The 288,358-nt window shown below is 42.5% G+C and overlaps 4 protein-coding genes, 1 non-coding gene and 4 pseudogenes across 6 annotated transcripts; 1 reads left to right on the top strand and 8 right to left on the bottom strand.

Annotated features, from left to right (window-relative positions):
- The first annotated feature begins 6,012 nt into the window (after window positions 1–6,012).
- On the top strand, window positions 6,013–40,385 carry TM4SF4 (transmembrane 4 L six family member 4). The gene is made up of 5 exons (XM_053599674.1): window positions 6,013–6,833; window positions 7,586–7,675; window positions 25,609–25,745; window positions 34,588–34,777; window positions 39,910–40,385. Exons 1-5 carry the CDS (start codon window positions 6,660–6,662, stop codon window positions 39,925–39,927), a joined length of 609 nt encoding a protein of 202 aa, XP_053455649.1. The 5' UTR covers window positions 6,013–6,659; the 3' UTR covers window positions 39,928–40,385.
- A 19,823-nt stretch (window positions 40,386–60,208) lies between these two features.
- Window positions 60,209–60,508, bottom strand: LOC128591894 (elongin-C-like). The gene has a single exon (XM_053599677.1). The coding sequence runs from the start codon at window positions 60,506–60,508 to the stop codon at window positions 60,209–60,211; it is 300 nt and encodes a 99-aa protein (XP_053455652.1).
- A 6,250-nt stretch (window positions 60,509–66,758) lies between these two features.
- WWTR1 (WW domain containing transcription regulator 1) lies at window positions 66,759–218,169 on the bottom strand. 2 transcript variants are annotated; one of them, XM_053599671.1, is made up of 7 exons: window positions 216,863–218,169; window positions 215,849–216,282; window positions 118,468–118,604; window positions 89,629–89,831; window positions 75,225–75,358; window positions 72,632–72,744; window positions 66,759–67,502 (listed from the first exon to the last, which is right to left on the bottom strand). In XM_053599671.1, exons 2-7 carry the CDS (start codon window positions 216,277–216,279, stop codon window positions 67,318–67,320), a joined length of 1,203 nt encoding a protein of 400 aa, XP_053455646.1. In that variant the 5' UTR covers window positions 216,280–216,282; window positions 216,863–218,169; the 3' UTR covers window positions 66,759–67,317. The 2 variants fall into 2 exon arrangements, with proteins under 2 accessions (XP_053455646.1, XP_053455645.1); XM_053599670.1 differs by having other exon boundaries at window positions 216,744–218,167.
- LOC128591896 (selenoprotein K-like) lies at window positions 156,966–157,859 on the bottom strand (annotated as a pseudogene).
- LOC128592363 (3-beta-hydroxysteroid-Delta(8),Delta(7)-isomerase-like) lies at window positions 187,881–192,719 on the bottom strand (annotated as a pseudogene).
- Window positions 193,864–194,822, bottom strand: LOC128591886 (40S ribosomal protein SA-like; annotated as a pseudogene).
- An 8,961-nt stretch (window positions 218,170–227,130) lies between the features above and the next one.
- On the bottom strand, window positions 227,131–227,234 carry LOC128592912 (U6 spliceosomal RNA). Its single transcript, XR_008382122.1, has one exon. It is a non-coding gene; the product is annotated as a U6 spliceosomal RNA (small nuclear RNA).
- A 16,289-nt stretch (window positions 227,235–243,523) lies between these two features.
- LOC128591888 (PRELI domain-containing protein 1, mitochondrial-like) lies at window positions 243,524–244,449 on the bottom strand. Its single transcript, XM_053599672.1, has one exon. The coding sequence runs from the start codon at window positions 244,271–244,273 to the stop codon at window positions 243,614–243,616; it is 660 nt and encodes a 219-aa protein (XP_053455647.1). The 5' UTR covers window positions 244,274–244,449; the 3' UTR covers window positions 243,524–243,613.
- Window positions 244,450–286,229: 41,780 nt separating this feature from the next.
- On the bottom strand, window positions 286,230–287,126 carry LOC128592274 (serine/threonine-protein phosphatase 6 catalytic subunit-like; annotated as a pseudogene).
- Window positions 287,127–288,358: the final 1,232 nt, after the last annotated feature.

Consider the following 288,358-nt stretch of genomic DNA (forward strand, 5'->3'; position numbering starts at 1 on the left):
CTTCCTACTGATTATGAGATCTTAGCCAAGTTACTTAACCTCTCTGTGCCTCCGTCTCTTTATTAGTAAAATTTGGATTGAAATAGAACCTACATCACACAGTTGCTATGAGAATTAAAGTATATTGCTTGGCATCTAATAAGTATGAGAAATGTTTCCTATTATTTGTATTATTAATATCTATCTTCCTTTTCTTATAAACTCTGTTCGTTTAACAGGTCTCCAGTGGCTGACGCAGAAAGAGTCAATGTGTTTTGCTAAAAGACTAAATGTACAAAAGCTAAAATTGACCCCTGTGAAAGTTCATTGACATGAAACTTTAAGCCATTTGCTTTTGATACCATTTTTTCCAAATTTTGCTTGTGCTCTTTTGGCGTTGTTATTGTTTTCTAATATGTTTCTGAAAATTTTTTAAGGCAAACATGATTGGGAGAAATTACTGTTAAAGAATTGGGGAGATACCTATGCAAAGACACAGACCAAAAAAATAATACATAGTTACATAAAGTCACATTTACAGACACATGTGGAGCTAAAACTTTCTCTGCATTTTACACCCATACTGTGAATTTCTAAACTTAGTTTACTTTGGAATCCAAGTGTGAATTTAATTTGTAAAAGGTGAGGAATTTCAGCTAGCTGGCATTGTGCTTTATAGAAAGTGGGTAAGGGGTGAGTTCCTGTTGAAAGTTAACTTTTCACCTGTAACGATGACAACATGAAACAGCACTAAAATAAATCGATATTTGGGCACGTCACTAGAGACAGGTTTACCAGACCAGGTTTGGACCTCTCTGTGCCCTTTTGTACTGAGCCTGTGTTAGAGAGGGCCGGACAACACCCCTTTGAGTCATGAGGCAAGACTAGACTTGCATTTACTCATTGCGATTTTGAAACCAGCTGGAGAGAGATTTTAGGCTGTAGATTGTGGCAGCTAGATCCTCAAGTCCAAATCCTGACTCAGGCTGTGTCCACCCACAAAAAGTGGAGAAAACTATCCAAAGAATTCAGCCCAGGTCTGAGAAAGGATCGATTTGTGAACCTAGGTGCATTCAGGGAGCCCTCTTTGTGTTGATCAAACAGTGGGTGCCAGCTTTTGCTTTTTGAAGCATTATGTTGTGGAGGTTAAAAACATGGTCTCTAGAGCCAGGCCCACTGGCTTCAAATCTTCTACCCCTGCTGTGTATTAAAGATGAGCACAAATTCTCTGACTCTCCTGTCATGGAGAGGGGAAGTCTATGTCTCTTCCCTTAAATCTGAGGTCACACTCTGACTATATTGAACAATGGAATATGGCTAACATGGTCCTGTCCCAGCTTCTATCCCAAGCCTTAAAAAAATGGCAGCTTTTTATCTCTTAGAGCCATAAGCCACCATGTAAAAGTCCCCAAGACTACAGGAAGAGAAGGGGGTCCCAGCTAATAGCTATTCCTATGAAGGCATCTGGCATGTGAGTGAAACCACCTTGGACCCTGCTAACCAATGTGGCCACTAGCTGAATAAGAGCAAATAACTCTAAGCAAAGCTGTCTGGGACAGAAGAGTCACCCAATTCATCTCTACCCATATTCCTGACCCACAAAATCAGAAGATGTAATTAAATGGTTACTTTCTATACACGAGGCCTTGAGGTTGTCTATTACACATCAGTAGATAACCAAAATGGAATTTACCAGTATTTTGGTTTAAAGGATTTCTGAGAGTTAAATGAGTTAATAGCATGGAGCCGTTAGACTAGTGCTTGGCAGACAGCAAATGGTATGTAAATGGCCCTTTAGTATGCTTAGATATCTGGCAACTCTAGATTTGGAGATACAGTGGTCTGAGAGGGGTCTGTGTGTATTCTTATAGTCCAGCCTCTCCCAGGACAGTGGCCCTTTAGGAAACATTCATGTTGAAATGACCCAGGCACAGAGGGGCCAAACAGGAAGCATCAGAGCTCTTAAAAAGTGTCCAGTGCCTTCCCTCAGGCCAGATATTTCCCATTCTGCTGGTCCATGGAAGCACATTGACTCCTGGCCTTCTTCCCAGCTCCCCCCACCCAAGTGTTCATCCAGCACCTCACAATCTCCCCAAATTGTGCTTTCTCCCGTCTTTCACCTTCACTCTGTAACACTTCTTCCCCTCAAATGACTACTCGCCTTCCCTCCAACGACACAGATTCAGCACAAAGAATATGCAAAATGAGTGAGCTCCAAGTTTCTCAAAGGATGTTCTGGGGAATCCCGGTCCTGCCAGCTGTGCTACAACAGAAGGGTTCTCCTGGCATCAAAGTTTGGAAAATGCTCGACACTGTGCTTCTCAGCTCTCCTTTGTTAATTACAGGTGCATTCGCAAATTAAAAACCCTAAAAAGTTCTACCATTCAGAATTCTAGTTAGCTTTGTTTTATCCAGATGTTCCAAACATATCCTGACTGTAAAATACTTTTCTTATAAAACAAGGCTTCTCAGAAGACATGACCACTGGCTGAATCTTGGAGGAGCGTCCGAGGGAGGCACAAAAGCCAATCCAAGAGGGCCGTGTTGAAGGTCTCAGGGCCGTGCAAGCCATCTGAGTGCTTCCAGCAAAAGGCCACTTTTGCATTTATGAAGATCATGAACTTTCACTTCTTGCTTTTGATCTTGTTTTTTTTTTTGGACACCTATAGTAAGCAAAACGTGTTGCATTATTTTTTTTATTAACATGTTGCATTATTACCTAATAGCTGCACACATGTAACAAGTGTCATAAAATGGCTCTTATTACCCAACACCCACTGATACTTTCTATTCTTCTTTCCTCCTTTGGGAAGCCCCATTGAACAATCTGTTCCAGTAATCTAGGCAAACAAAGACGGGGGGGGGGGGCTTGAATTTTATTCACTTGTAAGTATGTGAAGATGTCCCCATCTTCTTCCTGACTTGTTGGATGAATAAATAGGGGATCTACTTTAAAACAAGCAAAGAGGCTATTCTTTTTTTTTTTTTTTTTGTAGAGACAGAGTCTCACTTTATGGCCCTCGGTAGAGTGCCGTGGCCTCACACAGCTCACAGCAACCTCCAACTCCTGGGCTTAAGCGATTCTCTTGCCTCAGCCTCCCGAGTAGCTGGGACTACAGGCACCCGCCACAACGCCCGGCCATTTTTTTTTGGTTGCAGTTTGGCCGGGGCCGGGTTTGAACCCATCACCCTCAGTATATGGGGCCGGCGCCCTACCGACTGAGCCACAGGCGCCGCCCAAAGAGGCTATTCTTTATTCTGCTGCTAAAGGGAAGTTGATGCATTTAACCTCTGCACAAGAGTCTCTTGTCTGTCATCACAGACAGGAGGACAGAAAGCAAGTCTTAGATTTATTTTGTTCACTGGGACAGTACTGAACACATTAGGAGATGTACCACAGGTGCTGACTCCATCACCTTGCACTAAATTGACAGCTCTTCACCTGTGTCAGGGTGAAGACGTGTAGCAAGCTAAGAAACAGTAGGAAGCTTCACCTCAGTATTCTCCATGCCCCCAGCAGGTAATCAGAATCCCAGAAAAAGGGGCTCTAGCACCTGTGCTTGTTGGCTCAAGGACTGCGTGCCTGCCTCACTGAAGGTACCGCTGCTTGATCCCCTGTGGTCAAACCTCCCAGAGCTGTGGTCCATGAAGGCAGTGACCGAGATTGCATTCTTCCCCCAAGGACCCCTAGTGTCTTCCTATCCCTCTCAGGGGGTCTTGCTACTGTGGCCTTTTTCCTACAGGACTGACTACACAGTTGGGTTCCTTCTGGGCCCCTCACCCTTGCTGTCTCTAAAATTAAGGACTCCAGCCTTTTTGGTTTACAGGTTTACTATTAAGCACCCACAGGAACAGAGGGCAAGACACAAGCCATCAAGCAGGGGCGTGACAAGGACAATTTTCTAGCACCCCTAGCAGTCTGCTGGTGACTCCTGTGGGCAAATCTCACCAGGGCTCTTTTCCCTCCACCACCCGAGTCTTCAGATTAGGTATTTTACTTCCTGCTGGAGGGTCTGAAGGCATAATTAATAGTTGAACAATTGAGTTAGTCACCATCCAAGTGTTTGAAGCCTCAAGTGGTCAGGGCATTCCATAAAGGTGACTATCTTTCTGTGTTTGCCTTTGTGTACACAGGAAATAAATCACCTCAGGCTCTCTATCAAAGTCAATCAGTGTCACTCTTCCTAAAAATCCTGAAAGGCAACTGAAGCAAGGTCCACAACACGTCTTACTGTCAACAGCTCACTCCGTGCAGATAGGCAACTCCAGCTGCTGGTCTGCAAAGTCTAGAACATCGAGGCTTTGTCCACCGGTGTTGATCAGATACCATGATGGTACCTTCTAAAGCCAAAAGGCACAGTCCACGGAGAAAGACAAAAGCTACCCAATCCCAAAAGGGGAGCTCCCTCGCCCCAACGTACCATCTACCTTTGATTAACCCAACTCTCATCTTTGGTGATATCATTTCCAAGATTCCCTGTCAAAAGCTGGGAGTTATAAATAACGCTTATTTGCGCCTGTTTGGGGAGTTGGGAAACAACTGCGGGCATAGTGAGGCTGTTCTTATCTGCTACTGGTGGGAACACAGCTGGTTTCCCTTTTCTTCCTTCTGCTTGTCTACTTATCTGATTTTTCTACAAAAAAAAAAAACAAAAACACCTCACATATTATTATGTAATAAGAAATAAAAATCACAATTTTTGTTATTGTTCAGAAAGATCTCCTACTGTGCATGTGGACCTCACACTCCTGTGCTTCTCACATAGTGAAAAGAATCATCTTGTTTGTTCCTAAAAGTGAAAGCCTGGTTTTGGCAGCACGGAGTATTGATTTAAACACTTTTTATGCCGTAGAAAATTAACTTAGCCTCTTGGAGCCACGTGTCTGTCTGTACAGGGGGCACACTGCCTTCACAGAAGGGTGAGAGGGATTTAAGAGCCCATTTGGCAGATGGTGCATGCTCAGTAAACTTTTGTTGCTTTTCTTCTTTCTTTTTCACCCTGACCCTGGGATTTCCAAGTATCTTTATGGAACAACCAAACACATTTCTGAGAATCTTTAGAAGGAACCAAAACTTCTGGACTCTTCCAACAGTCTCCATGGCCGAGGGTCCAGGGCCTCTTTAAGGCACTGTCCCCTGCTTCCCAGGGAGCTGGGCTGGTGGCCAATTCCTTCCAAGGACAGGTCTCACCATGGTAATAATGTTGTCTGCTCTTTATTTAGCGGTGATTTGACTCTCTAAAAATTTCTCCCTGAATTTTAACCTCTAGACCCTTACTGAAGAGCTAGCAAAACTTCCCCTGCCACTCCTTAATCCTCTAGCTGTTATGCAACACCGGTACCAAGCAGGGTCGTCGCATAATGTAGAGTTTGGTCCAGGCGTGGCAGGGACCTTTTTAAGTGACACAAAGCAAGTTAATAATGAATCATGCCCCCGGCAGTTGGGAAAATTTCCAGTAGGGGTGCATTTCCCTGCCTCCCACGCTCTCTAACTGTGCTTCCAACCTTGTGCTCTCCACCTCCAGTCCACTCATCTGGCTCTTTCCTCTCCTTTTCTGCACCAGGTCGGCCTTTCGTCCCCTCAGCGTTTGTGAATGTAGAGCATTTTTATTCGTATATGAAAGACACAGATGAACAAGTGATTAGGAAAACGGTTCTGGCTGATTCTTTCACATCTTATAGGGAAGAAAATAGAATGTATTACTCAAGTAATCGGTATAGAAATACAGCAACCAGGCTTAACATGAATAGTTACTCTGATTTTATTTTAAAAATCCTATAGAGAGGTTAGGGTGGAGGAAGGGTAATGGGTGGGGCCACACCTACGGTGCATCTTAGAATGGGTACAGGTGAAACTTACTAAAGGCAGAATACAAATGTCTACATACAATAACTAAGAAAATGCCATGAAGGCTACGTTGAACAGTTTGATGAGAATATTTCAGATTATATATGAAACCAGCACATTGCACCCCTTGATTGCACTAATGTACACAGCTATGTTTAACAATAAAAAAAAATAAAGTTAAATAAAAAAAAATCCTATAGGCCTGAGCTCAGTGATACATTACTGGACCATCAAATTATTTCCCTATTGAGGAAAACAGAAGCTGTCTTAGATAATTCTGTGTTCCAGGCTTTCAGCAGAGAAGACAAAGACACTCACTGTACATCGTCAAGTTCTTGGGAGACATGATTTTAACCAGGGTATAACTTAATTATGCAAAGGATTTATAGAAAGCCTGGCAGAAATATTTCTTTATTTGGGTAGGGGCACTGTCAGATTAAAGGCGCAGCAGGCCTGAGTGCTGTCTGTTGCAGCCCTGTCTTTCATCGCAACGATGCAAGTGTCTTCTCTGTGCTGGTGGATTATTAACAGAGGTTATTGGTCTCCATGGCAAAGCGATTGAGCGATTGCTCCAAAAGTAATCTCATTTATGGGGGTGCATAAAAAAAAAAGGACGTCAGGTCAGACAGAATGTATAAATGTCCATCGCTGCTAGATTTGGAAGGCTGAAGCAAGTCCAAGGACACAGCTCATAGACATTTCATTCTCAGCCTCAAAATACTGATTGAATTGGGGACGGTTCCTAGAACACTCGGCCAAAAGACTCGAAGAGACTCCACGAAGGAGGCAGCGAGGAGCCTTTGTTCGCTGCCCTGTACTGACCTCCCCCAGCATGTGTACGGGGGGCTGCGCCAAGTGCCTGGGGGGCACCCTCATTCCCCTGGCTCTGTTTGGTTTTCTGGCTAACATCCTGTTATTTTTCCCTGGAGGAAAAGTGATAGATGACAACAACCACCTTTCTGATGAGATCTGGTTTTTCGGAGGAATATTAGGAAGCGGGGTCTTGGTAAGTAGGGAAGCTTTTAAATCCCCCTAAAGGCGATCCTCCCAACCTTTTAAATCTGATACTTATTAAACAAAGAGCAAGATCTTTAGCAGGTAACAGAAGCCCAAGCATTGCACAATGAGAAGTCAGTGCCTTAATTTATTTCCTTGCTCTGTTAAGATCTGACACGTTCATGTTAACTAAGTTTACCAAGTAATTAATCCCCCAGCTTGAGCTGGTGTGGTGATTCTCACGGGTCACTGCGTCCCATGAACCAAACTGAAGGCTATGTAAGATCTTTATACCAATAAGATAATGATAAAAGAAAAATGTTAAAATAAAAAAAAACAGTGCCTCCTAGCAAATTGATAGACCAAAGGCCACCTAGAGAAGCAGATGTCAGTGGAGTCCTCTTCCATTCACACATGAATCAGTTCTTTATCTGTTTCCAAGAGTGTGGAACTTCCGTGTGAGAGAAATTAAGAGAGAGAGAGAAACGAACTTGCTTTTTAAGACAACTGAGGACAAGTTTCTTATCCTTGCCCTAACCCACTATCAAAATGGAAAGTCAGGGAGCCAGATCTTAAATTCCTGCCTCATGGAGGCTGAGGATAATCAGGACCTAAGTACTCAGCAACAGTCTGCCACCCCAGCAGCCGGGCTCTGTTACTGTTTGCCATCCCCTTTGAGCCTCCAAGTCCCGTGTGTAGAGGGGCCCCAGACAGGCCCAGCCCTCCTCCTCCCGGGCCCACCCGCGCCTCTCTTGCTGACAGATGATCTTCCCGGCGCTGGTGTTCTTGGGCCTGAAGAACAATGACTGCTGTGGGTGCTGCGGCAACGAGAGCTGTGGGAAGCGGTTTGCGGTAAGTTCCCAAGAGGGGCAGCCCCAGAATTACTACTGCAGGGAGGGCTGTCTCCTGTTGGGCGGCGTGAGAGTGGGGGTGAGCGGGGATGAGTTACCAGCTGGTACAGGGATAAAGCTGTGATTCTTCCTGCTAGTGCAAAATAACAATAATTACAAGCTTTAGAAATACCGCAGTCCTCATACTTGTAGGATATGAATACGAAGAGGCAGGGATGTTGGAACTGGAAAGCCTGAACGGTACCATACACAGAACGCAGCCTCAGGGGCCAAGACCGGGCTGACCCTTTCCCTTTACCACTGAGAGACCATGAGAGGTTGGACAAGTGATTTCCATTCTCTGATCCTGCATTGCCTCATCTGTAAGGAGGACTCCAGTCAGGAGAAAAGACAGTAACTTCCCCTTCCCAAAAGCACCCCAAATTCCTCGCCTACTCCACTGTCCTGTTCACTGTCCTGAGGCCCAGCATCCCTGCTGTCACCTGGATTCTGCCTCAGGCTTTTTGTTTCCTCTCTTGTTGGCTGTAGCCATCCATCTTTCAGTAGCTGAGCTAGAAAGACTAGGCATCAACACTCCAGGGTGACATGGTAAGAATGCTGGGTCACAGGCTGGGTCCCCCTCCTGCAACTGGCTGTTCTGCCTCACTTTGCTCTTCTGTAAATAAGGAAGTTGGACTAGATCTGAATTTTTCAAGTATGGAGCGAATTCTGGTGTTCCACAGATAGGCCCTATCTTCCAACAATGCACTCCTGCTGAATTCTCCTTCCGTCCTTTCAGTTCTATAAAGACAAAGATCTTATTTTGATGGAAATAAGTCTTTACTATTTCTAACACTTCATAATCTCCCTTTTTAAGGGAGAACACGATTCAGGCTCTAGGAATGCAAGCAACATTAACTAAAACTCAATAATATTGCGTTTATGTCTGCTAATGATTTTAGTTTTTCATTCACAATAGTGGTAAAAGTAATAGAGAGTTAACAAAGGAAAAACATGAAGAGTTCAGGTGTATTGATGGGGCAAAAATTGAAGCACGGTAGAACTGGAATTACTGGTCTGGATGTTGAGTAAGGCCAGCTCCTGTTCTCACCTTCCATGGTTCAATTGTCCATCTAAGACACTCATGAATTCCGATAATGAACTAAACATGCTTCCTTTAACTTCTTAAAGGGAAAGGGGCATCTATCCATTCTGAAACAGAATCATTTTAACATTTCTTTCTCGCCATTATTAATTTGTTTAATGAAAAAACATTTACTGAACACAGGTGAAGGGCTGAGGCCAGGACACTGCATTACAGTTTTCCATGTGGGTTCCAACATCATTCAAAGAAAATACATTAGGGCAGTGCCTGTGGCTCAAAGGAGTGGGGCGCCAGCCCCATATGCCGGAGATGGCAGTTCAAACCCAGCCCCGGCCAAAAACTGCAAAAAAAAAAAAAAAAAAAAAAAGAAAGAAAAGAAAAGAAAATACAGTAATACCACATGAGTCCCATATAAGCATTGGTAATTGTTATTTTAGCATTTTTAGCATTTTAAATCATCACTTATAAAAAGATATAAAAATACCAACAATTTATTGAATGCAATTATACAATATATGTATGATATTTTATATAACTAATTATTAAGGAAAGGAAGACATTTGTTACATATATATTTCCCCTTGAAATATAATCTCATCATGCCTTGTGAACTTTCCCCTTGAAATATAATCTCATTATACCCCTTTTGAGAGACAAATTGGAGAAGAGAGTTTCAGGAAAAAATTAGCAAGAAACTTGGATAAAAAGAAAGAAGAATCGTCTCTTAGAAATCTAGCATTCCTAACTTTGAATAGAAGGCTAAAGGCTGGGCAGTATAAAATCTTTGGTTTTAGGTTTATATATAACTACAGCGAGAAGTAAAATGCCATTTAAAGTATTGCACAAAACTTTGCTTTTTAAAATTAGATTTAAATGAAGTCTAAGATGAAGGCAGAAAGGTCACAGTTTTACAAGCACAGTTAAGTCAACAAGGTATGCATTATTTAATGTGCCTGATACAAGTTTTCTATTCCAGTTCCCACCCTCTGAGTAGGATCTGCCCTCAGCAAGAGTTGAGGATAACTCCTTCAAATGACCAACTGACCATCCAAATGACCAAGCAGCGTCCATCAAAGTGCCAGCTGTGCCAGACTGTAAATCAAGGCACCCAGCCAGCCACGGCAGCCTTGGACGAGGGTCGAACACGAGCAGTGCAGCCAGTAGGAGGATTTCTTGGTTTTCATATGTTTAATTTTTAATCAGCTGCCAATTTTTTGTTGGTTTTTTTTTTTTTATTTCTTTTTAAGAGACTAGAGTCTCACTATGTTGCCCTTAGTAGAGTGCCATGGTGTCACAGTTCACAGCAACCTCCAACTCCGGGCTTAGGCAATTCTCTTGCCTCAGCCTCCCGAGCTATTTTTTGTTGCAGTTTGGCCGGGGACAGGTCCGAACCTACCACTCTTGCCAACCTCGGTAGGTGCCCTACCCACTGAGCCACAGGCACCGCAGCTTCAGCTGCCAAAAAGATAGCACATAAAGTGTCTAGATGTCGGGCGACGCCTGTGGCTCAGTGAGTAGGGCGCCAGGCCCATACGCCGAGGGTGGCGGGTTCAAACCCAGCTCCGGCCAAACTGCAACAAAAAAATAGCCGGGCATTGTGGCAGGTGCCTGTAGTCCCAGCTGCTTGGGAGGCTGAGGCAAGAGAATCGCGTAAGCCCAAGAGTTAGAGGTTGCTGTGAGCCATGTGAAGTCATGGCACTCTACCCAAGGGCGGTACAGTGAGACTCTGTCTCTACAAAAAAAAAAAAGTGTCTAGATGTCTGACTTCTTTTTCAAAAAAAAAAAAAACTTAACCTAGCATCTCTGGGCCTGCATTTTGGCACAACAGCAGCCTGCACTGGGCCAGGCTGAGCTCTGTGGGGGCCACACTGGTCCCTCTGCTCACTTGGGTCCCTGCCCCACTCCTAAGCCCGTTGAGTTCATGTGCCCTGCTTCAGGCTCACATTTTCTTAATGTTTTGAGGCTTTGGATCACCAAGAAATAATCTTTCTTTTTTGTTTTTCTGAAGTGAGGTATTTCCATTTTGTCAGACAAGAAGAAAAAGCTATAGTATAATTCAGTAGGAATTGTAACATTGAAGATCTGAATTATTTTTCCAAATGCCCGTGACATTCCCCTCCAGGTATTTCAGGGCAATGGGCTTCTCTGGAGAATTGCTAAGGGAGCCCTGCTGGTTGAAAGGACAGTGAGGAAGACACAGCTGAGCTGTGGCTGCTGGGCTGAATCCTGGGGCCTCCCTACAGCTTCATTCTGTCCTTTGTTTTCTGGCCTCTTTCTCTCTTCTTTGCTGGGTATTTCTGGAATATTCCCCAGAAGCCAACTACTCCATTCTCTTCCCTTTCCTTGGTAGTAAACCCAGGAAGTAAGAGACAGGAGAAGCAGGATGCAGTGGCTACGGAGATAAAGTGAGACAATGAGCTGGAAAGCTGGGGTCACTTGACTCATAGTTTCATGGTGAGGCTGAGAAAATGGAAACAAGCTTAGCCTCAGGGATCTGCACTCCTAAATAAACTAGGTTAAACGAGCCAGGAAAAGTGAGCCCTGGGGCAGAAACAGGAGAGCAGGGCGACTTTCAGGGTGGGCTTTAAAAACCCAGACCTGGATTTGTTTTCAGGTCACAAACCCTTCCTCCCAAGCCTCTTGGCTGCTCACTTGTGACTGATCACATCTCCTTCCTTCTGATCCTTTTTCAAAAATGGATCTCTCTGGGTTCAAGAGGGACTGCTCATTAAACTTACCAATTCATTAATGTTAAGTATGTGCTTTAATAAGAGCCTCTTGGAGACTTTGGATTTGACTCAAAGGAGTGTCTTTAATGATGAGGTGAAAGGTTACACTAATGAGATATTTGGTGGCAGGCAGGTGCGTCAGCATCCTTAAAGCTATCAAGTAGATGATGACCAAGTAGATGATGACCCACCCCAACCACAGGCAAGGCCAGGTGACTGACCTTCTTGTTTTGAAGAACGATATTGGTCCCCTCCTAAATATTCTGTGCTATACAGTCAGCGCTTCTTCCCGTGCCCGGCTCACTGGTGCCCCCTAGGGGTGTCTGCTGAGTGCGCACTTCCGAGGACCACTCCGGATCTTCATGGTCCTGGAAGCCAAAAGCATCCCTAACTCTTCATTCCTCGGAATGACAGCCAGTTTGAGCAGAATCTAAGAAAGGCAGTTCTTTGGAAGGAATGGATTATCTTGAAAAAAGAAACTGAAGTATGCAATTATATTTCTCCACTAAGTATTTGCTATGCTTCAACATCCTCTGCTATCAAACGGATCATAGCAGTTGTTACGTCTCATAAGGATACTGCAAGGACTCAGGGAATATTTTTCAAGCATTCATGTGTTGGGGGGGGAGGGAATTACCAATTAAGTGCTTGGGTTATTGAGGACACATCAGTCCTTGGTAAATACTGTGGGAGGCATGAAGTAAATCGACACATAAGAGGAATTATAGGGGATTTCTGTACTTTACCAGACCCGGTCCCCACAATAACCCTTGAGTTAAGCATTAAACTCCTCTCATTTTATAAATGAGGAAACTGAGGCTCATGCAAGTTAAGTTCCTGATTGCCATTCCTCCTCCCCCCACTTCCCAGGCCTAGCCGAGGCAGAAAATGCAGAATATTAATGTTTCAGGAGAAAAAAAGACTTCAGGTAATCTCTATGCATGTCTGAGAATGTTTGTTGAGGAAGAATGTCCATGCCAACATAAGCACTTATGTGACCCAGGACACATGGGAGGTGGTGACAGAGCTGGGATGTGATGCCGCCTGTCTGCCTTGTAGAGGATGAGGTCTTCAAGGTGGCAAATAGTGAATGAAGGGGTATCTGATTACAGGCCTGTCTTATCTTCCCTTTTAAGGGAAGCACTCACAGCATACGCTACAAACATATTTGTTCTACAACGTGAACAGAATATGTGTGCAGAGCAGCCATGAGAGAATTTGTCTGTTTACCTTTTTCCTCCCAGAGTTATGGTCTTCATATTTGTGGGAAATAAAAGTGTGTGAGGATAGGCTAACAAAAATATTATAATATAATAATGACATTTATCAAGTGCTTGTTAATGTCAGGGGAAATTCTAGGTATCCTATCAGTGAAGTACTTGACATTATCTAGCAGCCTATGGATTATCTGATTTTCTAGAGTTGTGTACCTCGGGTTCCCCATTTACCTTTGATTACACTTTCTTACATATTATGAGCTTCGTGAGGCAGGTGCTTACTATTGAGCCTTATTTTACAAAAGCAAAAAGATTAACTTGCTAAGATCATGAACAAGGAATCAGGGCTCAGACTGAGATCCCTAGGCCTGTAACCATGCCTTTGACCACAACAGTAGCATCCTTCTTTGCTATTTATTCACTCAGGCTAAGTAGAGCACACCCATAGGACAAAAACTACAGAAGGCTCCCATCTCCAACTACAAAGTCTGCCAGTTCCTTTCCTCAGAGATCACTAGTATTTCCAATCACTACCTCCTTCCAGAGATACCTCAGGCCTTTTACCTATTTACTTTCAATAGCATCAGTTAAGGAGTGTCTATTTTCTACTGTATTCAGCTTGAGCTCAACAACTTTTATTTTAACATAAGAAATTTTTGTCATGAAACTCATGATAAATTGAAGTTATTACATCCTGGTTGTAAGATGGATCATATAGCTTGGCGCCTGTAGCTCAAGCAGCTAAAGGCACCAGCCACATACACCAGAGCTGGCAGGTTTGAATCCAGCCCAGGCCTGCCAAACAACAATGACAACTGCAATTAAAAATTAGCTGGGCATTGTGGTGGGCACCTGTAGTCCGAGCTACTTGGGAGGCTGAGGCAAGAGAATCGCTTAAGCCAGAAGTCGGAGGTTGCTGTGAGCTTGAGGCGCTGTCTCAGAAAAAAAGAAAAGATGGATCATATCTCTTTTTAAATTTTTTTATTTTTAATTATTATGGCTACATTATAGCTATATATCTCTATAGGGTACAGGTGATGTTCTGATAAGGGCATATAATATGAATTAGTCAAGGTAATTGGGATATCCACCTCAGGCATTTAAGATTTGTTTGTGTTAGGAACATTCAAATGCCACTCTTAGTTATTTTAAACTATACTGTAACTTACTGTCAATTATAGTCATTTTGCTGTGCTATCAAATATTGTTCATTCTAACTAACTATATTTTTGCACCCGTTAACCATTGTCACTTTATTCCCCCTTCCCATAACCCTTTGCAGCCTCTGAGAGTCATCAGTCTACTCTCTGTCTCCATGAGATCAATTGTTTTTAATATTCAGATCCTACGTTTGAGTGAGAACATGAGAGATTTGTCTTTGTATGCTTGGCTTATTTCACTTAACATAAATGTTCTCCAGTTCCATCCATATTGTTTCATACGGCAGGGTTTCATTCTTTGTATGGGTATGTAATGTTCCATTGTGTATGTGTACCACGGTTTCTGTACCCCTTCATCCACTGATGGACACTTAGGATGATTCTATACCTTCGTTATCGCCGCAGTAAGCATGGGAGCACAGATAACTCTTCAATATACTAATTCTCATCCTTTGTGTATATACCCAGAAGTGGGATTTCTGGGTCATATGATAGTTCTATTTTTATTTTTTTGAGGAAACTTTACACTATTTTCCATAGTGGTTGGGCTAATTTACATCCCTACCAATAGTGTACAAAGGTTCCCCTTTTTCCACCCTCTCCAGCGTTCATTACTGACTGGTTTTTTGATAAGAGCCGTTTTAATTGAGACAAGATGATGTTTCATTGTAGTTTTGATTTGCATTTGTCTGATAGCTAATGATGTTGAGCATTTTTTTATGTGCCTGTGGGCCATGTGTATGTCTTCTTTAGAAAAATGTCTATTTGGTTTCTTTGCCCATTTTTTAATTAGGTTATTTAATTTTTTTCTATTGAGTTGTTGGAGCTCCTCATACATTCAAGTTTTAATCCCTTGTCAGATGGGTAGTTTGTGAATATTTTCTCCCATTCTATGCGTTGTCTCTTCCCCTTGATAGTTTCCTTTGCTGTACAGAAGCTTTTTAGCTTGACGTGATCCCATTTGACCAATTTTGCTTTGATTGCCTGTAATTTGGGAGTATTAATCAAGAAGTCCTTGCCCAGACCAATATCCTTAAGTGTTTCTCCACATTTTCTTTTAGGAGTTTTATGGTTTTAGATCTTACACTTAAGTATGTAATTCATTTTTATTTGACTTTGGTATAAGGTGAGATATAAGGGTGTACCTTCTTTCTTCTGCATATGGACATCCAATTGTCCTAGAACTACTTATTGAAGAGACGTCTTTTCCTCACTGTGTGCTCTTGGCAACTTTGTCAAAGATAAGTTCACTATAGGTGTGTGGATTTATTTCTGGGATCTCAATGGTGTTTGTTCCACGGGTGTGTGTGTCTGTATTTATGCCAGTACTATGCTGTTCAGATTACTATAGCTCTGTAGTATAATTTGAAGTAAGGTAATGTGATTCCTACAGTTTTTCTCTTTTTACTTAGGATAGTTTTAGGGTTCATACAAATTTTAGGATTTTTTTCCCTTTCTATGAAGAATGTCATTGGGGTTTTGATGAAGACTATAGTGAGTCTATAGATTCCTTTGGGTAGTATAGATATTTTAACAATAATTCTTACAACCCCTGAGCAAGGAATATTTCACCATTTTTTTGTGTGTGTCATCTTCTTTCATCAATAGTTTGTAGTTTGCATTGTAGACACCTTTCACTTCTTTGGTTAAGATCATTCCTGGTTATTTTATTTTATTTGTAGCTATGGTAAATGAGATTACTTTCTTGGTATCTTTTTCAGGTTGTTTACTGTTGGCATCAATGCTATTGATCTTTGTATGTTAATTTTCTATCCTGCAACTTTACTAAATTAGGTTATCCTTTCTAATAATTTTATTATTTTTTTTTTTTGTAGAGTCCTTGGGTGTCTATACACGTAAGATCCTATCATCTAAAAACAAGGATAATTTGACTTCTTCCTTTCTGATTTGAATTCCCTTTACTTTTTTCTCTTGTCTTATTGCTCTACCTAGACCTTTCAGTACTACGTTGAATAACAGTGGTGAGAGTGGACATGCTTGTCTTATTCCAGATCTCAGAGGCAAGGTTTTCAGTTGTTCCCTGTTCAGTATGATATTATCTGTGGGTCTGTCATCTGTAGCTTTTATCATGTTAAGCTTGCTCTATAGTCAGTTTTTTAATCATTAATAGATGTTGAATTTTATTGAATGCTTTTTCAGCATCAATTGAAATGATCATAGACTTTTAGTCCTTCATTCTGTTGACATGATGTATCCCATTGATTGACTTGCACATGTTGGCTCATCATCCTTGCATCCCTGGGGTGAAACTTACTTGACCACAATGAATAATCTTTTTGCTGAATTCAGTTTGCTACTATTTTTTCAAGGGTTTTTGCATCTATGTTCATCAGAGATATTGGCCCATGAGTTTCTTCTTTTTGTTGTTGTCTCTGTCTGGGTTTGGTATCAGGGTGGTACAAGCCTTGTAGAATGAGTTTGGAGTTTTTTGTAATGGTTTCGGATTGGCATAAGTTCTTTGAATGCTTGGTGGAATTCAGCAGTGAAGCCATTGGGTCCCATGCTTTTTGTTTGTTGGGGGGTTTTGTTTTTGTTGTTGTTGCTGTTTTTTGGGACAGCATCTCACTATGTTGCCCTCAGTAGAATGCCATGGTGTCACAGCTCACAGCAACCTCAAACTCTTGGGCTTAAGTGATTCTCCTGCCTCAGCCTCCCGAGTAGCTGCGACTACAGGTGCCCACCACAACACCTGGCTATTTTCTGGTTGCAGTTGTCACTATTGTTTAGCAGGCCAGGATCAGGCTCAAATCCACCAGCCTCAGTGTATGTGGCCAGCACCCTACTCACTGAGCTACGAGTGCCAAGCTCCCATGCTTTTTTTTGGATGGAAAACGTTTTATTACTGCTTTCTATCTTGTTACTTGTTACTGGTTTATTCAAATTTTAGATTTCTTCTTGGTTCAATCTTGGTAGGTTGTACATGTCTAGGAATTTATCCATTTCTTCTAGGTTTTCCAATTTATTGAAATATAGTTGTTCATAGTAGTCTGTAATGATCCTTTGGATTTCTACAGTATCAGTTGTAATGTCTCCTTTTTCATATCTGATTTTATTTATTTGGGTCTTCTATCTTTTTTTCTGTAGTCTACCTAAAGGTTTGTCAATTATGTTTATATTTTCAAAAAAAACAACTTTTGTTTCATTAATCTTTTGTGGTTTTGTTGTTGTTGTTGTTGTTTCAATTTCATTTATTTCCACTGTGGTCTTTATTATTTCTTCTACTAATTTGGGGTTTGATTTATTTTTCTAGTTCTTTGCAATGCATCATTAGGTTTTTTATTTAAAGCTTTTCTACTTTTTTTGATGTAAGCTCTTATTGCTATAAACTTACCTCTTATTACTGCTCTTTTTGTACCCTAGAGGTTTTGATAGACTGTTTTCATTTTCATTTGTTTTGAGAAAATTTTTAATTTTCTTCTTAATCTCTTTATTGACCTACTGGTCAAGAGCCTCTTATTTGATTTCCATGTGTTATATTTCTATATTTTCTAATGTTCTTCTTGTTAATGATTTCTAGTTTTATTTAATTATGGTCAGAGAAATTATTTGATATGATTTCAATACTTTTGAATTTTTTAAAACCTGTTTTTTTCATCTATCCTTGAGGATGACACATGAGAAGGGAAGTGTATTCTGCCACTGTTGGATGAAATGTTTCATAAATATCTATTTAGTTTCATTTTGTCTAGCGTGCAGATTTAAGTCCAATGTTTCTTTGTTGATTTTCTGTCTGGATGCACTTTCCAATACTGAAAGTGTAGTGTTGAGATCTCCAATAATTATCGTATGGGTCTCTCTCTCTTTACCTCTGATAATATTCGTTTATTAACTGGGTGCTCTAGTGTTGGGTGCATATATATTTAGAAGTGTTATATTCTTTTGCTGAATTTACCCCTTCATTTTTAAATAATGACCTTCTTTCTCTTTCTTTGCAGTTGTTGTCTTGAAATCCATTTTAACTGATAAGAAGTATAGCTACCTCTGCTTTTTGGGGGTTTCCATTTGCATGGAATACTACATATCTTTTTCTATGTCTTTATTTTCAGTCTATGTGTGTCTTTATAGGTGAAGTATGTTTCTTGCAGGCAATACATAGTTGGGTCTTTTTATCCACTTAACTACACTGTGTCTTTTAATTGGAGAGTTTAGTCCATTCATATTCAATGTTACCATTGATAAGTAAAGAATTCTACTACTATGTTGTTATTTGATTTCTGATTTTTTTGTGATCTTCTCTTTCTTACTTACTTCCTGCCTTCCTTTGTTAAAAGTGATTTTTTTCTAGTAGTGTGTTTTAATTTTTGTTAATTTTTTTATTAAATCATAGCTGTATACATTAATGCCTTTATAGGGTACAATGTGCTGATTTTATATACATGTTTTAATTTCTTGCTTTTTATTTTTTGTGTACCTATTGTAGATTTTTGGATTTGAGGTCATCATGAGGCTTGCAAAAAATATTTTATAAATAATTATTTTAAACATTTAACAACTATACTTACAAATAAACAGGAAAAGAGAAATTTAACAGAAATTCTACTATTTAACTCCATTCTGCCAATCTGTTTTTAACTTTTTGTTATTTCCATCCATATCTTTTTATACTATGTACCTTTCAAAGTGTTGCTGTTAATATATTTTGTGTGTGTGTGTGTGTGTGTGTGTGTGTGATTTTTGGCCAGGGCTGGGTTTGAACCTGCCACCTCTGGCATATGGGACCGGCGCCCTACTCCTTGAGCCACAGGCGCCGCCCTGCTGTTAATATTTTTGATAGGTTTTCTTTTAGTCTTCCTACTTTAGATATAAGTGGTCTGTACACCTTAGTTACAGCAGTATTCTGTGTTTGTGCACTTACTGCTACCAGTGAGTTGTACACTTTCAGATGATTTCTTATTATTCATTAAAGTCATTTTCGTTCAGATTGAAAAGCCCCTTTTAGCATTTCTTATGGGACAGGCTTGGAGTTGATGAAATCCCTCAGATTTTATTTGTCTGGGAAAGTCTTTCTTTCTCCTTCATATTTGAAGGATATTTTTGCAGGATATAATATTCTAGAGCTAAGGTTTTTTTCCTTCAGCACTTTAAATACGTCATGCCACTCTCTCCTGATCTGTAAGGTTTCCACTGAGAAGTCTGCTGCCAGATATATTGGAGCTCTTTTATATTTTTTATAATTTTTTTTCCTTTTTCTTAATTCCCTTAAGACTTTTTCTTTATCCAGGACCTTTGAGAGCTTGATTATTAAATGCCTTAAGGTAGTCTTGTTTGAGTTAAATCTACTTGGTTTTCTATGACCCTCTTGTAGCTCAATATTGATATCTTTCTCTAGCTTTGGAAAGTTCACAGTTATTATTTCTTCTTTTCCCCTCTGTTATTACTTCTTTGAATAAATTTCCTACCCCAATCTCTCTATCTCCTGTTTAAGGCAAACAACTCTTAGATTTGCTCTTTTGAGGCTATTTTCTAGGTCTTCTAGGCATGCATCGTTCTTGTTTATTTAGTTCTCTTTTTTACTTCTGATTGTATTTTCAAATAGTCTGTCTTCAGGTTCACTAATTCTTTCTTCTGCTTGGTCCATTCTGCTGTTTTGAGACATGTGTTTCTCCCTTTGTCATTTGAATTCTTAAGCTCTAGAATTTCTGCTTGTTTTTCGTTTTATTATTTCAATCTCTCTGTTGAATTTCTTTGATAGGCTTCTGAATTCTTTCTTTGTGTTGTCTTGAAGTTCACTGAGCTTCTTCAGGACAGCTATTTGGAATTCTTTGTCTGAAAAGTCATCTATCTCCATCACTGCAGGATTGGTCACTGGTATCTTATTTAGTTTGTTTGGTGAGGTCATATGTTCCTGGATATTCTTGATGCTTTGAATGTTTGTCTATGTCTGGGCATTGAAGAGTTAGGTATTTATTTTAATCTTTACAGTCTGTATTTGTTTAAACCTGTCCTTCTTGAGAAAGCTTTCAAGATATTAAAACGGAATTGAGTGTTGTGACCTGAGTCTTTGACCACTGCAGCCATATCAGTACCGGGGGTGCCCCAAATCCAGTAATGCTATGACTCTTGCATACTCCTAGTTGTACTGCCTTGGTGGACTTGGGAAAATTCCCCAGATTACCAGGCAAAATCTCTCACTCACTTCCCTTACTCTTTGTGCTGGGCTGCTGGAGTCGGAGGAGGAATATTATAGGTACTCCCTTGTGGCCACTAACACCTGAAGCCATCCCAGACTCATCCACAGAGGTTGCCTGGCTACGTCTGATATTTATTTAAAGCCCAAGGACACTTTATTCAGCAAGTGGTGAATCCTGCCAGGACTGGGTCCTTCCCTTCAGGACAATATTTTTCCTTCTGGCTCCACTGAGTTCAGAAATACCATCCAGGAACCAAGGTCTGGACTCAGGGGCTTCAGGAGTCTGCTTAGCACTTTTACTGTGGCTGAGTTGGTGCCCAAGTTGCACAACAAAGTCATCTGAACTCTTCTCTTTCCTTTCCTCAAGTAGAATAAGGCTGTCCCTGAACCAGGGTGCCTACAGGTGGGGAAAGGGTGACACAAGCACTGACTTGCTTGTGTTTCACTGGGTCATATGCATCCCATGTCTACCAGGTCTGAGTTAGCATAGCTTCAAAAATTACCCTAGACTGCAGCCTTTGTGGCCTGACCACCTTATAATTTACTCTTGGCTCCAGGAAACTTTTGTCAGCCATGGTGGGGTTAGCTGAAACTCAGGTTTCATGGCAGAGGTTTTCTTTCTGGCTGAGCTGGTCTAAATGCTCCTTCTGTGGACACTGGCAAAATCCTGCACTGTGTCATGTTCCCCTGTACCAAAGCACCCCTGCGTTTCAATGCAAGCCCCACAATTACCCCATTCTCCTTCCCTAAGGCACACAGACTGTCTCTTTACTGGGTGTGCTGCTGGAGTACTGCTGGGGAATGGGGGATGGGGTGGCATAGGTGATGCAAGATGGTTATCCTTTCTGGCCTCTTCAGTACCTCTTTTCTTAATGCAATGTTAAAATCAAGTAGTCTGATCACTCAGCTGATTTTTGGTTCTTCTGAAAGTGCTGGCATGTGTGGGTAGTTGTTAAATTTAGTGTTGTGCAGAGGGATGATGGCTGGAGGCTTCTATTCAGCCATCTTCCTCTACCCCCCTCACGTGGCTCATATCTCTGAGCAATTTTTAAAGACTTTCCAATGTGAAATAACTTAAAGCAATATGTTGTAAAGTGTACGTTGCTGTGTGTATTCTGGAAAAGTTCTGAAAAATCACTTTTTAAAAAAAAATTTACTTTCAAATTCAAAAACAGAACTTAACATTTGAAATCAAAATCCAAGTCAAATTCTGTTTAGATATGTCTTATAGGGGGGTGCCTGTGGCTCAAGGAGTAGGGCACCAGCCCCATATACCAGGGGTGGCGGGTTTGAATCCGGCCTTGGCCAAAAACTGCAAAAAAAAAAAAAAAAGATATGTCTGATGAAGACATAGAACATCATAGTTTCAATTGAGAGTCATTGTTCTTCTCCCCGTCACCTCTGCTTCTCTCCTGAGAGTAAGTCTAATCATAAATTCAATGAACACCATATTCAAACATTTTCATTATTCTTACTTCCAAAAATAAACTTTCAGCCGTTCTAGATTATGCTGTTCAACACAGTAGCCACTACCACATGTGCCTATCAAGTACATGAAATGTGGCCAGTCTAAATTGAGACATGCCACAAGTGCAAAATACACACCAGATTTTGAAGAATACAAAAGAAATTTGTAAAATATCTCAGTAATGTTTTATGTTGATTACATGTTGAAATGATAGCTTTTTAGATATGTTGAGTTGAGCAAAGCATATAGTTAAAATTAATCTCACCTTTTTTATTTTACTTTTTAATGGTGATTACTAGAAAATTTTAAATTGCATATGTGGCTTGCAGTGCTGGTCTAGAGATGCTTACAATGGTGACTCTTTGGTGCAGGAAAAAAATGAGCTCCTCATTTATATTTTATGTTAACCCAACTTTTCATTTACTTAGACTTGCCTAAAATGAAAAATGTCTGCGTCTGTACTCATTTTTTGTGTGTCTAAACTTGTGTCTGCCAAAAGCATTCCAGAAGTCGTATCTAAAATCCTTTACTGAGTTTACACAGCAGGGATAGCTCAAGTCAAATTTCTCCTCTCACAACCGGAGAGTGGGTATGGAAACCCTGCATTATTTTAGCCAAAGGCACCTTTTCTTTCTTTCTACCTCTCTCCCTTCCTCCCTCTCTCCTTTCTCTCCTTCCTCCCTCCCTCCCTTCCTTCCTTTCTTCCTTCCTCCTTTCCTTCCTTTTTCCTTTCTTCCAAGACAGAGTCTCACTCTGTTGCCCCAGGCTAGAGTGCTCTGGCCTCCCAGCTCACAGCAACCTCCAACCTCTTGGCTCAAGCAATTCCCTTGCTTCAGCCTCCCAGTAGCTGGGACTACAGGCGGCCACCACAAAGCCTGGCTAGTTTTTCTGTTTTTAATAGAGACAGGGTTGCTCTTGCTTAGGTTGATCTCGGACTCCTGAGCTCAAGGGATCCTCCTGCCTCAACCTCCCAGAGTGCTAGAATTACAGGCATGAGCCACCAGCCAGACCTTTTAGAACCACTACCTCCTTTTGTCAGTATAGCATAGGGATAATGAGAGGGCTAGAAACCAGAGCTCCTTCCAAACTTGAGAAAGTCACAAATTAAGAGCTTGGGGTGGGCGGCGCCTGTGGCTCAGCGGGTAGGGCACCGGTCCCATATGCCGGAGGTGGCGGGTTCAAACCCAGCCCCGGCCAAAAAAAAAAAAAAAAAGGAAGCAAAAAAAAAAAAAAAAAAAAGAGCTTGGGGTTTGGGAAGCAAGTGGATTGATCCTAGTATTATCACATTAGTATTTGTTTGACTTAGAGCAATGTTCTTAATTTTTAGTAGTTTCCTCTTCAGAAAATATAGAAAATAATACCCTCACAGGTTTGTTGAGAGGAGTAAATAAGAAAATGCACAGAAGATTGTCATTAAATGGAGCTATTTTTTTATTAGTTAGAAAATGAGATGATTGTACTAGATGGGTTTTTGAGGTCTTCTCTATTATTAAAATATAATTTTAAGACTATTTAACTATTTAGTAGAAATTCTACATGTGAAGACTTTAAGCCAGTTTCAAGATGTATGGGACCCCCTCATTCATAGAATTTATTTTTCTCTACAACAACACAGGCTATCATGAAGACAACTCAACCTACCAATATGTGAACAAATGTTTCCAGGCCAGGCAGGGTGGTTCATGCCTGTAATGCTAGCACTTTGGGAGGACAAAGTGGGAAGATTGCGAAAGGCCATGACTTCTAGACCAACTTAGACAACATAGCAAGACTCTGTTTCCACAAAAAAATAGAAATATTAGCCAAACAAGATGAAGCATGCCTATGGTACCAGCTACTCAGCTTATTCATTTCAGGAGGCTGAAACAGGAGGATTTCCTGAGCCCAGGAGTTTGAGATTGCAGTGAGCTATGGTGATGCCACTGCACTCCACCTTGGGTGACACAGCAATACCCTGTCTCAAACAGACAGACCATATTAATGTTCCCAGGGTTGTAAACACTAAGTGTGCTCATTTTTGGAGGCTCTTTAAAAAGGAATTGTGGGGTCAGCCTTTTTAGAATACTTGATAAATTTATGTTAAGAAAAAATTTCTAACAAATCTATAATCTAACATGAATTGGGCTGTTTCTGACTGTCTTCTCAATGCATTACTAAGATTAAATTATTTGAGAAAATACTCTATTTTCTGGTAGATGAAATAAAAACTCAACTCTAAGACAATCACCTCACTTCTGAAGAATAATTTGAGAGCTAATAATTCTTTTATATTTCAGTATACATAGTAAATTCCCTTCTCAGAAGTTCACACACATCAGCACATCATGACTACTGTGTTCTTAGAAGCACATCAGGAATGAAGCCTATTCGCACAATCATTCCACTGCACATTCTTTGGAAAAAAAGATTACCTGTTCTAACACAAGAAACTGACTGAAATTTTCATTTACTTCTGACCTAGGTTAAATTCACGAGTGTTTTTCTGGTGGTAAGAGTGAATTTAAGATACACTAAAGACATTCAAAAAATAGGGGAAAATCTAAAAAGCGACTAATATGAAACCTTATATGTTGAAAACGTCCAACAAGTCACTATCCAGTGCCTTTGATAAGATAGAAAGAAGGGAAGTCATCAGACTGTGGTAGGCCTGGGACAATCTCCCAGCTACGAAGCATCATCATATAACTCATTGTCCATGGCTCAAAGGAGCTTGTGCTCTGTTTGGGGGAGCCAGCCACAGAAAGCTATGCATCTATGTGTTAAAGCCACTGTGCTGTGATAGAAGCACATACGATCCAGACAACAGGGTGGGAGATAGGAAGTACAGAACTGTCAGTTTTGCAAGAGTGTCAGACAAGCCTTCATAAAGCACTTGAAGCTAGAGCTCAGTATTAAAAGGTTGCTTCAAAAATACATTTATATATGATATGAAAATGAATACCAGCTGAAATAAAACTCTCTTATTAAATATATTACAATCACTCAGGCAAATCAGGTCCTTTCCACTCCTACACTCCACTCCACCCCAGATATGTATATATTGTGATAATATTGTTAATAAAACACAAAAGCAGAAAAGAAAAGTAGCTGACAGTTAAGTTATTGTGTCTAATTTTCACCACAGACCTTTAAGGGAGCCTATGTGATACCCATTTTATAGATGAGAAAACTAAGACTGAGGACACATACATTATGTAGAGTCATGGTAAGATGAGGTTTGACCCTGGGTCTGCTGACTTTGAAACCCCTGTGTTTTTTTTTAATCAAAGTAATAGAGGTGATTATTTTCCACCTCCACTTCCAAAATTATAAATTTTTCCATACTCATGTCTAATTATTGTTTAGAATGTATATTGCAAAAGTTCTTAACATCTCTGGGCCCAAGTTTTTAGCTTAAGCAAGACTTAAGACTTTAAGCAAGAGTCAGCCTGGATGGGCTCCAGGATTCTTAAGCCTTTCACACTCTATAATTATTTTTCAAATTTATAATTGAAAAAAGATACTAGTTTAATCATTTGCTAATTAATCTCACCATGTAAAGATATTTAGAACTGAAATTGTTGGGATTGTTTATGCAAAAGAAGAGAAAAGGCTCAAAGGGCAGAAGTGCAGAGAGGTGTCAAAGTGACCTTCAGATATTTTAAAGGCTGTTGACAACATAGAACAGAGGTTGGACTTAATCTTTTTGGTCTCAAGGAATGGAACGAGGATCAATGAGCAGACATTCTAGACTTCTGCTTTCTCATAAACAAAACCGCCGGCCACATGAGACCCCGCAGGGATAGCTTCACCAGAATAACTGGACCAGAAACTTTTAAGATTATTACCAATAATGTAATAATTGATTGGATTATAGACAGGCCTTACATGTTAGCCCTGTGAAGGATATTTTAAGCACCTTAGTCATCAATGAGTAAGTGAAAAAGATAAGGAAATGGGGGTGCAAAAGGGAACATGAAACTGGAAAATTTATTATAGAAGACCCCATGGCCCCATCTACTATAGACCCTGCCTCCTAACCCGGAACTTCCCTGCAGTCTCCATGTTCATGGAGCTGGGTAGGTTTGCTGAGTGCCGCCTCTGCACCACCTGGGGAACTTGGCTGTCTCTCCCCTTCTCTTTCAGATGTTCACCTCCACTATATTTGCCGTGATCGGATTCTTGGGTGCTGGATACTCCTTTGTCATCTCAGCCGTGTCAATCAACAGGGGTCCTAAATGTCTCATGGTCAACAGCACATGGGGATACCCCTTCCACGATGGGTAAGGCTTTTTTTTTTTTTTTTAAGCAATTCTCTTGCCTCAGCCTCCCGAGTAGCTGGGACTACAGGCCCCCGCCACAACGCCCGGCTATTTTTTTTTTTTTTTTTTGGTTGCAGTTTGGCCAGGGCCGGGTTTGAACCTGCCACCCTTGGTATATGGGGCCGGCGCCTTACCGACTGAGCCACAGGCGCGGCACTCACGATGGGTAAGGCTATCCCCTTGCAGTGCTTGTGTGTCACCATCAGGGTGTGGGCAGGTAAACCACCCAACAGGAGACGCTGCAAATTGTCATGTCATCTTCCTTACATGGGTCTCAGGCTTGTCACTCCCCTGAGGCAGAGCTGGAGCTGTGGAGTGGAGCAGGGTTGCACAGGACCTCACCTACAATTGCTCTTCTGACAGACACCAGAGAAAACAATGGGAAAAGGACGCCCCAGTTGGCCTAAGAGAAGGAGATTTGTGGTGTCACCACTCACATGTAAATCTTTATTAAAGGCAATAGTGATATTGCCTTTAATTGATAAACAGAACAGTGGTTTCGTTACAAATCTTATAATAGAAAACAAGAATGGTTACTCACTAACTGGGCTCATAGGCTTTGATTAACACCTTGAATTGCCTATATATAAACAATCTTTTAAGGTGCAAATTTACAGAAAATGACATTGAAAACATTCAGGGTTCTTCGTGTTAATGTTAATGAACTCGTTAAAATAACATTTCATATTTTCGTGGTACTTTGTAGATCATAAAGAACTATTTTCCCCCCATGAATTTATAATTTCCTCTCCTTAGCATCCCCAAGAGGTAGTTACTCTCTGCCAATGCAGGCTTAATATGTTTAATTTGCTCAAAGTCACACACAGCTGAAGGCAGAGGCCGGGCTTGAAATCAGCTGTTCTGACTTCGAACCTTCCCCTTCCCTCCTGCACAGCCTCCTGCCTTGCACAGGACCTCATTGCTAGTACAATAGCCAGGAGCCACTTAAACTCATTCAAATGGAATAAAGTTAAAAATTCAAATTCCTGGCTTGGTGCCTGTGGCTCAAGCAGCTAAGGGGCCAGCCACATACACCTGCTGGTGGGTTCGAATCCAGCCCAGGCCCACCAAAGAACAATGATGGCTGCAACCAAAAAATAGCTGGGCATTGTGGCAGGTGTCTGTAGTCCCACCTACTTGGGAGGCTGAGGCAGGAGAATCGTTTGAGCCCAGGAGTTAGAGGTTGCTGTGAGCTGTGATGCCACAGCACTCTACCCAGGGTGACAGCTTGAGGCTCTGTCTCAAAAAAAAAAAAAATTCAAATTCCTCAGTCACACTAGTCATATTTCAAGTAGTCAGTGAGCCATGTTAGGGCTTATAGCCACTGTATTAAATCGTGCAGTTATAGAACATTTCTACCCTCGTGAACATGTCTGTTCAACAATGACTTGGAAGACTACTATTCCGCTCACTCTCTGACCCTCTGCCTAGTGCCGTGACTGACACATCCTCAGGAATCAGGAAATATGATTGTTAGGTCTTCCTGCACGGGAAGGCTGGGTCCATACCCCTCAAATCTGTAGAATACCAATACGTTAACTGGAATCCCTATGTACTAATTTACCATGAGATTCTAAAGACCCTCAAGAACCAGCTTCATGCTGGGGAGGGAGAGCAACCTGGTTTTGTTGTGATGTGGGTCTCGATTTGTTCAGAGGCATCTCATGAAATATCCCCACCTTGTACTCAGAATTAAGCAGTAGGGAGATCCGCCATCCTCACCGCACATGCCTCAGTTTGGTGTGTAAGGCCTTCTTTGGGGTATCTTCTTTGGTAGGCCTTCTTTGGAGTGCATCTTGTTCCACTCTCTTGGCCACCTGCCAGACTTTCCACAGCATTCCACTGTCTCCTGGCACCCCGTTTCCCATCTTCTGAGACAAAAGCTCACATTCCTTTTTAATCTCATCTCCCACTGCAAACCCCCCTCTGCCTGCAAAAGCTCATCTCGATTGAGCTTCAATCTTGGTTTGTGTTTTCCAATTAACAAAGTGCTGCCACCCACCATATTTCATTTGATTCTTGCAAAAACAGTTGTACGATTCTTAACACTCCCTCAGACGTAAGAGAGCCAGACAGGACAAGTGACTTGCCCAAAGGAGAATAGTTTCCTAATGACTGAAGCCCGAATCCAAGTTGTCTGACTCTGAGTCACAGTGGTCATGGCCTGGCCACTGTGGGATTCTAGAACAATGATGCTGGAGATGTGGAGGGTGACTGGCAGGGCTCAGTAACTGAAGAGAGAGAAAAGAGGAAGGTTGGAGCCATAATCCAGGAAAGATAAGAAGCATCTCCAAGGTAGTGGAATTGGGACTCTCTGAAAGAGACAAATTCTAGAGACTGTCTAAGATGGGATCATGGGGATCAGGTGTGAGAAGAAAAGAGGAAGGTGGACTCTGAGATTTCCAACACGAGATACAAAACCCAGGGCTCTTCAAGGCTGTAGGATTTAGCACAGTTTTCCCCAGAAATGTATTTTGGGATAATATCAAAGAAGCAAAGGCAGGTCACTTTTTCTGTCATGAGACCCACATTAAAGAAGCATCCTAGAAGGAAAAAGAAAGCTGGGGTATTTTGAGATACGTCCTCTCGGCTTGCTTTGAGGTAGGACCTCCTCCCACCCAAGGTCTTCCTTTCTGAGACAATTGGCCACCATGACCCTGAGCTGCTGAGAGGGAAGTAGCTGGCACAGGCCGTGGGGACAGCCAAGGGAGGGAAGGCCGGAGGAAGAGCCAAGGACGTTCAGCAGTGGGAGAGGAAGCTGCCAAGCCTGGCCACCCCCCCCCCCCGCCCTGCCCGGGTCAGGCTGCAACCCTCCCTGTTTCCTGGGAAAGAGTTGAGTACAAGGAGAGGGCTCTCAAAACAGCAACTCAGACCCCCAGATGCTGAACTGAACATAATTAAATATTCCGTGTAGACTTCCGAGCTTTAAGACTTATAAAGCTTGCTGATCAGCAGGGATCCCCAGAGCTGCTTGTGCACATGTTCCCAAGAGGTAAAGACCATGTGGATGGGATGCCGTTCAATTGCACCACATGGTCTCAGCTCTTATGGAGCAGAAACAAATCACAAATGTTAAGAACTGGCTTTGCCTTTGGCTAACTTAGGGTCCAGTCACACCTTTGCCACCCACTTGGGTAAAGCCTTCATCTCTCAGGCTCCTCCTCTGTGAAAGGTGACTAATAGCCTCATCTTCCCCCAGGTTTAGGTGAGAATAACCCACTATGATATACGTGCGGCACTCAGAACAATTCCCCCCTCACACTATTTGATAAACATTCAACCTTATTTTCATTTTATGGCCTGTAGCTAATTATTATGAACCAAATTCATTATTATGCATTAGAACTTTCTAAAATGTCATGCTTTTCTAATAATAATTTGTGACTTAATTTCAATCCTTTCAACCAGGCACAAATGAGATCAAAGAAAATAATCTCTTTATTGTCATATAGATCAACCTCGATTGACATACTTTTGTAGCTGTACTATGTAAATCAAATTTTATAAATAAATCGTAGTTCAAATATGCTAAGGGAGTAGAACTACTCTGATGGAGAGTGTTTATGAAAAGGGGTAAGAGCACAGGCTTTGGAGTCAGACAGACCTAAGATCAAATCCAGGCACTTCCATGTTCCAGGCTTAACTTCTTGATCTGTGAAATGGGTATATGCTCATTCATTCAGTGAATGTTTACTGTGTGCAAGTAAAGTAACACCTCTTTGTAGCATTAGGGAAGGTGACGTGAAGCTACTAGACCAGTGCCTGACACACCATCAGGGTGACAGGGCTGCTATTGATGGAACAATTCTGCTGCTGGAACTGGGGATAGAGATGGGGTCCTAGAGGCTCTGTACCAGAGGGAAACCAGACTTCTAGGAAGCACAGGAGGGTATTAAACCCAAACGTAGGGCCAGAGGAGTACCTTGGAGCTTCTTTTGCAGTACGGGGCATCTGAATTAGCCACAAAAAGTGGGCCAGACAAAGCATTTGGGCTTCCCCTGCTCCCTTCTCAGCTGCCTTTGCTGCTGGACAGAAGGCTGTGAGATCCAGGCCTTTCTACCCCCTTTGGTGATGGGATTAGCCCAAGTCAGATAGAAATGGCCTTCATAATAATTGGACACTTTAAAACAATCAGTTAAGTGGGTGTAAACTGCCTCTGCTCTCCCTACCTCATAGAATATGGAAACATGGCTAGCTACCAGGTCCATGAAAAACGTAGGTCCCCTCTCACCCGGACAGGTTGGAAGCTGGAGAGTTGGACACAACAATCAGACTTATGTGCATGCAGCCTTCCTTTGCCAGGATCCCTGAGACTGGCAGAACCTGAGAGTTAGAGAGATAAAAGAAAGGCCCGATTGAGGTTGTTGTGAGCTGTGACTCCACGGCAATCTATCAAGTGCAACATAGTGAGACTCTGTCAAAAAACAAAAATCCTGAGCACAGCTATCTGTGGTGGTTTGTGAGGGGTGAGGCTGTGGCAGGAATGGGACAGAGAGGATTTGTCCAACCACCCAAATTCAACCCTCGCTACCAAGTCTCCCCCAATAAGTGTTTCAACAATCTCACCACCAGGAGGAACTGTCGTCCCACCGCCATACGAACTCTCAGGAAGAGGGCTGAACTCGAGATTGACAAGTACTTCACCTTGGGATCTTTCCCTTATAAACTGTGTCTGGGAAATGCTGCATTGTTGTAACCTCTTCTAATCAAGTTTTAAAATCGTGAAGACTGAAAGAACTACATGGGAAAATGCATAACAGAGAGATGTGTTCGATGTACAAGAATTAAAAATGTTTTAATTTTTTTCTTAGTGGGACAGGTTTGCCACAAGAACAGTTACCATGAAAATCAACCTTAAATCAAAGGCAGAATGGGAAAGGAAAAGGCTCGTATCAACGTCACTGTCACTGGACATGTAGATTCTGGCAAGGTCACCACTGCTGGCCATCTAATCTACACATGTGGTAGGATCAACAAAATAGCCACTGAAAACTTTGAGAGGGAGGCTGCTGGGATGGGAAAGGGCTCCTTCCGGGATGCCTGGGTGTTGGATCAACTGAACATGAGCGTGGCCTCACCATTGACCTCTCCCTGTGATAGCTGGAGGCCAGACAGTATCACAAAACCATTGGTGATGCCCAGGACACAGGGACTGCATCCAAAACACGATTACAGGCACATCTCAGGCTGACCGTGTTGTCCTGATTGCTCTTGGTGAATTTGACGCTGGCATCTCCAAGGATGGGCAGACCTGTGTGTGTGCCTTTCTGGCTTACACACCGTGTAGGGAAAAACTAACTGTTGGTGTTAACAAAACAGATTCCTCTGAGCCACCCTATTGTCAGAAGAGATATAAGAAATCATTAAGGGAGCCGGCACCTTACATTAAGAAAATTGGCTACAGCCCTGACTCTGTTACATTGGTTGGTATGGTGGTAACATACTAGAGCCAAGTGCTAATAAGCCTTGGCTCAGGGATGGAAAATCACCTGAACAGATGGCAATGTCAGTGGAATCACAGTGCTTGAAGCTCTGGATTGCCTCCTACTACCAACTCCTCCAACTGACGAGCCCTCCTGTCAGCCCTCCCGATGTCTACAATATTGGTGGTATTGGTACTCTCCCTGTGGGCCCCGGTGGAGACTGGCCTTCTCAAACCCAGCACAGAGCCACCTTCATTCCAGTCCAAGTTACAAATGAAGTCAAGTCTGTTGAAATGCACTATGAAGCTTTGTGTGAAGCTCTTCCTGGTCCCCGTCTGGGCTTCAGTGTCAAGACTGTGTTATCTGTCAAAGGTATTTGTTATGACAGTATTACTGGTGACAGCAAAAATGGCCTGCCAATGGAAACAGCTGTCCTCACTATTCAGGTGATTGTCCTGAGCCATCCAGGCCAAATTAGTGCTTGTTATGCCCCTGTACTGGACTGTCGCACAGCAAGTTTGCAGAGCCACAGGAAAAGATTGTTGTTCAGGTAAAAAGCGAGAAGATGGCCCGAAGTTCTTAAAATGTGGTGACGCTGCCAATGTTGATATGGTTCCTGGCAAGCACACGTGTGTTGAGAGCTCCTGGGAGTATCCTCCTCTGAGCCATCTTTCAGTTCGTAATACGAGGCAATCGTGGAAAGTGTCATCAAAGCATTGCATGAGAAGGCTGCCAGAGCTGGCAAGGCCACCGATTCTTTCCAGAAAACTTGGAAGGTGGAATGAATGCTGCCCCTAACACCTGCCACCCCAGTCTTAATCAGTGGGAGAAGAGTCTCTTTTCTCAATTGGCCATTCAAGTTTAACAGTAAAAGACTGGACAATGAATCAGAAAGCCTTCAGGAAGAAAGGAGACTCCCTTGTGGACAATGTGAGCTTTATTCATGGGGGAAGTTTTAAGTTACTAGGTTTTAAGAACAGTATTTTTTAATAGAAAGAACTTGACCAAAAATCTGTGGCAGAACTTTGAGACCCATTAAAACAAAATTTTATGAGGAAAAAAATGTACTGAAAAATAAAAACAGTCTTATGCAACTATACATAAGGTGTATTATCTCAGGGAATTGTCACAATTGTAGACGCCCATTTTATAGACGAAGAACCTAATGTAAGCGGGGGTGGTAACTTGTATGAAGACTACGTCACTGATAAGAGGAGAGCTGAGGTTCAAACCCAGGTTCATCTGAATCCAAAATACCAGGCTCTTTCTTTTGGACCAGATTTCTTAGATTAAGTAAAATAATGACAATGCTAACATTTACTGAGTGCTTGCTGTATGCTAGGCACTTTAATCATATTAATTCACAATGATCCTGTGATGTGGTAGGTAATGTTACTCCCAGTTTACAGATAAGTACACAAGTCACACAGCTAAGAAGCTGCTCGCATCTGTGCTCTTGTAGAAAGATGAATCAATGCCACACACACTTTTTGTTGTTGTTGTTGTTGTTAATCAGGTCCAGGCAAGATTCAAACCCGCTGCCCCTGGTGTGGTGGGCCAGCACACTAACCACTGAGCAATGGCATGCAGCTTACTGTTTTATTTTTATTTATTTATTTATTTTTTATTGTTGGGGAATCATTGAGGGTACAAAGAGCCAGGCTGAATAGTATATTGCAGTTCAATTTATAATTGCCAAATTGTGGAAACAGCCTAATGCCCACCAATCCAGGAATGGATTAATAATCTGTGGTATATGTATACTATGGAATACTATTCAGCTACTGTTTTATTCTTAAATCAAGAGCAAAATGCTCCTTGCTTCCTTTATCATGAAGGCCATCACGAGGACCCCAAAGCAGTAAGATGAATGTTAATTCAGTAACCAGATGGAAAGATTCCCATCAAGGCTCTGAAAGGATGGAGGAAGCATAACGGAAAAGAGACCAGTTTGAGGCTTTAAGAATGTGTTAAGAGGGCAGTGCCCACATACATCCAGGCTGGCAGGTTCGAACCCAGCCCCGGCCTGCTAAAATAGCAGTGGCGACTGCAACAAAAAATATCTGGGCTCCTGTTGTGGCAGGAGCCTGTAGTCCCAGCTACTTGGGAGGCTGGGCCAAGAGAATCACTTAAGCCCAAGAGTTAGAGGTTGCTGTGAGCTGTGACAGCACAGCACTCTACTGAGGCTGATGTAGTGATACTTTGTCTCAAAAAAAAAAGAATGTGATAAGAAGTTTATAATAACCCAGAAGATTTACCCTCTTTACTCTCATTTTTGTCTCAAAGATAGCAGACCTCACATGTCTCTTCAAAGCATAAAGCCCTTCATATTGTGCTGAACTCTCTTTATATGTCAGAAAATATAACTATGTTACAGTTTCTCCTAATTTAAAGTTCATATAAAATATTAAGGCATATTTTTGAAAAAAATTTAATTACATATTTTATGTGTGAAATTCTTGCATGTTAACAAAAATATAGTAGAATCAAATTCACAGTTTTGTTAAAATTAGGCCTTAAAAAAATCAGGCTCTTCCCTGTAGCTGTATAACACAACTGTACTCCACAAGGTTTCATGTAGACTTAACCGATAATTTGTCAAAAGTTGAAACCATCTCTAATGACGGCCAGGCAAGGTGGTGCATACCTGTAATTCTAGCACGCTGGGAGGTTGAAGCGGGTAGATTGCTTGAGTTCAAGTGTTCGACACCAGCCTGAGCAAGAGTAGACCCTGTCTCTAAAAATTAGCCAGGCATTGTGGTGGGCACCTGGAGTCCCTGCTACGCAGGAGGCTGAGGCAAGAGGATTGCTCAAGCCCATGAGTTTGAGGTTACTGTGAGCACTCTACCCAGGGTGACAGAGTGAAAGTCTGTTTCCCAAAAAAAAAAAAAAAAATTAAAATATTAAAATTAAAGAAATTTAAAAATCTCTAATGATGATAGTTGGTATAAAAGCCGTGAACATTTGTGAAATTCTACTCCCGCCATATTGTCATTATTCTGGTCCCCTGATGGATAGTGAATTTACCCATCCTCTTGGTCAGTTCATAAAAATTGCTCTACCACTTAGACCTGGGAGCAAGCCGTTTACTCTCTGGGCATGAATTTCCCATTTGTGAAGTGGAAAAAAAAAGATCATAGCTTTCTATGAGGAAGAAATGAGTGACTATGTGCAAAGCGATTAGAACAGCGTCTGGCATCTAGGATGTGTTTAGTAAAAAATGGTAGATTTTCTTTTTGTTTTGTCATTACAGGGTATTTTCTCGTGCAGCTTGTTTGGGATGGAAGATATTACACAAGAAAATTGTTGTGGTACCTTCTCAGTCTCCATGATCACATGTTCCTTACAAATGTCTCCTTTCTCCTCTGTGTCACCCACAGGGACTATCTCAATGACCAAGCCTTATGGAGCAAGTGCCAAGATCCTGCTGATGTGGTTCCTTGGAATCTGACCCTCTTTTCCATCCTGCTGGTCGTAGGAGGGATCCAGATGGTTCTTTGTGCCATCCAGGTGATCAATGGCCTCCTGGGGACCCTCTGCGGAGACTGCCAGTGCTGTGGCTGCTGTGGGGTGAGTAAAGATCTCTGTGGCTTCTTCTCAGCATGAGGCCAAGTCAGGCCACCAGCCTAACAGGACGAGGGGGTGGTGAGTGTGGCCACCAGCTCGTGGAGACAGGGATGTGGCACTGCTGGACCTGGAAGTTCTGTTCCCTGTACGTGTTAACATGGCCTGGCTGAAGCTGGCCACAGTATTCAGTCTCTCCTCCTGTTGACCATAGTCCTGGAAACACTGGACTCCATCCACATATAAAAGCTTACAATGATATTTATATGAAGATCCACAGAAAGCGAGCATTTGTCACACGGGCCTCTTGTCAGCAACAACCACCATGGTCTGGCCCACAGTATTCTCACTTCCCCAGGTGAATGGAACATACCAGTGAAAAACTGAGACTTACATATGATTTCTGATATGGGAAAAAAGAGAAGTGGTTCTCATATGAGAAGAAAGAAAAGGAAATCACTCAGGCTTTAATCTCCAAATAATTTTGTAAAATACCAGCAACAAAATAGAAAAAATAAAACCTGCAGATAGGGCAGCGCCTGTGGCTGAGTGAGCAGGGCGCCGGCCCCATATACCGAGGGTGGCGGGTTCAAACCCAGCCCCGGCCAAACTGCAACAAAAAAATAGCCGGGCGTTGTGGCGGGTGCCTGTAGTCCCAGCTACTTACGGGAGGCTGAGGCAGGAGAATCGCCTAAGCCCAGGAGTTGGAGGTTGCTGTGAGCTGTGTGATGCCACAGCACTCTACCAAGGGCAATAAAGTGAAACTCTGTCTCTACAAAAAAAAAAACAAAAAACCCTGCAGATAGTGAGACAGTCTGATTATTTCAGGGAATGACCAAATCACATCAGGCAATCATTAACACATAGTTATTAAAAGCATAGACTAATCTATAAGGAAAAAACTAAACTCGAGAGTTCTTTAATTGGGGAATTTATGTAAATATATGTAAATAAAGGTCTATCCACTTAATGTTAATATCAGGGTGAAAGTTTAAATGATTCCAATCATTTTATTTAAATTTTTAATAAGCATTATACATACACAGCTCAACAATTAACTGTGTCCTTATGTGTACACACAGAGACTTAAAGATATCCAGTCAGAAAGCCTCCAAACCTCTGACTCCTGTGTACCTAGTTCCCTCCAGCCTCCTCGACTATAAAGTCACATAAATTTTTATACTTATATTCTCCCAGAGTTTCTCTTTTTATTATTTCATTTCCCCCTATTTTAAAAGAATGTTTCCCTCAAACTGTCATGGTATTGAAAATCCTTATGAGATGGTGTTCTTTAAAAAGATCAGGATACAAAAACTGAACATAATATACAATTATATCAATAAATAATTTTTAGGGCAGCACCTGTGGCTCAGTGGGTAGGGCACCAGCCCATATACCGAGGGTGGCGGGTGCAAACCCAGCCCCGACCAGCTAAAACAGCAGTGGCAACTGCAACAAAAAATAGCCGGGTGTTGTGGCGGGCGCCTGTAGTCCCATCTACTTGGGAGGCTGAGGCAAGAGAATTGCTTAAGCCCAAGAGTTGGAGGATGCTGTGAGCTGTGAAGCCACGGCACTCCAATGAAGATGACAGAGTGAGACTCTGTCTCAAAAATAAATAAATAAATAAATAATTTTTAAACAACACTGTGACTAGAAACAAAAACCCTAAAGTAAATCCAACCAAAATGTTGATTGCTACTTGTTTCTGCATAAGAAAACTGACTTTTTCCCTCCATCTAGCGTACAGTATTCAAAAAATTTTAATAATCACAGATTATTTTTAAAAATAAAAGTCCCTCTAATTAGAAGTGAAATGCATGTACTGCAAATAAATGTCACTGCGTGTTGAATTTTTGTTCTATACATTTTCAATTCTCTTATATTGCGTTTACATCTCTGGGTCTTTAAACATAATGAGGGCTGTCCAGATTCTTCCTGGCCTATCTGTTCAGTGTCCTTTCCTTCTGGATTTGGGGCAGGACCCTCTATGGGTTGGGGATCTCATGACCTACAGTCAAGCGAGACATTACCCTTCACTGGCAAGGGCTGACAACTACAGATGCTGCCTTCATGAGAACTTGATTACTGATTAAATAATCTTATCTCACAATCCCTGAGGTCATGCAGTGGAAGAAGGGGCTTCTGGTCTACCCATGCTTAGACTTCCTCACTGTAGTTGCTTGGCCTGAACTGTTTACATGATCCAAAACAAATAATATCCTCCAGTAGAGTTTTCATATATGAAACTGAAGTTTAAAAAAAAAAAAAGTAAATAAAACTACAGCCTACTACCACTACATACATACACACATAAAATAAACATCATTAGGGGGTCAAGAAAACTACTGATTAATAATCCACCAAAATTATTTTTATAATAGCAGTTGAGAATGTTGAGCATTTAAATCTTGTAATTCATCCACAATAAATTTATGTTTACTAGACCATAAAGTGAAGCTTCAATTCCTATATATTTAAGTTGCATGGTAAACTTACTATGCAGGAGTTATTGAAAACATAATTACTTTTCAAATTCATGATAATATCATCTGTGAATTGAAAAGACATATCTGACTGGGCTCAGTGGCTCATGCCTGTAATCCTAGCACTCTGGGACGCTGAGGCGGGTGGATTGCCCGAGCTCAGGCGTTCAAGAGACCAGCCTGAGCCGGGTGCGGTGGCTCATGCCTGTAATCCCAGCACTGTGGGAGGCTGAGGAGGGAGAATTGCTTGAGCTCAGGAGTTTGAGACTCACCTGAGCGACGGTGAGACCCGACTCATGAAAAAAATGGAAAAACCCAGCCGGGCGCCGCAGATCGCCTGTAATCCCCACTCCCCGGCTTCCGGAGGCTGAGGCAGCCCGAGTCTGAGGTTGCAGGGAGCTACCACGCCCACTGCACTCTGCTCAGAGGCATAGGATGGGGCCCTGTCTCAACAACAACAACAACAACAACAAAACAAAACAACAAAAGTAAAGAAATAAAAAATAAGCAACGAAATAAAATTAAAAAGCCAAAAATAATAATAAAATAAAATAAAATAAACCAAAAAAAAAGAGAGAGAGAGAGAGACCAGCCTGAGCAAAGCAAGACCCTGTCTCTAAAAATAGCTGGGGCATTGTGGCGGGTACCTGTAGTCCCAGCTACTTGGGAGACTGAGACAAAAGGATGGGTAGAGCCCAAGAGTTTGAGGTTGCTGTGAGCTATGACACCACAACACTGTACCCAGGGCAACAGAATGAGACCCTGTCTAAAATAAAAAATAAAATAGGCTCTGCACCCATAGCACAGTGGCTACTGTGCCAGTCACGTACACCAAGGCTGGCCTGAGCCAGCTAAACAACAATAAAACTGCAACAGAAAATAGCCGGGCATGTGAAAATAACAACTGCAACAAAAAATAGCCAGGCGTGTGATAGTCCCAGCTACTCAGGAGGCTGAGGCAAGAGAAAAGCTTAAGCCCAAGAATTTGAGGTTGCTGTGAGCTGTGATGCAACAGCACTCTACCGACTGCAACATAGTGACATTTTGTCTCAAATAAATAAATAAATAAAATAAACCCATAGGTTCCAAAACATTGACTCTTTCCAGTGGGAACAGTGAGTTCCTTTTATTCTGACACCATACCTGATGACCTTAACTACTGAATCACTTGATAATCAAAAGGCAATCCACGGCTGTCAGCGCGTGGGCACTGAGAACCACGGAGGCTGAATGTACCCCCTGCCGTTCTCTTTTTCTTTCCTTCCTTCTTGCCTCCCTTCCTTCATCTCCCCTTTCTGTCCTTCTCTTTTCTCCTCCTCCAACTTTTTATGTTGAAAACTTCAAACCTACATAAAAGTTGAAGGAATAGTACAATGACCACCCCAAAACTTTCACCTGTGTTCACAAACTTGAACTTACCCTCTGTCTCTTTCTGAACTCTTGGAAAGTTAATTTTCCCTTTTTTTTTTCTTTTGAGACAGAGTCTCAAGCTGTCGCCCTGGGTAGAGTACCGTGGCGTCACAGCTCACAGCAACCTCAAACTCTTGGGCTTAAGCGATTCTCTTGCCTCAGCCTCCCAAGTAGCTGGGACTACAGGCGCCCGCCACAACGCCTGGCTATTTTTTGGTTGTAGTTACCATTGTTGTTTGGCAGGCCTGGGCTGGGTTCGAACCCGCCAGCTCCTTGTTGTACGTGGCTGGCACTCTAGCTACTGAGCTACAGGTGCCCCACTGAAAAGTTAATTTTCAAAGTCATGAAATCTCACTACTAAGTATTTCCATGCACGGAAACAGCAGTTTGTCAAATCAACTGGCTGAGGATTTCTCTCTTGCTCGCCGCTTGCTTCTCATTCATCTGACCAGCATTACCCCCCACACAGTACCCAGCTTCCTAGTTGAGTGACCTCAGCAAGCTAATTTCTCAGTCTGTCACTCTAATCCCCTCTGGCCTAAATGGAGAGAGTGTGTCAATCAATATCTATCAGTGCAGGTGGAAAGCACTCACTGCGACTCCTGAACCTGGCCCAGTCCTTAAATGAAGTGATAGAGGGAAACAGGCCTTAAATACCAACCGGGAGACCTGGTTCGAACGCCAACTGTGTGGTCTCAGCCAAGTCATCTGCTCTCAATTGTTCCTGATCTGCAAAACGTGCTTCTTACAACCTACCTCCTAAAGTTGCTGCTGGAGTGCCTAACACAGGGGGATACATACGCATTCATTTCCACATTTAGAAGGTGCAGTCAATGGGGCTGATTGCTATTTATTAGTGGTATGAAAATCAGTGAGGTAGCATAGCTCCAAGGAAAGTTACACCATCTCTGGGTTCAGCCTCATTGGTTCAAATCCCAGTTCTTCTACTTACTAGCTGTGACTTCACACACAGCACTTGATCTCCCAGCACCACTTACCAAAATAATTTTCAATAATAAATGATGCAAACTAAACGAAGCTTCAACTCCTATAAACTCAGGTAAGTGACAAATTAAAGCTCTGAAACAAAGTCAGCAAAGTATAGAAAACATTCCCTAGGCAATCAGTACAGGCCGGGAGGAAGACAGGTGAGGGTGGGGAAGCAGGAGGGAAGAAGAGTCTGTGTAAACAAACAAACAACAAAAAAATGAACATCATAACTAATTCACTTTTTCTACCTTCTAGGGTGATGGACCAGTTTAAACCCCTGTGATGAGCTGCTCTAACCTACTCCATGAGGGAAGATACGTTAAACTTATTTTTCTCTTCCGGAGCTTGTTATTCCTGTTTGCCTCCTAACCAGCGAAGCAGAGGGTGGGCAGAGTTACTCCTTACAAGCCAGCTTTACTTGAGTTAGAGTCTTGTCATCTTCAAATAAAAAACAGGCCACTTAACAAATTTGATTTATAAATCTTCCAAATTAGCTTCTTTTTACAATTTAAGATGTTCAAAACACATTGTTCATTTTTTTCTTAAAAGTGTAAAATGTATAAAGTCACACGTGTTCTCACACTGCTTCTTTGTATATAAAGGTGTTTAAATACATAAAACATAATTTAAAGTAGGAAAGCTTATTACAATGAGAAGCTAAGACCAATTTTTGTCTTCACAATTTATGGGGGGAAAGAATGATCAATATATCATAAATATGTTTTATTTGATGACTTGTTTGCTAATTTGTTTGAGTTACTTGTGACTCGTCCTTTGAGACTGTGATCATTGGCTAAGGTTCCTTGATGTATACTAGGTTAAAATCTGAACTCAGAGGTAGTACAACAAAGATTCTGTTTTAGGAGGGAGGGGGTAAGGGTTGAATGAGTAACACCGACCTTCTCATCTTTTCCAGAAATGCTTCCTTTGACCAAACAAAAAACTTTTTTAAAAAGTTGATTTGGGTAATAATTTTGTTAGCCTATTGCACAGGATTAAAGTAATTCTATGTGTTATATTAAAACATCACGTTGGGTTTATGAGCCAGACATTAATATGAAGCCAAATTCATTTTGTTGACTTAGACTCAAATTCCAACTCTACCATGTACCAGCCTACAGATATTTTCTAACTCTGAATTTCCCCATCTATAAAAGGACTATTGAAAAATAATCATCTGGGAAATTTTGAAGTCATCCTGGGGTGAAACAAAGGCCTATGGAATTATCAATAGACTGACATGCAGTAAGAAGGTTCTCAGAGAACTTTACAAGCCAGGAAGTCCCTTCTGTATCTGCTGAGCTGACAGGCTGCACTGTGTAGGTCGGGGACATTAAAAACTGGGTTCTCATACTCTCAGTAAAGTGACTAGTGATGGCCAGCCGTGTACCACTGGGGGCTAGGTACCGAACATGCAGAGAGTTACAAGCTATGATTTTGCCTTCACTGCAAGGAAAACTCAGATCAGAGATTGCATATGGCGCCTGAAACCTTATAGGCAGAAAGGCACTAAAGATCTTGAGGGGGATTATAAACACGCACAGACACATACACAGAGAGGGTTTCAATAAGCTTCAGACTATTTGCTCTCAAACGCAGCTGTTGATCAAAATCACCTAGGAGATGTTAAAAAATTGCAGATTCCTGAGCCATGGCTTAGACCTGCAGCATCTGAACATCTGGGCAGGAGGCGTGGAAGTCTTTCTCTCTGTGTGTGCCATTTATTTTATTTTCAAAGCTCATCAAGTGATGCTGAAAACCATCTGTTTTGAGCAGCCACCACCTTAGATCACAGCCTGGCAGAATGAAAATGTGGCCCTACTGCTGCCCACCAGGAGCTCAACACAAGGCAGCGCATGCTGAATATGAGGCAATGATGGTCCAGAGTGCAGAGATGTCAGGCTGTCAGTACTGATTCACCTACCTCCATTCTTTTTTTTTTTTTTTTTAAATTTGGACACCATTAATTGGATTAACTAAAATCTGTGATGAGGAAATTTGAATGAGCATAAGAGGCATCAATTCTTTATTTAGGGGTTTTCAATGATTCGGGATTTTAGAATAACATGAAATTGTAGTCATCGCCACATCTTGTCTCATTATTTTATAGATGAAAAACTGAAACAAGCCTTTGACAAGTTTTCACACAAAAGGCCATTTTTCAAATTCAGCTACCATAAAATTAGGGGAATAGCTTACCATGGAGAAGAAGGCTTAAAAGGAAGAGACAGGAAACAAAAGATAAAGATGAAGGGGCCTCTCCCTTGGGAGATGCCCCTGTACACACACACACACACACACACACACACACACACACACACCACAAGGTTGGTCTTCAGACTGTCCAGAAACTTCTCTTGGGGGAGCCACCAGCTTCCTGTTGCTCACTTGAGTGTGTGAATTATTTCTCTACACTTTGGATTATACTAGCACACAGTAGGTAATTAACAAATTTGTATGAATGGATATGCACAGAGCCCCTAATTTCCTTCTATACCCTTTCACTGAGTGAGGAAGTGTCATTAGCCCCCAAAAAATTGTAGAAAGCTTTCAAAAATGAGTAGGTAAGAAAAATATGCAGCAGGTATCTATGTTAAAATTGAACCTGAGGCTGCAGTGATCTCAGTACACAAACCCATCAGAATAATAATTTTAATTGCATTTTCTATAACTGCATTTGGTTTCTAGCTCTGAATGCCATTGCACCAGGCTTTAACTTGCCATCATTCGTGGGTTTTTCTGCCCTGCCTTGGAATTTTACTCAGCCCACATGCACAGGACCAAAGTTCAGTTGGAAGGGAAAAGGGAAAGGAGAAATGTTAGCAAGAAAAAATAAAACCTAAATTATTATCTCAAAGTATTATACAGATACCTTAAAGATATTGAAAAAAAAAGATATTGAAAAAATAATACTTCATTTTATATGGAATCAGAAAAAAACTCAAATAGCCAAGACATTACTCAGAAATAAAAACAAAGCAGGAGGAATCACACTACTAGATCTCAGACTATACTATTAACAGATAGTGATCAAAACAGCATGGTACTGGCACAAAAACAGAGAAGTAGATATCTGGAACAGAATAGAGAACCAAGAGATGAATCCAGCTACTTACTGTTACTTGATCTTTGACAAGCCAATTAAAAACATTCAGTGGGGAAAAGATTCCCTATTTAACAAATGATGCTGGGTGAACTGGCTGGCAACCTGTAGAAGACTGAAACTGGACCCATACCTTTCACCATTAACTAAGATAGACTCTCACTGGATTAAAGATTTAAACTTAAGACATGAAACTATAAAAATACTAGAAGAGAGTGCAGGGAAAACCCTTGAAGAAATCGGTCTGGACGAGTATTTTATGAGGAGGACCCCCCCGGGCAATTAAAGCAGCTTCAAAAATACACTACTGGGACCTGATCAAACTAAAAAGCTTCTGCACAGCCAAGAACACAGTAAGTAAAGCAAGAAAACAGCCCTCAGAATGGAAGAAGATATTTGCAGGTTATGTTTCCAACCAAAGGATTAATAACCAGAATCCACAGAGAACTCAAGAAAAGAACAAGTGATCTCGAAGATGGCGGCCGAGTAACAGCTTCCTTGCATCTGGGCACTGTGAGTCTGGGGAGATAAGACTCCAGGCATCTGGGTGGCACCTGTGGCTCAGTCGGTAAGGTGCCGGCCCCATATACCGAGGGTGACGGGTTCAAACCCAGCCCCGGCTGAACTGCAACCAAAAAAAAATAGCCGAGCATTGTGGCGGGCGCCTGTAGTCCCAGCTACTCAGGAGGCTGAGGCAAGAGAATTGCTTAAGCCCAGGAATTGGAAGTTGCTGTGAGCTGTGTGACGCCACGGCACTCTACCGAGGGCAATAAAGTGAAACTCTGTCTCTACAAAAAAAAAAAAAAAAGACTCCAGGCATCTCTGGCTGTCAGGATCTGCCTATAATCATCCCTTTGAGGATACAGGGAGTCAGCGAGAGACTTCTGGACCCCAAGAGGTGGAAAAAAAACAGTGGAAAACTGGCATGGGAACTTAAAGAGCAAGAGGAAGTGAAAGGAAAATTAGGGCAAGGAAACGGATAAAAAAAAATCATTCATGAGGAAGAATCAGCAGTAAACTCCAGGCAACATGAAGAACCAGTCCAGAACAACCCCTCCAAGGGACCATGAGGTAGCTACTGCAGAGAATTCCACCAATAAAGAAATGTTAGGAATGACAGAAAGGGAATTTAGAATACACATGATGAAAACAATGAAGGAAATGGTGGAAACAATGAAGGAAACTGCTAATAAAGTGGAAAATAACCAAAAGGAAATCCAAAAACAGAATTAAATAAGAGATGAACAATATGAAGAATATAGAAAGGATATAGCAGAGCTGAAGGAACTGAAGCAGTCAATTAGGGAACTTAAAGATGCAATGGAAAGTATCAGCAACAGGTTAGACCATGCAGAAGAAAGAATTTCAGAGGTAGAAGACAAAGTTCTTGAGATAACTCAGATAGTAAAAGAGGCAGAAAAGAAGAGAGAGAAAGCAGAACGTTCACTGTCAGAATTATGGGACCTTATGAAGCATTCCAACATAGGAGTTATAGGAATCCCAGAGGGGGAAGAAGAATGCCCCAGAGGAATGGAAGCCATACTAGAGAATATTATAAAAGAAAAATTTCCCAAATATCACCAAAGATTCTGACACACTGCTTTCAGAGGGATATCGGACCCCAGGTCACCTCAACTCTAACCGAGCTTCTCCAAGGCACATTGTGATGAACCTGTCCAAAGTCAAGACAAAAGAAAAGATTCTGCAAGCTGCCAGAAGTAAGCGCCAGTTGACCTACAGGGGAAAATCCATCAGAATGACCTCAGACTTCTCTAATGAAACTTTCCAAGCAAGAAGACAATGGTCATCTACCTTTAATCTACTTAAACAGAACAATTTCCAGCCCAGAATTCTGTACCCTGCTAAGCTAAGCTTTAAAATTGACGGAAAAATCAAATCATTTACGGATATACAAATATTGAGGAAATTCGCGACAACAAGACCAGCTCTACAGGAAATACTTCAACCTGTTCTACACACTCACCATCACAATGGATCAACAGCAAAGTAAACACTCAGAAATTAAAGGACAGAACCTAACTTCCCACACTGATGCAAAAGATAAAACTAAGCAATGGACTCTCACAAAATAAGATGAATAGAACACTACCACACTTATCAATTATCTCAATAAATGTTAATGGCTTGAATTCCCCACTGAAGAGACATAGATTGGCTGACTGGATTAAAAAACACAAGCCATCCATCTGCTGTCTGCAAGAAACACACTGGGCTTCAAAAGGCAAATTAAAGCTCCCAGTCAAGGGTTGGAAGACAATTTTTCAGGCAAATGGAATTCAGAAGAAAAGAGGAGTTGCAATCTTATTTTTAGATACATGTGGACTTAAAGCAACTAAAGTCAAAAAAGACAAAGATGATCACTTTATATTGGTCAAGGGAAAAATACAACAAGAAGACATTTCAATTCTAAATATTTATGTACCCAATTTAAATGCTCCCAGATTCTTGAAACAGACCTTACTCAGTCTGAGCAATATGATATCCGATAATACCATAATAACAGGGAACTTTAACACTCTTCTTACAGAGCTGGACGGATCCTCTAAACAGAAATTAAACAAAGATATAAGAGATTTAAATGAGACCCTAGAACAACTATGCTTGATAGACGCATATAGAACACTCCACCCCAAAGATAAAGAATACACATTCTTCTCATCACCCCATGGAACATTCTCCAAAATTGATCATATCCTGGGACACAAAACAAATATCAACAGAATCAAAAGAATTGAAATTTTACCTTGTATCTTCTCAGACCATAAGGTACTAAGGGTGGAACTCAACTCTAACAAAAACATTCGACCCCACACAAAGACATGGAAATTAAACAATCTTCTGTTGAATAACAGATGGGTGCAGGAAGAAATAAAACAGGAAATTATTAACTTCCTTGAGCATAACAACAATGAAGACACAAGCTACCAAAACCTGTGGGATACTGCAAAAGCAGTTTTGAGAGGAAAATGTATTGCTTTAGATGCCTATATTCGAAAAACAGAAAGAGAGCGCATCAACAAACTCACAAGCCATCTTATGGAGTTGGAAAAAGAAGAACAATTTAAGCTAATGTCAGTAGAAGAAAAGAAATCTCCAAAATCAAATCAGAGATCAATGAAATTGAAAACAAAAGAATCATTCAGAAAATTAATGACACAAGGAGTTGGTTTTCTGAAAAAATTAATAAAATAGATAAACCATTGGCCAGACTAACAAGAAATAGAAAAGTAAAATCTCTAGTAACCTCAATCAGAAATGATAAAGGGGAAATAACAACTGATACCACAGAGATACAAGAGATCATCTCTGAATACTACCAGAAACTCTATGCCCAGAAATTTGACAATGTGAAGGAAATAGATCAATATTTGGAATCACACCCTCTCCCTAGACGTAGCAAGGAAGAAATAGAGCTCCTAAACAGACCAATCTCAAGCACTGAGATTAAAGAAACAATAAAAAAGCTTCCAACTAAAAAATGCCCTGGTCCAGATGGCTTCACGCCTGAATTCTATCAAACCTTCAAGGAAGAGCCTATTCCTGTACTGCAGAAATTATTCTAAAAAATCAAGGAAAAAGGAATCTTCCCCAACACATTCTATGAAGCAAACATCACCCTGATACCAAAACCAGGAAAAGACCCAACCAAAAAGGAGAATTTCAGACCAATCTCGTTCATGAATATAGATGCAAAAATTCTCAACAAAATCCTAGCCAATAGATTACAGCTTATCATCAAAAAAGTCATACATCATGATCAAGTAGGTTTCATCTCAGGGATGCAAGGCTGGTTTAACATACGCAGGTCCATAAACATTATCCACCATATTAACAGAGGCAAAAAGAAAGATCACATGATCCTCTCAATAGATGCAGAAAAAGCATTTGATAAAATCCAGCATCCTTTTCTAATTAGAACACTGAAGAGTATAGGCATAGGTGGCACATTTCTAATACTGATTGAAGCTATCTATGACAAACCCACAGCTAATATTTTACTGAATGGAGTAAAACTGAAAGCTTTTCCTCTTAGAACTGGAATGAGACAAGGTTGTCCTCTGTCACCTTAACTATTCAACATAGTGCTGGAAGTTCTAGCCAATACAATTAGGCAAGACAAGGAAATAAAGGGAATCCAAATGGGAGCAGAGGAGGTCAAACTCTCTCTCTTTGCTGACAACATGATCTTATACTTAGAGAATCCCAAAGACTCAACCACAAGACTCCTAGAAGTCATCAAAAAATACAGTAATGTTTCAGGATATAAAATCAATGTCCACAAGTCAGTAGCCTTTGTATATGCCAATAACAGTGAAAATGAGAAGCTAATTAAGGACACAACTCCCTTCACCATAGTTTCAAAGAAAATGAAATACCTAGGAATATACCTAACGAAGTAGGTGAAGGACCTCTATAAAGAAAATTATGAAACCCTCCGAAAGGAAATAGCAGAGGATTTTAACAAATGGAAGACCATACCATGCTCATGGATGGGCAGAATCAACATTGTTAAAATGTCTATACCTCCCAAAGCAATCTACCTATTCAATGCCATTCCTATCAAAATACCAACATCGTACTTTCAATATTTGGAAAAAATGATTCTGCGTTTTGTATGGAACCAGAAAAAAACCCGTATAGCTAAGGCAGTTCTTAGTAATAAAAATAAAGCTGGGGGCATCAGCATACCAGATTTTAGGCTGTACTACAAAGCCATGGTGGTCAAGACAGCATGGTACTGGCACAAAAATAGAGACCTAGACACTTGGAATCAAATAGAAAACCAAGAAATGAAACTAACATCTTACAACCACCGCCTTACAACAAGAACATACCTTGGGGGAAAGACTCCCTATTTAAGAAATGGTGTTGGGAGAACTTGATATCCACATGTAAAAGACTGACACTGGACCCACACCTTTCTCCACTCACAAAAATTGATTCAAGATGGATAAAAGACTTAAATTTAAGGCATGAAACAATAAAAATCCTCAAAGAAAGCATAGAAAAAACACTGGAAGATATTGGCCTGGGGAAAGACTTCATGAAGAAGACTGCCATGGCAATTGCAACAACAACAAAAATAAACAAATGGGACTTCATTAAACTGAAAAGCTTCTGTACAGCTAAGGAGACAACAACCAAAGCAAAGAGACAACCTACACAATGGGAAAGGATATTTGCATATTTTGAATCAGACAAAAGCTTGATACCTAGGATCTATAGAGAACTCAAATTAATCCACATGAAAAAAGCCAACAATCCCATATATCAATGGGCAAGAGACATGAATAGAACCTTCTGTAAAGAAGACAGATGAATGGCTAACAAACGTATGAAAAATTGTTCATCATCCCTATATAGTAGAGAAATGCAAATCAAAACCACCCTGAGATACCATCTAACCCCAGTGAGAATGGCCCACATCACAAAATCTCAAAACTGCAGATGCTGGCGTGGATGTGGAGAGAAGGGAACACTTTTACACTGCTGGTGGGACTGCAAACTAGTACAACCTTTCTGGAAGGAAGTATGGAGAAACCTCAAAGCACTCAAGCTAGACCTCCCATTTGATCCTGCAATCCCATTACTGGGCATCTACCCAGAAGGAAAGAAATCCTTTTATCATAAGGACACTTGTACTAGACTGTTTATTGCAGCTCAATTTACAATCGCCAAAATGTGGAAACAGCCTAAATGCCCACCAACCCAGGAATGGATTAACAAGCTGTGGTATATGTATACCATGGAATACTATTCAGCTATTTAAAAAAATGGAGACTTTACATCCTTTGTATTAACCTGGATGAAAGTGGAAGACATTATTCTTAGTCTTCTAAGAGAAGACTAAGCATGAATCTTCTGTACTCAATTTTGATATGAGGACAATTAATGACAATTAAGGTCATGGGGGGGAAGGAAAAGCAGAGAGAGGGAAGGAGGGAGAGGGGTGGGGCCTTGGTGTGTCCCACACCTTCTGGGGGCAAAACATGATTGCAAGAGGGACTTTGCCTAACAAATGCAGTCAGTGTAACCTGGCTTACTGTACCCTCAATGAATCCCCAACAATTAAAAAAAAAAAGAAAGACAAAAACAAGTGATCCCATCACAGGCTGGGCAAGGGACTTGAAGAGAAAATTCTTTGAAGAAGACAGGCGCATGGCCTACAGACATATGAAAAAATGCTCATCATCTTTAATCATTAGATAAATGCAAATCAAAACTACTTTTGATCTAACTCCAGTAAGATTAGCCCATATCACAAAATCCCAAGACCAGAGATGTTGGCATGGATGTGGAGAAAAGAGAACACTTCTACACTGCTGGTGGGAATGCAAATTAATACATTTCTTTTGGAAAGATGTTTGGAGAACACTTAGAGATCTAAAAATCGATCTGCCATTCAATCCTATAATTCCTCTACTAGGTATATACCCACAAAACCAAAAATCACATTATAACAAAGATATTTGTAGCAGAATGTTTATTGCAGCCCAATTCTTAATTGCTAAATCATGGAGAAAGCCCAAGTGCCCATCGATCCACAAATGGATTAATAAATTGTGATATATGTACACCATGGAATATTATGCAGCCTTAAAGAAAGATGGAGACTTTACCTCTTTCATGTTTACATGGATGGAGCTGGAACATATTCTTCTTAGTAAAGTATCTCAAGAATGGAAGAAAAAGTATCCAATGTACTCAGCCCTACTATGAAACTAATTTATGGCTTTCACATGAAAGCTATAACCCAGTTATAACCCAAGAATAGGGGGAAGTGGGAGAGGGAGGGGAGGAAGGTAAGAGGTGGGTGGAGGGATTACACCTGCAGTGCATCTTACAAGGGTATATGTGAAACTTAGTAAATGTAGAATGTAAATGTCTTAACACAATAACTAAGAAAATGCCAGGAAGTCTATGTTAACCAGTGTGATGAAAATGTGTCAAATGGTCTATAAAACCAGTGTATGGTGCCCCATGATCACATTAATGTACACAGCTATGATTTAATAAAAAAAAATTTGATAAAGCAATAAAAAATATATATATTATACAGCTGCATATACATAGTGTGCTGAGGGACCTGCGCTATTAGCGATGATGGAGGAAAAGGAATGAAACACAGTTGTAAATTTTTTTTAAACAAATGCACCAACCTCATGTACAGTTGTTGGCAAGAAGACATGATGACAAAGTGCTGAGCAAAGTTAACATAAACAACACCCTGTTACTCCTCCCACTGCTCCAGTGCTGGTGGTGTCTGCCCAGGGATAGAGGGCAGCTCTGCCCCGAGCAGTTAAGGAAGAGACAGGGCTCCAGGTAATCTCCAAGTGGGGCCAAACAAGTGATCAAATGGAACATTCTGAGATGGACATTGTAATTCTTCCATCTACGAAGACCCAGCTGGTAGCAGGACATGACTGAAGGCTCTGGGTTGGTGCTCAGAAAAAGACAGGAAGTGCATTCAAATTTCTCTCTATTGCAGTAGTTCTCTTGAATAGTGTTTGTCTTGGCATACAAACTTCAAAATGCAGGAGAGAGAATTCCAGGACAGACCATCATGTATGGGAGCTAATCATTTAAAAAGTAGGACAGACACAGGACACACATACACACACAAAAGAGAGAGGGGGAGGAGAGGAGAGGAGGGCAGGGGAGAGGAGAGGAAAGAAAGAAGAAAAGTTCTATGGTGGTGGCGCCTGTGGCTCAAGAGTAGGGTGCCAGCCCCATATACCGGAGGTGGCGGGTTCAAACCCAGCCCCAGCCAAAAAAAAAAAAAAACCCAAGGAAAAGTTCTATGGCTTAGAACAATTAATGGGAAAGAACTGTTGAGATTGGCCCTGGTTGGGAAAGATCTATCTTTCTACAAAATTATTTTGTCCTGTTTTAGAAACATTAACCTTAACCCAACATATTATATCCCTCAGGGTTCAATCGGAGATCAAAGACCTATTGTACACAACATACACACACACACACACACACACACACACACACACACACACACGCTGCAGGGATTTGACCTTTAGCAACTCTTGGGACTGGTTAAGAGGTCTCTGTAAGACTGCTGTTTTCATGTCCCACTCTGGAGTTTGAAGTCCACAGGGCAGGCAGTCAGCAAGGTGTTCAGACTCCGGTGTAAAGTCTGGGAGTAGAACAAACCATAAGCCACGAGGCAGGAGCTGGAGCCCCTCAGGATGAACTGAAACCCGGTCGGCTCTTGTTGCCTCTGACTTGGATAGTATAGAGCCTTCTGTCAGGGAGCTGGAGGCACAGGACCTGGCCCAGGAGTAAGGACCCTGCAGGAGAATCCTAGGGCAAGTGCACAGGTGCAGGCCCCCTTTTTCCCATGTCAGCAAGGACAGGCAGCAGTCCCCAGGGGTGTAGTGGGCTGGGCCTGGCTGCTGCTTCTCTTCCATGGTCAAAGTGATCAAGAATCCCTTCTGCGGTGCCCCTCACAGGAAACACAGCAAACACTGCGACGGAGGCAAATTGCCACCCCAGACACACCTGTATTCCTGACCCCTTGCCTGCCCAACTTCCTCTTTCTGCCAAGCTCTGCTTCCCCTTACCCTTATAAAAGAAAAGCCCTTTCTGGTTCTTTCTGGGACATTTGCAGATTCCTGAGATAGAATTCTCTCTATTGCAGTAGTTCTCTTAAATAGTGTTATTCCTAAATCTAGATGTGTTACTATTTGACACAGGCCTATGATGTGGAAACTGTGATTAGCTCCATTTTGTACCAGAGTAAGGTGAGGTTTAGAAAAAATAACTTTCCTAGGGTCCCATGAGCAGCAAACAGAAAATCCAATATCCAAACTTAAGAAGGTCGGGCTGTCTGAGGATGAGAGTTCACCCAACCCACACTGAGCTATACACCTCACTAATTCTTCCAAATGCGTCTGGAAAGGATGCTCTGTTGGGCTAATTTCAATTCTCTATATAGAAATATTCAAATGTGTTATTTTCTTTAAATGGCATTATTTATACTCTTTATCATCCATACTAACATAAATTGGTAGAAACTATCAATTAAAACATAATCAAAATCAGTATTTCCATATGATCATTCAAAGTCCCATCATAAAGAGAATCACATGCGGCCCCTCCTCCCTACACTGCTCATTCCTGTGCTGTTTGTGTCCCAAGCAACTGTTGAATGATTTTACCCCTTCTGTGGGGAAGACGCCAGACTTCAAAACAGATGTCTATAATCCTCAGAGTTAAAAAAGAAAAAAAGGCATGACCCCAAGCTCTCTGCCCTCTGTGACATGCCAACTCTGTCCCTACCTGACATTTGCAGCGTTTACTCAGTACAGACAACATCCTGCACATGGGCCCAACCCATCTCATGGTCACAGCACTCTGGGGTAGCTATGCTCTTGTAACCCTCATTTCAGAACTGCAGAAACTGAAGGAAGAAGAAATCGAGCAACAAACCAAGAAACAGTGAGCTAGTTGGAGGCAGTGCAACATTAAACCTGGACGCCTGGGTCTAGAGTCTTGGCTCCCACCACCAGGCTCTCCTGCCCTGATCTCCCAGTGTCAATGCAAAGGCATCCTGTGCTAAACTGAAGCTCTCCTGCTCTCCACTGGTCAGGCAAAAGCTGCAATCATTCTCAGGAAATCTCAGTGAATTGTGCTGGATGACAATGAGGAGCAAGTACTACAGACATTGGGCCCAAAAGGAAAACCCACTGGGAGCTGATGTCAAAGATCGGCAGCCAAAACTCCCAGATGATTTTTAGACATGTGTATCCTAACTTTCCAGGCTTGGTCAGGAGCACTGATTTCACTATTTCCACGTGTGACCCCGGAACAGGTGCTCACTGTGACACTCAGCCACGTTGCAACCTCAGGAAAACCTCTCCATCTCTCTGGGCCTCATTTCCTCCTCAGTAAATGAGGAGGACTCAGTGAGCCAGGCTGATGCCATGTTCCTCTCCAGTGGCTATTAAGCTCTGGTTTTGGAGTTGTCAGAAGTAGCCTGGATTGTGAAAACTTGGGTCTGCAGAACTGAGCTCCTTTTCAGAGCTTTTGAAAAACCCCAATGTCTAGTCCAGGCCCCATGTCCAAAGATACTAATTTAATTAGAGGTCAGAGATCGGAGCTCAGACCTTAGTTCTTTTTTTTTTTTTTTTTAAATCACTAGGTGATTCTAACCGGGAGGTAGTCTCAGAAACTGCTATAGAATGTTCTCAAACTTGAGTCCTAAAGGGCTTGAAGCACAGAGTGTAAGTTCCATCTCCAAAGTTTCTGGTTCAGTAGGGTCCAGGGTGTGTGTGGGATTTCTGTTAAGTTCCTTAATGAGTGATACTAATGCTTCTGCCCCCAGTCCACACTTCAAGAACTCCAGAAGTTTTTATAGCCTCTGAAATGCCTTGGAGATAAAATTCATAGATTTCATTAGATTGTTAGAGATACATGACCCCAGACAAAGTAAAAGCCTGATAAGAGTCTGATTGTGCATTTAAATCTCTTTCTAGGCAGATGATTATGCAAATGGTTCAGTCTTGGAATGGTCCCAAGAGTGTGCGTGTGTGTATTTATGTGTGTGTATGTACGTATGTATTTGCTCAAGTACCTGGGCATTGCCAACACACCAGTTGTTACTTGATTTCCCACCCAGAAGTTGTACTACTCAGAGTATCAGGTTGGCGATGAGGGTAAACATGACAACTTTTCAGAGCATCAAAGGTGAATATTGTGGGGAGGTAGAAAAACAGCGAGAGAGAGAATTCTCAATGACCTCGCCGAAACAGAAATAAACCTCTATAGATAATCACGAGCCTCATCACACCTGTTGATGCTGGGGCCACAAACTTGGGAAATAAGTGTTGTGCCATCGCAGTCGCCCCAAGGATCAGTTAAATAACATTTAATCAGCATCAATTATATTCGTTCTCTCATCCAAAATGTGGATGGGAAGTTCCCATATAAACTCAAATTTATGTTTTTCATCTTTTAAAATTCCTATTTTGTGAATGTTTCATTGTATACACAATGCTTCAGAACAGTCATGTCCATAAACAATTTATAAATTAAAAAATAAACAAGCAGGCTGGGCATGGTGGCTTACACCTGTAATCTTAGCACTCTGGGAGGCCAAAGAGGGAGATTCCCTTGAGCTCAGGAGTTCAAGAGCAGCCTGAATGAGAGAAAGACCATGTCTATACTAAAAATAGAAAACCTAGCTGGGCATTGTGGTGGGCGCCTGCAGTCCCAGCTACTTTGGAGGCTGAGGCAGGAGCATCACTTGCACCCAGGAGTTTGAGGTTGCTGTGAGCAAGGCTGAGGCCACTGCACACTAGCCTGGACAACAGAGTGAGACTCTGTCTCTAAATAAATAAATAACATAAAGAATGATACCCACGTCAGAACTCCATAGTCCTCCAACTTGAGCATGCACTAGAATCACTGGGAAGCTCACTCAATAAACTCAGATTCCCAGCCCTCAGCCACATTCAGATCCAGCAGGTCTGAGAAATTCACACTTTACACCAACAACTTAGAGGTCAGCCATTGACTTTATATGAATCCCACTCTGAGAATTTATATTTTTCTCCTATCCCCTTGTACCTAATAACTTTATTCTCACTCAAAAGTCTCTCCAAAGGATCTCTCCATCAAAAGATATCTAGGTCAGTGCAAATAAGGAAACAAACATGTCCATATTCTATATGTCTTTTTCTTTCCCCTTCTAGGATGTCACATTCCCTCCCCTGAGCCCGGCACTGTGACTACACCAGGACAAAATCACTGAGTGACTTGGCTCAGTCAGTAGAGGGCAGCAGATAACAGGTCACAAGGCAAATAATTTCTCTTCAGACAGATTTGGCCATCTTTCAGAAGAATCCATTTTTTTCTCCAATATCTTCCTAGCAAGGTAACATTTTCCTAACACCCCTTAAATGCGAGTCACAGAAGTGACAGCACATAGGTCAATCAAAGATGGCGCTGTTCAAAGGAGGGTTTCAGTGTGGGTATCCCTCAGGTACGAAACAAATGAGGAGCTTTGCTCTAACACTGGCAAAGTAAATTATCTCTCATCGTTAGGTGGTGGTGAAGGGTTGCAGAGAAGAACATAGACTGGGACGAAAAGGGGAAAGGTCACAAGAGAAGAGACTGAAATTTGCTGATCACCTATGATCAGCAAATCATTACCGGGGTTTTACGTAATTCACTTCTCTTACTCTTCACCACTCTCACATTGTGCCGCCTGCATGTTTTGATTATGCCAATTTTACATGTAAAGAAACGGAAGTTCCAAGACTTTAAGAAACTTGGCTGAGGTCACAATGTTAATGAATAGCTGCACAGCACTGAACTTCTTAACTGATTGGAGGAATGAAGCCCAGGGCAACCCATAAGGAGACTGCCCACACAGGCCTTTTGTTAGCGCCCACACACCCTGCCTTCTCCAGGACCCAGTGTGCTGCCTGGAACATACCAGGCCTTTTTTTTCCTATTAAGATTCCACCCTAGTTCTGATTCTGGGACTCTTATTTCACTCTATGCTAACCCCATAAGTGGATTCTCTTTTTAGCACAGGGGGTAGTTAATGACTATTCATTTCTGCTAATTCCATAGATTAATTTTCTCTATTCATAACCCAGTTAGTTACATCATCATTCCTCAGGTAAGCTATTCAAGTAGTGCCTTTTTTCTGGAAATAATTCCCTAATCCTAATGGTGGAAATGTCAGGCCCTCCGGTTGAGTAGCAAGGAACATGCTTTGCAAATTGGCTTGCTGAAATTATACCATTTATGAAGATTGGAAACCATAGTTAAAATGCCAGTTTCTCAACTTCTAATCTGCTCCGGCTGTTAGACTTTCGAAAGTGCCATAAGAAAAGGAGTGCGTGTTGGCATGCATGACATAAATCCATCCAGCTCCTAAATGCTGAAAATCTGTTCGAACGCTAAGGAAGCTGGTGGAATGGAAGCATTTTTATGCCATGAGAAAGGGAGCATTTTATAGGTAAGGAGAATAAGGCATGAGACTCAAAAATAGGAAGTTGATTTCTGGAGAGTAGAATTGTATCTATTATTTTTGATAGAGCTGGCATTAGTACCTGACTTCCAAGGTGGAGGTTTGGGGGGGGGGGTTTGTCTGTTTGTCTACTCATCTTCAAATCTCATTCTTTGAGAATGCTAAGAAAACAGATTGAATGGAGTGGAAACATTTAGAATTATAAAGTTGTCAATTCTGCCTAAAAGACTCTAAAAATGCAATGCCATGCCAATGTACGCACACACGTGTACACAGAAAGTCACGGAGCCTAGTTTCTGGAGCACGGTAGGTTGTCAGTACACACCCGTAGTTCCTCTTCTGTTTCTGCTCTGTGACTTTGTTTACCAGTTCCCCAGTCCCCAGGCCTTACCTCACCACAAGCCCCCAAATGATTTCTCTTTCCTGAACTTGATTAGCATCGACTTGGAGCTAAGTACATAGTAATACAGAGGGTGCCAAAAATGTATGTGCACAATTTAAGAAAAGAAAAAACTGTCTTTAAATTGTAATACTTACACTGTTTGATATGAGTATAAAACCAACACAATTTGATATCCTGTATATTGTCTCTTATATCTCTTGTAATTGCAGAAGTCGAGGATGATTTGAGTATTACAATTTTAAGGCCTTTTTTTTTTCCTTCCTTAAAATGTGTGTACTTTTTTTTTTTGGCACCTTCTGTATGTGAGCTCCTTGGAGGCAGAGGCCATGATTTCAATTTCTTTCTATGTTCATGGTACCAAATAGGTCCTTGTACATGGAGAGGGTCACCAATTTTGGTTCATTTTGGCTCATCTTCACTTTTTTTGACATTTTTTCTATAAGTCATTCTACAGTGCAAAACCTCCCTGTGACTTCTATTGTATAGGACAAACTCCAGCTCTGGAGCAAAGCGTGTAAACACCTTCATGGGTAACTCTCCATCGACTTTATTTGGTCTCACCTCCCACTTCATTGCCCCCGCACACTGTCCTTCCAGAGCCACGGACCTTTTTGTCACTCTTCTTTCAAAATTCTGTGCTTTTGTATATACAGTTCCCTTTACTTGAAATGCCTGGGAAACTCCTTAAAGAATATAGCTCAGACACCATGACCTATTTGAAGCTGTTCACACCTCTTCTTCCTTCACTTTTCTGAGCTCTCAAAATTCTTTGTCCCATAATGTATGACTTTCATTAAACTATGGGATTGAGTTTTTTGTTTTGGGGTTTTTTTTTTTTTTGCAGTTTTGGCCAGGGCCAGGCTTGAACCCACCACTCCCAGTATATGGGGCCAGCGCCCTACTCCTTAAGCCACAGGCACCGCCAGGATTGAGTTTTCTTTATGCTTGTATTTCTCATGCTTACAAAGTTCCTTTTACATAAAAGAAGCTCAGCGAGTACTCACTAGTGAGTGAATGAGCTAGTGATAGATAGATAGATAGATAGATAATAGATAGATGAAATTTGCTCATTGGTTAATATTTGAGAATGTTGGGGGATGTCAAAGAAAGTCCTAAGAGTTCTATATTATTTGGTTTAAGAGAAATCAAACTTAGCTTAGGACCAGGTCCTCAAATGCACCTACCTCTCTCCAACTATCAAAAACACAGCCAGCTACCCAGAAAATTTGATGAGAGGTTATCTTAGGAGAAAATATTAATAATTCCCCATATCAATGTTTATAACTCTTTCTTTTTTAATAAAACCCTTGATATCATTTTATATCACTCATAATTATGATATTTTGGGGATAAAATGTAGCATAATAGGGTCGGTGCCCATAGCTCAGTGGTTAGGGCACCGGCCACATACACCGGGGTTGGCGGTTTTTGAACCTGGCCTGGACCTGCTAAACAACAACAACTGCAACAAAAAAAAAAATAGCCAGGCATTGTGGTGGGTGCCTGTAGTCCCAGCTACTTGGGAGGCTGAAGCAAGAGGATCACTTAAGTCCAAGAGTTTGAAGTGCTGTGAGCTGTGATGACACAGCACTCTACCGAGGGCGACATAGTGAGACTATCTAAAAAAAAAAAAAAAAAAGTAGCATTATACACTTGAACATATATTAGTTAATATAAAATGTACACAAACAAGGGAAAGCATCGATTTTATTTTGCAAGTGTGTATCAGCTAAAAGTGTTTAAATTTTTGTATTTCTTGGTTTTATGACTATAAAAACAGAATTAGAATTTATTAATACGCTAAGTGGTAGGACAGGTATCAGAGCTTCTCCATGTTTGAACCCACCATCTGTAATACTTGTGTTCCCAATGGAAAGCAAGCAAATTATACATCCAGAAACTATGATGTCCATGCAATATTTACTCATATTTTTTAAAATCTAGTGCCCTAATAAAAAAAAAAAATCTAAAAAACAGTGGTTTTGATTTTTTGATGGGAAATACCAATACATGAATTTTCAATACACTGCAATTCTAAAAAAAAAGGAAATTTGAATACCCTCTAAATACATAGGTACGATTCCCAGCTCTGAATTGATTTGGTTTCAATTCCTGTCACAGATTTGTTTGCTCAATTACATTGATAAAGCAGACAAGTGTGATTGGTTGCACTCCCTATCACACAATTGATTGGTAATAGTTTTGTTTAATCAACTAAGTTGTTTTGGAGGTTACTTCCCTGCCATCTTGCAACTGCATTTCTCTATGTGTCCCCTCTCATATGACTTGCTTCCTTAGGGAATACAATGTGCCCCCCCAAAATAATTAATTTTTTCAACAAATACTTATTGGGCATCTACTATATGTGAACCATTGCATGCCACAGGGACCAAGTCGTCAGCCACATGGAGGTCACAAAGTGTCTGTATTGTTTCCCCACATCCTAGCCAATACTTTGTGTTATTAGTCTTTTCAATGTTGAAGTTTACCAGAAGTGAAATGGTATGTCATTATTTATCTAAATTTCTGACTAGTAAAGAAATTGGTGAGTTAATTGTCACCTACTTTCATCTTCTATAAATTTTTATTCATAGAATTTGCCATATTTCTATAGAGCTGTTTATTTTTCCATTGATTTATAAGAGTTGGTTCTATTCTGGGATCCTAGGTCTGGTTCTTAGCAGCAGACCCTGATACAAGGACTCAAGTACAAGGGAATTAATAAAAAATAATTATTTAAGAAAAAGATTTACCAAAGAAATGGATATTTATAGGGGAAACTGGTTAAGAGTAAAATTGACATGATCCACTAAAGACAATAGTATTATGAAAAAATAATTCAATTTCACTATTAATGCAAGAAATGCAATCTATAGGTGTCAGATACTTTCCACCTACCACATTTGCAAAGATTTAAGAGTCAACATCTGGCTCTGGATTGGCAGTGGTGAAAGAAGCTTTTATTTATTTTTTATTTTTTTATTTTTTTTGCCGTCTTCTGATGTCACCTCAGACTTCCTTTTTATTAAACTTTTTTTTTTATTAAATCATAACTGTATACATTGATATGATCATGGGGCATCATACACTCGCTTCATAGACCATTTGACACATTTTTATCACAATGGTTAACATAGCCTTTCCGGCGTTATCTCAGTTACTGTGCCAAAACATTTACGTTCTACATTTACCAAGTTTCGCAAATACCCCTGTAAGATGCACCAGAAAGAAGCTTTTAAATACCTCATTATTAGGGCTATGAATTGGTGCAATCCTTTTTGGAAAAAAACATTTAGTAGGGGCGGTGCCTGTGGCTCAACGGGTAGGGCGCCTGTCCCATATGCCAGAGGTGGCGGGTTCAAGCCCAGCCCAGGCCAAAAACCACACACACACAAAAAAAACATTTAGTAGAATCTATCAAAATTTAAAATCACGTGCATTTTAATGTAGTGATTCCTTTCCTAGGAATTTATCCTCTAGCCATATTCACACAAAGACAGGCTGTCTGCCGCAACACTATTTGCAGAGGCAGAAACTAAAAACAACCAATAAGGGCCACCTATTCAAACTAATATTATTTTCTGTTTAAAATGAGATACATTATACAACAATACATATTGGCATGGGGAGATACCTGTGGGACAGGGGATATATCTGTTGCTTATTGTGTGACCTTGTGCAAGTTATTTAACTTCTCTGTGTCTCACTTTCTTCATCTGTAAAGTGCATATCTAATACTATTTAAATACATTTAATGGCCGGCACCTGTGGCTCAAAGGATAGGGACCGGCCCCATATGCCAGAGGTGGCGGGTTCAAACCCAGCCCTGGCCAAAAAGTGCAAAAAAATAAATAAATACATTTAAATAGTATTAAAATGATAGGGCTGCTGCAAAGATTGAATTAGATGGTATGTATGAAGTATTTTGCATAATGCCCGGCACATAGTAAGTACTCAGTAAGTTATTAGTTATAGCATTGTTTTTTGTTATTAATTTATTTAATTTAACAATCTAGGAAGTTCACAGCCATCAGCATCCCAGTGCAATTGGGAATTCAGGAATGTCCATGGAGCTGTTAGTGGAGTGAACCTTGTAGGTAAAATACATACATACTTTTGGTAGCAGATGTGAAGGGAACTCTCTAAAAGTGACCTCATTGGTTTCATTCTCAGCAAACTGACCTAGGCCACTCAACATGGGTTTTATTGTTCCGGATGTTAGTGCATGTTCTCTTTTTAGAATAAATTCATGACCATCAGGAGATATCAATTTGACAGACATGGCATCAGGGCCTTCACAGCCACCATAGGTTTTCTCCTTTACATCCATTATGTTCTCAGGAAATTCTACTTTGCTACCCTGGGAACATCAGCCCCGCAGCCACTGCAGCCATCACACCCGGGTCCCAGCTTACCGCCACAGCCTCTACTCCAGGGCTGCCTCCTACGCCCGACCCCAGCTGTCTTAGTTATAGCATTGTTAAGAAAAAAAAAAAATGAATGCATCAAAAATAGCATGTATTCGTCAGTCATGGTGGCTTAGGCATCTCGTCGTAGCCCTCTAAGAGGCAGAAGGATTGCTTGAAGTCGGGAGTTCAAGATCAGCTTGAGCAAGAGTAAGACCCTGTCTCTCCTAAAAACAGAAAAAGTTAGCTAGGAGTGATGGCATATGCCTGTAGTCTTAGCTACTCGGGAAGCAGGAGGAGCCCTTGAAACACAGGAATTAGAGGTTTCAGTGAGCTACAGTGACGCCACTACACTCTACCCAGGGCAACAGAGTGAGTCAGTCTCAAAAACAAACCAAACAAACAAACCCACCACCACCACAACAAACCAACATGTACAATTGCTTGTATAAAAAAATCCAACTTTTAGGGAAAAAATACATTTATACAATTTTTTTTTTTGGCCAGGGTTGGGTTTGAACCCGCCACCTCTGGCATATGGGACCGGCACCCTACTCCTTAAGCCACAGGTGCCACCCCACTTATACTATTTTTATAAAGTGTGAGATTTGAGGGATACAGAAATTTCAATGTTTACTTTGCACATGTATTTATAATATTTGCAACAATAAGCACACATTACCTTAAAAATGATGATGAAATAAGGTTTTGTTGTTGTTGTTACAGTTGTCATTGTTCAGCTGGCCTGGGCCAGGTTTGAACTCGCTAGCCTCGAGGTATGTGGCTGGTGTCGTAACCAAAGGTTTTTAAAAAGATGCATGACACTTAGACTTTGATATGCTGGTAAATTCCCAACATCATCTCTTTCTGAGTTTAGCTGAATGCTTCTGTGAAACTGTATTCTCGCTGCATGCTTTAATTGAGTGGACAGGGATCACAAAGGTGGTAGGTGAGGGCTATGATGAGGGCCTAGCTTCAGGGAACAATCAAGGTAGGACAGGCCAAGGGATGAAGAGGGTTCAAGGACCTTGGCTGAGGACTAGAGTTAGAACTTGGCTTCCGGTGACTATTAGAATAGGGTGGACACAAGGGTTGAAAAGAGTTCCAGGGCCTTGGGGGAGGGCTAGGGTTAGGGTCCTGCTTAGGGTGATGGTTGGGGTCAGGCAGGCCTGGGGTATAAAGAATGTTTGGCGCCCTTGGCTGAAGGCTATGGTTAGGGCTGGCTTCAGGTGGTAATTAGCATCAGGAGGGTGTCGGAGATGAAGAGGGTTCAGGGCCCTTAAGTGTGAACTAATGTTAGAGCCCAGCTTTGGGTGATGGTTGGGGTCAGGTGCCCCTAGGAAGATGGTTTGGGGTCCTTGATTGAAGGGTAGGGGTAGGACCCAGTTTTAGGTGATGGTAAAAGACAGGTGTGCCTGAGGGTGAAAAGGGTTTGAAGCCTTTGGGTGAGGTCTGGCCTGCCTTAGGGTGGTGGTTGAGATCAGACAGGCTTAGGAGGTGAAGAGGGCTGGGAGCCCCTGAGTGAGGGCTCGGGTTAGGGCCTAGCTTCTGGTGACAATTAAGATCAGGTGGGCCTGGGGCATGAGGAGAGTTTGGGGCCCAGGGTGAGAGCTAGGGTTAGGGCTCACCTTTCAGTGGTGGTTAGGGTCAGGCAGCCCTGAGGGTTGAAGAGGGATTGGGCCCCTTAGGTGAGGGCTAGGGTTAGGGCATGGCTTCAGGTAACTGTTGGGGTCAGGCAGCTCTGGGGGATGAAGAGGGTTAGTGGCCCTTGGGTGAGGGCTAGGGTTAGAACCTGGCTTTGGGTGATGGTTGGGTTCAGGTATCCCTGTGGAATGAAGAGTGTTCAGGTCCCATGGGTGAGGGCCCAGCTTCAGTTGATAATTAGCGTCAGGTGGTCCTATGGGTTGAAGAGGGTTTGGGGCCCTTGCATGAGGGCTAGGGTTGGGGTCCAGCTTCAGGTGATAATTAGGGTCAGGCAGTCCTGGGGGACAAAAAGGGATGGGGGCCCTAGGGTAATGGCTACAGTTAGGGGTTCCTGTGATGGTTAGGGTCAGGTGGGCCTTGGGGAAAAAGACAGTTTGGGACTCTATGGTGAGGGCTAGAGTTGGGGCCCAGCTTTGGGTGATAGTTAGGTTCAGGCAGGCCTGGGGGAATAAAAATGGGGTTCTTGGCTCTTGGTTGAGGGCTAGGGTTAGGTCCTGGCTTTGGGTGATAATTATGGTCATTTGGACCTGTGGGTTGAAGAGGGCTCAGGGCCCTAGTGTGAGGGCTAAGTTTAGGGCCCAAATTCTGATCATTTGGGTCAGGAGGTCCTGAGGAGGATGAGTGTTCAGGAACCTTAGGTGAGGCCTATTGTTAGGTTCCAGCTTTGGGTGATAACCATTGCTGGCAGGCAGGAGGATGAAGAGGGTTCAGGGCCCTTAGTTAAGGGCGATGGTTAGTGCACAGATTCAGTTGATAAATCGTGCCAGGCAGCCCTGGGGGTTGAAGAAGATTGGGGGCCTTTGGGTGAGGGCTAGGATTAGGGCCCAACTTTGGGTGATGGTTGCAGTCAGTTAGGCCTGAGGGATGAGAAGTGTTTGGAGCCCTCCAGTGAGGGCCAGTGTTAGGGCCCAGCTTCAGGTTGGTTGGGGTCAAGCAGGCCTGGAAAATAAAGAAGTTTCAAGGTCTTTGGGGTAGGGTTAGGGTCATGGTCCAGCTTCAGGTTATGGTTTAGGCAGGCCCGGGGGATGAAGAGGGTTCAATGCCCGTGAGTGTGGACTAGGGTTAGGGCCCAGCTTTAGGTGATAATTAGGATCAGGTGGGTCAGGGTTTGCAGAACGTTTGAGGCCATTGGGTGAGGGCTAGGTTTAGGGCTCAGCTTTGGGTGATGGTTAGGGTAATTCTGAGGGATGAAGAGCAATCAGGCCCTTGGGTGAGGGTTAGGGTTAGGGCCTGGCTTCAGGTGATAGTTGGGTACACGTGGGCCTAGAGCATGAAGAGGGTTCAGAGCCCTTGGGGGAGGGCTAGGGTTAGGGCCTGGCTTTGGGTAGTTGATAATTAGGGTCTGGTGGCCTTGGGCATCAAAGAGGTTTTGGGGTCCTTGGGTTAGAGCCTGACTTGAGGGTAAGGTGGGTATGAGTGATGAACTGTTGTTTTGTTTTAGTTTTGACAACAGAAGATGCCACTTTGTATTTTTAAAAAGAGGCAACAATGAGAATCCTGTGTGTTGGCAGGACAGTGTGCAATTAAAAAACAATACATACCTTTAAAAATTTCAGTGGGCTACTTCTAATAAAGTAGAAAACAGAATTCTGAGGACATTTAGAATGCTGAAGGCCAGACATGTGAGCCAAGACATTGTTTGCCCACAGAATTTTCTTCCTTTTATTGTCTGCCAGAAGGGTTACATAAGCCTCTCTTCAGTACCACCCAAAACCCTCTGTAAAAGGAACCAGACAAGTAATAAAAAGACAAAGGCTCCAAGTGGAAATTCAATTGTATTTATTTTTCTTATACAGAATCAGAGAAATAAAAACCAGTACCAAACTCCAGGTAAAATGGTTTGATCTGATTGATTTGGTTGCATACTTTCTGTATGCGTAACATTCTAGATTAAAAATAAACAGACATATTTCATATTACAAAATGTAGAAGTAAGTTTTTTAAAAAAGTTAAAGTTCTAGCACATAAATGATGTAGTGTGTTAGGGAAACGGTCTCCATCAATCATCCATTTTCCCAATTAAATTAATCTACAATTTCTTTTTTTTTTTGCCAGCTTATTGTTTTTTTTTCCATACAAATTATATTTTCAGGATTTACTTTGTAATTATGTCATAAGAACACAACTTGAGATCTTTTTCTCACTCCTTATCATCATCTTCTATGGAGAGCTCGTCTATCAAGTTGGGGTCTACAGCACACTAAATTTTTTACTCTGTCTTACCTGCTTCCCATATATTATATAGTGAAAGAAATGGCATTTCATATCCTAAATACTATGGTGAAACACTGTCTAACAATTACTTAGATTTAACAGAATTACAATTAGGTTTTGATGATGTATTTACTCGAAGAAAATGTGTTTTATGAGGAAAAGACACTTTGAAAGAAAGATCTCCGAAATTATTTTTCAATTTCACTCTTTAAAATGTCATTCTTTAAAATTTGGGGTTGAAATGATGAAATTTATTGATTAAGGACTAAAAAGGCCAGATACTCTGGCATTTGTTTTATAATAAGAAATATAGTATAAATAGCACCTTATCATGAATTCGGCAGGGATTTTAACACTTACAATACTAGGAAATAGCCATTAAAGAGTTGTCTAACCTTTGATCTCTAGCTGTAGTGTTGTTTTTTTTTTTTTTTAATAAAGGCTATATTTTATGGCCTTAAAAACAATAACAACCACAAAATTATATCTGGCTTTATCTATTAGTAAACACATAGTCAGGGTCTATATTTTTTTCTGGAAAAATATTTTATTTATTAATAAATGTTCCAACTAATTTCACTAAAAAAATTTCTCTAATATTCTCTAATGCCACAAGCTTACTAGAAAATCGCTTCTAAAAACTGGCAATATAAACCATGAATGATTTAACTATTAAAAGAAAAAGAAGGGGGTATCTGTTTCTTTTACATGTAATAACCTGAAAATGAGTCTATAAAAATATTTTCAAAAAATACAGTAACACTGCTGAGTTTTGTTAGGTCCCTTGTTTATTTTTCTTAGCAAGAATGTACAACTCTTTCTGCATTTTTTTTGCTAACAAAAGAGAAAAAGAAATAGTGCTCCCTTCAATTTAGTGGCAATAAAAACATCTACCCTTATCTCTCTGAGAATGTATAGAGAGAGTGAAATGAATTAGGGGAACATAAACCAGGGGTCCTTCAGGAGAAAGAAATAACTTCATATGTTGGAAGCAACAGCAGGTTTATGCTCTTGTTTGCCTATATGCTTAGCACAAGTGTGGACAGGCCACCACCAGGCCTGACCTCCCCTTTCTATGTAAAGTGCTCCAAAGCCACCTTTTCTTCTACAACAAATTCAACCTGGTATGAAGGTTGTAGGAGAAAATTGTTGCTTTGTACTTTCAGGGCACCTCTCACATCTTCTGCTCATCTTGCTTTGGGGGTACAATAACCAGTCTAGTTCCACTTCACAACTTGTACCCTTTCCACTCTATTCCCTAACTTTACTACTTCACCTCTGACCTTGTCACTTGCCTTCTTTCCAACATGATCACGTGTATTCTGTACACATGTATTACGACAGATCTAAAGGAATCATAGTTAAAATCCTCAACAGATAAGCACCCCCCCAGAGAAATCGAAAGTTTCTTCTCAGAGACCTGAATTATTAATGTTTTTCAAAAAAGAGATTAAATTCATAGAATATAAATAATATCAGTTCAAAATATTAAACAGCTGAGGACTTCATTGGCAATGCACTCAGACTGCACGCCATGTGAACATAATGCTCTCTCAGTCCTTAGAAGCTAATAAAAAAAAAATGTTTTTGGTTACCTAAGAGGTATTGAATACATATTTCATGCCTTTTAATGCCAACTGTAGCAAACAGGGTTAGGATAATACACTTAGGAATCAATTTTACTGAATTCAGAAACATATGTCTCCACTATATGTCCCCAGAGGGTATTTTTTTTTACATGTCAGTCAGAGATCTGCTTCATCCTGCAAACAGTTTCATAGATAGAATCATTTGAACACAGAAATCTTAAAAGCAAAACTGACAAGGCTGCAGAATTTAAAAAGCAACAGCTTACTGCGTGTGCCATCAGGCTGAAATCTCTGTTGTCCTGATATTTTCATAGCATAGTTTCAAAAAACAAAAATACAATTGCCACTGATTTATCAAAAACATCTGGCTGCCCTTTGGCATCAGCTACAAAACTGCAGTGCTTTATAAAACAAACGTCAGATTCCAAGCTACAATTTTTTTTAACTGCGAGTTTCAATTGGTTTGAACAGAACGCTCATAATTAGTATCAAACTGGTCTCTGTCACAAGATCCGTAGTGTGAAAACTTAGGCTGATTCTGCCGCACCCCTCCTGCTGGAAGGACCCAGTTGTCTGGATGCTATGCAGTCAAATGACGAAGGATAAGCTACTTAGGACTGTGTGTGCCTTTGTCGATGTGGAGTAACAAGAGCCATCACAGCCAGCATGGATTCAAAACTACATTGTATTCCAATACAGCAGAATTTTACTATCCATAAAATGATTTTTAAAGCTGAAGTTAAATAATTTTTAAAGCATTTTTACTACTGTCATCAACACAGTTTTTGAAACTGTAAATCAGGTTTTGCTTTGTACACATTTCCTGGACCAACCCACCTGTCAGAATTCACTGCCTGTGATCAACTTTTTATGGCTTATAATCAATTGATGTATAAATTTCTACTAACACCCATACAGCGTGGCCGTGGGCGGCAAAGGATAAAGAAGGAGAAAAGAATTCTGCATCGTCAATCCTGCAGACAAAATTCTGCATAATCTGTCACAAGAATGCAGGGTTGCAGAAAATGAAAGCAGAATATTTATTTACACTGAAGTTACTGTCGATCCAAACCAGGCAATGATTAAACTGGCAACATGAAAAGGAGGGAGCACGGGTCATGGGGGCAGAGAGGGGCGCACCTGCAGGTCTGCTCTGCTCCATTGCTTTTTCCAAGAGGCCCAGGAAATGTAAGCTCATGGCTGCATCCAAGTTACAACGGCAGTGATCACAGCCAGGTTAGAAAGGGCTCGCTTTTGTTCAGGGCAGACTCCACATCATTGAAGAGTGGGATCAGATCTTCAGATTCCAAAGTTCCTAGGTCAACGTTAGTTCCCGGAAGACAGTCAAGGAAATCAGGGAAGCGGGTCTGCTGGGGGTTGATGTTCATGGGTGTTTGTCCTGTGCTTTCTCCTACAACAGAATGAAAAGAAATCATTTTAATTCCTACTGTTAAGGTCTTGAAAGAGCGACAGTTCAAGGGCTAACATTCCCTCATCTTCATGTCTTCAACTACTACCTTACTGACCTCATTCGGAAGAGATGCGGCGATGCCAGGGCATCTTAAATTGCTTCTAGGTGGATGTGGCCCAGGGAGGTAATAAGGAGCACGTGAAAGGCACTGTGGACCTGACCTAAGATCTGTGCCTTCCCAGGACAGAGGGAGGAAGAGCCGCTTTGCACCATAGAGGGGTCCTGCCTGTGATAAACACCTAATTACAAAGATGTAATCGACGGATTTCTTTGTACGCTTACATTTATGCATGTCATCCTTCCTAATGTTCAAAGACTGCAGTTTCTGTCATCACGGATGGCTATAGGCATCATTTATAAAGTAGGTCTGTAGACCTTCCCCCTCCTTCCATAATACCTACACTCCACATCCATCTACCTATGTGTTAGTCACTATGCACGTTCATATATTAAGGTTTTAAGTCTAGTGGTAAAGAAATCTGTTTTATTTTGTTCAACCACTCATTCCTAAGCCATTTAAGCACCCAATCCTGTTTTGGCAGAATGTGTTTCCTAACAGCACTGGAGTTCTGCAGAACACTGTTGATAAAATGCCGCACTAAAGGAAAGCTGAGAGTCTGGAATATGATACAAATTAAAGAATATATGTCCTTTGTGGGCAACAGCATAAAAATAAACGCACTACTGACTTTTTTAGGTTGTTTAAAGCTATTTGGCCATTCAAAGGAATGAACTCATGTCTTCTGCAGCAACATGGATGGAACTGGAGGCCATTATCTTAATACAACAACTCAGACACATAAAGACAAATATGGCACATTCTCAGTTACAAGTGGGAGCTAAATAATGGGTACAGACATAGGACCAGAGCATGGAATGACAGACGATGACTAGGAGAGGTCGGGGTGCTGGGGGGACGCTTGGTGGGTACAATGTCCATTGTTTCAGTGATGGATGGACTGATTTCACCACAATGCAGTAAGTCAATATAGCAAAACTGCACTTGTACTCCATGAATATATACAAATAAAAAAATTTAAATTACAAACCGGCTAATTCAAACAGCCCAAACAATTTTCTAAAGAGATAAAATCTAACTTAAAGACTTAAAAGCATTGATAACTACAGTCAGCTTCCATCATAGTGACATTTAAAAAAATCTTTTTATATTAGCTTTTGTGTCTTCTATGTGCAGTGGCTCTCCTGAAAAGTGTGCACAGAAGTTTCACTGTTCTGAGAAAATGTTACAGAAAATTCACTTTAACCATCTGTGTTTCCTAAGATGAAAAATTACAAACATTCTAAGTGGTGAAGAAAAACATAAGCAAACTTGCATTTGGTGATGGCAAAGCATCATGGTTTTTCTAGAAGTCGTAAAATATCAAAGACTCTTAGGCAATATTTTATAGGGTTTTCATTGCAAAGGGCAGTAATTTGAAAAATAAAATGAAGTTCAACAACATGGCCTCAAGACAGTGTCACTGGCTCAGCGCCTGTAGCTCAAGTGGCTAGGGCGCCAGCCATGTATGCTGGAGCTAGTGGGTTCAAATCCAGCCCTGGCCTGCCAAACAACAAGGGCAACTGCAACAAAAAATAGCCGGGCGTTGTGGCGGGTGCCTGTAGTCTCAGTTACTTGGGAGGCTTAGGCAAGACAATCACTTAAGCCTAAGAGTTTGAGGTTGCTGTGAGCTGTGAAGCCACAACACTCTACTGAGGGTGACAAAGTGAGAGTCTGTCTCAAAATAAGGGGGATGGGAGGGGTGGGGGAGAATAGGTGGAGGGAGGGTAATGGGTTGGACCACACCTATGGTGCATTTTACAAGGGTACATGTCAAATCTACTAAGGGTAGAATATTAATGTCTTAACACAATAATTAAGAAAGTGTGGTGAAGGCTATGTTAACCAGTTTGATGTATTTCAAATTGTATATAAAACCAGCACATTGTAGCCCATAAATGCATTAATGTACACAGCTATAATTTAATTAAAAAAAAAAAAGAATTATTTTCTTAAAGTCTCAAAAACTACACAATCTAAAGTGTGAGACCTCTTCTTTTTTCATCTTCAGTTGAATCATCCATCTGTACTGGGTCCCCAGTCTAACTTCCTGATACTCAAGAATTGAGTCTCTCTATTTTACAAAATCTCTATTTTAAAGAACTCCTCTCTTCTTTCTCCTTGGGCATGGAAAGCATAAAGAGACTAGTTTAGCTTCTTCATTAAGGTTAATATCTTAACATATCTCTGTTTGGAGCAACCCTGCAATGTTAGAGTCATCCTTTTGGTCTTAAAAAGTGGAGGAGACAAAAACCAGGCAATTCTTCAAAGGGTGTGATTATTGCAGAATATTCTGGAAGGATGGATAACTTCCCAGCTTTTGCTCATGCTATTCCCTTTACTCTCCCCTCGAAGCGAGTCCAGCTGTTGTTCCCAAGTGTGTTTTGTAAAGGGAGTGCTCGGCTGGCGCATTCCCATGCAGCATGTGGTCAGCAAGCCTCACAGATCTTTTCCAGCCACACTTGAGCTCTGTCCACCTCCCAGCTTCTCTTAATTGTGTTACTGTGGAAGGACATTTCTCCCCTTGAGAGAGTTTATGCCCACTTCCTGTTAAGTCTGCATAGAGATGATCCCACACTTGAGGTGACACTCACTTAATCAGGTTAAATTGGCAAAGTTAATGTTTCTCAAATCCATGTGCTGCATAATATCAGCTTTCTTAGAAGGAGGAGAGAACTTTGTGTCAGGCTCTGTGATATCACGACTTGTCACAATTCTTTGATGTGAGCCTATTAGTCCCACTTTACGGATGAGAAATCTGAGGCCCACAGAGGTTACATAACTTACCCAACGTCACTGCCAAGAGTGGAGAAGCAAGGATTCCACTCAGCCTGCCCGTCTGCAAAGATTATGTTCTTTTTAGGCGACCACTTAATTCCACATTATGCCTTCCAAAAACACTCCCTATTTACCCATTTGAGGTCATTTAAAAAAGATGTAGAATAAAATCCATCCTTGTGTGTGTGTGTTTTTTTTTTTTTGTAGAGACAGAGTCTCACTTTATTGCCCTCGGTAGAGTGCCGTGGCGTCACACAGCTCACAGCAACCTCCAACTCCTGGGCTTAGGCGATTCTCTTGCCTCAGCCTCCCAAGTAGCTGGGACTACAGGCGCCCGCCACAACGCCTGGCTATTTTTTTGTTGCAGTTTGGCCGGGGCTGGGTTTGAACCCACTACCCTTGGTATATGGGGCCGGCGCCCTGCTCACCGAGCTACAGGCGCCACCCGTGTGTGTGTGTGTGTGTGTGTGTGTGTGTGTGTGTGTGTTAAGTCAATCTTAGATTTAGCTCTCCTGAGGTTTTTTTCTTATTTAACTTTGCTTTTTATTCCTCCTGGATTCCCAGTATTTAAAAGATGAAAAGTAAACAAGTATTAAACATAGGAAGAAGCCACTTCACGAGACTGTTCCATGAGAGCAAAATAAATCTCGCACCAAAAAACAGAGATGTTGTACACAGCTATGATTTAATAAAAAAAAAAAAAAACAGAGATGAAAGGGGGAGGAGGGTCAGGGAGAAAACTGAAGCAATAACTTGAAGAAAGGCAAAACAAACTGTTCAAACTATTCTTGTGTGACTCCGCACAAGACAGTCTGTGCAATCCTCTCACGGCAAAGATGATGGGTTAAACTAAGCCCTGGGGGAAACCACCCCTACACAGCCCTCATCAGCAGCCTGGCCACTCTCATAACTAAGTCGATAGAACCCTAATAAGATGAAATTCAACTTGGTCCTACCAACAATTTAGATTCCCAGTACGAAGAGGAGTTATTTAGGAACAGAGAGTCCATGAGCTCTATGGACAAAAATGTCGGGAAAGCAATTCTTTAGTTTTTATTTCTGAGATAGGGTCTTGCTGTGTCTCTCAATCTAATGTACAGGGGTATCATCACAGCTCTCCGTAAGCTCTAACTCCTGTACTCAACTGATCCTCCTGCCCCAGCCTCCTGCACAGCTAGGACTACAAATACATACTATCACACCTGGCTAACTTTACTATTTTTTGTAGAGAAGGGGTCTCACTCTTGCTCAGGCTGGTCTTGAACTTTGGTTTCAAGTGATCTTTCTGCCTTGGCCTCCCCAAAGTGTTAGGATTACAGGCATGAGTTACTGTGCCCAGCCAGAAAGACATTTTTTAATTTTCATCACGGAACAAAAAATTTTCTATTGTTAGTGATGATGGAGGAGAAACTTGTATTAATAAGCCCAAATAGTAGACACCTAGGCTGTCACTTATTTTAGAAACAGAATGGCTTCTCGGAGTTTAGGACTCTCATAATTAAGTCTATGTAACTCTAAAATAAGAGTAAATTCGGTTTTTGCAATTGGAAGTCTTTCTCCTTGAGAGCAGGATAAAAAAGAGAAGCAAAGGAGTAAGGCTGCTGAGTTCTGGCCTGAAGGCTGCACCAGCTGAGGACCGATGGTCTCCAGACTCCCTGGCTCTCTCTCCTCTTTTTCACAAGTAAGAGAGGACCGGTTACCATGATTGGACTTGGTGCTGACAATTTAGAATCCTTGAAGTTCTTCAACTTTCCAAACGCCCACTGCCAACTGCATCCCCAATGCAGTAAATGACATGAAAGTATTTCCATGCCGGTAAAACTATAAACCAGCATCACTTCTTAGGAGAAAAAGTAGCCCATATGTTACAAATGAAAACCAGAAGAGTTCAAATATCCCTCTGTGGGAGAGAGAGTGGCAAGGCGGATACTGGTACCTTAATGCAATTGTGAGGAAAGGGCTACTCAAAGCAAGAATGAGTAATAAAATTAAAAAAAAAAAAGACCAAAAACAGATTTTAAAATCTTGTGCCCTGATGTAAAACTCTCTTTTGTATAATCTACAGGGAAGGAGCTTCAGTATATTCATGGTGCTTGGGGGTTGGTTGGGTGGCTTTTGAGTTGTCATTTTATGTTGCTGTTGAGACTGTTTCTGGTTGGATTTTAAAATTGAGATGGTCAAAGAGACAATTTACAAATGTAAACTTGCCAGTACTTGCAGGCTTTGCTCCTACCTGTGTCCATCTCATCCACATTGCTGAGGAAGTCCTCCGGAGTTGTGGGGACACTGTAGCACCCCAGCCCCAGGCCGCTGTCAGTGCTCTGCTCCCTCGAATGGTACGGTCCCCTGGAGAGCAAAAGATGAAGGGATTTTGATGTGAGCCCGTTTCAAAATTTCAATCTAGGCATGGAACTCTGAACTAGTCCTGCCTTTCCGCCCAGCATGCTAGGCAAGCAAGGAAAAGTGGCCTTTTATAGTCAGTTGACACTGATTTCCTTTCCATCTCAAAATAACCACTTGGGACACTTCTATAATACCATTTCTGTAACACTGTAGAAAACAGAAAACAATGTCGAATAGTGTTTATTGATATACCTACTAATAGGCAGTAAGTAAGAAGTATAAAAATCTATCCTCTCCCCTGGTGGATTTCCACTGAGCCCCTCTGTGTGCCCGTGTGCCCATCAGTTAGCTCCAGTTCAACAGTGAGGACATGTGGTGTTTGCTTCTTCATTCTTGAGATACTTCACTTAGGAGAATGGTATCCAGTTCCACCCAGATTACTGTAAAAACACTATTTGGGACTCGGTGCCTGTGGCTCAAGCGGCTAAGGCACCAGCCACATACACCTGAGCTGGCGGGTTCGAATCCAGACCAGGCCTGCCAAACAACAATGACGGCTACAACCAAAAAATAGCCGGGCATTGTGGCAGTTGCCTGTAGTCCCAGCTACTTGGGAGGCTGAGGCAGGAGAATCACTTGAGCCCAGGAGTTGGATGGAGGTTGCTGTGAGCTGTGATGCTACAGCACTCTACCCAGGGTGACAGCTTGAGGCCCTGTCTCAAAAAACAAAACAAAACAAAAAACACTATTTGGGTGATGGACACACCTACAGCTGCAACTCAAGCATTACACATACAATCCGGGTAACCTAAAACATTTGTACCCACTTAATATTTTGAAACAAAAAAAAAATTTTTTTCTTTTAGTATAAAAATCTGTCACTGGATACACATCAGTTTCTCAATAGTGGCTATCACTGGGGACAGAAGAAGAGAAATGAAATGAGACTTCAGTGGTGGTAAGGATGGGTTCAAATAGTAATTGTAATATTTTATTTTAAAAATATGATCAGATGGAAATATGCCAATCTGGGTTACCACCCCACAGTTCCCTGATAAAACACTTACATTATTCTTTATACTTTTCTGTAATTTAAATATAGACTTAAAATCCACAACTTAAAACTCTGTTCATTATTATACTATATATTTCCACCTACTTTATGAAGCCTTATAATTGTGTTTTTTTTGCTTACCAGAAGCCTCTGCAAGGGCAGAAAAACAGGAAATATGGCATTGCCCTTTATTTAGTTTTAAAAAGCTAGAATTATGGTGGACTACTTCTACTTATGAAGATATTTCTGGGTCAATTCTCTTTCCCTTCTGCTCCTTAGGTTTTTTTTTTTAACATCACCTCTTTGTTTTAATTAATTTTTTAATTGTGAAATAATTTTAGATTCATATAAGATTCAAAAAGAGCAAAGAGAGTTTTACGTACCTGTCACCCAATAATACCTCACATAACTATAATGCAATTACTGTAACCAGGAAACTGACGATGTAGAATAACGATTAACTAAACTTGAGACCTTAGTCACACTTCACTGTAAACTTCATCATTTCTTTCTTTTTTTTTTTCTTTGAGACAAAGTCTCACTATGTTGCCCTGGGTAGAGTGCCGTGGTGTTCCACAGCTCACAGCAACCTCAAACTCTTGGGCTCAAGCGGTTCTCTTGCCTCAGCCTCCTGAGTAGCTGGGACTACAGGCGCCCGCCACAATGCTCGGCTAGTTTTTGGTTGTAGTTAACATTGTTGTTTGGCAGGCCCAGGCTGGGCTCAAACCCACCAGCTCTAGTGTATGTGGCTGGCACCCTGGCCACTGGGCTACAGGTGCCAAGCCGTGTAAACATCATTTCTTAATTGTTTTGTTCTTGATTTGCTATATGACATGCTTTTATTCCCCTGTTGGCTACAGAAAAACATAAAATTCTTCTAACTACTAACAATGCCATTATGTTCAAATTATAAGCTCATCTCCATTTTCAAATTATTGACTAGGGGTTTACTCCATGTCATGTCACCAACTTTTTTTTTTTTTTTTTTGTAGAGACAGAGTCTCACTGTACCGCCCTCGGTAGAGTGCCGTGGCCTCACACAGCTCACAGCAACCTCTAACTCTTGGGCTTACGCGATTCTCTTGCCTCAGCCTCCCGAGCAGCTGGGACTCCAGGCGCCCGCCACAACGCCCGGCTATTTTTTTGTTGCAGTTTGGCCGGGGCCGGGTTTGAACCCGCCACCCTCGGCATATGGGGCCGGCGTCCTACTCACTGAGCCACAGGCATGTCACCAACTTTTAAATTTGGGGATTTTTTAAAAAGGAGGTGACTTCCTCTGCCTTTCTTTTTTTCTTGCTCCTCCCACTTCCTCCCTCTACCCTTGCCTCTAAAGCTCCCCAACATTTCCCAGTGTCAACAAAGACCCCATTATAGTTTAGACCATATAATAAAGAGAATAGAAACAAGTGCCCCACAAACATTAACTCACCCATTGAGGAAAGGATCTGAGCTATTATTGCTGATGGATCTCATGTCTGGGGTCATGGTGGGCGGGTTGACAGCAGCTTGAACTGGGGCCAGAGCCTCAGCTTCCATGGGGAGCTGTCGACAGAGGGCAGCTTCCTGCAGAAGTACAGTCAGAAGGGGAGGCCAGAGTCACTCACTCACGGTCAGGAGGCTTGGAGGGAAGTGTATGTACATACTTCACATGCAAACTTTTCACCACATACAATGTGCTCGTATTTATTCTCAGTAAGTCAGAGTCACCCATGTTCTTTCTCTGAAGAAAGCTTACAGACATAGTCACTTTCTTACATTCAAAGTTAAGAAGAAGCCTAGCTATTATGTGACCTCAGGGCGCATAATGTTGCAACCCTCCCACTCATGCAATTATTTAAACTCCAAATCATACAAAGATCTCAAGACACTTTCTCAGAGACAAAGCTATTGCTATTTCTATTCAGGTTCTCAGAGCAAATCTAAATCTGTCAAAGTAACCAGACTCTGTACTAGCAGGTACATTCTAGTCTTTGCTACTTCCAGGCCAGGAAAGCTATGGGTTTACAGAGTTCAGACTCTGCACTAAATTATATCTGGCAGTTTTATGTCAATAGCCATGAGAACAAAATAACCAGTTTAAAAGTTTGTTTTTAGGTGGCGCCTGTGGCTCAGTCGGTAAGGCGCCGGCCCCATATACCGAGGGTGGCGGGTTCAAACCCGGCCCCGGCCAAACTGCAACCAAAAAATAGCCGGGCATTGTGGCGGGCGCCTGTAGTCCCAGCTACTCGGGAGGCTGAGGCAAGAGAATCGCTTAAGCCCAGGAGTTGGAGGTTGCTGTGAGCTGTGTGAGGCCACGGCACTCTACCCGAGGGCCGTACAGTGAGACTCTGTCTCTACAAAAAAAAAAAAAAAAGTTTGTTTTTAAAAGTCAGTTTTTCTATTTGACTAATTATTTTGTTGACTACAATGCTGAAGGTTGGGGAGCCGTACAGATCCCAATCCAAATCCCATAGACAAGTAACTCTTTAAAAGCATATGGATTTCATTAGCAAAAATACATATATAACGTAAGCAGTTTTTTTAGGTTAGTGTTACTTTGCCATGGAGAGCCAATCCAAAAGATTACAAATTTATTGACTATAATTGTTTGCTCTGGGTATAGCCTCTAGAAGTCTCTTCCATTTTGACTAAACATGAGCAGACATCAAATTCCTTTCCAATTTGCTGCTGTTTATACTTGCATCCAAAACCCAGGATGGGCCCTCTCTCTTATTTATGCCTATCCACTTCCCACTTTCCATGCTGAAGCTGTTGGTCTCACCATCCCTCAAACCCCCAAAACATGGCTACAACAGCAAAAAGAACATTTGGGCCATCTAGTAACAGTATCTTTGTTAGATCTCTTCCAGCCCTAATGTGCTAGGACTTCAGAGAGTAACTGCTGTCTAGACAAGTCCCAGTGAAGTCATCGGCTATAAAAACTTGAGGTTACTAGAGTTCATTGTGCTGTTACTGGGAGTTATACTCGCATGACTCTTACAAAGTGTGAGAATCCTGATTGATGAGAAACTGCATTGTTAACTTATACTGAAATAAATATTCTAGCTAGAAAGGGCCTCTGGTTCACTTCTGTTCATACAGATTGCAAATAATCGTAACACTTAACTAATAAATTTTATTCAAGTGATCCACAAAAAGAAAACCAAAAAACAGAGATCATTTTGAAAGGTAATTTGTATCCATCATCCAAATCTTGGAAGTACCATCTGAATAAGCCTAGAAAAAGTGAAGTATTTTCCAATAGTTGCTTTTACACGGCAGGCAATGTGCATTAGAAAACTTATTATCTGACAAAAGCTTTCCAGGAAGCCTCAGACAGAAGGACTTCAAGCATAAGGAGCCTACAACCTACCAGCCTCAATCCCTCATACACACTCCGACACGTTAAACCACAGGTTAAAAACATTTGATTGATGATAAAATTTTTAGTTCTTTATAAACTGTAAATGCAAGGGTCCTTTGACTAATAACCTTCATTATCCAAAAAAAAAAAAAAAACTTTACTTAGAATATTCCATTCTTTAACCATTCTGAATATGTGTGAGATTACCTCTAAACAGATACCCTTTTAGACATAAAAGTTGATGAGATGGCTGCATTTCTTTTTCTTTTTTTCTTTTTTTGAGTCACAGACTCAAGCTGTCGCTCTGGATGGAGTTCCGTGGTATCATAGCTCACATCAACCTCCAACTCTTGGGCTCAAGTGATCCTCTTGCTTTAGTTTTTCCATTTTTAGTGGAGATGGGTCTTACTTTTGCTTGGGCTGGTCTCTCTCGTGAGCTTAAGCTATCCACCCACCTCGGCCTCCCAGAGTGCTAGGATTATGGGTGTGAGCCACTGTATCCGGCCCATTTCTTTATATTAGACAAAATTTTGTCACCATATTTCTTAAAAATACAGGTTGAATTTTTAATTTCCAGAAGATCTGAATTTATATACTATAAGACCTTTATGGGACTAAAAAAAAACCATATTATATATGTAATGTATATGAGAATCACTTGCCATCTGGAATGATAGAATGTGATAATATAAGAACAAATACCAGGGTGGCACCTGTGGCTCAAAGGAGTAGGGCACCGGCCCCATATGCCCCATATGCCAGAGGTGGCGGGTTCAAACCCAGCCCTGACCAAAAACCGCAAAAAAAAAAAAAAAAAGAAAAAAAAAAAAAGAAAAAGAACAAATACCAGAAACTATATTTAAAAAAAACAGTTCTAAATTTTCCTCTTCATTTAAGTGACTCTTAATATATTTCTGTTAGATACAAAATAATCCTTATTATTTAATAACCAAAGCTGAAAGAACCCACACCACATTGGGGAAAATGTTTCACTGTGCCATGTTTCATTTGTTCCCTTTATTTTAAACTAAAGAAAACGGATGTTCTATTTTTCAGTATTGAAATTGTTTTCCTTACCAGCGGGTCATCAAAAGAGCAAATGCTCTGTTCTGCCTGTAGGGGGCTCACAGTATCATTTCCACCTATCACTGACTAACAAATCAGACAATACATGGTGAATGTCCCTTAATAGTAACTTTGACATATAAACTAGGGTAGTCTGAGGCAGAAAATTATTATTTACAAATGCAACATTTCCCAGATTATGTTAAGATCCTTCTTGGGTCACAAGTCATTCAACACAGTAGCTGAAAGGAAGATCCTATGGTCCCCTGCTCAAACCTAACTGTCCTGCCCCACCTGCGTGGTGACTGGCAGCAGGTCCTCACTGTAGCCCACCAAGCCCCAGTGACAGTCCCGGCCACCCCTCCTTCCTTGTCTCTGACCCACTCCTCTTGCTCACTCCCTTCCAGCCTCCCGGTCTCTCTGCTGCTCCTCCCACCTCCAGCATCTGCACCAACATTCCCTCAGTGGGTTTCTATGTGCTCCCCAGGCTTGCCCAAGTTCACTTCCTCACTTACTGCTTTACCCCACAAATGTCATCTTTTCAGAGATGTTTCTCCCTGACCCCTGTTCTAAAATAACCTCAGTCTACCATTCAAAGGAATTTAGGTCTTTGTTCTCCATTTGTTCTGTTGGAATATAAGCTCCATAAGGGAAAAGACCTTATTTGTCATGTTACTCCTATATTGCTACCACCTTAACAGTGCGTGGCACATAGCCGGTACTCAATAAACACTTGTTCAATGAAACAAGACAAAAATTACTGGAATTTTAATGGAAATATTTCAAATTGTGATTAGTAATAAAAGAAAAAACTAAGAACCTCCACTCTCACCTTCCATGACAAATGTGAGTGAAATAATAATAGCTTACTGTATACATTTCAACTAGCCAGGTATGAGCTCAATACAACCTCAGGGAATATTCCCACTGCACACTCCCTGACCCTAACATAAGACGAGCAGGGGGAAAGAGTGGTCAAAAGCAAGAACTCTGGGGCAAGATGCTTACATGTAAACCCTGGCCAAGTTATTTGACTCTCTGCTCCTCATTTGTAGAGTGGGGATAATAAGAATGCCCGCCCAGTAGGGCTGCTGTAATGACAAAGTGAGGTAACACATGAAAGGAGCTTAGAACAGTGCCCAGAACTTGTGATTTCATAATAAATGCTAACCAATTAATATTATTACTATTATCTCTGTTCTGTATTCCATCTCAAAACAATAAAAAGCAAAACCAAAACCAAATGATTTATTAATAAATAAATCACTTCCACTTCCACTTGGAGTAGGAAGACACTTCTTGGAGGAATTAAACCAAAGCATGAAATTCATCATGATGGTCAGTAACTAAGAAAATAATCACTTTTAAAAGAAGGAGAGGTTTATAAACCTTTCTATACAACATAAGATTCATTTTGAATATAAATGGAGAATGGTAAGAAGTTTTCATTTTCACTTGAATTTTCTAATATAATAGTTCTCTATTCGGAACTTAAAAAAAAATTTTTTTTAAATGAAAATATTTCCCTCTTTCTGCTCATGAATTTTTAAGAGGAAAGAAAAACTACAAAACTCAAGATTTGAAAATAAAAGGGCAAACTTCACCGTGTCCTCATCCAAATAGGGAAAGATTTTGTTTTAAACTACATTTAGCTATAAAATTTAAGCCAAGACCCAGGATGATTTTGACTTCCAAAGGCATCCCCGGCCCTTGCACAGGCAGACATCCAGTCAAAACCAGTGAATTGAAACAGGTTAGGCAAAGGCAAAAGATGGGCACCGGGCAAAGTAAGCGTCCATGGAAACAGAGGGTCACTGCTGGCCACAGCTGGCCTGGAGCATCACCCGGGCCCCCGGACTCTCTGTGCCTCATCCCAGCACCCGGTCTTCTGCTCCCTCCAGCCTAGATGGGCTAGTAAGGCTAAGCTGGGCTGCTGCTCACATGTCATGGCACTCCAGGTAAACAGGTCTATTCACAGATGTCCCCTCCACCTCCACCCTCCCTGTCCTCCAAAACAAGTCTTCATTCCTAGACTCCTAAGCGATATCTTACCCAGCCTTAGAGGTTTCATTACATCACCTCCTCTAGGGTCCCTCCCCAGACCACCACAGCCACAGAAAATTACTACCACGCCCCCTCCAATCCCTGGATTCCTAAATGAACGTGCCCAGCTGGTGTCTGAAACTCCACTTGTCCCATGCCGGGCTCCTCTACTGGGCCACAGCTGCTCTTCCTCCTAACTTCAAGCTTTTTCTTATGCCACCACCCATCCAAGTTCAGAACGCAAGCTAACTAGGTCTCTCTAAGTCCCCACAATAATTCATTGGTTTGGACCTGTATTTATTTTTTTTTAAATACTATCGAGACTACCAGGCACCAGGGACTGTTCTTGGCAGTCGGAATACAGCAACTTGACAATGTACACAGTGCTCTGTCCTCACAGAGGATTCTAGAGGGGAGATAGACCATAACAAAGAAGGATGGGCAAGGGCCAAGCCTCCTGGATTCCATCTCTGCAGTATCTCCAAGCTCGAAACCTGCTCTCCATCTCACGCAGCAGGCCATCACTGCTTCTCCAGATATTCCAACTGATCTGTCTTCCTCTCATCAACCCTCATGCACACAGCTGCCTGGCCAGATCTCTGTTTAACACTTTACCAAAGTCTTTACGAAGAGTAACCAGAGGAGAACATCAGGACGGAGTGGGGTGGGGTATCACGTTCTCTGAACTGCAGGAGAAAACTAGAAGCCACACCTCAGTCACTAACTACTCATGGACATGAAAGGAAGAAGATCCCTTCTCTCCTGGATTTGAGGCAGATGTGACGAAGCACTTTGCAGTCAGCAGTCAGTTCAGTGGGAAACTGGCTGCTTTTTGTTTCTCTGAGCTATCGACTACTGGAATTACCAAGTAAGATTTGAGAGGTCGATCCTATTGGATGTGTCCAGGGCTTGGCCCAGAAAACGCAGCATGGCACAGTAAAAAAACTGTCTTTGGAATTGGAAAGATTGGAGATCAAGTTCCAGTTTAGCTATTATCAAGCTGTGGCATCTTGGACTAAATTTTTAACCTTTCCTGATCATTTGTTCATCTGAAAAAAGGTGGTTTATATGGTCTATTATAAAGTTTAGAAAGCGTATTTATAAAGAACCTGGAAGAGTGAGGCAGCCAACAGAATGAACTGCTGACAGTGTTAAATAAAAGGTTTGGAGGGCTGAGATATTAGCTAATGTTAATACTTGCTCATGGCCTACTGTGTGAGAAACATTGTTCTAAGCACTTTAACACACTGTTTCATCTCACCTCATGACCTGATTGCCTCCATTTTACAAATGGGGAAACTGAGGCACAGGGAGTTTTTTTTTGTTGTTGTTGTTGTTTGTTTGTTTTTTAAAGCAACTTTCCAGGGCAGTGCCTGTGGCTCAAAGGAGTAGTGCGCCGGCCCCATATGCCGGAGGTGGCAGGTTCAAACCCAGCCCCAGCTAAAAACTGCAAAAGAAAAAAAGCAACTTCCCTAAGGATCCCACGGCTAATAACTGGTAGAGGATCTAAATCCAGGCATTCTGGCTCCTGAGTCTAAGCTCATAACCGCCGCAGACAGTGTGGCAGAGGAAGGAAAGCCAAGGGTTGAGGTCGGCAGACCTCAAATTGCCGGCCCTTTCGCCTACTGGCTATGAGACGTGGGTAGTTTTCTTCATTTCTCTGAGCTTGTTTTCTCAGCTTTAAAATGGAAAGACCAGCCCCTTTACCTCAGACAGTTTACAGGCGAATTTAATGAAACGGCCTATTTAACTGTCCTCAACACAGTTTTTCTTCCTGAATTGGAACACAGATTAAACTGGATGTATTCAATGACAGTTTTCAGTGTGTATGGGTGGAGCCAGTGTTCTGGGAATTTACAACATTATCAAGCAAAGTTTTAAGTTCAGATTTTAAGGGCCAGTTTCAGAAAGATCTGGAGAGCTGCCCCTGGTAGCCCTGACCCAACCCTCCCCCACTCACTTTATTTTTTCTTTGTGTCCAAGCTTGGAGTGGAAAGACTGTTGGAAAACAAGAGCTTAAAAGTCTCTCTGTAAGTCTGCGGTCATCCTCCAGCTCTCTGAAGCGAATAATTATATCTGGGTTAAAAAAACACCCTCTCCTAGCAGCGGGAGGACAGGACAGTGGATAGAGTCTCTGGAGGGATGAGGATGTGGAAGACAAATGGTGATTTGTGAGCTGAAGGTGTCCCTGGAAGCAAAGCTCAAACTTCCCCTCCCCACTGGCCTGCTGCTTGTCTGTGGAATAAATCAAGAGGAGGTGAGAAGTAAATAGCAGCTGAAGGCATCCTGCAGCCCTGTCCGTCCTGGGGTGAGGAAGCCTCCGCTAGCCAGCTCCTGCCCTCACCCAATGTACTTCAAAGGGAAATGAATGACAACAACCTCTTCTGAGAGTTCTCTGCTTAATTTAAGTATGTGCGGCCAGGGACTCTGAAAAAGGAAGATTGGATTGTTTTAATTATAAAGGGTGGGGTGAGTAGAAACGAATGAAAAAAAAAAATAAAGACAATATTTTGAAATCCTAACATTAAAATAGTTATTCTGGTGTAGAGAAGTTGTTCTCTCTGCCAAAACTCTAAGGGACTTCAGAGGCAGAACGCTGAATTATTTACCTTCTTTATAGAAAAAAAAAAAAATCCTGATGTAAATCTCTTTTTAACTCTGTGCCAATGGATTCTAGAAATTCATTATCACATTTCCTGGAGCCTCCCTTTGTAAAATACCTCATCACACACACTCAGGTGCCAGACTGTCGCTATTAAAGAACATAGGAGAAACTCTGATATTTTGGGGAAGACATTTGCTGAGTCCATAATTATTATCTACGGACAATTTGCCGCTCTTTCAATTCAGGATGTATATAACAGTCTGGTTTTATGCCACAACCTGTTTCTGTTGTGCCTTCGAATTACATTAAGGAAAACACGATAATTTATATACTCTTCTCTCTTCAGTTAAAAAATAAGACTTGAGGGTGGTGCCTGTGGCTCAAGGAGTAGGGCACCAGTCCCATATGCCGGAGGTGGCGGGTTCAAACCCAGCCCCGGCCAAAAACCACAAAATAATAATAATAATAATAATAAGACTTGAATGGATTTTGAGATGGAATGTTTCTTCACACCTCAGCAATCATATTATGATCAGCAATAAGAAGCTGCTTAAACCTTGTACAAACTTGGCGAACCTTCATTTTAAAACTATGTTCAGGGCAGCACCTGTGGCTCAAGGAGTAGGGCGCTGGCCCCATATGCCGAGGTGGCGGGTTCAAGCCCAGCCCCAGCTAAAAACTGCAATAACAACAACAATAAATAAATAAAACTATGTTCAACTTACAACATTTTTCAAAGGGATCCTTTTATTTTACTGCATATTTATTTATTTTAATTGAAAAATAAAAATGATATGTATGTCATGTATAACATGTTGTTTTGGAAAAAGGGTCCTTTTAAAAAGACTTGACCTAGCCTGGGCAACATAGGAGACCCTGTCTCTACAAAACCTTTAAAAAGTTCTATGATGGTCCCCTGTTCAGAAAGACTATAAAATAGACACCATTTATGTTTCATTATCTGCTAGAATATGATACTTTCCAAGCTCTCTAAATAGCTATTCTTCTTTTTGAGACAGAGTCTCACTCTGTCACCCTGGGTAGAGTGTGGTGGCGTCATAGCTCACAGCAACCTCAGACTCTTGGGCTCGAGTGATTGGGTAGCTATTCTTCACATGACAAAAAACTGACCTGAAACTCTTCCTTCCTCTACACCAGTGCTGGGCATGTCCCCCTCTATGGAGCCCTAGGTGAGAAAAAATGGCTGTGCAAGGCCAGCCAGCTGGCCAGCCCAACCTCGTGGTGGCCTTCAAGCCCAGCAGAAATCTGAGAGACCTGCCAAAAGAATTCTGCAGGCTCCCCCTTGCCTTGTCCCTGTTGCCCTGGCGACTGGAGGCCAGGCTGAGTCAGCATTTTTGTTTGACAACTGCATTCTCCTGTCCCCCAAGCCTCAATTAAGAAAAAGACAGAGGTAAAAACAGCTCTGAATATGCTCGAGAACAATAAGGGTTTCTCAACAAGACAGCCCCTGCTGAAAGGGTAAGGGGAGCAGCCTCAGCCACTGAAGAGTCTTCCAGGCTCTGGGGTTAACGGGAAGTCCTCCAGGTTACTCTCCAAAGGCCTCAAAGCTTATTAACACCATGAAAAGACATACTGTCTTCAGATAAAACCAAAAGCCTGTTTTCATGTCCAGGAATTGTTCTTTTAGATGAGTAACAGGCACGGAGAGGGCTGTTTCTCAATGTCTTTCCGGTGATTAAAATTTTCCGTTTCTTTTGGTAAAGTTGCAATCGTGCCCTTTAAGATCCTGAGCACACACTGCATTGAATTTTTAAGTTGTAACAAAATATTCTGTAGTCCTGGAGGGCTACCTTATAGCAGCTCATGGTATCTGAAATCTGTGTGCAGCCTGGTATAGTCAGGATTCCGGGCACTGAGAATGGGCATGCACAAGGTCACAGTACAACTTCCCACAACTGATACAGACAGAGTAAATAAAAGACTTCCCCATATATTAAGGAAAAAGAAGTAGCAAAACAGTATTAAAATATGCAGCCATTTTGTGTTTAAAAACAAAGTAGACACACGGATACCTACAAAAAGAATGAAAAGTCTAGGTCATCAACATCTTTATAGCTACTCTCCGTAAGTATATGGGAGATCATAAGTTCCTTTTCTTTGTTTTTTGAGTATTTTACACATTTTGTACCATAAAAATGTGTTTTGTATTTTCTGTGTGGTAATTCATTTATAATTACTATTTTTACAAACACATAACACAGTGAAATTCTCTCTGTGGGGTACACAGTTCTGAGTTTTGACAAATGGATACATACCGTGTAACAGCCACCACAAGCAAGGTATAGAACTGTGTGATCAGCCCCCAGCATTCCCGAGCATTGCCCCTTTGGGCTCAATCCCTCCTCCATCTCCACCCCAGCAATCGCCCCAACTCCTTTATGTCACATAAATGGAATAAAACAGTATATAGTTTTTTAGGGTTCTAACGCCTTTCACTTACAAAAAATGCTTCCTTTTAATCAGAAAAAAATAACTCAGTTAATTATATTTTTAAATAATTCAAAATTTTGCTACATAACAAGAACTCAAACAAAATTTTAATTTCCTTTAAAGAAATGAAGACAACAGCAAGCAAACCTTTAACTAGGAAACGGTTTTCTTTTCTAGGGTTGCCGTTTCTTTGATGAACCTGAAGCTGCCTCACACCCTTTATGAAATTTAATAAAAATAAAACGACCATGGACACTGGAGAATGTCTTTCACAAAAATTCCCTTGCTGTGTTACCCGCAGTAGAGGCCTGTTAAGAGCAGGGAGATCCACTTTCCTAATAAGGCTGCATACTCCAGACCTGGCTGGGATCCCCGAGTGCTCCATGGCACCCCTCCACCTAGAGTACTGGCCACATTCTGAGATAATTCATCAATTATCAGACATAAGTAGCTCAACTCTATTGCTATAGCAGCCAGTACTAAACTGGATGGGCTGATGTTTAAAGAAATTCTCCTACTTCAGAAGATTCCTAATGAGTAGAGACACCCAGCCTTGCTGGCTCTTTTGATTCTAATTCTGCAGCTGTTCAACAGCTTGTTGGCCTGAGGGGTCACTGAAAAGAAATTAAGGAGCATCTATAGAACTCTGCTCTGGGGTGTCCGATCTCAACTCCAGCAATGAAAGTCAGAGAGTAGCCACTGGGCCCCCATCAAGTAGGGAATGTTTTTAATCTCTCCTCTGGAAACCAATTTAATTATTTTGCCTCTTCTGCTAAAATATAAATCATCTCAGGGCAGCCACGTTCCATTTATCTGTCTGTTATTTTCTATTACATAAAAGTGGATTGAATGAATGAGGAGGAGATGGTTCATATTACAGAAATGCCAACCAAATTCCTTTAGAAAGGAAAGGAAGGAAGGAAGAAAGGAAAGAAGGAAAAAAGTATGTGTTTCCATCCTGAAATAACAAAAATGAAGGTCCACTTTAGATTTGTAATCCAAGTTTTCTCGGATCAATTTTGTTAATATCCTGGCATGATTTCAGTGCTAAGGAGCTATAGGTGACCTAGGAAGGCTATGTCAGATTGTGCAATGAGGAATGAGTTGTTTTCTCCCGGCTACAGTATCATTAATCTATATGCCCGGGGGAATAATGAGTAGCAGAAGGAAGAGGAAAAGAAATAAAACTGAATGTTTACATAGCATATAATTTATAAGGACTTTTCGTATTCATTGCAATATTCAAGAATGATAAAAACATGCAGAGCAGTGATAACTTCTCAAGAATGAGGGGATAAATTCATCTACTTATTAAATGTTGTCAACCTTCCTCCCTACTATAGAGAGCGAGCATGGCATGGGGCCTTGATCCTAGAGATCCTCCCCTGGGAAAACTGCAGGTAGATCTAGGCCCTGCCCATAGGGCACAAGCCTTGAGAAGACAAGCTGTACAGTTAAAGACCTCCTGTGAGCCAGAGGAGAGCCAGAGTAATTACAAGCTGCCCAGTGAGCAAGGGATGTTCAGTTAGTTGATTACTGCCCCGGACATGGGGGGCACAGACTGAATAAAGGGATGTCTACAGAGAACCTTTACGTATCACCAGGACTACCATACCCCCATTCCTACAAGTTCCTTCCTGGGGCTGGAAGGCAACTAAACAGGTGAGCCAAGGATCATTTTTACCCTCAGTTCAGTTCCCTGCCCCTGCCCTGGCTTAGGTACAAACAGTGAAGCAGAAAATCACAAAAAGAAAGAAGTCAAAAAAACTCCCCAAGACAGTACTCATAATCCACACCTGAATAATCAATCAGGCTTCCGGGCACTGCCCAAAAAGACTATTATGGAACACTTTGATACCATTTATTATATGGCCTTAAATAATATCTCTGACATAATGAAGGCAGCATGCTGCTTCTGGATGGGGAAATCAATCTGACATGATTAAAAAGTCTATTTAGACCTTTTTTCCTGTACTCCATAACAGAATAGAAAGACATCCAAACCATCCATTCCATCATTCCATCTCTCCCTCCTCAACACACGAACGCATGCACACACACGACGAGAGTTAAGCCTGAACTTGTGAACCTCCGTGAGCAAATCTGGACAGCCTTTCCCCTCTCTGTTCTATCCTCTACAGTTGCTCACTATGATGCAGCAAAATGCTCCAAGTTCCACGGCCTCTAAGGATCAGCATTTAAGGAACTTGGTTGGCATTTCTGTAATATGAACCATCAATACTACATTCTGGTTCAAAGGCACCTACAGCTGGAATAAAGGAAACAATTTGGGGCACTTTTCCCCACCCCTCTTCAGAAATACCTTCTGTGGGAAAGGAGGAGGAAGGCCGAGAGAAAGAGAAACTAAGAGGCAGAGAAACGAGTCATTCTTTGCAGAACAGTCACAGCTTTGTGTGAAAAAAAAATACTCATTAAATCTTAACATAAAACTGAATGAACATATAAATGCTACTTTAATGCTATTACTATAAAATAGAAAAAATTTTTTGAACAGAATTAGTATTCAAAGACAGAAAACAATAATACATGTATTTCCTACCAAGAAACATGACACTACATTTCTAAAAACAGTATAAACAACTGTGAGTCTGAAATAACCATGAAAGTTCAAACATAAAACCTCAAGGTAAAAGGCACAACTGTAGTTACCTTATAAAGTTATATTCCTCAAATTTGGAGGAAAGTTCAGCTGAACAACAAAGCACAATTTATATTCATTTCCTTTATTTTCGAAGGCTATATCTAAGAATTTATTTTAATTTACCATGTACTTTATATATATATATAATGTATTGCTTATCAAATGAATTCTAAGATATATAATATATATCTAGATATATAAGATATATCTAAGATAAAGAAATTCTAAGAATTGCTTATCAAATGAATTTTTAGAATTCATTTGATAAGCAATATATTATTCACTTGTGGAAATCAATGTATATTTTTAAAAGTATCAGATATAACTAAAAAAAAATAGTGTTTATCCTAACACTCCTAATCCTCTCCTCCAAGAAAGTTCTCTGGAACAGTTAAAACTATTTATTTCTTTAAAGGAGCAAGAGGAAGCTACCCAGGTGTCCTGCTTTATGTGAGTCATAAGGCAAAGTCTGAAAAACTAGAACAATAATAAACTAAAGCTTTTCTCCCCAAAAATGTGGCAGAAATGGGTTACATTAGTTTAGAAACACAGAAGAATTCTATGGAAGAATTCTGCTCTTCCATAGACCAAGCCACTGAGGCAGGAAGAATACTATGGGCTCCTTTGGGGATTTTTCTCTTACTCATTTTTGAAGTAGACCACTGAGCCTGACCCGCAGGAGACGAGACACACAGCAAAATTCTACCAACTGACTCAATTGAAAAACGAGTGACTGGAGTACGGCACAAAAGAGCACAGCACCCCATACACACGTCACTTTGCTTTCTCATTCTCCCCTCAATTATTCCTCTTTTCCATGCTCTGTAGTGGACCAGATATGGCTGCAGATTCTTTGTGATTTCTTCCGTTGACTATCCCCTTTACTCCCTTCTTTAATCTGGAGGCTGCTCTATAACCGCTTGGACCAGAAAAATATGGCAAAAGTGACTCCATGACAGTTTCCAGAGCTAGGCCCTAAGACATTGGCAGCTTCCACTTCCAGTCTCTCAGAATATTTTTCTCCTGGAAACTCAAGCTGCCATGTAATAAATACTATCACTTCGAGATTGCCACACCATAGATACCACCTGTAGATGGTCCCGGCTTTAAGTTGAGCCTAGCCTTCAGTAATCCTCACCATGGTGCTTCACACATAAGTAAAGCCATCCTGTACTCTCCAGACCAGCCCACCCACCTGAGGACTATCACTCAGTCACCTCCATCAATGCCAGGTAGAGCGGAAGAACAGCCCAGCTGAGCCCTTTCCAAATTCTGAGTCACAGAATTGTTTGATATGAAGAAACGGCTATTGCTTTAAGTGACTAACTTTTGGGGAAATTTGTTACACAGCAATAGGTAATTAGAACATGCTCTTTCTCTCTACTTTCTCTTTTCTCTCCTTCTAAAAACCAGCAGAAGCCAAAAGAAGCCATGCCATTTGAGTATATCAGTCATTATTAGTCCTTGTACTCCTAAGTTTGGCTCTGACGACAGTGTAGGCACAATGTTGGGAGAAGAAACTGTAATATGAAGCCTGGAGTAGGGCTTTGAGCCTCTTATGCTTCTAGAAAAGGAGATGAACCTTGAAGGCAAGCAACTACCTACCCATCAGCCTTGGCACCAAAGGCCAAGGAGCCTCCACCAGGCATCCTGGAAGGCCATACCTGCCTCATGAGCTCCTCTTGACGCATTCTAATCCTCTCTCTCTCCATCTGGATCCTCTGAAGACGCAGTTTCTGTTGCTGCTGCTGCTGAGTGGTCAGTGCATTGGGCATACTCATGAGCCCTGCTGGTGGGTTCTGAGTAGGGTGGTTCTGCTGGGCAAGGGAACTGGGTGCCATCTGCTGCTGGTGTTGGTGATTCATCACTACAGAAAAGGAGAAAATACAGGAAGATTAATGACCATGGCCAACAATACTCTATCAAAAGAGACCATCAGAATGGTTTGTGCTTTGGAGTATAGATTCCTGAGGTTCCTTCCAAAGTACTTTCCTGTTAATCATTACTATTCAAATAATTATTACCTTAATTCAATTCATGGAGGCTCAGATACTGGCCCCACTCCTGACTCACCTAGTCTCAGCTTTTGTGCTCTGTTAAAAATCTTTATGTCATTTCTTCCCTGTGTCTAGAGTACATTTTAAGCCTTATATAGAACACAGTGGTCAAAAGTAAATCCTGCAAAGGTTATCACAACTTGTGAGATAATTTCAATAGAACAAATATTTAGGTATCTGTATGTGTGCACTTTCTTGGATAATTTGTATGTTTGTGGCAAAGCTAAGGAAAGCATGTGATCATCCATATACAGTGGGCATGCAATATTTAGGACGAATTAGCAAATTGATAAATACATGTAAAACACAGCACCTAGATCAGGAACCTATACAAAAACAAAAGCAAGACCCTATTAAAGCTTTGTGGTTTTGTTGTTTTTTTTTGAGACAGAGTCTTAAGCTGTGTGTGAGTGGAGTGCCATGCTGTCACAGCTCACAGCAACTTCCAACTCTTGGGCTCAAGTGATCCTCTCACCTCAGTTTTTCAATTTTTTTTTTTTTGTTGTTGTTGTTGTTTGTTTGTTTTAATGGCGATGGAGTGTTGCTTTTGCTCCGGCTGTTCTGGAACTCATAAGCTCAAGCAATCCACCTGGACCTCCCAGAGTGTTAGGATTACAGGTGTGAGCCACCGCACCTGGCCAATGCTTTGTTTTAAAACAAAGTTTATTCCTGGCTGGGCACAGTGGCTCACGCCTATAATCCTAGCACTCTGAGAGGCCAAGGTGGGTGGATTGCCCGAGCTCAGGAGTTCCATACTAGCCTAAGCAAGAGTGACACTCTTGTCTCTACTAAATGAGAAAAACTAGCCAGGTGTAGTGGCAAGGGGATGTATTCCCAGCTACTCGGGGGTGCTGAGCAAGAGGAGCTCAAGCCCAGGAGGTTTGAGATTGCTGTGAGGTATGATGCCATAGCACTATACCCAGGGGGACAGAGGGAGAGTCTGTCTCAAAAAAATAAAATAAAATAAAGTTTATTCCTAAACTCCAGAATAAATATCTGATTGAAAAACAATGTTTGTTTTTGCAATGGGAAAAATTAGTAAGGAAGAAATTACACAAAAATACTAAATACGTGTGACTGGATAAAGGCACCAGAAATCTTTAAAAAGTTTTAAAGACTTCTCTGTTTATTTGCATTTACCAGCAATTGAAATTTCAGCATGTAGAACTCCACTTTAGAAAGAATTTTAAAAACCTTCAATAAATTTTATAATTAGCATTCCCAGAAAAATTTATTTTAAAAGTGATAGTTTTTCTCAAAACAGTTTACTAATCAAGTTTGCTTAACTTCTGCCTGGGCAATATCAGATAATAAAACATACTTCAGTCTATTTGCTCCTAGGTCAAGGCTAAAGACAACAAAGTATAATTTTACATACTCAGCTCATTTCTGAGGAAAAAACCCCTCAATTTTGCTATATTTGGTCTTACTAACTTAAATGGTTAAAAAATATTGACATATTTTAATTAAAGTCCAAAAGTGACATGTTTTTAATCTTCAGCCTTCTGTGGATACATTTTATAACTAAATTATATTAAATGAATTTTAAAGTGGCCCAATAATCTATTCATTAAACTACACGATTTTGTGTGTGTGTGTGTGTGTGTGTATTCAAAAGGCAGAACCAACACTGAAGAGTTCCTATGGAAGGATGTTTCTTTGAGGAAGAATTCTGGGGCAGAGAATTCCCCAGAAAGGAGGTGAGGATGGGATAAAAATGTTCACTTTTTAATACACACACTCACTCAGACCTTTATTGCGGTCCCTCTTTGCAGGCCCTGGGCTTGAGGCTAGATCCTGCCTTCATAGAAGCTAACAGGCTGGTGGAAGGGCTGTTTGATGAAATGACATGGATTTTTGAGTATGGCTTAAGGAATTTGGGGGATCATCTAGTCCACCTTTATTTTTACAGAGGAGGCATTATAACCATTGTAACCCAGAAAAGCTAAGAGATGTGCCCTGGTTAGTAGCAGGCAGAGCCAGGGCCCATCCACCTGTTCTTTAAACTGTCTCAACTGCCTTCTGCCGTACCTTACACCAGTGTTTTCAACCTTTTTTTATCTCATAGCACACTTGAACCTATAGTTAAACTTCCATGACACACTTAAATTATGTTGATCAAAAAAAAAAAAAAGCGTAAAAATAAGAATATACTTGGCTTTGAACTTCTTTTGAAAATAATTTAATTAAGGATCTTTAAAAATCTGTGCAGCACACTCTAAGATCCTCTCATGGCACACCAGTTGAAAATCAGTGCCTTAGACTGAAGGAAAGGAAAACTGCAGAAACTGAGAGCAACTTAGCACAGTCCGCCCTCAACCCATCGCAGGGATGCACCATGGATGTAACAGGTCATCAGAACAGACACCTGGGCCCAAAGGTTGCTCAGGTGACCAACAGGAAGGTTCAAAGAGGGTTTGGGAAGATTTGCCACACTCTGTTCTGTAAGGTGCTGCTAAAGGAGAAGGAACGTACTACTAGGAGGGAAGAATATTCAGAGTATGTCCCCCAAATAGTCTAAGTTTCCCTTTCCAGCCCAACACAAAGATTCTCGCCTCCTGTCACCACACCTGACACACAGCGACAGCTCAGCAAACAATTTGAATAAAACCAGTGGAGCATTTCTTATCCTCTTAGTTTGAGAATAGAAAAAAAAGAAAGAAAAAAAAAAAAGGCATAGTCATGGCTGATGCCAGAATAACCGAAACGAGGCTTTCACTTCTAGAGCTTGTTAGAGCATCATCACAACTCCTACTTGAAGGTCGAGTGGAAGGTTAAGGGCTGCACACATGACATCACAGGGGAAAAGTTCTCTTAATGCAGGTGCAAGGCAGATGAAATCCAGACATCCAGAAGGGGTTTAATTCACAAAACCTATTTCAAGCCAGGGGAGGGAGGCAGAGATGTCAGAATGGTAATTATTTTAAGAGACAGCCATTTCTGAACATTCTGAAAAAGTATGCTCCTAATTTTCTGATGTAAATACTATAGACCAAAAAAAAGGTGCCCAATATTTCTAATATCAGAAATCCCCAGGTTAAGAGGGGGAAAAAAGCTTATAAAGCACAGGGTGTTAATTCTAGGTTAAGTTTTATAACTCAGCTACTTTGAAAAATTTTTTAAATTGCATCAAGCCTGGCAACTTGCTAACATGACAATTTTGAGTAGGACAATGGTCAGTGTCTTGGGTGACCTGCTTTTATTAGTGTAAAAAAATAATAAAACCCAATGCCAGCACTGGGTTTGCTCACAGCAATGAACTCTGTCACCCAGTTCCACACGGCAACCAACCAGATACTGCTCAGCAGATTTTATTAACATCTGAATCCTTATCTGGAGGAGTTTAAGACTTGGAGGAATGCTCTTTCCAAACAACACCCTGTGAGTCTTTAAACCATCAAGCCCAACAGTGGAGATGTAGGTTTCTCCTACTTAATTTAAATTTGACCATTCAGACTAAACTTCTCTGGTTAGAAAGAGTGGCACTTAAGACAGTGGCTTTGTTTCCAAAGTAAAGTACACACCAACAGAGAAGCTTGTGCAATGGATAGTCGCCACAGTACTGTCTATAATAGCAAGACTAACAAAGATCTTAATGCCCACCAATGAGAGACTCTGCTCCATCTATTTACAGAAATTCTATGTAACAATTCCAGAGAATGAGATCACTCTATAGGTAGTTATATGAAACAGTCTCTAAGAAACATCGTCCAGAAGGGAAGAAGTCCAAGAGGCAGGCTGTATTTATAATCATGCTACTGTCTGTGGTTAGAAAAGGTGTGGTGTACTACGCACATACAGCAAATCTCTCCATAAGGATATACCCGAAACTGGTCAACAGCGGTACCTCTGGAGAAGAAACTGAGTGTGGGGGCAGGGGGACAGGATCTTCCTTTTCCACTTCTGTACTATTTGAAGGTTTCCTATGAGCATTTATTAATTATGTAAATCATAAATGAAAAGTTAAAAAAAAAATCAAGAAACAAAAACATGGCCGTGTAGGAATCAAATTCGGTATTTTCCTGGTAGAGTGATGGAAGGTAGCTCTGAAATTATTTTAAAAACACCAAAAACAGTTTGGAATATAATCAAGATGATGAAAGCTGAAAGTTCTTTTGGTATAACTCATTCTTATGGAGATGAAGAAAAACAAAACCCAGAGAAAGAATGAATTTTATCAAGGTCATAAAGCTGGTCGGTGTCCTTCCTACAAGCCATATGATGGGATTCAATCCAGTACCCAAGATTCAACTTGCCACTTGGCTCCCTCTAGTTAAATTTCCAACTGTTACCCAACCACCACTGCGACTGGAGCTCATGAACTTCTACGATGGTCGAGGTTCTTTAAAATCACTGCTCTTCATAGTGGAGGTATAGGAAGCCAGAGACAGGGATAAACGCAAACAGGGTCCTCAGGAGAGCATGGAAAAGTGAAACTTGAAATTTTCTATGAACAAAATACTCCGGGGGATAATATTCCAGAACATTTTAGGGAGAGAACAATAGTTCCGTTAAGAAAAGGGGGGGAAAAAAAAAGGAGACTATTCTAAATGCAGCATCTGAGGCCAAACTGGATGAAGAGCAAACTGCCATGAACTGCCTCAAAAAGGCTAAAGACTGTGTCGGTTCTAGACCTTTGCCAGTCCCCACAGAAAGGAATAACCCAAACAGAAGATTTCTCCACTGAAGCAGGAATGCATCGAAACCAAAGCAGAGACATCTTTTTTGTTTCTCCTTCCAAGAGAGTATTTAAATTTAGATCCCCATTTATCTTTTTCTCTTTCGTTGTTTTCATCTCCTTTCTCCCTTTTTTTGGCCAGGACTGGGTTTGAACCACGCCACCTTCTTTTTTTTGTTGTTGTTGTTGGCTTTCTCTCCTATGTTTGGAAATTGATAAAACCATGCTCCGCAGATGTAACCCAAAACATTTTGTTAGTATTATTCAACACATATAAATGAAAACACCCAGAAGAACAAACTGCACAGCACCTGGGATTAGGATCCCCCCGTTTGATTCAATGACTGTGTCCCTGGTGAAGCAAACAGCATCATAGGAATGGGGTGGGGGCCGGGATTCTTCTTGTCAGACAAGACCATCTGCTTATTGGGGCCCAGGACAACAGACACCGAGGCACCTGCTGACCCACTCCAGCAAACATCGTTGTCACTTCTTCTACAAAGCTCTAAGAGTATGCTCGAGGCCAGGAAGTCCTTGGACTCAGTGCTAGGCCCGTGCAGCATTTGCTATATAAGCAGCAAATGGGGAAAAGGTAAAGGCTTTGCTCCTCAACTGGTGCCTTCTGCAGCACCAGGAAGTAGAGACGGACAGAGAAAAGTGCTTTGGCAGCTCGTCTGAGCCAGGAGCTGCAGACGATCAGAGAGGCTGCCCAGAGCCTCCTGGAATGTTTAACAAGCGTCTTTTTGGCCTTGGAGAGGTTCGGTGGCTTGTCCGAGGCTTGTTTCCCTCATTTTTAAAATAGATTTTAGTTACACACATACACACTGCCAAGTGAAGAAAATAAAACCATAAGGTTAGGCTCAAATACAAAAACCATCATGGACTGGCTTGCATGGAGCTGGATCTGAGTAGATTATGGAAAGGCAGCCGGCGCCCCATGGCTAGAAGTTTCAGACCTAAGCCCTAGAAAGACACAGAAATTACTTTGCTTTCTTCAAATCCTCCCCAGTTCACATGTGAGGGGGTGAGGAAGACCTGTGGCAGGTTATGCTTTGCTGACTGCATTCTCAGCCCCTCTCTCCTTTGACCACAGACTTCTCAGCTGAGGCATCTCTGCTCCTGGCACTTTGAGATGAACTTTTGAAAATGTGTGGTTTTATCACATATCAGAGGTACAATTCCATTGAAGTGAATCGGTCAGGGCTGTCTCCCTGAGCCCTTGGGACTTTTCCACTCCCAGTGCCTATTTCCTACAGTACCTCTGTTCCATTCGTAACAGAGAATTTGACATGTTGTTGACGATGGTTCATTAGTTTAATAAAAATAGGATATCCATGAGTCTCTACTCGTGTGAGCAAATAATTGAATAAATAGGGGAAGAAGAGACTAATCTCCTATACAGCAGAATTCCAAATAACTTATGTAGACACACCATCCTCAAAGAGGGGCTAGGGGAAGGAGGAAAAAGGGCAAATAGTGATTTGATTCCAAAACACTGACTGGGTGGGGGACAACTTGCTTGTGGAGAAATCTGAAAAATACTACCTTGGCCTGTGGCCAGGTAATAAACATTCACAGGGACAGTCATGATGAAAGTACACACGTCCCCTTGATATGATGTGATGAGAAAGGCACTTTACCTTGGTGGTCTTCTCCCCCAAAGCCCATAACCCCAGTCCAAAAGTGAGAAAAACACCAAATTCCAATAAAAAAGAATCTTATAAAATACCCAAGTATCACTCCTTATAACTATCAAGGTTATCAAAAACAAAGAAAGGTCAGGGGTGGTGACCCACACCTCTAATCCTACTCTGGAGGCTGAGGCAGGTGGATTGCTTGAGCTCAGGAGTTCAAGACCAGCCAGAGCAAGAGTGAGATTCCATCTCTACTAAAAAACAAAAAAACTAGCGAAGCATGGTGGCACATGTCTGTAGTTCCAGCTACTCGGGAGGCTGAGGATTGCTTCAACCGAGAAGTATGAGGTTGCTGTGAGCTATGACACCACAGCACTCTACTCAAGGCGACAGAGTGAGACTCTGTCTAAAAAAAAGTCTAAGAAACCGTCACAGTCAAAAGGCATCTACGGAAACAGGACACAGATAATGATAATGTGGTATTCTGTATGAGACCTTAGGACAGAAAAAGACATTAGGTAAGAACTAAAGAAATCTGAATAATGTGTGGATTTTAACAATAATGTACCAACATTGGCTCACTAATCACAACAAAGGTAGCATACCAACTTAAGATGTTAACGACAGGGAAATTTGGATGAGGGGTACAGGCAGTCTCTGAGGTATAAACATCAGACTCATGTACAACTTGCACTTAAGAACGGGGCTATTACAGGTGATAGATAAATGTACCTGTTACAACTTACATACAAATTCAACTTAGTGGGGCAGCGCCTGTGGCTCAGTCAGTAAGGCGCCGGCCCCATATACGGAGGGTGGTGGGTTCAAACCCGACCCCGGCTGAACTGCAACCAAAAAATAGCCGGGTGTTGTGGCGGGCGCCTGTAGTCCCAGCTACTCGGGAGGCTGAGGCAAGAGAATCGCTTAAGCCCAGGGGTTGGAGGTTGCTGTGAGCTGTGTGATGCCATAGCACTCTACCAAGGGCCATAAAGTGAGACTCTGTCTCTACAAAAAAAAAAAAAAAAAAAATTCAACTTAGGAACAAACCTACGGAGCCTATCTCATTTGTAACCCAGGGATTCCCTGTGTTTAGGAACTCTTCTCCATTTTTCTATAAAACTAAAACTGTTCCCAAAAACAGAGTATATTATAACATGCCCAATCAATATCAGGAACTGTGCTTGGCACTGTCTATGACAGCAAATATTAATTAATTTGTATAGGTTATATATGGACTTAATATTTTAAAAAACTAAGGTCTATAATGTGTTCCATGAGAGTAAATAGACGTTAAGCCAAAACTTAAAAAAAAAATTGCTTCCAGACTGTTCCATGGTCAAATGAGATGAGGAAATGTTGAGCTGAGTTAAAAGAACTTATTTTATTGGAAGATTTCTTAAAGCCTTTACTATACTAAGGGGTCTCAAGACTCGCTGAGAGGGAGCTATAAATCCAGCACTTCTCAAATTTGCATACTTCTCCTGAGTAATAGAATTCAGAAATGCTGGTCCACTGCAACTTAGCAAATGTTCTGGCAGAGTCCTAAATTATAAATTGAATAAAATATAAATTAATATTTATTAAGCTGCTATGATGTGCTTGGCTCTTGAAAATTAATTAAGCAGCTGCTTAGGATATAAAGCCAGAGAAGGGAAAACAGCAACCAGCAGATGTCAAACCAAGTGATTTTGTGTGTTTAGAATTAGGGACTGCTATTCAAGATACAAAGTAACAGAAAAACAAAGCAAAGCAAAATTCAGGGAAAACAAGCATTCTAAAAAAGATTGCTGGAATACTGCTGAAATTCTCCATAAGCAAATGTCGATTTAATGGGATAATGTCAAAGATGGTTTGACTTGCATATCAGTTTTCATAGGGAGTGATCTTGCATATCAGTTTTCATAGGGAGTGATCGAAACCTTGCTAAAGTAACTTCAGTTCCATATATTCAAAATAATCTATCTTTTATGTGTTTTTTTACTTACTTCTATGAGAAAACAACATTCACTACTTGAAATAACCCTTCTAACATCATACTGGAGAGTAGGAACAGGAAGAGGCTGACATCATTTTGAAAACCTGAATGCAATTTCCTCAAAATAGGTAAATACGCAAATTCAAATATACACACTGGGTCATATACTTGGTTTGGGATCTGGGAAACTCCCCCTCAGAAGTGGGGCGATTTAGGCTAATAAGTTTATATTCATCACATCAGAAACCCTTTCTAGGAGTCTAAACACAACATGAGAGGGGAGTATAAGGGCTCCCGATCCTCACCTCATTCCCTGTCCTCTCTCCACAAAAGCTAAAAACGGGGTCTGTCACAGAGGGTGAGCAGTTGTCCTGGTTTGTTCTGGGTGGGGCTGGGGGTTTCTCAGGACACAGGACTTTCAGTGCCAAATCTGGGAAAGTCCCAGTGAACGGGTGAGTTTTTCACCCTAGGCCCCTGACTGCCACAGCCCCAGGGCTAACTTGGGGTAGCAACACCCAGGTTTCCCATCTCCATCCTAAGGCACTCTCTTAAAAAAAGAACTAGGTCCCAGGACAAAATAACCATTCACTATCTTGAACTAAAATCAGACTACCCAGATTAGCTGCTGGTATGTACTCCTGGATTATAAATTAAGTGGCTGTCCACCTCCTAAACATGTATCCACATTACTTGATAATCAGAGTGGAAATATTACATATCCACTTTGTAATATTTTAAGGAAATCAAAGACTACTTATGACACTTTGTTTATCACCCATAAACGTACACTTGATTAAGGGTTAAAGTCAGGAAAACCTTCCCTGTTGGATTCCTGGTTAAGCCACTCACCTGAAGCCAAGTTCTTTTAAGAAACACTATGATTTGAATTCATCTTCCTGACGGCTGGATGTGTGCTCTCCACAAACCAGACCTGGGAAGAAACCAAGTCTCCTCCCTCCACCCCTTGGAATCAACCACAATAATATGCATATTCTTCCCTTATAAAAACAGAACAAAAAATAATTTTAGTGCATTTCAAATCTGACTAACACACAAAAGGCACTAATAAACGTGTTCTCCCAGAGCGTCAGGGTTAGAACCGGGTAACTAACTACTGGTTTCATTTATGGGAAGATGATCGCCACATACTTTCCTCATTTAAAAAAGAACTATAATAAAGAAGAAAACTCATGAAAAACTGGAAATGTCCCTCCAATGTGTAATTTTTTCTCTTGAGGATGCATTTTAACCGTGACCCCCAGAGTTTTATAAGTGATTATTTAACAAGTATTAGATTCCAGTTGCTTCCTCTTTACTTCCAGAGCAAAATCCCCTGCTTAGCCCCACTTCAGTTTGCCCTGTTTCATCACTAATGGCGACAAACCCATTGTTTTCCCCACAACACCGAGTATAGGTGGGGGCCTGTATTTACCATACCCTGTATCAGCACCACAGAAGCTCAGGCCGCAAGGGATCTTGGTTCCTTTCGACTAGTGGCACTCAAATGTTTCTTTAGTAGTGTGGGAGCTTTCTCCAGAGCCCAATGCACAGCTTGAAGCAGAGGCTACCCCTCCATCCAGAGGTTCATTCAACAGCTGGCCTGAGCCCTCTGCTGCTGCCAGTGGGGAGTCAGTGCTTACGTGCTGGCCCTCTGACTGTCTTCTCTCAACTCTGTGGGTCTTGCACTCACTCTGCCTTCCCTCCAGGCATTTTGCAATTGTCATGGTGAAATTGTTTAAATATTTTGAAAGGCACCACTTTTGGAGACTGAACAATAAAGTTGAGCTTCTGCACACATCCCCCTGAGATTCTGTAACAAGACCTCAGGACACACTTTAAAACCAATCACTTGCAGTAGTTCGCCTATTTTAGAGATGAAGAATTTGGGAAGGTGAAATGACTCAGCACAAATTGCAGGCAGAGACAGTGACAAACCCCGGAAGCCGAGAGGGTGCGAGCACTGCACCAGTCACCCGTCCCCATTGTGCCCTGCCCAGCCTCTGTAACCAGAAAATATCTGCTAAGGAAAATTGGGTGGCAAGGATAAGCAGTATTTCCTTTCCCCTGCTTTAGGAAAAAGCCTAGTGCAGCCTAATTTAACTAATGTATTTATTTTACAATGATGGAATCAACATGAACTCCATGTTTTGAGGACGCCCTGTTTGTGTGATCTGGTTTGACAGAAAATGCCTTAGCACTTTGTTCATCAATCCTCTGAAAAAAAGACAAAATCGAATTAACTTTGAAAACTTAGGAAAGTCTAAACTGAAAAGTGAGTCGGTGCCGAGAAGTGACACTAGACCTTTTGGCCATGGAAGTTTGGGAGAGTTACGGTACACAACCTGACGAGGCCAGAGCATACGGGCGTAAATCGTTTCTGACTTATGTGCAGACACAGCCACACCAAGCTTAAAAAAAGAATTCAACAGTCAGAGTGTCTGAGTGCAGCTGTGGGTCTTTTCCTCTCTGTTTATGGGCCGTCCGTGGCTTAACTCATAGAACCGGCCAACGTCAGGTGTCACGCAGCCTGTCTGATGGGAAACATATGTCTACAGAGGTAGGGAGAAAAATCCAGCCACAGCCCAGCCTTGACTCAGTCACAATACAATGAAGGGGAAAAAGGCCTGCAGACGCGTCTCTCGCCCTTCTGTGTCTCTCTCTGCTCCTGCCAACAATGAGCCGCTTGTTTCTTTTATTTCCCAGAAACTGTATTAGCCGTCCAACAAGGTCAGCAAAAAAAAAAAAAAAAAGGAAAAAAAAAAAGCAGCTTTTCACTTCAGGGTGCATTTGGTTCCAAAAATCTGTAAAGTATTAAACTGAGAAGCTGCACTATCCCAACTCCACACTGAGCCCTTTATTCCAATTCTGGGTGAGAATAACTATAAGGAAATTTCTCATCCAGCTCAGTCGATAGGGCACAGCACTCTGGGGTATAGGGACATTCAGCCACACTTTCCCAGCTTCACTGTTGCAAGTCTTAAAACCACTCCCAGGTGCCCCAAAGCTTCACAGACGAGCCTTCAACTCTCCAGATGCCCCACGCCCTTCTAGTTTTAGACTTGTAACCCACTGCTGCATTTATTTCACAGGCAACCCCGAATTTTTAGCACCAGGAAATGATTTTGTTATTCTGTCTGCCCATACAAAAAGTAATCCAGTCCACAAATCAATGTTCAAGCATCCAGGCAATTCTGTTCTCCTAGGTGTAAATAAATATCAAAACGCCTGTAACACTGACTTTTATAATGTCCCAGTAAATCCATTACCCTACACCCATATTTTCTTGGCATTTAAAAGATGTAGACATTAGCTCTCACCGTTATAATGTATCCAGAAAAGTCTGGAGAAAAAAAAAATCGCATCTTTCTGGTATTTTTTTTTCTTCTAGAGCCTGCTATAAAAGAAATCATCTTTCTTTCACTGAAGGAGCATCACAAGGTGCTACTCAGACTCCATCAGATTGCTGGGATTTATCAAAAGTGGCTGGTGGTAGGAAGAACATCTATGGAGGTAGTGAATTTAGACAAACAATAACCTAGCTTGCAAAAAAAGGAAATTGGGTGTTCACTTTGCTGCTTCACAAAGTTATCCTGTGACTTTGAATTTAATTCTGTGGCTGGGCAATAGCAACATAACCAAAACTATTTTCTTATCCTCAGACAATAGGTATACTTGTATCCAGCAGGAAATGGAAACTCTGATGCGTACATTTATTTTCATTAGCCAGGAGAGAGTTTATAGCAGCTTTTTATTGGTTAGCTTTCCTGAATGATTTTAAAACTACTCCAGGTGCAAAGTATGACAACCCAAACTAACAGACAGAGAATGAATTTACAGCTGTGTTCCACATAGAGTGGAGAAAAAGTAAGTGTAAGCCGCTAGTATTAAATCTCTTTTCCTTTTTCATAATGTGTCATTTTAGTAAATATCTTTATTATTTAAAGAGGTCATACAACAGACACTAAGGGCTTCAAGAGATAGTTTTCAAAAGATGGAAAGGATTTATAAAAAAGAACATGCAATTAATAATCAATCATGGAAAATTAATAGCTCACAAGGAATCACAGAAATACAAATTAAAGAGCCATTTTTCAGCAATCCAATTAGCTAAGATAATAATCTGATGCAGGTATTTGCATTGTGCCCATACTACTCAGGAAACAAAACAAGAATTTAACCAGGGGTAGCAGGATTAGGAAATCTGGTAAAATCAGACCCCAAATTTTGGAAATTTGTACATATATGCATTTCATTGAGAGCTGAACCTCTAGATCTTGTAAGATTTCTGGTGACCTCAAACGAGTTACTTACCTTTGAAATGAAAAAGTATTAGAATATTAATAATAGTGGCGGTGTTTGCATTTTTTTTTCTTACCAGTGTTCTACTGTTCACTTAACAATTCATTCCCACGGTTTCTTGCTCCTAGACTGAGCAATGAGCAAGATGGCAAGGTCTCTGCCCTTCACGAGCTGACAGTCTAGTACTGGGGCAAGTGACACCAAACACATAGCATAATTTTAGTGATAAGGGCTTTGAACAAACCAATGTGGAGCTACTTCAGGCAGGGAAGTTAAGGCAGGCCTCTGAGAAGAGGTGATACGAGATCTAAAAGAAAAATCTGAATGCAGTGTGGAAATTAGGGTAGGGGACATATTAGGCCAGTGACAGCAAGGCAAAGGTCCTAAGGTGGGAACTGTGAGCTTGGAACTTGTGCAGAAACGGGGCAGTCCACCTGGATGAGGGGCCGAGGGTGAGGGCAGGGGCCAGTCCTCTGGTGAGCACTGGCACTGGCCTCTTTTCCAGAGCAACAGAAATCTCCTCCCAAGTTCACAGCTTGAACTATGTGGGAGAGTGCCAGATCATTTCACACCCTAAGATAAAATTAAAAATTCTGACGAAACCCAGACATGGTGAAGTTCTGGGGATATGAAGGAAAGGGCCCTTCAGGATCAGCGTCCCGGCCTCTGTCACTGGTTGTCTCTCAGCCCTGTGAGGTGGTTCAGGGTCATCCCTGGGGAAGAAATGATAAGGTGTGGGGCAAGGATGGGGGAAACCACAGTGGCTCTGCTCTTAAACATTTACCAAAGGAGATTCCGGTCCTGAGCAAAATAGGACAAAAGCCTGTAGTTCCAAATTTTATTTGGGAGGGTATGTCAAAAGGGGTTCTTTCTTAAAAATGAATACAAAAAAATACACAACAAAAACCCTACAACTCCACATTTCCTAGCTTTATTCTGGAATCACACTGGGACACAGTGCACACTAGTTCTGGTCTTTAGTGATCACTGGCAGGTGCTCTGAGATCATGGCCTCCCCAGCATTTAGGGAGGTGATAGAATACCACTCCCTAAAATTTCTAGTCTTCACTCATTGTTGGGATATTTTTTGAGGACACTATCCCCTGGATCAGTGTCTAGAAGACTTGTGGGGAATTAGAACAGAACTCCCTGAGAAAAAAAAAAGATGTTTCTCCTACACCACAGAAGCATTTACCTTACGAATACTGTGATTCCTATCACTGAACATACTACCTCTTTGCAAGCGCCCCCAGGAATCTCAGAGCCAAACCTTCAGGCCCTCCAGCAACCACAGGGCCCCGTGGTACACATTTTGCTCCTTGGCTTTATTATTTCTCAGCCCCAGTCTCTCTTTACCCTAACTTGACTTGATAATCTATTTTTATCCTTTTGAATGATATGTTTTGTAAGACAAATAGGAAATGGATGGAAGCAACAGAGTTTCATTTTGAAACTTCTTGCCTGTGTTCCAGCCCCATATGCTGGGGATGGCGGGTTCAAACCCAGCCCTGGCCAAAAACTGCACAAAAAAAAAGAAAGAAAGAAGGAAAGAAAACTTCTTGCCTGTGTATGTAGCCCATATGTATTATGTGTCAAATACATGATGTTCTGTAAAGCTAAACTGCGCAGGTTGGAAATGATCATTAGTCATCCCAAGTGCGAGGCTTTACATGAAGGTATGCCACACCTTATAGAGGTCTGATAGCCCAAAAAGCCTTTCCCAATGTCTCATTAGCTTACTTAACATATTCTCTAGAGCAACAGTTTGCGACCCACAGGAACTGCGGGCATTAGAAAGGTTGAGAACCACTGCTCTAGAGGAACCATCTGGCCCAAACTGTGCTCCCACCCACCTTCCACAGACACCATCTTAGCCAAGGGATCAGAACTAATATCGCCAACACTGGCACCAATAAGCACCGTGGCCTCCTGATAGCATGCCCTGGGCACTGGGGGAGCACAGCCTCTCTCCTGGGGTATCCTGCCCAAAATGTATATTATAACCTACATCTAAATCAAAAGGAAACACGAGACACATCCAAATTTCTTAAAAGTCCACAAAATAACTGGCCCATACTCTTAAAAAAAAAAAAAAAAAGTCAAGGTCCACAAACACCAGGGCTAAGGAATCCTTTTAAGCTAAAGGAGATTAAGGAAACAGGACAACTAAATGTGTGATTCTCTGTTAGATCTTAGATCAGAAACAAAAATTGCCACAGTGGGGCTGGCTCGTACTTATAATCCTAGAACTCTAGGGGCAGAGGTGGGTGGATTGCTTGAACTCAGGAGTTCAAGAACAGCCTAAGCCATAGTGAGACCCTGTCTCTAGTAAAAATAGAAAAAAAACAAAAACAAAAAAACAAAATAGCCGGCATGCTGGTGGATGCCTGAGGTCCTGGCTACTTGGAAGGCTGAGACAAGAAGATCACTTGAACCCAGGAGTTCAAGGTTGCTGTGAGGTATGACATCACAACACTCTACCCAGAGTGACAGAGTGAAACTCAGTCTCAAAAAAAAAAAAAAAAATCGCCACAATGCATATTATTGGGACAACTGAACACTTGTCAAATAATAGTACCATATTGATGTTGAATTTCCTGATTTTGATACCTATACTGTGCTTATGTAAGAATATGTCCTTCAATGGGTGGCGCCTGTGGCTCAGTGGGTAGGATGACGGCCCCATATACCAAAGGTGGCAGGTTCAAACTCAGCCCCGACCAAACTGCAACAAAAAATAGCCAGGCGTTGTGGTGAGGGCCTGTAGTTCCAACTACTTGGGAGGCTGAAGCAAGAGAATCACCTAAGCCCAGGAGTCGGAGGCTGCTGTGAGCTATGACGCCACAGCACTCTACCGAGGGTGATAAAGTGAGACTGTGTCTCTTAAAAAAAAAAAAAAAAAAAGCTTGGCTCAGCACCTGTGGCTCAAGAGGCTAAGGTGCCAGCCACATACACCTGAGTGGGTGGGTTTGAATCCAGCCCGGGCCCACCAAACAACGACGGCTGCAACAAAAAAATAGCCGGGCGTTGTGGCGGGCGCCTATAGTCGCAGCTACTTGGGAGGTGGAGGCAGGAGAATCGCTTAAGCCCAGGAGTTGGAGGTTGATGTGAGCTATGATGCTACAGCACTCTACCCAAGGCGACAGCTTGAGGCTCTGTCTCAAAAAAAAAAAAAAAGGAATATGTCCTTTGGGAAAATTCAGTCTGAGGTATTTAGGGATAAAGAAGCATAATTTCTTCAACTTGTCTCAAATGGTTCAGGAGTAAAAAAAAAAAGAAAAAAATACATATATACACACATTCAGAGATAGGTAAGCAAATATGGCTTTGTTTACAAGCAAATTATAAATATTTTACAAAGGCAGATCTGGGTGAGGGTATTCCTTTTTAAAACTATAGCTGATGTATGCATAAGATTATTTCAAAATAACAAATTCAAAAACAGAACCTCTCTACACAGAGCCCAAACTCCCTAGGGACTGAGAATTCTCAGTCTGGCAGGGTCCAGAGAAAGTGTTCTGGGCCATTGTTCTGTGGCATTGCTGATCTTTGAGGAAAACCTTATTAAACAATGGTTTTGGTAACTGATTGGAGCAATGATGGGACCATTTCCTCCCAGCCTCCCCACCTCTAACCCTGTCCCCAACTATTATTTAAATAATTTTCATTTTCAAAACATAGAGAAGCCAAGAAGGCAGGACAAAGCATTTCTATCTACAGAACTACCCTGTTTCCCTGAAAATAAGGCAGTGTCTTATTTTAAGGTGTGCTCCCAAAGACGCGCTAGGTCTTATTTTCAGGGGACGTCTTATCTTTCTTGTGAGTAGGTCTTATTTTCGGAGGATGTCTTCTTTTCGGGGAAACAGGGTAGCTGGGAAAGTCTTTCAGAAGAGACACTTCTAGACAGCTGCCCCCGAGGACGAGACACCCAGAAAAGGAAATTACAGGTTTGCTTAGAGAAATCTGGGATGCCAAGAGAGGTGACTGTAAACTTCAGACCCTGCTGTGAGAACTCCTCACTTCCCAAGGTCAAAGCTGAGAGCATGGCTCCACCCTGGCCTCCCTCGGAGGCGAAGTGAATGAAAGGATGAAAGGAACAAAGAAGAAACCGGCAACTGTGAACATGGAGTGAGGGCTTTCTCAGACCAAAGCCTCCCTATTTTAATATACTGTAGTTTGGACTCTGAGATTCCCTCAAATTGGGGAAAAAAAAAAATATATCGCATGCACTTAAAACCAGGAGTCACAGAGGAGTAGCAGCCCATTAACCAGAGAAACAATCCAGGAAGGGGCGTCTCAGGAGTGTCCCTTGTCTGAGAGCCCCAGGCACAGACGAGGTCGGGAAGAGATATCCAGAAACCTTCAGTCTAGAGCTGCTTCGAGTTTTTATTTTGTTAGGATGGGATGATCCAATTCCATTTGGCAAGAAATTATAGTTCTGTTCTAATGAATTCGGGCATTATAGTAGTTGATAAGGGTGGAAATAAAAGAGTATTTTCTTGATATTTGACATGTGAGCTCTGAAGCAACTAGATGAGGGCCTGGTGAGCCAGGACTAAACCCGCCACGTTAATTTTTTTTTTTTTAAATCTGCAAATATTTAAATCTTGGCAAAATTCAAAACTCACAAATCATCCTTCACTGGTGTCTGAGAAATATAATACTGAAAAGGAAGAGGACGAAAATATCTGGAATGAAATGTATGACATGTACTAGGAAGCAAAACAGCTTCCAAGGAAACGTCCATTTATGGCTCAGTCAAGAAACGTATGGATATACAAGCTGAAGACCAGAGCTGGTGGCAAAGTGGGGTATCTGGTTAAAAATACACTCTCGGTGGCGATCTCAGATGTTGTTAAAAGAAAGTAGCCAAACCCCACCCTAAACACAGTGGACCTTTAGACAATTCCTTGTTTCATTTGATGAAAACAAACGATGCTAAAATGGTACTGTTAAAGGAATGTTTATATATTATTCACAACATTCCAAAGAAATTGGAAAAAATGAGGAAATTAGAGGTAGGCGCAAAAACATGTGTACGAGAATATGTATTGTAACGGCATTTATAATGATAAAAAAAATCAAACTATATGCCTCTCAAAAGAAGAACTGGTTAACTAAATTGTGGCATTGTTAGTTAAATAAATTCACACAAGGAATACTGTACAGCCGTCAACAGGATGTGATGGTTTATAAGCAAAGGAGACACGCCCAAGTCTTCTCACTTGTTAACTTAAAAAAAATTAATTTTTTAACTTAAAAAAATAAAACGAGAATCTAGTTTGTATCTATCAGAATTTGTGAAGACTATAAAGTTTGATAATAAACATTATTGGGCAAGGTACAGGAGAAAAGCGCTTTATTGATTTGGAAAGAAATCGAACAATATTTATGAAAACATGAAATGCACACACTCTTTGATGGAGGAATTTCTACCTCTACAAAATCATCTTTCATGTGCATGACGCATGGCCCGAGGATTTATGTACAAGGGTGCATAATATAGCACTGTTTAATAATGAACAATCATTTAAAAAAACATTTTAAAGATCTAGAACAGGGGACTGGTTAAATAAAATATGGTACATTAATAGAATAGAATATTATATATTACTGACAAATAATAAATAAGTCTGTAAGTACAGTTTAGAAAGCTCGCAGAGATTTGTTCAGATTTAAAGAGACACACTGTATCTACCCAGGCATGTGTGTGTACATAGAACATCTCTGTAAGAACACTCAGGAAGCTGGTTTCCCTGGGGTCAGGGTGGGAAGGAGACTTGCATTTCATGAATACCATTTGGACTTGTGCTACTTTTCTAATAAAAACAACTCATCAAAAAATATTGTAGGGCGGCCCCTGTGGCTCAGCGGGTAGGGCGCCGGCCCCATATGCCGAGGGTGGCGGGTTCGAACCCAGCCCCGGCCAAACTGCAACAAAAAAAAAATAGCTGGGCGTTGTGGCAGACGCCTGTAGTCCCAGCTCCTTGGGAGGCTGAGGCAAGAGAATCACCTAAGCCCAGGGATCTGGAGGTTGCTGTGAGCTGTGTGACGCCACGGCACTCTACCGAGGGCGATAAGGTGAGACTCTGTCTCTACAAAAAAAAAAAAAAAAAAAAAAAAAATATTGTATTATAGAAAAAGATTTACTGATAAAGAAAGACTCTCTTGGTCTACTAAGTTTTAAAAGTAGGCGACAGCCAGATATTATGACTCATGTCTGTAATCCCAGCAACTTCGGGAGGCTAAGGCAGGAGGATTGGTTGAGATCAGAAGGTTAAGGAGCAGCCTAAGCAACATAGCAAGACCCTGTCTCTCCTAGCTGGATGGCACAAGCCTGTAGACCCAACTACTCAGGAAGCTGAGGCAGGAGGATAGCTTGCTCGAGGGCAGAAATTAAAGACTATAATGAGCTGTGATCACACCTTGGCACTCTAGCTGGGGAGACAGAGCAAGAGCCATCTCTTTAAAACAAACAAACAAACAAAAAAAGCAGTCTAAAAAAATTGTATAGAGGAGTTTCCATCTTTTTGTGTTTATTTTTGTATTGAAAAAAGACAAAACAAATATAGAGGAAAATGCTAGTGTGATTCTGAATGATAGTACAATGGCTTTTTATTTTTTTACTTTTTGCTGATCAGCATTTCCCACAATGTCTCAATAGCAATTTCCAATTATAATATGGAAAAAAATTCTTAAATCTTATTGCCTCCTATAGGTTTAGGATCTTATTTTTCTTTCCTGCCCTTAAAAAAAGAAAAAAGTCAGGGAAGGGAGTGAGCACATAAGGAGAAAAAGACTGTCACGGCTTTTGTTTTCCTGGCTCCTCTTACCGTATTATTTTGCTGACTTCATCTGCAGAGAATTATTCAGAGTAAAACATGGAAGAACAGCTGTTCCTGACCACCAGCAACTGCAGAACACCCAGGGAATAAATTTAGACTTCCAGAAAGGAAGAAGAAATCAATCAGTTGATTCCTGGGAGTGGGGGGGTGACGATCACACACAGGAAGGGGCAACAGTACAGGGGCCCCCAAAGAGGAAATCAGAGAGAAGTGTCCAAATGTCACTCAGCACTTATCAATTTGGAACAACTGGCTAATGACAAACCATGCCGGAATCCCACTGCCTACATAGGGCGTCAAACTTTTAATTGGGTGAAATTCTTCACAGCAAGGAAGTTCCCAAAGGAAAACCACTGGAAGTCTGACAGCAGACAGCACTAAAACTGTCAAAATGATTTTTAAATCCTTCAACAGAGGCCTGCAGTTTGGTGAAGAGATTAGATCCCACTAAAAATTAATTAATGAATTAATTAATGTGGTGCAAACAAAGAAAGTAATAAAAAAGTTTGCCCTAGCCTTGACCTCCTTCCCTAGACGCTTCCCTCTTCTCCGGGTACAGGGGGCATCTTTGGAAGTTTCCAGAGGTTTAGGCTTACAGAGGCCGGACGCTCAGTCCCACTCTCAGAAAGTAAAACGGAAAGTGGGCTTATCCATTTACCCGTGAAATTAAACAGTACAATTCAAGAATCCAGATCCCGAGCTGTAACTTTTCTTCTCATTTTTAAAGTTTACTTCGTGTATCTGAGATCAGAACTCTCTGGAAACTGGCTCTGTGTTTCCTCGCCCAAAGCTCATGTGTGCAGTGCGTGCCAAAATGACAAAAGCCAATGCCACAATAAATATCAACTTTAGACAAAAAACTCCGTCAAAAAGTCAGCAAAACTACTTCAAGTACTTTTCAGGTAAGTCAAAGACTCCATGTTTGAATGGGTTTTGTATTTTTATTATATTTTATTTATTTATTTATTTGCAGTTTTTGGCCAGGACTGGGTTTGAACCCGCCACCTCCGGCATAGGGGGCCAGCGCCCTACCCCTTTGAGACACAGGTGCCGCCCTTGTATTTTTATTATAATGAATTTCCAATCATTGTACAATTCTGCTGTGGTTCCTGCACCTGAAAGACTCGTCTGGGCACTTTAAAATGCCTGACGTCTCCAGATGCCACCCTGGATCTACAGACAGAATTTCCAGGGCGAGGCCCAGCAGTATCCTGCCCAGCAGCAGCAGCAACAGCCCAGGATGGTTCTTTTGGGAACAAAAGACCAGATTCTGAAGATGCTTGTTTAACAAACATGCCAAGGACACAGGCGGTGGCAGACCTGGACTGCACCAGGAGAAACATCAGTCCCGGGGACTAGTGAGTAATCCGTTCACCACAGGCAGACTCAGTCAACTGCAAGCTGGCACATTCCTGGTTTTGTCTGTATCACATGCAGGGCCCGGAGCCTTCTTTCCCACACCACATCCTCCTCTTCCACCCTAAAAAGCTCAAAGGTACCAAGTGGTTCTCCTCTTGGCTATCATACAAGTAATATAACCCACATTACAGAGAAAAAAGGGAAAATCACCCATAACCTCATGGCCTAACTATAATTTCTATTAACATTTTAAAAATACCTAATTTATTCACAAAAATATTCTATAAAATCGTGCATCTATGATGCATATTGCATGTTGCTAGGGCCTAAAAATACACAGATGAAGAGCAAGGTCCCAGTCTTCAAGAAGTTTAGTCTTCTGGGAAAAGGGAATCTAAGCAAAGTCATTTCTAAAAAGTAAAATTATAATCACAGCATCAATAATTTTTCCTGTTGTATTAATATTAGAATGCTGTAATAAACAGTTTTCCAGATGTCTACATAGTCTATAACTATTTCACTGGTTACAGATATATTTATTTTCATATTATAGACATTTATTTACTTACAAGCTTTTGTAACTAACACATCTTGTGTACACAGCATTCCAAAAGGTCTATCTAGCATACTGTTTTGGAATTTTATCTTGGAGACTATTTTTTTAAGAAAATTTATGATATCAAACATTTTTGATGGCTCAGTATTTCTTATCAAAGATGGTATTTTCTACTTAATTTCTGAATTTCTTATGGTAAAATCTGCAAGTCATCATCACCTGATGTTAATACATCAAGGTAAAGGAATACTAGTCTAGATGAAGATTCACCCACACTAAGATAAATGTTAACACAGCCATGGAAACGCAAGGCTTATTTCTTTTATGCACTATCATGTCCTACTTTCTTAGACAAAAGAAATTGAAGCAACTGACTTAGCAAATTTTTTTCAGCCCCCATGTCACATATTTCTTAAAAACCTTAAAAGAAAGAGTTATAATGAATCTCCTTCTGGGAACCCCAAAGAAGAGCAGTCTTCGGTAATGCTGATTAACTAGAGAGAATTTTGACAGCTTCCTCAAAATCTAAGAAAAGAAAATTGATTTTCTACGGTGTAAAGAAAATGTGTCCTTCCTTTTTCAATCAGGGAAAAAATCCTTTTAAATAGGAATATCTTCCCCTTTTCCTGTGCCCACCAGTGCTCATTTTCTTCCATAAATACACACTTTCCGCCACAGCAATCCTAGCAGGACCCCACCACCTCCACTCCCACCTCATTTGTCTTTGGGAGTGTGTGTGCGCACGCCTGCCTGTGCACTTTAATTTATGCTGCTTAAAGCCACAAAGCTCAACACTGCAAAGAGCAGATCTGGAAAAATCACAGTAGCCAGATGCGCCTGCCATGAACTCACCACATAAATGCAATAAGGGAAAAAAACACTGGAATGAAGAAAAACAAAAGATGCCAAAGTATAATTCTCACTTCTCATGAACTCTCAGGATACCTTTCTACGTGCTTTAAGCAATGCTTAGCTGCAGTCTTCCTTAGCTCTTTTATTTGCAGTTATAAAACGTTTTTTAAGTGTCTTTGCACACTTCCTAGAGGGAAGAATGAGCCAACTTAGCAAATTGAGCACAGACAGGATTTTCCATCTTGTCTTGAAAAGTAAGCTCCAAAAGAAAAAAAAACCCCACACATGTGTTTATAATTTGAAGTTCAGCTCAAGACACAGACCTGGAGCACTCAGACTCTGGACTGGTAGATGGCACATCTTCAAAGAGGGAAGTGTGTGTATGTGTAATTTCTTTTTTTGTGCCTATAGTATTGAAAATACACTTTGGCTGCACTTTACCCAAAGTTTCTGAACTGGCTACAGCTGACAGTCTGGAGAGGTTATTATAAAGTCTTTATTTTTCCTGTACTGTCTGGAAGGGTTTTGGCACTCTGGGTCGGGTCCTTCATTCCAACAAAGAGCTCCGTTAATGTGTGATGGGAGCCCAGCACACCATGGTTTACGATTGCTAGGATTACCACCGAAAAGGCAAAAAACTTGCATGTCACTTTCTTTTTGTTTTAAAAAAAAAAAAAATCTTTTTTTAATATATTGTTCTTTAAGTTGTTGCATGATTTCAGTATTTGTGTGGCAAGAAATGGGAAAACCTGACACTGTCCCCACTTGTAAAGGTAAAAAGTGCCCTTCACAAAGAACTCCAAAGTCTGACTGCTCTTCATAAACTCCCTCTGTTAATGACCTGACCGGTGACATGGCCGGGTCATGAGCTTGCTCCTCTTCATCTCTCACAACTGTTGTCTGAGTTAAATGTCATTTTTTGGTACAACATCAGCTAGTTTCACAATTTGTAAGCAAAAGTGCTGAAATGATATAAGTTACCGTAACCATGTTTGGATTTCCTGAAGGAGAAACTGTCTTTAGAGCATAACAAAAGGTCTTCCTCTGAGTACTCAGGGGCCAGAAAAGTGAGGAAAAAACGAGGGCACCAGCTAATAATAATAGTAATAACAATACAGGTCTTTGGAGGCTTACCAAATGCTGAGGCACAGACTCCCTAAATACTCAAAACAACTTACCAGGCGGCGCCCGTAGATCAGTGGGTAGGGCGTTGGCCACATACACCAAGGGTGGCGGATTCAAACCCAGCTTGGGCTTGCTAAACAACAATGACAACTGGAACAAAAATAGCCGGGTGTTGTGGCAGGTGCCTGCAGTCCCAGCTACTTGGGAGGCTGAGGCAAGAGAACCGCTTAAGCCCAAGAGATGGAGGTTGCTGTGAGGTGTGATGCCACAACACTCTACCTAGGACAACATAGTGAGACTGTGTCTCAAAAAAAAAAAAAAAAAAAAAACTTACCTAATGGTAAGCCATTATCACCGTTTTACAGGTAAGGAAAATGAGACTCAGGTTAAATAATCCAACTAATACATGTCTACCCAAGAGAAACCCAATTCTACCTCCAAATTCTTCCTATCAACCACCCTCCTGCCCAATCCACGCCCACTTCACCATCACCCTAACGAAGGATGAAGTTTCCCAGCAGGCTCCGTTCTCCAGGGTCCACTGTTCTATATATGCTATAACAGGGCCTACATAGACAGTCTATTTTGTTTGTTTGTTTCATTTTTTTGTTCCTTTAAAAATTTTTAGTAGGTATTAAAGTAATTAAGTCTAGTAATCTACTTAAAACATACAAAAGTCTTTCTGGTTTGTGTTATGAAAAATAAAACTTCCCAACCCCACCATGTGACTTAAAAGTCAGGATTCTAAACTAGTTAGAAGTGACAACAGTGGCAGGGCTTCCATCAAGAGGGAATGTCTCCTCTTCACTATCAAAGTCCTCCAAGCTCTTCTTTTCTTCCTCCACCCACTGGGTACATCTGGGCATTAGACTTAAAGGACACTAATCTGCTCAGACAGAATCAAACTGGGTAAACCTCAGGGCCAACCTGATTTGGCAAATACAAAAACTAAACTTCAGTTAAAAACTACACCAAGCTGGAGACAGTTATTTGAATTAAAGTATAAAAAAAATTATTTTTGCCATTTTCCCCTTCAGAGCCTATTTCATTTGACTTAGGTGTTTGACAATTCAGGGAGAGTTAAAGAAACCTGCCAACCCGGCAGAAAGAACTGCTGTTTTTACAATGTTACTCGATCCAAGATGACTTTAAGTGATGGGTCTCTCTTCTCACAAATAAAATATGGCTTTATGGGCGGCGCCTGTGGCTCAGTGAGTAGAGCGCCGGCCCCACATACCAAGGGTGGCGGGTTCAAACCCGGCCCTGGCCAAACTGCAACAACAAAAAAATAGCCGGGTTTTATGGTGAGCGCCTGTCGTCCCAGCTACTTGGGAGGCTGAGGCAAAAGAATCACCTAAAGCCCAGGAGTTGGAGGTTGCTGTGAGCTATGATGCCACAGCACTCTACCGAGGGCAATAAAGCGAGACTCTGTCTCTACGAAAAAAAAGAAAAAAATATATATGGCTTTATTTGTAAACTATTTCAGGGATACATCTTTATCAAGAGTGACATAGTGAGACTCTGTCTCAAAAATAAATAAAGTTCTTAGAAGAAATAAAATATCTACCAGTAAGAAGCTTCTCAGGGGACGAGGAACAGAAGCATTTACACCAGGAAGCTTTCTCTTCACTAAAAGTAATGAAATTCAACGCCCCTAACTTAAAGCACTTTGCACTCTAACCAGCTCAAAAAACATCTTTTTTTTTCCCTTGAAAACCTTAGAGTGAGCAATGAAATTATCTTCAAACATAACATGCTATAGTTATATAAAACATAAAAAATTTTTCCACAAAGAATAATGATGGTAAGAATAGACATTCATTTTAGCAAGTACAGTTCTAAGTACTTCACATATATAAACCCGCATGCATGGTGGCCATAAAGTTCGTATGCAGTTTTAAATTGCACACTATTTTAAATGACATGTGAACTTTATGGCCACCCTGTATTTCCTTATATCATTAATTATCCCCATTCTACATATGGGCAGAGTGAGGTACAATTAAGTAACTAAACAGGGTCACCAAAGTAGGAACTGCAGAGCTGAGACTCAAATCTGGCATTCTGATTCCCACATCCATGTACTTAACCTACAAAGAAATACAGAGCTCTCAAAAAAGGAGATGTATTACTTAATTTACTTAACTATGTCACTGATCATATCACAGCTCCAGAGACACATAAAATTAGCAGATAGTAATCTTATTAACCATACTTTGGCATCCTTTTCACATGTAACAGGCACATAAATATCTCCCATTGAAGGGGACATATCACTTAAGTTCACTTATTAGTTAGTCAGCTGTATTCTACTGCAAAGTATCAAAGTTCTAGAGTTTAAAAAAAAGAAGAGAGGATCTGCTCTTTTTTATTTTTAAAGATTGATAAATATCATGAACTGCAGGCAGGGTTATGGCTTGAAATGAAATATTCTGAATAAATCCTTTCTTATTAGGACGGCTTTGTGGCTGTAAATTATCTCATAGTCTTTGGAACTTACTCAGCATTCCCAATTGTATTTCCATCCTTTGGACACATCTGTGATTCTCTATAAGATAGCAACTCAATTTTGCAATGGGCAAATACTCAAATGTTGTTGGAAAAAGCCAAGATCATGTGTCCTGAGAAATTCATTGTGCTGATTTATTAGAAATCTGAAAACTAAGGTATTTTATTCAGTCATAGGTGACTTTGTTTCAGAATGCTCAGATTGTAACTTCTTTAGATACACTTTACTGGTGCAATTATGTGTGTGTGTGTGTGTGTGTGTGTGTGTGTGTAGGCAGACTCGTGTGCCTTCAATATTAAGTTTCAATCATTTAAGATTCTTCTAATTTAGTCAACTTCCTACTTATTGTGCAATTATTTATATTTATTTTGAGACAGAGTCTCACTATGTCACCCTCGATAGAGTGCTGTGGCATCACAGTTCATAGCAACCTCAAACTCTTGGGCTCAAAGTGATTCTCTTGCCTCTGCCTCCCAAGTAGCTGGGACTACAAGTGCCCACTACAGCGTGTACATTTTTGTTGTTATTGCAGTTGTCATTGTTGGTTAACTGGCCAGAGCTGGGCTCAAACTCTCCAGCCTTGGTGCATGTGGCTGGCACTGTAACCACTGTGCTATGGGCACCGAGCCTGTGCAATTTTTTTTTAACTAAGAAGAGGCCAGGTGCAGTGGCTCACACCTATAATCCCAGCCAGTGCGGGAGGATCACTGGAAGTCAGGGGTTCGAGATCAGCCTAAGCAAGAATGAGACTCTCCATCTTAATAAAATAGAAAAATGAGTTGAGTATCATGGCTCGAGCCTGTAGTCCCTGCTACTTGGGAGGCTGAGGCAGGAGGATCATTTTCAGTGAGTTATGATGATGACACTATACTCTAGACTGGGCAACAGAGCAAGACCTTGTATTAAAAAAAAGAAGGGGGGGACCCTAAGGAGAAGCATCAAAGCACATGACCAAGGATAGTCACCCCAGTACTGGGTGTACGGCCAGCACTGGTAACAAATACTCAACAGATGGGAACTAGTTAAATAAACTATAGTATATCCATATGTTAACCTATTAGGCAGGTTTTTTTTAAAGAATGAGGCAGCTCCGTACGGAGGTGAAAAGGGCCAGGCACAGGCAGCTTCCCACTACGCTCGCACTAGTGTGAGGAAGCCCATGCAGACACCACTGAAAGCACTGGCTGGCTCCAGGAAACAAACTAGGGGCTAGGAAATGGGGATTCCAGAAAGACCGACTTTTTCAATGCCTCTTTGAAGGGCTTCAATTTTTTTTTTAATAGGTCCATGAAAAATCTTTTTCAATTATAATTGATTATAAGCTTAAAGTTAAAACCTTGTAAGTTTTCAGAATTTTAAATGAACATTAAATGGCTAAAGAAACCACGAAACTAGTCTAATGCCACCAAATTTGGGGTTTCTTTACTACACTGATGTCTGCTTTCTACACAAGCTCCTTCCTATATGTTTGGAACAAATGACTCGCAGGAGCTTGCATTTCCCACCACTGGTACAAGGCCTGGTGCCATTTTCTTTCAGAAGGTTTAGACTTCCTGGAAGAACAGACACTTGGAGCTGACTCGGGTCTGCTTGAGTTCATACTGACTGTGGCTAAGCCACAGTGTGAGGGAAGGGTGTCCAGGAATAACGCTTCCATTTTTATCCTGTTCATTCCTGAAAATCCAACAGGAGATTCTTCTCACTCCCTAAAATTAACTGTGCTGTGTATAAGACAGTATCTGGATATCTAATCTTAAATGAAAATGTTATCTGAAAAAAACAGCACCATCTTTTACATAATAAAACTTTAAAATTGGCCTATTTTTAGCCCTGAAGTGGGAGGAAGGGAATGACTACCAAGAAAGCTGGCCAGTTCTGTTGCTATCCTGTATTGATTTACTGGTGATTATCTCTAGTGTACATATTGTTAGCAGAAAATATCCTCAAGTCTAAAATCACACTTAATTGCTTTGCTGTAAATAAAGTGAAAAGTGATCCCTATCATCCGACAGCACGTATGGGGAGAATTATGCAATGGTTAACTGCGTTCTAAAATCAGACTGATCTGCTCTGCTCTTCACCTCTGCAGTCCACAAACTGTGTGACTTCTGGAAAGTTTCATCATCTATGAACTGTAGAGTCTGTTACTTGGCGTAGGGTTACTTGGAGGATTTCATAAGATTAAGCACAAAAGTACCTAGCCCACTGTCAGACATGTAGTTTGCAGTGATTATGCCAAAAAAAAATAAAAAAGGAAAAAGAGTAAAGGGATTTGAGAGCAGAGTTAACAACTGTAGGTAGTTTTCAGGGACCAAATCACAGAAAGGGGCATGTGCCCTGCTGGCCTTAGTCTAGATGAAGACAGGGAGTGTAAGTGACTTTTCAGAGGACGCTGATGAAGGCAACCGGAGCGGGTGCTGGAAATGTAGTGTAAACCTATGGTAACAGCATAGTGACCTGGTGGCAAGGTGGCCAAGGAAAGGCAGCAAAGGCAGCAGAAGGTAATATGGCAATTTAGCCAAGAGGAAGTAAAAACCACAGTGAAGGACAGAGACAGCCAGGGCCACTTCTGAGCCCCACAGTCCCTTGGTTGGAGTCACAGCTTGGGGCTTACCGAGATTTGGCTGGGACACTGCCATGGACCTCTGAGGCACTGGCGTGGAACTGACGGCAGGGTGGAGGTTCATATGATTCAGGGGCTGATTCATCGCCTTCCTAGGGTCTTGCCATGTGGTGATTTTTTCTATGTGACTAAAAGAAGGAAAACAATTAATTATCTCTTTAATTGTCAGCATCAGTATCTTCATCACCATCACCAACAATGGCACGACAGTTAAGTGACACTGGCTCTTTCCTTGGGATCAGCTTCTAAGTGGCTGACAAGTTGTGTTTGGTTTCATCCAAGGACACGTTTGCCAGTTTAACGCTCCATCCTGATGGGGCCACACTGGGGATTCTGCAGGAAGCTCTCAGAACACAAGCCTAAGACTTCACTGTCCAGGCTGCCCCTGAGTGCAGTGAGCCCCAGCAAACTCCCCTCTCCCCAGAGAGCCCGTGTCCCACCAGCACCCCACACTCTCCCAGCTTGGACAATTGCCATAATGAGGATCCCTCTTCCTGCACAAGGGAGCTCTGACAGTATCAGTGCAAGGCACTGTGAGCTCCATCAAGGTCACACATAAACCCTCACGCAGCTCACCTTCACCAAGCCAGGTGACCACAATGTGGTTGGAGGCCAGGGAATGAGCATAGCAAGGTAGGAACTTAGATATTGAGGCAGAAAGGTTTCTGAGGAAGAAGACATGTCTAGACAACTAGAATCCCACACCACTTCCAACATTCGTTATTAGGACGCAATCTCAGAGAAACCAGCCCAACATGGCTTCTGCCCCAGGTTTCCAATATGTCCTAAGAAAGGCAGACTGGGCCTTCAGCTTTGCCTACTGCCCCCCAGACCACATCAAGAGTCCCTCCTAGTGCCTTACAGGCAGGCCCCGGTCGACTCCATCAAGTTCTTCCTTTAGTGTTTATGATATGGCTCTATCGATATCACACACGCACACGTACATATATACATACACATATATGTGGATGCAAAATAGATTTTAAAGATGAGCAGATACATCTGGTACCTTCTCCTTTATTTTATAAACAAACTGTATCAGAGATCTTTCTATTCCCCTAGATAGAAGAAACTCACTGTTAGCCCTTTATTCTGAACCTCGCAACCAGGCTTGCCTGTTCGCATCAAGCCGCACACACAGGTGACTCTTCCTTAGGCACACAAGAAAAGGAACAATTGCACTTTCTGTTAAACACATTAACCATGGCCTCATTTACACCCTTACTACCATTTCATCCCAGGGCTAGAAACCTCCTTGCATTGAAGTTACAGTTACATTTGTCTTATTTTCTTTTGCTTCTGTTTCCTCATATTTAAATGTTGCCATTGCTAAACTTCTTATGCAGATTTCTTTATCCAAGATTTGAAGATACTGCCATGGGAAATTCATCCATCGCCCTTGAAAGAAAACTTGGATGTTTTGCTAAGAAGATCTTTAAATGAGGAGGGAGTGGAGGGGGAGAGGAAGGGGAGGAAGAAGATAAAAGAAGAGGAAGACAGCCTTGGAAAAGAAAGCAGAGTTAAGAGTAACTATAGAGTTTTAATACTATAGGTGCCTTCTGCAGTCTTCAAAAAAATAATAAAAAATAAACTGGGAGGAATAAAAATAAAAGAACCAAGACTATCTTATTAAAAAAAAAAAAAATAGATGGGGAAAACTAAAGAGAGGAAAATCATTTCCCTAAGCATAAAAAAAAAGACAAGAGTCTTAGTTACACACCTTTAGTTTAACAAGTGTAATTCTCTTTAAAGCTTTCATAAAATCCTTCTGTCAATTTTAGGCAGGCATAAACTCACAGCTAACCTCAGGAGATTTGTCAAAGGCTTTCAGAGTGAGGAAGCAATTAATGACATTGTCAGTGTTAAGTCAACTCCCGCTAGCAAAATAATTAGAGTTAAGAAACCCTTTGGTTATTCCTTCAGAACCCATGCTATGAAAAACTGTTTTCCAAGATAAGCATGTCCTGTATAAATATCCACCACTTTGGTGCCAGAAGGAAAAGAATCCTTCTGTCTTTCATGAACCTTCCTAAGCCTCTCTGACACCACAGACATGGATGCTGCGGGAAAACTAGTATCACACAGGCCCCCCAGTGAAGAGTGCAATGTATATCATCTGGTGGAAGATGTGCAAAGACACCACTGTGGTCAGAAAGTCAACTTCTAGCTGCAGGAGTGGAAGGATGCATTCCCAATCCCTGGTCCCCCACTCTGCCGTCTCCTCCTGAACAAGTGGGCTCTGGCTCCTGAAAGGGGTGAGAGCAGGTACAGCCAATGGGGGACCACCCTGGCTTGCCAGCCTCCATCCCCAGAGCCAGAGTGTGAGCTCTGGGTAGATACTCCTGCCCTCATCCTGATGGTTCTGAGCCCAGAGATGTACAACTCAGCCCTGGCTTGCGGCGTCGGCACCCCCTCAGTGCCGTGGGAGCCTCCGCGGCCCAGCCTTCAAACTCCACACCCAGCCAACACATTTAAAGTAGTTTTGTTTCTAGCAGATGTATTCATTAAAAGTGTCACTCTCTGCATTCCCCCAAGACTGGAGTACAAGAGGGAGCCTTTCTTAAGTGACCAGTTCTCACTGCTTTGAAACAACGCTGAGAAAAAAGCCACTCAAATTCCCAGCCCTGCAGACCAGTCCGCCCAACAGGGGCTTTAGCGCTAAGGCTCAGGGAATAAGACCTCAAGAGTCCTCCCAGGCAAGGGACAGCTATTGCTCACAAGAGGCATTTACTTAATGCAGCCCAGATGATTTGATTTGAAAACTCAATTCCCTCTTGTTCTAATCAGTTAGTGCCCGGGGCTCTAGTTCCCCACGCCCCTTCCCAAACCCAGGACGTCTGCTCTCTCTTACATTCCGCTGTCTCATCTCTGCTCCCTCTCTCAACCTTACTGAGTCATTTCCTTTCTCGTCTTTCTCGGTGTGGCCTTACTGTTTGCCAGGACCCACAATTTAGCTGGCTTAATCCCCACTTCCCCGCGACTCCCACCTCATTGGCTTCACTCCCTCACTGAATCTACCTCAACAAAAAGTCTCTCTGCTCTTTTAAAAGTAGAATTTCCCTTGGAAATCAATACACACACACATACACACACACACACGTGTAGATTCATTCTGCCTGCATATGTGCGTTCTTTAGATACAAATATAGTCGGTATGGTTTTCAGATTTGAAAATGGGACCAAAAGGGGAAAAATGATACCAAACTATGTTGATATATGCAAGTAACAGGCTCCTTCGTGATTTTTTTTTTTCTCATCTAAACTCCTTTGTACTTTCCAGGCTTTTAGCAGTGATTGTGTATTGTTTTCCTATTCAATAAAAACAAAAATATTCATGAAAGTACAAAAAGACAAAAAAGAAAAGTGGTGCAGGGCTATGCAGGCCATGTGGCTTGTATCTTTATGGGGCCCAAATCCAAAGAGAAAGGGAATCAGAGACCTGGACCCATGCTGTCCTATCACACGAGGAAGAAACATTTTTAACACTAGTAAAGTGTTAAAAGTCTTTTTTTCCTTAAAAAGAAAAAAAAAATCCCCTGAAAGTATTTCACATGGAAAGACCTGGGTGGTGTGTGGTGTCAAAGGTATCTGTGATAAATATAATATCATGGGGGGTGGGCTTTCCCCCTTCCTTGGAGAGCCCCTCTGACCACTACACTTCCTCTGCAGTTTCCTTTCACAATCCTGGAAAGGCCAAACCAACTCCTCACTCCAACTACATTTTGAAAGCCTTTGCTTAGAGAACTGCCCGGGTTGGAAAAGAGTTTCAGCTCCCGATTGCAAGAGGGACTTTACCTAACAATTGCAATCAGTGTAACCTGGCTTATTGTACCCTCAATGAATCCCCAACAATAAAAAAAAAAAAAAAAAAAAAGTTTCAGCTCCCAGGACCTGGCCTTAGCCAAGGCAAGAAGGGTCAGTACTTCTCTGAGAAGATACTGACTGAAAATTGTAGCTTATGGAAAACTGTGTTGTGTGAAATTAATTTTCCCTCATGGATTAATATGTTCTTCAATGAAGACTCAAATTTACAAAGTCATTTTACTTTTTAGGTTAATTCTGTGTTTGGGTTAAAATGTCATTGAAATCAGCTAAGACAGCACTCCCACCCTCCTAGGCATCTTCACTGCCCGCCCGCCCCCCCAACACAGGCCCCTCAGAGGGGCGGGGGTGTCAACTTTGCCAATTTCCTCCCTCTAATCACTGCAACCTCCCTTATTAGCTTTTACCCTAAGGCACAATGAGCAAGCACACTGGCCTGGGGGGCGAGGGGGCCCTCTGTCAGTCTTTCTGGTTTCCTCCCCCATCCTCTCTACCAGACAATCCATTCTTCATTTCACCTCCATATATCAAAGACATCTCTAACCTGTGTCACCCCTGGATTCCAGGTCCCCACTGCCCATAAAATACAAGCACAAGTCACATAGGCATCTCCCAGTCAGAGCAGCCTGCTGCCAGACCCTGAGGGCTGTGCAAAAAGTCTTGGAGTCACACATCCCTGGATGCTGGGGTTTTAACAGTAGCTTTGGCCCTGTGTGACCTAATTGTACATCCTGATAGTCTCACTACCCACATCCATGAGACAGGGGGTTGAAAAGCGAACAAAACCACTGGTTACTGGTTCCCTGGTGTGAGGATAAGATAGGTCTGTTCTGGGACTCTTACGACCACCAAAGTCACTTGCAGATTTTGTGGCCAGTTCACTGGGCTTTCAAGCTCACTTCTCAGCAGTGGGTGCAGAGAAAGTAGCTCCAACCTCCAGCCCAACATTTGGTTTAAGTTTACTTAATAACCATGGATTGTATACACGTATTATGCACAATGTGTGTGATATACCAGGTAGGTATAAAAATGAAAAAAGTAATTTGGCTCGGTGCCTGTGGCTCAAGCGGCTAAGGCACCAGCCACATACACCTGAGCTAGTGGATTCAAATCCAGCCTGGGCCCGCCAAACAATAATGACAGCTACAACCAAAAAAATAGCCGGGCGTTGTGGTGGGCGCCTGTAGTCCCAGCTGCTTGGGAGGTAGAGGCGAGAGAATTGCTTGAGCCCAGGAGTTGGAGGTTGCTGTGAGCTGTGATGCCACAGCACTCTATCCAGGGTGACAGCATAAGGCTCTGTCTCAATAAATAAATAAATAAATAAATAAAGCTAATTTTAAAAAACAATGAAAAGTAATTTGCAAATACATAACATAGGAAAAGCAAAGATGAAATCCTATTTGTAAAAATAGAATCCACTGGCTTCTTACCACCCAGGAAAAGGCCTGGTCTTTTTGGGATGAATTTACCCAGCGGTTCCTGACCTGTTACACTCACTGTATGGAAGGAAGCCACACAACAAAGACTTTCTGCCGTGGGGAAGGCCAATGTAATACATTTTGTATTGCTGGAAGCATATAAAGATACAAAAATAGAAATGATTACAAGTACTTCATTTTGAAAGAATTTAAAATTCTTAGCAGTACATTATTTCTTATGGGCAAAGATTTCCTCTTCAAATTCTTTTCTCTTTCCTTCTTCTCTGCTCCCTTCTTTAATATATGATATGACAAGTTCACATCAGTGTCAGATATGAGGGCTCCCCTCCCTTGACAGAGCTGTTAGGGAAGGACATGGAAGCAGCCTCCAACCTGCCTTTTGCTTTTTTTTTTTTACAGTTTTTGGCCGGGCTGGGTTTGAATCCACCACCTCCGGCATATGAGGCCGGGCCGTACTCCTTTGAGCCACAGGCGCCGCCCGTAACCTGCCTCTTTTTTTTGCTACAACCTAGCTAGGCAGTTACAGAGAACCACTCCAAAGCAGCCTAGGGTCATAAAACTAAGACAGGTTCAAAACTCAATCCCATTCAGAGCTACCTGTGACCTTTACTACCTAATTTTTTTTTTAGGTGTTCCTATTTCTCTTCCAGTAGAATCTGATAGAAACGTCCCTGTAAAATACAGCAATGGGTTCTGCATGCAGTAGGCATGTGAAAACAACAGTCCTACAACTCAAGATATTTACAAGTCCAATTTAGTATACAAGTAAATTGCCTTATTTTAGAAAATCAGATTTGAAAAACTTGTTTGGGGCTGGGTGCAGTGGCTCATGCCTGTAATCCTAGCACTCTGGGAGGCCGAGGTGAGTGGATTGCCTGAGCTCACGGGTTCGAGACCAGCCTGAGCAAGAGACCCCCGGTCTCTAAAAAAAAAAAATACCCAGGTGTTGTGGTGGGCACCTGTAGTCTCAGCTACTTGGGAGGGTGAGGCAAGATAATCACTTGAGTCCAAGAGTTTGAGGTTGCTGTGAGCTATGATGCTGCCACGGCACTCTACCAAGGGTGACAAAAAAAAAAAAAAAAACTTGTTCGAGTTACTAGGCTAATTCACCACCCTCTTAATGTTGTAACAAATGTACATCCTAAAGACAATTAGCTTAAAAACTGCTAAGTCACGTGGCTTTACAACTTGCCTTTTGTAAACCAGTCCAGTTAGACCCACTGTTTAAAAATAAAAATGCAAACCTATTTGAACAAGGCCTAAAAGTTCCCAGATAGGACTTGCCAAGTAAATTTAACCCATTGTCAGCCGATAACAAACGCTATGCCAAGATTTGCTGAAGAAATGCACCAAAGTTTTGAAATTTTCCTCACTTAGAATTATAATGCAAATATGCAAAAGTGGTTTACTTTTCTGGGCGGCGCCTGTGGCTCAGTCGGTGGGGCGCCGGCCCCATATACTGAGGGTGGCGGGTTCGAACCCGGCCCCAGCCAAACTGCAACCAAAAAATAGCCAGGCGTTGTGGCGGGCGCCTGTAGTCCCAGCTACTTGGGAGGCTGAGGCAAGAGAATCGCGTAAGCCCAGGAGTTGGAGGTTGCTGTGAGCTGTGTGAGGCCACGGCACTCTACTGAGGGCCATAAAGTGAGACTCTGTCTGTACAAAAAAAAAAAAAAAAAAAAGTGGTTTACTTTTCTGTTGTAAATCAGGGGATAAACGATGCCTGTATGTCAATCAAATTAAATGCTGATCACTGTGCTCTCATTTAAATTTCATTGCCTACAAGATGACACATCGTGTCTTACTCATACCTTGCATTTCTTTGAGTGGTACCTTTTATTTTGTTTTGACTTTTTGCCAATGGACCAGAAATGAATCTTAATCACGAGAACAAAGAGAGCTGGTACGCACACTCACTAATTCTCTCAGACTCAGAAGGACACTCTTTCTCCAGATAGTACCTCAGTTGTCTAAAACCAGAAACCAATGGGAGCTGAGCACGGGGGAGCTGACTGTATGAGGAGCCCCAGGGATCAAATCACGACCCCTATCTAAACTGGCAATCCAACCTGCCCCTGTTTGTGTAACAGTAAGCTTAGTAGCCACAAACAAGTAAATTCTTCCCCTCTGCTTAACCCTAACTAACATTCCATTTGGATAATGGGGAGTTGACTGTTGAACTTTAATACACTGTCCATCGGAAATAAAGTACTGGCTCTTGACAAGGCTGAAAAGATAACACAGCTTAAGTGTTCTTATATTTCAAAAGTGATCAATCTCCCTCCCAAGTTGTCATTCTTCTTACAGTCACCCCCACCAGATGATTCTTTGTCCTAAAGCAGCTTTCATAAATAACACTATATTAGTTATAATTCTTCTTCCATTCTGCCCAAATCCTAAAAGGCACCATCTCCTGCTATTCTAATGTATTAGAATAAAAGATACAAAGAGGTAAAAATTAGCCTGCAAATGTACCTAGCTGACACATCCATTAGAAAAACACTCAAGAGTTTAAACCCCAAAGCTATAAAAACTGACTCTTGTCCCATACAATAAAGGTGACTGTTCACACAACAGAAACGTGTAGGATGGGAAGGCTCATCTTTCTTCAAAACCACAGGAATTTATTCTGTGGTTAAAAGTTAAAAGTTTCCGGTCAGATTTTCACTTAGGCTCATCAAACAGAAATGGCTGCAGGACACAGGAATAATAATGCACGTCTAAACAGGGGGCTTTTAAAGATCCTCAATAAAAGATGATAGGAGACCAGAAACATTATTTTGGTGCACGCTTCCGGTCCCTACCATTCATTTGCCAATTCAAAAAATTTCAGACTTCTCTGGAATGCCGAATGAATGGCAGAGATTGTATTTTTAACTATCAGGCTCTAATCCTCAACTTCCCTCACAGCCTTTGCCAAGAAGCCTCCGCTTGTTTAAATTAGCAGCAGCAGTCCGAGCAGCAGCAGTGTAAAAAGGTCCCTGGTACTTCCGCGCTGGCCAGCTGTGGTAATCTATCCACCACCAGTCCTGTCCCCTGAGTACCACTGACTTTTCTGCAGACTCATTCTCTCAGCCTACTCAGTCAGGGCAGAAGCTGAGTCAGGCAAAGCTGCTGTGAGCTCTCAAGCAGCTTACCAAGCCAACTTGGAGACTGTAATAGCCGTGGGTTCCTGCAGGACTTTATTTACCAGAGTTGTGTCCCTGGGGTGGGAAAAAGGGGGACACTATAAATGTACCGCCACTTCCCGGAGAAAACCCTATGGGGAAGCTGGGGTCTCATCTGCACTGCCCCCCCCGGTGTGACTCATGAACCTCATTCAGAGGGTGAGCAGTCCAGCCATTGTGTTGGGGGTGCCTGTCACCTGCTCCCAGCTTCCCACATCACCCAGCACTGGCTAATCTTACTTCCCTTTTGCAAACTGAGCCGGATTCCTGAATTCTAGCTTAATCTTATTTTTCCTATTCCCTGAAAAAACAAGAAGAAAAAGGAAAGGACTGGAAGGCTTTTTGTTTTTGTTTTTTTTCCTGACTTAGGCCTACTGAAGAGTTTGGGCTGTATCATGGATAATTTTATTACCAACACTCAGCATTTTCCTTTCCCCTCTCATATCAGGATCAATAATGCTGTTAAAAAAAGTGATTCATAAATCACTGTAAGTTTCTTGTGTTGGAACTGAACAACAACGTGTTTGTTTCACTACATTACTTCTGATGTCAAGTATAAAATATGAACTTGGTACAGTCTTTCTTCCACTTTTCTCTTTTCTCACAAAAAAAAAAAAGAAGAGGTGGAGAAAAGATGAGACTCTTTGTGAATGGTGAATTCTAGAATCATCAATAGGAATGGAATGTATTCATCTATTTATTCACTGGACAAGCATTTACAGTGAAGTACATCCATACAGATTTGGTTCCAAAATCGGTTGTGTTTTAAGTGACAGGATCTTGCTATGTTGCCCAGGCTGACTCCAAACACATGGGTTTCAAGCAATCCTCCCACCTCAACCTCCCAAGCAACTGGGACTACAGGTGCATGTTACCACACCTGGTTCCCCAAAATCAGTTCTGGCAAATAGAGTGTGGTGAAATTGCCACTGAAAATCCTTTAAATGTAGTACATTTAAGGCTTTGTATATATTAACATCATCTTTTAGGAAACCCAATGTAGTCAGTTTCTTCCAAGATTAGAATACTGTGCTGTTTCCATTGCCAAGTTCCAGATGAAGTGATGCTCTACCCACACCCATATGTTGGGATGTGCTAGCCACGCAGTTTTCCATTTAGGACACTTTAACGTGCACATGGTGGCCAGTGCCATGAACGTGTAGGCCCTGGAGGGGCTGGCAGTCATCAGAGTGGCAGGGAGACGATGACAGTAAAACAGTGAATGGTGTGATGCTTAAAAGCACAGAGTTTGGAGTTTTTGCAACTGCAAATGATCAGAGTCTGCATATGAGATATGCTCCCCACATCAGCTGCATCTGACATGTGGGAATCAGATTTAATCTCACCATCAGTTTTTTTTTTTTTTTTTAAGAGACAGAGTCTTACTTCATCACCCTCAGTAGAGTGCTGTGGCGTCACAGCTCACAGCAACCTCCAACTCCTGGGCTTAGGCGATTCTCTTGACTCAGCCTCCCAAGTAGCTGGGACTATAGGCACCCGCCATAACGCCTGGCTATTTTTTGTTGCAGTTTGGCAGGGTCAAGGTTCGAACCCACCACCCTTGATATGTGGGGCCGGCGCCCTACCCACTGAGCCATAGGCACTGCCCTCACAATCAGTTTTACAAAGAAGTTGTTTCTGGGCGGTGCCTGTGGCTCAGTGAGTAGGGCGCCAGCCCCATATGCCGAGGGTGGTGGGTTTAAACCCAGCCCCGGCCAAACTGCAACAACAAAAAAAATGGCCGGGTGTTGTGGCGGGCGCCTGTGGTCCCGGCTGCTCGGGAAGCTGAGGCAGGAGAATCACATAGGCCCAAGAGTTGGAGGTTGCTGTGAGCTGTGTGAGGCCACGGCACTCTACTGAGGGCAGTAAAGTGAGACTGTCTCTACAAAAAAAAAAAAAAAAAGAAGTTGTTTCTAAGCCACCACACTACTATAAATACTAAAACACTTTGAAAATTGTTTTTCCAGGCTTTCTGTCCCTGACACATGTTTTTAACATGTTATTTTTCCAGTTGTTCTTAAACAGGAACCCATAGCTTGGTTCACTCCAAATGTTAAATATCTCAAAGCTAAAACTACAGCTGTCTTCCTTTCTCTCCTAATGGGGCTAAATTTATTAAATGCCACTTGCCCCCGCCCCCAAGAAGAGGGCAAATCCTTCTGAAAACCAGAAATTCTTTAAGGTCAGTCTAGGTGTTCCCTCTATTCATATTAAAAGATTTGATTCCGGGTGGTGCCTGTGGCTCAAGGAGTAGGGTGCCGGTCCCATATGCCAGAGGTGGTGGGTTCAAACCCAGCCCTGGCCAATAAAAAAAAAAAAAAAAGATTTGATTCCTGTCTCGGCACCATAGCACAGTGGTTAGGGCACCAGCCACATACACCGAGGTTGGTGGGTTCAAACCCAGCCTGGGCCAGCTAAACAACAATGACAACTGCAACAAAAAGTAGCCAGGTGCTGTGGCGGGCGCCTGTAGTCCCCGCTACTTGGGAGGCTGAGGCAAGCGAATTGCTTAAGCCCAAGAGTTGGAGGTTGCTGTGAGCTGTGATGCCACGTACTCTACCGAGGGGCGACATAATAACATTCTGCCTCCAAAAAAAAAATTTTTTTTCTTAAATTCCTTTTTGTTGTTGTTGTTTTTTTTTTTTAATTCAGGGAAGAGGATGAACCACCCTGGCACCTTCTTTTGGGACATGTTTTAAAGGCATGACACAACTAGAACTAGAAAAAAGGCTGGTGTGAACCCAGAGTCTTGGAGAGATTAGAAGTGCTTTTAGGAGTCAGGGTCCCATTTTGCAAGAAATAATTTGGAGTATCAGAGACAAAAACTGAGGTATCATCGAAAGGGACCAAGTTAGGCTCCAGATGGGGGAGGGGGGGAGTGCCACTGGGGGACCATGAGAATAATCATCGGAAAACATTGCTCCCTCCCTCATTCCTTCCTTATACAGAATCTCACTTCACTCTGTCACCTTGGGTAGAATGCTATGGCATCATCCCTCACAGCAACCTCAAAACTCTTGGCTCAAGAAACCCTCTTGGCTCGGCCATCCCCAGTAGCTGAGACTATAGGTGCCCACCACAATGACTGGTTAATTTTTCTCATTACATGTTTTTAGTATTTCGTCAAATAACAAAAGCAAAGCACCTAGCACAGCGCCAGACACAGATGATGCTCTATGATATTAGCTCCTATCCTTTCCCTTATGGAACTATCCAAACTGCATAAAGGGTTTAGAATAATGCAAATGCAAAAAAAAAAAAAAATCAATTAATACCCTATAGTACAATGAACCCAAGAAAAGGGGGGAAAATAAGGGTGGACGTCAATTTAATGCAAAAACTACAGATACATTTGATTTCCTATAGTTGAGGTGGCTAAGTAACCATTGATTTTGCTTTCTGTTAACAGTAACTCTAAATTCAGTGTGATAAAAGGTCAAAGCTGTGATTCCTGTGGTGCCCTGGCTAAGTGTCTTGGTGGTAAGGAACACATCTCACATCAGCACAAGATCCTAGCACTCTGGAAGGCAGAGGTGGGTAGAGTGCTTGTGCTCAGGAGTTTGAGACCAACCTGAGCAAGAGTGAGGCCCCATCTCCACTAAAATTAGAAAAAAAATGAGCAGGGCAATGTTGCAGGCGCCTGTAGTCCCAGCTACTCAGGAGGCTAAGACAAGAGGATCTCTTGAGCCCAAGAATTTGAGGTTGCTATGGGCTACAATGACTCAACCCAGGGTGACAGAGTGATATTCTGTCTCAAAAAAAAAAAAAAAAAAAAATTTTTCATTTCAAAGTAGAAAAGGAATTTCAGCTTTGAGCATGACAAGATTGAATACTAACAAAAGAAGATCTAATAGTTTTCCATTTATCCTAACAAATACTCAAGAAGTTTTAGTCTAATCTAATTTTTAAATCATTGACAAGAATGTAATAGTTCCAAAGCATGAGCCAAACAAGGTGGCTCAGTTTGGGGTGGACAGAAATGCAAGAAGCTAATGGAAAAACAAATTTAGCCTAAAAAGTACTTTAGTTTTAAACTAAGCATGTTTATGCAAACTCTAACTACAGTAATTTTGTACTCACGAGTGGGTGTTAATAGAAAAAGTACTATTGCTTGAATATTTTCATTGAACAAATGCAAAATATGTTTCAGTTATAACCGATTTTCCCCCCCAAACTCCATCCTTCTTCACTAAAGTTGTGGATACAAATTCTCATCCATTTGTGTGTAAATACCTTTATTTTGATATAATTTTAAACTTACAGGAAAGTTGCAAGAATATACAAGGTATTTTCATCCACTGATTCATCCAGTGCCCTATTTAGCGTTAGTTCTAACTGAAAAGTAGCACTAGAATAATCACCTGTTTTTAAATGACTCTGCAGTGACAGTAATACTTTGGTTGGTCACTTTTCTAACATTGAAGAGAAGTGAATTTTATTCTCTAACACATACAAGATAAAGACAGATGAATTAAAAGGCTAAGGTAAAGCCATCTGAGTAACCAAAATCAGGAAACCAAGTGTACTACCATGATATAAAAGAAATAACTATACTAATGTTTACCTTCCCCACCTCCTTACTGACATGGAGCTCTTACAACCCTTGTAGACAGAGGCACTAAGAGAAATCTTTTGTTGTAATATTTGGTCTTTGATCCTGGTTCCTGACACAGAGCTCCTAATCCCTTGGAATTTCCTGGGCGATAGGAGCATCCTTTGTTCTAAGAAGGCAACTCCTGATGCTTCTGGAAAGCACTGGCTGGGGCTAGTTGCCAGGGGAACCAACCATGCGGTTAGAGGGTTGGAACTTTCAGCCTCACCTCGACCTCTGGGTAGAGGAAAAGGAGGAACAAGGTTGAGTTGGTCACTAATGATGTAATCAATCACGCCTACGTAATAAAGTTGCCTTAAAATCCCAAAAGGACAGAGTTTGTAGAGTTCCGGGAAAGCTGAAAACATGCAGATGCCTGGAGGGTGGCGGGTCCCTTCCCGAGCTTGCCCTGTGCATCTCTCACTTCAGGCTGTTCATCTGTATTCTCGGTAATACCCTTTGTAATAAATGGGTGAAGATAAGCAAAGTGCGGTCCACTGTGAGCCACTCTAGCAAATTAATCGAATCCCAGGAGGGGGTTAGTCAGGAGCTTGCGGCTGGCGTCTACAAGGGGGGGAGGGCAGCCTGGTGAGACTGAGCCCCTAACCTGTGAGATCTGAGGCTAACACCAAGAAGGGTCAGAATTGAATTAAATTCCAGGACACCCCGCTGGTGTCTGCTGGAGCACCTGGTGTCAGAAGCACTGTGCTCAGTGGGGTGTGAGACTAAAAAGGGAAAATATTGTTTTTCCCTTCACATCAGGTGACACCAAGTGTGTTGATAACATCTAAAGTAAAACAAGGAAATTTCGGGGGCGGGGCCTGTGGCTCAAAGGAGTAGGGCCTGGCCCCATATGCCGGAGGTGGCGGGTTCAAACCCAGCCCCGACCAAAAACTGTAAAAAAAGAAAAAGAAAAAGAACATTTTGGCAGTAATGGTGACCCTTAATATCTTTCAACTGAAGGAGAAAACAGACCCCACCCAGGAGGGGAAAGCGTGGATGGGTGATTATTTATGGAGTTGCTGGTGGCCACACCCCAGTATAACATAAATCAAATATTTATGTCTACACCCATTTGGGCCCAGCAGCTTTTTCACTGTGCCTTTTATTTCATTGAGAGGGAGATTTTTCAAAATGGGAGAGAACCACCTTACTTAGGTTAGTTTATTAATTAAACTGGCAGCCTCCAGGTAAGTTTTCTTAGAAGTGAGGGAAATATGTAGGAATAACATTAGAATTCTCAGTGCTTGGAATGAATGTTGTACTTGTAGAGACATAGGTTTTCAAGGAAAAATTATAAATAGTAAAATTCTCCACCTCGCCTACTCCTGATTTAAGAAACAAAAGAAAAAACACAGCTTCAGGAAATTAGCTTTTAAAATGCCCAGAAAATATTCACAAAAGAACCTGCAAATTTACTAAGGCTCACACTCACGTATTGTTAGATCCATCTTTCTAGAGGGGAGTTTATCAAAATCCTTAATCCAACCCACATCTTTCTGGAGGGGAGTTTATCAAAATCCTTAATCCAACCCACATCTACTTCAATGAAGCTTAAACCAAAGAAACAATTAGATAGGTATGGCAGGGTATCCAGGACAGTTCTATTTAGATCTTAAATGTGTGATGAAAGAACAGTCAAACAAATTATGGTACAGTCAGACCATGCAAGATTGAACAGATATTATGGATGACATAGATCTGTATTTGTTAAAATGCAAAGATGTGTACAGTATTGCTGAGTGAACCTAAGCTTGTTTTGGTAAACGTCACACATGAATGAGGAGGAAGAAGGCTTTACTAAATATCTTAAGATTTCTTTGTAATTTCTTCATTTTATACAATAAGCACCGTTTCTCGGATCAAGGGGAAAAAAAAAAAGAGAGAGAGAATGAGAAAGCTATTCTCCCGTCAGATGAACCCACTTCCTTCTTCAAAAATAATGTTGCGTTCCATATTTGAACACATAGCTGCTAATTACAGCCTCTGAAAATAATTCCACAGCAAGAGTGTAGGCCTGAAAACCTTGTCAGTCCCTTAGAGTGAGATGGCAAAGACGTCACCATAATACTCCCATGAGTGCTTAGCTTAAAGGTGCTCGGAACCAGGGAGAGGGACAAAAGGGGTGGGGGTGGGGGCGCAGGAGAAGGAAGGGATAAAGAGGATCAAGGGAAATTCTATAATTAAGCAATATTTTGTGGCTGCCTCTGGCAGCTGTTTGGAGTGAGTGGGAGAATCTGCAGGAGGTGTCAACAGACATGGGAGCAGCCCTCTCCTTGGGCAGTCATTCCGCACATGTCTGCACTTCACAAGACAATCTGGAGCATCTTAGATCCAGCACCTGTCAGCCTTGGAGACTCCCAGCTGTGGTACTGTTAGTGCTGTCATCTGCCTAATCCAGCAGGGAGAAGCATTGATTGTATTGAGAAGCCAAGATTAAGGCAAAATATCTTTGATTGTTCTTATGAAAGAGAAGGCATGCCTCCTGTAACTGTGTTCGCTTGCTTCTCACCCCTCCTAACTTTTTTCTGTTTTTGTTAAAGGAAGAAAAGTGCCCTTGCAGCTGTATTTTTCATTTTCACCCCCCATGCTAATTATATATGCACTACAAATAATGGTTTAAATTTAGTCTGGTGACCAGCCACAAGGCTCCTTCTCTTCCCACTATGAGGCACATCCTGCCTCAGACCCTTTACGCAATTCCCATTGACTTGGGGAGGAGCCCTGTGGAAGGAATGGAGCAGGATACAGGCCATAATAATCACCAAAGGAAATTGTATTTTCTTTACAGGACACATTTAGATTTTTCCTTTCCATGAGATTTTTTTTTTTTTGTAGAGACAAGAGTCTCACTTTCTTGCCCTCAGTAGAGTGCCACGGCTCACAGCAACTTCCAACTGCTGGGCTTAGGCGATTCTCTTGCCTCAGCCTCCCAAGTAGCTGGGACTACAGGAGCCGGCCAAGTTTGGCCTGGGGCCGGGTTTGAACCTGCCACCCTCAGTATATGGAGCTGGTGCTCTACCCACTGAGCCACAGGTGCCGCCCTCCATGAGATTTTTTTTTTAATGGTGTTGAAATGAAAAGAGACTCTACGTAAGCTTTCAAAGTCTCAGTGGTCCAACCACAGATTGAGGGCAGAGAGCCTGACAGCAGATATTAGAAAACAACTACTAGAATAAATGACTGAATAAAGGAAGGAATGAAGGAACAATTCTCCAGCACATTGAATGGGCTTACTTCAACAAATCATTTTGCTTCTCAATATCAAATGTATCAATTGAGTCTCACTCACATCTTATATATCTTTAGTCTTCGTAAAATGCATCCAGGAAATTTGTTCTGTACTTGCCCCAGGAAGAACATGAGCACTAGAGAATGCTACAACATCCTCTAAAACAAATTAAATCATGATCAGTTTGTTCCTGTTCAATTCAGCAAACTGATTAATCGAGCCTCTACAAGGTACTGTGCACACCACAGGCCCTCAGAGTGCACACCAAATCTGGCATCTAGTAGACACTCAGAAAAGTGTGATGAATGAATTGGTACTAACATTCATAATAACGACAGTCATGATAACAATAGTCTCGATAATGATGATTCATACTAGCCATACTATTAGTCATAATATTCAAAATCATCATAGAAATGATGTCTAGTAATAATAGTTGACATTTATATAGCATTTTATGGCTTTAAAAATTATCTTAATTTGGGCTTGGTGCCTGTAGCAAAGTGGTTACGCCACCAGCCGCATACACTGAGGCTGGCAGGTTCAAACCCAGCCTGGGCCAGCTAAACAACAATGACAACTGCAACAGAAAATAGCTGGGCATTGTGGCAGGTGCCTGTAGTCCCAGCTACTTGGGAAGTTGATGCAAGAGAATCACTTAAGCCCAAGAGTTGGGAGTTGCTGTGAGCTGTGATGCCACAGCACTCTACCCAGGGTGACATAGTGAGATTCTGTCTCAAAAAAAATCTTAATTTGATTATCACAGAACAAGTTTTACTAATGTGCATTTTTAAGACTCTGAAAGTGAGTTGGGAGAAGTTAAATGACTTTAACAAAGTCTTTAGTTTTTTTTTTTTGGTTTTTGGCCGGGGCTAGGTTTGAACCCGCCACCTCCGGCGTATGGGACCGGCACCCCACTCCTTGAGCCACAGGTGCCGCTCAAAGTCTTTAGTTTTTATGTGGCACAGGAGAGTCAATTCTCATTCTCATAGCCAGGTCTGGGACTTTTTCCATCACATGATACTGCCTTTTGGCCCCAAAAGGCTGCCATGAATCACCTGGACCATCAGAAAGGAAGGGAAAGTGGAACGGACAGTCAGGGCTGCTGATAGCCTAACTTTTGCTTCAAAACACACCATTGAAGGACAGATGTGGTAGCTCACGCCTGTAATCCTACCACTCTGGGAGGCCAAGGCAGGTGGATCACCTGAGTTCAGGAGTTGGAGACCAGCTTCAGAAGAGAGAGACCCCCACCTCTAAAAATAGTTGGGTGCTGTGGTGGGCACCTGTAGTCCCAGCTATTCGGGAGGCTGAGGCAAGAGAATTGCTGGAGCTCAAGAGTTTGATGTTGTTGTGAGCTGTGACTGAGGCCACAGCACTCTATTGAGGGCGACAAAATGAGACTTTGTCTCCAAAAAAAAAAAAAAAAAAAAAAAAAGCAACCAACACACATCATCATCCCTCCTTGTCCCTCCTGAAGCCCTTGAGTCACACAGTATGTGAATCTGCCTGCAAAGGTGATCTTTTTTTTTTTTTGTAGAGACAGTTTCACTTCATTGCCCTCAGTAGAGTGCCGTGGCCTCACACAGCTCACAGCAACCTCCAACTCCTGGACTTAGGCGATTCTCCTGCCTCAGCCTCCCGAGTAGCTGGGACTACAGGCGCCCACCACAACGCCCGGCTATTTTTCTGCTGCAGTTTGGCCGGGGCTGGGTTTGAACCTGCCACCCTCGGTATATGGGGCCGGCGCCCTGCTCACTGAGCCACAGGCGCCGCCCGCAAAGGTGATCTTTTAACAGCCTGGTTTTCATCAGATCCATCCTGTCAAGTAAAGGGACTCACATGACAGTAAAACAAATTAGGTCCATGTGATTCTGTACTTGATACTATGGAGAAAGAAACAGAAGAAATACAAATACTACTATAAAAACATAAGTACTGTACAAAGCAGAACCCAAACTCTCCCCTACGAAAGGAAGAAATAAAAGTACTCTGAAGATGGATTTGGATTTGCTGGGGCAGCAACTAAACATGCCTTGGGCACCCCTAGAACCCCGAGAGCTGGAGATGTGGTTTCAAAGGCCCTGCTGCTGAGAAAGCCGACGCCTGTTCCTGCAACAGTAATAGCTTCAGCCTGACTTGCAGGGAGTTTTTATTATTTAATTACTAAGGAAAACACTCAAATAGGGTTGATGTCTGATGATTTATAAAATAAATGTGTTCATTCTACAATAAGCTAGCCTATAATAAATACCAGCCTTCATAACTGACATAATTATAAATACTTTACAAAAATTTAAGATGTACATTAATTTCTCCTACTTATTTTTTTCCTAAAGAAAAAATAGTAGAACTAAATTTCAACGTTTCTAAGCAGCTACCTTTTAGATTTTCATGATGACATTTTACGCTCTTAACATTTAGGCAAAGTACATTTTTGTGATGTGCTCCGAGACAAAAATAGTTATAGTAAAAAAAAAATATTCATTTGGGGCTAGGGTTTGTAGTCATTTTAAATGACTTTGAGAAGAGGTTCATGTTTGCATATTTAGACACATAACAAATATGATGTGTAGTATAGAAAAAAACTTACTAAATGTAGAATATAAATGTCTTAACATAATAACTAAGAAAATGCCATGAAGGCTATGTTAACCAGTGTGATGAGGGACTTTACCTAACAAATGCAATCAGTGTAACCTGGCTCATTGTACCCTCAATGAATACCCAACAATAAAATAAAAAAAAAAAATTTCAAATTGTATATAAAACCAGCGCATTGTACCCCATGATTGCATTAATATACACAGCTATGATTTAATTTTTAAAAAAGTATAGAAAAATGTACCAATGTTCATTATCATATCATGTTGTCTAATGTAAGAAAAAATTATTAGCATGTTACTGCATTGAAATGTAATCTAGAGGAAAATGATGGAAACTTGAGTTTGTATGTTGATGGGAACTTGACTTTGTATGACCATCAAAATGAACTATCTGTATTTTCTTAGTTTGCTCCAAAGTGTTCCTTGAATGTTAAATTTTTGTCAACATGGTTCTAGTGTGGAGACTAAGATAAGCCAAGTAGTTGAGCTTTAGTCTGGAAAACTCCCTTATATATTGATAATTATTTTAATAAAAAGATGAAAATAATAAAAAGATGACAATAAAAGTATATGCTCCAATGGGGGTAAGGAGGGGTGGTAATGAACACTAAGTCCCTGTGAGGTCACTAAGAGGAAAGACACTTTTGATTCTACCAACCACATCACTGCACCAATGCACCTCAACTGCTATTTCAGGTAATAAAAACTTTCAGGTTCAGCCAAAATGTCTATGAGGAGATACAATTATATGGGCCATGGAAACATGAAGTACATTCTACAAGACATTAATGCCAGAAGATAATCCCCCTCACCCCTGCACCCAATCAAATTTAAACAATATATATATATGCAGTTAAAAGGCTCTTGGTTTAAATTAGCTCAACCCAACATTTTTCTAATTTATATTGGATGTCATCTTCTTTTTCACTTAATTTTTTTTTTTTTTTTTTTTTTGATACAGAGCCGGTATAGCCCTGGGTAGAATGCCGTGGTGTCACAGCTCACAACAACCTCAAACTCCTGGGCTTAAGCAATTCTCTTGCCTCAGCCTCCAGAGTAACTGGGACTACAGGCGCCTGCCACAAAGCCCGGCTATTTATTTTGATTTTAGTTGTCATTATTTGGCAGGCCCAGGCCAGATTCGAACCCGCCAGCTCTGGCGTATGTGGCTGGCGCCTTACCCGCTTGAGCTACAGGTGCCACCCTTTTTCACTTAATTATTAATATCCTATAAAATACATTTGAGGAATTACACAATACACTGTCTGTGGTATTTATTATAAGCATAACTTCAGATTCCATTTAACAGCATTGTCTGAACACACACTATCCTTCAGACATTATAGCAATATTTTTATACCCAGCTGACCAGAACTATAAAGCTACAAGTAGTTCCTATCCAGGGTCATTGAGCAAGTGTAAGTATGATGCTATGAAGGCCTGGTTCCAAAGCTTCCCAATGACAAAGTTCATCCAAAGCAGAGCTAATGTAGACTGAGAGAGATAGAGAAAGAGAGAGATTGGCAATGCTGGCGTGTGGGTATATGTATAAACACACATGCATACACTCATACATAAAATACACACGTACATTTCCATATAGCTCAAAACTAATGTGTTTTTAAAAAGTGACCTCAACCGTTTGCACCCAGAAAGCTTTTAATCTTCCTCTTTGTTTTAAAATCAGATGCCTGTGTACATCTATTCTTAGTTTGCTTTCAAAACAAAGCTTCCCTGGGTTTGAGGTCACAGCTGCTGCAAAGCACTCTGGGTGGCTTTGAAACAACAACTGGGAACCTAAACCAGGCCGTCAACCGGCTGTTCCATCTTACTTTCTAACTTTAGCAAGTCACTTTGCCACTAATGTCACTAGGGCGTGCCACATTGAAAACTGCACCCTTCAAGGTCTATTCCAACCCCTCCTAAAAAACCTCCAGGCACACAGAACATACTTACCCTCCTAAGCCAACAGCAACATCACCCAGATGCTGGCTACAGGATCTACATGACCTGATTTATGTGGGGCATACCAGTAATCTAAGAAGGCTTCACCAGGAACCACCCATTTCCAGGCTGCCATCTTGTCCCACAGTTTGAAGCCCAACAGCTAGAGTCTAGAAGCCCATGCAAGACTTGCCCATACCCAGCCGGCTTGCTTGCTAAAATGCACGTGCATGCTTTTCCATGGTGTTAACACACCGCACGCTTAACCACGAAGCCCTCACAGTGTCATCACTTGTATTTAATTGATCGTACGTACCCCCATCCTCACTTTCTTTCTTTGGTTGTTAACTGCATGTTCATTGTAATTACTTGCCCCAGGGCCAGGAGATTTCAGAAATATTCGACTATTTATTATCCTTTGACAGTTACTAATTAAAATAATTTCCTTCAGTGAAAAGAGTTGCTCTTTTCCCGAATTCCCTTCCACACTGCTCACCCCTGAGGAGAACTCGAGGAATGCCTTGCTAAGCTACCCTGTAATTCACTGCCTCCATTGTTAACATATGCGTGGACTTCAAAAACATTAAACGACTTACACAAATGAAAACAAAATGGCCTTTGAGTTCTATTGATAACTTAACCTTTAGCGTTTTTGGATGAAATCCCAATTCTCGGGAAGCGGGAGGAGCCGCTGAATGGGATCATTATGTAAAACATTGTGTGGGAATGATTTTGTGTGAAAATATATACAGTATATCATTTAAGATGACTTTGAAGGTGGGGATCACAATTCATAATTCAAATACACATATCATTTATGGCTTCTCTGCTTTGTGCTTCCTCTTGGTGAGTAACAAAAACTTTTTCAACAGGCAATGGAACCCCCGGCACTGGGCACCTTGGGGACTCTGAGAGAGGGCAAGAGGGGTGTTCCTTAGAGCTGGGAAAGCTCTGTTTCCTGTTCTGAGAGCCAAGCAATATAGTACTTATTTGTATAGTTTTCTATAAAAATTCTATTCCCTTTTTAAAAGTAATTAAGAGACAACACTTTCAGGGTTTTTTTTTTTTTGGCCGGGGCTGGGTTTGAACCCGCCACCTCAGGCATATGGGACCAGCACCCTATCCCTTGAGCCACAGGCGCCACCCAAGAGACAACACTTTCATTTCTTTTTCTAGTAATTCATATGAAAGACAAAGAGATATAGTTTCCACCTAGCCTAAGCCTATGAATTAAGCTCAGATATTTAAAGGACTGGCAATTAAGATTGCAGCTGCTTTTTCTACTTTTGCTTGCTTGTTTTCTAATTATTTGTTTTTGAAACACTGCCCAGCTTAGAGTGCAGAGGCATCATCACAGCTTACTGCAACCTTAAATTCCTGGGCTCAAGCAATCCTCCTGCTTCAGCCTCCCGAATGGCTCAGACTACAGGTGCGTGCCACCATGCTCAGCTAATACTTCCTTTTTAATGCTATACAATATTTGGTTTGAGTAAATCAATGTAAAAAAACACACACACACTTGAGACAGTTAGGAATATTTGAATATGTACTGGGTATTAGATACTATTAAGAAATTATCCTTCCTACCTTAACGTGATGCAATAAGAAATTCACAAAATCATTTATTTTTTAACCTAATTTAATCATAAGGAACCCAAGTGAGAAATGATCTACTTACTCTAAAGTCTTTTAACAAATGTTAATGTGAAAAACAAACAAATGATAAGGGGGAAAGGGACGCTGTTTTTGAATCAGGAGATACATAATTATATAATGTGCATCCTGATTGGATCCTACAAAAGACGTTTTAGGAACAACTGAGAGAATCTGAAAAACATCTTTAGGTTATATTACTCCACTACAGTTAATTTTCTTGGCTGAATAATAGTACTTGTTATCGTGCAAAAGAATGCCCTTGTTCGTTGGAGATGCATTCAAAAGTATTTAGCCTGTAACTTGCTTTCAAATGGTTTAGTATTACACTCAGAGAGAAATATGGCAAAATGTTAACAATTGATGAATGCAACTTTTCGGTTATGAAAATGTTCAAAATAAAAAAATAAAAAATGGGGCGGCGCCTGTGGCTCAAAGGGGTAGGACACCGGCCCCATATGCCGGAGGTGGTGGGTTCAAACCCAGCCCCGGCCAAAAACTACAATAAATAAATAAATAAATAAAATAAAAATAAAAAATGTTGATTTTGTTAGGTATGAAAATGCTAACTTTGTTATATAGGAAACATAGGAAAATGTCCTTTTTTTGAAGAGATAACTATTTAAGTATTTAAGGGTAAAATATCATACCTATTATTCCCTTGAGAATATTTCCATTCAAAATATATGAAACAGGCTGGGCATGGTTACTCACGCCTATAATCCTAGCCCTCTGGGAGGCCAAGGCAGATGAATTGCCTGAGCTGAGCGAAACATTGTCTGTACTAAAAATAGAAAAACTATACAGGCATTGTGGCAGGCACCTGTAGTCCCAGCTACTCTGGAGGCTGAGGCAGGAAGATTGCTTGAACCCAGGAGTTTGAGGCTGCTGGGAGCTAGGACACCACAGCATTCTACCCAGGGCACAGAGTGAGACTCAAAAATAATAATAATAATAAATTTTAAATAAATAAATAAACATAAAAATATAAGAAATAAATATGGCAAATATTAATAATTCTTAAATCTAGGCAAGGGGCATATGGGCCCATACCATTATATTATACTATGACATAAAATGTCAAAAATAACAAATTTTGTGATTTTTTTTCCTCTGTGTAACAATAAAATCCTTCCCACATCTTCATGGTCTCAAGTTTTCAAGATAATTTTAGTAGAATTCTTCCCCAATTAGTATTCATGCCATGGTTCAAAGCTCTCCAAAATTGGTAGCTCCTGGGGAGACACCATTAGCTCAGGAGGCCCAAAATTCTTATTCTTTATAAATAAAATCAAATGGCACACTTCCTTCTATCCTCCAGTTATCACAATAATTAGAGGAAGGGGTGATAAGTGTCCTAAGAGAAGTACCAAAGTGTGTCCTAAAACTGAAAGTTGTTGAGATGTTTTCCAAAGATAAGCCATCATATTCCTTCCCTGCTCTCTCTACCACGAATAACACAAAAGCCTTCAGGAATTCATTTTTTACTAAATTAGCCATGGCGCTTCTAACACCCTTGCTGAGCACAAGCAAGACTCGGCACCAGTTTTCCCAGAGAAAGCCAGCTGGAATCTGCCACCAGGTCAGTGCGCTGATTAACTTTGGAAAGGCAGGCTCACTTCTCTGTGACTCTCTGACCTCAGAACAATTGTAGATTTAAGTACAGCCCCCAGGCAGGGGTTTCCCATGGTGATCTGCCTTTAATATGCATTTTCTTGGCTGTTAGGACAACTGGGGGCAAAAAGCACTCAGAGCAGTACCTAACGCCCTGTTCTCAGACTTTAAAGTGTACTGCATCATGGGCCACATGGTGTGGGCGGTAGGGAATCTTGTTTGAAGGACAGCTCTGCCACTTACTAGTTATATGACCTTGAACAAGATACTTAGCCTTTCTTTATTTCTCAGTTTCTTTACTGTCAAATGAAGATATTGGATAGCTGTTAAGAGCTCTGGAGCTAGACTCTGTTCTAGTCCCAGTCATATTTATAAGTTACATAAACTTGGCTAAATTACTTAATCTCTTAGTACCCTAGTTTCCCACCAATACCTAGGACATACCAAGACCTTAAAACAAAGGCTGGCAGATAGGATAGAAAGCCATCAATAAACATGATCTACCATCATTATTAGGACAAATGTACGTAACTCATGAACACACCCAGAAATTTCAGGTACTAGAGCATGCAAAGTCTTAGCATAGTGCTTAGAACACTTAATTGTTTAATAAGTATTAGCTATTATTATTGGGCTTCATAACTCAGGTAGACACAGTGCCAATATCAGTACTTTACTGACAAGAAAACTATGGATCAAAAAAACTTGAAGGCTTCCCCTCCCTGACATGCTGATAATGGCTCTTCTACCCCGTGATGCTTCCTAAAATTCTCCATGCCTCCAGGATCCATTATGAAGAAGAAACTACTCTAATAGCATTTGAAGACGTACTCATGAACATCTGCATAAGCATTCTGAAGCTAAGTTTGAAATACAGCCAGGTGCTATGGCACATGCCTGTGGTCCCAGCTACTCAGGAGGCTAAGGAAGGCGGCTCCCTGGAGTCCAGGAGTTCCGGTCTGTACTGTGCTATGCCAGGTGTCCTTAAGTTTGTTATCAACATGGTGACCTCCCAGGAACAGGGGACCACTAGGTTGCCTACGGAGGGTTGAACCTGCCCATGCTGGAAACAGAGCAGGTTACAATTTCCATGCTGATCAGTAGTGGAGACATATCTGTGAATAGCCACTGCACTCCCATCTGGGCAACACAGCAAGATGTGGGTCTTTAAAAAAAGAAAAAAACAGAGAAGAAGAAAAGTGAAATGTAAACTAGTAAATGAGAAGAACAACTACAGACTGTCCTGGAGAAAATGCCTGGAAGGGCTCGGTGCCTGTAGCTCAAGTAGCTAAGGCGCCAGCCACATACACCAGAACTGGTGGGCTCGAATCCAGCCCAGGCCTGCCAAACATCAATGACAACTACAACCAAAAAATAGCCTAGCGTTGTGGGAGGCGCCTGTAGTCCCAGCTACTTGGGAGGCTGAGGCAAGAAAATCACTGAAGCCCAGGAGTTGGAGGTTGCTGTGAGCTGTGATACCACAGCACTCTACCCAGGGTGACAGCTTGAGGAAGAGAGGAGAGGAGAGGAGAGAAGAGGAGGGGAGGGGAGGGGAGGAGAGGGGAGAAGAGGAAGAAATCCACCTCAAGCCACTGAAAGTGTAGACTGAAATTTGTTTTAACCACATTTTAAATGTACAGAAAGTTCCTTTTGTGCATAGTTCTGCACAAAAGGAAAATAATTCTGTTGTAAACCTTTCTGAAAAGTGAACAATTATATTCTCTAAATAAATACGTTCCTCCTCTTTATAAATGTGATTGTAGATACGGGTTTTCCTGTAAATGTTTAACTCAAAACAAGCAGCACCCTACATTCAGATACAGGCCTAGCCTTGGATGCGTGCTGTTGGTCTAACTCTAGATAACAGTGATGGTTCCTGCTCATGTGGCAAAACCTAACATAGGAGCTGCTATTTAACCTGCAAGGGACCAGAAAGGCCATAAAGGTAAACTCTCAGACACTTCACAGTCTCTCAGCAACGTGCCAAAACTCAGGGCAAATATCAAAGCAGAATGTTGAAAGTCAAGACTACAAATGAGAAGGTGCAATTGCTCACACCTATAATCCTTGAACTTTGGGAGGCTGAGGAGCCTGAGCAAAAATGAAACCCCATTTCTACTAAAAGTAGAAAAAAAATTAGCCAGGTGAGGCTGCGCCTGTGGCTCAGTGAGTAGGGCACTGGCCCCATATATACTGGAGGTGGCAGGTTCAAACCCAGCCCGGCCAAAAACTGCAAAAAATAAAAAAAAATAGCAGGGTGTTGTGGTGGGCACACACAGCTACTTGGGAGGCAGGGGCAAGAAGATCTACTTAAACGCAGGAGTTTGAGGTTGCTATGAGCTAGGCTGATGCCACAGTACTCTAGCCTGGGTGACAGAGTGAGACTCTGTCTCCAAAAAAAAAAAAAAAAGAAAAAAGAAAGAAAAGAAAATACAACTGAGAGAAGACCTTCTTGAAGGGACAGTATTAGTACTGTCTCCCACCCAGCTAGTTGCCTATGGAATCTCAAGTATTTTACTTATATTATTATCTTGTTTAATACTCACAATAATCCTGCAAAGAAAAATTAATTATCCCCATTTTATGAAGAAGAAAACTGAGACTCAAAAGTTTAAAAGACTTGCCTAAAGCTCCACAGCTCATAAATGGAGGAGTAGGAATTTGGACACCGGTCTGCCTGACACCAAAGCCAAGCACTCTTGAAATTTTCTTTAATCTTCTTTTTTAGCATCCCATGGAAGAAAAAAGATGATACTCAGATTCTTTAAAAGTCTGAATTTAAAATGAAAGGAAAACAAATTATTTTAAAGAATTAAGCCCAGTCAAGCCCAAGAATTCCTCCTCAGGCTCTATGCAGAATAAGATGTCACTTTCTAAATACCCACAGGCTGCTGGGTCCGCGACCCCTGTGCTCTGCTGACTGTGTGTGCCTCCTGCGTGGTGTGCAGCTGACGCAGCCACAAGAGTTACCCTGGGCCCTAGCCTCCCACCGGGTGACCGGGGCCAGCTCACTACCTGGAGATTTTTAGCATTACTGGCTCTAATCACAGCTGGGGAAGTGGACAGAGAGAGAAAGGAGGGACACTCCCCTCTCACTGAAAGAATTTGATTCAAAAATGCTAAGCTACAAGGGAAGAAAGGCAGCCTGACAGCCATTGAAGCTTCTGAAACTGGACTTCATATTAAGAAAAGTAACACCACTTTAAAATATTGCCTTTGGACTAGAGATCCGAATTTCTCAAACCCACATTCATAAAAATGTATGTTTTCAATATTTTTATTCTAGTTTACCTCCCAATTGTCAAACTTTCTTTCCAGACCTCTTCAAGAAGATAAAATTTAACCAAAAGGGGAAAGCTACTAGGATTAGAATCACCCAGGGATTTTTTTTTTTTTTAAGCAAAATAAATAATAGGTGGTATTTTTAATCACCACCCACAGTTTCAAGTATTCATTGGGGGCTGAAAGACTGAGATGTCACTTCGGCCTACCTTTTCCCTATACTTTTATACATACAAGAAGTTTGCTTACTTGTTTAGATTTTTTTTAAGTAAACAAAAATGAATAAAATGTTGATAATTTTTTTGACATTTTAGTAACATGTACAGATATCAAATTTTGATATGAGTTTTTTTATTTAACTTTTGAGCCTTTGACAGAACTCATTTAAACAGACTTTTCTGAGGACTAACAGTTTACTTCCAAATGCAGACCACAATATTATCATTTTCCAAAGAGAGTCATGTAAAGACACTGAAAATATATACCAGCTGGGGCGGCGCCTGTGGCTCAAAGGAGTAGGGCGCTGGCCCCATATACCAGAGGTGGTGGGTTCAAATCCAGCCCCGGCCAAAAAAAAAAAAAAAAGAAAAGAAAATATAGACCAGCTTGCTCATTCTCAATAAATTTTGTGTAACTGAATACCATGCTGATCATTAAAATATTAGGATTCTTTTATGCTCACCCAGAATCCATCCTACCCTGTTTGCCCGAAAATAAGACGGTGTCTTATTTTAAAGTGTGCTCCCTGGTGTGTGTCACACTTTATGGAGGCAAGACATGATTGCAAGAGGGACTTTACCTAACAATTGCAATCAGTGTAACCTGGCTTATTGTACCCTCAATGAATCCCCAACAATAAAAAAATAAATAAATAAGTAAAGTGTGCTCCCAAAGATGTGCTAGGTCTTATTTTCAGGGGACGTCTTATCTCTCCTGAAAGTAGGTCTTATTTTCAGAGGATGTCTTATTTTCGGGGAAACAGGGTAGATACCACTGACAGTGGTCTGGTTGTTTTTAGCAGTAACATAACTCTCACAGTATAGTATCTATTACCTTATAAGTACTTCTTTCAAAGAGAACTCCTGTGTTCTGTATTTCTCCAGCTGCTGTGTTACATTTACAGATACCTTCCCAGCTGGCTCACCCACTTGTGAACAGTATCCACAGTAAGTATGTAACATTCATCACTCATCAGAAGGGCTGTGCTTCTTTGGAAAAGCAGTTATCAAACATATTGTTTTTAAATCAAAGCACCTTTTTCGTTTTTTTTTTTTTTTTTTTCTTTTGGCCGGGGCTGGGTTTGAACCCGCCACCTCCGACATATGGGACCGGCGCCCTACTCCTTGAGCCACAGGTGCCGCCCTCAAAGCACCTTTTTCAAATCAAAGCCCCTTTTTCAAGCCGGGCTCAGTGGCTGAGGCGAGAGGATTAATTGAGCTCAAGAATTTGAGGTTGCTAGGAGCCATGACACCATAGCACTCTACCGAAGGCGACAAAGTGAGATTCTGCCTCAAACAAACAAAAAAAAGACACCTATTCTACCACTTGCATTATGATCACACCAGGCGACAAAAGTACATGCATTCCATGCACATCTAGGATGTTAAGAAATGGAAAAAAACCATCTAATCTAACTTCCTTCCTTTTTTTTTTTTTAATAGAGTCACCCTGGGTAGAGTGCCGTGACGTCACAGCTCACAGCAACCTCCAGCTCTTGGGCTTAGGCAATTCTCTTGCCTCAGTCTCCTGAGTAGCTGGGACCACAGGTGCCCGCCACAACACCCGGCTATTTTTTTGTTGTCATTGTTGTTGCTGCAGTTTGGCTGGGGCCGGGTTTGAACCCATCACCCTTGGTATATGGGGCCGGCGCCCTACTTACTGAGCCACAGGCGCTGCCCACTAACTTCCTTCTTAATGTGCCTTTTGCTTTACTGCATCACATTCCTAACCAACAAGAAGCATTTGAATCGCATCATTTCACAGACCAGAACTACCCACCTTCCACCCCCCAAAAAAGAGAGAGAGGGAGAGAGAGACTGTGACTAGTTATGAGCATCATTTTTTCTGGGTGCCAGCCTGGTGGGCCTCCCCAGTCTTCCATGACTAGAGGGCTTGTTCCCCCTTTTTTGGCCTGGCATCGCCCACAGTGGGCGAGTGGCCGAGCTGAGTCCACCAGCTGGGTGCCTCGGTGGTGGTGTTGAGGTTGCACAGGAGATAATCTGAAGGCCTTCAACACAAGGCACAGAAAGCACAATCACCTCTCTCAGCCCTCACTCTGCTTCAGCAGTTTTCTCATTATATTATCATCTGTCTAAATAAAACCTCAGAGTCCCTCAACCTGAGAAAAGTTTGAGATCTTTATGCCAAGCAACTACCGTATTATGAGGATTCCTTCTGGTGAGCAATGCTAATAACCCTACTTGGGAGGGAAAACAGCACGTGTGGTCACTCTATGTGGGAGTGTGAATACACCTGCACTGCATTTTGAAGCGAGGGACAAGGAACTCTCTGTACTTTACTATTTAAACAATAAAAGATCGAGTATTTTTTTTGGAAGATTTGCTATATTTCCTCCCAATACTCTTACTATGTCTGTTTTTATTTTGGGGAGGGGGGTGAAAGTGTCTCAAGCTGTCGCCTTGGGTAGAGTGCCATGCTGTCATGATAGCTCACAACAACCTCCAACTCTTGGGTTCAAGCAATCCTCTTGCCTCCGTTTTCCTATTTTTAGAAGAGATGGGGTCTCACTCCAACTCAGGTTGGTCTTGAACTCCTGAGCTCAAGTGATCCATCTGCCTGAGCCTCCCAGAGTGCTAGGATTATAGGCGTGAACCCCTGCACCTGGCTTATGTCTCTTTTCTAATGCATGTTTTTCCATGCATTAGAAATTAGGCTGTGCTCACGCTGGGTAAAATATTGCATTCCACTTTTTTGCATTTAACATCGTAACAACAGTCCCATGCTATGGGACTCTTCTTGAATCTCTTTTTGAACAACATACTTTACTTAATCAATTCTTGACTGTTAGATATTTAGATTTTTTCTATTTTCATTACAAATAATACTTCAATGAACATCCTTGAGCATAAGCTTTTCTCAATGTTTTGGGTTATTTCTTTAGACTAAAATCCCAGAATCAGCACTACTGGGTGTGAAAGAGCATGAACATTTTATCTTTTGCTTATTTTTTACAATGAAAAAAATTATAGCCTGATCACTGAGAATATGTCATTAATATATGGATTTTTTTTTTTGAAATATCTTTTTTATTTTTTTTTTTTTGTGGTTTTTGGCCGGGGCTGGGTTTGATCCTGCCACCTCCGGCATATGGGACTGGCGCCCTACTCCTTGAGCCACAGGCGCCACCCAATATATGGATTTTTTAATTATTACTTGTGTGTAAGAACAGTTTTAACGATGCTTGCACTCTTCAATTGGTTGTTTAAATTTTTTTTTTTTTGTAGAGACAGAGTCTCACTGTACCGCCCTTGGTAGAGTGCCGTGGCGTCACACGGCTCACAGCAACCTCTAACTCTTGGGCTTACGCGATTCTCTTGCCTCAGCCTCCCGAGTGCTGGGATCACAGGCACCCGCCACAACACCCGGCTATTTTTTTGTTGCAGTCTGGCCGGGGCTGGGTTTGAACCCACCACCCTTGGCATATGGAGCCAGCGCCCTACTCACTGAGCCACAGGCGCCTCCCAATTGGCTGTTAAATTTTAATCATGCTCCACTGATGTTCTATCCTGCTGTGTTTATAGCACGTCAGTCTACAAGGTAAAGATTCCAAACTGGCAATGACCAAGGTCTACCACAGGAGTCCCACTCAGAAATTAGCAGCACTCTGCACAGCACTGGCTGACAAATTAATAGCTGGATCCTGGAAGGAAGATTTGATTCTTCACAGTTAAGAGGCTGGAGAAACAATGGGTCCAATTAGCAAATGGATTATTCTTGGACCTTTTTGCCAGTCTCAGAAGGATAAGTTTATTGGTTCCCATGGCAAAAACACAGAACAAATAACCAGGTTAATCGCTGAAGTTCAAAAAGTTGGCCGGTAATTGTTGTCAAGGGCTCTGTGTCCAGGAAATCCCGCTAGACAGGCACTGTTTGCCAATGGCTGGGAAATAGGATCTGCTGCCATCAAAAACAGATGAAAAGCAGGATTTGGTTAAAAGAGTGAGTCTTTGCCCAAGCGAAACCTTTCCAAAATAAAGAAACAGTGTACACTGGCTGCCATGTGACCTCGGCTGAAAAGAGGGGACAGTCCCTCACTGATGTTCATTATAACCAATCTCCAGCTATTTAAGTGGTGTTGAGTGGAAATAAAACTTAAGAGAAGAACCTGCCAACTCTGACAGTGTGACAGTATCCCTAACTAAAATACTCAAGATTATCATTAAATTCTTTTTAAACTTAAAAGCAAAATACACTAAGGTAATATAGAATCTAGTGTGAAGAAAAACTACCATAATATGAGGGAGGATTCATTCAGGTATTTGTGCAAAAACACCAAAATTCCAAAAATTACAGAGTACCTTTAAATAGCAACAAGGTATACAGTCAGCCTTCTCCATCCACTGATTTGACAACGGGATTCAACCAAATGTACATCAAAAATATTCAACATAAATGAACAAATAAATGATAATAATACAATGATAAAAAGATACAAATCTTTAAAAGACAGTATTCCAACTATTTACATACCATTTACCTTATATTAGGTATTACAGGTAATCCAGGGATGATTCACAGGACCATGTGTGTAGGTTATATGCAAATATTGCATGATTTTACATAAATGCCTTGAATTTTGGTATTTTTAGGGGTCCTGGAACCAATTCTTTCCAAATATTAAGTGAAAATGGTGTGTCATACAGTGTGATAAAATAGGGTGAGGTTTTATCAATGATAATCTCTTCAAAAAGTAATGTCATGGGTGGTGCCTGTGGCTCAGTGAGTAAGGCGCCGGTCCCATATGCCGGAGGTGGCGGGTTCAAACCCAGCCCCGGCCAAAAACCACAAAAAAAAAAAAGTAATGTCATTATTAAGAATTGATAGTTGAAACTCTATGACTCTACCATACCACAGTCTTCAATGGAAATATAAGGGAGTTAACATATAATATGTAAGATGCCTAGTACATAGTAAGCACTATGAATTATCAGCTAAGCTAATAAAGTCACAGGACCCAAAGGGAAAAAAGGAGCCTGCCAACCTCCTCACCAAACACAAGCACGCCTTCCCCATCCCTCCAGGAAGCTCCAGCTGGGGTCCCAGTCCTTTGTCCTTGGTGTTCACTCCACTCACCTGAACCGGCCCAGCAAAACACACCCTATACTGAGCACTGCCCACTTAAAATTCTTATTATCGACTGCTTGACTGATAAAACATGACAAAGATGATGCTGTGCCTGAGGCCTGAGTCTTCAGAAACTCACAGCTTCTCCTTTCTGTCTCTCAGAATGCTCATTCTTGGAACCCGGCCACCACGCTCAGGAAGCTCAGGCCATCCATGGAGGAATCCACATGGAAAAAAACGGATGCCCAGCCGACAACCAGCCCCGGCTTGTGGGCCACATGAGAACCCCCTTGAAAATGAGCTCCCAGCTGCCAGTTGGGGGACAGGCAGACACTCCCCCTGACACTATGAGGAACACAGACAAACTGTCCCTCCCAAGCTCTGATTAAATTGCAGATACACAAGCAAAATAAATGACTATTTTAACTTAATCAGATTATCTTAGTAAAAGATATGCCCAGGTTCTAATTAGTCAACATTTCTAAACTCGAAAAGATACAAATTTTAAGAAGTGGGTACATATTTCAAAAGAAGTAACCCCCAAATGACTGGAAGGACCATTTTTCCTTTTCTTAAAAATGCAAGGCCATTTGCCATTTCCTTTCATCCCACCTGTGCTGGGAATTTTTGCAAAGCTAACAAACACCTAATTTTCTCTAGTTAACAACCAGACTGATACCCAAAACTAATACATCCCTGAATTCTTCATCCTAGAATATCCTTGTAAACAAAGCTGCACTGATCTAGAATATATATATGTGTGTGTGTATATATTGTATTTATTTATTTATTTTTTTAAAGAGACAGAGTCTCACTTTATCGCTCTGGGTAGAGTGTCATGGCGTCACAGCTCTCAGCAATCTCCAATTCCTGGGCTGTGGCGATTCTCTTGCCTCAGCCTCCCGAGTAGCTGGGACCACAGACGCCTGGCTATTTTTTGTTGCAGTTTAGCCGGGGCCAGGTTTGAACCCACCACCCTCGGTATATGGTACCAGCGCCCTACCTACTGAGCCACAGGAGCCGCCCAATATATATATTTTTGAGACAGAGTCTCACTCTGTCATCCTGGGTAGAGTGCCGTGGTGTCATAGCTTAGCAACCTCAAACTCTTGGGATCAAGCGATGCTCTTGCCTCGGCCTCCTGAGTAGCTGGGACTATAGGCACCCGCTACAACGCCTGGCTAGTTTTTCTATTTTTACTAGAGACAGGGTCTCTCTCACTCTTGCTCAGGCTGGTCTGAAACTCCTGAGCTCAAGCAGTCCACCCCCCCTCGACCTCCCAGAGAGCTAGGATTATAAGCATGAGCCACCACTCCCGGCCCCTAGTGTACGTGTGTGTGTATATATATATATATATATATATATATATATATATATATATATATATATATATTATTTAGATCTTTAAAAATAAGAGCCTGGTCCTTGTGTACCTGTTAAGGACCTCTGGTCTACTTGAGAAAGGCACATGTTTACAGCACTCAGCCAACAATCCTGAAGGCTTTATGGCAAATACGCAGCCATGTAATCATAGGGTATAGAGTGGCTGCCTCAAAACAGAAGGAATTAGATGTGAGATGGGGTGTACTGTACTTGAAGTTACATTTAGCCGCAGAGATTTATACTGGTGGTTGGTGAAAGTCTTATTCCTATCTGATTTTAAACTCCTTTGAGCCTAGACCACATCTAATCTTCACATTTACCATCAACAACCACATACCAGGCCCAACTAAAAAAAACCACCAATCTGCATTTCCAGACACTTGAATAAGCTGGGGGCAGGGGGAGGAGGAAACAAAGTTTTCCCATAGGAGAACAACTTATTTGTAGGGCAAAGAGGGAATGTGAGGAAAATGAAAGGCAAACCTCAGTTAGAATTTTTCATCTACAGACTCCCGGGGTAAGAGGATCTTTTAAGGTCTTTTATATTTTTGAATGAGCATTCCCAAGTATTCTTGCTACCAACTACTTTGGAGTGAGCTAAGGATCCAGATTAAAGAATAAGGGAAACTATATGAACGAAGGCGACCCACGATGAGAAGGTATTTCACTCTGGGCCCTGAGCAATCCTAAAATCCCAGTAGTCACAGGGTCCTAAATGCTTGGGGACATTCCAACTCACTCTCACAACTGGAAATATGGATAACACCAGATCTCAACAGAAACTTAAAACTCCAGCACTCAATCATTACAATGACACAATGTCTACATGATCACTAACCTCCTCAAATAGCTGATATTTTATCATTGTTTACATGACCAGGCTGATGCTCCAAAAATGTGTAAGAAAAGTGTAATTTTAAATCCCCCCCCCCCCAAAAAAATAGGTCTTTTTCTACTCCAGGCTTCAATGATAGAAATCTGTTTTCGAACTTTGAAAAAAATACTTTAGGCAAGAATTTTTTAAATCCGAAGAAGAAGAGGTAATAATCAGGCCTCATTTTGGGGAATCAGGGTCACCAGTCTCCTACCACCCAAGGCTTACAAGTGGCTCCCTCACTACCACTCTCCAGATTCCCACCAAGTCCTCAAGAAACGATTTACTAAGTTCAATCAAGTAACCAGATTCTATGAAATAATAAAAGGAAAGTGCAGTTCATGACTGAAATCAAGCGGGGCGGATACATAAAGGGTCTTTTGTTAATAACTATACAAGGGAATGCAAATGAAGACAGACCTCACAAGGAATTTTGACATCTTAATGAAGATTTATGAAGAATTCGGGACATATGAACTTCAAATACAAGGGGAAGTAAGTCATCACATAAAAACATTGCTTTATGATTTCTTCAGCTTAAAAACAATTCCAAAGACAGTTCCTTCACAATAACGCTAATAATTTAATTGTGAAGATTTCTTTTTCCTCCTGCACTGTACTCTATCTAATTACATCCCCTATCCCCCACTGCATTTCTTTCTTTGGTTAACTCTGAACTGGTACAGCTCACTGGCATGCCCTAAAGCTGTGAACTGCCCCACTGATGAAATCATGAGAGTGATTAAATTTCTCTATTCCACACAGAAAGTTTTGTGTTACACAGTTTTCTTTGTTCATGTCCTTAGTAATGCAGAAAATCAACTGACATTTTCTCCTAATAATGATTGGATTATGAGATAATGTCAAAGAAAAAAAGTGCTGTCACGGTAAAATGCTTTACTGGTGCTATGTAAATGTCATACAAAAAACAGCATGTGGAGCTGTAGAGATCCCAGTGGAACATATTTGCCACAGCTGAGGTCAGTGATGGTATTTTACCACAGTCGTGGATTTTATGTTGCAAAATGTATGGATGATCAGAAAGACTGAGTTCATGAAATACATATTTAAAGGACAGAAATGTTTTAAACTTTATAAACAGTACATGCAAAATATTCCCACATTTCATAATGTGCAAAGCATTTTTGCTTTGGAGGTCTCCCAGCATTTATTTTGTGTTCTAATCTTAAGTATCACTATGTCCACTTTATAAGTGAAGAAACTAAAGATTAGAGGTTAAATACTTGTCCTGAAATCATACTGCTGGGCAAAGGCTGAGGCCTAACTCCCCACAAGAGGTCCCTCAGCACAGCTCATGCGTGCAAACCCCACCATAGGTCAAGAAGGGGTTGGCACAGGCCTTAACGGGCATCCGAGTTGGCTTCCAATCTCTACTCACCACCCTGAGGAGCTCCCTAGCTTAATAAAAGAAAAGCTAATCTCAGGAAATTACTGCTGCCAGAGCTAGCCTGACTCTTAAGGTCTATCTCAAGTTTTAGCTGTAATTCAGAAAACGCAGGAAGTGAAGGAAGGAGGTCAAAGAAAGAGCCCTGGGACTTCCAGGAGGGCCAGGTGCTCCCTGTGCCACAGTTGCTGCTACAAGGGCTGCCTTAATCCCCCGTCCCCTGGCCCAGCCCCATTCCTGCCAGCCCACATGCTGAGCAGCTGCTCAGCGTTTCCGTGCAGGGCGTGTGGGGGGCAGATGTCAGGCAAGCCCAAGGCTCCTCACCCTCTGCAGGCCGCCCTGTCCTCAGACCAGACACTGCCAAGCCAGAGGGGGCAGCGCCAGGACAGGTGCCAGAACCAGGAGAAAGGCCCACATAGAGACAGAAGTTCTGCATTCTCACCCGCGGAGCAAAGGGGACATGGCAATGAAAGGCTTGAGTTGCTGAGGTTCACAGTCACCTTATCCCCTGCATTTCAGGGGACTGAGGTTCATGGACAGGTTTTCAAGCCTGTGTGCTGGAGGAGGGAAGGGTCACTCACTGAGAAAATGAGAGAGAGGGAACTGTACTGTAAAGATCCAAAGCCTGGAGACCAGTATGATACTCACTGGTCACACACTGCTACAGTCTGATTGTCCGTATCCCCCCAAAGTTCATGTTCAAATATATATCCTCAAGGAGGGGTGGCCTTTGGGGGTGATTAGATTATGAGGATAGAGCCCTCATGCATGGGATTAATATCCTTATAAAAGAAGCCACGGGGGCTTGTTTGAACCTTCTACCATGTAACAACTCAGGTAGAGGCACCACCAAGGAGAAAGTTGCCCCCCCACCAAACACCAAATCTCCCAGTGCCCGGATCTTGGACTTCTCAGCTGCCAGACAGGAAAAAATGAGTATTTATCGTTCACCAGCCACTTGGTTGATAGCATTTTCACTGCAGCAGCCCAAACAAACTAAGAAACATACTGTTTCCTGCTATGTATTTTCCTCATCCAACTTCAAGCTGTTTAAGGACAAAAATGTGTCTGGTATATGTTCTGGTTTTTCCAAAGCAGTGTTGTTTCCAAGCATTCTGGCCTCAGGCATTCTTGCACCATTGAAATTTCTAAGAAATTCCAAAATTTCTCAAATAGTAACTGAATAAATCTAGTGGGTAAACCTTATAATAAAATGTACAGGTCATGAAAGATTGAGGCCCAGCAAAGACACACAGAACTGCAAAGTGAGGAAACATCAATATTTGCCACTAAATCACATGAATTGTAGCTTATACTGATCATTCTGCAGCTAATGTGCCCAGGTGAGAGGCAAATTCTGAGGTCACACAAACTTGAGCTAACATCTCGGCTCCACCTTGTATAGCTTCTTGGGCAAGTGACAACTTCTCTGTGCCTCAAAAGCTTCCTTTGTGAGGAGGAAGAGAGGAGAAGGCAAAATTATACATCCTAATTGGTTCATGTATACCGAGTGCTGAGTATGGAGTGGCAGGCAATACAGACTCCACTTTCATCCAGTGTATTATCAGACAATGACATAAATAATTAATTACCGTGGCTCTGAAGAAGTACAGGATGCTAACAGAGGAAGCTCCAATCCCCAGAAAGGTCAAGGAAAGCTTCCATGAAGAGGAGACTTACCAGGAATTAACCAGATGATACGATTGAGAGGTATGGTGGATCCCAAACAATAGCAAATGCATATGTGAAAGATCTGAAGCCAGATTTAATTTTATTTTATTAAAATAAAACTGAGAGGTTGGCTCGGTGCCCATAGCACAGTGGTTACAGTGACAGCCACATGCCCTGAGGATGGTGGGTTCAAGCCCAGCCCAGGCCAACTAAACAAAAATGACAACTGCAACAAGAAAAAATAGCCGGATGTTGTGGCAGGCGCCTGTAGTCCCAGCTACTTGGGAGGCTGAGACAAGAGAATCGCTTAAGCCCAAGCATTTGAGGTTGCTGTGAGCTGTGATGCCACAGCACTCTACTGAGGACAACATAATGAGAGACTCTTGTCTCAAAAAAAAGAACTGAGAGGCAACCACTCTGACTAGAGGTGGAGCTAAGTAGGGAGTTGTCTAGAGGGGCTGATAGAGAGTAAAAGCTTTTTTTTTTTTTTTTGAAATAAATACAATGTGATTTATTTATAAAGAACAAAGTGACAATGAACAGTATTTCAGAAATTGAAAAAGGTGACACTACAGTATTGACTGCACACCTTTTTATTTCTTCAGATTCAGAGTTTGTGATTCAAATATATAAAGATGAAGAATCACTTTTGCAACCTAAAAATATTTACTTATTAAAACTATTAATATTTTAGTAAACTATACAAAAAAGATGAGACAAAAGGTGCATTTATAGAACTGCATGTCAGTCAGGCCAGTTCCCTGCAGAAAGAATTCCCAGCCTGACCTCATTCATCTGTGAAGACACAGAGCAATCCCTGTTTAGACGCACACATTCATCTTCTTGTCCACTGTGGTCAGCCCTTCATTTCTTGATGGTTTCCTTCTGCTATGAATGTGCTTGTCCATTTGTCTGCTTCTTAGAGCAGACATTTACCTTCCTCATCCACCAGCCATAGGAGGAGGACTGGGGCCTTGCAGATGATTGATTCGACCCATTCTTCGGGGAGGATATCCTGGTGGCCCTCTTCCATCATCATATCTGGAATCAGATGAGTTTCCATAGCCTCTTCTTTTCTTCACATCTTGCTGAAGCAGAGTTTTGAAAAACAAAACCACAAACTCAGCTATTCCCCAGAAGCAATCTGTTATCAAAGATAATCTCCATGGAGACTGACTCCGGCTGTCCAATACTTGTCCATTCGAGATGTAAACCATCTTGCCCGGTTTCCCTGCTTCTGAGTGACTCGAGTAAAAGCTTTTGCCACTGCTGGGTTATTGATTGTTTTTCTAATATCATTTTTATAATGGTACTTTCTCCTATTTGTAAAGCTCAACAAGGCCAACTTCTTAAAATAATAAACAAAATTTGTGTGATCAAGGCAAAGCCATGAGACAGTTTGTACAGGTAGCATTTTCAGTTGCTTTTATCTTGTCCATTTTTTCCCTCGTATTCACTGAGTAAATGCATGTGAAACCTTTTTACTGTGAGCAGAAACACATGACACAAACACACAGCCACTGATACTGCTTAGAAGGCTGACAGCATGGTTTAACCCTAAGGGTCAAGACCTAAGGGTCTTCTGAGAACTCGACATAATCATTTTCTAAACAACTTATCTGACTGACCCTCCCTAAGTTTTGATTGAGATGTTTTCCAAATTAGCTAAATATAATTAAAACAAGTAAATTCATTCTCTGTGGTGAGGAGTCAGAGTTACCGTCAATGCTTAACAATTTTAGAAGACTGGGAAAGTCAACTAAGACCCGTATGACTCTAAAATTTCCTCTGATAATTCAAAAACATTAGTCAGAGATTTGCCAAGAGATAACTGCAACAAAAGAAAGAAAAAGAAATAGTGAGTAACAGGCCTAACCCAAAAAACACATATAAAACCACCTACCTATCGTGTTCCACAGGAGATTCCCATCAGAATCTAAGCTTCATGGGGGGGGGGGGGGGCAGTCACAGTGTGCTGGCACACCTCTAGGGGGTGGGACACAATTATAAGAGGGGCTTTATCTAACAAATGCAATCAGTGCAACCTAATTCTTTGTACCCTCAATGAATCCCAAACAGTAAAAATAATTTTTTTTTAAAAAGGGGAAAAAAAAAAAAAAATCTAAGCTTCATGAGGACAAATAAGTAGTTTAGTCCTCAAGGCCTAAACTAGTGCCTGGCATTCAGCAGGTGTTCAAGAAATATTTGTCACAAGAACAAATAAATCAATGAAAAATTACGGTAACTACAAAAATAAATACTGGATATTTTTGTTAAATTCCCAGTTATTTATGTAATTTTATTATTTTAAATGCCCTTTATGGCGTGGCACCTGTAGCTCAGCAGCTAGGGCGCCAGCAATATACACCAGAGCTTGCAGGTCGGAATCCAGCCTGAGCCTGCCGAACCACAATGACAACTACAACCAAAAAATAAAAATAGCCAGGCGCTATGGCAGGCATCTGTAGTCCATGCTACTTGAGAGGCTGAGGCAAGAGAACCACTTAAGCCCAAGAGTTGCAGGTTGCTGTGAGCTGTGATGACACATCGCTCTACAGAGGGTGACACGGTGAGACTCTGCCTCATAAAAACAAACAAACAAAAAAAACACTAGATTCTCAAGACTCATCAATATTCCACCATGGATATTCTTCACAAGTTTGTGTTAAGTGATCATAATCAGATTACCTGCAAAAAGATACTAAATGTGCAATGTTTTTACCACTGTACCTTCCCCACTCCCACACCCCAAAAACTATTAGGCTAATTTACTAGCACAGGGTCAGCAAATTATGGCCTGCAGCCAAATCCCATCCACCACCTGTTTTTGCTACAACAAGCAAGCTAAGAACTGTTTACATTTTATATTTACAATCTAAACTTTCTATTTTTAAATAATTGAAACAGGGTGGCACCTGTGGCTCAGTGGGTAGAGCGCCGGTTGCATATGCTGAAGGTGGCTGGTTTCAACCCAGCCCCGGCCAAACTGCAACAAAAAAATAGCCAGGCATTGTGGCAGGCGCCTGTAGTCCAGCTGCTCGGGAGGCTGAGGCAAGAGAATCGCGTAAGCCCAAGAGTTAGAGGTTGCTGTGAGCTGTGATGCCATAGCACTCTACCAAGGGCAATAAAGTGAGACTCTGTCTCTAAAAAAATAAATAAATAAATAATAAACAAACAGTTGAAACAAATGGAAAAAATGGTTAATATTTTATAAAAATTCGAAATTTTATGTTCATATATAAAGTTGTATGGGAACACAACTACGTTTTATATATTGTCTGTGGTTGCTTTCATGTTATGATAGCAGAGCTGAAAAGTTCGCAGCCCCTTAAGATTCTGAAAACTGTTCAAAAAGGAAAAGAAAATAGAAAAGTTCCAACAGGGACTGAATGTAGTCTCTAAAATATTGACAGAAAATGTTTGCCGACTCTTGCACTAGGAGGTAGTTAATGTGACTGTTAAATTTTACCTTCGGAAGAGCCAGCCTTGTCTTGCCAACCAGCTGCAGTCACTTGCACGCTATTTCCTCTTCTTTGATTACTGAAACACCACAGCAAACTATTGTTTTTACCAGTCACCCAGAAAACAAAGATAAACGTTTCCACAGAGGAAATAATAACCTTCCTTTTCCAAGGTCCTCATCTGCCTTGCTTCCAGTGAAATTAAAAGCAATTCCTCATTCACAGGGATTTTCTGTGTCATTTTCCCCAAAGGAATTCAGAGGACTTCCATAGTTCACTTTTATAAGCAAGGGCTTAGGAAAAAAAGTAAAGTAGCTAGGTAATGAGTTTACCTTACAGAAAAAAGAAATGGTAACATTATCTGAATTGAAAGCATTTTCCTCTTCAAGATACTGTTCTTTCTGAAACCAAAATATGCAAACTTCCCTTTTACATGTGTATTTCTTCTAGAAAAATTGAAAATCATAACATCCATACTTAAATTTTCAACTTTCTGGGTTTTCCAATTGAAAACAAAGTACCAAATTCATACCTGCTCAGTGCTGCAAACTGATTTTAAATGCAATGAAGTTTTGATTTTGTTTCATATTATTTTCTCCTACCAGTGTACAAAACACTGCCTTGTAACACATAAACTAGGAAAATCCCACTCCTGCAGATTTTGGAAACAACTTCAAGGGCGTCTATGTTCACTTACATCCTGAACCCAGCTGTTCTGCTTCTACAGTTACATATGGCCACTCTTCGTTTTAATAGCAGATTTTAAAAAACCCAATGTTAGTTCAACATGGGTAAACAATCTCCAACACAATATAAATAAAGAATTCTTTGAGTTGTAAATAGTAGTTGCTCAAAGTAGTGGAAGGGTGGCCGAGGAAGACAGAGACAAGAAAGCTTCTCCCTCTCTAGCAGGGCAGGGCAGGGCCAGGAGGCGAGAGGAGTTCAGTCCTGTGGAAGGACACTAGCATTGCCAGCTCCTGAAAGCAGCCAGCGTTCATTCACTATTCATTCATCTGTCAAACATCAATTGAACACTCTCCCTATTCATGCAACATCCAGGGGATTCCAAAGAGGAAAAAGTCCTGGGCTCTGTCCTTAAGCAGCCTACTCATGCACAGGTTAAGGTAAAATGTGCCACAGAACAAATAAAGCTACATAGCAGACAATGACATATACCAGGGTGAGCTAGCTGCAGCCTGCAGGCCAAGGCCAAGTGGGAGCTTGTTTCTATCTATAAAGTTTTATTCGCACACAGCCACACCCACTCATCTCTGTATTGTTTGCGGATACTTTCACACTGCAGTGGTAGAGCATCCACCAAAGCCAAAAATAGCTACTATCTGGCCTTTCCCAGAAAGACTGCCAACCCCTGACATAGGCCAGAGAGAGATCCATCCAACTGGAGCATTCTGAGAAGACTGCATGGAAGAGCAGACATTTGGTCTGAGTCTTGAATACTCAAGAGTTTGAAAAGGTAGAAATGGGAGAATATGGCAAGGAGCTGACTGGCCAAGATAAGACAGGATGGAATCTGAATGAGGTACAGGACTCGAGAAGGATAGAGTGTTTGCTAACTGACTGGCAGCCTCATTGCCCTTTCCTCTAGCTTCCTTGACATTTATGCAAACTCCATTAGAACTTAGCAAAAGCCAAGATATACTCCAGAAGCTCAAAAAAAAATGTTTGTTCACTGAGGGATTTCTATGAGCAAGCATAAATTTGAATGTTACTTCAATTTCAAAAGCACTTTTATTTACATTATTGCCTAGACTTGCGTTTAATCCTCGATCATTTCCATATGGCAAATGAGGAAAACTGGGTGACTCACCTCATGTCCCACGTAGAGTCAGGGGCCAGAACTGGCTAAGAACCCTGATTTACCACACCATGGGGGGTTCGCCACATAGACTGCAATCTAGACCAGAAATTCTGATAATCAAATACCAAACCATCAAACATACTTTTTCTGGCCACATCTTTGTCAAATCTGAACTATGGCTTGATGGTTGTATTAGCGTAAGGTACTCAAAGTCCAGAACAAAGTCTAAGAGTTTGAGGTAAATTCATTCCATACTTCAGTAAGAGCTAGCCAATTCACACCACTTAGTAACAATGGACTTTGGGGAAATGCTCACATGAAATTTATTTAAATCCATTACAGAAAGAAAGAAAAAGAAATTCCACCTACTATGTATATACCCTTCCAGCTAGATTATCTTCATTTTGCACTGGAAACTGAAGATACTTAAGAAAATAGCATCAAGGGGGGCGCCTGTGGCTCAGTGAGTAGAGTGCCGGCCCCATATACCGTGGGTGGCAGGTTCAAACCCAGCCCCGGCCAAACTGCAACCAAAAAATAGCCGGGCCTTGTGGCAGGCGCCTGTAGTCCCAGCTACTCGGGAGGCTGAGGCAGGAGAATCGCTTAAGCCCAGGAGTTGGAGGTTGCTGTGAGGTGTGTGACACCACGGCACTCTACCGAGGGCAATAAAGTGAGACTCTGCCTCTAACCAAACAAAAAAAAAAAAAAAAAGAAAAAGAAAAAAAGCATCATTTGTAATTAATTTCCCTGCCTCTATTACTGACGAGTACAAAATAAACAGTGTTTGGATGAGTCCTTCCAAAGCCTGATTTACCTGCCAACTAGTATCTTTTTTTCAGGGAAGTGTCATAAAAGAGATTCTAAAACCTTGGATCACTGAGTATTTCCTATGCAAGAGGATGAGGCCATGACACTGATTTTCTCCAGCAGGAAGGATATTCATATGATGAATAAATGCGAGATTAGCACGGAAAACAGGAGTTACTCCCACCATTCATCATGCAGGCCAGAGTTTCCACACTCGCCGAGTCTCTACATACAGTTTCTACAACCACAGACACTACTATCTCATCTCGATCCCTTCCTCAAGTCTCTCCGCTCACACCCCGCCTTCACTGATCCCTCAAAACATCATTTCGTGCACAATTTTTAATATTTTGTTCATTTTCCTGCTTACTTCATGTCAGCCTGTCTAGAGTCCTCTACAACTAAATTAAGCTCATCATAGTTAACTTTAGAGCAAAACGTGATTCTAGCATCTTTTCTCCCAAACAGCTACCTGTCAAAGCCGTGTAGTGTCGAGGGCAGACCAGGAAATATAAAGGCACAGGACAGAATCAAGTGTGAAACCAACCATAGGCCAATCATCCTCTCACGTGGCCTGATGAGGTGCTGTCATGAAGACAAGTGTCGCTCCCCAGCATCAGTAATGAGGGAAAAGGGACCAGAGCCAGGGACCAAGTACAGGGTTGAAGATCAGCAGCAAGATGACAGGTAAAAGCCTGATAGCTAATTAAGAAAAAGCATGTTTCCTCCTGACATATTCATTTCAATATAGCCTATCTCTACTCCGTATTTCTTTTACTTCAGAAACTTACGTTCTTTTATTACTTTTTTAACAATCTAATATTCCAGGCCCATGATGGAAAAAAACTAAAATACAGATAAACAAAAATGAAAGAGAAAAATAGATGAATAAAGTCAATAAAGTGAAATTCATTACAATGCAGCTGAAAAACTACAGCCTCGTGATATCACAGCCATCTCATTACCTTTTTCTATGATTAAATATGTTTTAGTGCATAGTCTGCAAACACTTACTGTTGTGTTACAATTGCCAACAGCATCAGTACAGTACCAGGCTGTCCAGGTTTGTAGTCTAGGAGCAAAAGGCTCTACCATATAGCCTAGGTGTCAGAGCCTGCGCCATCTAGGTCTGTGCACATACACTCCACGAGGTTCACGTAACAACAAAAATGCCTACTGACACCTTTCACAGAACACATAATATTTCTGTTGTTAACAGCATTGATAATTGCCAATCTCTTGCCAGGCTCAGTAGCTCATGCCTATTAACCGGGAGGCCGAGGTGGTGGACTGCCTGAGCTCAGGAGTTCGAGACAGTTTGAGACCGTCCCTAAAAAATAGCCAGGCGTTGTGATGGGCACCTGTAGTCCCAGCTATTTGGGAAGCTGAGGCAAGAAGATCACTTGAGCCCAAGAATTGGAGGTTGCTGTGAACTACAAGTCCACAGCACTCTACCAAGAGTGACATAGTGAGACTATATCTCAAAAAAAAAAAAAGAAATAAAAGAATCTCTTTCCATCTAATGTAATATGAAAGCCTGAACCTTATCTTTTTTCAAAATTAATAAGGCATTTGACCCAAGATGTCTTTTACAAGCACAAGAACTGCTTTCAAAAGGAGACATCCCAGTGACAACACAGGTGAGTGATGGGTCAGGGTAGTTACACTGCACTACTCTCCTGGTATTCCCCTATGTTTGAAATCTTCCACTATAAAACAATACTTCCCCTAACTGGAGCCCCCAGTTAGGGGCTCCACTTTATAGTGGAGCCTTTTATAGCCTTTTATAGGCTCCACTATAAAACAGCCCCTAACTGCTGTTTTATGTGCAAACCAATATGTGAAGTACTTTCTAAATGATATGAACAATATTTTGTACTTTCAAAGTGCTATTCTGATTAATGCGGAAATATCTAAAACACCTTTGAAAACTGAGTCCTAAGCATTGGTTTCCACCATTTCTTGACCTACTGACTTATCAGATTCTTAAAAACATCTCTTAATGAGGGAGAGGAAACAATGAACCAGAATACTGACAACTACTTAAGTGGGATGACAGTGGGTACACAGATTTATTATATTGTCTTCTCTCCCTTCAAGTCTATTTGAACATTTCCACACTAAGAAGTTTTTGTTAAAAAGAAAAACAAAAACCAGTGTGAATATTTGCTTCAATTATGACTAAATCTTTCATAACCAGTATAAATGAAGACAATTAAGCTTTGTTAGAGGGCTACTTACTATGTGCCCTGCACTGTTCCTAGCATTTCATGCTGGTTGAGTCCTCGGGACACACCTGCTCATGGTGCTATTGGTTCTGATCTGACATCTGAAGAAAACACTGGGATTCAAAGAAACAAGCAACTTGGCCAAGGCCTCAAAGCAAGCAAGGTGGAGGACGGGCCTGGCCACATCTGGGGGTGTCTGCGACACATTGTTGGTTGGTCCCTTTATAAATATTATGGTACGTGAGCCTGTCTGTTTCATTGTCACTCACAGTATTTTAGTGCATCCTGTTTTTCTAGAAAAATGAATCAGACTCTCGCTGTTTATCTAAGATAACAAAACAAAAAAAAAAGGCCTGAGAACAATATTGGTGTGATGGAGGGCATCCTGACTGTAAGAGGAAACGTCCCTGAGTCAATATCCTCAGTGAGAGACATCCCTTCATAAAACAAACCAGGAATATTCCAGCAGGGTTCAAAAAAGCATAAACATTCATACCAGTGGAAGCTGTCCTGTACTTGGTGACTGGCACTTTGAGTCCCTCTGTAGGCTTTTCCTAGGCTCATCTCAAACTCAAGACTCAAGTTCACAAACTCTATTCCTGCAAATGCCTAAGGCTTTAAAGATCTCTTGTTTTTTCCCCCTTAACTGAGAATGCCTGCTTCCTATCCCCTCTTTTCTGCCTACCAAAATTCTACCCTATCAGTCAAGTGCGGTGGCCCACCCCTGTAATCCCAGCACTCTGAGAGGAGGTGGGAGGACCACCTGAGCTCAGGAGCTCGAGACCAGCTAAAGCAAGAGCGAGACCCCCGTCTCTACTAAAAAAATAGGAAAATTGGGTGGCACCTGTGGCTCAGTGGGTAGGGTGCCAGCCTCATATACTGAGGGTGTGGATTCAAACCCAGCCCCGGCCAAACTGCAACAAAAAAATAGGCGGGTGTAGTGGTGGCTGCCTGCAGTCCCAGTTACTTGGGAGGCTGAAGCAAAGAGAATCAACCTAAGCCCAGGAGTTGGAGTTTGCTGTGAGCCGTGTGACGCCACAGCACTCTACCAAGGGCCATAAAGTGAGACTCTGTCTCTACAAAAAAAAAAAAAAAAAAATACATATAGGAAAATTAGCCGGCATGTGGCTTGTGCCTGTAGTCTCAGCTACCTCCAGAGCCAGGAGGATCTCTTGAGTGTAGGAGTTTGAGGTTGCTGTGAGCTAAGCTGATGCCATGGCACTCTAGCCTGAGACACAGAGTCAGACTCCATCATAAATAAATAAATAATAATGGATGGATGAATAAATATTCTACCCTGGCCTTAAAAATCCCCACATAATCAAATCCCCTGGCTGGAGCTAAGGGTTTCCTCCTCTGTACTTTTCTAATAAGATGGTTGTCCTTTTTTTTTTTTTTTAAATAAATTTCCTCATTCTAGGGCGGTGCCTGTGGCTCAGTGAGTAGGGCGCCGGCCCCATATGCTGAGTGTGGCGGGTTCAAACCCAGCCCCGGCCAAATTGCAACAAAAAAATAGCCGGGCGTTGTGGCAGGCGCCTGTAGTCCCAGCTACTCGGGAGGCTGAGGCAAGAGAATCACGTAAGCTCAAGAGTTAGAGGTTGCTGTGAGCTGTGTGATGCCACGGCACTCTACCTGAGGGCGGTATGTGAGACTCTGTCTCTACAAAAAAAAAATAAATAAAAAAAATTTCCTCATTCTAACATGTATTAATGAGAAGCCATTTTCAGATTTCTCTCTAAAACTGAACGTAAGTTACTTAGGATAAAGGTCATGTACTGATTTATTATTATATCCCACAGTCCCAATACAGACTGGAACAGTGGTTCTCAACCTTCCTAATACTGTGGCCCTTTAATACAGTTCCTGTGGGTCGAGAACCGCTGGACTAGAAGCTGAGTGTGGAAGGAAAATAAAGGAGGGAAGAGGAAATACTGCTTTACATGCACAGGCCAGAAATGACTCTAATAAGGGGACTAGTTTCTAAAGTTTCAGGTAAAGTCAAAACGAATGCAGGGAAATTGTTCTTGAAAAACCCCTAACTCCACACTAAGTTTTGCTGTGCTAGTTTTGGACCTTCTATCTCTGGATGAAGCCAGCATACCCGTTTTCCCTCCAGCTTTGAAATAGGTAATAGAGAAGATAACTTGTTTGCACTTGGAGGCCACATTGTGCCATGACAAGGTGGGCACACTTTGAGGGGCTCCTGGGGACCAAGATGAGTAGAAAGCAAATGGGACTCTCCCCTCACCTCACCTCCCACTCACTCCAGGGCAGCCAGATTGGAGCGTCACACGATCCATCTTCTCTCTGCTTCCCCTCTTCCTCCAAACTCACGTCTTTGCATGTGGGTGAGCAAATGCACACACAACGTAACCTGACTGCTTCTTCAAGTTCACAGCACAAGGTTTGTGAGTTTCCATGGATTAGCCACTGTGCATTATGTCTAGCGGGCCTCATTCTAATAAAGGATGTAGAGCCTTTTACAATTTCATAAATTATACTAATATTATTCATGGACTACGAAAACCCCTCCCATGGATACAAAAATAAAATATAGACTGTTCCACTACTGGCTAAAAGAAAATAACTGTTATTACGGTACATAAGGGGAAGGGCTTATACCAGAGCAAATATAGATATTTAAATGGTGGATTATAGGAAATTTTTTTCCCCTTTACTTAACAAAGAATTATGATTACCTTTGAAATAACTTTTAAGAGTTATTTTTAAAAGGCTATTGTCAAGTCTTAGGGATGGACTAAAACAAGAGATTCCAAGGATAAGGGCCTATGCTCTTTGCAGGATGTTCTCTCCGACACTGAAGAACAGCATGAGGGGCTCCTTGAGCCAACAGGCTGCCTGCCCAAGCTGGCCACAGGCCTGGGGCTACAACGTGGTGCTGCCAACAGATAGATACAAGCATGCCAGTGGGGTCAGCAGACACCGAGGTGCTAGTAAGTACCAAGCTGGGGGTGGGGAGACCCACATCTCTGAGCATCCACCTGGGCTGGTCCTGGTGCCAGAAAACCCAACACGTGTTGATCTCTAATCCCTGCAAGGCCATCCAAGGCACACAAGAGACTGGGTAACTCACCCAAGGTCACATGGCCAGAGTTGAAGCCAGGTAAGTCAAGCTCCAGAGAGTGCTCTTGAGCAATGTAATAGCTGTAAGAAAGCAGCAGTCTCCATACACCTGAGGCTTACAGACAAATGGAGGGGAAAAAAGAGAGAACTGTAATGTCATGTGCGAGAAATGTCAGTGAAAGGTTAAGCATGGGGAGCTTTGGGATTATATATCAGAAAAAACCTCATAAAGGGCACAGCTGAGATTGGAACCCAGTTCTGTCTAGAGACCTTAAGTCTTTGTGTTCAGCACTACATTAGGCTGCCTCACCAAACTGCAGGAGCCTGGGAGATCGGCAACACGACACCAGCAAACCTGCCCCTCGCCACCTCGCCCTCTCCTGTACCACCGAGGCTCCTGAAAGAATCACCCAGAGCCGATATCTCCTCCACTGCTGACATCTGGGACATACCCAAAGACTTCAACCCAGAGATATTCAGGCTGCTGGCCAAACAAGGAAATCCAAGATAAACCTGCCATTCTCTTATGACCTCATCCTGCTGGAAGACAGACAGAAATAATGGCAAAGAGGAACGGCCCGGAATGTTTTCCCGGCACCTTTCAGGAAGAGATGACACTCACCATCAGCCACACCTCTCTGAGGTTAGGCCACTGGGCTGGCGAGGGACAGGGGCAGGGGCACTCCTGAAGGCAATCCTGTGAGCCCCTGGAGGCTTGCTTCTCAAAGAAGGCAGGACAGCACTCTGTCCTTCCCTCAAACTCCTCACATGCTGGACAGGAGTTCCTGGGAGCCAATTTGTCAGGAGTTATTATTAGAAGAGAAGCCAGGTACACAGCACTGATGGGTCATTTCTTCAATCTCCACATTCAGTTTAGGGAGCACAAAAGCTACTTTTGCTCAAGCCTGACTTGAGGTTTGAACTAGCTGCTGAAGAGGGGGCCGTACTTTACCTTTATTGCCCCCGATGTGATGGCGCCGGCACGGCTGCCTGCTGACGTTGCTGGCCAATCCTTTCACAGCTGACCCTGGGGTCATATTATACCAGTGGTCTGCCTCTCTCAGGATCTCAGGGTTGATTTTTAAATTTTGTTTTCCAAATTGGTGGTCCGTTGGAAGCGCTGAGAGATCTCATAACACCTTCCTTTCAGCACTGGGGACTTGCTCCATTCACATCTACACACTTTGATTTTTTTTTTGTCCTGGGCTCTAACAGATGGGAGACTTACTCTCTTAACCCTGGAAATGGACTTGTTGAACAGATGCTTTGTGTCACCTCCGTTTCGAGATGAGGAAACTGAGACGCAGGGCTGAGAACTAATCCCAAACATTCTGACTCCACAACCTGTGTTCTTTCTCTATTTTGAGACAAAGTCTCACTATGTCACCCTTGGTAGAGTGCTGTGCTGTCATAGCTCACAGTAACCTCAAACTCTTGGGCTTAAGCCATTCTCTTGCCTCAGCCTCCCAAGAAGCTGGGACTACAGGAGCCTGCCACAATGCCTGGCTTTTTTTTTTTTTTCTAGTTGGAATTGTCATTGTTGTTTAGCAAGCCCTTGCCGGACTCGAACCTGCCTGCCTCAGTGTATGTGGCTGGCAACCTATTCACTGAGCTACGGGTGCCAAGCCATAACCTGTATTCTTAACCACCACATCAGACTTCCTCCTCTAAGGCCGGTTTGGAGCAACTCGATTTCTTTATTATTTAAACAATGTACCCACAAAGGAAAGCATGGCACATGGAAGGTGAACAGAGGTCATGAGCACATGTCTTAACCTCAGTGCTGCGAGATACAAGGATGTAAATGGATCTTCTTGGAACCTGTCTGGTCAGCCCTTAAACTGAGGAAACCAGAGAATTCACCTTCCAAGATGATAGAAAGTGTGACCGCAGAGCTCAGTAAGACTGACAAGTCTGGATGAGGGAGAGAATTAGGGGACAGGCATCTTCATATATAGTCCAAGTGCCTTAAGGAAGACCTTCTGGAAGGCTCAATCTCATGCAACCCCAGATTATGCTCTTCCGCACTGTTCCTGCAGTGCCTCCCCACATGTACTTTTTTTTGAGACACAGCCTCTAGCTGTTACCCTGGGTAGAGTACTGTGACATCACAGCTCACAGCAACCTCCAATTCCAGGGCTCAAGCAATTCTCCTGCCTCTGTCTCCCAAGTAGCTGGGACTACAGGTGCCCACCACAACACCCAGCTATTTTTTGGTTGCAGCCATCATTGTTTGATGGGCCCGGGCTGGATTCGAACCCGCCAGCTCAAGTGTATGTGGCTGGCACATACACTTTTTTAAAAACTTATTTTATTTATTTTTTTTTAGACACTCTCACCCTGGTGCCCTTTACAGAGTGCCCTGGCATCTTAGTTCACAGCAACCTCAAACTCTTGGGTTCAAGTGATCTTCTTGCCTTGACTTCCCAAGTAGCTGGGACTATAGGCACTTGCCACAAGGCCCAGCTATTTTTTAGAGACGGGATCTCGCTCTGGCTCAGGCTGGTCTCGAACCCGTGAGCTCAGGCAATCCACCTGCCTTGGCCTCCCAGAGTGCTAGGATTACAGGTGTGAGCCACCACTCCTGGCCTAAAAAGCTTATTTTAAACAACACAGTCTATCTTATCTACTCAAAATGACAGAAGATGTTTTTATAGGAGCCAATACTAATGTCTAGGTCATCTTTATCTAGGTGCTATCTATCTGCCTCAAGTTCCAGCTCAAATCCTATTTATCTTTCCACTAGTGGCATTTCCATTGCCAAAAGTTACCACTGTGTCTGCCCCACATGCAGGAATAGACCAGGTCTCCAGGCTGCAGAGTTAGGAGACCACACACATACACCTTCACATGAGAATCTTAAGACTGCAGTGTCTTAAGGGTACTCTATTTGCTCAGAATGACACAAATGAAGAGAATGCAAATAAACTACCAGGAATCTGGAGCATCATAAAGGAAGCCATTGATTCTTGGTAGAAACAATTCTGCACTGGAATTAATTTTGCTGAATGAACCACAGATCTCTGAAAACAAATTTGCTGCAATTTTTACTTTATGGTCCTGAAAATGTCACAGAATAACATGCTTTTTCTACCTTAGCTTTTGCTTTGCTTAAGCTGTTTTGAAGCATACTAAATATGACATTGTAAAGGGCAAAACATACTAACCCAACAGCTTTTAGGCATCCCTTAAAAAAGGAAGTCCTTGTTTTTAAACTTTTTAAGCTTCTTAAATATGCTTCTTTGCTGTCTACTTTTTAAAATTCCAGACAGTAATTCTAATCACAGAACTCTTTGTGAAACTATATTTCTATGATTTTTTTTTTAAACGCAAGTAATGTTATTGGAAGGAAGCAGAAAAACCACAGTTTTCAAACAGAAGTGACTAATGCTAACAGCAAGTGCTGTAATAAATAAGGCCCCCAGAGCAAGAGACCACTGCACACAGTAGCCTTTATGTCTCCCTGAGGCCAGAGAGACCAGATTTTCCAGCTCCTTTGAAGTGTTAATCAAAGTAACCAGGTGCAACTCCTTTCACTAACAATCTTTTCTAAAGATGATATAGAAAAAAATACAGAAGGAACAAAAACCAAAGAGAAGAAGAATCAAAATAAAACACTCAATCCAGGAGAAGACAGAAGTCATAAGGCCTCTACCTGACTATGGCACTGATAATTTTTAAAGAACCGCACATGTTATGGGCGATGCCTGTGGCTCAGTGAGTAGGGCTCCATATACAGAGGCTGGCGGGCTCGAACCCAGCCCCGGGCCAAACTGCAACAAAAAATAGCCGAGCGTTGTGAGCTGTGATGCCATAGCACTCTACCCAGGGTGACAAAGTGAGACTCTGTCTCTTAAAAAAAAAGAAAGAACTACATATGTTTTAATTAATGTCTAATGTTATGCATTGCAGGATTTCTCAAAAAGTTTTACATGGTAGACCAGTAACTTAACATTAAATAAACTCTTTAAGTTTCTCTACTACCATTATTTCAACATGTTGGCATTTTCAAACAGGAGCCTGGACCATAAGAATGTTTGCTCTGTGACCCAAAGAGTCAAAATGTCTTAATCAACCTTTGAACTTTCCTTTTTTTAAAAAAAAAAAGGGCATCAGGCAGTGCCTGTGGCTCAAGGAGTAGGGCGCCGGTCCCATATGCCAGAGGTGGCGGGTTCAAACCTAGCCCCGGCCAAAAAAAAAAAAAAAAAAACACACACACAAAAAAAGGCATCATCTTAGCTCACAGAAACCTTACACTCTTGTGCTCAAGTAATCTTCTTGCCTCAACTTCCCCAGTAGCTGGACTATAGGCGAGCACCATCATATCCTGCTAGTTTTTCTATTTTTATTTATTATTTTTTTCTTTGCAGTTTTTGGCCAGGGCCAGGTTTGAACCTACCACCTCCAGTGTATGGGGCCAGCACCCTACTCCTTTGAGCCACAGGTGCCACCCAGTTTTTCTATTTTTAGTAGAGATGGGGTCTCACTGTTGCTCAGGCTGGTCTTGAACTCCTGAGCTCAAGCCATCTACCGCCTGGGCTCCCAGAGTGCTAGGATCACAGGCATGAGCCACCAAGCCTAGCCTGAACTTTCTTTATCATTATTTTTTCAACTCTCACTTATTCGCCTTTATCTAAAACAAGAAATTATGAATCCATATCTTACACTAGCCTACTGCAAAAATAATACCCCTATCTACTACCCTGTTTCCCCGAAAATAAGACAGTGTCTTATTTTAAGGTGTGCTCCCAAAGATGCGCTAGGTCTTATTTTCAGGGGATGTCTTATCTTTCCTGTAAGTAGGTCTTATTTTTGGAGGATGTCTTATTTTCGGGAAAACAGGGTACCACTCACTGCATCCCCTCATATTTTATGACATGACTGGTAATAACTATTTCTTCATGAATATAAAATTGGTCACCTCAAAAACAGTTAAGGGGTTTTAGCTCAGTCTTTGCTTCAGTTAGAACCAGGTTGATTAAAGCAAATATAGGATGTTTTATAATTTTCCTAGGTGCTAATATCTTTTCTAAGTTACTATTATTTGAATGACAAATTTGTTTCAAAAACAATGAAAATATGATCATTATCAGTGCAATGTATTAGATACATTAAATTTATGCCAATAATATAACATATGAATAACACATAATAATGATACTGATCTTTTGGTACTAACAACCAAATTCTATTTTCCACATAATAAAATAATTAATTACTCAATTCAGTAACCAACTAAAGGGGGTCTCACTTGATCATCATTTTTTCCTCACCATTCCCATTAAAATCCATAGAAATAATAGCCTCAGGTCTAGTTATTCCACTTCTGAGAAAGAATTCCTTTTTTTTTTGATACAGAGTCTCACTTTTTTACCCTCAGTAGGGTGCTGTGGCATCATAGCTCACAGCAACCTCAAACTCTTGGGCTCAAGCAATCCTCTTGTTTCATCTTCCCAAGTAGCTGTGACTATTGGTACCTGCCACAACATGCAGCTATTTGGGGGAGGGAGGGGGTCTCACTCTTGCTTAGGCTGGTCTCAAACTGGTGAGCTCAAATGATACACCCACCTCAACCTCCCAGAGTGCTAAGATTACAGGTGTGAGCCACCACTCCCATCAAGAATGAATTCGAATGAAGAAATCAGGATATACCTTAAAAATCTATTAGAATGTGGCTGGGCATGGTGGCTCATGCCTGCAATCCTTGCACTATGGGAGGCCGAGGCAGGTGGATTGGTGGATTGCCCTGAGCTCACAGGTTCCAGACCAGACTGAGCTAGAGGGAGAACCCACCTCTAAAAATATCCAAGTGTTGTGGTGGGCACCTATAGTCATAGCTACTTGGAAGGCTGAGGCAAGACAATTGCTTTAGTCCAAGAGTTTGAGGTTGCTGTGGGCTATGATGCCATTATCACTCTACTGAGGGTGACAAAGTGAAACTCTGTCTCAAAAAAAAAAAAAATCTATTTTAATGTTTATCATATGGCTATTTAAAGTGCAAAAAATGGGAAACAGCCCAACTGCTCTGAAATGGAGTTAGATGAACAAATTAGGGTACGGATATAAAACAGAAGGTTGGGTGGTCACTGAAAGTCATACTGTGACGTCAGTAGTTATAAAAGACATTCAAAATCATTTAAGTCTGCAAAGTATATTGTCTCTCCTTTTGGTGAATTAAAGCCATTAATCATTGAATAACAACATCAATTCCCTGAACCTGGATTGTAACACACTTCTTTGAATAGGCAAAAAATACTTTCTGTGGGTAAATGGCAGATCCATGTAGGTAAGTTGAAATTATATAATTGCTTCCAAGACAAATCATCTACAGAGGTACAATCCTTATAAGCAAACTGGAGGGCTACTACTAACAGCAAACGTATATAATGCTAACCTCACAGTCCTCTCTGAATGAGCACAGTTCACACATTAACTTTGCATTTCCTCATTACCTTTACGTACTTTTGGCAATGCAGTACTCTCTCCCATGGACTATATGCCTGTTATCTCTCCAGCCACCCTACAGGGCTAGGGCTGGGGCCCTTATCTCCCATATGGCTTGCACCATTTCTGTAGTGAAAATATGTGGTTGCTGTCTGCCCAGCATCTCCCCGATCTTTCAGCCCCAGAACCTCCCATCCCCTTCCCCCACCACCGTATGACCACTTCTATTGAGAAACCGATCTTTCTCCATTCTCTGTGATTCTTGGATGTTGGCCAATCCAGTGCCCTGCTCCACTGAGCTCTTGGAAGGACAAGTGAGCAGAGACGGTCATTCATCCACTGAAGCTGAGAGTGAGGGGAAGCCCTCTTGTCACTGTTAAGGTCGCTCACCTAGAACGTAGAAACCCATCTACCTGAGGCCATGCTCCCTCCAACTGCAGAAAGGAATGTGGCCAAGGAGCAGAGACACACCAGGGAAACAGACGGAGTCCAAATGATACTAATGCAGCCCCTGGACCTAGAGTCAACCTTGGCCTCACTTGGCACATGCACCAACTAGTGTGAGCTGGACCCCAGTCACATTCAGCTCCAACAGGCCTAACCTGACTGTCCACTCCCCATCACACAAGCCAGAGACAAGAATCCATATTCTGTCTTGCATTCATGGCCAAAAGGCCCAGTCTCTGTTCTCTAAGCCCTCCGGGCCGGGTTATCATCTCAGAGGTGTGGGCCGCAGTCGGAGCTGTGCTGCAGCCTTCTAAAATACCAGCACTTATGCTAAGAGGAAGGAACTTCATTTGTTGTGTTTCTGACTAAAATTAGAAAAGCAAATCATAATCGTTCTTAATCTTCATAGGAAAACTCTTCTCAAGAAAAGATGTTGTGTCGGGCGGCGCCTGTGGCTCAGTGAGCAGAGCGCCGGCCCCATATACCAAGGGTGGTGGGTTCAAACCTGGCCCCGGCCAAATTGCAACAAAAAAAAAGAAAAGAAAAGATGTTGTGGGCAGTGCCCATGGCTCAAGGAGTAGGGCACCGGCCCCATATACCGGAGGTAGTGGGTTCAAACCCGGCCCCCACCAAAAACTACAAAAAAAAAAGAAGAAAAAAGAAAAGAAAAGATGTTGTTAGTGAAATGGACAAGTCTGTCCTTTTTTATCTCCACCTTCTGTGACAGAGTTATAGGGACTTGGATTTTGCTTTTGTTTTAATGAAGCAGAAATTAGGACCACATGCAAATAAGTGTTTTCTCATAAGGAAACGAGCTGTTCTACACACAGCACTAAAAGCCCTGAGTCAAGCCAATGCCACCCCCGTAATCACTAACACAATTCTGGTCAGCACCCTGAGTGTCCCATTTAAGTGCCTACCAAGTCTCTCCCTTCCTAGATGCCTCACAACCAGTTGAGCTCACGGATCGAGGTGACACTCATAAACCATTCTTAGCAATGAATGTACTGCAACCACATAGGAATGACTGCAAGGTTATTGCAACTCATGACAAATGAGTTTTCCTACAGAGCCCAGGAAATAAAAACATCAGAGACGGCCTTCTGAGTCAAATCAAGGTACAAGGGGTAGGTCTTAAATAGGAGAAACTGTGCGTGTGACAATTTGGGTAGGAAAGAATTGTAAATAATCCCACTCTGTTAATCCTCTATTTTCATTGCTGAATCCTACTAATTAAAAAACAGAGCCTTGGGAAAAACACCAAAAAAACCAGTACACACTCAGTAATGCAACAGCCGGGGGCAGAACATGTCAGTCAAGCATTGTTGTTATGTCATGATCTTTTTTTTTTTCTTTTTTTGAGACGTAGTCTCACTATGTTGCCCTTGGTACAGTGCCACCTCATCATAGCTCACAGCAACCTCCAATTCCTGGGTTCAAGTGTTCCTCCTGTCTCAGCCTCCCAGTAGCTGGGACAACAGGTACCTGCCATAACGCCCAGCTAGTTTTTAGACAGGGGGTCTTGCTCTGGCTCAGGCTGGTCTTGAACTCCTGACCTCCAGCAATCCCCTTGTCTCAGCCTCCCAGAGTGGAATGGGAGGATTATAGGCGTGAGCCATCCCATCCAGCCAAAATGTCATCATCTTATTTCCTACCTGTTTTTTTTTCCACCCCTAAAATGCATCCAGTTGAAATTAGTCACTATACAAAACAAAGGGAATAACTCATCTTGTTTGAGAATGTTTATATATAATCACATACATATTATGCAGTATGTAAAAAAAAAAAAAAAAGCGATCAGAACTGGGGTGGTGCCTGTGGCTCAGTCGGTAAGGTGCCAGCCCCATATACCGACGGTGGCGGGTTCAAACCCAGCCCCAGCTGAACTACAACCAAAAAATAGCTGGGCGTTGTGGCAGGCGCCTGTAGTCCCAGCTACTCGGGAGGCTGAGGCAAGAGAATCGCTTAAGCCCAGGAGTTGGAGGTTGCTGTGAGCTGTCTGATGCCATGGCACTCTACCAAGGGCCATAAAGTGAAACTCTGTCTCTACAAAAAAAAAAAAAAAAAAAAGCGATCAGAACTAATGTGATGTTCAGTACACAGAACAATTTTTTACTTTATTTTCATACTTAGCTTTAAAAACTTAAGACTGGGGGTGGCACCTGGGGCTCAGTGAGTAGGGTGCTGGCCCAGTATACCAAAGGTGGAGGGTTCAAATCCAGCCCCGGCCAAACTGCAACAAAAAAATAGCTGGGCATTGTGGTGGGTGCCTATAATCCCAGCTACTTGGAAGGCTGAGGCAAAGGAATAGCCTAAGCCCAGGAGTTGCAGGTTGCTGTGAGCTGTGACATCACGGCACTCTACCGAAGGCAACAAAGTGAGACTCTGTCTCTAAAACAAAAATAAAAACTTACGACTGAGCATTATTGGTCAGAAGTAAAAGAAATTCTACTTCTCTTTTTCCAAGCTCCAGAAGAACGTACTGGAGTTATTTGCCAAGGAGGAGTACAAAAGGACATCAATCGGAAAATCACCCTTATTGAATGTGTGGGCAGAAGGGGTGATGGAATACAGAACATACAGGTGCATCCAAGAATAGTATCAAAAACAAGGTGTTGCCCAACCTTGGCACACAGCGAACAGGTAGTTGAACGCCCACTCTGTCCTGAGGCCGCCCAGCAGCTGCTTGACCAATACTTTATTTACACCCTGCCCAGCCCTCTCTTAATTCGCACCAGCGTAATATCCTGCCCACTGTGCCACTCCCCAGCACCTCTCCAAAGCAAAGAAATCTTAGGCCAGGTAAGCGAGAGACTAGCAAAGAAACACAAAATGAGACACAAGAAGCTTCTTACGGATTTTGGGTGGCCAGATTTAGTAAATTAAAATGCAGGATGGCCCGTTAAATCTGAATTTCAGATAAAGAACAAATTCTTGAGTACAACTATGTCCCATGCAAAATCTGAAAGACACTTATATTAAAAATTTGCCTATTGTTTATCTGAAATTCAAGTTTAACTGAGTATCTGTATTTTCAGCCCTTCTTACCGTAAACATCTGTTGTTGACCATCCACTGTCTACTCTTCTTCTCTCTTGACCACAATCCTTCAGGAAACACCCCCCCATGGCCAGCCATGTGGGGTGTCACACAGGACTGTGAACCCTGAGTTCCCATGCTTAGCAATGAAATGCAATGAGCAGAGGAACGCCAAATTTTATGGGAAGACAATACTCTTTATGCTTTTCAAGGTGAGAGAGCTTGAGAGAAAGGAAAGCATGCCGGCCTCCTGTACCCCCTGCAAACGCTACAGAAACCAGGAATAAAGGAATAGGTGGTAACAGCTGAGCAGAGGGTGTCGTGGCTACGGAGGGCATCCCAAAAGCAGATTGGTCAAAATACGTGCTGAACCAACCAGAAACATCCATTCTGTATGACCCATGAAACCACAGGGGTTTTCCTCCATTAATAAGATTTACAAGGTGGGCAGCACTTGTGGCTCAACGGAGTAAGGCGCCGGCCCCATATGCCGGGGGTGGTGGGTTCAAGCCAAGCCCTGGCCAAAAACTGCAAAAAAAAAAGAAAAAAAAAAGATTTACAAGGCTCTCTAGGATAGGAGACCTCTTTTTTCATATACTGTAGCCCAGGTGTGAGTCTTTTTGTTTTGTTTTTAAATAAACCAAACAAAGTAATACTGTTTTAAGAAACAGCTCCTTTGGTTCTTGGTATTGGTCACTGCTTTGTACGAAGGGCTCATTCTTCTCCCAGGAGATCTTTAGCCACATAATGGGACACCCGTATCCCTGCCAACAGGAAAGACAAGGTGGCTTGTGACAATGGTTTCCCTAGACCACGTCTGGTTATTTCAAACTTTAGCATCAGAACAAATTATAATGATGCAAGTCTTAGAGATCATTCTTATAGCAATAATCTCTTCCACATATTTTAAAGATGAAGAGAAAAAAAAACATTTTTCCTTAAGTGTACAACATAGGCTAAAGAGGGAAAAAATATTCCCCAACTCTATTGAAAAGGCCTTAGACTCCCTATTTAAGTAAATACTGCTGTTTATAAAAACCAGTTTCACTCCCTTCTCAATTAAACTAAAATACTTGTTTTTGATCTTACAGCAGAGTCCCTCAGGCAAAAAAAAAGTACAAAAGTACTTAGATTTGTGCTTCCCACCTATTTATTTACAGTACTTATATCCTTAAAGAGAAAAGCCTCAGAGATCACCTTAAGATGAGTTCAGTGTTCCTTAGGTTAGAGAATCTGCTAAACCAAGCTAATCCCAACCAGGACCTGAGTTGACCACCAAGGGCTATTTCCATGAGCCTCTGGTTTCTCCAGCAGGGCTCCTGTGTTTTGTCATTTTTAAATCCAAGGAAAATAGTCTTTCTCAAGTTCTCCAGATACCTGTAACTTGTCACCTGGTGGTCTTTGTAAGGGTTGAAACAAAGCCACAAAGATACCCTTCTCTACCACAACAATCTTTGATAAATAACTTGGAGGGGGGTGTGTTTTTGAGACAGAGTCTCAAGCTGTCACCCTGGATAGTGCCGTAGCATCACAGCTCACAGCAACCTCTAACTCGTGGGCTCAAGCGATTCTCTTGCCTCAGCCTCCCAAGTAGCTGGGACTACAGGCACCTGACACAATGCCCGGCTATTTTTAGAGATGGGATCTCGCTCTGGCTCAGGCTGGTCTCAAACCTGTGAGCTCAAGAAATACACCCACCTCACCCTTCCAGAGTGCTAGGATTACAGGTGTGAGCCACGGGCCAGTATCTTTTGTTTTAAACAAAAGAGGCACTAAAAACCATTCCGTGGGCCTGGTGCCCCTAGCTCAGTGAGCAGGGACAGGCTGGTGGGTTCGAACCCAGCCAAGGGCCAGCTAAAACAACAGTGACAACTGCAACCAAAAAAATAGCCAGGTGTTGTGGCGGGTGCCTGTTGTCCCAGCTACTTGGGTGGCTGAGGTCGCTTAAGCCCAAGAGTTTGAGGTTGCTGTGGGAGCTACGAAGAATGCCATAGCACTCCACTGAGGGTGACAAAGTGGGACAGTGTCTCAAAAAAAAAATGCAAAAAACAAAGAAAGAAAGAAAGCTGTTCTGTGTTTTAAATGGGTAATGGCACATATTAAAGGAATAAAACAAACAAAAAAATTATTTCAAATCAGCCAATCCATCTACTATGGAATATCTGATTGTATATATTATGAAAAACATATACAACACATAGAAAAAAATTGAAGGCTATTAGAATGATGATATTTTCGGTGGCTTTTTTTCTTTTTTCTCCTTTTTATGGTAATAAATTTCCAATTATCATTATAAATTTATTCAATAAATAATATTCTAATATTTACATAAACCGTCATTTAAGAGCACTAGTCCCAAAATAACTTGTGTAAAATTCAACTTTAATTTTTCTTCAGCCCCCAGCTGTACCAATGCACAAGGAGAGACAAAAAAAAAGGTTTTCTATCCAAGAAAAAAGAAAACCAGCAACTTATCTTAGACCAGTAGCTGAAGACAAACATCTCAAATTTTCAGAAGTCATTTATTATTTCCATTCACTTCTCTACAGACAAGGTATGCCTCCATTTGAGGACAGATAATCAAAATTTCTTCTTGCTCTTCTTGTAGACCAGCTTGGCCTGCTCAGCTCACTGTATTTTCCTAGCAGCCAGGAGCCAGAAATACAGGGCTCATCCCTGAGACCCCTTGTTGGGTGGCAAATAGGAGTTTGCATATAAATGAGAACTGAATCAAAGGGAAGCAGTCACAATGCCTAAGGCAAAGATAATGGCTAAAACCTCAAGATGACTAACCCTTCCTTTTCCAGGATCCTGGCATAGACCAGGGAGACCGGAAGTCACCCCAGGAATGACATCCATCTCACCTCATCAATTCTTTTCTTTTTTCTTTTTTTTTTTTGGCACAATATGAATTGTGATACACTAAACTAAATTTCCTTTGCTAATTCCTTTTTGTTTTTAAGCTCTACTTAATTCTGACAAGGGTAACAATCTAAAGATGGAAAAGGACAGACTTAATGGACAAAAAAGGGTGTCCATCGGGCAGTGCCTGTGGCTCAGTGAGTAGGGTGCCAGCCCCATAAGCCGAGGGTGGCGGGTTCAAACCCAGCCCCGGTCAAACTGCAACAAAAAAATAGCCGGACGTTGTGGCGGGCGCCTGTAGTCCCAGCTGCTCGGGAGGCTGAGGCAAGAGAATCGCGTAAGCCCAAGAGTTAGAGGTTGCTGTGAGCCATGGCACTCTACCCGAAGGCGGTACAGTGAGACTCTGTCTCTACAAAAAAAAAAAAGGGTGTCCATCTCCCAGAAACAGTAAATATTTTGTCAAGACCCACAGAGGACTGGGCAAGGTGGCTCATATTTGTAATCCTAGCACGGTGGGAGGCCAAGGTGGGTGGATTGCCTAAGCTCAGGAGTTTGTCCCAGCCTAAGAAAAGCAAGACCCCCATCTCTAGTAAAAATAGGGGTTAGTGGCAGGCACTACTGGGAGCAGGAAGCAAGAGGATCACTTGAGCTGAAGAGTTTGAGGTTGCTGTGAGCTATGATGTCATAGTACTCTACCCAGGGCACAGAGTGAGATTCTGTCTCAAAAAATAAAAAACAAAAAAGATCTCCCACAGAAAACCTGATCAGCATGTCAGCCTGGAAATGTTGACCTTTTCGCAGTTACTCTGCCTAGGTCAAGCTACGGGGAAGAATCTCAGGCCATACCTGTTCCCACTCACCTGGGTCAGAAAGGGAGTAAAGATTCACACATACGGTTTTCTTGACCTCTTATCAATACCAAGGGGGCAGAGGCTAAATTTGAGTGAGGAAAATTACTTTCCATTCTCTCAAAAGACCTGCTATAATAAATGTAAAAGTTTTATGTTTCTAAAACCTCCTTACTTTAAAACAATACAAAATATTTTTGTTACCCTGGGTCTGAAGCAGGCCTTGCTTGAAATCCAAAATTGTGGGGTGCCCTGCTTCTTAATAACAACATTAGCCAAATCAGTGATATTATTCTGAACACTATCTTCCAAGTAAAGTTTAGATCAAACATTTCATCTCTCAGTCACAGTTACCAAAAAAGGCATTTTCAGTCTTTACATACAAACCCTCTATGTAAGAGCCAATAGTTGTTTACCAACCATAAAAGCAAGCTCAGGGTTACCAGATATATCTTCTCCAAGAGAGGAAAATGTTTCATTCCGTATATACAGGTCTTCTTCTCAAATGGCCTGATCTATAGGGTCCAGAGCACAGATCTAGACCCAAGATCAAGATAAGCCATTAACACACACAAAGGGGACAGTCATTGTCCCAACAAGGCTAAGTAGCTCCACCCTGGTTACTACAACTGGGCTCCAGGTTTGGTAGGGAGAGCCATGAGGCCATGCACCTTAACAACATCAGTAATTTTAGGCAGGCTTTTTTTAAGACTTCCATTTTATTTATTTACTTACTTATTTCTAGAGCCATGAGGTCCTTTTGCACTAGTTGATTTGCTCCCAGCCCCACACCCTTTCTAGCATGGCCCTGAGTCTAAGGACACAGGCAAGGTGGTTTCCATTTTACAAACAAGGAAATTGGAGCTTGATGAAGTTGTGTAAGATCATTAAGTGTCATAGACATGATGATTCAAACCAGAGCATCTGATGGCAAAGCTCATGAGTCCTCCCTATGACTGCTTTCCGGCACTGATGACCAAGTATCCAACCTGTCCATCCGCACAGCACAAACACAGCCATTAGGCCCAGATTCCTACTCTGAAAGCAGTAGAGGGAAACTATGGTTGGTAATTGTAGAAACCACTCAAGAGAAGGCCATTTTCCCTTCAAAAATAGATGTAATTGACCAAAGCATGGAAGCAACCCAAATATCCATCAACAAATGAATGTATAAACAAAACTTGGTGAACCCATGCAATGCAATATTATTTAGTTCATAAAAAGAACTAAGTTCAAATACATGCTAGAACATGGATGAGTCTTGAAAACACTCCGCCAAGTCAAAGAGGCTAGACCTAAAAGCCCACATATTATTAATATATGATTCCATTTACATAAAATGCACAGAATAAGCAAAGTTACAGAGACATAAAGTAGATCAGTGGTTGCTTAAGGCTGGTGAAGATGATGGTATAGGGTGGGAGCTAATTAATAACTACCTAGTTAGTAAGGAATTCTTCTCCTGGTGATGAAATGTTACAAAATGGGATTGTGGTGATTGTTGTACATATCTGTGAATGTACTAAAAACAATTGAATTAAATACTATAAACGGTTGCATTACTTGCTACATAAATTATATCTCAATAAAGCTCTTTTAAAAATAAGTGCAATTGGCTAAGTAAATTAAAAGGAATTTTGGCGGGCGGCGCCTGTGGCTCAGTGAGTAGGGCGCCGGCCCCATATACCGAGGGTGGTGGGTTCAAACCCGGCCCCGGCCAAACTGCAACCAAAAAAATAGCCGGGCGTTGTGGCGGGCGCCTGTAGTCCCAGCTACTTGGGAGGCTGAGGCAAGAGAATCACTTAAGCCCAGGAGTTGGAGGTTGCTGTGAGCTGTGTGAGGCCACGGCACTCTACCGAGGGCCATAAAGTGAGACTCTGTCTCTACAAAAAAAAAAAAAAAAAGGAATTTTGGCTATTATCTCCTTCAAGTTCCTCATTGAAGGGTGAGGAAACTAAGCAACAAGCCCCCTAGTAGGGTCTAACTCGGTGTCCTAAAGTGTTCTGCCTACTTTTATCACTGTCCGCTGGAGACACAGCTCAGCGTCCGCCCAGGTATAATGGCAGGCCCCAAAGAGCTGAAATCCGCTTGGGTTTTTTCAAGCTTGAAACAATGAAGTTATATCCTACAGCTTATAAATGGGGCTCAGGGAAGGTAAGGCCCCTAAAAGCTGAGTAGTGAAAGAAATGAAGGACAGACAAGAGTTCCCAAAGGGTAAAAACAAAAGCCCAACCACATCAAAGCCAGAGGGAGGGAAGAGAAGACGGGTGTGCCTCCAGATCCAGAGTGCCCAGGCTTAAGTCCTTACTAGTGTGTGACTTTGGTCCAAGTTACTTAAATGCTCTGTGCCTCAGTTTCCTGAGTGGGGATAAAAATACTGCTTTGTCAGACAATTGTTGGGATAATTAAATGCAGACAGAGTGAGAACAATGCCTGGCACAGAGTAAGTAGTGCTAGGTTCGTGTTTATTAAGTAAATATGTGTAAATGCATATTACAAGGTCTGTGACTCAGCCACAGGGAAAAGCCTCATTATCTCCCATCAGAACGTCTTTTTTTTTTTTTTTTGCAGTTTTTGGCCAGGCCAGGTTTGAACCTGCCACCTCTGGAATATGGGGTCGGCGCCCTACTCCTTTGAGCCACAGGCGCTGCCCAGAACTTCTTTTTCACTCATTTTTCCCCATTCACTCATCCTTAGGGTCCCAGTTCTAGGAAGAATAAATAAGACATGCTCCCTGTCCTTGAGGATGGGCCTTCAAGGAGAAATAGGCCAGAAAACACAAAAATGGCTATTCCCTACTAAAGTCCAAAAACAATAAATGGTTGAATGTTATACAAGAAGCAAGTGAAAGACCCTGGACCTAATAGGCTGCTGCCCTACCGGCCTACCTGTACCTGTGGCACTCCCGTTTACAAGGTGGCCCATGCCCCGAGGCCATGCTCAGCCCGCACTACCTTTCAGAGCTGCCCTCTCCGGGTCGGCCTCAGACCCAGGAACCACAGCCTCTTCCCTGCCTGGCTTCCAAGCAGCTCACTCGCTAGGCCTGGCCACATGACTGTTCCCTCTCAACTTAAAGCTCTGAGGCCAAGCCCTGAATCCACAGTGCTGGCCAAAAAGCTCTGTGCAGGGCTAGAAGACTAGATCCTAACCTATACTTCATGGGAAGAAGGAACACAGTCTGTGATCTTGACCAGAGAGTCCTGGGCAGTCTGAAATCAGTGCAATAGGGCCCTGCTCTACCCTCATCTTCATGTGGTTGTGAGAATGCCACTCTTCCCCAAGCTAGCTCACAAGAATGCTAGGGATAAAGTGCTTCAGGTGCCCATATTTTAAAAAAAAAATTTTAATTCCATACAAAAGCCATGTATTTTTAGTAATTGGACTTGCTAAGTCTTGTGTCTTTGGATAATTACTTTTAAAAAGTGTCTCTTCAAAATGACGAGAAACTCAAATGAAGCCAGGAGAAGTGGCTCTTGCCTATAATCCCAGCACTCTGAGAGGCCGAAGAAGGTAGATCACTTCAGTTCAGGAGTTCAAGACCAGCCTAAGCAAGATCAAGACGTAGTCTTGGCCAGGCGTGGTGGCTCACGCCAGTAATCACAACACTTGGGAGGCTGAGGCAGGTGGATTGCCTCAGCTCACGAGTTCAAGACCAGACTGAGCCAGAGCAAGACCCCGTCTCTAAAAAATAGCCGGGCGTTATGGCAGGTACCTGTAGTCCCAGCTACTTAGGAGCCTGAGGCAAGAGGATGACTTGAACCCAAGAATTTGAGGTTGCTGTGAGCTAAGACACCACAGCACTCTACCTGGGGTGACCAAGTAAGACTCTATCTCAAAAGGAAGGAAGGAAGGAAGGAAGAGAGGAAGGGAGGGAGGGAGGAAGGAAGGAAGAAAGGAAGGAAGGAAGGACCCAGTCTTAATGAAAATGAGAAAAACCAGCCAAACGTCATGGTGGGCACCTATAGTCCCAGTTACTCAAGAGGCTGAGGCAAGACGAACTCTTGAACCCAAGAATTTGAGGTTGCTAGAGCTGTGACGACACCATGGCATCATACCCTGGGGAGAGAGTAAGGGTGTATCTCAGAAAAAAAAAAAAAAAATTACAGTCCCATTACTAAGAAAAATGGATAAATAAACTGCACTATAGAATGGAATAATATACTAAGGTACATCTCTAGCTTCTGTCATGGAAAAATACTTTTATTTTATTTTTCTTAAACCAGAAATAAAATAAAATTTTATATCATATAAAGTACTATAGCACGTACCATACTTGGTGGTAAATACTGAAAACTCCTCTGCGATCAAAAATAAGAAAAGGGAAAGAGCATTGGAAAGCTTGTAAGATACTGGCAACGTTCGTTCTTAACCTGAATGGTAGTCACATTGGTGTCCACTTTTTAGTAATCCATTGAGGCGAACATTTACATTTTATAATAAGTATCTTTCACATTTAACAAAAGATTTTTTTAAATGAGCATCAGATTGAGATATTGTTATGGGGCCTAAAATTCATGTTGAAGTCCTAAGTGTCAGTACCTCAGAATGTGACTATATTTAGAAATAGGGTCTTTTTATTATTATTAGTATTAAATCATAGCTGTGTACATTAATGCGATCATGGGGCACCATACACTGGTTTTACAGACCATTTGACATATTTTCATCACACTGGTTAACATAGCCTTCCTGGCATTTTCTTAGTTATTGTGTTAAGACATTTATATTCTACATTTACTAAGTTTCGCATGTACCCTTGTAAGATGCACCGTAGGTGTGATTCCACCAATCACCCTCCCTCTGCTCATCCTCCCCCCCTCCCCTCCCTCTCCCTCTTTCCCATATTCTTAGGTTATATTGCAGCTCAATTCATAATTGCTAAGTCATGGAAAAATCCCAAGTGCCCATTGATCCATGAATGGATTAATAAATTGTGGTATATGTACACCATGGAATATTATGCAGCCTTAAAGAAAGATGGAGACTTTACCTCTTTCATGTTTACATGGATGGAGCTGGAACATATTCTTCTTAGCAAAGTATCTCAAGAATGGAAGAAAAAGTATCCAATGTACTCAGCCCTACTATGAAACTAATTTATGGCTTTCATATGAAAAATATACTTTTAAAAGTGGAAAACTGGCTCGGCACCTGTAGCTCAAGCGGCTAAGGCACCATAAGAGTTGGCAGGTTCGAACCCAGCCCGGGCCTGACCAAACAATGACAACTATAACCAAAAAATAGCCAGGCATTGTGGTGGGCACCTGTAGTCCCAGCTGCGGCAAGAGGATTGCTTAAGCCCAGGAGATGGAGGTTGCTATGAGCTGTGCCACCACCACACTGTACCCATGGCAACAGCTTGAGGCTCTGTCTCAAAAAGAAAAAAGGTGGAAAACTAAAAGAAAGTTGAAGTGCAATATGTATATTTTAAAGAAACTGAACCATAGATTCTACATGTACATATCTAAACTACAGATGCTGAAGTGAAAAGGGGGCTCACCCTCAAGGGAGATGAGCAAGATTGACCCCCTCATGAGAGAATCAAGAGAGATCATCACTTCAGTTGGATTTCTTAAAGCACGAATGCATTTAAGTATAAACTGGCAGTTATTAAAAATAAAAGAAATAGATAACACTGAATTTAAATATATGATCACCTATAAGTAAAGTAAACCTTGTTTTATAATTTTAAATTCTTCTTCCCTTAATTCTGGTCAGAAGGGGGCTCATTTTTTCCACTGTTCTGAGATCTGAGAAGATTATAACTTTATTAAATCTTAGGTCTGTGTGATCTTAAAGAGCATGCAAAGAATAAAAGGCCCCAAGCCAAATGTCTTTTTTATTTTAGAATCAAAATCTTTTATTTCCCAATTTTATTTTCTGAACTTGTTTCCTTTTTTTGCAATATCCCCTGATTTTAAAAACTGCCACCATCCTAGACCTCCTGGCTTCTGTTATACCTTTACACAGCCCCTTTCTTTCCCAGCTCTGACCCATCAGCCTCAATTTAACATAGCAATTAGCTTCGTCCCCCCAACCTATGGGAACAGGACTGGACTCTTCTTGCAGCTGGAGAGCTCCTGCTCAGCCACCAGTCCACCACTCCACTTTTTTGTTTGTTTGTTTGTTTGGTTGGTTGGGGTTTTTTTTGAGACAGAGTCTCACTTTATCACCCTCGGTAGAGTGCTGTGATGTCACAGCTCACAGCAACCTCTAACTCCTGGGCTTAGGCAATTCTCTTGCCTCAGCCTCCTGAGTAGCTGGGACTACAGGCGCCGGCCACAACGCCCAGCTATTTTTTGTTGCAGTTTGGGGCCAGGCTCGAACCCACCACCCTCGGTATATGGGGCCGGCACCCTATCCACTGAGCCACAGGCGCCGCCCCACTCCACCACTCCTTAATTCTTCTTGCTCTTGGCTTTTGTGGTCTTCACATCCAACACACTCTGGGCACGTGTTAGCTGCTTCACTGAATCAAGCACAAGGATTCCAGGCAGCATCATCCATGGGGAGCTCATGAAGACAAAGTAAAACCAGAAGTAGAGGGGATGGCCCAGCTCCCCATGCTGGAATCAGTTGTAGTGCTGTTGGGAAGTAGAGGATGGCCCTGTAGATTTGGCCCAGAGACCACAAGCTGTAGGACAAAGCAGAAGGGTTGCTGGTGGAGGAAGGCGATCACCACCCACAGGCTGAGTGATCCCCGCAGTAAAACTGTGATGGTCTCCATGCAAACTATGAAGTTGTCACCCAGGATGTATCAGCTATTTCCCTTGGCATACTCTTTCCAGAGTTGGAATAAGAAGGCTTAGTCTCCAAGAAGGTCCTCGTGGTAAAAAAATGAACCAGCTCTCAATAACCAGGTAATAAACCCACTCAATTCAAGCCAGCACAGGGACAGTTGTCGCCAAGTCCCCAGTGGGACAACTGCAGCACGACCGGACAAAAGCCAGGTGGTCGTGACTAAGACCCCAGAGACAGAGAAGAGGCCAGCCAGGAGATGCTGGGCAGGGTATTCATTAGGCACAAAATTATCCAGCCTTAGGTTCCGAGTCCAGCAGGGGTGCATGGGGCCAGCACTGGTGGTCAAGTCTTCTCGGGCTGATGGTTGGCTGCCTAGGGCATGGTTGCCACGGCATCTCCCACGAGCTCCTGGCTTTCCCAAGCCAAATTTTTAAATGACGATATTAATAATAAATGTGATTTTTAGTATGTGATTTCCCCTTGGAGGATAATTTCTTCCGGGTTTATCTAGCTAAACTTCCTTTTCAAGTCTGTTTATAGATAATGGTGATACCACTGAGAATGAACTTGAGGCTGTGTTTAAATACTTGCCTAGTACCTAGCTCCTCTGAAATCTCTGTACTCACTATTGACACAGTTAATCTTCTTAATTACAGTTTTGTTGATATCTCATATTCCTGTATTTACTTTGTATCTGAAAGGTCCTTTGAAACCTAAACAGCCTCCTTTACCTCTCCAGCTCCCCTGGGAAGGGTACTCTTAGGATCATTTAGACGAGAAGGAGCAGGTGGTACATTTCCACCATGAAGTGGAATGTGGGAATAATCTGGGATAGATGAATGAATATATTGGATTATTATTGCCAGCAACTTTTCTTCCCTAAGATCTTCATTGTCTTGCTTGAGAAAGTGATTTCTCAGAATTTACATTCGACTCAGAATTAAACACAAAGAACAGAATATACTTCAAAGTGAAATATAGTATATACATAGTCTCTATCCTAAGCCTTATCAGATAGGAAAGAATCACCAGAAAATCTAAATTATGAAGAAATTTTAAAAATCAATTTATATTTCTTTCTGCAAATGTTAACTAAATCCCTACTCTGTGGCCAGGCTTTGGGCCAGGCACTGGAGAATTACAAGGCAGGTAAGATTCGGTTCTTGCCCTAAGGAGTTCACAGTATAAAGAATGAAAATAGACTCAGCGCCTGTGGCTCAAGCGGCTAAGGTGCCAGCCACATACACCTGAGCTGGTGGGTTCAAATCCAGCCCAGGCCCACCAAATAACAATGATGGCTGTAACCAAAAAATAGCCGGACATTGTGGCGGGTGGTGGGCACCTGTAGTCCCAGCTACTTTGGAGGCGGAGGCAAGAGAATGGCTTGAGCCCAGGAGTTGGAGGTTGCTGTGAGCTGCCACAGCACTCTACCCAGGGCGACAGCTTGAGGCTCTGTCTCAAAAAAAAAAAAAAAGAATGAAAATAAAGAATAAGCAGTCTCTAGCTGGGCGTTGTGGTGGGTGCCTGTAGTCCAGCTACTCAGGAGGCTAAGGCAAGAGAATTGCTTGAGCCCAGGAGTTGGAGGTTGCTGTGAGCTGCAACACCATCACACTCTACCAAGGGTAACAGTGAGACTCTGTCTCAATTTAAAAAAGAAAAGAATAAGCACTATCAAAAGAATTTCTAAACTTAATTCCAACTAAAATCTGTTGTACTATTACATTTAACCGAAAAGCCTCCATTTCTGCCTCCAACCACCCAGTAACATTTTCATTCTTTCAACAGTATGTTCAATATCAACATTGATCTCAACGAATATTCCGTAGAAGGACAATACAATATGTTCTAATAATTGACAAACTGGGGAAATGAAATAAACCATTCATTTAACAACAATCTTACACAACATTTTAATGGACAACAGAAATGATTAAATGATTAAACACCAAATTACCCTGACAGATCGGCTGGTCTTCCAGCAGATGGGTCCAACAAGCCCTGAGAGAAGAGATGGAGTTGGCTAAGTCTTAATAGACACAGGGATGTTGGACATTCCAGTAAAGTGAGAGAAATGCCCCACTACTCCTAATCATAAGTACAAAGACAAGCCACACCGCATGAAATAAGCAGTGGCTGTGAGCATAAAATAGAGAAAAAGCGCCTCGGCGCCCGTAGCACAGTGGTTATGGTGCCAGCCAGATATGCCGAGACTGGCAGGTTTGAACCCGGCCCTGGCCAGCTAAGCAACAACAACTACAACCAAAAAATAGCCGAGCATTGTGGCAGGCACCTGTAGTCCCAGCTACTTGGGAGGCTGAGGCAAGAGAATCGCTTAAGCCCAAGAGTTTGAGGTTGCTGTGAGCTGTGACACAATGGCACTCTACCCAGGGCAACATAGTAAGACTCTATCTCAAAAAATAAAAAAAGAAACAAGTGGCGGCGCCTGTGGCTCAAAGGGGTAGGGCGCCGGCCCCATGTGCTGGAAGTGGCGGGTTCAAACCCAGCCCTGGCCAAAAACTGCAAAAAACAAGAGAAAAAGCCAGAGAAAGAAGCCCCTCAGTCCTGTACAGAGCTTCCATCAGGCCCATTTGTTAACACATTCTCAAAACTCACTCCACTGTTATGTATACATATACCTCACAACAAAGTGACTGACTGGAAGGAGGTACAAGCCAGGGTATAATTCCATGACATTCGTATTTTTAAAGAGTTCATGTGAAGGGCAACAGCACAGTACTAGCATAATTCACGTAATACTAGCTCTGGACTTTGGACTTTTAACCAAATATTTAAAATGACTCTTTTCTCGGTCTCTCTGCATGCTTCCCTGACTCTCTTCAACTATTTCTCTTCCCTCTTCCTTTATTTTTCTCTCTGCATCCTTGTCTGTGCAAGTTTCAAAAAAAAAAAAAAAATCAATGCCACAAGCCTGTGTATTTAAATTCAGTCCACATGACATTTCCTTCACATTTAATTGCTTCCATACAATTTATATCCGCTAGTCACGCTAGACCCCAGAGTATTACACATGCTCTTTTACAAAGAAGCTCTTGTCCTGTAATAACCCCCATAATCAAAGTTCAGGAATTACGGGTAAGGCCTGGCTGTCTGACCAGAGAAACAAACAGGTTTTTAAATTCACCCTCACCACGCTTCAGGCAGGAAGGAAATCAAACCGGCCACTCTACACCTCTATCAGGTTTGAGAGGGAAACACAGCAGCCCTACCTCACAAGAGTGATTCAGCATCTGTGCACACACAAGTCTGAAGTCAGATACTTGCTCTTTGCCCTACCGTAGTAAAGAACCACCACACAAGGCCGCAGGTGATCACCTGTTCTCTGCTTTCCATTTCAAAAAGTTCTCGGGGAAGCCTACAAAGGCTGAGCTTTAAAATGCCTTTCATTGAATGAATCGTTCTTCCTTGCTATGTTATTCTGAGTAAACTAAAGCTACTTTTTCTATCTTCCTACAGACAGCCTGGGAAACATTCCTGGTCTTGTTCCGTAGCAAGGGACATCTACGAACATCTTAAGATCCCTTATAAACTCTTACATTTCTGGACCCTTATTCCACTACACCTATTGTTTTCTACACCCCTCAAACTCTCACTTCCTCAAAAGCTCACCTTGGAACAAATGCAGAGATCACATGGAGCACTAACCAGCCTTCCTGGCTTATCCTTATTCACACAGTCTGCTTTTCACATAAACTGTGCCTACTTTTCTTACAAAATCCCTGTAAGCAACATTTCTAGTCTTCCCCACTCTATTCATGTAAATGCCTCTCCAGGATTTTAAAATCTCCATGGAGAATTTAAAAAAAAAAACAATTTTTAATTCCAAGCAATCTCTTCACAAGTTAAAAACTCATTCAGAGCAAAAGCAACACAATTTGAACTATTTATCAGACCCACACAGTCATATCTTAAAGGACTTTTAAAAGTTTCTATAATTTACCCCTTGATGTTTTCATAAACTGATGCTTTGTGAATAAACATTATAATCAATAGTTTGAATCAGATATAGCATTCTGTCTAATCTTGGAAACTGACAGAAAAGAACATTTTACTTATAGCTAATAAACTACTTTTGGTTGCTTTTAATAAAAAACAATTCCTAAGCTATCATTAACATGATGTCATTTGTGGTTTTTTATTATAAAAATATTTAATACCAGGGCGGCGCCTGTGGCTCAGTGAGTAGGGCACCGGCCCCATATGCCGAGGGTGGCGGGTTCAAAACCCAGCCCCGGCCAAACTGCAACAAAAAAATAGCCGGGCGTTGTGGCGGGCGCCTGTAGTCCCAGCTGCTCGGGAGGCTGAGGCAAGAGAATCGCGTAAGCCCAAGAGTTAGAGGTTGCTGTGAGCCGTGTGACGCCACGGCACTCTACCGAGGGCGGTACAGTAAGATTCTGTCTCTACAAAAAAATATATATATATTTAATACCCGAGATATGGATGTATTCAGAGCCACGAACATTTTGTGTATCAAGTCACTGGCAAATGAACGAAAAATCAGGTTTTTAATATATTCACTTAGAAGCTCATATTTACATGACAGAAATGAAACCTCATATTTTAATGGCATTTACTATTATTTATTATACAGTGTTCTTTTATCTTGTTCCACAATGTAAGTTTTTGTTTTTTTCTTGGCAGTCTTTACTCTCGCTATACAAAACAGACATTGTTTTAAAAACCCGTTTGTAATAAGTGTCAATAAATGTGATCTTTCACTTCAGCTAAGCAACTCCATGGCATCAGCTTACACCTCGGTGCACCCCTGGAATCTGGAAAGTTATAATACTCTTTTTCTAGCAGCTCTCAAACCTAATCCCCATCAGATACGTACCAGTCACCAAGATGTTTACGAGGCCTCAGCGAGCCTTCCAAGAACTCTTAAAACTTAACTTGTTACTGACGCTTTGCTGTGAGTATGGTGAACAATGCATTTTAATTAGCCAGACGTGGGCACTTTACTCACACACACAAGGTAAGCTCGACATTCCAAGGCATGTGCAATTGGGAAATCTGAGTCCTTTTATGGTTTTCAACGGATTAACCAAGGCTAGCCAATTATTAGGTCAAACAAAAAGCACTGTGGCAAAACTTGACTCATTCACTACGGCTAATAATTAAAAAAAAAGGCTGTGCTGGTCCATCCCTCACTCTATTCACCTGCCAGAGTTTTGGACAAAGCTTCAACAATTTGGGATCTAACCTGTGAAATCATTTCTTCAATGTTGACACTCCAAATTGTCCATAATGACCCTACACGCTACTCTGCTCCTACTGTTAAATATCTGTTAATAATCACTAACTACTCGGTAGTTATTAAAATGTAAGCAACAGACAAAGAAAGTATAATGGCTCCACTGTGTACACTACGGATTACAGTTCTTGGACCTTCACTTGAGAACTTAGCTTTCCAAAGCCCAAAGCACAGGCCTTGCCATCTTCATGCTTAGAATATAGAAATCCACAGTGTATGTGCCCCATGAACACATTAATGTACACAGCTATGATTTAATAAAAAAAAAAAAAAGAATATAGAAATCCAAGATCAGTAACTCAAGCTTAACTTTTCCTAGATGACAGATAACTAAACTTTTTTTTTTTTTCCTCCTTTATTTCCATCTTGTTTAAGAGCTTGTGGAAGAACAGCTTAAGACCACTCAGTGGTTGTTCCTACCCATTCAGTGGCCTGAGCAGTGGGAGCTGCAGACCAGTCTTCAGTGGCGGGCTGGGCACTCCAGTCTTCAGTGGGGAACTGCTGAATAGGCACAGAGGGCACTTGCAGCCTTCTGATCAGTCTGCAAGCTCTGGTTGCGTAGCAGTAAACTCAGGAGCTGGAGCAGTCCATTCACCCTGAAATTCCTTCTTGGTCACAGCTTTCTCAGCAGCAGCCTGCTCTTCCTTTTCAATCTCTTGAAGATCTCTGTAGAAATAGAGACCTGGCATGACCTCCCACGGATGTTCACGGGAGATGGTGCCACGCATGCGGAGAACTTCCCGGGCCAGCATCCACCACATCAAACCTACTGAGTGAGCTCCCTTGTTGTTGCAAGGGATGGCGATGTCCACATAATGCAGAGGAGAATCTGTGTTACACAGAGCAGTGGTAGGCAGGTTAACATAAGATGCCTTTGTGAGAGGTTGGTGGTCAGCCCTGGGGTCAGTAACCACTAGAAGACGAGGCTCCTGGAAGGCTGCCTATATCTGGTTAGTGAAGGTTCCGGGAGTGAAGCGGCCAGCAATAGGAGCAGCTCCAATGGCAGCAGCAAACTTCAGCACAGCTCGTTGGCCAGTGTCCTGGAGGATAGGACACTGACATCAGCAGGGTTTTCAATGGCAACAATGGCCCCAGCTGCCAACAGAAGTTTTTCCCAGGTCCTCTTCAGATTTATGATGGAGACACCATCACTTTTCCTTTTGTAGATGTTACTGTTCCATTTGGAAGTCAAGGTTGGTGCCACCTAAGTGGCTTCCTGCTGCAAGGAATTTGAGGACATCCTCCTCCTTCATTTGCAGGACATCAAGGGCTCCAGACATTGTGAAAATTTCCCTTTAAGTTACGGTGGGAATCCAGAACAACACCGTATGGGCCCTCCCTGAGTGGCGCCGAAAAGCGATAACTAAACTTTTTTAAAAGCATAAAAGAGAGAATGTTTTAAAAATACACTTGGTTACAGCTTAACTTTTGAGTAGCTGACCCTTTCTCCATTCCTGTCTTTCAAGTTTTTCTACAATACAGATTTATGGTTGGATTTTATGTTAACACGCACAAATAGCCAAATACATGCTGGATGAGATGATTAAGTAACAAGAATCCTTATTTCCCAAAAGTTCCATATGAATAGTCCTGTATTTCACACAGTACATAAAATAAAGGCCCATGAAAGTAGGGACAATTGTACTAGAGAGTGTCACCTTCAGAAAACATAAGTAATTTCATAAGGAACACTGAAGTTTATTGCTTCATGTATGATAAACCTTCCCATTAAATTCACATGTTTATACAAAATCCCAAATGTGTAACAAGGACACCAAGTGCTTCCTAACTAGCAAAATGCAGCAGAATAGCCTTCTAACCACAATACAAGCTTTAACTATGCAATGACTATAATCAAATAAGTTGTATTTACTTTATATTGTGAAAGGGTAAACTGGCCTGGGGATTTGACCTGCCTTAATCTCAGAGTCCCCTTTGCCAGGTATCAACATCAGTTCCAACAAACAGAGAAACAAAGATAGGAAAGATAAACATTTGTCTGAAACTCCAATTACATAATATTCTGAACCATAAACTTTTTAATTGATCCTCTCCCAAACATACCTGCTATTTTTATGACTGTAATTTAGTATGACAAGTCCCAGCAATAACAGTCTTTTGTGCTACAGATTGTGACAAAGATTTTGCCACAGCTAGGATTAGAAACTAATTTTCTTCATAGAAAGTGATTATCTTATCCATTAGAATAATATTTTTACCCAAGTCTCATAACTTATCTTGGTTAGTTGTAACACCCTGATTTCAGACCCCATTTTTACAGAATGCCTGAATAAGCAGTCCCTTCTAGAGAGCATTAGACCAATAAAGTGAGAGACTTTAGATTCCTGTAGATTATACAGGAATTTGTGGGACTGTGGGGGAAAGAACGTGGTCTCCACACCTTTATCTAATTGGACATTCTTCATTTTCCCTCCCTCTCAAAACTAAAATTGTCTGACTTACCACATGAATTAGGACCTCAGGCCTCCGACCCTGCCCCACGCCAGGAAAGAAAGTGTCCTCAGTGGAAAAACTATTCACTGGACATTTTTCAGATCTTCCTTGACCCCTGAGCAACAGGCCAAAGAGCTGACCATTCCTCTGCCATGGAACCCTTTCTTCCGCAGTTTCCATGTGCCACTGCGTCCTACCTCCTTGGCTGTTCTTTTTCCATCTCCTTCCTAGGGTCTTAGTGGGATTTTTCTTTTCTTCTTCTTCTACCTGTAATCTTTCTCTAAGAGATGTCATTCACATGTGGATGTGGATAATTATACATACGTGTGTGTGTGTGTGTGCACGCGTGTGCATGTTCTCCCACCCTCCAGATAACTAACTCCCTTGGACATCTTAGAGTCAATTCAAATTCAACATGTTAAAAAATTTCTCAGCCTCCCCGGTACTGCCTGTTACACCGTCTCTGCCACTGTCCAACCAGCACACTGCAAATCTTCCTTTTTGCCTCTTCTCCTCACTACCTGTATCTAATCCATCATCAAAACCTGTCAAATTTACCTTCTACTAACCCTTCCATGATTTCACTATTCCTCAAATGATTGCCAGCATCACCAAAGCAACTTTCCAGAGACTGAAATCATTCTTAAAAGTATCTTCATTTCAGAGTGGCAGAATTCCAGTCATCGCTCACGATTCTTAAATTACAATTAAAGTTCCTATTCCTGGGGTCGGTCACAGTGGCTCAGGCCTGTAATTCTAGCCCTCTGGGAGGCTGAGGCAGGTGGATTGCCTGAGCTCACAGGTTTGAGACTAGCCTGAGCCAGAGCAAGACCCCATCTCTAAAAATAGCCGGGCATTGTGGCAGCACCTGTAGTCCCAGCTACTTGGGAGGCTGAGACAAGAGATTCACTTGAACCCAAGAGTTTGAGGTTGCTATGAGCTGTGATGCCATGACACCCTACTGAGCGTGACAAAGTGAGACTCTGTCTCCAAAAATAAATAAATAAATAAATAAATAAATAAATAAAGTCAGCTCGGCACCAATAGCTCAGCGGCTAGGGAGCCAGCCACGTACACCACAGCTTGCGGGTTCGAATTCAGCCCAGGCCTACCAAGCAACATTGACAACTACAACCAAAAAAACAGCTGAGTGTTGTAGCAGGCACCTGTAGCCCCACCTACTTGGGAGGCTGAAGCAAGAGAATCATTTGAGCCCACGAGTTTGAGGTTGCTGTGAGCTGTGACGCCACTGCACTCTACCCAGGGTGACAGCTTGAGACTCTGTCTCAAATAAATAAATAAAACAAAATAAAAGGAAGTCTTTATCCCTGTTTGCTCCCACACTGGCCAGCGTCAGACCATCCTCAAAAACCTGGTCAGGTGTGGAGCAACAAAGTCAGCAATATCCTGCACCACAAAACCAAGTCCCAGTCTTTGAACCACTGTGACTCACACAAGGCATTTTACTCCCAGATTCCTCATCTGGCATCCCACCCAGTTCTCCAGCATTGAATCCATATTTATTTATTTATTTATTTATTTAAAACAGAGTCTCACTCTGTTGCCCTCAGTAGAGTGCCGTGGCATCACAGGTCACAGCAACCTCCAACTCTGGGGCTTAAGTGATTCTCTTGTCTCAGCCTCCCGAGTTGCTGGGACTACAGGCGCCCGCCACAACACCCAGCTATTTTTGTTGCAGTTGCCACTGCTGTTTTAGCTGGCCAGAGCCAGGTTCGAACCCGCCACCCTCGGTATATGGGGCCAGTGCCCTGCCCACTGAGCCACAGGCGCCGCCCTGAATCCATATTTATACTCTTCTCCGTCCTGAGGTTGGGAGAGGACGGAGAAGAGTAACCAGTAACAGAGGCTTCTAAGCTACAATCCCTACAATGCCAGAACAACGCTGCTCTGATAAAGTAAGTCCCATATACACATGCATAATAAATCCCCAGGAGACGGGGCAAGCAATTAAGCACAGGGGTGGTTACTCCTGAGGAGTGAATCTAATGGGGGGCGGCGGGGGGCACCTCCATGTTACATTTTGTATCCTTCATTCTGTTCAAACTTTTTGGTAAGAGAAAGTATTACTGGTGGGCACCTGTAGCTCAGCAGCTAGGGTGCCAGCCACATTCACCACAGCTGTGGGTTCAAATCCAGCCCGGTCCTGCCAAACAACAATGACAGCTACAACCAAAAAATAGCCAGGTGTCGTGGTGCGCGCCTGTAGTCCCAAGCTACTTGGGAGGCTGAGGCAAGAGAATCGCTTAAGCCCAAGAGTTTGGCTGTGATGCCATGGCACTCTACCCAAGGCAACAGCTTGAGACTCTGTCTCAAAAAAAAGAAAAAAGAAAAAAAAAAGAGAGAGAGAGAGAGAGTATTACTCTTATAACAAAAGCCAGCTTTTTAAAACAAATCCAAAAATAAAATCAAGTCAGTAAAGTTACATCTGCTCCTTTTAGTCCTATTTATCCTCTGCCTGTGTTTTCCCCTTTTGGACGGGTTATCAGAGTTGCTGCTTCAATCTTTGCATACCTAGGCCAAAAAAAGTTTGAAGAGAAAACTGGGAGAAAGATATTCTGTGAGCTGTGGCAAAAAGCAATCACAAAGGAATTTTTTTTTTTAATAAACCATCCAACATGTGTATTTTTCTCCAGCCACCATGTTTTGACTTCTGAGTCTGTGGCTGGCAATGCTTAGAAGCAGACTAGTTGCAAATAAAACAGAAATTGGATTTATCTACAGTGTTTGGAATTGAGGTGTGCCAAAGCATATTTTTAAAACTATGTGCTGGTGTAGAAGCCACAAAGACATAAAATATATTAGAAAATAGGTGATATACCTTTACGCTGCAGAATTTATTTCCATTTTGAAACTTAGTTTTTTTGTTTATTCTTAAGTTAATGAAAGGTCTGACTGTGTGTTTGGCTGGTTGGTTGGTTACTTACAAGATAGTTACAATGATGACGAATGAAAAATAAAATGACAGGTGAGTAGATGGATGAATGAGTGGATAGAGGGATGGGTAAGAGAGATAAATAGATAAGTGCTCTTCACACTATCTATAATGAACAACCAGTTTTTATTTTCAATCTGTTAAGACCAGTCCTAAAATGGGTGTTTTATACGTAGCCCAGACCACATGTGACACACCCAAACTAAAACTACCCTGTTCCATAAGAAAATTGCACTGATCACCTGCTTAGATGTCATAGAAATGCCATTTTCTACAAAAGTTTCAAAATGTTCTCGACTTCCGTATCTGTCTCATCACAGCCCACTTACATCTGCCCACTGACATCAGTCCACAGGCCACACTTAGAGCAGCACCAAGATACACATCAGCCGCGTCACAGTGGGACACCATCCATTCTGACTGATTGGGCATCCATTCTAACTGGTCAATATTTTTTTTCCCTTTCAGTAAGATCAAATTTAGAAGCCCACTAATTGGTCGGAACACTAGCTATATAATGCATCACCCTGTGTGAGAAGGATAGATTGATCAATAGATAGGGCCACAGATGACCAATAAATTAGATAACAGACAAGCTAGTTAGATAATGCGTTAGACAGGAGCCAGAAAGCTGCTCTTTTTACAAAGACTATTTCTGAATATAGTGTTGATGATGGTTGTATTTTTTTATTTTTTGAGACAGTCTCACTCTTATGCCTAGGCTAGAGTGCCATGGTGTCAGCCTAGCTCACAGCAATCTCAAAGTCCTGGGTTCAAGTGATCCTCCTGCCTCAGCCTACTGAGTAGCTGAGATTACAGGCTTGCACCACCACACCTGGCTTATTTTTCCTATTTTTAGTAAAGGTGGGCCTTACTTTTTGCTCAGGCTGATCTCCAACTCCTGAGCTCAAGGGATTATCCCGCCTCGGCCTCCCAGAATGTTACAATTACACGCATGAGCCCTTTTACCTAGCCAACAAAAGTTCTTTATAAATGGGGGATCCGAGGAAGATCAGAAAAATTTATTTCCCATTTTCTTCCCTCTAGTAGTGTTAAAGCATCTATAATTCTTGTAATTAAAAAAGAAAGACTGGGCTTGGCACTTGTAGCTCAGCAGCTAGGTTGCCAGCCACATACTGAGGCTGGCGGTTCGAATCTGGCCTTGCTGGCCAAACAACGACAACTACAACAAAAAAATAGCCAGGCATTGTGGCGGGTGCCTGTAGTCGCAGCTACTTCGGAGGCTGAGGCAGGAGAATTGCTTAAGCCCAAGAGTTAGAGGTTGCTGTGAGCTGTGACGCTACAGCACTCTATCGAGGGTGACACAGTGAAACTTGGGGGGGGGGGCGGAGAAAGAAAGGCTACGTGTGGTAGCTCATGCCTATAATTCTAGCACTCTGGGAGGCACAGCCAGGTGGACTGCCTGAGCTTACAGGTTCCAGACCAGCCTGAGCCAGTGGGAGACCTCTCCTCTAAAAATAGCCAGGTGTTGGGGCGGGTGCCTGTAATCCCACCCACTGGAGAGGCCGAGGCAAGAGATTGCTTGAGCCCAAGAGTTTGAGGTTGCTGTGCTTGCCCATAGCACTCCCCCACAGGCAAGAAAGTGAGACTCTGTCTTTAAAAAAAAAAAGAAAGAAAGAAAGAAAAGAAAGTTAGAAAGCAAAGCACAGTGGCTCATGCCTGTTATCCTAGCACTCTGGGAGGCCAAAGTGGGTGGATAGCCTGAGCTCAGGAGTTCAAGACCAGCCTGAGCAAAGCAAGACCCTGTCTCTACTAAAAATAGACAAAACTAGCTGGGTGTTGTGGCAGGCACCTGTAGTCAGAAGGCTAAGGCAAGAGGGTCTCTCGAGCCCAGAAGTTTTAGGTTGCTGTGAGCTAGGATACCATAGCACTCTACCCAGCATGACTGAATGAGACTTTGTCTCAAAAATAAATAAAAATAAGTAAAAATAAAGTTAGAAACAATTTAAATGTCAGTAGGTGACCAGTTTAAAAAAAAACAAAAACCCACCTCTACCTCCCAGAGTGTTAGAATTACAGGCATGAGCCCAGCCTACATATATAATGACTCCATACAATGGAATACTATGCAATCTTTAAGAAAAGCAGATGTTGGCTGGCCATAGTAGCTCATGCCTATAATCCTAGCCCTCCGGGAGACCAAGGCAAAGGATGCCTTGAGCTCAGGAGTTTCAGACAAGCCTCAGCAAAGAAAGAGACCCTGTCTCTACTGAAAATAGAAAAATTAGCTGGGCATGGTGGTAGGTACCTATAGTCCCAGACTGCTTAAGTCCAGCAATTTGAGGTTGCTATGAGCTAGGTTGAGGCTATGGCACTCCAGCCCAGGCAACAGAGCAAGACTGCTCAAAGAAAAAAAAAAAAGAAAGAAAAGAAAGCAGACATTTATGTAGAGAGCAATGAACTCTGAGATACACTAAGTGAAAACAGGAAAGTCAGAAAAGTGTGAACTGTAGTGTATTGTATTGTCTGGGCTGTACTGAAAATGGACTAGGTTGAGTATGTACATGCAGAGATGCCTGCTTATACTCTGCTTCTCAGGAAAGACAAAACCTGACCGAGGCCAAAGGACACTCATAGTGTATGCTTCTGTACTATTTACTTTTTTTTTTTTTTTTTTGAGACAGAGTCTCATCCTGTTGCCCCAGGCCAGAGTGCAGTGGCATCAGCCTGGTTCACAGCAGCCTCACACTCCTAGGTTCAGCAATCCTCAGCCTCCCAAGTAGCTGGGTCTACAGGTGCTTGCCACTATGCCTGACTACTATTTTTATTTTTAGTAGAGATGAGGGCGTCTCACTCTTACTCAGGCTGGTCTTGAACTCCTGAACTCAAGGGATCCTCCCACCTCTACCTCCCAGAGTGCTAGAATTACAGGCATGAGCCCAGCCTACATTTTTAAATCATTTACATGTATTTATTACCTATTCGAAAACACTTTTTTTAACTTAAAGAAGTCATCTGAAAACATGAACTTGGGAGTTTGAAAAACATGCCCTTAAGAGGGAAGCCGCAGGCTGCTCTGGCAGAACATGCTCAGGGGACAGGCTTAGGGGGGCCTTGGTGGGGTAACTGTGGTTCCTGAATCTCAGTTTTTTGTCTGTGCACAGTTGATCAGCCTCAGAGGGACTAGGGACTAAGAAACTATCCAAAACCACAAGAGAGTATTCCAGGAATAACCAGACCCGAAAGCTATTCATTTTTGAAGCACAAATGGGAGATTCAGCAGGGGTGGTCCTGAGTCAAGGGTAGCCTGGTATCCCACTAACTTGGAAAGCAAAGACCACCCACCACTGCGGAAACGCACTTGCTAAGTTGAACATATGACAGATGGCTGGGTCTATGAATGAACAGATGGATAAATGGAAAGGCTCTATCATTTCCAGACTCTTGTAAGTCAGTATAAAATGCTTAGTTCCCAAAACAACTAGGAAGATCTCAACATGGGTAACAATGGCAGTCTTATGCTATAGTCAGATAGACCTAGGCCATGTAAGTCAAAATTAAAGGGTAAGAAAGTTAACATTTTCTAGCAAAAGATCAGTGTGCCCACCCTGGCTGAGGTTTCAAAGCCTCAGAAGGATGCACAATCATCTACCAACCAACACCTATCTTTTAATCCAAGTCAGGATAGGCTCTTGTTGGTCTCAAAAACACAACCTCAGTGTTCCTGCCTCTGCACCTCCCCCCAGTGCCCTCCTTGCTGGAAGGCTTGTGTGCTCACCTACCCATAGCCTTCCCATTTTTCAAGGCTCCACTTGTCTAATCACCTTTACAGAGACTTCTCTGAATACCCACCCTTCGTCCTTTTTCCTTTCCATGGTATTTAGTATATCTGGCGTTCTGACTCCAAAATTATAGTCCAAGGGGCACAGACATGATGGAACGTGCCCTTCCCCAGCACGGCAGACTCCTGCAAGGAACTCCCATGTGTGAGCTTGCAATGAAAATGGCTAGAAGAAAATACTACCGGATTCCTTCCTTCTGCTGTGTGCCAGGAACTGTGCTCAGCTTATACAATGCCAAGGAAGATGAGCACCATTCTTGCCCTTATGGAGATTACAGTGCAGCAAGAAAAGTAAACAATCAAACAGCAATAGAGGAGCTATGCAATGGCTGGGGGAACACAGGGGCTCCCAGGAGGGTCTAAGCCAGAGTGGGGGCTGCTAGTCAGGGAGAATCCCCTTTAGCACGAGGCACCTAAGCTGATGCCTGAAGCCAGCAGATAAGTTAACCAGGCAAAAAGCAGGGAAATAATGTTCCAAGCAAAGGTAACAGCTTGTGCCAAGTTCCTGAGGCCATGAGGACTGTAGCCAATGGGAGAAATTGGCAGACACACAGCATGGCTGCAAATTCCAGATCTGTAAGGACTACTTCGGACACACCTCACAAGACCTTCCAAGACACCAAGGCAGAGAGCAGCTGCTCCAGACTCCAGTGCTACAAGTCAAAACTAGTTTTTTAGCCTGGTTTGTCTGCGTTCCCTCCTCTCCCCAGGGAGACTGTCAGCTGCCCGTGGTGAGGAAGCCAGCTACACATTTCTGCCTTCAGGACATATTCACAGGGCTAGCACAGGGAAGAATTCAAAAGTTTTTAGTTGTAAATTAGCTAGAACACTAAAGATCTTTTAGGTACCAGGAAGGAAAAGCCCCGGGAGGTCGCAGCCCCCATCACCACCACAGGAATGAACTTGCAACAGTGGTTACCAGGCCAGGCACAGCGCTAACCACTTTGCAACATTCCTTCATTTTACTTCATCTCCTAACCACACTGAGGAAGGGAATGTCATCTTTTTCTTTCTTATTTATCATCTGCTGTACCCAGATGAACACTGAAGAAAAGCTACAAGTCCAGGAAGAACAACAAAGACCGAACACAAAGATTAAGCGGAAGGAAACCCTATGACCTAAGATTTGCCCCAAGTCTACATTTTATCCTAAGGCCACTTTGATGGAGAATTCTTGGTTAAGATTTTCACAGTTCCTGTGCCTAGTTCATTTCTAAAGAAAATAACCCAAAGCAAGAAAAATACCAACAGCTTCCAAAGATCACCCATTTAGTAATATAAACACCAAACTGCAGATAGGAATTATGGTTAAAAAATTTCTCCACATGTACTCAAATCTACCACCTAGTCTCACTTGAGTCTTTGCTCACCGTCTTTTTCCTGCATTAAAATATTGGCAGAGCAGTGTTTTCTAAAGTATTTTATTTGGAACCCTATGCGGTTATAATCTGACTAGTAGGTCTGGGATATGTTACAGGCTCTGTGCCTCTCTTGGAGGTACACAATATACATTAAAGATGCCAAAGTCCTTTATTTAAAAAAATAACTAGTTCCTTTTTGTTTAAGTCAATGTTACAAACGTACTTGGTTTTTGAACAGCTTTTTCCCTAGCTGTTTTTAGCATTTTCTTTAGCATTCATTCGGGAGTGCTCTACAGAACACCCTTTGGGAAACTTCTTTATGACCTTTCCTGTGATTTTTATAGTTGATCTTGGTTGATTTTTATAGTTGAACTTGGTTCACCTTTGAACCAAGTTATAGTTTTTCTTTTCAGTGTGCTTTGTATACATGTGTTGTGCTTTTCATTTATATTGCTTGATTTAGTAGTCAATGCTTATTATGTGTGAGATGTTGGAAGGTAGAGGTGAGAAAAGGTCCTGAATATCAGACGGATGGGATAGAGACAAGAAACACAGTGACAGTGCAGTGTAGTAATATCATAATCCTGATTTTATTTTATTTATTTATTTATTTTTGAGACAGTCTTAAGCTGTTGCCTTGGGTAGAGTGCTGTGGCATCACAGCTCACAGCAACCTCCAACTCTTGGGCTCAAGCGATTCTTTTGCCTCAGCCTCCAAAGTAGCTGGGACTACAGGCGCCCGCCACAATATCCAGCTATTTTTTGGTCGTAACTGTCATTGTTGTTTGGCAGGCCCGGGCTGGATTTGAACCCACCAGCTCTGGTGAATGTGGCTGCCCCCCCTAGCCGCCGAGCTATAGGCTCTGAGCCCTGATCTTATTTTAAAAACTCTGTGGTGTGTGTGTGTGTGTATTTCAAGAATACATACCAAAATGTTGGTAGTGGTTGTTTCTGGGATTATTGATAATTTTTATTAACTAGTTTCTACTTCTCTGGATAAATTCAGCAATTTACTCCTATGATAAACATATATTTCACCTTAAATTGGCGGGTTTGAATCCAGCCTGGGTCCAAATAAAATAACTTTAGAAAACACTGCTCTGCCAATATTTTAATGCATGAAATCCCCCCACAGACCAGAGGCCCCCCAATTATAAACCACTTACTTGGTCTTCCAAATCACCATTAAAAACAAAAAAAACATCCCCTGAATTGGTTGATTCCTTTACTTATAACCATCCCCTCCTGTGGTTAGAGATTTGAAGAAGAGAGAGGAAGAAGGAATGAGAGAAACGCCTATAACACCTAGAAGTCTTCATCTGTCAGCGGGCCCAATGCTGCCTCAAACCTCTACCACAACCTACTTTTAATCAATTCTCACAATTACAAAAGCAACGAGAAGCAACCCATAGCTGTTGTAACTTTCTTTTTAAACCTACTGACATTATCCAATTAACCCTACCAACAAGTCCTGGGCAAAGCACTCAATCCTGACATCCGCTGGACACACTGGAAGACTCAATCATCCACCTCTGTGTTCACTGTAAAGCGATGTCAACTTATGTGTGGTGGAAATCTTGATGAACATCAAACCTAAACAGGCATTGTAGGTATGCTACCCATTTCTCTTTTTTTTTTTTTTTGAGACAGAGTCTCATATCATCCCCGGTAGAGTGCCCTGGCGTCACAGCAACCTCCAACTCTTGGGCTTAAGCGATTCTCTTGCCTCAGCCTCCCAAGTAGCTGGGACTACAGGCGCCCGCCACAATGCTCGGCTATTTTTTTTTTTTTGCTGTAGTCATTGCTGTTTAGCAGGCCTAGGCTGGGTTCAAAGCCGCCAGTCCCACTGTATGTAGCCGGCACCCTAACTTCTGAGCTATGGGCACCAAACCAATTTTTCATTTACTTAATTTTTTTATCACCTCTATCTTACCAGCAGTGAGATCCCTAAATGGGATCACCTAGACTCCAGCTTAGAAGCAAATTCTAATGGTCCATCTACCACTCCAGAGTTACCTGGTCACCCAGGAGTCCTAATTGCAGGGCCTAATTATGAAGCACATAATTGGCATGAGACATCATGGTGTAAGGGCAGGAACACAGGTTTTTGAATCACACAATTCTAATCTCTGCCACTCACCTGCTATGTGACCCCAGGATAGTTAACTTAACCTCATTGAACCTCAGTTTCCTCAACAAGAAAATGAAGATAGTAACATGTACCTGTCCACAGGGCCACATGGGGGTTTAAAAGCACCTAGGGCTGTGAAAAAAGCTTCCCAGACACATATTCTGCTGCTATCTCCCTGGGAAGCACTGTCCCAGTTCTCTGCCTTGTCTGCCACACAGCAGGTCATTAACAAATTTCTTTGTCAGGATAAACTGTGCTGTGGCTCACACCTGTAATCCTAGCACTCTGGGAGCCAGAGCTGGGTGCATTGCCTGAGCTCAAGAGTTGAAGACCAGCCTGGGCTAGAAGATCTCTAAAAATAGCTGGGTGGGTGGCACCTGTGGTTCAGTGAGTAGGGCACTGGCCCCATATACTGAGGGTGGCAGATTCAAACCTGGCCCCGCCAAACTGCAACAACAACAACGAAATAGCCGGGCATTGTGGCGGGTGCCTGTAGTCCCAGCTACTCGGGAGGCTGAGGCAAGAGAATCGCCTAAGCCCAAGAGCTGGAGATTGCTCTGAGCTGTGAAGCCACAGCACTCTACCAAGGGTGACAAAGTGAGACTGTGTCTCTAAAAAAATAAAAATAAAAATAGCTGCGCATTGTGGCAGGCACCTGTAGACCCAGCTACTCAGGAGGCTAAGGCAAAAAGATCACTTGAGCCCAGGAGTTGAGGTTGCTGTAAGCTATGATGCCACTATGATGCCATGGTACTCTACTGACGGTAAGAAACTGTCTCAAAAAAATAAAAAAAAAAATTTAAAAATTTAAAACTTAGGGGCGGCGCCTGTGGCTCAGCGGGTAGGGCGCCGGCCCCATATGCCGAGGGTGGCAGATTCAAACCCAGCCCCGGCCAAACTGCAACAACAAAAAAAATAGCCAGGCATTGTGGCGGGCGCCTGTAGTCCCAGCTACTTGGGAGGCTGAGTCTAGAGAATTGCCTAAGCCCAAGGATTTGGAGGTTGCTATGAGCTGTGTGACGCCACGGCACTCTACGAGGGCGATAAGGTGAGACTCTGTCTCTATAAAAAAAAAAAAAAAAATTTTAATTTAGAAAAAGAAAAAAAAAAAACCTGTCAATCACCTTCCCTCCTTATCCCTATCTCTTTTTACTTCTGCAACTCTGTCCCCCCCCCACCTCACCCCACACACAAAATGGCCTAATTAGTATCTATATAAACAATAGTATCTATTAGTGTCTATTTCCAAACAATAAAAAGTAGACACTCTTCAAAAGGGGCTGGGTATCCTCTGCCCAAGATACTTAAGTAAAATGGTACCCATGGTGGATGTTCTTATTTAAGTTTTTTAAACAGGAAGATTGCCTCCAAGTCTTTATTTTAAATTTAAAACTAACCTTCAACTCCAGATCCAGGTTGTCATTCAGAGCCATAGCTATAAGCAGAAGTCAAAAATTACACAACCTACTGCCCAGGTTTCTGCATCTGAATATGGCTGGGTAGACATGTATGCTTGTTAGGAGAGAGGTAAGGGAAAGCAAGAATTGACTTGTAAGAAATATCCACCGTGTGCCAGACACTTTTTTTTAGACATGGTCTCAGTCTGTCACGCAGACTGGAGTGCCATGGCATCAGCCTAGTTCACAGCAACCTCAAACTCCTGGGTTCAAGTGATCCCCCTAACTCAGCCTCCCAAGTAGCTGGGACTATAGGCTCCCACCACAATGCCTGGCTAATTTCTTCTATTTTTAGTAGAGATGGGGTCTCGCTTTTGTTCAGTCTGGTCTTGAACTCCTAAGCTCAAACAGTCCCCCAACTTCAGCCTCCCAGAGTGCCAGGATTTCAGGCCTGAGCCACCACGCCCAGACAGACACTTTAAATACGTTATCTTACCTAATCTTTCAAACCACCGAGACATAGGTATCACTATCTTCATTTTGCAAACAAGGAAACTGAGGCAAAGGCAGTATTTTTTGAATGAGAAAATGCCCTTCATGAAAACAAGCTACATGAGACTGTCATTCGAAGGTAAACAGAGAAAACAAAGTTAGTTCTTAAAGAAAATAAATTTAGAACAACTTTTGAAATAAATATGTTCAGATAGAAAAAGACTTGGGGCGGCACCTGGGGCTCAAAGGAGTAGGGTGCCAGCCCCATATACCAGAGGTGGTGGGTTCAAACCCAGCCCCAGTCAAAAAAAAAAATAAAGATTTGAAAAAAACCATTTCACTTTGCTGCTGGATATATCCTCTTTTTATTGAAGTGCAAGTCAAAAATTCAATCCTAACACACAAAGCAAGGAAGGCAAGGAATCATTTTACACAACTGTAACCATGTAAATGTTGCCTATGAATTTTTAACTTTAAGAATCATTTACAAGACTCAGCACTTGGGAGGCTGAGGCAGAAAGACTGACCGACTCCAGGAGTTTGGGGTTGCAGCGAGCTATGATGACACCACTGCACTCTAGCCAGAGAAACAGAACAAGACCCTGTGTCTAAAAAAAAAAAAAAGGAACACATATAAGCTGTATACAGTGACTCATGCCTGTAATCCTAGACTGGAGGACTGCTTGAGACCAAGAGTTCAAAACCAGCTTGGGCTATATATTGAGACTCCATCCCCACACAAAAAAAATTTTTAAGTAGCTGAGTATAGTGGTACATACCAGTAATCCCAGCTACTCAGTAATCCCAGCTACTCAGGAGGCTGAGGGGAAAGGATTGAGAGGATGGCTTCAGCCCAGGAGTTTGAGGTTGCAGTGAGTTATGATGATGCCATAGCATTCTAACCTCGGCAACAAAGAAATTTCATCTCAAAAAAAGAATTGTTTAAAAATAAGGTTGTAGCTCAAGCAGCTAAGGCACCAGCCACATACACCTGAGCTGGCAGGTTCGAATCCAGCCTGGGCCCGCCAAACAACAATGACGGCTACAATCAAAAAACAGCCAGGCATTGTGGTGGGTGCCTTTAGTCCAACTACTTGGGAGGCAGAGACAGAAGAATTGCTTGAGCCCAAGAGGTTGAGGTTGCTGTGAGCTGTGATGTCACAGCACTCTACCCAGGGCAACAACTTGAGGCTCTGCCTCAAAAAAAAAAAGTTGACAAGGAAATAATAAAGGTGACCTAACAGACCATCTCAAGTAATATATATACCAACTTGGGAGAGCAAGAAGAAAACGACTTTAAGGAGCTACATTTTCATTTTCGTAACAGGAAGTAAACGTTGACAAATCAAAAGATAATTGTAGGGATTAAGAAGGCAACAGTCTGGGCGGCGTTCCTGTGGCTCAAGGAGTAGGGCACTAGCCCCATATACCGGAGGTGGCGGGTTCAAACCCGCCCCGGCCAAAAACTGCAATAACAACAACAAATAAAGAAGGCAACGATCTAAGAATTAAATACAGCAACAGTTAAAAAGAACTAAAAAATGTGGCCAGCACTAGTGGCTCACACCTGTAATCCTAGCACTCCGGGAGACCGAGGCAGGTGAATTGTTCAAGTTCAAAAGTTCAAGACCAGCCCAAGCAAGAGCAAGATCCCATCCATCTCTAATAAAAATAGAAAAACCAGGGCGGCGCCTGTGGCTCAGTCGGTAGGGCGCCGGCCCCATATACCAAGGGTGGCGGGTTCAAACCAGGCCCCGGCCGAACTGCAACCAAAAAATAGCCGGGCGTTGTGGCGGGTGCCTGTAGTCCCAGCTACTCGCGAGGCTGAGGCAAGAGAGTCGCTTAAGCCCAGGAGTTGGAGGTTGCTGTGAGCTGTGTGAGGCCACGGCACTCTACCGAGGGCCATAAAGTGAGACTCTGTCTCTACCAAAAAAAAAAAAAAAAAAAAAATAGAAAAACCAGATAGGCACTATGGCCAGCGTCTATAGTCCTAGCTAAGGGGAGGCTATGCAAGGGGATTGCTCAAATCCAAGAGTCTGAGGTTGCTGTGAGTTATGACACTACAGCACTCAACCCAGGGCGACAGAGTTAAGATTCTGTTTAAAAAATAAATTTTTTTAATTTCCTCTGTGACCCTTGAGAAGGTGAATGAAACCATGATTTTTCAACAAAAGTCCTTCTTTACTACTGGATTTGTTACCAAGTGCATAGCTCATTTTGACAGAAATAATTTTCTACCACATATTTCAGAAAAACCAAAACCCTAAAATTATTACTAAAAATTAGGAGTGATAGCCAAATGGTACAGTCAGGCTTGTACTAAGAGTGGGATAGCAGGCACCTGTAGTCCCAGCTACTTGGGAGGCGGAAGCAGGAGACTTGCTTTAGCCCAGGAGTTCAAGGTTGCTGTGAGCTGTGATGCCAAAGCACTCTACCTAGGGCAACAGCTTGAGGCTCTGTCTCAAAAAAAAAAAAAAAGAAAGTGGGATAAAATCTTCTTTCGTACAGAATTCAAATAGAAGTTTCCACAAGATGAAAAATTTGACTGAAACTAGATGACTTTCTTCTTAATAAGCCCCCATTTTCTGGTTTATGTACAAAAAAACATGTATTCCGTTTATAACCAGAAACATTGAAAAAATGTAATGTGATCAACCTTCAAAGTGAGTGTGCCAGGCTGCTGAGAGCCCCACACCTGTACACCCCAGCTTTGTTCATCAGATGTAGAGGACTCAACTCAGGGCGACAGAGTTAAGATTCCGTTTAAAAAATAAATTTAACAGCAAGAATAATGCAGTCTCTAAAAACCAGAAAACACCTGGCCTCTGAAGAGTCTTCTCACTTTATCACACTGGGTAGAGTGCCTATTGCCCTCAGTAGAGTGCCGTAGCGTCACACCTCATAGCAAACTCCAATTCCTGGGCTTAGGCCATTCTCTTGCCTCAGCCTACCTAGTAGCTGGGACTACAGGCACCCACCACAATGCCTGGCTATTTTTTTGTTGCAGTTTGTCGGGGCCTGGTTGTCAGGGCCTGGTTCGAACTGGCCACCCTAGGTATATGGGGCAGGCACCCTTCCCACAGAGGCACAGGCACCATAGTAGAGCCCAGGTATTTTAACATTTGATCTGCTCCATTGTTAGTCTAATTTTTTTTAATTTATTCATTGTTTTTTTGTAGATGAAGTCTTGCCCAAACTGGTCCTGAATTTCAGAGTTCAAGAGATCCTCCCACCTCAGCCTTCTGAGTAGCTAACATTACAGGGTGCATCACCACCGCCAGCTCACAGTTACTCTAAAAACATACCTCGACACCACAGGAAAGGTGTGAATGCCCAGGAAAGGCGCCCTTTAGGAGATACCAGAAAGTGATTACATCATGTATCTAGGAACAATCTTACCTGCGAAAAAGGCTTTCTAAAGCTTCGAAGATGTCTAGGCTGTGTTTTCCCATAAAACTCATTGTTCTGCTAAGGAAGTGACAAGGGGAAAAGGTGGGGGTAGGGAAAAAGAAAGCTGCTCCCTAAGTAGACAGCAACGGATTAGAGGTCCAGTCCAGGGTTCACCATTAAATAACCACATGACTTCTCCAAAGTCACATCATCACCCTTCCCTGGCCAAGGTTTTCTAGTGGGCCAAAAAAAAAAAAAAAAAAAAGAAAGAAAGAATAGAAAAAAAAAAATCAAAAACCAAAATTTAGCTGGGCGTGGTGGCTCACGCCTATAATCCTAGCATTCTGGGAGGCCAACATGGATGAATTGCTTGAGATCCAGAGACCAGCCTGCCCAAAAGCAAGACCCTGTCTTAACTAAAAATAGAAAAACTGAGGCAAGAGGATCACTCAAGCCCAAGTTGGTGGTTGCTGTGAGCTACGACGCTACAGAACTCTACCCAGGGCGACAGTTTAAGATTCTGTTCCAAAACAAACAAATTAAAAAAAAAAAATTTAACCTTAGTCAATTCTAAAATCCTTTTATTTCTGACATATAAAGCCCTCAATGCCCAACAGAGTCAAGAATAAGATTCCTCTGCTGGGGCGGCGCCTGTGGCTCAGTGAGCAGGGCGCCGGCCCCATATACTGAGGGTGGCGGGTTCAAACCCAGCCCCGGCCAAACTGCAACAGAAAAACAGACGGACGTTGTGGCGGGCGCCTGTAGTCCCAGCTACTAGGGAGGCTGAGGCAGGAGAATCGCCTAAGCCCAGGAGTTGGAGGTTGCTGTGAGCTGTGTGAGGCCACGGCACTCTACTGAGGGCAATAAAGTGAAACTCTGTCTCTACAAAAAAAAAAAAAGATTCCTCTGCTAGCCCCACTTCATGAATGACAAGCAAAGTAATGGGCAGATTTCACGAAAATTAACTCCAGGTTAGTTGCCATTTTTCCTGCTTCTTCCTAAACCAATGAAATATACTGCCTTTTGAGGCCACGTGACAAAGCAGACATATCACATTTACCTTATTCAACTTAAAGCTCTAAAGGGTGGCGCCTGTGGCTCAGTCGGTAAGGCGCCGGCCCCATATACCGAGGGTGGTGGGTTCAAACCCGGCCCCGGCCAAACTGCAACCAAAAAATAGCCGAGCGTTGTGGCGGGCGCCTGTAGTCCCAGCTACTTGGGAGGCTGAGGCAAGAGAATCGCTTAAGCCCAGGAGTTGGAGGTTGCTGTGAGCTGTGTGAGGCCACGGCACTCGAGGGCCATAAAAAAGTGAGACTCTGTCTCTACAAAAAAATAAATAAATAAATAAATAAATAAAAACAAAGCTCTAAAAGAAACTCAGAGGCCAGGGGTGGTGGCTCACACCTATAATCCTAGCACTTTGGGAGGCCAAGGTGGGTAGATCCCCTGAGCAGAGGAGTTCAAGACCAGCCTGAGCAAGAATGAGACCCCATCTCTACTAAAAATAGAAAAACTAGCCAGGCATTGTGGTGGGCATCTGTAGTCCCAACTACTTGGGAGTAGGAGGCAAGAGGATCTTTTGAACCCAGGAGTTTGAGGTTGCTGTGAGCTATGATGCTATGGCACTCTACCCAAGGTGACAGAGTTAGACTCTGTCTCAAAAAAAAGAAGCTCAGCAAACTCTTGGCAGATTGCTTATTCTGAAAGACAATAGTCACAATGACTCAATTTCTTAAATTCTCTTAGTCATTTGGCAAAATAATTTCCAGGGACAGTATCAGACCAGGCCATACTATGTACAGGTTTTATCAGCTGTTATCTTCACTGACTATCCACAGTGAACTGAAGATGCACTTTGCTGTGAATTGGAGAGTGGTTAAGATTCAAGGGTGATGGGCAGAGATGGGCCACAGCAACTTCTCTAAACCCAAGGCTAACTTTCATTTCTGCCCTCCTTTACAGCCAGTTCTGAGCTACAACAATTATTCAAAACACAGGTATAAAAAGAAATGTTTTTTGTTTTAGGGTAATTTTCATCTAGCTTTCCTCAGATAGGAGGCAAGCCCAGCTCTTATTTCATGTTGTTAATAATCACATAATTGTTAAACACATGCCATATATGTTTAGGTGTATATTCATAAACACAGTTCAGAAATAATTTGGGACCAAAAGGACCCCCCAAGTTACTACAAAAGTATTAATTTCCTATTGGTCTATTTCAATAAAAGTCACAATGAAAACTACATTTACTTAAGGAAATTAATAGATGATGCTATTACGGACCAGTATATACTGTAGAAACCTGTCATCCTTTGGAACAATATCATCACTTTTAGGAAAGGTCATGTCATTACATCATGTCCTTGACAACCACCAGTCACTCAGATATCAAAGCACACAGTATATGTCCATGCTATCACTAAGTATTGCCAGCAGTAGAATAAATGACCATTAAGTCTGCTTCAGATTCTCAGCATTGCACAAACTCCAGGAACAAAGAAAGAACTCCTCCTTGTATAAGATGTCAACAGCTTTGGGATGGGGAAAGAATAGGAATTGGTCACTGGTATGAATCAAAGTGTTGACTATAATAAACATCATCCATCACTGTATTCATTCTTAGGGCCCTCTCATAGCAATCAAAGTATCAATTACTATATTAGTCAAAGAAGGGTTTGATTATATTTTTTATATTACATATAAGGTCTTAACATAACTTTTAATTTTTTTTTTTTTTTGCAGTTTCTGGCCAGGGCTGGGTTTAAACCCGCCACCTCCGGCATATGAGGCCAGCGCCCTACCCCTTTGAGCCACAGGCGCCACCCTTAACTTTTAAATTAAAGCTACTTTACCAAAGAAATATGAACTTCGGTACAGTATCCTTAATTTAAAATGTATTCGCTTTAAAGCAAGTTCTTTTTTTTTTTTGTAGAGACAGAGTCTCACTTAATTGCCCTCGGTAGAGTGCCATGGTGTCACACAGCTCACAGCAACCTCCAACTCTTAGACTTAGGCGATTCTCTTGCCTCAGCCTCCCAAGTAGCTGGGACTACAGGCGCCCGCCACAACACCTGGCTATAAAGCAAGTTCTTGTAAGAAGAGCTTCCCCCCTTGGGCGACGCCTGTGGCTCAGTCGGTAGGGCGCCAGCCCCATATACTGAGGGTGGTGGGTTCAAACCCAGCCCCGCCAAACTGCAACCAAAAATAGCCGGGCGTTGTGGCGGGCGCCTGTAGTCCCAGCTACTCCAGAGGCTGAGGCAAGAGAATCGCTTAAGCCCAGGAGTTGGAGGTTGCTGTGAGCTGTGAGACGCCACAGCACTCTACCGAGGGCCATAAAGTGAGACTCTGTCTCTACAAAAAAAAAAAAAAGAAAAAGAAAGAAAAGAAGAGCTTCCCCCATTGGCAGGCAAGTGTAGGCAATCCCAAACCAAGAGGTCTGGCTGGCACCATTAGGCCCTTAGTATAGCCTGAACCCCTGTGAACTCACTGATAGATTTCAAGCTCCCCAGACATGCAATTATCTTAGGGTACCGCAACTGAAACAATGTCCTGTAGTGTTTCAGAATTTATTTTCCTGTGGGTTTAATTCCAAAATATGAAGCTAATATGAAAGTTGTGACATTGAAAAGCTGGAACGTGAAAGGAAGAAGAGTCACAAAGCAGGCTTCTGACTCCATGGTGTTTTAGGTTACCAAGTTCAACATAATAAAACTCCTGACCCAATTTCCACACAGTTGATTTGTCCAGGCCACAACTACTTCTCCACACGGTTGCCAATTACATCATTGTGTTGTGTGGTCATTATGTCACCTAGCTGGGAGCAGTAAGGCCTACCAAGCTCTGTTCACCCCGCACTTGCTATTCCCTGGAAGAAACAGCCTGCCCACTACCTACTGGACCAAGAGTGCCCCTTTTCCCCAAGCCTCACAACTTGTCTTTCAATTACCTTGATGTAAGGTCTGAAGGACCTGCCTCAGGGACGTCTGACTTAGAGTGATCAGGAAAGGGGCTAAGGGTCTGCACCCAGGAATCTGTTTCAAATCTCCAGATTCACTACAAAGTCACACACAAACTCATCTGCGTGTTTCACAGGAATCCCCACTAAACTTCTTTTTCTCCCACATCTAGGAGTTTCCATGTCCTCAATCTGAGGACTTGCAGAACCCTGACGCACCTCTCACTTCTCTGCTTTTGATCCCTAATAATCCCAATACCCAGAGACTCACGTCCATCTTTCCCTATCTTAGAACCGTGGAAAGGACACGCTGTCCCGCGCGCGCTCCGTCTCTCACACACGTACACGAACGCGCGCGCGGCTTCAGGACTCTGAGCCCCCCTCGGCTCCAGGCGGACTTACTTGAGGAAGTACCTCTGGCCAGTGGCCGTGAAGGTCATCTCCCAGCCCGGGGGCAACGGCAGCTCGTCGGTCACGTCGTAGGACTGCTGGCGGAGGTGTGCGTGCTGCTGCGCCGGGCTACTCGCGGCGCCCGCGCCGGGGCCCAGCTGCAGGGACGCGGGGGACGAGTGTGAGCGGACGTGCTGGGCGCCGCCGGCCAGCCGCGGCCCCGGGTGGCCGCCCGACGAGTCGGTGCTGGACTGGCGCGAGTGCGAGCCAGAATCGGGCTCCTTGAAGAAGGACTCGGGCAGGATCTTCTTCCGCCACGAGCTGGGCTTCGGATTCATGACGGAGTTGAAGAGGGCTTCGAGGTCCGTGTCCAGGTCCTGCGTGACGTGGATCACCTGCTGCCCGGGCGGCGGGAGCGGAGGGGGCGCCGACGCTGGATTCATCGTCTGCAAAGGGGAAGGAGGTCAGAGCAGCCTTTTTTTTTTTTTTTTTAAGTTGGAGGGAAAGGGTGGGACGGTTGGGGTAAGAGTAAGAGAGAAAAGTAAAAGTTGAAATACATAGGTGTCCGCCTCGGGATCCCAGACACTCGGCTGTAAAACCAGCCCGATGGGGGAGGGGTCCCTCCTGTCCTCGAGAATTATGCAACTTTCCTCAAGCTCAGAAGCTGCCAGGAGGAGGAAAAGGAAGGGCGACGTGGGTAGGGGGGTGGGGAGTAGCTGCACTCGGGACCTCGCCGAACCGCAAGACCGCAAAGGACAGGTCGTAGCTTTCCAGGGCAGGCAAGCCCCCGCCCCATTCCCAAATACGTCTCAACCTGAGCCAACCCCCAACACCCCGACTCCGGAAGCCCGCGGAGCCCAGCGCTCCGGAGCGGTCCGGGTGAGCGGCGCGCTCCGCAGGACACTACCTGGCCGGGCAGCGAAGCCAAGCCCGCCGTTCCACCCCAACTCGCCGTCGGGCCTGGGTCGCTCGGGTGCGTCCCGAGCTGGCAGAGCCGGGGCCGGGGCCCGGCTGGCAAATCCCGACCTGACTTGGCGTCTGGCAGCCCAGGAACTTCGACTCTCACATCCCCCGAGCTGGCCTCAGGCACTCGCGCTCGCCAAGGAGGAGGCGTAGGAAAAGCAGACAGCGCGGCAGCGGCAGCTCCCGGACTGTCCCATAAACAAAGTTTGGAGCAAACTCCCACCCCCAGGAAAGAGGCGGGTCCGAAAGTCGAGCTGTTGAATTATGCATGACCTCCAAGTCCCGAGCCGGCCTGCCCCCGCGTGCCCCTCCTCTTCCTCCTCCTCTTCCCACCCCAGCTCCAGAAAACCCTGGGCGTGATGGGTACTTTGCAGGGTAAGAGGAGACGGGTGCCCCTCACCCCCTCCTCCGGCCCTAGCGGACCTCTCCCTCGGAGTCCTGGGTCTGCATTCCTTTGAGTTTACCATGGACTTGGGGCGGGATCAAAGGGAAAGTGGCCAGAGCCTGTTTAATCAAAGGGTTGTGGACCGAAACCAAGGCTGGGGGTGGCGGAGGGCACGTGGGTGAGGGGCCCAGGCCGAGGAAGGGCCAGTCCTGGGTGCCGCGCCCTCCCCTCCAGTGGGGCGCCGAGGTGTGTTGCACCCGTAGCGCTGCAGTGACCCGCGATTCTGCCCAAGGGCGGGCCTGAGTGCGCCCCGGCGCGGGAAGAGACCAAGGCCAGCCTTTCCACTGGAGGCTGCTTAACGCTTGTGACCATATTTGGTCTGGAGAAAGAGGCTTCTTGATTGCTTGGCTTTCAATTATCTGCTAGAGCGCAGACTGTACCCAGAAAGTGCATTCTGTCGCTGGAGATGCATCTTCGTCAGCGGTGGGTGGTAAACAACTACAAACCATTCATCAAATCCTTAGTTTCCTCTTCGGGGTTACTCAGGCCAGTAGGAAATGAGTGAGAAGAAACCGGGTCAAAGCTGGGGGCTGGAAGAGAGGAATTGCGGCCCCCCACCCCTGCGACATAGCGCGGGTAGTGGGAGGATTGGAATGTCCCCGCCGCCCTCCAGGGAGCCTAGAGCCGCGATGGAACCCGAACAGGTGGCTGGGAGTGGGGAGAGTAAGCCAATGATCCGGAAAAAGCCACCCACCCTCCCACCGCCTGGATTTGGGCGTGGGGTGGAGACCCCCTGCCTCTAGCTAAGGAGAGAAGGTCAAGCCTGCAAAGACAGCTGCGGGAAGTAGGAGGAGGCCTTGCCCTTGAGGGCAGCTCTGTTCCTTCTCCCTTGTTCCCTGGGAAGGGGGGAGGGGAGGGTGGCCAGGTGAGCCGTGTTCCAGGAAACCCCTACCCGACCCCACTGGATTCAAAATGAAGTTTATAGAATAAATTAAATGAAGTGATGTACATAAAGCACTTCGCACAGCACTGAGCTGGCTACGTGTTTGTTAAATAAAATTGTATTAAGTTATTGCGATTTAACTTTTTCTTTTTCTTTCTTTCTTTTTTTTTTTTTTCTTTGACGACGGAGTCTCACTTTGTCACTTTGGGTAGGTGCCCCTTGGCATCATAGCTCACAGCAACCTCAAACTCATGGGTTCAAGCGATCCTCTTTCCTCAGCCTCTGAAATGGCTAGGACTAGAGGGGCCCACCCCGATGCCTAGCTGTTTTTAAAGACCCGGTCTCACTCTTGCTCAGGCTGGTCTGGAACTCCTGAGTTCCAGCAATCCACTGGCCTTGGCCTCCCAGCGTGATTACAGGTGTGAGCTACCATACCTGGCTGTGCTTTAACATTTTTATAAGAGTGAAATAAAGTCACAGTTAAAATCTGGAGTTGCCTTAAAGGAGAAAAGTTCAAGAAAAGGATAAGGTCACCCTATATTTTCACCTTGGAAAAGATGGGAAAATTTGGGGGCAACCCCCTGAATGCTTACATCCATGCCTAAGAGAGAGCAGAACCCACCAAAATTACCTCCCCTATTATTCTCACAGACTGGAAAAGTCAGGACTGCCTTAGACAAAGACAGGCATAGGAATCACCTTCGTAGATAAGCAGAGCATGGCTCCCTTCAGGAGCCTCGGGAATCAGGTGCTTTCTGCAGCAAGTCCTCTGCCTACATGAGTGGCAGAGGAAGGAGAGAAGCCACCACAGGTCACGCCATAGTATGTAGAAGCTTTGCAAGCAATCCTCAGAAGCCACCACAATTGTAACACTGGGGAAATGAGCTATAAAAGTAGAGGAAGTAACTAGGAACAAATGGTACTAATTCAGAAACCACAAGGCTGATTTGATGAATAAAGCCTGGAAACTTGCGGCCAGCTCAACTCCAGGAAGGTTCTCAGCCAGAAGAAAGGTGAGAATCGGGGTTAGAATTGGATGGGCAGTGAGATTTCGGGTTGGTTTTAGATGGGCATTCCTTTCCAAGCTTCAAAAAATAGAGAGTAAGCCAGGCTTGGTGGTTCACACTTGTAATCCTAGCACTCTGGGAGGCTGAGGTGGGTGGATTGCCTGAGCTCAGGAGTTGGAGACCAGCCTGAGCAAGAGCAAGACCTTGTCTCTGAAAATAGCCGGTGGAGCAGGACCTGTGGCTCAGTGGGTAGGGCCCGGCCCCATATACCGAGGATGGCAGGTTTGAACCCAGCCCTGGCCAACTATAACAGCAGTGGCAACTGCAACAAAAAACAGCCGGGTGTTGCGACAGGCACCTGTAGTCCTAGCTACTCGGGAGGCTGAGTCAAAAGAACCACTTAAGGGCGGTGCCTGTGGCTCAAGGGGTAGGGCGCTGGTCCCATATGCCGGAGGTGGCGGGTTCAAACCCAGCCCCGGCCAAAAAAAAAAAAAAGAGAACCACTTAAGCCTAAGAGTGTGAGCTGTGATGCCATGGCACCCTACCAAGGACGACAAAATAAATGAGACTCTGTCTCAAAAAAATAAATAAAAATAAAAATAGCCAGGTGTTCATGGCTGGTAGGTTCAAACCCGGGGCCAGGGCCTACTGAACAATAATAGCAACAACAACAAAAAATAGCCGGGCGTTGTGGCGGGTGCCCATAGTCCCAGCTACTTGGGAGGCTGAGGCAAGAGAATTGCTTAAGCCCAAGAGTTTGAGGTTGCTGTGATGCCAGGGCACTCTACCAAGGATGACAAAGTGAGACTTTGTCTCAACAACAAAAAAAAGAAAAAAGAAAATTGCCCTTATCACAGGATAACTCAAAAACTCCCATTTCCCAAATAGCTTATGAGATGGGATAGTGATTCAAAAGATGTGCTGTCACCCTAGCCCTTCCAATAATAGCTTCAGATTAAATGTTGTATACATCAGGTGGTCTGCCTATCACAGGCTTCAATGGCCTAGCCTCCTGTTATTCACACCCTTATGTAGCCCTTCTACTTAAATCTGAACTGGAGCAGTGACTTTCCTTATGGGAAATGTAGCAGTGCCAGTCCGCTGACCATCCCAGCCCTTAAGAAGGTATAGAAGCTTCCATCTTTGCACTTTTGGGAGACTAACCCACCAGGCAAGAAGTCCAACTACCCTGCTAGAGAAATCTCATGGAGGAAGAGAGGCTCTGGAGTACTTGGAGAGAGGGAAAAGTTCAGCTACCAGCATATGAGCTAAGCACAGTCCCAGCCAGCCCCACCAGCTGACTGCAAACACATCAGTAAGACCAGCAGAACCCCAGAACCAAGGCAAGCCCAGATTGCAGAATTGGGAGCAAACAAAATGGACATTGTTTTAAGCCACTAAATTTTGGAAGTCATTTAATGCAGAATGTGAGTTCTAAGGACGTAATAAGAAAATACAAATAAAGTTCTTAACACAGAGCCTGTTATTTATTCAACAAATAATGGCTGTAATTTAAATCTCATGGAGACCCAAGGAATAGATTATAGCCCTATTTTACAGATGAAGAAACTCGACCAATGAGTTTTAAAGTATGTTGTCCAAGTACATACAATGAACTCATGAAACCAACAAACCAACAAACAAAAAACCTGGGATTCAGCCCAGAGTTTGTAACCCTAGAGCAGAGTGCAATTCCACTCTCCCATCCTATATGAGCCAGGAATTGCTTCCTAGGGCTGCCATTCTAAATCATGTAATATCTTCTGCCGGGCTATCTCATAGAGAAACTCCACAGTTTTTATAGGATAATCAGTTGAGAGTACACTCCTGCTGATAGATATGTAAATCTTTCTCGCCATTTGCAAACACTGAAGTCTATCACCTGATTCTAAATCCTCCCCTCAACAGGCTTCCTACCAAGCTTCCCTTGAGTCATCCATCCCTTCCTCCTCCCTCTCTGCCCACATCCAATCAGTGGTAAGTGTTTTTGATTCTCCTGGTTGCCCTCAAATCCCACTCCCACAGCAGGACCTTATCTCAAAATGCTCACAGTGGACTCTTAACTGGTTTCTCTACCTCCAGCCTCTCATCTTCTTTCATGATGTCATTCCCTGACTCAGAAGTTGTTGGGTTTTTTTTTTTAGAGAGAGAGTCTCAAGCTGTCACCCTGGGTAGAGTGCAGTGGCGTCACAGCTCACAGCAACCTCAATCTCTTAGGTGTAAGTGATTCTCTTGCCTCAGCCTTCCAAGTAGCTGGGACTACAGGCACCCGCCACAACGCTGGGCTATTTTTGTTGTTGTTGTTGCAGTTGTCATTGTTGTTTTTTCAGCTGGGCCAGCCCGGTTTCGAACCTGCCAGCCCTGGTGTGTGGCTCGCTCCCTAATCACTGAGCTACAGGCGCTGCCAGACTCAGAAGTTTTTTAACATCTGCACATAAGAATAAAAGTTCAAGCTATTAATCTAGCATCAAAAGTCACCCACCAAACTACCATCCTTATAGCTTTCGGAATTTGGTCCTTACATGGCCCCGTAATAAAATGTCCCTCATCCACTTCAGCCAGACTCTGACCCAATCATAATTTGGCCTATTTTTTCACTACACCTCTCTCTCTTTGAACTTTGCTCAAAACTACCCTGAAAACTTGCCCTCCACTGTCAAGCCTTCAGTAATCTTTCCCTTCTTTCTCTTAAATTCTCCTTGTTCTTGTCCTTTTCACTACTTCAGCATATAATCACACCCGGCACCACCTTAACTTATGTTCTTTTTTTTTGTGTGTGTGTGTGGTTTTTGGCCGGGGCTGGGTTTGAACCCAGCACCTCCGGCATATGGGACCAGCGCCCTACTCCTTGAGCTACAGGCGCCGCCCACCTTAACTTATGTTCTAAAACCTACCTCAATCTCTCGTGCCTCCCCATTTGGATTGTAAATAGTTGCATCTTATAGAAGCATCTTATGGAAGGCATCCAGAAGTTTCCTTGTGCAATTGCTCCTAAGAAGGCCCCAATTCCTTGTTGAAAGTGTAATGATCCTTGGGTGAATTGCCCATTCCTCTTTCAGCCCTTTTAACAGTTTGAAAGGCATTCTCCCACCAGTCACCAAAATTTTGACTTCATGTGGACTCACCTCTTTAACAGCTCTTTGAGAACAACTCTAAGAGAACTTACTTTTCTTTTTGTTTTCCCCATGCCTAAGGAGGTTTTCTCCATGCAGGAGTGTTCAGTACATATAGGTGCCTAGCCCAGTGGCTGTCCTCCCAACTCTTCATCTCCCATTTTTGCCTCAGGAAAGCCTCAAGCTGATTTTCACAGCCCTACCCACTCCCCCTACCCCACCAGGTGGCTGATTTGGTCTGAGGAACTGATTCCAGCAAAGGTGCTGGTTAGAAACACGGTGGGGTGATTAAGTTGTTAGAGGGCTGTGGCCAGAAGCCCTTGGGGCAGAACCTGCCTGGACTTGCTGAACCAGAATGGAGAAAATTCCCAGAGCCTGGGTTGGGTCACCATTAGCAACTGAAGAGGAGCAAAACAGACCAGGACCTTGAATAGATAATTTTGAGTAATGAAGAGTCTAGACAAGTGTTGGAATAAAGTTAATCTTCATTTTAAGAGTTGATGAGTTCCATGGGTGGGAGCAGTGGTTCCTGTCTGTAATCCTAGCACTCTGGGAGGCCGAATCAGGTGGATTGTTTGAGCTCAGGAGTTCTAAAGAATAGAAAAACTAGCAGAGTCGTGGCAGGCACCTGTAGTCCCAGCTACTCTGGAGGCTGAGGCAAGAGCATCGCTTGAGCCAAAGAGTTTGAAGTTGCTATGAGCTATGACGCTACAGCACTCTACTGAGGGTGACAAAGTGAGACTCTATCTCAAAAAAAAAAAAAAGAGTTGACCAGCTCCTTGACATATCAAACATGACACTTGTGTATTCATAATTTGCCATATCCCAGGTGTCCAGCACAGTGTCCAGCATACAGCAAATGAATTGGTTCAGCCATTCATTTTTGCAGTTCTTCTTTCAAGGGCAGTTTCCTGCTTCACTTTAGTGTTTCAATGGATGCATCACTAGCATGATAATACAGAAGATAATTTTCATCATGATGATGATGACTGTCTTCTGTCTAATGTCATCTGTTGCTTCAGCAATGTACTTGGGCCAGAGGAAAAAGGGCTTCCTGAGATTTAGTCTTTTGTATAACTTAGGTACCTTGTGCAAGTTACGTATCTTTTCATATTTTCACTATTCATTTGGGGGCAGGGGAGATAAAGAAAAACAATTTCTTTTTTTTTGAGACAGAGTCTCACTATGTCACCCTCAGTAGAGTACATGGCATCACAGCTCACAGCAACCTCAAACCCTTGGGCTTAAGCAAGTCTCTTGCCTCAGCCTCCCAAGTAGCTGGGACTATAGGCATCCACCACAATGCCCAGCTAAGAAACAATATTTTTAGATGGGGAAATAATAGATATTGTCCTAGAAAAGAAAATAAACTTTGAAAACGTTCAACAGTAGACAGTGTGGTTTAGAAGGTAACTTGCAATCAAGCTGTATTGCAAATTTGCCAATTGTAGCATCATTTATAATAAGGGAAATCAGAAATTTCCTAAACATTTAAGAAGAGAATGAGAGTATATCTAACAACTTAATATATCCCTTGAAGTTTTTGGTAGTTATTTTAAACAGTGTTTATGAAAAGAACGTGACAATCTAAGAAAGGGTTTTTTTAAATAATGTTTAATGAAAAATCCAGAAATAAACATCTGTGAACACTATAATTAAAACTTTGTTTAACAACATGCAAACCCAGCCACGGTGGCTCACACCTGTAATCCTAGCAACTTTGGGAGGCTGAGGCAGGAGGATTGCTTGGGGCCAGGAGTTTAAAACCAGCCTGAGAAAGAGACTTGGTTCTAAAAAAAAAAAAACAGAAAAATTAGCTGGGCGTGGTGGCACATGCCTATAGTACTAACTACTTAGGAAATTGAGGCAGGAGAACGGCTTGAGCCCAGGAGTTTGAGATTGCTGTGAACACAGTGATGCCACTGCACTCTAGCTGGGGCAAAGCAAAAATCTGTAGGAAGGAAGGAGGGAAAGAGGGGAAAAGGGAGGGAAAGAGGGAAAGACAGAGGGAAAGAGGAGGGGAGGAAGCAAGGAAGGAAAGGAGGAAAAAGAAAAGATTAATGAAAAGAAAATGATGGCTCAGCGCCTGTGGCTCAAGCAGCTAAGGCTCCAGCCACATATACCTGAGCTGGCGGGTTCGAATCCAGCCTGGCCCCGCCAAACAACAATGATGGCTGCAACCAAAAAATAGCAAAATAGCCGGGCGTTGTGGTGGGTGACTGTAAGTCCCAGCTACTTGAGAGGGAGAGGCAGGAGAATCGCTTGAGCCCAGGAGTTGGAGGTAGCTGTGAGCTGTGATGCCATGACACTCTACCCAGGGTGACAGCTTGAGACTCTGTTTAAAAAAAATAAAAATAAATAAAAATAAAACAAAATCAAAGTCTTTAAAAAAAAAAAAGATGCTAAAGCAATACCTAAAAATAAAATACCAATGTAAAAATAAAAAGACAAATGTTTTTCTTTATGTGCTTAGATCTGTGTAAATGTGTAACATGTTAAACTGAACTATCACTCTCAGAAGCCTAAACCATATTATTAGTATCATTTTGGGGGTGATGAGAGAACTAATTAGCAGTGTTTGGTGGGGAAGGGGGATTTCAAAGTGCTCAGTATTATCCTCCATTCAGTCCTTTTTTTTTTTGAGACAGAGTCTCACTTGGTCACCCTCGGTAGTGTGCCATGGTGTCTTAGCTCACAGCAATCTCAAACTCTTGGGTTCAAGTGATCCTTTTGTCTTAGCCTCCCAAGTAGCTGAGATTACAGATGCCCACAACAACGCCTGGCTATTTTTTAGAGACGAAGTCTCACTCTGGCTTAGGCTGGTCTCGAACTTGTGAGCTCAGGCAATCTATCTGCCTCGGCCTCCCAAGTGCTGGCATTACAGGCGTGAGCCACCACGCCCGGCTCCAGTACATAATTTTTTGAGTGTCCATTGTGTCAGAAGGGATCTCTCATGCCGACTAGGAAGAGCTTGCCACCTGATAGGACATTAATTGGTTGACAACATCATTCAGCTCCTCCCTCTACCCAACCAAGTCCCAGATCTGGTTACACCAGCTGTTCAAGCCTCCGCTCTTCCCTGTCTTATTTTTCATGTTGACAGTAGCCGAGTGTATACAGGCCGAGGCTCTACTTATCTCTGTCTTGTCATTGTCCAGCTGCAAGTTAGGCTACTTTTCAGGCCTGGTCAAGAAAGGTCAGTCTGTTGTTTAGAGCCGAGAAGAAAGAGAAGGGACCTGCCACAAAAAAAAAAAAAGTTGGAGAGAGGACCTGGGACTCTGCTCCAGAAGAGAGCTGGTGCCTGTGAGTATGAGTTCAACTCACATATGCTTACAAATGACAGAACTTCCCTTTAAAAATACCTATTTCTACATAATCTTAGATAAGAAAGTCAATGTTTTTCTCATATAGTGTATGCCATGCAATAAAGCTTAATTTGACCGTATCCAACTAATCAGGATAATTGGAAGTTGCCAGTATTTCAACTATCACTGTTACAATAAATAATATTTATATAATGTTTTACAGTCTAAAAAGCAACAAAAAAAAGACACGAACTTTTTCATGGGTATTGACTTGTAACAGGTGTGCCCTCCATTGCCTCCCTAGGCTTTCAAATCGTATTTCTCTTAAAACTTCTTTTTTTTTTGACACAGAGTCTCACTTTGTCACCCTCAGTAAAGTGGCATCATAGATCGCAGCAACCTCAAACTCTTCAACTCAAGCGGTCCTCTTGCTTCAGCCTCCCAAGTAGCTGGGAGTACAGGTGCCCGCCACAATGCCCAGCTATTTTTAGAGATGGGGCCTTGATCTTGCTCAGATTGGTCTTGAACTTGTGAGCTCAGGGAATTCACCCACCTCAGCCTCCTAGACTTTTTTTTTTTTTTTTTAGTGACAGAGTTTCACCTTGTTGCCCTGGATAGTGTCATGGCGTCACAGCTCACAGCAATCTCCACCTCTTGGGCTTAGGCAATTCTCTTGCCTCAGCCTCCGGAGTAGCTGGGACTATAGGCATCCGCCAAGCCTCCTAGACTTCTTAAACCTTCTTAACTGAATCAGAGTCTTAGCTACTTCCTCTTCTGGGAGTTCACACAACTCTGTCTTTTCTTTCCTTCTTTTTTTTTAGAGACAGAGTCTCGCTTTGTCACCCTCAGTAGAGTGCTGTTGCGTCACAGCTCACAGCAACCTCCAGCTCTTGGGCTTAGGCAATTCTCTTGCCTGGCTATTTTTTTTTTTTTTTTTTTTGCAGTTTGGCTGGGGCTGGGTTCAAACTCGCTACCCTCGGTATATGGGGCCGGTGCCTTACCCACTGAGCCACAGGCGCCGCCCTTTTCTTTTGTGTGTGTGTGTGTGTGTGTGTGTGTGTGTGTGGTTTAGCAGGCCTGGGCTGGGTTCGAATCCACCAGCCCTGGAGCATGTGGTGGGCACTCTAACCACTGAGCTATGGGTTCCCCTGTCTTTTCCTTTAAAGAGAGAGAAAGAGAAAGGCCATTTTCTTTTCTTTTAGTTCAGATTAAAAATGGAACGCTTCGAGCGGTGCCTGTGGCTCAGTGAGTAGGGCGCCGGCCCCATATACCGAGGGTGGAGGGTTCAAACCCGGCCCCGGCCAAACCGCAACAAAAAAATTGCCGGGCAGAGGGACTTTACCTAACAATTGCAATCAGTGTAACTGGCTTATTGTACCCTCAATGAATCCCCAACAATAAAAAAAAAAAAAAAAAAAATTGCCGGGCATTGTGGCGGGCGCCTGTAGTCCCAGCTGCTTGGGAGGCTGAGGCAAGAGAATCACGTAAGCCCAAGAGCTGGAGGTTGCTGTGAGCCGTGTGATGCCACTCTACCGAGGGCAGTAAAGTGAGACTATGTCTCAAAAAAAAAAAAAAAAAAAAAAAATGGAACGCTTCACGAATTTACGTGTCATCCTTGCATAGGGGCCATGCTAATCTTCTTTGTATCGTTCCAATTGCTGCTGAAGCAAGCACAGAAAGGCCATTTTTAAATGCCATTTTTCGGGCAGCGCCTGTAGCTCAGTGGGTAGGGCCCTGGCCACATACATCCAGACTGGCAGGTTCAAACCCTGGCCAGCTAAACAACAATGACAACTACAGCAAAAAAAATAGCTGACCATTGGTTCAGCTCCCGTAGCACAGTGGTTACAGTGCCGGCCACATGCACCAAGGGTGGCAGGTACGAACCCAGCCTAGGCCAGCTAAAACAACAACAACTGCAACAAAAAATAGCTGGGCATTGTGGCAGGCGCCTGTAGTCCCGCTACTTGGGAGGCTGAGGCAAGAGAATCACTTAAGCCCAGAAGTTTGAGGTTGCTATGAGCTATGAAACCATGGAATGCAAACCCAGGGCGATTGAGTAAGACTTTGTCTCAAAAAAAAAAAAAAAAAAAAAGTTTAAAAACAATAGAAAATAATACTAGTGAAAGGTGTAAGTAGTGGTGCCCAGAGATGATATCGGGAGGGAGAGAAGTTTAGATCAGGTTTATTGAAAGAGGACCACTACCTGACTGGGGAGTGCCAGGATAGTGTCTGCACCCTGGGGCCAGTTTCAGACCCCTTTTGTATGGGCCCAGATGTAAAGGGGTGTGCAAATTCCACAGCTTGCCTGGAGAGCTTTGGTGAGTTAGGGTCCCTTGGTGCAAACTTTGGGGACAGGGCCTAACCAGGTCCTCTGTGTCCTTTGCCTTAGGAGGGAACGGGAGGGTTTATGTAGGGCTGTGTTAGTCCCCTCAACAACTAAGGATGGCTCAGAAACCCAACAACCCACTGTGCTTCAAATCCTTGTCCTGACACTTCAGTTGAGTCCTTCTAGCTTTGGAGGTATTACAGAGTGCCCATGTGGTCCTGCCAAACAATTTCAGGACCACAGGGGCACTAAACCAAATTGTAGTTCTACTGAATCATGATCTCCCATTTTGGGGCCACAATTTCAAGCCAGAGAAATTCTATGGCTCATTTTGTATATTTCCTCCTACCTGTCATCATTTCTATTTCACCAGAGGAAAAAGAATCTGAAGATATTTGAAAAGAGAATTAAAGCATTTTGATAATATGCCAAATAAAAAGTAACTGAGAAGATGCTTGGGATTTAACTGCCACTTCATTAAATAATTCTGTAACTACTGTCTATGAAAGTGTCACCCAGGCCTCATCCCTGGTACTGACTGCACAGTCAAAAGTTCAGTACTACTGGGCGGCACCTGTGGCTCAGTGAGTGGGACGCCGGCCCCATATGCCGAGGGTGGCGGGTTCAAACCCAGCCCCGGCCAAACTGCAACAAAAAAAAATAGCCGGGCGTTGTGGCGGTCGCCTGTAGTCCCAGCTGCTCGGGAGGCTGAGGCAAGAGAATCGCGTAAGCCCAAGAGCTAGAGATTGCTGTGAGCCGTGTGACGCCACGGCACTCTACCAAGGGCGGTAAAGTGAGACTCTGTCTCTACAAAAAAAAAAAAAAAAAAAAGTTCAGTACTACTGATAATAATAATGCACAGTACAGCCAGTTGGCATTGACTCCATAAAAATGAAACAGTTAATGACTTTCCAGGAAAAAAGCTTCTGAATTTTTTGTGATCCACTTCTCTTCTAAGTGTAAAAAACTGTCTCTGTATAGGTTTCCGTGTAGTACGGCAACTTGTACCTTTCAACAAGGAAGGACAAAGTTCTTCGTCTAATGTTGACTTTAATACATTCTCAGACAGGAAATCTATCTCTTCTGTCTGCTCTAGGGATAGGCATGTTGAGGTTGTCAAGAGTATTGCTGTACATCACAATCCAAGGTCTAAAATTAAAAATGATGGATCTCATTAAAAAAAAAATAAGTAGTCACCAATGTAAGAGGACTCTTGAAAAATTCTCTGACAACACTGGGGCAATATTTATATCATAAACTCCCTCAGACACGCCACTTACCAAAAAAGCATCACCTGGGTTTCAAAACTCTTTGCATTAATGTAACACCCTACAAAGAGACTGCCAAGAAGTTTCATTCTTTTCGGCTACAAAGAAAAACATAATCTGGTGGGAAATTTCAACTTTGCTAATGAAGCCTCCCTTTGACTTCCTGGCAGCTTTGCTAACTGAGTAACTTTACAACCTTTAAAGCAGTGGTTCTCAACCTTCCTAATGCCACGGCCCTTTAATACAGTTCCTGTGGGTCGTGACAGCACGCTGTTGGCATGGAAGAGACCTGGCCTTTTTAGCCCAAATCACCAAAGGTCTTTGTACAGTGTCCAAGTTTTTACCTTTAGTCAGTTGTTTCTATTTCACCACTGCCAGAGGTCTGGGGAGAGGTAACAAGAACCCCACACATAGGTGCTTTCATTGCAAGGGAACTTCCTTCATGGCCACATAATCCCGAGAAGGAAAATCTCAAGTTCCTGCACCAGTCCCATTAATCTGTAGCTTGGGCAGCACTGGGTAGCTGATCTAGGAACCAGAGTTCTCTTTCTTTCTGTTATGGCATATTCATCTCAATTTGTAAGGGCCCCACTCAAATGAGGCATTTCCATTCTCCTGGAAAGGTCATTTCATTTGAACTTGCAGTTCTATGATTTAAAGGAGAAAAACAGGATCTTTTTTTTTTTTTTTTTTTTTTTTGGCCGGGGCTGGGTTTGAACCCGCCACCTCCGGCATATGGGACCGGCGCCCTACCCGCTGAGCCACAGGCGCCGCCCGAAAAACAGGATCTTTAATACTAGTGTCCAATGGGAGGGGAAAGGAAGGGAAACACAAACATAATCCAGGAAAATTTTGAAAGTAAACTTGCCCCTCTAAAATCAAAAGTAGACCTCTGCTTTCCCCCTATAAGTTCTAGAAGAGGCTAAACCATCCTGTTACTCCTTTGGAGAGTTCAATTATGGTAAATTGACCAGAAGCAATATCTGTATTTATAAGGCAAGTGTCTAAGTGTCCATCAAGGAAAAAAAAAATAGAGAAAAACAGGTGATTACTTGGAAAGGAACTAGCCAGCATGGGTTGTGGGTCAGTGCAGATCTACCGGGAAGCAGACACCAAGGTAAAGTTAGATAAGCTAGAGACGCATTGGGGAAAATGCCTACAAAGGTAATGAGGAGAAGGAAGAAGAGTAGGCCAGGCGAGTCTCCAGATTACAGGGCAAGTCAGACATGGATGAAAGAGGAGGGAAAGGGGCGGCGCCTGTGGCTCAGTCGGTAAGGCGCCGGCCCCATATACCGAGGGTGGCGGGTTCAAACCCGGCCCCGGCCAAACTGCAACCAAAAAATAGCGGGGTGTTGTGGTGGGCGCCTGTAGTTCCAGCTACTCGGGAGGCTGAGGCAAGAGAATCGCTTAAGCCCAGGAGTTGGCGGATGCTGTGAGCTGTGAGAGGCCACGGCACTCTACTGAGAGCCATAAAGTGAGACTCTGTCTCTACAAAAAGAAAGAGGAGGGAAAGAAGGAGGATTTGGCAGGAAGAGCCTCAGACTACAGTGTAGCTCTGCGAAAGTCCTGACCAGGCCAGGCTGATGGAAAGCTCAGCACAAATTGATAATTTTCCATTGTCCCACGATGGGCACCAATGACTCAGCTCTAACTCAGAAGAAGGTTCATGAGACAAACCAAAGCCACTGTTGTTGCAGTGGGTCTTGAGACCACAACTGGTAATTAACCTCTTCCTCCTTCACTCCAGGTTTTCCACATCCAACACTATCACCTCTACAATTGTTGGTGGCCAACTTGGTGATACAACAGACCCTCCTTTGGGCCTAGGGATCATCATACCCTCCTCATATCGGGGCTGCATATGTCCATCCACAGTCACAACCAGGAAAGGGGGCCCCCAGAGGCACACAAATACATCAGTCATCTGCTCCTGCACATTCCTCCTTGCCCACTTTGTGCAGTAGCAGTCTTGGTCTCCCCACCAGCCACTCGTGCCATTGATCCTGGCAATGATGATGACTCCTCCTCTTGTGGTCTTTGGACACTGAAGGCTGAAGTGCCCAGGAGGCATTGTTACATTATAGTTCAGTAGTAACCTTGCCATATCCCCTACCAAGAGTGCACTCCTTTGGGGGGGACCTTGATGTTTAACCATTCGGAACCCGAAACTGTGAGGATGAAAAGCACAAAGTTCCTCAGCGGGTCATTGGGAGTGATGGTAGTGGGGCCACTCTTGCTTCCACCTTTGTGCTTTTGGATTCATGTATTTTCCCAGTTAGTGACACAGCATCATATAAAGGTTTCTGATTAATGTATATACTGGACCCTGGAGGATGGCACCTCATCCCTGCAGAATAATGCTTACTAGCTAGTGCTTCAGCTTTGCCTTCTTCACTCTATCAGTTTAGCTAATTCCAGATGGTGTAGTATGTACCATGCCAGTGAATCCGATAGTCCAGGGGTCATTTCTGCACCTCCTTTATGTAAAGTGGGTGCTATATTATACATAATTCATACCTATCAATCAGGTATTCTATAGGTTTCCACACAGTGGTACTAACTGGGGCCCTGTGGGCAAGAAGGACAAATTCATAATCAAAATAAGTATCTATTCCTGTGTGGAAGAATTAGATCAGTGGTTCTCAACCTTCCTAATGCTGTAACCCTTTAACACAGTTCCTCTGGGTTGTGACCCACAGGTTGAGAACTGCTGAATTAGACGGAAGGGACCCACTATGTTGACTAAGTGCTATTTGGACTTTTCTAGGAACAGAGTCCTATCAGCGGCTCAGGTTCTGTTTTCGGCACACTGGACATTCCAGAGCAGCAGCAGCAGCTAGAGCAGGTTTGCTAGGCGGGCCCATGCCATTGGCTGTGCAAAGCCTCTGTCTCTAGCACCTTCCATTTATTTGCCTGCCACGTCAGCTGTGGTAAATGGCCAAAACTAACATCAGCTATCCAAGTCCATTTGGTCTATGTGGTTCAGTGCCTCTTCAGTGGTGAATAATTTGGGGTGGGTGTTAATATGTAACCCCAAATCTTTATGCTTTGTGCTCACTCCCATATACCTATCAACATGCCTGTGCTTTTTTTTTATTATTATTAAATCATAGCTGTGTACATTAATGTGATCATGAGGCACCATACACTGGTTTTATAGACCATTTGACACATTTTCATCACACTGGTTAACATAGCCTTCCTGGCATTTTCTTAGTTATTGTGTTAAGACATTTATATTCTACATTTACTAAGTTTCACATGTACCCTTATAAGATGCACCGCAGGTGTAATCCCACCAATCACCCTCCCTCCGCACATCCTCCCCCTTCCCCATATTCTTAGGTTATAACTGGGTTATAGCTTTCATATGAAAGCCATCAATTAGTTTCATAGTAGGGCTGAATACATTGGATACTTTTTCTTCCATTCCTGAGATACTTTACTAAGAAGAATATGCTCCAGCTCCATCCATATAAACATGAAAGAGGTAAAGTCTCCGTCTTTCTTTAAGGCTGCATAATATTCCATGGTGTACATATACCACAATTTATTAATCCATTCGTGGATTGATGGGCACTTGGGCTTTTTCCATGACTTAGCAGTTATTAATTGGGCTGCAATAAACATTCTGGTACAAATATCTTTGTTATAATGTGACTTTTGGTCTTCTGGGTATATACCTAGTAGAGGAATTATAGGATTAAATGGCAGATCTATTTTTAGATCTCTAAGTGTTCTCCAAACATCTTTCTAAAAGATGTTTCTTTCTAATTTGCATTCCCACCAGCAGTGTAGAAGTGTTCCCTTTTCTCCACATCCACGCCAACATCTCTGGTCTTGGGATTTTGTGATATGGGCTAATCTTACTGGAGTTAGATATCTCAAAGTAGTTTTGATTTGCATTTCTCTGATGATTAAAGATGATGAGCATTTCTTCATATGTCTGTAGGCCGTGCGCCTGTCTTCTTCAGAGAAGTTTCTCTTCAAGTCCATTGCCCAGCTTGCGATGGGATCACTTGTTCTTTTCTTGCTTATACGTTTGCGTTCTCTTTGGATTCTGGTTATTAAACCTTTGTTGGAGACATAACCTGCAAATATCTTCTCCCATTGTGAGGGCTGTTTGCTTGCTTTACTTACCGTGTTCTTGACTGTGCAGAAACTTTTTAGTTTGATCAGGTCCCAGTAGTGTATTTTTGATACTGCTTCAATTGCCCAGGGGGTCCTCCTCATAAAATACTTGCCCAGACTGATTTTTTCCAAGGGTTTTCCCTGCACTCTCTTCTAGTATTTTTATAGTTTCATGTCTTAATTTAAATCTTTAATCCAGTGAGAGTCTATCTTAGTTAATGGTGAAAGTTGTGGGTCCAGTTTCAGTCTTCTACAGGTTGCCAGCCAGTTCACCCAGCACCATTTGTTAAATAGGGAATCTTTTCCCCACTGAATGTCTTTTTTTTTTTTTGTAGAGACAGAGTTTCACTTTATTGCCCTCGGTAGAGTGCCGTGGCGTCACATGGCTCACAGTAACCTCCAATTCCTGGGCTTAGGCGATTCTCCTGCCTCAGCCTCCCGAGTAGCTGGGACTACAGGCGCCCGCCACAACGCCCGGCTATTTTTTTTTTGTTGCAGTTTGGCCGGGGCTGGGTTTGAACCTGCCACCCTCGGCATATGGGGCCGGCGCCCTACTCACTGAACCACAGGCGCCGCCCCCCCACTGAATGTTTTTAATTGGCTTCTCAAAGATCAAATAATGGTAAGTAGCTGGATTCATCTCTTGGTTCTCTATTCTGTTCCATACATCTACCTCTCTGTTTTTGTGCCAGTACCATGCTGTTTGATCACTATCGATTTTTAGTGTAGTCTGAGGTCCGGTAGCATGATTCCTCCTGCTTTGTTTTTATTTCTGAGTAATGTCTTGGCTATTTGAAGTTTTTTCTGATTCCATATAAAATGAAGTATTATTTTTTCAAGATCTTTAAACTATGACAGTGGAGCTTTAATTGGGATTGCATTAAAATGGTATATTGCTTTGGGTAGTATGGACATTTTAACAATGTTGATTCTTCCCAGCCATGAGCATGGTATGTTTTTCCATTTGTTAACATTTCCAGCTATTTCTTTTCTTAGAGTTTCATAGTTCTCTTTATAGAGATCTTTCATGTCCTTTGTTAGATAAACTCCCAAATATTTCATCTTCTTTGGCACTACTGTGAATGGAATAGAGTCCTTAACTATTTTTTCAGCTTGACTATTGTTGGTATATATATAGGCTACTGATTTATGAATGTTGATTTTGTAACCTGAGATGCTGCTGTATTCCTTGATCACTTCTAAGAGTTTTGTAGTAGAATCCCTGGTGTTTTCCAGATATACAATCATATCATCTGCGAAGAGTGAAAGTTTGATCTCTTCTGACCCTATATGGACACCCTTGATCATCTTTTCTTTGCTAATTGTGGTGGCTAAAACTTCCATTACAATGTTAAAGAGCAGTGGAGACAATGGGCAGCCTTGTCTGGTTCCTGATCTAAGTGGAAATGATTTCAATTTAACTCCATTCCATACGATATTGGCTGTGGGTTTGGTGTGGATGGCCTCTATCAGTTTAAGAAATGTCCCTTCTATACCAATTTTCTTAAGTGTTCTGATCATGAAGCGATGCTGGATTTTATCAAATGCTTTTTCTGCATCAATTGAGAGAATCATATGGTTTATGTTTTTTAATTTATGTGCTGAATTATACTTATAGATTTATGTATTTTGAACCAGCCTTGAGACCCTGGAATAAAACCGACTTGGTCATGATGTATAATTTGTTTGATGTGTTGCTGGATTCTGTTTGTTAGGATCTTTTTTTTGTTTGTTTTTGGCCGGGGCTAGGTTTGAACCCGCCACCTCCGGCATATGGGACTGGCGCCCTACTCCTTGAGCCACAGGCACTGCACTGTTAGGATCTTGTTGACTATTTTGGCATCTATATTCATTAGTGATATTGGTCTATAATTTTTTTTTCTTGTTGGGTCTTTTCCTGGTTTGGGGATCAGAGTGATGTTTGCTTCATAGAATGTGTTGGGTAGTCTTCCTTCTTTCTATATTTTGGAACAGGTTGAGTAATATAGGTACTAGTTCCTCTTTAAAGGTTTGGTAGAATTCTGACGTGAAGCCATCTGGTCCTGGGCCTTTCTTTTAAGGGAGATTTTGTATGGTTGATGCTATTTCAGAACTTGATATAGGCCTATTCAACATTTCCACTTGATTCTGGCTAAGTCTTGGAAGGCGACATGCTTCCAAGTATTGGTCAATTTCCTTCAGATTTTCATATTTCTGAGAATAACATTTCTTGTAATATTCACTAATAATTTTTAGAATTTCTGAGGAGTATGTTGTTATTTCGTCTTTGTCATTTCTGATTGATGAAATTAGAGATTTTACTCTTTTTTTCCTGGTTAGGTTAGCCAAAGGTTTATCTATTTTATTGACCTTTTCAAAAAACCAACTTTTTGATTTATTGATCTGTTGTATAATTCTTTTGTTTTCAATTTCATTTAATTCTGCTCTAATTTTGGTTATTTCTTTTCTTCTACTAGGTTTGGGATTGGAATGTTCTTCCTTTTCCAGTTGCGTGAGATGTCCCATTAAGTTGTTAACTTCCTCTCTTTCCGTTCTCTTGAGGAAGGCTTGCAGTACTACAAATTTCCCTCTTAGGACTGCCTTTGCGGTATCCCAGAGGTTCTGATAATTCATGTCTTCATTGTTGTTTTGTTCCAAAAATTTGGCAATTTCCTTCTTAATCTCATCTCTGACCCAGCTATCATTCAGCATAAGGTTATTTAACTTCCATGTTTTTGTATGAGTATGCAGATTCCTGTTGTTACTCAGCTCAAGTTTTATTCCATGTTGGTCCAAGAAGATGCATAGAATAATTTCTATTCCTTTAAATTGACTGAGGTTAGACTTGTGACCTAAGATGTGATCAATTTTGGAGTATGTTCTGTGGGCTGATGAGAAGTATGTGTATTCAGTTTTGTTGGGATGAAATGTTCTGTAGCTGTCTATTAAATCCAAATGTTGGATGGTTGGGTTTAAATCTAAAATTTCTTTGCTCAGCTTCTTATTGGAGGATCGATCCAACACTGCCAAAGGAGTGTTGAAATCTCCAACTATTATGGAGCTGGAGGAAATCAAGTTCCTCATGTCTGTTAGAGTTTCTCTTATAAATTGAGGTGCATTCTGGTTTGGTGCATAAATATTAATAATTGAAATTTCATCATATTGAGTATTACACTCAACAAAAATGAAGTGACCATTCTTATTCTTTCTGACTTTTGTTGGTTTAAAGCCTATTGTGTCTGCAAATAGAATTCTAACACCTGCTTTTTTCTGATTACCATTTGCCTGAAATATGGATGACCATCCTTTCACCCTGAGTCTATATTTGTCTTTTAAGGTAAGATGTGACTCTTGTATGCAGCAAATATCTGGCCTGAGTTTTTGTATTCAGTCAGCTAACCTGTGCCTCTTTAGAGGACAGTTTAAGCCATTCACATTAATGGAGAATATTGATAAGTCTGGTAAAATTTTGGGTATCAAGTTTTTTGAAAGTCCAGTGGACATTTTTAATCATTTTGCCATTGTGGAAGTTGGAGTTTGATCAAAAGTTTCTGAGTGAGTTTACTTTTGTGGTAGAGGATTGGGCTGTTCATTATGGAGGATAGGTCTGAGAATATCCTGAAGAGCTGGTTTGGTTATGGCAAATTTCTTCAACATATGAATGTCATTAAAGTATTTAATTTCTCCATCATAAGTGAAACTCAGTTTAGCTGGATACAGGATCTGGGGTTGAAAGTTATTTTGTTTTAGGAAATTAAAAGTCAATGACCACCCTCTTCTGGCTTGAAAAGTTTCAGCAGAGAGATCTGCAGTCATACTAATATTCTTCCCTTTGTAGGTCATGGATTTCTTACGTCTGGCTGCTTTCAGAATTTTCTCCTTCATATTAACTTTAGTGAGGCTAATTATGATATGCCTGGGGGATGTCTTATTGGGATTGAGTCATGCTGGGGTTCTGAAACTGTCTGCTATCTGAATTTCAGAATCTCTTGGCATGTCTGGAAAATTCTCTTTCATAATTTCATGGAGAAGGGCCTCTGTGCCTTGCGAGGCCTCTTCATCACTTTCAGGGATTCCAATGAGGCAGGTATAAGCCTTCTTCAAATTATCCCAGAGCTCTCTGAGAGAATGATCTGTTTTTGCTCTCCATTTCTGTTCCTCTTTGAGAGTTTGGGAGCGTTCAAAGGCTTTGTTTTCAATATCAGAAATCCTTTCTTCTGTTTGCTCCACTCTGTTATGAGGGATTCTATTCATAGATTCAGATATTTGAGGGCTGCAAATTCTTGCTTCAGTGCATGAAAATCTTTTGTGGTTTTGTCTTTAAATTTGTTAAATTCTTGAGACAACTTTTGAATTTCTCCTTGAATTTCTAATTCCGACTTTTGAAATGCTCCTCGAATTTCTAATTCCAAATTTTCCTCCATTCTATTAATCTTGTTTGCAATCCAAATTCTGAATTTGATTTCTGACATCTTGGCCAGCTGTTTATGAATGGGATCTTTAATTACATCTGCCATATCTTTCCTTGGGCAGGGGGGGTTTGATCTATTCTGGTTATTCATGTTATCAGAGTTTTTCTGCTGATCCCGCCCCATGATTATTTTACACCATTTGACTTTTCCCCTGGAGCTTTGTCGAGGACCCATACAGTGTTATGGCCTGAGAAACTGGGGACCTGTTTGGTGTGGTAGGGCTAAGTGGTTCTGTCTTGTTTTCAGCTGGTCTCTGTCTGACCCTATTGAAACAGTTACTCTGGGTTGAAGTCTCAGCTGTGGAGAAATACCAGCAATTAAGTCACCCCGCCCCCCACAGATAACCATTGAAAAAGGAAAATCAAACCTTCCTACAACCACACACCCAGTGCACCACTTGGAATTGTCCTCAGGTGATTGGCTGAGTTAAACAGGTCCAAATCATTTGTCTCAGTCAGCACCTAGAGGTGGGAGAGTTTAAACGTTTTCTAGCAAGTAGATTGCAGGGGTCTGCTGACAACTCAAGTATGACTTGCTCTTGTGCTCCGTGAAGTCAGGAGGACCCAGTCAGCAAATAGATTAGTCTGGGAAGGTTGATGCCTCCTTCCCCACCTTGCACCTCTGTCACACCCAGTCACTGATAGCCCCGCAGAGCTATGACCCAGTTGCCTTCAATGAGCAGATATTCCAGGGGTTTGCACCAGCCTGAATCACAAGGAAATCTATAACTGCTCAGCCAGGCCACTGCTCTCTGGATCTATCCAGCAGGGGGAGGTGAGGCCTGACAACCTTGGGTGCTTGATGGAGGCTGGGGGGTGTTCACTCAGTTCCAGCCCCGACCCTGATTGATGTTAGTGGCAGAACAGAACAACTTTGCTGAATTTGTTTCTGTCCCGCCTAAATTCCCCTACAGAGAAGAAGTTGTTTTGAGTTCACAGAACCTGCGCCTCAGGCCCTGTCTTTGCTGCTGCAAAGGTTTGTGTTTGTAGCTCGCTTAGCTGTCAGTTCTAGCATCCTGCACTCCTTTGTCTGGGGTGACAGTCCCCTGAGGCCGAGTGCATCTTAGGCTAAGTAAAGCAGTCCTTTGGGTCAGCCCCACCCTAGGAGTCAGCTGGCACTGCGCGTGCGTTTTCTAGTTCCTGCACTCCACCTAGGCTGGTACCACCTCAGGCAAACCCTTTACTCATGGGGCCTGCGTTTCCATCCCAGATCTGTTCCGTGGTGGTTGCCACCTGAGAAGATGCCCAGCCTCCTCTGATTGCCCAGAGAGACAGGGGGTATGACTTCGGGATATCCAGGGGTGAGCCGTATTGTTGCCAAAAACGGCTGCTGCTCTGCACTTTGGGGCACCGCTGCTCTGGCGTGGTTCCCTCTCAGCTGACCATCCTCTCCTCACTCCCGTGCCACAGAATCAGCACTGACCAGCTGAAGTCCAGGCCCTGTCCACTCCCCTCAAGAAATCACCCAAGAATCTGGACTCCTGGGGGACAGGCTTCCAGACCTCAGAGTGAGAGTGGAAGGGAGTGCTGGGAGCTCAGAGTTGCAGGTAGAGAATATACACAGTTTTACACAGTTTAATGCCTGGCAGGAGAATGCCGTGGCACCCTAGTAGGGGAGGTCGGTCCAGTTTTTAGAGGGTCTCTCCCGTGGATTGTAGTGGGAGGAACTTTGAACTCTGCTCGTTTGTTTGTGGGGCACTCAGAGACGTTCTCATGGGGGAGGGGACTCCCGTCTGCTTGGTGATGGATTTTGTACCTTTTGTTTGTATCCTTGGGGTCACAGCTCGCCTCAGCGGGGTTGATGTGCATTCTTCAACCTTCTCTCTTGGTGCAGCTCTAATCCACCAGATTACTTGCTAAATTTCTGTCCTTTAACTCTCCTACTGGACGGGAGCCTCTGTGGAAAGCTGACTTCAGTCACCCATCTTGTCTCCACCCCTCCCATGCCTGTGCTTTTGACTTCTTCACTTCCAGATAATCAGTTGTTTCCCTTCCAGTGCCCTTTATACAATAGAGTGTATATACTTTTTCCTTGAGCAATCACTTTTCCTTCCACACAAAGTGAATGACCAGTTGCAAAGCTTGCAGCTCGATCCATGGGGGAGTTTCTGAACTACTGTATATTTTTCACTTGTACCCACATGTGGAGCCAACTGATCCATAAACCAAGCTGGGATTTTTCTTCCTTCTTCAGCTGGTTGGGACCCTGTAGGGAGTGAAAGGAGCTGGTACAGCCAAGATGAATGATGACATGGAGGTCTGGGATTCTTGCTCACGCAGTTTATTCATGCCCTCTGGTCCTGCTCAGGCTCAGTCCCAAATGTACCATTTCCATCTTGTGATGGACTTCACTTGGGCCTAGCTCATAATAGGAAATTCTAAACGCATGTTCACTGGGTGAGCCATCACTGCACATGGCCAACGACTCCATCTCCACCAGGAGCCAGTAACATACCAGGAGCTGTTTCTCAAGAGATGTGGGGTGGCGCCTGTGGCTCAACGGGTAGGGCACCGGTCCCATATGCCGGAGGTGGCGGGTTCAAGCCCAGCCCCGGCCAAAAATAAAAAAAAAAAAAAGAGATGTGTAACTCTCTGCTGCATGTGGGATAGCCTTGCTCTAGAAGACCTAGGACAAGTGTTGGGATTGTCCCATTAGGGCTTGCTACAAATCCCACATTGTATCTTTTTCTTTGTCCAACACCATCAGCTCTTCCAGGTAGTATGATCAAGTAACAGGGCTACTTATACCATAACATGTACTTGCTATCAAGCCCTTTCTTGCTGTGGGCCTTACTCAGTGACAGAAGCCTTCCATGTCACCTGGTATCTGAGCTACAATGACATTCCTAGGTAAGGAATATGTTACCTCTGGACTCTGAAGAGACCCACCAGACATTGTGCCTCATTCTTCACAGTAGATAGAAGATGCAGCTCTTTGTATTTTACTTTGGAGAAATTGTCCCAGAATGCAGCTCATCACTAAAGCCTTAAAAATGCTCTCATGTAGCAGATCATAGGGTTTACCTCCCACCCTTTGGTGGGGCATGTCTCCCACCAAGGCTTGCAGTATACTAGCCACATGTTGCTCATCCCACCTGATCAGCACAATGTCACTTATGTAATAGATCAGCAAGGTCTGGGACGTTCAGATGGTCAGATGGCCCAGGTCCAGATCTGAATCATATTTAACAGAGGGTAGGAGAATTACATAAACCTGGGACAAATTTATAAATAAATATTGTCCATTCCATATAAATGCAAACTGTTCCTGATGCTCTTTTTTAATTGGATTGAAAAATAACTAATTTCCCAAATCAACAGCCTCATGCCTTGTACCTGAGGCCTTTTTTTTTTGAGACAGAGTCTCACTTTATTGCCCTTGGTAGAGTGCCATGGCATCCAGCTCACAGCAACCTCCAACTCCTGGGCTTAGGTGATTCTCTTGCCTCCGCCTCCCAAGTAGCTGGGACTACAGGTGCCTGCCAGAACGCCTGGCTATTTTTTTGCAGTTTGGCCAGGGCTGGGTTTGAACCTGCCACCCTCAGTATAAGAGGCCAGCACCCTACCCACTGAGCCACAGGCGCCGCTCGTATCTGAGGCCTTATTGATATGCTCTAGCAAGGATTACATGGCTGGCACATTATGGCTAGCACTTGCAATCATGGTTGCTACTTGGTTGATCTTATAGTAATCTATATCATTTTAGGGGATCCAGATTGGTGAATTAAGCAGAGAAATGATAGTGACATCAGAATTCTGGGCTCTCTAGCCTTTGGACTACAGGTATACCAGTACCTCTCAGGTTCTTGGGCTTTTGGCTTCGCTGGGTCTAAGACCTTCAGACTTGGACTGAGCTATGCATGCTATTGGCATCCCAGGATGGACATTCAAGGAAGTGAAGACCCACTTTTCAGACTTCTCACCATTCTGGGAACACTTATGGAACACATGGAACACTTGTTGTAAGGTTACTATTTGAGAGCCTCATTACATTAGACATATTTTAAAAAGCCAATTACATGAAAACAAGTGTTTCAGGGCAGTGCCTGCGGCTCAGTGGGTAGGGCGCCGGCCCCATATACCGAGGGTGGCGGGTTCAAACCCAGCCCTGGCCAAACTGCAACAAAAAGATAGCTGGGTATTATGGCAGCCACCTGTAGTCCCAGCTACTCGGGAGACTGAGGCAAGAGAATCACCTAAGCCCAAGGAGTTGGAGGTTGCTGTGAGCTGTGACACCACAGCACTCTACCAAGGGTTAATAAGTGAGATTCTGTCTCAAAAAAAGAAAAAGAAAACAAGTGTTTGAGATATCTACTACTGCAAAGCCAGCCCCTCCAAACTCAGTGATATAAAATGATTAAAAATAATTTGTTCAGGCCAGGCATGATGGCTCAGGCAGGTGGATTGCTTGAGCTTAGGAGTTCGAGACCTGCCTGAACCAGAGTGAGACCCCATCTCTAAAAATAGCTGGGCATTGTGGCAGACACCTGTAGTCTCGGCTTCTCTGGAGTTTGAGACAAAAGAATCATTTGAACCCAAGAGTTTGAGGTTGCTGTGAGCTATGATGCCAGGACACTCTACTCGGGCTGAGATAGTGAGACTCTGTTTTCAAAAAATAAATAAATAACAATTTGTTCATATTATCTCTCCTAGCCCTAGGGGTTGATTGAGCTTAGTTAGGCAGTTGTCTCCCAAGATGCGTCAGGCAGTTGGTGTTAGATGGTAGCTGGGAAGGGAGTCATCTCAAATGCTTTCTTTTTTTGTATATTTGTTTGTTTTTGTTTTTGTTTTTTATTTTTTTGGGTTTTTTGATACAGAATCTCACTGTGTTGCCCTCAGTAGAGTGCCATAGAGTCACAGCTCACAGAAACCTCAAACTCCTGGGCTTAAGCAATTCTCTTGCCTCAGCCTCCCAAGTAGCTGGGACTACAGGCACCTGCCACAACGCCTGGCTATTTTTGGTTGTAGTTGTCATTGTTGTTTGGCAGGCCCAGGCTGGATTTGAACCCGCCAACTCTGGGGTATGTGGCTGGCGCCTTAGTCGCTTGAACTATAGGCGCTGAGCCTGTGTTATTAATTTTTGCTGGAAAAATGATGTAGCCTCCAAAAATAAAATACTTGATTTAATCATTGTACATGTTAAGGACAAGCCTATGGTTTGTTTCTTTTTCTTTCTTTCTTTTTTTTTTTTTAGAGACAGAGTCTGACTTTGTTGCCCTCGGTAGAGTGCTGTGTCATCACAGCTCACAGCAACTTCCAGCTCTTGGGCTTAGGCGATTCTCTTGCCTCAGCCTCCCCAGTAGCTGGGACTACAAGCATTCACCACAATGCCCGGCTATTTTTTGTTGTTGTTGCAGTTTGACAGGGGCCAGGTTTGAATCCGCCACTGCTGTGAGCAGTGACGCCACAGCACTCTACCAAGGCATGGAGTGAGACTGTCTCGAAAAAAAAAATCTAAGTTTTGTTAAATATAAAATTATTTTTATATCTTCTAGTTTTTTTTTTTTTTAATTCAACAAATATTTATTGAGTGCCTATTATGTGCTAGATATTGTTCCAGGTACTTGGGACACATAAGAGAACAAAACAAAGAGCCCTGCTCTCATGGAGCTTACAGTCTAGCATTTATTGCCACTTCACCTGCATGTGGTCTGTGACCAGGGGTAAGTCACCATATCTCTGTCCTCAGCTGCCCAACAGGGGGATAGTAGGCCTGGCTCAAGACATGGATAACACGCCTGGTGTACTACAGATGCCAAATTGGACACCCACCGCCCGGATAGAGAATAGGGCTGGAAGTTGATTTTTAATAACACACTAATGGGAAGAGGGCAGAGACAGTTGAGCCCAGTAATCTGGTGTGCTGTGGTGGTTGTAGGCTGGCTACACAAATTGTTGCTCCTGCTGTTGCTTCTTGGTGGCTGCCTTGTTGGCTAGGTCCTTGGCCTTCTCTGTAGCTGCCAGTGCTGTCTCCTTTGCCTTCTCTTTGGCTTCCTTGGCTGTCTCAACAAGTGTTTTGGAAGGGGCCTCACCCTGCAGCTTGGCCAGGATGTATTCGAAACCTTTCATAGTCTTGGTCACATTGCTTTTGAACCGGGCAAGACCAAATTCCTGGACAGCCCTGGAGACACCAAATAAGCTAGAGGAGACCCAGGCTTCTCGACGGATTTCAGTCCAGCCACTGTTGTCAGAGTTCACATAGTAAACACATCGTTCCTCCACCACCATCAGCCGGGCGTGGTTGATGTTCCAGGTGAAGGTGGTCGTGGTCTGATTCTGTGGGTCCACAATAGAGTCCTCCAGGATGTACACTGAGTGAGCAACTTTGGCAGGAAACAGTCGCTCAGCCCAGCGGGGCATCCTGTTGGTCTTGGTCAGGAGTCGCCGTGACAGGAGCTTCTGGTCAGGGGTCACCTCCCGATGTACTATGTCTTCCGTCAAGATATGTTTGCTATAAGGATTCGGGTACCGCTGCCAGAAGGCAGCGAACACTTGGTCCCACGAACTGCGGAGCACGCTCTGGCCCAGGAAATACTTCACCATCGTCCCGGCCGGGCGGGCTCAGCACCCGCGCAGCATTAGGGGTACGGAGCCCGAGATGGGGCTCGCGGTGGCCGGCCCGGGTTTGGCGCACGCCCACTGCCAGGCTAACAGCTCAGTGACCGCCACTGGACCGCGCGGAAGCCGCCCCAGCCGCCATGAGTTGTCCGAGCCCGCGCTACTTCTATATCTTCTAGTTTTAATTTTCAGATAATATCCCAGTAAAATTTCTTCCTATGAAATTTTGATTTCTTTTTGAGTAAGTTTACCTCAGTGGACTTTTTGCACTACTTTTTTTTGAGACAGAGCCTCAAACCATTGCCCTGGGTAGAATGCTGTGGTGTCACAGCTCACAGCAACCTCAAACTCCTGGGCTTAAGCAATTCTCTTGCCTCAGCCTCCCAAGTAGATGGGACTACAGGTGCCCGCCACAACACCCGGCTATTTTTTGGTTGTAGTTGTCATTGCTGTTTCACAGTCCTGGGCTGGATTCAAACCCGCCAGCTCTGGTGTATGTGGCTGGTGCCTTAGCCACTTGAGCCGTCCTTGCTACTTTTGATAAAAGAACCCTGTGTAATACACACAAGCTTTCATCCTTCCCTAGCAAATATGAATACCATAAATTAAAATGGTTTCAATGATACTATTTTCATAGTGCTTTTAGAAAGCCTGTCATATCAAGTAAAATTAAACCTGAGATCTTCAAAAGAATGATAGCTTTTGCCATAGGTATTAGATGCATCTGTAATTATCTACCAGCTATATCTCTTTCTCCTTCCCCTTCCTCCTCCTCTTTTTCATCTTCTTCTTCTTCTCTCAGTTTGCAGGATAGAAGGTGGAGCAAAGTAGCATGATCGTAGTTCACCATAGCCTTGAACTCCTGGGCTCAAGTCATCCTCCCACCTTAGCCTCCCCAATTCTTAGGACTATAAGTGCACACCAACATAGCCAGCTAATTTTTAAAAACTTTTTGTAGAGACAGGGTCTGGTTGTGTTGCCCAGGCTGGTCTCAGACTCCTGGCCTCAAACAATCCTCCTGCTTCAACCTCCCAAAGTGCTAGGATTACAAGTGTGAATTACCACGCCCAGCCCAGATACTCTTTCTTTTTTTTTTTTTAAGAGACAGAGTCTCACTTTGTCACCCTCAGTAGAGTGTGTCGTGGCATCACAGCTCATAGCAACCTCAAGCTCTTGACCTCAAGCTCTTGGGCTTAGGCAATTCTCTTGTCTCAGCTTCCTGAGTAGCTGGGACTACAGGCACCTGCCACAGTGCCCGGCTATTTTTTGTTGTTGCTGCAGTTTGGCAGGGGCTGGGTTTGAACCCGCCACCCTTTGTATATGGGTCCGGTGCCCTGCTCACTGAGCCACAGGCGCCGCCCCCAGATACTCTTTCATCAAACATTTAATGAGTACCTGCTGTGGGCAGAGCAGTGTACAAAGCACTATGGGAACCATTTTTATGTGATAAATGTATTAATCACATTAATGTATGTGATAATGTATTAAGCCTCTGTGATAAATGTATTAATATATGTATTTTTATTCAAAGTCATTGTGAAGTTTACATCACCACCATCACTCCCAGCAAGCCCTACACCACCTCCCTCAGCACCCGAATTACCTCCATCTCCACCACCACTACTGACACCACTACAATGACCATATCCGCCATCATCACCTCTATCACAACCGCCATTACCCATCATCACCAGCTACTTGGGAGGCTGAGGCAAGAGAATTGCTTAAGTCCAAGAATTTGAGGTTGCTGTGAGCTGTGACTCCAGAGCACTCTACCGAGGGCGACAAAATGAGACTCTGTCTCAAAAAAAAAATTCATGAAGGAATACATGAGTTTAAAAAAGTTCTTTGAGGGGATATGCCAGTAAAAAACTTTGAAGAGCCTTCAAAAAACCTTTAAAGACACAGAACCAAAACTCTTTTGAAATTTTCATAGATTCCCTGGGCTGAAAGAATGAGCAGGGGTTTTTCTGGTCTACCTCTGCCCCTTTCAAAATCCTGTGTTGTAAGTCACTGTAGACAGTGTTCATGCCCAGGAATGTCCTTATGTGTTGGGGCCATGCCTGCGGTGTCCCTCAGCTAGGTGTGGACTCATTTCTTCTGACCTTAGAGCCCCATTGAATCATGAGAATGAGAACCTCTCTCTTCTTCCTTCCCTCCCTCCCTTCCTTTTTTCCCTTCATGCTGGTTTTGAGGATTCATGAGATAAACATTTATTAACTACTTTGCAATATTTGGCTGAAAGTACAGAGTCTTATTAATTACGGATGTATGGAAGGTAATTTTGTACAAGTACAAAGTATTGTTTTCTCCCTGGGACAGACAGTATTTTTTTTTTATCACCCTCGGTAGAGTGCTGTGCTGTCACAGCTCACAGCAACCTCCAACTCCTGGGCTCAGGCGATTCCCTTTTTTTTTTTTTGTTTTGTGGGTTTTGGCCAGGGCTGGGTTTGAACCTGCCATCTTGGGCATATGGGACCCGTGCCCTACCACTTTGAGCCACAGGCGCCGCCCTCAGGTGATTCTCTTGCCTCAGCCTCCCGAGTAGCTGGGACTACAGGCTATTTTTTGTTGCAGTTTGGCCAGGGCAGGGTTTGAACCCGCCACCCTTGGTGTATGGGGCCAGCACCCTACCCACAAAGCCACAGGCGCCACTCAAGACAGACAGTATTACCATGCTCAATCCACAGGAAGCTCAGGGCCCCCTTCCCTTACATGGCCTCCTCATTTACCTAACCTATTTTTATTTTTTGGTTGCAGCTGTCATTGCTGTTTGGCAGGTCTGGGCTGGATTCAAACCTGCCAGCTCAGGTGTATGTGGCTGGCGCCCTAGCCACCGAGCTACAAGCGCCAAGCCTCCTTCATGAAATTTTTTAGTTGACATCTAAAATATTCCATTCTTTGGGGATGATAGTAAGAGGAGTTAAAATAAAGGTTAAAAAATTAAAAATAAAGATATTAAGTATTTCATCCTTTTTTTTGTTGTTGTTGTTGTTGCAGTTTTTGTCCAGGACTGGGTTTGAACCCGCCACCTCCGGCATATGGGGCTGGCACCCTACTCCTTTGAGCCACAGGCGCTGCCCACTATTTTATTTTATGTTTAAATAATCACAAATGTTGTCATTTCCAGCACATTAGTAATATAGGTATTTAAGAATAAACTGTTGGAATAGTCTTTTTAAAACATCCCGTTGAATCTAAATCCAAGTAATTTGATGCCTCTCATCATCATCCATTTAAAAACATACAAACAACCAATCTTTCTCTCCCTTTTTATAATTTTTTGATCTAGAGTCTCGCTTCGTTGGCCCAGGCTAGAATGCTGAGACACCAGCCTAGCCTGGCTATTTTTTGGTTGTAGTTGTCACTGTTGTTTGGGAAGCCCAGGTTGGGTTTGAACCTGCCAGCTCTGGTATATGTCGCTAGCGCCCTAGCCACTGAGCTACAGGCCTTATTATTTATTCTGTTACACTGTACTTCTCTGAAATAAAAAGTTTGTAAATCAATTTTTTTTTTTAATTTCCATTGTTTTTGTTTGGCTAAGTTGTAATAACAAATAGGTCCAAGTGTGTAAAGGCTCAACACAACCAAAGCTTCTTTCTTTCTTTCCACAGGACAGCCCTGGATGAGGCGCCTGGAGAGGAAAGGCACTCCCCTCCACACAGTGATCAGGGGAACCAAAGTCCTTCTGTCCAAAGGGTTAGCTCATGGGCCTATTTTTGTGTGCCCTGGAAACTAAAAATAGATTTATATTTTTAAAAGGCTACTTTAAAAAAAAAAGTAGCATGTATGACAGAGGACTTATGTGCCTGCACAGCCTAAAATAGCTACTGTCTGGCCCTTTGCTGAAGTTTGCCAGTCTCTCTCCTAGAGTCCCACACTCAACTGTGTTTGGATGGTTGATAGAGAAGAGGCAAGAAAAGTTCATGGATGAGATTTCAGGGAGTAGGCCCGGAAGAGAACCGCATCATTTAGGGTCATATTCTGTTGCCAGAAAAATTATATGGCCACACTTTATAGCAAGCGACATGGAGAAAAGTAAGCTGGAGAAAAGTAAGCTATGTATCCAAAGAAGGAAAGAACAAATTTTGGAGGCAGCTAATAGTTTTCACTATGGCCAAGCCTCTAAAGTATCAAATACTTTTTATCATTATATTAGTAGTAGTGTAAAATATATCACAATAACATATATATAATAAATTAAGATAAATAATGCAGAAAAGTCATTTTATTAGAGGAGCAGTTCTTACTAAAATGAATAAAACTATTTTATTTTCAATTAGTTTATATTTCCCAACTTAGATTATCAATTTCATTACACTTTTCTTTTCTTTTCTTTTTTTTTTTTTAGAGACAGAGTCTCACTCCGTTGCCCTCGGTAGAGTGCCGTTGCATCACAGCTAACAGCAACCTCCAGCTCTTGGGCTTAGGTGATTCTCTTGCCTCAGCCTCCCAAGTAGCTGGGACTACAGGTCCCTGCAGCAATAACCGGCTATTTTTTTGTTGCAGTTTGGCCAGAGCCAGGTTCGAACCCACCACCCTTTGTATATGGGGCTGGTGCCCTACTCCCTGAGCCACAGGCACTGCCCACAATTCTCATTTTTATAAATGTTACTACCAAGAAATTTTTTTTTTTTTTTTTATAGAGACAGGGTCTCACTTTATGGCCCTCGGTAGAGTGCCGTGGCCTCACACAGCTCACAGTAACCTCCAAATCCTGGGCTTAAGCGATTCTCTTGCCTCAGCCTCCCGAGTAGCTGGAACTACGGGCACCCGCCACAACACCCGGCTAACTACCAAGAAATTTTTATATAAAATAAGACCATGGAATGGAAGAAGCTTTTTTTTTTTTTTGGCCAGGGCTGGGTTTGAACCCACCACCTGTGGTATATGGGGCTGGCGCCCTACCCCTTTGAGCCACAGGAGCCGCCCAGAAGAAGCTTTATATAAGATAACCTTAAATAAATTCTTTGAACTTAACTAATCATTTGTTATAAAATTATTCCTCTTTCTTTCTTGTATGTATGTGTGTGTGTGTGTGTGTGTGTGTGTATTTATTTATTTTTAGAGCTGGGGTCTCATGGTCACCCAGCTGGAATGCAGTGGCACAATCATAGCTTACTGTAGCCTTGAATGCCTAGGCTCAAGACATCTCCCTGCCTCAGCTCCTGAAGTCTCTAGAATTACAGGTCTGAGCCACCAGGTCTTATGATCTTATAAGAATTTCATAATCTATTATCAAAAAGTTGCTTATTTATTTATTAGAGATAAGGTCTTGCTATGTCACCCAGGCTACAGTGGCATCATTATAGCTCAAATTCCAAATTATAGCTATAATTCCATTATAGCTCAAATTCAAATTCCTGGGCTCACACACAATCCTCCTGCCTCAGTCTCTGGAATAGTTAGGACTACCGGCAGGCACCACCATGCTCAGCTAATTTTTCTTTTTAGAGACAGGGTTTTGCTGTTGCCCAGCCTGCAATTATAGACATGAGCCATTGCACCCAGCAAAAAAATTGCTTTAAGTTTCCGTCAGCTAACAACTCAGGTAAGGATTCCTTCAATTTTTTTTTTTTTTTTTTTGTAGAGACAGAGTCTCACTTTATGGCCCTCTGTAGAGTGCCGCGGCCTCACACAGCTCACAGCAACCTCCAACTCCTGGGCTTAAGCAATTCTCTTGCCTCAGCCTCCCGAGTAGCTGGGACTACAGGCGCCCGCCACAATGCCTGGCTATTTTTTGGTTGCAGTTTGGCTGGGGCAGGGTTTGAACCCGCCACCCTTGGTATATGGGGCCGGTGCCTTACCGACTGAGCCACAGGCGCCACCCAGGATTCCTTCAATTTTATGAAAAGTTGTCTATTAGTAATAACTTGACTTGCAGAATGATTTGGTATGCAGTTTAAAAAGTCATCCACTTCTACAATTTTTAGAAATTAAAAATTTCGTGTGGTGTCTGTGGCTCAAGGAGTAGGATGCCGGCCCCATATACCGGACATGGTGGTTCAAACCCAGCTCTAGACAAAAACTGCACACACACACAAAAAAAAGAAATTAAAAATTTCTTCTAAAATGTATCAAATGACTATGTGACTATCTCTGTTCTCTTTTAGCTAAAGCAACAGTTCTAAACCTGTGGGTCACAATCCACAGGAACTATATTAAAGGACTGTGGCATTAGGAAGGTCGAGAACCACTAAGCTAAAGGTACGCTGATACATAAGAAGAATTAGGGAATAGCCGGGCTTTGTGGCGGGCGCCTGTAGTCCCAGCTGCTCGGGAGGCTGAGGCAAGAGAATCACATAAGCCCAAGAGCTAGAGGTTGCTGTGAGCTGTGTGAGGCCATGGCACTCTACCGAGGGCGGTACAGTGAGACTCTGTCTCTACAAAAAAAAAAAGAAAAAAAAGAATTAGGGAAATAAAAATATTAATTTCAATATATTTTTGCCAATACATTATTATTTAAATCCTTTATTTTAACCCACTTAAAATAATATTTTTGTCAGAAGCTTGGAGCTTCTGATTTAGCTAATTCAACTCTTCAATATTTATAGGAAACAATTTCCATACAGACTAATTGGAAAAGGCAGGCCTCACTGTCAAACCAAGAAGCTAAACCAGACCCAGCTTGTTGGAAAAGCATGAATTATTATTATTTTTTTTTTTTTGTAGAGACAGAGTCTCGCTGGACTGCCCTGGGGTAGAGTGCCATGACATCACATGGCTCACAGCAACCTCTAACGCTTAACTCTTGGGCTTATGCCATTCTCTTGCCACAGCCTCCTGAGCAGCTGGAACTACAGGTGCCCGCCACAACGCCTGGCTATTTTATTTTTTGTTGCAGTTTGGCCGGGACTGGGTTTGACCCGCCACCTTCACCATTTGGGGCCGGCGCCCTACTCACTGAGCAACAGGCGCCACCAAGCATGAATTAATTAAACAAAGCAATTCAAATGAATGGGTTCAGTGCAGTCTGAGGAACAGTATGAAATCACTGACAAATGATGGAACACATAAAATAGATTACTAAAAGAAATACATCAGGATATAGAGCTCATGTAATTAATGTAGCCTTTAAAAATCTATAAAACAATCTATCCTTATCCTTTAAAAATCTATAAAATAATTTTAAAATGCCATCTCTTACTTACTTTGTAATAAAATGTGGCTAAATTTTAAGCTTTTTATGAAGCAAGGAATAATAGAAGTTCCAGTATTGCTTTCGTAAATGTGCATATACGTGGGCTTTCAACTCTGGGATTAGATTTTGGGGGAAAGTCAATAAAAATCATATATATGTATGTATGTTAGTCAGAAATTAATTCATTAGCCACATTTTCTAGGAAATAAGACAATGCAGGGGAGGTGGAGCAAGATGGCAGCCGAGTAACAGCTTCCCTACAACTGGGCACAGTGAGTCTGGGGAGATAAGACTCCAGTTATCTCTGCCTGGTGGGATCTGCCTAAAATCATCCCTTTGAGGATACAGGGAGTCAGCAAGGGACTTCTGAACCCCAAGAAGAGGACAAAAATAATGGAAAACTGGCAAGTGGTTGTGTGTGTTCAATTGAACTAATCCCGCTGGCAGCTGTAAGTACAAGCAGCAGCAAGACTGCAAACCAGAAAGGCCTTACCTGTGAACTGTTTTGGTGTCTTTGGACTTGGAACTCAGTTGAACTGCCTTGGGGACAGCTTGAACAGGAGTGTGGAGAACTCGGGTACTGTCTAGGGCCCCAGACTGAGCCGCTGAGCCAGACAGAGCTAATGGTGTTTGGCTGTGGGCCAAGGGAGCCATTGTGAGAGAACTGCCCTGGCAAGCTCCACCCTCAGGATTGCAGAGCAAGGATCAGGTGAGAGCTAGTAACCTAGTGACTGAGCAGCCTAAAGACAGGGACTGAGCTGCCTTATAGCCTTAACCCTCAGGGGCAGAGTGAGACCGGTTTTGGCACACTGGAGCCACGGGCTATTGCCCTGGGTAGAATGCTGTGGCATCACAGCTCATAGCAACCTCAAACTCCTGGGTTTGGCACCGCCCGGACCTCCATAAGAGATGCGCCGCAACCCCAACCTGTGACCCGCGCCTGTCTGGCCTCTGCATGCCCTGAAAAGGAACTGCGGGAGCCGCACAACCCTGTGTCCTCCCTCCTGTACCCTCCCTGCCTCCACACCAGCCTGCTCATCTGCCCAGGGACTCTGGTAGCCATGTGCCTTCTGGAGCCCTCCCTGGCTCTGCGTAGAGCCCTTCTCCTGGCCAGAGACTGCTGGAGCCAAAGTCACTGGGCACCAGGCACTCCCAGAACCGTGCACACCACCTCCTGCCCTGTTGCTGGATGCAGGTGTGTCACACTCTGGAGCTGCTTCCACAACCAGAATGCCTTGGCTGGGGCAGCCCCAGAAAAACTACATAGGGTCACTCCCTACAAATATCCAGCAACAATAGAGTGATCCCCTTGGGGTCTAATCTTGGAGAGACACCTCCCCAACCTGAGGACAGCCAGAGGCAATGGTGAAAAACAATCATGAGGCGAAATCAACAGAAAAACTCTGACAATATGAATAATCAGAGTAGATCAACTCCCCAAGGATCAATGAGGCAGACACAACACAAGATCCCATGCACAAACAAATAGCTGATATGTCAGAAATCAAATTCAGAATCTGGATAGCAAATAAGAATGAATTAGAATTCAAACCAGTAACCCAATAGATATCTCAAGAATTCAACGAATTCAAAGACCAAATGACCAAAGATTTTGGCACATTGAGACAAGAAGTTGCATCCCTCAAAGATCTGAGAAACACAGTAGAATCCCTCAGTAACAGAATGGAGAAAGCAGAAGAAAGGATTTCTGACATTGAAGACAAAGCTTTCGAACGCTCCCAAACTCTCAAAGAGGAAGAGAAATGGAGAGCAAAAACAGATCACTCTCTCAGAGAGCTCTGGGATAATTCAAAGAAAACCAATATTCGTCTTATAGGGATCCCCGAAAGTGATGAAGTGGCTTCATAAAGCACAGAGTCTCTTCTCCATGAGATTATGAAGGAGAACTTTCCAGACATGCCAAGAGATTCTGAAATTCAGATAGCCGACAGTTTCAGAAATCCAGCATGACTCAAGCCAAATAAGGCATCCCCCAGACACATCATAATCAATTTCACTAAAGTTAATATGAAGGAGAAAATTCTAAAAGCAGCCAGACGAAAGAAAACCAACACCTACAAGGGCAAGAATATTAGAATAACTGCAGATCTCTTTCCTGAAACCTTACAAGCTAGAAGACGATGGTCATCAACTTTTAATCTCTTAAAATAACTTTCAACCCAGGATCCCGTACCCAGCTAAACTGAGTTTCATTTATGATGGAGAAATTAAATACTTCAATGACATTCACATGTTGAAGAAATGTGCCATAACTAAACCAGGTCTTCAGGATATTCTTAGACTTATCCTCCATAAAGACCAGAGTAATCCTTCACCACAAAAGTAAACCCACCCAGAAAATTTTGATCAAATTCCAACTTCCACAGTCACAAAAGGATTAAAAATGTCCACCGGACTCTTGAAAGGCTTATCAATATTCTCAATTAATGTGAATGGTTTAAATTATCCTCTAAAGAGGCACAGGTTGGCTGACTGGATACAAAAATTCAAGCCAGATTTCTGCTGCATACAAGAATTGCATCTTACATTAAAAGACAAATATAGACTCAAGGTGAAGGGATGGTCATCTATACTCCAGGCAAATGGAAAGCAGAAAAAAGCAGGCATTGCAATCCTATTCACAGACACAATAAGCTTTAAACCAACCGAAATAAGGAAGGATAAGGATGGACACTTCATATATTTTTTTTTTTTATTAAGTTTTTGGCCAGGGCCGGGTTTGAACCCGCCACCTCCGGCATATTGGGCCAGCGCCCTACTCCTTTGAGCCACAGGGGCCGCCCAACACTTTGTACTTGTTAAAGGTAATACTCAATATGATGAGATTTCAATTATTAATATTTATGCACCCAACCAGAACACACCTCACTTTATAAGAGAAACTCTAACAGACATGAGCAACTTGATTTCCTCCAGTTCCATAGTAGTTGGAGATTTTAACACCCCTTTAGCAGTGCTGGATAGATCCTCCAAAAACAAGATAAGCAAAGAAATTTTAGATTTAAACTTAACCATTCAACATCTAAACTTAACAGACATCTACAGAACATTTCATCCCAACAAAACTGAATACACATTCTTCTCATCAGCCCACGGAACATACTCCAAAATTGACCACATCCTGGGCCACAAATCTTACCTCAGCAAATTAAAAAAAATAGAAATTATCCCTTGCATTTTCTCAGACCATCATGGAATAAAAGTTGAACTCAATAACAACAGGAACCTGCATACCCATACAAAAACATGGAAGCTAAACAACATTATGCTGAAGGATAGATGGGTTATAGATGAGATTAAGAAGGAAAGCACCACATTTTTGGAACAAAACAACAATCAAGACACAAATTACCAGAACCTCTGGGATACTGCAAAGGCAGTCCTAAGAGGGAAATTTATGGCACTGCAAGCCTTCCTCAAGAAAACGGAAAGAGAGGAAGTTAATAACTTAATGGGACATCTCAAGCAACTGGAAAAGGAAGAACACTCCAACCCCAAACCCAGCAGAAGAAAAGAAATAACCAAAATCAGAGCAGAATTAAATGAAATTAAAAACAAAAGAATTATACAACAGATCAATAAACCCAAAAATTTGTTTTTTGAAAAAATCAATAAAATAGATAAACCTTTGGCCAACCTAACCAGGAAAAAAAGAGTAAAATCTCTAATTTCATCAATCAGAAATGGTAATGAGGAAATAACAACAGACCCCTCAGAAATTCAAAAAATTCTTAGCGAATACTACAAGAAACTCTACTCTCAGAAATTTGAAAATCTGAAAGAAATCAATCAATACCTGGAAGTATGCCACCTACCAAGATTTAGACAGAACGAAGTGGAAATGTTGAACAGGCCTATATCAAGTTCTGAAATAGCATCGACTATACAAATTCTCCCTAAAAAGAAAAGCCCAGGACCAGATGGCTTTACGTCAGAATTTCTACCAAACCTTTATTTTTTATTTATTTTTTTTTATTTATTTTATTTTATTTTTTTTGTAGAGACAGAGTCTCACTTTATGGCCCTCGGTAGAGTGCCGTGGCCTCACACAGCTCACAGCAACCTCCAACTCCTGGGCTTAAGTGATTCTCTTGCCTCAGCCTCCCGAGCAGCTGGGACTACAGGAGAATTCTACCAAACCTTTAAAGAAGAACCAGTCCCTATATTACTAAACCTCTTCCAAAATATAGAAAAAGAAGGAATATTACCCAACACATTCTATGAAGCAAACATTACCTTGATCCCCAAACCAGGGAAAGACCCAACAAGAAAAGACAATTATAGACCAATATCACTAATGAATATTGATCTAAAATACTCAATAAGATCCTAACAAACAGAATCCAACGACACATCAAAAAAATTATACACCACGACCAAGTGGGATTTATCCCAGGGTCTCAAGGCTGGTTCAATATACATAAATCTACAAATGTAATTCAGCACATAAACAAACTAAAAAATAAGGACCATATGATTCTTTTTCTTTTTTTTTTTGTAAAGACAGAGTCTCACTGTACCGCCCTTGGGTAGAGTGCCGTGGCATCACACGGCTCACAGCAACCTCTAACTCTTGGGCTTACGCGATTCTCTTGCCTCAGCCTCCCGAGCAGCTGGGACTACAGGCGCCCGCCGCAACGCCTGGCTATTTTTTGTCGCAGTTTGGCTGGGGCTGGGTTTGAACCCATCACCCTCGGCATATGGGGCCGGCGCCCTACTCACTGAGCCACAGGCGCCGCCCCCATATGATTCTTTCAATTGATGCAGAAAAAACTTTTGATAATACCCAGCATCCCCTCATGATCAGAACACTTAAGAAAATTGGTATAGAAGGGACATTTCTTAAACTAATAGAGGCCATCTACAGCAAACCCACAGTCAATATCGTATTGAATGTAGTTTTGAAATCATTTCCACCTAGATCAGGAACCAGGCAAGGTTGCCCATTGTCTCCATTGCTCTTTAACATTGTAGTGGAAGTTTTAGCCATTGCAATTAGGGAAGAAAAGGCGATCAAGGGTATCCACATAGGGTCAGAAGAGATCAAACTTTCACTCTTCACAGATGATATGATTGCATATCTGGAAAACACTAGGGATTCTACTACAAAACTTTTAGAAGTGATCAAGGAATACAGCAATGTCTCAGGCTACAAAATCAATACCCATAAATCTGTAGCCTTTATATATACCAACAATAACCAAGCCAAAAAGACAGTCAAGGACTCTGTTCCTTTCACAATAGTGCCAAAGAAGATGAAATTTTGGGGAGCACAAAAATAACAAAGGATGTGAAAGATCTCTACAAAGAGAACTATGAAACTTTAAGAAAAGAAATAGCTGAAGATGTTAACAAATGGAAAAACATACCATGCTCATGGTTGGGAGGAATCAACATTGTTAAAATGTCTATACTACCCAAAGCAATATATATTTTTAATGCAATTCCGATTAAAGCTCCATTGTCATATTCTAAAGATCTTGAAAAAATAATAATTCATTTTATATGGAATCAGAAAAAACCTCAAATAGCCAAAACATTACTCAGCAATAAAAACACAGCAGGAGGAATCACGCTACCAGACCTGAGACTGTACTATAAATCGGTAGTGATCAAAACAACATGGTATTGGCACAAAAACAGAGAAGTAGATGTCTGCAACAGAATAGTGAATCAAGAGATGAATCCAGCTACTTACCATTCTTTGATCTTTGACAAGCCAATTAAAAACATTCAGTGGGGAAAATATACCCTATTTAACAAATGGTGCTGGGTGAACTGGGTGGCAATCTGTAGAAGATTGAAACTGGACCCACACCTTTCACCATTAACTAAGATAGACTCTCACTGCATAAAAGATTTAAACTTAAGACATGAAACTATAAAAATACTTGAAGAAAGTGCAGGGAAAACTCTTGAAGGAATCGGCCTGGGTGAATATTTTATGAGGAGGACTCCCCAGGCAATTGAAGCAGTATCAAAAATACACTACTGGGACCTGATCAAACTAAAAAGCTTCTGCACAGGCAAGAACATAGTAAGTAAAGCAAGCAGACAGCCCTCAGAATGGGAGAAAATATTTGCAGGTTATACCTCCAATAAAGGTCTAATAACCAGAATCCACAGAGAACTCAAACATATTAGCAAGAAAAGAACATGTGATCCCATCTCAGGGTGGGCAAGGGACTTGAAGAGAAACTTCTCTAAAGAAAACAGATGCACGATCTACAAACACATGAAGAAAAGCTCATCATCCTTAATCATCAGAGTAATGCAAATCAAAACTACTTTGAGATATCACCTAACCCCAGTAAGAGTAGCCCACATAACAAAATCCCAAAACCAGAGATGTTGGCGTGGATGTGGAGAAAAGGGCACACTTCTACACTGCTGGTGGGAATGCACACTAATACGTTCCTTCTGGAAGAATGTTTGGAGAATACTTAGAGACTTAAAAATAGACCTGCCATTCGATCCTATAACTCCTTTGCTAGGTTTATACCCAGAAGACCAAAAATCACAATATAACAAAGACGTCTGTACCAGAATGTTTATTGCAGCCCAATTCATAATTGCTAAGTCATGGAAGAAGCCCAAGTGCTCATCGACCCACAAATGGACTAGCAAATTGTGGTACATGTATACCATGGAATATTATGCAGCTTTAAAGAAAGATGGAGACTTTACGTCTTTCATGTTTACATGGATGGAGCTGGAACATATTCTTCTTAGCAAAGTATCTCAGGAATGGAAGAAAAAGTATCCAATGTACTCAGCCCTACTATGAAGCTAAATTATAGCTTTCACATGAAGGCTATAACCCAACTATAGCACAAGACTATGGGGAAAGGGCCAAGGGAGGGGAAGGGGAAGGGGAGGTTAGGGTGGAGGGAGCACAATGGGTGGGGCCACACCTATGGCGCATCTTAGAATGGGTACAGGCAAAATTTACTAAAGGCAGAATACAAATGTCCACATACAGTAACTAAGAAAATGCCATGAAGGCTACGTTGAACAGTTTGATGAGAATATTTCACATTGTAAATGAAACCAGCACATTGTACCCCTTGATTGCACTAAAGTACACAGCTATGATTTAACAATAAAAAAAAGAAAATAAAAAAAATAATTCATTCATGCATTCAGAACTTTACTATTAACTTTTCTTATGTGTGGTGGCTCCTGTGGCTCAGTGGGTAGGGTGCTGGCCCTATATACTGAGGGTGGTGGGTTCAAACCCGGCCCTGACCAAACTGCAACAAAAAAATAGCCAGGCAATGTGGCGGGCAGCTGTAGTCCCATGTACTGGGGAGGCTGAGGCAACAGAATCGTCTAAGCCCAGTAGTTGGAGGTTGCTGTGAGCTGTGTGATGCCACAGCACTGTACCAAGGGCAATAAATTTTTTTCTAAAAAAAAACAAAAACGAAAAACAAAAAACACTTTTCCTATCTATTTCATGAAAGGAAAAAAGTATAAATTTCTAAAAACTAGTAGTCTGGCAGCCAGCATTTAATTTTATTCTGTGTAAGAATAAAAATATATGTTGTAAAATAAGAAATAAGATAAGGATTGACCGCCTCTGGAAAAACATTACATGGCACAATTTCATAAAAATGGACTTTAACTATTTTATTCAATGATGTCTACATTGTGTAAAAAAACATGTGAATTTTTTTGTCTGTGAGTTTTATCTAATGTAGTAGAGAATGTAATAATCCCCCAAAAATTCTACTTAAATTTTACAGAATTTTCATATTACTTCCAGGTTGCACAAGTTCGTTTTTTTTCTTTCTTTTTTTTTTTTTTTGTAGAGACAGAGTCTCACTGTACCGCCCTCGGGTAGAGTGCCGTGGCATCACACGGCCCACAGCAACCTCCAACTCTTGGGCCTACGCGATTCTCCTGCCTCAGCCTCCCGAGCAGCTGAGCTTTTTTTTTTTATTGAGGTTTTTGTCACCCTCCGCAAAGTGAAGTGCCATCATAGCTCACAGCAACCTCAAACTCTTGAGCTCAAGAGATCTTCTTGTCTTTTTTATTTTTTGGCCGGGGCTGGGTTTGAAACCACCACCTCTGGCTTATGGGACCGGCACCCTACCCCTTGAGCCACAGGCGCCGCCCGAGACCTTCTTGTCTTACCCTCCCAAGGAGCTAAGGAACTCATCACAATTTTAGAGATGGGGAACTCACTTTTGCTCAGGCTGGTTTTGAACTCCTGATCTCAGGCCATCCACCTGCCTCAGCTCCCAAAGTGCTAGGATTACAGGTGTGAGTCACCTCAGGAGGCTGTAAGTTTAAAGGGATCATTCTCACTACACTCTACTCAAGGTGCTACACCTGGGAAGGCACGTGAGAACTGGTGCACCACTCAGTCCTGAATCAACATCGGTGTCTGGGACATGTCCTACTCAGAAATCATCTTTTCCAGCTAATGGCATCTCCTAGGTTTTGAGAAAAACAAACAAACAGAAGACTTCATTTTCAGCATTTGAAGGATTCTTTTCTATGCTGTTACTGGTCTCTCCCTCAAGAGTTATGCGTTCTTTGACAACAACCAAGGATGGCAGATGCTGAGTCACTCCACCTCTCCTTTCTACAACTTATCTGAATTCACAACCTCCCAACACAGGCCCAAATACCCCAGCTCTAAAGCCATGCCTCACTCCTGATAGGAAGACCTGCCCAGTGATTTTGCTTAATCGTTAAAGGAGGCTTTCCTAAAAATCAATGGTCCCTTTGTTTCTTCTGTCCACTATACCCCAGAAGTTCTCAAGAATTTGGAGGTATGGCTCAGCACCCATAGCCAAGTGGTTAGAGCACCAGCCATGTACACCGAGGCTGGCAGGTTGGAACCTGGTCTGGGCCTGCCAAACAACAATGACAACTACAGCCAAAAAAATAGCTGGGAATTGTGATGGGTGCCTGTAGTCCCAGCTACTTGGGAGGCTGAGACAAGAGAATCACTTAAGCCAAAGAGTTTGAGGTTGCTATGAGGTGTGATGCCACAGCACTCTACCGAGGGTGACATAATGAGACTGTCTCAAAAAAAAAAAAGACTTTGGAGGTACCAAGGTAACATTCACCATAGATAAGGAGAAAATAGGCTATTTTGAAATGGAAGGTAAAATAATGAATTTTTTTTTTTTTTTTTTTTTGCAGTTTTTGGCTGGGGCCAGGTTTGAACCTGCTACCTCCTATATATGGGGCTGGCGCCCTACTCCTTTGAGCCACAGGCGCCACCCAAAACAATGAATTTGTATTAAACTTAAGGCTAGTTTTCAGAGAGAACAAGTTGAAAATCTGAAAACTGAGTCTCTTATAAAAAAATCTGAAGTCATCACAAAAAAATGTGATCGTATACCCTCTTGGAATATACTTCTTTGCCACAAAATGGCTATATGGAAAAGCAGTGTTTCTAGAAAATAAATCTGGCAAAATTGTGTATGGTGGGGTGTGAGGGGAAGAATGCTGGGAGACCAGTTAGACAACTATTATACCTGTCCTTGATAGAGGTTATAAGGGCTTGGACTAAGGTGGTGGAGAGAAACCAGAAAGACACATCTTCCTCCGCCGTGTTTTCCCTTTCTTTCTATTTTTTTTTTTGTAGAGACAGAGTTTCACTTTATTGCCCTCAGTAGAGTGCCGTGGCGTCACACGGCTCACAGCAACCTCCAACTCCTGGGCTCAGGCGATTCTCCTGCCTCAGCCTCCCGAGTAGCTGGGACTACAGGCGCCCGCCACAACGCCTGGCTATTTTTTTGTTGCAGTTTGGCCGGGGCTGGGTTTGAACCCGCCACCCTCAGTATATGGGGCTGGTGCCCTGCTCACTGAGCCACAGGTGCCGCCCTTCCCTTTCTTTCTTGTTAGTAGAACTCCAGTTTATCTGGGTGTCCGGGCCGCAGACAAGATGCCCCTGTCCCCGATTCAGGGTTATGTCCTGGTTAGTCTAAGCAGTTGTGACAATTCTATATTCCTTGTCAGTGACTGTTTTAAAAATGAGTGTGAGATTCAGTTTTAGTCAATGAGATGTGAGAAGTCTGCTAAGAAACTTCAGGAAAAGATTTCTGTATTCATATATGAAGACAGGCCATCTGCCGTAGCTGCACACTGGGATGAATGTCTGGGGTGAGGCCTGGATTTCCAGGAGCTATTTTTTTTTTTTTTTTAGAGACATAGCCTCACTTTGTCATCTTTGGTAGAGTGCTGTGACATCACAGCTCACAGCAACCTCCAGCTCTTGGGCTTAGGTGATTCTCTTGCCTCAGCTTCCTGAGTAGCTGGGACTTTATTTTATTTTTTTATTAAATCATAGCTGTGTACATTGATATGATCATGAGGTATCATTCACTAGCTTTACAGACCGTTTCTGGGACTTTAATCAAGAGGGCCTAAAGATGGGTGAACCGAAAGACAGGAATGACCAGGGTCTTTGATCAGGTTGTTTAGCGACCCAGCCTCCTGATTTTTTGAGCTGTGTCACCAGGATAATAATAGCACTGAAGATATTTGTAAGGCCAGAAGAAAGAAAGGATTTTATTGGAAGATAATGAAATTGTCAGTGTTATAAATGTCCAATGTAAGGAGTTGTGTTTCTAGGCGAAATGGCCAGGATATACTTAGAGAAATGGATGTGGAGCCACGAGGTGATATCAGGGCCCCAAATGTCAATGTGGAAGTTAGTTGCAGAAACTGCAAATAACTGGTGCCTATTGGTAAAAAAAAAAAAAATTGTGGTGGAACATGGATCATGTCCTAATGTGCACACCTATCTCCTCTGAGGGGAATCTAATGCCAGAGGAAAATAATAACAGATTACCATTTGCTTGAAGTGAAACAAGAGAGACATTCTCCTGCCTACATATTCTTGAGATAAAGATCTATTTATACTCCAGAACACCAATTTTGGTCCTCCCAAAAAGAGAAAGGAAAAAAACAAAAAAATCTTCAGTTATTTATCCTTCACCAGCAAAATATAGTAAGAATGTTTCCCTATAATTTAAGGATTTTAGCATTTCTAGTTTTATTTATTTTTATCTTTATTATTTATTTATTTATTTATTTGAGACAGAGTCTCACTATGTTGCCCAAAGTAGAGTGCCGTGGCATCACAGTTCACAGCAACCTCAAACTCTAGGGCTTAAGCAATTCTCCTGCCTCAGCCTCCCAAGTAGCTGGGACTACCAGCTCCTGCCACAATGCCCAGCTATTTTTTTGTGCAGTTGTCATTGTTTAGCTGGCCCGGGCCAGATTCGAACCCTCCAGCCTGGATGTATGTGGCGGGCCCCCTACCCCTGACCTACAGGTGTCGCCAATTTTTTATTTTTTTGAGATAAAGTCTCACTCTGTTATTCTGGGTAGAGTGCTGTGGCATCATAGCTCACAGCAACTTCAAACTTTTGGGCTTAAGAGATCCTCTTGCCTCAGCCTCCCAAGTGGCTGAGACTACAGGTGCACACCATTACATCCAGTTAGTTTTTCTTTCTTTCTTTCTGTTTTTTTTTTTTTTTTTTTTTTAAGTACAGACTGGTCTTGTCTTGTTCAGGCTGGTCTCAAACTCCTGAACTCAAGCAATCCACCCACCTCAGCCTCCCAAAGTACTAGCAGCCACCCTGCCTACTTCATCTCTAGTTTTGTTTTAGTTTTTACTTTTTTTTTTTTAGCATTTTGTCGCCCTCAGTAGCATACCATAGCATCATAGCTCACAGCAACCTCACACTCTTGGGCTCAAGCGATTCTCTTGCCTCAGCCTCCCAAGTAGCTGGGACTACAGGTGCCTACCACAACACTGACTATTTTTAGAGATGGGTCTCGATCTGGCTCAGGCAAGGTCTCTAACTCCTGAGCTCCAGCAATCTACCTGCCTCGACCTCCCAGAACGCTAGGATTACAGGCGTGAGCCACAGCACCCGGTCTCATCTAGTTTTAAAGGGGAGTCCTAATCATCTCTCTAGCAATATGAAAATTCAGTCTTTTTTTATTGAATCGGAGCACAATCTTTAACAAACTAGACTTTTTTGTGTGCTTTAAGCAACAAGAAAAGAAAAATCCATTTGAGCAGATGACCTGTCTGATGATTCTAACCACGTGGAGCTTTCGTATGTCAGGTCTTGAGCTTTTACAGATTGTGTGCAGTCCTTACAGCAGCACTGCCTGGAAGACAGTGTTAGTCCAGATTTACGATGAAGAAAATAGAGGTTAGACAAATTAATTTGCTCGAGGCCACGGTTAATTGGGATTTTAAACCAGGTTTGCCTGTTTTAAAGGCACATGCCCTGCCCACGCCCTTTTTGCCAGACACCACTGACTATTTAAGGGAGATAGGAAAGAACAGGGAAGGCAACGGGGCTGCGAGTGCGCACACTTTTCAATAGAGGACGTCAGCAAAAGAGAAAGAAGGAGCGACCAGAAAGATGGTGTGAAACCCTCAAGTCTATCACCGCCATCCAATCTCCCCAGCAAACGGGATTGTCTTGGAGATTCTTTAATGTGGAGAACACAATCTCACGGCAACTTGATACTCCACTATGGACTCAACTTCATATTTGCTGAAAATGTCTTTCCCCCAAAATACATTGATGAAAAAGACCACTGTAGATGCAAACAGTCCTAGGACATAATATTCATTAAGTTGATAATGCCCAGAGTCTGTGTTTGGCTCTCTCGCCTTTTCACTATGTAGTGTTTTGGTCAAACTCTTCCAATCCCATGGCTTTTACTACCTTTCATATGCTGACAAGTTCCAAATGTCTCTCTACAGAGCACTTTCCAGCCTTAGGCTCCACTTAACATCTCCTCATGTGCCTTCCACGGACACCTCAAACTCAAGGTGTTTAAAATTGAGCTCATCATCTCACCATCAGACTAAAACTTCTTTAACCCAACATTCCCTCTCGTAGGAGATGTTGTCACAGCCAACTGCTTGTTGAAAACTGGGGCTTAGACATGATGTTCACAGTTTTCATCCATTCTTCTTCCTCAAACACAGTTCAATACAAGTCTACCTGGTAAACACCTCTCTAATTAAATGCATCCCAACTGTCTTTGGCACAGAGATTGAATTTGAAAAATGTGGGTTGCACTGATTGAAATAATTTATTTTTAGTTTAGTTTAAGTCAACCAGGGAATTAACACATAGGTTCATGGCTAACTCACAGTAAACCAAGCACAGGTTTTTTGTTTTGTTTTGTTTTTTTTCAGTTTTTGGCCGGAGCTAGGTTTGAACCCGCCACCTCTGGCATATGGGGCCAGAGCCCTACTCCTTTGAGCCACAGGCGCCACCCTTTTTGGGTTTTTTTCTTTGCTTGTTTGTTTGTTTTGAGACAGAGTCTCACTATGTTGCCCTCAGTAGGGTGCTGTGGCATCATGGCTCACAGCAACCTCAAACTCTCAGGCTTAACTGATTCTCTTGCCGCAGCCTCCCAAGTAGCTGGGACTACAGGTACCTGCCACAACACCCGGCTATTCTCTTGTTGCAGCTGTCATTGTTTAGCTGGCCTGGACAGGGATTCAAACTCACCAGCCTCGGTGCATGTGGCTGGCACTGTAACCACTGTGCTACGGGCGCCAAGCTCCAAGGGCAGTTTTTTATTCAAGCCTGGGTAACTCTGATCTAAGGACTGAAGTGCTGGAGAGAATCCAGAAACACCTACCTCTCAGCTCTCTTCCTTTCTGCTTTGTCTCTTGATCACCAGTTTTCTCAGTTCTCCAATTAACTTGGCAGAGGATAACTACACCCAATGGATGGCTTGGAAATCTCTCTCTCTCTCTTTTATTTTTTGAGACAGAGTCTCAAGCTGTTGCCCTGGATAGAGTGCTATGATGTCACAGCTCACAGCAACTTCCAACCTCCAACTCTTTTTTTTTGTTTGTTTTGTTTTTTTGTAGAGACAGAGTCTCACTGTACCGCCCTCGGGTAGAGTGCCGTGGCGTCACACGGCTCACAGCAACCTCTAACTCCTGGGCTTCCGCGATTCTCTTGCCTCAGTCTCCCTAGTAGCTGGGACTACAGGCGCCCGCCACAATGCCCGGCTATTTTTTTTTTGTTGTTGCAGTTTGACCGGGGCTGGGTTTGAACCCGCCACCCTCGGCATGTGGGGCCAGCGCCCCACCCGCCGAGCCACAGGCGCCGCCCAGCCAACCTCCAACTCTTGAGCTCAAGAGATCTTCTTGCCTCAGTTTTTCCATTTTAGTAGAGCTGGGGTCTCGCTTTTGCTCAGGCAGGTCTTGAACTCTTGAGCTCAAGCAATCCACCTGCCTTGGCCTGCCAGAGTGCTAGGATTTCAGGAGTGAGCCACTGCATCCGGCCTCTCTTTTTCTTTTAAAAGAACCTATGGAGAACTAGGGGAAATCTCTCAATGCCAATTTCAAGGTCCCCAATGAAGGGAACATAGTTCTCCCTGGCGCAACTAGGATCAAGTACTCATTCCTGGTCCAATCAACTACTGTAAAGAAGTCTTACCATACAGATACGGTAGGAAGATAATCCATTACAAACTAAGGACATTTTATTTTATTTTTTTAGCTTTCACTTGTATATCTAAAAAAGCTATCAGTTAAAATTAAAAATCGGGTGGCGCCTGTGGCTCAGTCGGTAAGGTGCCGGCCCCATATACCGAGGGTGGCGGGTTCAAACCCGGCCCCGGCCAAACTGCAACCAAAAATAGCCGGGCGTTGTGGTGTGCACCTGTAGTCCCAGCTGCTCGGGAGGCTGAGGCAGGAGAATCGCGGATGCCCAAGAGCTAGAGGTTGCTGTGAGTCCTGTGACATCATGGCACTCTACCGAAGGTGGTAAAGTGAGACTCTGTCTCTACAAAAAAAAAAAAAAAAAAAGAGATTCTCTTGCCTCAGCCTCCCAAGTAGCTGGGACTACAGGCACCTGCCACAGTGCCTGGCTATTTTTTGGTTGTAGTTGTGATTGTTTTTTAGCTGGCCCAGGCCGGGTTTGAACCTGCCAGCCTTGGTGTATGTGGCTGGCGCTGTAACCACTGTGCTATGCACGCGGAGCCTTTTAAAATTAAAAATCTTAATGTCTGGTCTTGACTAAGGCACTGTAAACAAAATAAAGCAGGGGGCAGGGTGCGGTGGCTCACACCTATAATCCCAGCACCCTGGGAGGCCCAAGCCGGTGAATTGCCCGAGCTCACAGGTTGGAGACCAGTCTGATCCAGAGTGAGACCTCATCTCTAAAAATAGCTGGGCATGTGGCAGGTGACTGTAGTCCCAGCTACTTGGGAGACTGAGACAAGAGGATCGCTTGAGCCTGAGAGCTTGAGGTTGCTGTGTGCTATGACACCATGGCACTCCACCGAGGGCAAGAAAAGAAAAGAGAAAGTCTTTTTTTTTTTTTTTTTTGTGGTTTTTGGCCGGGGCTGGGTTTGAACCCGCCACCTCAGGCATATGGGACCGGTGCCCTACTCCTTGAGCCACAGGCGTTGCCCGAAAAGAGAAAGTCTTTAACTTCTCAGTTGAGATGATTATAATTCTCGCTCCTAAAATCTTCCTGACAAATATTACATGTGAATTAGAAATATTAAAGTTATCATACTAAAAAATGTAAAGATTATAAAAATTTTAATTGAACTGTGAGTTTTAAAATGTATTCAGTACTATGTCTCTTTTTGATTGGGTATTTTTTAAAATCTTATTTTTCTCCTTATAATTTTAGAATTTTTATACTCTTTTTATGCTTCTAGTGGCTACCATAAACATTACAATATGATTTGATCCTTAATTTATCAAAACCTAATGTTAATCAATTTCCTTTACCCTCCTCCTCTAGTCGTTTTTGTTGTAAGAAATTCATAAATTTAGACTAGTTTAGGCCAGGCGTGGTGGCTCATGCCTGTAATCCTAGCACTCTGGGAAGCCAAGGTGGATCGATTGAGCTCAGGAGTTAGAGACCAACCTGACCAAGAGCAAAAAACCATCTCTAAAAATAGCTGGGCGTTGTGGCAGGTGCTTGTATGTCCCAGCTACTTGGGAGACTGAGACAAGAGGATCACTTGAGCACAAGAGTTTGAGGTTGTTGTGAGGTATAACGCCATGGCACTCTACCAAGGGCAACAAAATGAGACTCTGTCTAAAATAAATAAATAATAGAAAAAAGACTACGTTAACTCCATTTGCCTCCTTCAACTCAATACAACCTTTTATAGTCAGGTTTTAATATTCAAAAGTTTACATGCTGGCTGCACCCGTAGCTCAGTGAGTAGGGCACCAGCCACATACACCAAGGCTGGTGGGTTCAAGCCCGGTCCAGGCCTGTTAAACAACAATGAAAACTGCAACCAAAAAAAAAATAGCTGGGCACTGTGGTGGGCTCCTGTAGTCCCAGCTGCTCAGGAGGCTAAGACAAGAAAATCACTTAAGCCCAAGAATTTGAGGTTGCTGTGAGCTGTGATGCCACAGTACTCCACCGAGGGTGACAAAGTGAGATTCTGTCTAAAAAAAATAAAAAAGTTTACATGCAATTTCTTTTTTTTTTTTTTTGAGACAGAGTCTCACTATGTCACCCTTAGTAGTGTGCTGTGGTGTCACAGCTCACAGCAACTTCAAACTCTTGGGCTTAAGCAATTCTCTTGCCTCAGCCTCCCAAGTAGCTGGGACTACAGGTGCCTGCCACAACACCTGGCTATCTTTTTTGTTGGAGTTGTCATTGTTGTTTAGCAGGCCTGGCTGGGTTCGAACCCACCAGCCTGGGTGTATGTGGCCAGCGCCCTACTCACTGAGCTACAGGCGCCGCCATACATGCAATATCTTCTCATGGCTTCCTTGTGATGATTTCTTCAAATTTTTGGTTTCTGTCACTTGGAAAGATTTTGTCATAGGAACAAATAAAAAAATTAAAACATTTTGCATAGATATTCAAAATTTTATGTCAGTTGATGTTACATTTAAAGAACCTAACATTACTGGCAAATGTCGTGGTGCATTTCTTGAGATAATGAGACAATTTCTAATCTAGTCTAACTTTTACATATCAACTATTCCAAAATGATGTTGAAGCTTCAATTCATGAAGCATTTATGATTTATTCTTACAGTTACTGTGCAGCTAGCACGGATGCCAATAAGAGGGCGCCTCAGCAACAAAGAGACGGAAGTATCCAATAAATGTAAAGGCAGACTTAAGCCCATTACTTAGAACTGGAGCCCCCAGCCAGCCTCCCTTGTCTGCAGCATAAACTCCCCAGAAGTTCTATGGGCTCCTCGTCCATAGTGGGCAGTAGTACCTTCTGCAGGGGCTGCTGAGAATGACAAAGCACCTCTTTGGCCACGTTCAGTTAGTCACGGGAAGCAGTGAGTGACAGACATAACTCACCATGCTGGCTGCTTGCTCTGCAGAGACCAACTAGGTCTGTGCCACTAGATCACACCCTAGAACTTCTCCTTTGATCCATAGCCTGAGGCCAGCTTCCAGGCCCTAGCCTGCCACTGTGAAGGCTTACAATGTCAGTCTCTCTATATACCAGCTGCCAGTGGCACTACAAAACGTGGATTTCTAGATTTTCCATGAAGCTAATAAAACCCCAGAACCCTCACTTCTTGGGAGCTTTCCAAGGTCCTAGGAGGACTCTATTAATGTGTTCACAAGGCCATACGTTTTCGTAAAATGTATATAAAAGTACAATATTCTAATCACTATCAGTTAACATCCTGTCGTTTTCCTCTCTGATTTTCATTAGGTTTGGCCATGGGAATTTGGGGGGACCACGTTAAGGAGGAGTTGAGTTATGGTTGTATACATTTGTTTGAATTTACTAGGATATATTTAGGCACTTCATAGCTTCCACGTCAGAAAAGTGAGGACAATGCTGCCTACCTTTCAAGGTTGTTGTAAGAGTGTGTGAGATAACAATATGGCACCATATTATCTATTTGACCCAAAGAAATATCCTCATTTCCTGAAATTCTAGCCTTTTCTCTAGTATTCAGCCTTTCCATATATGTAGTTCCCAGTAAGACAGTAAACACACTGGGGAACTGACCTAAGTTAGCTGGACTGCCCATAGCACAGTATACATTAAGTGAGCTCAATGCCATTATGCCCTCAACCCATCACTTCTAGGGAGAGCTCAGGGAAAAAGGACAGATGGCCCGGGGAAGAAACATAGTAAGATTCTAACACAGAGGATAAAACCAGATCATAAGTCCTGAAAACAGCTGGTTAAAGGCTGGCAAAGGAAACTGATAAGCTTCTAGGGATGATGAGAAAAACCCTTCTGGTAGACTAATGCTATACTTTTTATAAAGGAATGGGGAGACAACTGTCCTACCCTCCCTTTCACCCTGGAGGCCACTACCAGGCCTGCCTCTACCATTTCCCAATTTTTTTTTTTGCTTTTTGAACATTTCTTCTTCATTTTTATTCTTTTCTCTCTTCTTGCTATTTCCCAATTTTTAAGAGCTGATTTCCCAAGCTTTAGATTGAAAGTTGATGGTATCCTAGAAGAAATTCAAGACTGTCCTCTGCGATCACAATAAAGCTCTTCTGGTCTCTACTCTCTACCTGTGTAACCTTGGGCAAGTTTCACAGCGTTCCTTTCCTTCAGCTATAAAATGAAGCGATTTGACAGTAACCACCTCATAGATAAGGCGAACCTGTACTCTATTATCCAAAAGAGGTGTTTCTGAGAGTAAAGGGGGGCACTACTAATGACTATGTTATGACAGGTATAAACGGACACCATTCTGTCAAACCAATGGTGTATACATAGAGCTGCTGTGAATATCAATGAGAGTATATATTATACATTGTACGTGTACAACACTTAAACATGACTGATGTATAAAAATCATTCAGTTGGGCTCAGCACCTGTGGCTCAAGCAGCTAAGGTGCCAGCCACATACACCTGAGCTGGTGGGTTCGAATCCAGCCTGGGGCCGCCAAACAACAATGACGGCTGCAACCAAAAATAGCCGGGTGTTGTGGTGGGCGCCTGTAGTCCTAGAGACTTGGGAGGCGGAGGCAGGAGAACCACTTGAGCCCAGGAGTTGGAGGTTGCTGTGAGCTGTGATGCCACAGCACTATACCCAGCTCAACAGCTTGAGGCTCTGTCTCAAAAAAAAAAAAAAATAAATAAATAAATCATTCCGTTTTTTTTTCTTCCCTGGCTGCTTGAGGATTGACCACCATCATGAATGACACAGTAACTATCCAGACCAGGAAGTTCACGGCCAACCAACCACTTCAGAGGAAACAAATGGTCCTTGATGTCCTTCACCCTGGGAAGGCAACAGTACCAAAGACAGCAATACAAGAAAAAAAATAGCCCAAAATTATAAGGCCACATCGATGTCACCTGTTTACTTGGATTCAGACCTCACTTTGGTGGTGGTGAGACAACTGGCTTTGGCATGATTTATGATTTCTTGGATTATGCAAAGAAAAATGAACCCAAATATAGACTTACAAGACGCGGCCTGTATGAGAAGAAAAAGACCAACAAAGCAGTGAAAGGAACACAAGAACAGAATGGAGAAGGTCGGGGGAGGGGGACGGCAAAGCCCTGTGTTGTGCTGGCGAAAAGCCGAAGTTGCAGATTCTGCTGTGATGATAACTGCAGCCATTGTGTAGGTTTTAACAAGATTACTAAACTAAGAACTTTCATGGGAAAAAAATAAATTAATTAAAAAAAAAATTTAAGAGGGCGGCACCTGTGGCTCAGTGGATAGGGCGCTGGTCCCATATACCAAGGGTAGCAGGTTTGAACCTGGCCCCGGCCAAAGTGCAACAAAAAAATAGCCGGGCGTTGTGGCGGGCGCCTGTAGTCCCAGCTACTCGAGAGACTGAGGCAGGACAATCACCTAAGCCCAAGAGCTGGAGGTTGCTGTGAGCTGTGATGTCATGGCAGTCTACCGAGGGCGGTAAAGTGAGACTCTGCCTCAAAAAAAAAAAAAAAATTCAATAAACATTGATTATTACTTTTCTTTTCTTTTTTTTTTTTTTTTTTGTAGAGACAGAGTCTCACTGTACCACCCTTGGTAGAGTGCCGTGGCCTCACACAGCTCACAGCAACCTCCAACTCTTGGGCTTAAGCGATTCTCTTGCCTCAGCCTCCCGAGTAGCTGGGACTACAGGCGCCCGCCACAACGCCCGGCTATTTTTTGGTTGCAGGTTGGCCGGGGCCGGGTTTGAACCCGCCACCCTCGGTATACGGGGCCGGCACCTTACCAACTGAGCCACAGGCGCCGCCCCTTCTTTTCTTTTTTTTGAGACAGAGCCTCAAGCTGTCACCCTGGGTGGAGTGCTGTGGCATCACAGCTCACAGCAACCTCCAACTCCTGGGCTCAAGCCATACTCCTAGGACTACAGGCGTCTGCGCAATGCCTGGCTATTTTTTGGTTGCAGCCGTCATTGTTGTTTGGCAGGCCCAGGCTGGATTTGAACCCACCACCTCTGGTATATGGGGCTGGCGCCCTACTCCTTTGAGCCATAGGTGCTGCTCTATTTTTCTTTTTAATACATGTATTATATAATATATAAATATTAACATTGGTGGCCTTACTGTAATATATGTAACTAGTTCCATGCTTGTAAATATTTTGGTTGATTTCATTCTTCTTTAAATATAAGCAATGCTACAAAGAACATACACCTTGTACCTTGTATACCTTTCAACACCAGAAGTCAAATTGCTAAATTTAACAATTTTTTTATTTTTATTTTTATTTTTTTTTATATTGTTAGGATGCTGCAGAGCAGCACCAAGGAGGAGAGAAAAGAAGAGTGAGAAGAGAAAAAAGAAAGGAGAGAAAAGAGAGAGGGGGAAGAGGGGAAGAGAGAGAGAACTAAATTTAACAATTTTTTGTTTGTTTGTTTTGTTTGTTTGTTTTTTTGTTTTTTTTGCAGTTTTTGGCCGGAGCTGGGCTCGAACCCACCATCTCCGGCCAGTGCCCCACTCCTTTGAGCCACAGGTGCCACATAAATTTAACAAATTTTTAAAATTTGTTAAAAGGGTATATATATTTGAAATTTGGATACATATCAATAATCTGCCCTCCAAAGAAACCTAACATGCAGAATACAAATTCTCCTACATTCTCTCCAACTTTAAGTTGTCAATTAAGACCAACTTTTTGGCTGGGCATGTAACCCCAGTACTTTCAGAGGCCAATGTGGGAAGATAGCTTGAGGTCAAGAGTTCAAGACCAGCCTGAGCAACATAGTGAAACCTGTCTGTCCCTACAAAAGAGTAAAACATTATCTGGTTGTGGTGATGCCCACCTGTAGTTCCAGCTACTTGGGAGGCTAAGGCAAGAGGATGACTTGAGCCCAGGAGTTCTAGGCTGCAGTGAGCTATGGTCACATCACTGTACTTTAGCCTCTTCAGGCTGAGCAACAGAATGAAACCTTGTCTCTAATAACAATACTCCCCACAAGCAAACAAACAAGATTGGTTTGTTTTTAAATGTTTTCATAGAAACAGTGTCTTGCTATATTGCCCAGGCGGGTCTCAAACTCCTGACCTCAAGCAATCCTCCCTCTATCTTAGCCTCCCACACTGCTGGAATTACAGGTATGAGCTACTGCACCTGACTAAAATTAACTTTTTGAAAATATATCTCAAAGTAGGGTAGGTGATCATATGGTAGTTTTATTTTTAATTTTTAAAGAACTTCAATACTGTTCATGATGGCTACAACATTTTGCATTCTCACCCACAATGCACAAAGAGTTCCAATTTCTCCACATTCTCATGAACATTTCTTGGGTTTTGTCTCTTTGATAATAGCCATTTTAACAGGAGTGGGATGATAGCTCTTTGTGGTTTTGATTTGTATTTCCCTGATGATTAGTGACATTGAACATCTTTCCACGTACTTCTTAGTCATTTGTATGTCTTTTTTGGAGAAATGTCTAATTGAGTTCTTGGTACATTTTAAAATCAGGTCATTAGTTCTTTTGCTATTGAGTGGTAGGAGTTTCTTACTTATTTTGGAAATTTTATCCACAAGAATTGAAATCAGGATCTCCAAGACATATTAGCACTCCTCTGCTCACCAAAACACAGGAATTCTGAGAACATTTGTTGCATATTTTTGTGACTTTGCAAATGTTGTGTCTAGCCCTATAATACCTTTCTCTACCTTGTCTACAAGGTCTATTGTCCAGCTACCTTACCCTACAGGCAGTTACCTTTAGCCCTCAGGAATATGGGGGAAAGAGCCACAGACGGCAGGAACTGAGTAAAGGCATTGTCGCCTTAGCCCCAGGTTTACTCCTGGCATTCTCCCTCAGGCCCTTTCTCTCCTATTGAGTTATAGCAGCAGCAATCATCTTACCCATATTACCTTTTGCCCAGTCAGACGCGACTCCCAGGCTCCCTCAGCAAATGGTGCTGTTGCTTATCTATGGGGTGGCTACATTAGACCCTTCCAGAACTAACTGGAGACTCACTTCCTCTGAGAAGCTCTGGTTCCAGGATGGAGTGATCAGAGTTGGGGCAGGATTAGCCTGAGAGAGCTTCCTTCACCTTCACCCAAATCAGTTTCCCTTCCTGTGTTCCTCAACTCATGGACTAGCACCACCCAACACCCAGATGCCCAAGCTTGCCACTGGGAAGATCTGTTTGGCTCCTCCTTTTGCCCTGCCATTTTGCTAAATGTTTAATAGGAATACACTAAAACCTTTACAGGGATTCTCTCTTTTAATTCTTATGACCATATAAGGTAGGTACTAATAGTAACCTATTTTGATCCCATTTTTACTTCCATTGTGCAAATGAGAAAACTGATGCTTAAAAAGGTTTTGATACCCTGCACAATATCACAAGCAGTTTCAAGGCCCAGTTCTAGCTCTGTTGTTTGAAAGCAGTAGAGCAAAGATTCCTGGTGGTTCTAGAGGCTACTCCCAAAAGTCCTTTCATTCCACTTCCCAATAGCAAAGCCTTGACCCAGGCTCAGGCCCTGACATTTCTCCTGTGTGGCACTCTCTCAATAAGTCCCAACTCATTCTCCACTCCACAGCCAGAATGTGGCCACATCACTCCCCAGCTAAATCTTTTGTCGATACTATTCAGGATTCAATGCCCTCCAAGATAGCCTCTAGGTACACTCCCACCAGAGTTCCAAACACCCTGATAGCCCCTCAACATCTCAGACTTAAGCCACGTCATCCCCTTCACATGGCTTTTAGCAGCTTTCCTCAGCCATCCAAGTTGGATTGCTGCTCCCCTAATAAGAACCACAGCACATGGTAGCTTATCTGTTTACTTTCTTTCTTTCTTTTTTTGTGGTTTTTGGCCGGGGCTGGGCTTGAACCCACCACCTCCAGCATATGGGACCGGCGCCCTACTCCTGGAGCCACAGGCACCACCCTATCTGTTTACTTTCTAAAACCCCTTCATTAGACTGGGAGGAAGGACCTGCAGGGCTCACCACAGCACCCTGAAAGCCTAGCGTGGCACTTGGCTGTCACAGTCACTCAGTAAATACTGAAAGAATTAGTTCTACTTTGCTCCACTATTCAAAAGACTACTAGCTCAGTTTTGGAATCTGTAAAAGGGAATTAAAAACTGGAACAAAGGCTTGGCGCCTGTGGCTCAGTGGCTAGGGTGCCAGCCACATACACTGGAGCTGGTGGGTTCGAATCCAGCCCAGGCCTGTCAAACAATGACAACTACAACCAAAAAATAGCTGGCGGGCACCTGTAGTCCCAGCTACTTGGGAGGCTGAAGCAAGGGAATCGCTTAAGCCCAAGAGTCTGAGGTTGCTGTGAGCTGTGACACAATGGCACTCTACCTAGGATGACATAGCGAGACTCTGTCTCAAAAAAAAAAAAAAAAAAGAAACAAAAATGCAGACTGAGCACACATATGAACCTCTTTTTCCTGCTTTAAATCTTGAAAAAAACAAAACCCTGCAAATTAAATTAAATTAATTGCAGCAAGAAGCTTGAATGACATAATATGTTTAAAAGTTCCTGGTAAGCTGGAAATATTAGACAAAACTGTTACCAATGCATAGTACTGGGAAGAGGATCATCCGGGGATATAGGAGTCTAACTTTACCTTGGATATGTAGAGACTATGCAAAAGGACAAGTAAATTAAAAAGGAAACTGCCTGACACACATTAGGCATTCAAAAAATTGAGTATAGACAGGGTGCAGGGACTCGTACCTGTAATCCAAGTACTTTGGGAGGCTGAGGTGGAGGATCCCTTGAGCTCAGGAGTCTGAGATCAACCTGAGCAAGGGTGAGACACTATCTCTACTAAAAATATAAAAATCAGATGGGCTTCATGGTGGGAGCATGTAGTCCCTGCTACTCAGGAGGCTGAGACAGGAGGATCACTTGAACTCAGGAGTTAGAGGTTGCTATGAGCTATGATGATACCCCTGTACTCTAGCCTAGGCAATAGAGACCCTGTCTAAAAACAAAACAAACCAAAAGGTGAATTTCCTTTATAGGTAACAAGCCCAATATAGCTGGTTAGCACCAACACCAGGACTGGAACATGGGCCTCCAAGTCCTTGTAGTCTCTTTCCCAACTTGGGATGGTTTTCGACAAAACCAGGCAAGTAGCATCCTCAGTCACCCCTTCTGTACTCTGTATTTGTCATCTGTGTGCCTGTGATAAAAAGTGATTTGCTGGGCTGATGATCTCTGTCACATAATTGTACATATTTGTATTACAGAATGGACAAGTTTGCTGTATATCAGCAAAAATAAACACATGTGTTTCCTCTTGACTTGCATGAAATGTGCCCTACATTCAAACTGAGCACTGTACAAACAAAACATCAGGTTACGGACATTGTCTTGGAATGAGAGGCTGACCCGACGCAGAGGGCCTGGGCTTTGGAGAAAAATTCTAAAAATCCTACTTTTAAATTCCACTTCAGTCTTTACCAACTGTGCGACCTCAGATAAGTCACTCAATCTCTCAGAGTCTCATCTTTTTTCATGTACAAAATGCTTCTAACAATAATACTGCAGAATTGTTGGGAAGATTAAATGAGCCCATGTAATGGTCTCATGTATAAAGCATCTAGCAAATAGTAGGCACTGAGAAACAGCAATTACTATGATACTTTGATTTTTCTTTTTCTTTCTTTTTTTTTTTTGGAGACAAAGTCTCACTTTGTCATCCCCAGTAGAGTGCTGTAGCGTTGTAGCTCACAGCAACCTCAAACTCTTGGGCTCAAGTGATTCTCTTGCTGCAGCCTCCGGAATAGCTGGGACTACAGGCGCCCACCACAATGCTCAGCTATTTTTAGAGACAGGAATCTCGCTCTGGATCAGGCTGGTCTTGAACCTGTGAGCTCAGGCAATCTATTCGCCTCAGCCTCCCAGAGCTCTGGGATTATAGGTGTGAGCCACCATGCCTGGCTAATTCTTTGATTTTGCAAAGTTAATTGTTCTTGACTTTGCTCTTGAAACAAAAAAATAGTATCAGGCACATTCTGATTGGCAAATAAATTTTTCCATCTAGGAAATAACAAGCATATTCAGTCTTCCTTTGACTAGGGAGGCCAAACATCAGTTTAAGAAACTTAGTATTGATTATGTATTGCTTACCAGGCAGGCCATGGCATTTCTGAGTTGATTCTGTTTTACTGTGAGACTGGCCACATGCCCACATAGTCCAGCCACTCAAATAACTACCTCTGCTGCCTTTCCTGAAATTAGCTCTGCCACAAGGGCATTAGTTGTATGAATACTAAGTCAAATCAGCACATAAAATTAGGATTAAAAATGTGGAAGGTGTGGGTGGCACCTGTGACTCAGTGGGTAGGGTGCGGGCCCGTGTACTGAGGGTGGCAGGTTCAAACCGACCCTGGCCAAACTGTAACAAAAAAATAGCCAGGCATTGTGGCGGGTGCCTGTAGTCCCAGGTACTCGGGAGGCTGAGGCAAGAGAATCAACTAAGCTCAGGAGTTGGAGGTTGCTGTGAGCTGTGACGCCATGGCACTCTACCAAGGGTGACAAAGTGAGACTCTGTCTCCAAAAAAAAAAAATGTGGAAGGTGTCCGGGTGCGGTGGCTCATGCCTGTAATTCTAGCACTCTGGGAGGCAAAAGTGGGTAGATCATTTGAGATCATGAGTTCAAGACCAGCCTGAGCAAAAAGTGAGACCATTTCGCCTAAAAAAAAATAGAAAAACTGAAGCAAAGGGATTGATCGCTTGAGCCCAAGAGTTGGAGTTTGCTATGAGCTATGGCACTCTACCCAGGGTGACAGCTTGAAACTTTGTTTCAAAAAACAAACAAACAAACAAAAAATAGTGGAAGGTGTTAACATTTACTGTGGACCTAAATCCTTGGTCACCTTGCTACTCCCTGTGCCACCAACACCCCACCCTACGTCCAAATAGACCCACGTTTCACTCTACAGAAAGAGGATAGACCAGAAAGTCTCCTACCAAAATAGATGCGGGATGGACATTTTCTCACGATACAGATGTTATTCAGTCTGAGATTTCCCTCTTAAGAGCTGCCAGGATGAGAGCTGAAATAAGTTGATATGGGGACTTGTGTTTGGAAGCCTCTGGTGTGGAGAAGGCCTGTGTCACAAAGTGGGAGCCTGGAGTCAAAGTCCATCTGGAGCCCACATGTTGTTTATATCTATAACGACATAAAAGGTGATGAACAACCCAAGAGCATTTTGCCAACAAATAGAAACATTTACCACACAACAGTTACCATGGCCAAAATATTAAAAAACAATTAGAAATTAATGAATACATTTAGAAAACTATTCTAAGATACATTAGTTGATCTCATCAGAGTTTTTTGATTTGGGATTCTGGAGCAGAAAATGTAATTTTTCAGAATAAATAATTATGTTAAGAATGTCTTTTAAAAAATACTGATTCAAGATAGCTGATTGAACAAATGTGTTTATCCCCAAACCTCCATTAAAATAAAAATAAAAGGATTTTAAAAAATCAAAAGGGGTAGAAAATAATGACAGCAAGAACATTTAAGACCTGAAAAATAGGACATTTAGTACCTCACGTAACAAACTGAGAAAGCTAAATTCTAAACCAGCAGAGGGGAAAACCAAGAAGCAAGCCAGGTCCGAAGATGGGCCACCCACGAGCCCCGCTCCAAAGCACAGCTGGGTGGCTGCCTCTTCAAGTGGGAAGCTTGAAGCTTTCCTCTTCAGAAGGTAGAATAAAGTGTCTCTAAGGCAGAACTAGGGTCACCCAGTACGACAAAGGCTGAGGATAACATACATGAAAAAACATGCATGTAATCAAATGCTGCTCTCCTCGGTACACATTCAACCTCCTGAATCCTGGCAGCCAGCATAACCAACATTCCTAGGAAGGAGAGTAGAGGTGTTTGCCCTAGAAAACTTGACCAGACCAAGAAAAAGACCTAACGACAATGATACCACCGCCCTCCTCCAAAAAAATAAAAATAAATGGCTGAGGCGGAGCATTCTAAAGACTGAGGGCAACAAACTTCATTCATTGCACAGAACTTTCCATCACTCATAAGCTATGAGTGAAGGGCAAGAATCATCAGACATCTGAAGAAAGCCCCAGGGAAGAGACAGAACACACAAAGACAAAAAGACAACTAGAGAGGACACAGAGACTTGACAATATGCAGGAAATAACAGCTTCCGAGAACCCATTATCTTCAGAGAAGAAAAAAGATATTGTAAGAAAAGCATGCTGTAAAAACTATTAGAGCTTTCTTTCCAACTTGGGCCTGGCAGAATGGCTGCCACAAAGAAAGGTGGTTTGAAGAAGATGCGCTGTTCTGTCGCCAGTGAGGTGCGGTGACCTGAGAATACATCATCAATATTCACAAGCATGCCCCTGGAGTGGGCTTCAAGACACATGCTCCTTGGGCACCCAGAGAGATCCAGAAACTTGCCATGAGGAGATGGGGACTCCAGATGTGTGCATTGGTGCCAGGCTCAACAAAGGAGTAAGTTATCTGTGTTAGATAGAATGTCCCATACTGTACCTGTCTGTGGTTGTTTAGAAAAGGTAATGATGATGAAGAGTCACCAAATCTACCCATTACCACTTTAAAAAATTTACAGATAGTCAATGTGAATGAGAACTAACCGCTGATCATCAAATATGTCAAAGTTACAAAATGAACAAAAAGTCATTAGAGAACAAAAAAGAATTGTTGAAAGTTTAAAATATGATAATAGAATTAAAAAACTTAACCAAAGGTTTAGATGATAAAGAACTCTACAAGAAAATTAAGCCAAAAGACAAAGAAAAAGGAAAGAAAAGACACAGGATGTCTAGAATACCCAATATTCTAATGAACAAGAGTTCTAGAAAGAGAGAAAAGAATAAATGATGAGAAGAACTCATAATAAACCCATAACTGAGAAGATTTTCAAAACCAAATGATACAAACTAGCCAGATTGATAGGGTCCCCCAAAAACAGACCAGGTGGGTGAGGTGGCTCATGCCCATAATCCCGGCACTGTAGGAAGGAGACCAAGATAGGAGGACCACTTGAAGTCAGGAGTTCAAAAACAGCCTGAGCAATAGTGAGAACCCATCTCTACTAAAAGTAGAAAATATTATCTAGATGTGGTTGCACAGGCCTGAGCCTCAGCTACTAGGGAGGCTGAAGCAAGAGGATCGAGTAAGTCCAAGAGATCGAGATTACAGTTTGCTATGATGATGTTGCCACACTCTAACTTGAGCTACAGAGCAAGACTCTTGTCTCAGAAAAACAAAAACGAAAATCCCCCAGCTCCGCCAAAAACCACAAACCCAAACCAACACCAAAGCACATCATCGTGAAATTTCAGAACCATGAAGACAGGAGAAAAATACAACAAATTTTCAGTTGGGGTGGGCAGAGAAAGCAGGTGTCATATCTGGAATCGGGTAAAAGCAGGAATCAGGACCAGGAATGTGAATGTCAATGATGAATCCAGGGCAGAGACAAGATATCATTTTTAGTTTCTACAAATAAAGTGAAACAGTAGGTAGGTTCAGCACCTGTAGCTCAGTGGCTAGGGCACCATCACATACACCGGGGCTGGCTGGTTCTAACCCATCCCAGGCTTGCCAAACAACAATAATAACAACTACAACAAAAAAAATAGACTGTGGCTCAGTGGGTAGGGCGCCAGCCCCATATACCGAGGGTGGCGGGTTCAAACCCGACCCTGGCCAAACTGCAACAAAAAATAGCTGACGTTGTGGCAGGTACCTGTAGTCCCAGCCACTCCGTAGGCTGAGGCAAGAGAATCGCCTAAGCCCAGGAGTTGGAGGATGCTGTGAGCTGTGCGATGCCACGGCACTCTACTGAGGGCGATAAAGTGAGATTCTGTCTCTACAAAAATAAAATAAAATAAAATAGCCTGGTGTTGTGGCGGGTCCATGTAGTACCAGCTACTTGCGAGGCTGAGGCAAGAGAATTGCTCAAGCTGAAAAATTAGAGGTTACTGTGAGCTGTGATGCTACAGCACTCTACCCAGGGTGCCATAGTGAGACTCTATCTCGAAAAAAACAAAAACAAAAACAAAAAGAAAGAAAGAATGAAACAGTAGGTAGAACTCTAATGAATGCCTGGCAGAGAAATCCTGATTCCAAACCATACATCTGTAGGACAGGAAACTGGAAACAAATGCTCCATGTTTTGGCGTTGGATTGAGAAATAGATTATAGCAGAGATTTCTTCTTAATCTTTGAATAGCAACAAAACCACAATAATAGCTAACCTGGGCCAGCCATCCCTCTAAGCACTTATAACATACACTAGCTTGAATACTCCTCGTGACAATTTAAGCTGGCAGAAGTAATTACCAGAGTTTTACAGGTTAAGTTAGGCTAAGTACTTTACTTGAGGTTTCACCGTAATTATTTAGGAGGTGGGGCCAGAATTCAGATCGTAAAACCTGTTCTCTTAACCACTATGTCACGAAGCCTTGAAAAATAACATTTACATTGACATGTCAGTTATAAAATTTGTAAAGTTCAATATTTCTGCTAACATGGGCCTCTTAGTACAGCAGAAAGTGATGTGTCAGCATTCTATATTATATTATATTGTATTTTGAGAACAACGGAAACAAAGGTCATCTTACTATAAAGTAAAATATTAAGTTATGGTTTATGATTTTTTCAGAAAAGAGTATCTTGGTTAACTGGCAGGTCTTCTATAAAAGCTTTAAGGGAAGGAAAGCCTCAATGATAAGGGTCCAAAAGAAAGCAAAATTTCAGTTGTAGCTGGCCTACCACTTACTTGCTTAGTGGAATTATTGCCCAAACTACAACAAAGTTTTGCACAAGGCTTTTATAATTTGGCCTAGCAGCCATTTTTATTTATACAACTCCCCCCCACAATACTGAATTTTCCATATTAATGTGCTTCCATTGTTCTCAGTGGGGCCTGCAGTAACTTTAGTCCTTTTCCAGATGTTTCCTGACATCAGCATCCAAGATGTGCTGGCCAGCTGTCTTTAAAATTGTAGGAACTGTATGCTGTGTGCATTAGTTATGCAAATGGAAAGCAAGGACAAGAAGCCAATGTAGAGGATAAAAAAGAACTAGGGGAGGGACTGGCCGGGCTTTCCTGGCACATGCAGTGTAGGTAGAAAGCCAAGACAGCAAGCTGTCTTTGATCAAACCCCCCAGCAGCCTTCACTGCCACTCCCCACACAGAGGGGTTAGTGTCCTCAGTTCCCAGGTCAGGCCTGAGTTTCTGGAAACTTTCTCAGTCTGTTTTGGTGACTTAATAGGGATACATTGGCTATCCACAGACCTATCAACCAGCTAACCAGTTTCTCCTTTGTTCTACTTTGTCAATAAAGCAATAAATATCTGCATAGACCGGAGAACAATTCCCCAAAGTACAGCCCTTATAAAATTAATAAATATTTCATGAAACAGAGAGTAGGATAGCCAAATGAGGTTAGGAAAATCTAAACAAAATTAAGCAATTTCCTTTCCCAAAGCACTTGTGGGGCCTCTGATATGCTCATGTCCACTGTGAGCACAGTGGCAATCACTTCCCAGAGACTCAGAGTCTACGGGAGAAAATGCTGGACTAGGGGCAAGGTAGGTTCTTAGCTCCAATTGCCCTTTCAGGCGCCAAATCAACTGCCAGCTGAACACCTTTGTATATCCCCAAACTGAACCAGTCTATTTCTGAACTCACAATTGTCTTTACCACCTGCTCAGGCTCTAGCTTCCCCTTCCTGGGTTATTGCAGTACCACTATCACTCTCCTAAACTAGAAGTATGGTAACTGTCCTCCATGTTTCCTTTGTCCTAACCAACACCCTCTCCCACTAATCAGCGCTGCAGTAATAGGATGCTGCTTTATCTTCCCAGCACTCTCATGGGCGTCGATCATCAACCTCAGACCCAGGTGATGAACAGATGTTGGGGATATTGGTATTCGATGCACCTAGAAACACCATACCTGGATATGCCAGTGACTGAATTCCTGTTTTCCTCACCTAATAGGCATCCTTTTTCTAACTCTTTTACTCTCAATTATATACAATCCTTATATTCTCAGAAAGGATGACTTGTTTCCCCCGTTTTTCATTTGTTTTGTTAGTTCATTGGATTTCTTTGCTTATTAGATTTTAATTGTAGCAAAACATACATAGCATAAAATTTGCCATCTTAATCATTTTATTTTTCTTTATTTTTGCAGTTTTTGGCGAGGGCTGGGTTTGAACCCGCCACCTCTGGTATATGGGGCCAGCGCCCTACTCCTTTGAGCCACAGGCACCACCCAATCATTTTTTTTTTTTTTGAGACAGTTTCATTATGTCACCCTTTGGTGGAGTGCTATGGTGTCACAGCTCACAGCAACCTCCAACTCTTGGGCTTAAGCGATTCTCTTGCCTCAGTCTCCCAAGTAGCTGGGACTACAGGTGCCCACCACAGCATCTGGCTATTTATTTTTGTTGTTGTTATTTAGCAAGCCCAGGCTGGGTTCAAACCCGCCAGCCCCAGTGCATGTGGCTGACACCCTAACCAGTGAGCTACAGAAACCAAGCCCATCTTAATCATCTTTTATGCTTTAAAATTTGATACAGAATATTTGTACATATTTATGGGGTACATGTGATATTTTGATACATACATGGAATGTGTAATAATCACGTCAAGAGTATTTAGGGTATCCCTCAACTCAGGTATTTATCATTTCTATGTGTTGGGAATATTTTAAGTCCTCTCTTTTAGCTATTTTGAAATATACAATACATTGTTGTTAACAATAGTCATCCTACTCTGCTTTCGAACATTGGAACTTCTTTCTTCCTCTCTCTCTCTTTTTTTTTAAGAGACAGAGTCTTGCTTTGTCATTTAAGCTGCAATGCAGTGGTAACATAACTGCTTCCTCCAACTCTTGGGCTCAAATGATCCTCCTGCCTCAGCCTTGCAAGTGGCTGGGACTATAGGCATGTGTGTGCCCTGACACTTGGATTTTTTTTCTCTTTTTCTTTTATGAAGAAATGGAGTCTTGCTTTGTTGCCCAGGTTGGTCTTAAACTCCTCCTGGCCTTAAGCAACCCATTTGCCTCAGCCTCACAAAGTGTTGGGATTATAGGCATGAGCCAAAGTGCCTAGACAGTACCAATTTCTTCTATCCAACTGTACATTTGTATCCATTAACTGACCTCTTTTTATCCTACCCCCTGCCCCACGCACACACCTTTCTCGGCTTCTGGTAGCTATCATTCCATGCCATACCTCCGTAAGATCAACTTTTTTTTACATCCATTTATGAGTGAGAACATGCAATATTTGTTTGGGGGGCTTAATTTATTTCACTTAAAATAATGACTTCCAGTTTTATTTATGTTGCTGCAAGTGACATTCCTTTTTAAGGACCAAATAGTATTCCACTGTATCCATTTGTCTGTTGATAGACACTTTCATTAATTTTATGTCTTTGCCATTGTGAATCCATCTTTTTTTAAAATTCAGATTAATTAGATTACATGGTTTGTGTTTCTAAGCTAAAGTTCAAGTTGTAGTTGTGACTTCCATCCAGCAGGTGTGCTGTCCACCCTCACAATGTGCCCATTGGGTAAGAGCTTATCAATCCCCCTTCCCTCTTTCCTTCTTCCTCCCTCCCTTGTGAATCCATTTTAATCATTTTTCTTTTCTTTTTTTTTCCATCTTAATCATTTTTAAGTGTACAGTTCAGTAGCAAGTATATTCACATTGTTGTGCAACCGATCTCCAGAACTCTTTTCATCTTGCAGAACTGCTTTGTATGCCTATTAAATAATAATTCCTCTCACTCCTGCTCCTGGCAGCCACCATTCTTTCTCTTCTTATGAATTTGACTACTCTAGGTACCTCATAATAGCATTCGTCTTTTTGTGCCTGGCTCATTTCACTTAACATGTCCTCAAAGTTCATCAATGTTGCAGCACGCATCACAACTTTCCTTTTTAAGACTGAATAGTAATTCCTCTGCTGGTATATGCCACATTTTGTTTATCCATTCATTTGTTGATGGGCATATAAGCTGATTCTATATTCTGGCTATTGTGACGAATGCTGCAATGAATGTGGGACTGCATATTCCTCTTTAAGATCCTGATTTCAATTCTTTTGATATATACCCAGAAGTGGGACTGCTGGGTCGTACTAGTTCTATTTTTAGTTTATTGAGGAATCTCCATACTATTTATTATAGCTGGTGCACCATTTTACAATCTCACCAATAGTGTACAAAGATTCTCATTTCTTCACAACCTCATCAATACTTATCGTTTTTTTTTTCCCCTTTAGACCAATTTATTTTATATCCATTTAAAATATCATCCAACAAAGGACAATAAAGTTTACATCTGGGACAGGTATACATAACTCAAGGCATTTGTAGTCCATCGTGCCCACTGAATAACAACTTTGCTGCTGAAATTTCTTTCTTTCTTTTTTTTTTGGAGACAGAGTCTCACTTTGTCACCCTCAGTAGAGTGCTGTGGGTGACAGCTCACAGCAACCTCCAGCTCTAGGGCTTAGGTGAGTCTCTTGCCTTAGCCTCCCAAGTAGCTAGGACTACAGGTGCCTGCCACAACGCCCGGCTATTTTTTGTTGCAGTTTGGCGGGGCCGGGTTTGAACCCGCCACCCTCAGTATATGGGGCTGGCGCCCTACCTGCTGAGCCACAGGCGCCGCCCACTGCTGAAATTTCTTAAAACTTACCAAACTAAAACAAAAGCCTGAATGATACAAAAGGAGAAGTATTTCCGTGTAATCTGTCAATTGCCTTTTTTAAAAAAGGAAACACATTCTGTTTCCTCAGACCAGTAAATAAGCAAGAGCTACATGCAGCAGTGTATTAAGCTATTTCTCAAGTCTTCTCAAACGAGTCCAAGGTGGGGATGGGATGGGGGAGAAAACTGATAGAAAAACATTGCTATAGAATATAGCAAACAATAGGGGCGGCACCTGTGGCTCAGTGAGTAGGGTGCCGGCCCCATATGCCGAGGGTGGCGGGTTCAAACCCAGCCCCGGCCAAACTGCAACAAAAAAATAGCCGGGCGTTGTGGCGGGCGCCTGTAGTCCTAGCTACTCGGGAGGCTGAGGCAAGAGAATCGTGTAAGCCCAAGAGTTAGAGGTTGCTGTGAGCCATGTAACACCACGGCACTCTACCGAGGGCGGTACAGTGAGACTCTGTCTCTACAAAAAAAAAAAAAAAAAAAGAATATAGCAAACAATAAATTTAGATAATTTAAAATTAAAAAAGGCAAGAGGCAGCATTTCAGCAGCAAAGTGCTCAATAAAAAGTATATTGTAGAGGGTCATATAAGAAAGTTGGGGTAATAGGAGGGCAGAAAAATGGGTCAGCAGGATGGGCGAAGGCCTCAAAGGAGATAAGGCGTTGTTGTTCTGGGAGGAATAACATGTTCTGAATCTGGAACTGCCGGAATAACTTTGGTTCTCTTGTATTTACATCTTTGAAGACCATGATCGAAGCAATATTTCCACAACGATAGCAGTAATTAGGAGCAGATCATACTGTCCCCAGCTTCTCATCAAACATAAATTTATAGCCTTCGTCCACTAGTTGATGTGCTCTGCTGATGAGTTTTAAGTTGTTGATATGAACAAACTCATTTGTGACTTTTGCTCCAAAAAGCCAACCTACTCCTCGGGGATTGATGGCCCAAGTATCCACATCCTCAGGATCTGACCAAACGAGGTCACAAAATGCCCCTCTGTGAGGAATTTCCTGATTCCGTTTAATGGTCCGAATTTGACCCAGTGTTTTGATATCAGGAGATAAACCACCATGAACACATAAAATCTGCTCATCTATTAAAGCTGCTACAGTGAGCATGTTGAAAACTTTGGTACAGTATCTCCAAGTATTAGCTTTTCTGTATTTGGTTTGGCGCTCATCATAAAATCCATACACCTGTGTTATCTGTCTACTCTCATGATTTCCTTGTAAAAGTGTAATACCATCAAGCCATTTAGCATTTAATGCAAGAAGGTAAGTGAAGATCTCCAAACTATAGTAACCTCTGTCTACAAAATAAATATGGCTGTGTGTCAGGAACCTGACCTCCGGTTCTGAATAGTTCACAAAGGTCATAAAACTGTCCATGTATGTCTCCACACACGGTTACTGGTTGAACATTTGATTCTTCCAAGAGGAGGTCACAAACGTAGTCACAGAGCCACTGAAGGTCGTTCTCTGGCAGGTACTTGCACAGTCGCACCATCCCCACGGACTTGTCCAGGTCTAGCAGCACCATCTTAAGAATAACGAGCCGCGGCCCTGGCCACTTACCGTTTTTTTTTTTTGAGACAGAGCCTCAAGCTGTTGCCCTGGGTAGAGTGCCGTGGCATCACAGCTCACATCAACCTCCAACTCCTGGGCTCAAGCGATTCTCCTGCCTCAGCCTCCCAAATAGCTGGGACTACAGGCACCCACCACAACGCCCGGCTATTTTTTGGTTGCAGCTCTCGTGGTTGTTTGGAGGCCTGGGCTGGATTCGAACCTGCCAGCTCAGGTGTATGTGGCTGGCGCCTTAGCCGCTTCAGCCACAGGTGCTGAGCCACTTACCGTTTTTTTTTTTTTTAATAGCAGCCATCCGAACGGAGGTGATGTCTCATTGTGGTTTTTATTTGTATTTCCCTGTGGTGTTGAACATCTTCTCTTGTACTCGTTGGCTATCTGTTTGTCCTTTTTGAAGAAATGTATGTTCAAGTTTTTTGCCCATTTTAAAATAAGGTCTCTGTTTTGCTGTTTTACAAGAAATGGAAAACCATTCAAGCTAAGGATAGGATTTTTTTCCTGTGTGGTGGTAACAGCTGTGTCTCTTGTTTCTTTTTTTGGAAGGAAGGATACACGGTGGATTTACTCAACTATGGACAGTTGTGGGGCCTTCTGTGGACCACATCAGGGAAGCATCAGGAACAGAGTGAGGCTGGTCTCTTTTCAAAGGTGCAAGTTCCGGGTGGCGCCTGTGGCTCAGTGAGTAGGGCGCCGGCCCCATATACTGAGGGTGGTGGGTTCAAACCTGGCTCCAGCAAAACTGCATCAAAGGTGCAAGTTCTTTCGCTCAGTTTCTTCATGGTGAATCTGCCCTATTCCCTCCTCTCTTCATCCCTCTGCTGATTTATTTCTCCATGTCTCCCAGTGGCCACCAAGGCTCCAACTTTACTGGACCTTTCAGTTTTAGTCTAACTGCCAGCTTACTCCTAAGTTTCTCAGATTCCTCAGAGAGAAAGAATCTGATCAGTCCAGGTCATCTTTTAGCTGAACTGTATAAGGATGTGTCCTTTTGGGCCAGGTGTTCACCCAGGACCAATAAGACTTGGAGAAGGGGCTGGGCACAGTGGCTCATGTCTGTAATCCCAGCACTCTGGGAGGCCGAGGTTGGTAGATTGCTTGAGCTCACAAGTTTGAGATCAGCCTGAGCAAAAGCGAGACTCAGTCTCCACTAAAAATAGAAAAACTGAGGCAAAAGGATTGCTTGAGCCT

The sequence above is a fragment of the Nycticebus coucang genome, chromosome 8, assembly GCF_027406575.1.
Source record: "Nycticebus coucang isolate mNycCou1 chromosome 8, mNycCou1.pri, whole genome shotgun sequence".
In the NCBI taxonomy this organism is placed as follows: domain Eukaryota; kingdom Metazoa; phylum Chordata; class Mammalia; order Primates; family Lorisidae; genus Nycticebus; species Nycticebus coucang.

Coding starts and splice junctions, on each gene's coding strand:
- TM4SF4 (XM_053599674.1), top strand. CDS start 6,660: ATGTGTACGGGGGGCTGCGCCAAGTGCCTGGGGGGCACCCTCATTCCC. Junction 7,676..25,608: donor GCTGTGGGAAGCGGTTTGCG/GTAAGTTCCCAA, acceptor CTTCTCTTTCAG/ATGTTCACCTCCACTATATT. Junction 25,746..34,587: donor GGATACCCCTTCCACGATGG/GTAAGGCTTTTT, acceptor TGTCACCCACAG/GGACTATCTCAATGACCAAG.
- LOC128591894 (XM_053599677.1), bottom strand. CDS start 60,508: ATGGATGTAAAGGAGAAAACCTATGGTGGCTGTGAAGGCCCTGATGCC.
- WWTR1 (XM_053599671.1), bottom strand. CDS start 216,279: ATGAATCCAGCGTCGGCGCCCCCTCCGCTCCCGCCGCCCGGGCAGCAG. Junction 118,605..215,848: donor GGCCAGAGGTACTTCCTCAA/GTAAGTCCGCCT, acceptor TCCTTCTTTTAG/TCACATAGAAAAAATCACCA. Junction 72,745..75,224: donor TCAGATCCTTTCCTCAATGG/GTGAGTTAATGT, acceptor TTTGCTCTCCAG/GGGACCGTACCATTCGAGGG.
- LOC128591888 (XM_053599672.1), bottom strand. CDS start 244,273: ATGGTGAAGTATTTCCTGGGCCAGAGCGTGCTCCGCAGTTCGTGGGAC.